The sequence below is a fragment of the Pelodiscus sinensis genome, chromosome 8 (genome assembly GCF_049634645.1).
Source record: "Pelodiscus sinensis isolate JC-2024 chromosome 8, ASM4963464v1, whole genome shotgun sequence".
Taxonomy (NCBI): domain Eukaryota; kingdom Metazoa; phylum Chordata; order Testudines; family Trionychidae; genus Pelodiscus; species Pelodiscus sinensis.
Genome location: NC_134718.1, coordinates 23,515,105 through 23,762,129, shown reverse-complemented (window position 1 = coordinate 23,762,129; position 247,025 = coordinate 23,515,105). Strand labels below are relative to the sequence as shown.

The 247,025-nt window shown below is 45.1% G+C and overlaps 1 protein-coding gene across 4 annotated transcripts; it reads right to left on the bottom strand.

The window, feature by feature from the left end:
• Positions 1–20,524: 20,524 nt before the first annotated feature.
• On the bottom strand, positions 20,525–166,034 carry LOC106733079 (ciliary-associated calcium-binding coiled-coil protein 1). Of its 4 annotated transcripts, XR_012905583.1 has the most exons (9): positions 164,731–164,802; positions 157,072–157,181; positions 140,568–140,737; positions 137,726–137,870; positions 133,164–133,236; positions 43,253–43,375; positions 42,724–42,864; positions 33,500–33,599; positions 20,525–20,671 (listed from the first exon to the last, which is right to left on the bottom strand). XR_012905583.1 is itself a non-coding variant. In XM_075934881.1 (8 exons), the coding sequence occupies exons 1-8, from the start codon at positions 164,785–164,787 to the stop codon at positions 33,588–33,590; spliced, it is 831 nt and encodes a 276-aa protein (XP_075790996.1). In that variant the 5' UTR covers positions 164,788–164,802; the 3' UTR covers positions 33,491–33,587. The 4 variants fall into 4 exon arrangements, 3 of the variants coding, with proteins under 3 accessions (XP_075790996.1, XP_075790995.1, XP_075790994.1); XM_075934881.1 differs by lacking the exon at positions 20,525–20,671 and having other exon boundaries at positions 33,491–33,599; XM_075934880.1 differs by lacking the exons at positions 20,525–20,671; positions 33,500–33,599; positions 164,731–164,802 and adding exons at positions 38,642–39,399; positions 165,881–166,034.
• Between the last annotated feature and the right edge of the window lie 80,991 nt (positions 166,035–247,025).

Genomic DNA, 247,025 nt, shown 5'->3' with positions numbered 1-247,025 from the left:
GCATAACAAGCATGGATCCTGCTGAGCTGCACGCTGCTGTGGTAAGCCCTGCAAACACCTTGGGCTCGTCTACACTGGCCCCTTTTCCGGAAGGGGCATGTTAATTTCACCTATCGTAGTAGGGAAATCCGCGGGGGATTTAAATATCCCCCGTGGCATTTAAATAAAAATGTCCGCCGCTTTTTTCCGGCTTTTAAAAAAGCCGGAAAAGAGCATCTACACTGGCCCCGATCCTCCGGAAAAAGCGCCCTTTTCCGGAGGCTCTTATTCCTACTTCAAAGGAATTGCTTCAAAGTAGGAATAAGAGCCTCCGGAAAAGGGCGCTTTTTCCGGAGGATCGGGGCCAGTCTAGACGCTCTTTTCCGGCTTTTTTAAAAGCCGGAAAAAAGCGGCGGACATTTTTATTTAAATGCCGCGGGGGATATTTAAATCCCCCGCGGATTTCCCTACTACGATAGGTGAAATTAACATGCCCCTTCCGGAAAAGGGGCCAGTGTAGACGTAGCCCTTGTGCATTATGCTGCGGTTTGGCCAGAGCCTGGCCAGGAGCTGCCAGAGAGAGGAAGAATGTGAGGAGGCTGCGCACACAGATGTGCAAGAACCAATGGAATGGAGCGATCTAGCATGTGCTGGTAGTACTTGGGTATGTTGATTCTAGTCCTGGGAGACAAGCACAGCCTTGTGGGACTGCATTATTATGCAACTGTGGGACAATGACCAGTGGCTGCAAAACTTTTGTATGAATAAGGCTACCTTCATGGAACTTTGTAAATTACCACTTGGGCTATGATCCAAGTAGCCAGGGCAATCAATACCCTTCTGCTACAAAGGACAGTGACTCTGGAGAATGTGCAGGACATAGTGGAGAGCTGTGTCATGCTGGGGTTCCATATCTGTGGTGGGATGATAGACAGAAAGCACATCCCTATCTTGGCATCTGACCACCTTGCCAAAAAATACATGAACTGCAAGGGGTACTTCTCAACGGTGTGGCAGATGTTGACGGATCACAAGGGCGTTGTTTGGTTATGATCAATGTCTATTTTTCCAGAAACAATATATTCCTTTGATTCCATGCTGTGCTTTCTGGAGAAGGTCAGCATAACTGTAGCCAATTCTTACACACAAGGTTTTGACTCCATTTGTATATCTAGGCATTTCTCATGCACCGTCACCAAAGACTTTAGGAGCCAAACACATCTCTGAAAGGTTCTCTCTTTTGACTCCTCCTTTATTACATTGCTTAAGCAGAATGGTTTTTGAGCATTTATCTCTGAAATGAATGTCAAATGTCACCCTAATTTATGGCCTTCTTGAAAGATAGCAGTAGTAATGGATGAGCAATAAATGACCTGGTTGTATCTTTCTGGATACAGATCTATGTGAGAGCTTCACATGGCATATATCACTCTAGCACCATTAGTTTAAATGGAGTTACAATGATTTTTACCAGCTGAGGATCTTGCCCAGGTTTCATATGCTGCATATAAAACATCTCATTATTGTAGCTAAATTAACAACACATAATAAAGGGCACTACCAAATAAATAGGAGGAGATTTTCACACTGACCAGATGGTATATGCATGGTTTGATAAATGGGGCAAAGGGAGGGGAGGAAAAACTCACTCAGGGTACGTCTACACTACAGCGCTAATTCGAACTAACTTAGTTCGAATTAGTTAATTTGAACTAAGCTAATTCGAACTAACGCGTCTAGAACTAAAAACTAGTTCGAATTAGCGTTTTGCTAATTCGAACTAGCAAGTCCACATTGAGTGGACTCTGAACAGGGCTTAAGGATGGCCGGAAGCAGTGCCGGCAGGGCATCAGAGGAGGACTTAGAGCGTGGAGATGCTGTCTCAGGCTAGCCGAGGGCTGTGCTTAAAGGGTCCCGACCCCCACCCCGGACAGACAGTTCTAAGGGGTGCCCCGCTTGCAAAGCAGTCCTGGCTTGGAGTGCCCGGAGTACCCACACTGGGCACATCACAGCACTCGGCCATCAGCCCGGCTGCACTTGCCGCAAGCTGCCATCTGAGGAGAGGGGGCAATCGGGGAGCTGCAGGAGAGCTTCCACCCCCAGAAGCCCGCAGAGCCAGCCCAGTCCTCCCCATCGGGGGCTCGTACCCCATTCCTCCCTCACCTCCTTCCACTTACCCTTCCCTAGCCCCCCTTCTTATTGATGTACAAAATAAAGATAACGTTTCTTCCAACATTGACTCTGTCTTTATTGAACAAAACTGGGGGAAACTGGGAAAAGGAGGTGGGAGAGGGGAAGAGAAAGGCTGGGAGAGGGGAGGGCAACTAACATGATCAGGGGTTGGGAACAGGTCCCAGATGAAGAGAGGCTACAGAGACTGGGACTTCTCAGCTTAGAAAAGAGGAGACGGAGGGGGGACAGGATAGAGGTCTCTAAAAGCAGGGGTTGGGTGGAGAGGGTGCATTCAGAAAAGTTCTTCCTGAGTTCCCATAAAGAAGGACTAGAGGACACCAAAGGAAAGGAATGGGTAGCAGGCTTGAAACTAGTAAGAGAAAGTTGTTCTTCTTCCCAAAGCAAATAGTTAACCTGTGGAACTCCTTGCTGCAGGAGGCTGTGAAGGCTACAACTAGAACAGAGTTGAAAGGGAAGTGAGATCAAGTCATGGAGGTTGGGTCCATGGAGTAGTCTTAGCCAGGGGGTAGGAGTGGTGTCCCTGCCCAAAGTTTGTGGAAGGCTGGAGAGGGATGGCACGAGACAAATGGCTTGGTCACTGTCTTCGGTCCATCCCCTCCAGGGTTCCTAGGGTTGGCCGCTGTCGGCAGACAGGCTACTGGGCTAGATGGACCTTTGATCTGACCCAGTACGGCCATTGTAAGCTCAGGGTCAGGGGTCTCAATGGACCCCCTTGATTTTCATGCACACCTGCTCCTGGGTGGCCAGGCTGGCAGCTCTCCTGCCCTAGCCGGCCACTTTCCTGTGCCTAGTGCAGAGATCGTGGATGAGGTCCACGATGTCCGCACTAGCCCAGGAAGGTGCCCGCCTCTTGCGGTCCAGGGCAAGCTCCTGGGAGCCGCCAGCCTGGTCCCGGGAAGAGGGGGTGGGCTGGGGGACATCGGGTGGGTGGCTCTGTGCCGTGCCAGGTGCAGGGTCTGCTGGCTGGGTGCTGGCAGGCTTGCACCTGGCATGGGCACCGTAGCCAGCCCGTGCCCCTTTAAGGGGTCCGGGGCCGGGAGGGGGGCATAGAGTTTCCCTGGTGTTAGCCAGAGTGGCCACCAGGGAAACCTGGGGAGGGCTAGCCTCCCACTAGTTCGAATTAAGGGGCTACACACCCCTTAATTCGAACTAGCTAGTTCGAACTAGGCTTAATCCTCGTAAAATGAGGATTACCTAGTTCGAACTAAGCGCTCCGCTAGTTCGATTCAAATTCGAACTAGCGGAGCGCTAGTGTAGCGGCTATGAATGTTAGTTCGAACTAACGTCCGTTAGTTCGAACTAACATTGTAGTGTAGACATACCCTCAGAGAGAGTCTGCTTATAGTTGTAGTAATAGAGATGTAGCCGTTTTAGTTTCGAATTAACTTTAATAGCATCTACACAGGCAAACCACTATTTCAAATTTGGTAAACTTCATTCTACGAGGAATAACGCCAAATTCGAAATAGCTAAATCAAAATAAGCGCTGTATAGACACTTATTTCAAAATAGGGGACCTCCAGCCCTTCCCACTCTGGGCCAAACCAGGAAAACTGTTCTGCTCCCCTCCCAAGCCCAGAGCCCTTAAATGGGTAGACTCAGTTTGGCCACAGGGCCTGTGCCATCTCTAGGCCTGCCAGCCTAGAGCCCGCAGGCGCTGCCCCTGTCCCAGTTGCTAGCATGAGCCAGCCAGCCAGTGCCAGCCAGCCCTCCACCGCTCCCCAGGAGTAGTCTGGCAGCTCCCAGGAGCCTGCCAGGGGCTGCAAAAGGTGGGCACCTTCCTGGTCCAGTGCGGAGATCATGGTTTGGGGGGAGGCCCCCAACGTCCATGATCTCCGCACTAGACACAGGAACGCAGCCGTCTACAGATGGATGGCTGACAGCCTGGCCACCAAAGGCTACATGTGCAACCAGGAGTAGGTGCACATGAAGATAAAGGAGCTGAGGCAGGCCTATGCCAGGGGCACAGGGGGCAGCTCCCAACCAGGGGCAGACCCAGACTCCTTCCCCTACTTTGAGGCCCTGAACCACATCTTGGGGGGCCAGATGGTCCGTACCCCCCAGGTGGTCATTGACCCTGGGGCAGAGGGCCCTGACCAGAGCACGGAGGAGGAGGACGACAGTCAGGAGTCGAAGGAGCCTGGAGGGAGCGTGGCACTCACCCTGGACCCCCGAGTCAGCACAGCAGCAATATCACTGCTGTCTTCCGCGGCCGGGGAGGCTTCCGCATGTGAGTACAATGGGGGGAGGGATAGCTCAGTGGTTTGAGCATTGGCCTGCTAAACCCAGGGTTGTGAGTTCAATCCTTGCGGAGGCCATTTAAGGATTTGGGGCAAAAGTTTGTCAGGGATGGTACTTGGTCCTGCTGTGAAGGCAGGGGACTGGACTCAATGACCTTTCAAGGTCCCTTCCAATTCTAGGAGATAGGCAATCTCCATTAATTTAAAAAAAAAAAGGTCTCGGCGTGCAGCCTCCGGCACATGGAGAAGTTGTGATAAACCCATGCGTTGTGTGCTTTGCCGGACCAGCCCACATTAAAGTCCAAGAATTGGCCCTGGTGGTCAGATACAGCCTTTCAGGATGACCAAGAAGTATCCCTCCCGGTAAATGTACAGAGAGGCCTGGTGTCCCAGGGCCCAGATGGGGATGTGCATCCTGTCAATAGGCCCCCCTCCCCCTCACAGTTGGGGAAGCCCAGGGCGTCAAAACCCTCAATGACCATGTCCACATCAGTGAGGTGGATGACTCTGTGGAGCAGCGCTCTATTGATGGCCTTGACCATCTGTAGAGGGACACACAAAACTACCGAGAGTCACTGGGGTGCCAGGGTGGCTGACAGTGCTCCTTCCCTGCCTGTGCCCCCTCCCCAGGAGCTCCTCCTGCAATCCTGGCCACCATGGGCAGTGCAGGCTGTAGTGCAGCTTGGACAGAACAAACCCTCCCATGGAGGGGACTTGCACCCCTCCCCCTCTTTTCCCATGGGCAGCCCATCCCCTCCTCAAACCCTTCCCCTTCCCCCCCCACCACCACAGTGGCTGGAGACTGCCAAACCTGCCAAACCTGCATGAGCACTGCTCTGAGGGTGGATCTCCCCATGCCAAACTGGTTCCCCACGGATCGGTAGCTATTGGGTGTGGAGAGCTTCCAGAGGGCGATGGCCACACACTTCTGGAGGGGAATGGCGGAGCTTGTGCATGTCCCATCACCGCAGAGCAGGGGCGAGCCACTCGCAGAACTTGAGGAAGGTGTCCTTCTTCATCCTGAAGTTCTGGGTCCACTGTTGGTCTCCCCATTGCTCCAGGACGATGTGGTCCCACTAGTTGCTGCTGCTGTCCAGATGCCAGATGTGGCAGGGCACACTGGCATCCAGACGCTGCTCCTCCACGGCACCCAGGGGGGTCCGATAGAGGACCTGGAGGTTGGGCTGTCACAGAAGCTGCCAGGCAGTCTCCAGCACTTGCTGCCAAGCTTGCCGCAAGATATCCAAAATGAGCACCAGAGTGCCCAGAGGCAGCTCTGGCTCCATGGTGCCGAGTGCTGTGGTGTCCCGAGTCAGGGCAACCAAAGCAATCGGAGAAAAAAAATGCTTTGCTGTCCCTCAGCGAGGTAGGCAAGCAAGCAGGAAAACCTGAGAACCGAATGTCCAGGGGGGTCCCTTTAAGCCTCAGACAGCAGCCACACAAAACAACTACTGACCTGATGCCCTGTTGGAACCGGTTTCAGCTAGCCTTAAATGCGATTCAGTGTCCAATCAGTGTGGATGCGCTATTTCGAAATAGCAAAATGCTATTTTGAAATGTATTTTATGTGTAGACGCGTTATTTCAAAATAACTTATTTAGAATTAACTATTTCGAAATAAGATATTTTGAAATAACGCTGTAGTGTAGACATACCCTAACTGAATTAAAAAGCCTCAGAGGGGTAGCCTAGTTAGTTTGTATCTGCAAAAACGATGAGCAGTCCTGTGGCATCTTAGGCTATGTCTACACAGCAACATTATTTCGAAATAACTACTGTTATTTCAAAATATCATAGTCTGTGTCTACACAGCTGGCAGTTATTTTGATATGTCAAAATACTGTCAAGCTGGAGGACTTCCCACTCCAATTTCTGTAACTCTCATTATATGAGGAGTAAGGGAATTCAGAGGAAGAGCGCTCTATTTTGAAATAAGTGTTGTGTAGAGAGCACCAAAAACGCAAAAGAAGCTATGTAGAAATAAGCTACACAATTGATGCAGCTCAATTTATGTAGCTAATTTCAAGTTAAGCCCTGCTTTGTAGGCGTGCCCTTATAAACTAAGAAATTTATTAGGTCATGAGATTTTATGTGTAGCACCAGTGTTAATGAATGATGCACATCTACCCTGACTTAATTAGCTTCATTAACACTGGTCTGACAGGTAACTTTTTTTGCTGTTACATATACCTCAAATTCTATAATTTCTACTCCAACTCATCTGATAAAGTGGGTTTTGCCCATGAAAGCTAATAAATAATACATTATTTAGTCTCAAACGGTACGTCTACACTACAGAGAAAGATCAAAGCTGCTGCTAGTCTTCCAGGGTTCAAAGTAGCAGTGTAGTTAAGACAGCCAACTTGCAGTAACAGGGGCACTCCAGTTGATGCTGGTAACCCTGCTTCCATGAGGAGTAAGGGAAGTCGAAGTAAGAGCGTTCGTCCTTGGACTTCCTGCAGTGTAGACAGCGCCAAAAGCCAAGTTAATCTACTTTGAGTTCAGCTATGCAATTAATGTGGCTGAAGTTACGTAGCTTAATTCAACTTTGTCCCAAAGTGTAGACGTTTCCGAAGAGGCCAAAGGACGGCTCGCTAGATTAAAAATGAACAAGGCGAGTTCATGGCGGATAGGTCCGTTAATGGCTATTATCAGGGCTCGCTAAGCGGCTGAGCCAGGCTAAAATCTACTTGCCATGGGAGAGTAGATTACATTATCAAAGATAAGCCAGGATACAACCCCATGCTCAGGGTGTCCCTTCTGACTGCCCAAAGCCAGGAGAGGCAGACGGGACGGATAACTCCACTTGTCCTGCTTTGTGCATTCTGCTGACACTCAGACAGGATGCTGGACAAGATGAACCATTCATTTGATCAGTATGGCAGTTCTTATGCTCACTGTCAGAGTTACCTTAAAATGGTGGGATTCTCACTTATGCACTGGGCAGACCCATCTATGCCAGCTGTTGTGCTGTTCCATTGGCTTGGCTCCTGCCATTATGAAGCAAGCCTTTGTTCGGTTCAAATGACTGCTTCATGATGACATCATCTCACTACATAGAAAAAATGCAAAGCTATGAGTAGCTGGGCACGTGACAAAGTATAAATAGGAAGGACAGAACAAGATTATGAACTGTATTCCTACAGCAGAGCTAAAAATAGCACATTGCTGATTCATTGATGATAGGTGCTGTTTTAGATGGCATTAAAATGCTGCTATTTGTTAAACTAAAAGGTCTTTACTTTTCTCCATGAATCTATTAAATGTCTCAAGCTTCTCAGATATCATCTGCCCTTCAAATACTTGTTTTTTATGCTTCAGTCATCTACCACTGAACACAAAATATAGGGCCTGTGTCACCTTTCCTCTGCACTGCTGTAAACTAAAGCTCCATTCACATCAGTGGATTGGCTCGGTGCGACAGAAAGCAGAGAACAGACTCAGTTGGGCTGTTCCAACTTTCCTCTGGGCCTGAAGGGTTTGCATGTTCAAATGGCCCTCATCAAAATCATGGAGAGAGGCGATCAAAGATGAGAAGTTCAGCTCGGGGGCTCTGACTGGGAGAAGGAGTAAACCTGTTGACCTAGCCCCGGGAAAGAAGGCTTGCACTGAAGCAGCTTTGAATAAAGATCACCCGAGGTTAGAGCCTAAATAGGGGCTCTTAGGAGTCAGAGCTCCTTGGTGCAAGTAGACCTGGTACAGAACTCTTTAGTTCCTCAACTAGTTTGCATCTCCTTTGTGTCAAGTCCTGGACAAGAGTCAACCTAGGAAGAAACTGTGAGAAAAGCCTAGCTGCAGGCCACCACAGGAAGCAGATCATGGATACAGCAGAGTTTCTGAACTACGGGCTTCAACTGCTTCATACAAGATCCCTGAGCTGGAACCCAAAGTAGGGCACTGTCCTGGGTTTTCCTATCTGCCCCCCGGAGCATGGGGCCTTTATGACCTCAGAGCCCTATGCCAGAAGGCCAAAAAGCCTGTTTTGAGATGAAACTATGGTGCAATGCTGCCAGACCAGTAGCATACTGACTTTGGGTTTTCCCACAAGAGGCAGGACTAAGAATGACCTTACTGGAGGGCTGAGTTTCAAGAAGTGGACCACCAGATCACCACTTGATCATACTAAAGGAGGAGAGGTATCTACCATGTTCTGCAGCCAGAGGGTCACAGGCCCCAAACGTTTTGGCAAACTGTAATGGAGTTGCATTCACTCTTCAGAAGTGCCCCAAGCCATGCATGTGCGCCTGTACTTGCTCTTTGCGAGTCTCTCTGGTGACTCTGCCCTCCTGTCAAGTTTCACACAGTCTGTGTGCAAAATAAAATAAACCTCTTCGAGGTACAAGTCTAACAGGGCCTCTCTTGGTGCCCTCTGTAATGTCGCCCAGCTTATTCCCACTTTGGAATAGAGAAGTGCCCCCACAGCTTCCTTCCTGGAGGCAACATCTTAGGGCCTTTCTGGTTCCTGCCCTTTGGCTGGGTTACTATAGTTCAATTTCCCCCTCTGGGATGCCTCAAAATCTAGGCCACTTCCCCCAGGGGCTGGTGTGGGCTTGGAGGGAGACCCAGTCTCACCCTCTATTCTGGGCCCCAGCAGATAGCAGCTGTCTGCTTTGTTTGTTCCACTGCTGCTCTGGTTTTGTGGGCCTCTTCATCAAGGCCCTGTGCCATTTTTGCCCTTACTTCAGGGCTCTGTTTTGTTTGCCATGAATTTTCCACACTAGCTGTCTACAGCACTATTACTCTTCTGGCCAGCCACCCAGTCTTCATTCCTTGAACACCACAAAGTAACTAATTGATGCTCCATTCTGCAGCTGCTTTTATATGGCCTTCCTTGCCCCTGATTGGCTGCTTCCCCTACAGTCACTCTAGCCTGCTTCAAGGACCTCTCTACTGCCCTTTTTCTGGGGTGTAGTAAGGCTCACAAGGCCTCCAGCAGGGCTCCTCAGAGCCTAGTCTACCCCATCAGATATACACAAATGCCTTCTGAAATGCTGAGCTATTTTCTAAAAAGTTATTTTTCTGTTGGATCTACTTTTATAAATCCCTTTAAAATAAGTGACTGACAATTATTTAAATACAGAGAAAGTAGAGCAATACCCTTAAAATATATGAATCAATATATCTCATTTTATAGTCTATCACTAGACACGGCCACAAAGGAAAGCATATGCTCTTGTACATTACAAAAAGACATTTTTAAGCCTTTAAATAGATGAACTGTAGACCCTCCCATCTATACCAAGCCTAGAAACATAATTTAAAAAGTGAAGCAAAAATGAAAAGAGAACAAAAGGAAAAGATAAATTGCTTTTCAAATAGAGTGACACATAAGAAACAATTGTCTGAATTTCTAAGGTGTCAGAGATAATCCAGAATTCACTCTGGTTCTTTTTTTAACTGCTTAAGGATCATAAGATCAGTCCTTTTGGCGACATACTTTCTGCTTAAAGAAAGATTCACAAGGAAAGCGAAGTATGAACATCAAGGATTGGTGCTAGAGATATAAGCTTAAAGGCAATTGGCTGTGAGAACAAGAACTTTATTTGCTTCCTGAGTACACAGTACAGTAAAATTTCATTCTACAGAGAAAGAGTGCTATGCTATATAATGTTAATTAGCCATACCCCACAAATAAACACACAGCTTTGAGAATTCCCCTCCTGGGGTGGGTTTGACAACATTCAGGAAATTATCCCGTTATAGTTTCAGATAAGTTTTGAAGAAGGGATCTTAAATGTTTAAAACTTCAATGTATTTTCTTTTTATACCATGGCAAAAAATAAAACAAAATAAAAAAACCCTAAACCCACCATTCAAAACAAATTCAAACTTGTGGATAGGAAAAATCTCAAATAGAAGTCTCTTCTGCTACTTGGGTTGAACAATTTTTTTATAACTCCAAAGTTACTCACAGTGGCTTGGGGCTACTGAACAGAACCTGAAAATTCCAGTGACCAATTTGCTTCAACTGCTGAGTGGGCTGTGAACTTATCAGTACCTACTATCACCTACAATGTGACTTCACAACCATTGCAAAAGGACACAAAAAATGATCTGATTTTAAATAATCCATGACTTAAAAATATTTTCCTGGCACATCCCTATAGATAGTGGGGAAGAGAGGACCCTATTAATTTAGTTCATTTTACATTTCTCCAGAACTCCCGTTTCCCATATTAGTGATCTGTTGTTTAAGACGCTCCTGAATATTATAGTACCAAGATGAAATTCTGTTCTCCGTCTACACTGCACGGCTATTTTGGGATATCGGAGGCATCCCGAAATAGTGACCCCACGTCTTCACAAGCTGCCTGTTATTTCAAAATATTTTTCAAAATAACAGGTGCACTATTTTGGCATCCTGGTAACTCTCATGCCACGAAGGTTAAGGGATGTCTCAAAATAGCACGTTATTCAAAATTTGGTGCTGTGTAGATGTGCCAAATTTCAAAATAAGCAATTTCGAAATAGATTCGAAATAAGATACACAATTTGTGCTGCGCAAATTGTGTATCTTATTTCAAGTTTAGGGTGCTATGTAGATGTATCCCAAGAATATTATCTTACCTAACAAGTCCTTCATCCTGCAACACATTCAACCTAGACACTACTGTATTGAAAGAAATGCATCCTCACACAAAGCCATGCTGATCTGAGATGTGTACCCTATGTTGCACAAACACTATCTTGTTCATAAAACAAAAATGAAAAATAACTACACAGCTGTGGAATTTTCATATATCATTAAAAATGCAACCATCTGAATGTCCACTGTTGCAATTTCTGACTTACAAGTAACAGTGAGAAAAAAGAAAAGCGACTGACCTGGTATAAAGACAACATAAAGAATAAAATGGTGCAAAAAGACAAGCAACAAAAAAATCTTCCAGGAATTATCTGAATTGGTGTTTAATTCCTCTCTCATTTCCATTTTCTTAAAAACCATCAATGGTTTAATGAACACAAAATCAATGCATTTGAAAACATAACAAAAACATTATTTGATATCTTATTTGACCTTGATTTATTTGTATAGCTCTCTGCCTCTATGTTTCCTTGCCCATTGTAGATCTTGGCTAAGAGCCGCCTCCCAGGGCAACACTGACAACTAACTACTCCTTGTAGTTCCCATTTGCATCAACATTTTTTTCTTGGCCTAGTTTCGTCTTTCAGGAATGCCCTCCTGGATGTCGTGGTGTTTTTGCTCAGCCTCTCAGCAAGTGGGACTTTATGGGTATGGTTACACAGCAGCTGGGAGCGTGCTTCCCTGCAGGAGTAGACATACACGTGCTTGTTCTGCTAGGGCTACTGCCCTGGAAATAGCAGAGTGGGTGCCATGGCGGCTTGGCCCTGTGGCTCAGTGCACACCCAGGGGTTGGTCAGGGCAGTTATCAGGCAGCTAGCTGCCACCCATGTCATGGCAGCCACACTACTATTTCTAGTGTGCTAGCTCAGACAGAGCTATCTGTGCTGAGAAGCAACCACCTCTGCCCCCCGCTGCTGTGTAGATATATCTATATGGAATGAGGGGGTAAATTTGACCTTGTGGTGCACACACAGAGTAAGTTCAGCAGTCAGTGGATGGATTCTGGAACCCTGATGAACTGGGAATATTTATTTGACTAAAGCTACTCTGAATATCCCAGTTTGTTTCCATTATTACTTATTAATTTATAGTTTGATGACATTACACTTTTACCATCTTTCACAAGTAACATGCACCCACTTTATATGGTTGCACAGGGATCTCTGCAACGGATTAATTTAGAACACTTTGAACTATTTTAGGCTCTGTTTCTAAAGAAGATGTTAAGTGTCCTTGAAGCCAAAAGCCAGGCCCGCTGGTGAACTACTGACTCTCTATTACTAGTGATTTTTCCCTTAAACAAATAACACTCAGAATCCAGTTTAGGGCCAAACCATATATTGTAAATTTTGTAAAACAACAATGCATGAAACTTACAACAATTAAGAACCAAACCAACCCTAACCCAGAAGAGAAAGAAGATAGAAAAGCCCCTAAAAACATGGTAAGGAAATATGTTACACACTCCTGGTAAGTGGAGGCGATTGTGGCACACTGGTGTTGCTTGTGACCTACTACTTGTTGGCTAATTTAAAGCCACGGAGGAGGAACTACAAGGAAATCCCTAGAAACATGAATCCAGGCCTTCAGCACAGGATGGTGAGGGAACCCAAAGCTGTTTTAAGTCCACAATGGGCGGCAGTTGTTCCTTAGTGTGGAGATGGATAACTCTTCAGTATAACTATGCACACCAGAGGGCAGTCCAGAAGGTGTTAGTGAAGAGAAGGCTGCTATTATCCCAAGTGCCCAGTCCGTATCCTGAGCCTTCGCTACAGGTAGGTGACAACAATGACAATAACGACGCATCCTTGGTCCAAAGAGACAAGCAGACAGCAACCCAAACTCTCTTTGCAGGAGGCTTTTATTGAGTTAGAGGCGGGAAAATTAATAGCGCGCTGAGTGCATCACATTGGTACTGTGGGCACAAATCTAGCGTATCATGTGCACAGATTTTAGGCTGGGTGCAGAAATTAGAACTGAGTGCAACACCATGTGCGCTGAGTGCAAAGCACTTTAGGCAGGAAAAACCCAGATCTGAATGGTTCTATCCCTACCCTACAGTTCCATGAAGGCAGACTCCATTTTGAATTACTGATTATACCTTTTCAGTATTCAAGCACTCTTTATATATTTTGATTACCATTTCCCTAATTACATGCAACAATATCTTCTTTCAAAAGATAGTCTTCCACATTGGTTTACATAAAAATATCTCGTCTTGTAATCATTTCCATGCAAGTGCTTCATATTTTATAACAATCATCTCCTGCATGCAGTATTTTCAGCTTCATTACGAGTTTTACTAGTTCCTCTTGAGTCAGAGCAATATTTACCTTGGACACAGTTTTGTATCCTTTTGTTTGCAATACCAGAATTCTCCAAGATAAACTTATTGTTCCTGGCTTGACTTCTCCCTGTCACAGCTTAACACTTTCATTAACATGTTACAGAGAGCAAAGCAAATAATTTGGTGAATTTGTATCTGCAGTTGGATACTGCTAATCCAAACTACTAACACAATCACACCTACTGCAGGACAAAAATCTGCTCTCCATACGCTGATGTAAATGTATTTCATTGGGCTCCCTGCCACTACTCTGGATTTACATTTACTAACGGCAGGATCTGGCCTCTGATGAGGAAGTTACTCACTTTGTGCAGTAACAACGGTTCTTTGAGGTGTGTGTCCCCGGGGCTGCTCCACTCTAGGTTTCGGGCTCATCCCTGTGCCACAGGTCAGAGATTCATCAGCCGTGATTCAGTTGGACCACGCATGCATGGCGGTGTTGCATGCCCTTCACTCTGTTTCTGAGTCTGTGTGTGGTCCGGCTCCCACCAGTTCCTCCCAATCGGGTCATTCTGAAAGACATAAAGACAGACACCAAAGCGGGGGAAGAGGGCAGGTCGTGGAGCACCCATGGGGACACACACCTCGAAGAACTGTCGTTACTGGACAAAGTGAGTAACTTCCTCTGCTTCTTCAGGTAGTGTCCCCATGGGTGCTCCACTCTAGGTGAGTACAGAGCAGTCGTCTGGTCTATGGCGGTGGGATTGGAGTTAAGATGTCTGTGCTGTGGAGAGCACTGCGGAGGCCTGTGCTGAATCCCAAATGATAGCATCGATTGCATAATGTTTTGCAAATATTATATCCGAAGACCAGGTCGCCGTGTGGTGGATATCTTGCAGTGGGACGCCTTTGAGGAAGGCCGTCGACGTAGCTATCACCCTAATGGAGTGAGCGTTTATCAAGGAAGGTGTTGGTTTATTGCATATTGAATAACATATTGTGACACAATTGACAATTAGTTTAGAAATACGTTGCGACGTCAAGGGCTGGCCCTTGGTCCGTTCGTCTGTGCATAGTAGCAGATGTTGTGACTGTCAGAAGGGGCATGCTCTCTCAATGTAAAAAGCCAACGCTCTATGCACATCTAAAGTATGTAATTTGACTTCATGGCCAGAAGCATGTGGTTTGGGATAGAAGGCTGGAAGTATTATGGGCTCATTGACATGCAATTCTGAGTTCACTTTTGGTAAGAAGTTAGGGTGGGATTGTAGTATTACTCCCTGATTGGTAAACAGAGTGTAAGGCGGGGTGGCCGAGAGAGCGGCCAGCTCACCCACTCGCCATGCCGATGGAATAGCTAGAAGGAATACAACTTTCATTGTGAGTGTGGTCATGTCACAGGTGGCTCAAACGGTGGGTACATCAGAGTGTCCAAAACCAGCTGCAAGTCCCACAGCACTGGGGGTTTTCTGCACGGAGGGTATAGATTCGCAAGACCTTTTAAACATCGTTTGGTCTTGGGACGAGCAAATACTGAGTAACCTTCTATCAGTTGTCTGAAGGAAGAGATTGCTGAGAGATGAACCCTGATGGACAGCAACACCCGTCCTGAATGCTGGAGGTGCAGTATATAGTCCAGGATACGATGGACAGAGATGGATAGTGCATCGAAGCTGTTGGCAGTGCACCAAACATAGAAGCGACACCACTTATAAAGGTAAGTCGTTCATGTGGAGTCGCATCTACTGTGCATTAACATGTTTCACCTCTTGAGAACAGATGAGTTCTGCTCGGTGGAACCAGCTAGGAGCCATGCTTATAGGTGTAGCCAATCAATTTGGGGATGTATCATGGACCGTCCTCGCTGCGTCAGCAGATCGGGTCATTCTGGCAAATGGTATGGTGGTCGTAGGGACATTTGTAGAAGAAGGGGAAGCCACATCTGCCTGGGCCAAAACGGGGCTATAAGTATGACTGTGACCCTGTCCATATCTATCTTCTCCAGTACTTTCAGAAGAAGTAGAGTTGGTGGAAAGGTGTAGAGTAGATGGCAACTCCAATCCAGCAGGAATGCATTCCCGAGGGACTTCAGTCCCAGTCCTGCTCTGGAGCAGTATTTCGGGCACTTCATATTGAGGTGTGTTGTGAACAAGTTTATAGTGGGGAAGAGAAAGTGAGTTACGTGGCGATTGAGTTCCCACTCATGCTGGGGAAAGAAGTGCCTGCTGAGGGTGTCGGCAATGGTATTGTCCTTGTCAGGTAGGTATGTACCAATGATGTTGATGCCTTGGCGAATGCACCAGCTCCATAGTGGTGTGGCTTCTGCACAAAAGGATTTCGACCTGGCTCCACCTTGACAGTTGATATAGTAAACTGTGGTGGTTTTGTCGGTAAGGACTTGAATCGTATGGTCACAAATTGTAGGTAAGAATGCTTTGCAGGCATTGAATACTGCCCTGAGCTCTAGAAGATTGATATGTTGAAGTGCTTCTGTCGGGGTTCATCATCCTCGTACATGTTCTCCTGCGCAATGAGCTCTCCACCCCAAAAGAGATGTGTCTGTTGTAATTTGTATGGTCGGTTGTGGGTGGTGGAAGGGAATGCCTGTAAGCATGTTGGTGGAGGAAGTCCACCATGCCAGGGAGCGTCATACTATTGGGGGCACCATCACTAGCCTGTGAACATCCTGGTTGCTCGGGCAATATACTGAAGCTACCCAGTGCTGTAGGAATCTGAGATGGAGCCTCGTGTGTTGTACCACATAAGTTGTGGCCGCCATATGCCCCATGAGTTGTAAGCAGGTGAGTATGGAGACTCGGGGGCTGATAGAGATCGTACGAATGAGATCTTGTATCTTGTGAAATCTGGCCATAGGAAGATAGGCCTTAGCTGTTGTAGAGCCTAATCGTGCCCCCAATGAACTCGAGGGACCTTTGGGGCATGAAAGAGGACTTCTGGGTATTGACTATGAGGCCCAGGGCTGCAAATAACTCTCTTGTGATGTGGGTGGCCCTTAGTACCTGGTCGTAAGTGGGTGCCTTGATTAGACAATCCTCCAAATACGGAAATATCATGATGCCTTGACGATGGATATACGTGGCGACTACCGATAGTATCTTGGAGAAGACCTTGGGTGCAGACAATAGGCTGAACGGAAGGACTCTGTATTGGAAGTGTTGTGTGCCTATGACAAATCTGAGCAAGTGTCTGTGCGCAGGATGTATCGTCACATGGAAATAAGCGTCCTGTAAATCGAGGGACGTAAACCAATATCCTGTATTCAGGACTGGAATGATAGAAGCTAATGTCACCATCTTGAACCTGTGTTTCCGTAGATATAGATTGAGTCGTCGAAGGTCCAGGATAGGTCTCCATCCCCCTGATTTTTTCTCGGTGAGAAAATAGTGAGAATAAAAACCTTTGCCCTGAAATTGTTTGGGCACTCTCTCCACTGCCCCAATATTTATGAGACGCAGCACCTCCTGCATTAGGAGAGCCTTGTGAGATGGATCCCTGAAGAGGGACAGGGGTGGGGGAAAGGTAGGGCGAGGAGAAAGAAGCAGTATAGCATAGCATGATGTTATCAGCTCTCGGACCCAACAACGGTGGTGATGGCGAACCACCTCTGTTGAAACGGTCGTAAACGAAGGTGAAAAAGCTTCTGCAATTCTGGTTGAGATTTCAGGGGAATGGTCCGCAGTCCCTTGACCAGACCGTCAAACTGGCTGCCTGTTATTGTGAGGGTTAGGTGCCCTAGTCGTCTGTGGACGCCGTTTCTGCTGGCAAGGTTTCTCCCATTGTTGTGGTTCATATTGCCTTTATCTAGCAGTGGCATATGAAAATGGTCATTGCCTATAATAGAGCACGTAGTGTTTAAGGTGGTATGGTGGTGTGTACATGCCGAGAGTCCTCAGAGTCATCCTCGAGTCCTTGCCTGAGTGGAGGACTTGGTCGGTATTTTCAGCAAACAGACTCTGCCTGTCAAATGGCAAGTCTTCTGCTTTTGCCTGTAGTTCTTTAATCACTGACGCCATCTGGAGCCAGGAGGATCTTCACATTATCACTGATGTTGCTGTGGTGAGAGCTGCTGTGTCAGCGATGTCTAAGGAGATTTGTAGAGCTGCCCTTGAGGCAGTATATCCCTACTGAACCATCGATTTTAATATTTGACGTTTGCCCTCAGGCAGGTGTTCCAGAAGCATCACCAACTTTGTATAATTATCAAAGTTGTGATTGGAGAGGAGGGCAGCATAATTCGCTATCGCAAAGTTAGCGTGGTGGACGAGTAAACCTCCCTTCAGAAGAGGTCTAAACATTCAGCATCGTTATTGGAGGAGGCATTTTTGTACTGAGGGGTTTTGGCTCTTTGTTGGGCAGCGTCGACAACCAATGAGTTTGGTTGCGGGTGTGTGAATTAAAATTCCATTCCTTTAGAGGGAACAAAATACTTTTTGTCTGCCCTCTTACGTGCTGCTTGGGAGGAAGCTGGTGTCTGCCAAATATCATTTGCAATTTCCAGAATTGCGTAATCTAACAGCCACGCCATTCTATTCTTTTGTGATCATTAAAGATTCTTCAGAAGCTTCTGTTGTACTTCACCCAGTTGTACCTCTTTGTGACTCTGCTACCCTTTTGAAGAGGTTGTGAAATTGTCTAATATCATCTATCGGGCAAGAATCCCTGAGAAAGACTACATCGTCCAGGGAGGAGGAAGACTGGTCAGTCGGAGACTCTGCCTGGAATTGGGTGTGTTCTGAAGTATACGTCTGTGGTGCCTCCGGTTGGCGTACTGGAGCAGATACATCTCCTGAGGGAGTTGGTGGTCTTGTGGATGGTTGAGGTGGTATTAGTAATCTGACACTGCTATGTGAATGTCGTCGATGGTACTGCGGAGACGTGGAACGAGAGTAATCGTAGGCATGACAGTATCAGTGATAGCCATAGTGATGATATCGATCGTAGTGGTGTCGAGTTGCGGAGTAGTCAGGTGAGTATCTTCTCTCAGTTACATGGTAATATTTAGATTATGAGGATCGTGTAGGTGATCTAGGTGAATGAGATCTTCCTCTGGAATATGATGGAGAATGTGAACGTCTGTGGTGACATTGTGGCAAGGGTTAGTATTGCAGTGAGCGCCTGTTGTAGTGGCAGTGCGACTATCATGTTGTGACAGTACCGAGAACACCAAAGCTGGGGATGAAGGCTGAGGTGAGAAGACAGCTGGTTGCGGGCTAGGTGAAGGCTTCATTATCCTTCCGGATTTATGCATAGCTTTCCGTGATACCGAGGAGGATCATCTACAACTACGAGATACGTCTTGCCCCGATGCCAGAACCATATATGAAGGGGACACTGGTGTCTGCGGTGCTGGTGCATCGCATGAGCTCGATGCTGCCTGAGTCGGTGCCGTTCAGCCCGGTGCCGAGAAACTCGGCGCCGACGGACTTGGTGCCAAGCTCGAGGTCTCTGAAGGGCTCATGAAGGTGCCGTGGACGGTGCCTGAGTGCTCGGTGCTGATGGACTCAGTGTTGGTCTTATTGCCGGTGTTGGTGTCGGTGCCATAACCGGTGCCAGCGCCTGGTGTGTCATCGGTGCCGACATGGCCGGTGCCGTTGACCTTTGCTTTCTCTGCACAGGTGCCGAGTCGGCTCTTGGGACTGCGGCCGTATGTGTGAAAGTAACAGAGATTTGCATTGCTAAGCTTCCTCCATCCCCTTCTCTCTGGGCAGGGATAGGGTACAGGAGTTGGGGGAGTAGGGACACCCTGACATCAGCATCCCCCCTTTTCCCTTCCAGACCCTTCACAGCAAGCAGGAGGCTCCCAGGGGGGCAGCTCCAAGGCAGAGGGAAGGAGCAGCATGACAGTGGGTGGAAGGGCAACTGCAGGGCCAGTGCACGATAGCTTTCTGGACAAACCAGTCAGGATCACCTGTCAGAGGTTCCAAGATCTACTGGTAGATCCTGATCAACTGATTGGTGACCACAGCCATATGACCCAACTGTAGTTGCAATTTCTGTCACACAAAGTCTTCATCTCAGGAGCCTCATGCAGAGCTCCCAAACTTGACTACTACAAGTTTCTGAAGGCGAGTCAGCTGGAACCTGAAAGGAAAATCACTGTCTGCAGTAGTCTGTATGATTTCTACTCCTCTTCTCCCTACCTCAGTTTCCACATTTCCCTTTCCTCTTTGTATAGCCCAGTCACAGAGCTAGGTAGGGCCTCCTCGATTCCACTCCAGGCTGTCCTTTAAAGAGGTAGTACACACCTTCACAGATTCATTTACTTCTGTGGAACTATGAGAATTTACACTGCTAAGGAGCTGCCCACAAGTACTGGTGGATCTCTCTCTCTCTCCAGGTATAGCCACATTCCCATATAAATTTTCATACCTGATCTAGAGATGAAAGTTGCTACAAGGGCTAAATAATGTTATTACCTTTCTTATGCTTCACTTAATCCATTTACCTTTCCTATGGAAAAAAAAGACTTTATCTGATTCACTCTCTGCTGACAAAGTCTGTTGTCCCCCCCACCTCAACACTTGTTTATAGCTAACTTTAGTAATAGAAAATTTGTTAGCAACCTTTGCACACAGGTTGCATGTTTAATATAAACATGAGCACTAGTGTCTGATTCAACCACTCAAGGAAGAAGTTTTAAAGAATAAAATCTAAAAAGATTCTGAAAACATGAAAAATCGTATCATGGATGCCCTATTAAAATTAAAGTTCTGAATGGCTGACTCTAGTGAAAAGGACAACATCCATCTGACAAGAAAACATGACATTGCTTCTACTATTGCTATCATTTCCTTTCCTAATTTGTTCCAGCTGCAACTTTCATGAATCTAGTAACATAGAGATGTGTGATATTTTAGTATGCTTCTTTTCACAGAAGAACTCAAGAACACGGATAAGGGAATGTAACATTGCACCCACCATGCCTATACACACTGCCCCTTCAATATTTAGAGTTTATTTTTACTGTATGTATCTTAACATTAATTGTTTGAAACACAGATTGGAATTATATGGTGTTAAGTTACATTTTAAAGGCTATACATAGCCTCTACATCGTTTCTTAAGGTCAGAGTCTGATATCCATATGGATATTAGGTAATACCTCAGCCCTGAAGTACTCTCATTAATGTCCATGGAACTATGAGCCACTCACTGTGAGTAAGCTAATACCAAAATTTGGCCTTAATGAGGAAACATTCACTTACTGGATTAACTGCAGGCAGGATAGTCTTCTTTTGCCTTTAGCGGTTTATATGGGGGCTGCATGGCACATAGACCCTCATGTGAGCCCAGTGCTCTGGAGCAAACATCAAGCTCCAGAAATACCCACCAGGCCGGCCTTCTCTGTCCTCCCAAACACTATACCTAGGAAAGAAAATGAGAAAAAGCCATTGAACTTGGGTATGGGGAAGGAGGAAAGGGACTAAGCAGAAGAAAGAAGGTGGAGAAAAAGGAGGAATGAGAGACTGAGGGGGAAAATGAGACTGAGGGGATAGAGTTTGCTAAATCCTAAATGATAGGCATCATGGAATTCTACAGTGTTACAAAAACATGAACTAGAGCAGCTTCTCTCATCTTTTATTTAAGGGTAGATAATAGTAGAGCCCCAACCCACACAAGGGCTAGTCTCATCACCTCACACAAAGCAGTGACATATGAAATAGTCTCTCCTGGGTACCCCAGCAGTTAAACTGAGGAGCTAAAAGTATCAAAAGAGCGTTTAAAATATTAATGGAAATCTGGGAAGTGCTAAGCCATTCTTTTGCTATGTGCACTGCAAGGATGAAGAGAAACTAAAACTGGGGCTTTTCTATTGGGAGGGCAGAGAAAGCTTTGTGCATATTCCCAGAGTGTGACATTTACCCCAGGGCATCGGCACACATGAATGTCTATATTCACCATGTGAGCTCTCCAGGACCGGGCCTGTGGCTTTGTGTGTGTAGACAGCGCTTAGAATATTGTTGGTGCTGCTGGAACATGGTAATACCTTGTACAATCCCAGAGCTTAGTCGGGGGTCTCTCACTTATCTGCTAAGATGATTTCTAGGCCCACAGGATATTAAGAGAGTTGTTGACATCATTACTTCATCCATATACCTCTGTGGGGCCCAGGCACCATGCTGCTCTCTGTGGCCTTGATTCAGCAAAGAACTTAAGCAGAGACTTCTCTTGGCTTCTGGGGGACTAAGAATGTAAGTGTTTAAAGCAAAATGCAAACTTTAAGAGACTTGCTTTTATTTTGACCCTCTCCCTTTTTACATTTGATCCTTTTCATTCACTTTATCCCAAATACAGATGAAAGATTTCAAGCTCTCAAGAATTTGTTTCCAGTAGCCAGGTTGCCCTGTTTTCCCTGAGGTGAGCCAAAGCGCTGTCTCAAAATCTGTCCTCTTTTCTCCATACGCTATAGGTAGACAGGACAGCAGAGCACCCATCCCCAAGGACAGAGCTGACCTGACATTGTAAAGAGAGGCTTTAGCTCCTACTTCACCCTCATCCATAAGCTACTTCTGATTTCTCCCACTCCCAACCCCTCATTTACCTCAGGGTTAGTGACCCCCCAAAAGTAATTGTCTCCAGGGATCATAGAGAGTATATCCTCTGCTCCCCGCTTCCCAGCTGAGCAATGGGGGGAGGAAGGGGGCTGGCAGCAGCAGATCTGTTTGTTCCCACGGCTCCTCCTGTCTACAGCTACTCTTCATGTCTCTTCCTCTCCAATGCGCAGTACTAAGGAGGAAAAACCTTCTTTGGGACCACACAGAGTGGATGATGTATCAGGGATAAAGCTGCTACCAACCGTGGATGAGAATCAGTCAGAGAACAAAGCAGCAGAGAAAAGTGACTGTTCTCTCGCTTCACACATCCCCATGTGCCCAATGTTGCCGGGAATGGTTGGATACCACACTGATGGAGTAACTAGAGGACAAAGAAGCCAACAGTAGCTGGTTTTTCTTCTCTTCTCCCCACTTGGGTAGGGAGTGAAAAGTCCTACAGGAGCTCTTTCCTTTTTCCTGTCTCCCTCTGTGAAGCAAGGAAACCGCAGTAAGCCTCCACCTTCTCCTTTGTGGAGTGGATGGGAGAGCCAATCTTCAACTGTTTCTTCTTTCTTCCTGCTCTAACCATAAGAGATGGAAAGGTGCTGCTTTAGCAACGCATCACCTCCACCCCTGCCCTCCAGATCTGCTTCTGCAACCAACAAACAGCAAGAATATTCTTTGCTGCAAAAGATTTAATTGAGGTCCTGATTTTCAGACAAGCATTGCAGACAATTGTTACACTTCTAGGCTTGGGAGTATTTGATTTTTATAGGTTAATCTTGATTCCACTGCACACACACTAACCAACACAAAATATTTCCATGAACAGTAATCAAAATGTACAGATAAGCCAAGAAAGAAGAGTCTGCTTGAGAGCTGAGAATTTGTATTAAGGACATTAATTTTGTCTCTTTTAACATGTGATGGAGACAATTCTATGTTTTGGTGTTTATAAAACTAACATTTTGAACTGCACTATATACCTCATTAAATCATTTCTGGAATTTTTGCCCCTGTGAAAAGTTAAATTGATAGTTTAAAAATTCTTGAACATAAATATGAATATTTGTCAACAACATTATTTTAAAAATCAAATTCTGCCAATCCTGTTTATCACAATCTCAGCAGCTGCATTTAGACATGTATTCACGAATTACACCCACTGCACTTACATTCACGAATTACACCCACTGCACTTACATGGTCATCTGCATGGGCACTTACTGTGGATGTGAAAACTATGTTCTGGAAATTGGGTCTTTGAAGTTCTCATTAAATAAAGTTCTTCTCTAGCTCTTTTGACCCTCATTGCTGAGAAGAGGGTGTCACCTTACCTCACTAGCTCTCCTTTCCTCCCTACTAACATCCTTTCCTCATTTCCTTCCATCTTTAACTGTTCCGTTTCTCAGCCCCTCTCTTCTCTGTTCTGGTTAAGAGTGGATTGAGTATGTTTGTAAACAGGACATGGCTAGATTACCCAGATTCAAAAAGGGCATAGAAAAGACTACAAAAGCCAGAAAGCACAGTTATTAAATTATTGATAAAAACATAACCAACCAAAAAATCCATGGGTTTGATTTTAACATCACTCATTCCAAGGCAATCCAGAGCAACACCAATAAAGTCACTGGTCTACGGTCCCAATCAAGATTGAATGTTTCAGATCAAGATTATGTGAAATACTGAAAAAAAATGATCACATACAGTTCATCTCTGGCATTGTGTTATGTTGAAGGTTTACGCTGAAGTATTTTTGTGAACATACCAGAACTTCAGATTATGAACTTTGATTGCTCATGGTTTATTCCGTGTTTTTAATAAAGTTCGAAAAGGTTCCTTTCCATCAAATAATGTCATCTTTGATTAATCAATTGAATTTGATCTTTTCTCCATGGGGAACATGAAGCAGTGTATCTCTTTGCCAGTTGTTTATAGGCACCTTCTCAGCTCGCAATAGAACAATTATTTTCTAAGTCAAAGAGCTGTGATTAGAAATGTTAATAAGCCACTTAATAGCATAGCATCTTTCTATTCCCTTACAAACACATAATAAAGAAGTACCACATCATAGCTGAATATAATCTGCATCATTTCAAAATAATGCATTCAAGTGAACCGATCCTTTTGAATGTCCCTTTTTGCATTTACATCTGGAACAGCTGCAGCAGCAGCTCTGCTGGAGTTGACTTTATTCCGTGCTGCAGAATCAACATAAAATCCAGGCTGAAAATTAAGGTGAATAAATTTACCCCTTATATTCAAAGAGATGGGTTTGGTCAGACAGTATTTCTGACCACAACTCATTTCCAAAAGTAGCATTGAACTTGCTTTGTCATTTGTGCCTTGCCTCACTCCAATACATGCTTTTATGATTTGTTAAATTTTCTATAGAGCCAGAAGACCATTTATTAGCCCGATGGTTATTGTACTGTGCTTCAGTTATATAATAGTCATTATTCTGCTGAATAGTGATGCTTTGTAAGAAAGTTATCCCACTAGAAAGAAATTTAGAAGGATCTCAAATAAATGATTTTGAGAAAGATCAAACTTCTCTTTTTTGCTAGTTGAAAGAAGGAAAGGTCCCTTCTTGCTATAAATCATAAATCATTTGAATAGCCTTTTTTCCCCTAAAGTCAAACTTCTTTTTTCTTTTAAGGGCATTGATAGCTTGGGATTCAAGCAGAAGGGCATGAATAAGAAAGTATAGCTTATTCCTAGACGAGAATCTGACATGCATGCTCTTGGATTAGCAGGATATAAATGTAATTCTACCTGGGGGAATGTGTGTGTAAAGGAAGAATGGGGGAGTGGAGTGGGCTCACACTCACACTTAGTTTCAGGGATTGACAAACATGGGGAGAAGCATTGGCATGGGGGCAGATTCCCAGTTGGTACAGAAATTGTCATGTACCATTTGTGGAGCGATGGCAATTTACCACAGTTGATAACTTGCACTATATATATTGTTCAACTGGCTGTCAGTGACTCAATCAGGCAAACTGTTGAGCACCCCATGGAGGATGCTAAGTGATTTTCACTTCTGCTGAGTTAGAGCAAACAGAAGCTCACAGAATTGGACCTCCAGTTAGCAAGAGCATCACTTCCTCTCCCCTCTCCTCCAGCAATACCTGCCGGAGGTTTCCAGGCATCTTTCTCTTCCAGTCTAATTTAATCATTTCTGTTAATACTACTTTTTTAAAACTATATACATTGAAATGAAAATTCAGCAGCTCCGAATTTTCCAACCAGGATCTGTCTCTCAAACCTCATTGTATCGGGAGAGGGCTGCTGTCCTGAGCTCCAGGAAATTTGAAGTATATGTGACATTTTTTCTGCATGACAGTTCATGGGCAACTGGTAAAGTGCTTAAGGCAAACAACATACAGGAAAAATGAGTAGTCAGCTATCTAATTGAGTTGAGGGAGGCAAGAATATGGGCCACTCTACAAATCATAGCATCTGAGAGTAACAACAAGCAGGAGGAGCGGGTGAGAAAGAATTGCTTATCAGGAGCGAGGGGGCTCAGAAAAACATGAAGTAACACTTTAACCTGTAACATAAATGGCCACATTTAAAGTCACATTGGGTTTTCAGTGGAGAGTCTGTGGATTTACGCCTGTTTAACTGAGAGCAGAATTTAGCCAGTAGACCTTTGTTGACTAACATTATATCATTTCATTAAAAAAAAATTACAGTCTGTCAATTTGTAACACTGGTGCCCCATCTACACTACACGAAGAACCATGTTATACAAACATGATGTGACCAGAATCATGGTTTTTTTTTCTTGTTAACACTAAAGTAAACTGTTATAACATGGGCTGGCCACAACCATGTTATCATTTGGTTCTTTTTGTACTGTCAAAAGGTTCTGATTGGATCAGCCGTGCTTAATACTGGAGTTTTATTTTTCTATTCCATAACATTTCCAAATTTTCACAGAAAGAGGGAAGAACTCAAATATATATTATTAAACACAAAAGTATTTAAATGTTACACACACAGGGTCAGATGAGAAGTACCACTATATAAATGATGACTGAATATACAAAGGTCAATAGTTACTACAAATCCACATGATTCAGAGTGGAGTTTGACCTGCACTTATTACAGAAAGAATCACAGATGTTGTTGGACCAGAGAGCCTCAGTAGCTGGAAGTGGAGCCAGCCAGTGGAGTTTGCAGGCCAGCAGACCCGCAGGGGTGACCAGTTCCCTCCCAACTTCCCCTGGTCCAGCAAACTTCTTTGTCCAGGGCTGATCAGGTCCTGTGGTTGCTGGACTAGGGAGGTCCAACCTGGATCTCTTAAAACAGCAATTTTGATATTTATAAATATTTACTGTCTCAGTCTTACAAACAACAAGCCCATCAGCATCTGAGGAAGTGAGCTGCATCTCCCGAAAGCATATGCCCTAATGCCCTAATACATCTGTTTGTCTTTAAGGTGCCACTGCACTCATTGTTTTTGAAATCAGTGGAAATTTTGAGTGGGAAGCAATTAACTAGTCAGGTCTTTACTTAGCAGTGAAAAAAATGGCCAGATTTTCCTGTCATCTACATTACTCAAACTCTAAAATGGATTTGACAAGCAAAGCACAAGGGTTGTGGGTCTAAAAGTGCAGAGAACACCCTTACAATTTTCAACTAATTTTCATACAGGTATTCCTTTCAATATAAAATTAGCCCCTCTTCCTTTCATGAATGATCAATGGAGGACACTAAAGTATGCTACCACTCCAACAATGAGCAAAATATTTACAGTCAAAAAGCCAAAAATCAAGCTGACATCCCACCCCTGGACTCAACCAAATAAATGCACCTAGTACCACGTATAATCTGGAAAAGAGCTGTAAAATCAGTAGAGCTGGGCAATCAGAGATTTTCTCCAGTGTTTGTAATTTAGTCCTTTCACAATAATGGGTTCAGGTGGGCTGCCTTAAAACTGCTTATCAGGGTCTGGGCTTGGAGAGACTTTTGCTCTCTCTGTGACTAGCAAAGTATCAAATTCGAAGGTATTTAATAATTCTTTATGAGTTTCTCTCCAACCTTGCCCCTCTTTTTTTGGAAGCCTGATTAAATGAGTATTATTTCTTCTTAAGTAATTCTACAGGTCATTTATCTTAGATTTATGGGTATCAATCTACTTTAGAAGATATTAGATAGCTTTAATATTTGACACATTCTCTAAATCATTTACTATGCTTTCCATTTGCACTAGATGATCAGTACTCTTTCCAATATTCGATTTTATTGACAATGCACCATACAGACAGATTATATCGTAATAACGTAAAATAGATGAAAAATTAGGAATTAATAAATCCAAAGGTTCATTCCTGATAGTTAACACAAAGCAGAGGAATAACATAAGGTCTTTCATATCAAAATGTTTTTCACTGATGCAAAACATGTACTTTTTCAATCCTAAATGTAGAATATTCTGATTGATTAAATCCTGAAGTTCTTTTATTCAACCAAAACTCACTGAATTCAATGGAGATTTTGCCTGAGCAGAGATTAAAAACATAAAAAAACAAAACAAAAAACCCTCCTCAGAATTAGTTCATGACCATGTCTTCATATAACCCTATCTAAAGCTCTGGGTAAATATCAGCGGTAACCATTGACTTCAGTGGGAAATCAGACCCTGTATCTGTATTATACATGGAGAACTGCAGTCGGTTAGGAAGAGAGGAAGTGCTTAGGGCCAGGCCCTCTGTTGAGGTAAAATGGCAAATATCCATTGAATATGGTAGAACTACAGCCCTTTATACCAACTACGGCTTTTGGCCTCAGAAGATTTATTTTACTACACTTTGGGTTTTTTTTAATGTTTTGCTGCTAATTGAAACAACCTCTTGCCATTGGAGCTGCTAGAAATGTTTCAGAACACAGATTTCTGGCAATACATTTTGTTGAAATCTTAATTAAAATGCCAGGATGAAGTTTGGGCCCCTCCCGATCAAAATCAAGTGGGGATTTTTTTTTTTGTACCTAGTCATAGAATCATAGAAAATTAGGGTTGGAAGAAACTCAGGAGGCCATCTTGTCCTACTCAAAACAGGACCAATCCCAGCTAAATCATCAACAAAACCAGGTAAACAGTCACCATGCCTGTTGCAAATGCCTTAGTACTAAATCACAAAACGTTGATGAAATGATCTTTATGTTTGTGTGAATGTTTTTTGTTTTTCCAAATAGCTGTAGCTGATGTTACAGAACAAAGGAACTGGCATACATTTGTGTAACTGCAAGTAGTAACAGAATTGGAGTAGATACACTGTTTCGCACTTTGCTAATTCAAAGACTCATTGGTTGTGACAAATGCTAAGGCAGGCTCACTCCACTATCAACCCTGGTTTAGCAGCAGAGACTCTTACAAGAAGCCTCATACCTTGGACCTTGACTCCCACTGAAATCAATATTGGGCCTCAGGTGAGGTAGCAAAGCAATGCTGCTAGGTTGCATTACTGCTCTAAACCAACGTGCAATCAGCTAACATTCCGTGGCATAGTACAAACATCCCAAGTTCCATATTTCCGACTAAATGAACACAATGCTCCTTGTAATGCAGTGCAGAGGTTATTTTGATTTTGTTCACTCAATTGCTAAATAGGGAAAATGTTATTCTCAATGGGTCCCCCCAATCATTAGTATAAATTCACCTGCTACTGGGGGAGGGGTCAAGAAGGTTTGGGAAAATTTGGTGGAACAATCCACAATGTGTATGTGCCAGAGAAAGGAACTTTGGACTTTTCTTTGGAAAGCAATCAAAGGGCAAACATCTCCTCTTAGAACTGCCTGGTGATTCTTGATTTAATGCTGTGCTCTGGAGAAGATTGCAACCTTGAACAGTAGGGAGAGCAGAACAGCTGAGCTAAGGTCTGCCTAACAGTTCAGATAGGAGGATTTTCCCTCTTTGAGGGTAGAAATGTGTTATTGTTTATTCAGTAGTGCAGGTATGCATGTCAGTTTAGAGATGATTGATAAATTACAGCCTTTGCCCCAAAGATTATAATTTAAATTAGATACAGTAGAACAAGGATAGGGATGGGGTGGTGGTGGTAATAATTCTGGTAAAAACACAGATTAAATTAATCAGATACACCTAAGAAAGGATTTGTCTTATCTGCATGCTGGTATGTATCTCATGCAAACGGTCAGTCTGTATCTCGATGATTTTTTTCCTTTGTCATATTTGAACAAGTGATCAATGGAACTGCAGAATTTTGGGGCTCTAACCTAGGCAAGATTAACTATTCTGTTACCATTTCAACTGCAAATGCCATAGTCAACAACTAGACACTTTCAATCTAGGAGAAGACTATCACACATGGCTCGAATGATTGTGAACAATGGTTAAGTCCGAAGCAGACTGCGAAGTTACAAAGAGATCTCACAAAACAAGGTGAATGGGCCACAAAATGGCAGAAAAAATTCAATGGTGATAAATGCAAAGAAATGCACATTGGAAAGCATAACCCCAAATATACATACAAAATGATGTGGTCTAAATGAACTATTATCACTTACGAAAGAGATTTTGGAGTTGTTGTGGGTAGTTTCCTGTTAATGTCTGCTCAATGTGCAGCAGCAGTCAGAAAAGTTCACAGAATATTCAAAGCCATTAAAAAAGGGATAGAGGATAAGACAGAAAATGTCATGCCAGTATATTAATCCAGCGTATACCCACATCTTGAATGCAGTGTGCAGTTCTGGTCACCCCATAAAACAAAGATATATCAGAATTGAAAAAGGTATAGAGAAGGGAAACAAAAATGATTAGGGGAAAGGAACAGCTTCCACAGGAGAGGAAATTAAAATGACTGGGACTACTCAGCTTGGAAAAGAGGGGCATGATGGAGGTCTATAAAGTCATGAATGGTGTGGAGAAAAAGTATTATTTCCTCCGCCTCATAACACAAGAGACAAAAATGACCCAATGAAACAACCAAAAGAAAGCATTTCTTCACACAATGCGGTCAAACCTATGGAACTCATTGCCAGGGGATGTTGTGAAGGCTAAAAATATAGCTGGGTTCAAAAAAGAATTAGGTGAGTTCATAGAGAATAGGGTCCATCAATGGCCATTAGGCAAGATGGTCAGGGATTCAACTGCATACTCTGGGGGCTGGTCTATGCTACAGACCTATATTGGTGTAAAGACATTACTCAGGAATATAGAAAATCTACTCCTGATTGACACAAATGAAAGCTTGAGCTAAAAGATTAACCTTCCCCACCAAAGAACTTAAAACTTGTAAGTTGTGTCTTGCTGGGAAAAGAAACACAGAACTCCTCAAGCCCCAAGGCTCCTATGGCAATGGGACTGGCATGGTTCTACTGCGTAAAGAGTGTAAGCATCTTAGGACTAGCAGAATTCTAGGAGACCTTACAAGACAAGGGAATAAAAGGAGCCACGTAGACTAATATAACCAATGAATTATAGTCTGAGTACAGGCAGTCCCCAGGTTACGTACAAGTTAGGGACTGTAGGTTTGTTCTTAAGTTGAATTTGTATGTAAGTCGGAACTGGTACATATTGTAGGGGAAACTCTAGCCAAACATTTCTCCAGAGCTCAGTCTTATTCTCCCACACCTCACTTCCCTCAGTCCTTTATTCTCAAGCTGAAGTGTCTGCTGAGAAAAGCCGCCCCGCGTCTCCCTAGTCTGCTGTGGGGGGCGCTAGCTTTGCGTCTCCCTGGTCTGCTGGGGGGCGCGCCGCTAGCTTTGCATCTCCCTGGTCTGCTGAGGGGAAGCAGCTAGTGCGGGGTTGCCTCACCCCGTTTGTAAGTAGGGATCCAATGTAAGTCGGATCCATGTAACCCAGGGACTGCCTGTATATATTTTAGAGTATGTCTGGCTGCCTGCGAGTCCATTTGTTGAACTCCTCCTAAGCATTAAGAGTTAGGGCCACCAAATTTTAGCACAAGAACGGCCATACTGGGTCAGACCAAAGGTCCATCTCGCTTAGCATCCTGTCTGCTTACAGTTGCCAATGTCAGATGCCCCAGAGGAAGGGAACATAACAGTTAATCATCACGCGATCACGCTCCTATCATCCATTTCCAGACAAATGGAGGTTAGGGACACCATTCCTACCCATCCTGGATAACAGCCATTGATGGGCCTATCCTCCATGAATCTATCTAGCTCTTTTTTGAACCTTGTTAAATTCCTAGTCTTCACAACATCTTCTGGCAAGGAGTTCCACAGGTTGACTGTGCACTGAGTGAAGAAAAACTTCCTATTGTTTGTTTTAAATCTGCTGCCTATTAATTTCATTTGGTGACTCCTAGTTCTTATATTGTGGAAATATGTAAATAACTTTTCCTTATTCACCTTTCCACACCAGTCATGATGTTATTGTCTGTCTTATTCCCTATCCCTTTTTAAATGATTCCTAACATTCTATTTGCTTTTTTCACTGCTGCTGTACACTGAGTGGATGTTTTCAGAGAACTATTCACAGTGACTCCAAGTTCTCTCTATTGAGTAGTTGTAGCTAAATTAATCCAACTGTCCTCTTATCCTTTGACAACTTTTTTTACTTAAGAGCCTTTGGTGAGAGACCTTGTCAAAGGCTTTCTGGAAATCTAAGTACACTGTATCCACTGTATCCTCCTTGTCCACGTTTGTTGACCCCTTCAAAGAACTCTAGAAGATTAGTAAGGCATGATTTCCCTTTACAGAAACCATGTTGGCTTTCCCTCAACAAATTATGTTAATCTATGTGTCTGACAATTTTATTCTTTACTATAATTTTAACTAATTTGCCCGGTACTAAGTTAGTCTTAGTAACTACCAGGTCTGTAATTGCCAGGATCACCTCTAAAGCCCTTTTTAAATATTGGCATGACATTAGCTATCTTCCAGTCATTAGGTATGGAAGCGGATTTAAAGGATAGGTTACAAACCACAGTTAATAGTTCTGCAATTTTACGTTTGAGTTCTTTCAGAACTCTTGGGTGAATGCCATCTGGTTCCAGTGACTTGTTACTGTTAAGTTTATCAATTTGTTCCAAAACCTCCTCCGATGACTCCTCAGTCTGGGAAAATTCCTCAGATTTGTCACCTAAAAAGAACGGCTTAGGTTTGGGAATCTCCCCAATATCCTCAGCTGTGAAGACTGATGCAAAAAATTCATTTAGCTTCTCTGCAATGACTTTATCATCTTTGAGTGCTCCTTTAGTATCCCGATCATCCAAGGGCCCCACTGGTTGTTTAGCCAGCTTCCTACTTCTGATGTACTTTAAAACATTTTGCTATTACTTATTGAGGTTTTGGCTAGCTGTTCTTTAAACTCCTTTTTGGTTTTTCTCTATTTTTACACTTAATTTGACAATGTTTATACTCCTTTCTATTTTCCTTACTAGGATTTTACTTCCATTTTTTAAAATGGTATGCAGCTTCCTTTTCTTCTAACTTACAGCAAGGTCAGGGGTTGGTTGTGCCAGGACAACCGGAAGCCTTGGGAAGAGGACTGTTTTCCATAACATGTGAAGGAAGGGGCTGCTATTCAGAGGGATGCAATATGAGAGTGGCCACTATGGTCAGCAAGCCCACAGTGGAGAACTATCCTGCAGAGTATCCCCAGGGGTAGCCATACCACCAAAGGAGTGGCCAGCAGGGCTGGGGCTCTGCCATCTTGCCTGCCAGCACAATGAGTAAATAGCCCCCTTGCCCAAGCCCTTTCCCACTTCCTCCAGGCCCTTAGCCATAGCACTAGAGGGAGCAGAGTGAAAAAAAGGCCCCTGGCAGCCAGGGAGGGCCTGGGGGGAGAGAAAAGGCCTATATCAGATTGGACCTTTTACGCTAAGCCCCTCCTGGCTCTCCAATGCTCACTTTTGCACCCCCTCCTCCATCTCCAACCTCCTGTACTCCTGCCTCCACATCCCCAAGGCCCTGCCCTGACTCCTGTACCCTCACACCATCAGCTCCCTGCCATGAAGGACCCAGGCAATACTGGGTAAGCCAGCTAGTAACTTTGTCCTGGTCTACACTAGGGAGTTATTTTGAAATAGCAAGCAGAGCGTCCACACTACCAAGTCCGTTTATTTCGAAATAATAAATCCTGCTTTCCACAAGGAATAATGCTTATTTCACAGTGGTTATTTTGGTAGTATGGATGCTCCACTGCTGTTATTTTAAAATATCTCCTTCCCAGAGTCATTCAGAGTAATTACTCCCCGGTGCTTCCTGGGGCTGTAAGTCGAGGTAACGGGTCCACATTAAGGGAGCCTGCCTCGGACTAATTTCAAGGCTTCCCTATAGTGCAGGCATGCTATTTCAAAATAGTTATTTCAGGAGTTATTAATTTCAAAATATTTTCCTATTGTAGACATGCCCTTTTATGGAGAAACTCTAATTGCTCTGGGAGTTCTCCTTTCAACCCCTGTTCCTCTAATCTGCTTTGCTACCTGTGTTGAGGATTTTCCCCTTAATGTGTTTTTAAGTCTTCCCAGACTGTACATTACACAAGAACTGTCTCAAAAGAAAATGTTTATAACTCTTGCACGGAAACCACGTAAGCATGAGTATTAGATTTGTTCCTGATTACATTAAATTCCACAATAAACAAGACATTGCCAAACTCATGCCAGTATTACATGCACAAAATTTTATACAAATAACTTTCAGGAAGGAAAGACTGTACCTTGCAGTCGCCAACAAGGAGTTTACTATTCAGCACTCCATTTACCCCTCCTTGAAAGGATGTTTGTTACAACTGACTTTTTTTCATATCAGCTGTGCACCTATGTAAGATAAATACCATTATCAGCTGAGAAAGCCAACACTGCTGGTGTAAAGCTTCATATCAATACAAAAATATTCTTAATAGAATCATTGTGCAAACTTTCAAACAATAGGCCACTGCTCTAGAGTGTGAAGCGCAAACTGCCCTTAGAGTTGTTTGTCTGCTGGAAATATTTCACATTCTGTTCATATTGTGAATATTATAAATTCAATATTTTGTTTAATGTTCTGCACCTGAATGGGATGATATTCATTTATTGGGAGAATTAAATGTGAATATAGTTTGCCCGGTTACCCTGTTGCTATATTCTGAAGCTTTACAATATATACTATGAATGCCCGAAGAGACACCACCAAGTAACCAGAAGCTAAGTAACTTTGACTTTGCTCATTTACGAGTATTATTTCATACTCCTCTCGTTCCTTAAAAACTGGGTAAATGTGGCATTTAGCCAAAGCTAGGAATAGGGCAGAGCTGCCCTGCCCCAAGGGATGTTTCCGACAGGGATTTTACCCCAAAGAGAATATTTTCTCCCTGAGCTGCCCCATGCACTGTGCAGCTCACACTGTCCTTTCTGGTTTAATTGTGGACACCTTGCTGATGTTGTTGATCACTTAACTGACATGAGAACATTATAGTAGCTCTAATTTATGCCACTAGACAGGGCAGAACAAAAGTAGTGCAAAAGTGAGTCAGACTCATCTTTGCACCTTGCCCGAGAGGGGCTCTGTGTTTTGGAGCTACAGCTAAGGACCAATGAGTATAACAGCCATAGGGGCATCAGGAGACCTGGAGTTCAGAAGTAATGGTTGATGCACATCTCACAGGAATGGAAGGGAGGGATTACACAGGATATTCTTGGGTATAATTCCAAGTAACGCTGATAAATGGGCAGAAATAGAGACTCAGTTTTCTGTACCCTGCTGATTCCAGATGGAGAATGTGTGACTTGACAGTTAAATAAACATAAATAATTTTTGAAAACCGCAGCACAAATGTCTAATTTACGTAGGAGTGTTTGTAGGCAATCCCATTACACCATTAGTATTGCCTGTGACCAAAAATACCTTTGCAATGAAAAAAAACACATTATATTTGGGGTAAAAGCGGGCAGTGTGGGTGCATTTTGACAAACCTGCCATAGCACACAACTTGGGGTTCAACTGTTACTCCTGGGGGCGAAGCCAAACCATTAAAATTATGCACCAAAATTTAAAATTTGTGCAAATTCTGCAGATTTTTTCAAAATAACACTACACAATTTAAATAATTTATTTCAAAATTGCCGTCAGCAAGTATGCCTGTAAGAGTACAGATATATCCCCTCCCCAGGAGTAAAGAAACTCCTATGACAACTCAGTTCCTGTTTCTCTGCTCTCTTACCCCTCCAGAGCTCACCTGGGAGGCCAAATAGCCACAACTCCTCCCTCCCCAGAACCCAGTCATGACCCCTGAGCCAATATGCCCAAATAGCTTCCCCGTCGAACCCAGCCATATGGTTCCTCCTGAGCCAGATACCTGCACCCCCCAGCCTAGATAACTGCACCACCTTGCTCCCAAAGCCCTTTTGCCCAGATAATCGTACCTTCCCCCCAGAGCCCAGACACCTGCCCCCTTCTCTCGTACAGCCAATCCATGCCCCCCCAGAGATCCAGATGGAGCAACAGACCAATCTTCAGACCCAGGCTTGTATTGAGTTTCTTGCACACCACTCTCTCCTTCCCGCAGGACATGCTGGAAACAGCAAGTGACAGGAGCCTTCTTAACTCCCTCCCTCTCCCTACCAGCCGTGCCTTCTACAGGCAAGCTGGGCTTTACCAGATCTAGCATCCCCTAGTGGCAGCAGCCAACTGCACAGCACAGTACCTGTACATGCTGATTCTGTGGACATAAAAGATGTATGGATTTTTTGCAGGTACGCTTACATCCATTTGGAAAAATCTGAATTTCGCATTAGTGAAAAATGGCTAATAAACAAGCCATTGAAAATGTAGCCAACAATTTTAAAAAGGAAAAGAGCTTCAAATTCAAGTGCAGTGGGATAGTATGAGTCAATGAGAGAATCTCATTAAGGGTGTGTCTAGACTACAGGGAATTTTTTCCCTGAAAAAATGGCCTTTTTTCAAAAAAACTTCACCTGCATCTAGACTGTCACCGAGTTCTTTCGAAATTAAATTGAAAGAACACGATGGTTTTTTGACCACGATAAACCTCATTTTACAAGGAGGAACACCTGCCTGGGTGTTCTCTTTCGAAAAAGTGGCTTGCTTTTTCAAAAGAAGTGGTTGCAGTCTAGACGCTCCCTTTCAAAAGAGGCTTTTCTGAAAAATTCTTTCGAAAAACCCTCTTTCGAAAGAGGCTCGTAGTCTAGATGTCACCCAAGATATTAATATATCAAAGAAACCATTGGTCTCTTCTTCCACTCTACCATTTCTAAATTCAATCTCCTTCTCCTTCAGATTGCTCCTTGCTTAGCCTTCCATGCCGAACCCTCTGCAGGTTCTCACACTAAGGTGATGTCATCACAGCAAAACAGATTTTATTTTAAACAGCAGGACTATGCTCTTGTAGTTTTTACCACAAGGTAGGCAGGCAAGGTAAACATTGCACCTCTGCCTGTGGTTGACATCACCTAGTTAACTTGGGGTAAAAGTCCGGGTGCCTTCTTTTTGCCACTAGGATTTACAGCAGTGTAGCTAAGGCACATTAGTTATCCTGCAGTAAAAATACACCCTTTTTTGGCAGTGAGGACAAGTCAACCACCTTTTCCTTTATATTGAGTCTGCCCAACTGCTATCAAAACCCCGTTGCCAACTTTGACCACATATTTACTCTGGTGACACCATCGCTGGACCTAACCATGTCAATTATACGATCAAGGACACATATTCCTGTTCATCCAGAAATATAATTTATGCCATCATGTGCCAACAGTGTTCTTCTGTTATGTATATTGGACAGACTTCTCAGATACTTCGCCAAAGAATTAATGCCTACAAATCAGACATTAGACATCTTCATAAGGAAAAACCTGTCAGTTTACATTTCAACCTACCTGGACATAGTCTTAACAACCTTACTACATGAATCTTACTTCAAAGAGACTTTAACACCAGATTACAGAGAGAAACTTCAGAACTTTCATTCATGCTTAAATTTGATACTTTACCAATGGGCCTTAACAAAGATGCTAATTACCTTACACATTTTAAAGACAGCTTCCCCACTTATCACCTCTGACTAGCCATTCATTGACTTATCACTCCTGATTAGCTATTCCCTCTCCCTCACCCCACCTTCTGTTCTAAATCCGATTTGTCAGTTTAATAATGTGTTCACTTTTTTTTTGTATTCCTTTGGTATATATGGTCATGCCATTTCTCTTTCAGAATATGATCTAAGGAAGTGGGTCTGGCCCATGAAAGCTCATCACCTATTAAGCCATCTTGTTAGTCTTTAAAGTGCTACATAGTTTTTCCTTTTGTTTTAGCAAGATCAGACTAACACAGCTACCTCTCTACTATTCTTCAGAGTAAGGACCTGGTTAAACGGGTTAAATTATGTCCATTGGAAAGTGCTGGGTAATAGTATTAATCTTTAATGTGTATTACTTTTTGCTAAGTATACTGTAAGTTGGAAATAGTCTCACTTGTTTGAACAAGGAATGACAAGATAAGCTACTCTTCAAGGAATATCAATATAGGATTGCAAGGGCTCTCAAAAATAGTAAGTCTGATTTTTAACTGAGAAAAGTCAGGAATCCTTAATTCAATATATTGTAGCTATATATTATTTTAGTACCACTACACAGAGAGCATGACCTGTTGCATTTCACATTAGCATTTTAAAACAAAAAATGAAGTTCCATTTTAAAAATCAGGGCTTACGTTTTGAGAATCATATGGCTAGATCTCTCATCATGGTGTCTCCTTATAGAACCTCTGAGTGAAAACCTGGCCCTCACTTAATTCAGTGGGAATTTTGCCACTGACCATGTTAATTTACTTCAATTGAACTGTTTGTACAAGTTTGGCCTGTGGGATCTGAATCTTGTGTAGGAATTTTAGTAGACTCCTCAGCAGTTCTACATATATACTAAGTCTTCCTGTCAAAGCAGCATAACAATACTTTGCAGATGAAGAAAACTATATGAGTGCAAAGTGCTGTATACATCTCCCAGAGTATGTCTACCCAACATGTAACCACTTGTGGCTGTGTCAGCTGACATGAGCGCACAGGGCTATGGACTAATGCCTGATCTCAAGGACACTCCCTCCTCACTAGGTTCCAGAGGTCAGGCTTCAGCTTGAGCCTGAATGTCTACAACATCATTTTAGAGCCCTGTGAGCCCAAGTCAGCTGATCTGGGCCAGCGGAAGATATTTTAGGGAGTAATTTTGGGTTGACTTTCATACACTATTCCTTATGAGCTATTTGTGTGCACAGACTAGGAACTGCTGGCCTTTATAGCTGGACATGGAGCCTCATGAGTTTGTTGACCAATGCTATATGAACAGAGACCAATAGTGACAAAATCAAAAGCATAAACCAACCAGAATGTGCTTTAGGAAGCTAACCTTTTCTTCATCAAAAATATTCTGTCCATATAAAATTCTAAGGTTACTTTACAAGTTCATGGTGTCCACATTTGAAATATGTTCTCAAGAATACATTCACAGCCCGTTCCCAATCTGATGGTGCTATTGGATGTGATTTATTTTTAAAAATACTTTTCATGAATAATAAGCAGCCACTGCCCCCTTCTGGTTGTATTCCCAGTTCCATACACACCAGGTGATATTTCCCCTGCAAGTGGAAGAGTGACAAAGACGACCCTTTAAATAACTCATTCTCTTTCCCAATTAGGTTGAGACATTAATGTTTATGTTCCACTAGCAAAAACGTATATGGAATGGAAATCATTTCTTAAACATGTTATGCTAAACAAACATGTACATTTACTGCTTTAAAATGTTCTGTTTTCAAATATTCCATTTAATATTTAGTGTAAACTTAGAAGCATGATTCATATTTAACCAAGTGCTTTCAAAGGGTCAGAACTTTAATGTAAAAATGAATGGGTTTTACAATTCTTGAATATATTGCACAGTTAGTTTGCCTCCTATCTTTTATTTGTTAAGTTTCATTTTGGGCTACCCAACATTTATACTATATGCGACAAAATATGAACAATGCTAATGTATATTCAAGTAACAAATGCAGTCAGAATTAAAGTGTTACAATTTTCAGAAAAAACTCCTACTGAAGTCAGAAGAAGCTATGTCTGAAAAAGAAATGTAGGATCCAGTCCTATATTTGTGTAATTTAAAAATGGTGTACATAAAAATGTTAAATGGTATTAAATACATTGTAGATTTGGGGTGGATGGGTGAAATTCCAGAACCATATTTCATAGTTCTTTACAAAAGGAGAAACAAAGCAGTGGAATTATTGAGAATTTTAACATTTTAAACATTTATATCAGAAATTTCTATTTAGAAGTGGACTTTACTTTTATATTTTTGAATTATATATCATTCTAATTCTTTTATCTTTCTAAGTACAGAGTAAATATAAGTGCTATTAGGGGACAGAAAAGTTGTGAAATTTGGCTGAATATTTAGCTCAACAGTTTCCTTTGTAAAAAAATTTAATAATAACTGTCTTCTTTTGTTTTCATAGATTTCTTTAAAGCCCAGCACCATTCTTCTCGTCTAGCTACTCAAGTCTTTTTTTTAATTTTTCTATTCTCATGGTATAAGCCTCTTCTTGCATTTCCAGTTTTTCGTTTATCTCAGTCTGTGAAGACAATCAGAAAAAAAAGTGGTTATGATGGAGCTATTTTGTGATGCACATTTTCCTTATGGGTTTGACATATTATGTGCCTTAAAACAGACATTATCCTGAACATGCCTTCCTGTTTTGCAGATATTATGGTGTTCTAGTCTGTACTTATGTGATAACACTTTACCATATTACTAGGTACAATCCCAATGTTATATGTCTGCATGACTAGGAAGTTATATTGGGCCAGCCATTTTTCATGTAATCTTAAATTGGGAAATATGCTAATTTGTTTCTATTCTCAGATTTCTCCACTAAATACCAATTCAGAAAAATTGGTCTAGGATTTGGTTAATGTAGTACAAGCAGTCCCCGGGTTACGTACAAGATAGGGACTGTAGGTTTGTTCTTAAGTTGAATTTGTATGTAAGTCAGAACTGGTACATATTGTAGGGGAAACTCTAGCCAAACATTTCTCCAGAACTCAGTTTTATTTTCCCACACCTCACTTCCCTCAGTCCTTTATTCTCAAGTTGAGGCGTCTGCTGAGAAAAGCCGCTCCGCGTCTCCCTGGTCTGCTGGGGGGGCGCTAGCTTCGTGTCTTCCTAGTCTGCTGGGAGGAAGCAGCTAGTGCAGGGTTGCCTCACCCCGTTTGTAAGTAGGGATCCGATGTAAGTCGGATCCATGTAACCCGGGGACTGCCTGTATTTTCTTTTACTGCAGATATTACGTCTCTTCTGTAATACATTTTTCTGATCCACTACTGGAACTTAGAAAGCATATTGGAAATAAATAATAAAAAACAAGGTTTATGAAATGTTTCTCATCTGACTTACATACATAATATATATTCATTATTATACACAGACACTCCAGAATTCTGAAGCATTTCAGTGCTTACATTTCCAATGTAATACAGGCAGTCCCTGGGTTACGTACAAGATAGGGACTGTAGGTTTGTTCTGAAGTTGAATCTGTATGTAAATCGGAACTGGCGTCCAGATTCAGCCGCTGCTGAAACTGATCAGTTTCAACAGCGGCTGAATCTGGATGCCAGTTTTGACTTACATACAGATTCAACTTAAGAACCCCAGGCGACCCCAAGTCAGCTGCTGCTGAAACTGATCAGCGGCTGATTCCAGGAAGCCGGGGGCAGAGCAACTCTGCCTCGGGCTTACTGTAGTCAGCCGCTGGTCAGTTTCAGCAGCGGCCGACTTGGGGACGCCTGGGGCAGAGCAGCTGGGGTGCTGCTGGGTTGGTCCAGTAGCGCCGCTCCTTGGTGCTACTGGAGCAACCCAGCAGCACCCCAGCTGTTCTGCCCCAGGCGTCCTGATTCAGCCGCTGCTGAAACTGACCAGCAGCGGCTGAATCAGGACGCCTGGGGCAAAGCAGCTGGGGTGCTGCCGGGTTGGTCCAGTAGCGCCGAGGAGCGGCGCTGCGGGACCAACCCAGCAGCGCCCCAGCTGTTCTACCCCAGGCGTCGTGGGCAGAAAAGCCTGGTCTGCTGGGGGCGAGGGGGCACTAGCTATGCCCCCCCCCAGCAGACCAGGGAGATGAGGCGCAAAGCCGCGGAGGATGCCCGCAGCAGGACAGCCCAGGCGCGCCGCGGCTGTCCCGCTGCGGGCGGCCTCCGAGGCTTTGCTCCATGTCTCCCTGGTCTGACCAGCAGACCAGGTAGACGGGGAGCAAAGCCTTGGAGGACGCCCGCAGCGGGACAGCCCAGGCACGCCGCGGCTGTCCCGCTGCGGGCGTCCTCCGCGGCTTTGCTCCACGTCTCCCTGGTCTTTCCAGCAAACCAAGGAGACAGGGAACAGCTTTTCTCGCCCCGGAGAACGCGGGCGGCGGTACCGCGGCTCATCTGGGCGTCCCGCCGCTCCCGTCCTCCGGGGCAAGAAAAGCCCCGTTCGTAACTGCGGATCCGACATAAGTCGGATCCGCGTAACTTGGGGACTGCCTGTATTTGCAATGAAGGTACATGGGATATGACATATTTTAGCAAAGTCTTTGGCAGCAATAACATGTAGCAGTCTGCAGTGCTGTTTCCTGTAGAAATCTGGGCACATTGGATCAAATTCCATGAATATTATTGGCCTTAGAATGCATATAACCTTTTCAGTATGCTTAGCTATGTATGTCCATGGAAACATATGGTGTGTCATAACAAAAATAGACCAGAAATGGAAAGAAAATAAGATATGGTCCTTCCAACTGTTTTAAGTTTTCTGTGAGAATTTGAAGAGGGCAAAATATACTTTACTGCATCTGCACAAAATGACCACAATTTTAGAATCAAATTCTGTTAGCTTTTTTTTTTTATTAATGTAGATGTAAAAATGCATTTTTCACTTGATTTTGCAATCTTTTTTTCATACAAAACTCTCAATGACTTCACTGGGAGTTTTGCCAAGGTTAGGATCTGTGAGTTCAAGAGAAAAATGTATATTTAAGTTCTTAAAAGAAATACATAAGAAAGCCACAGTTCAGGCCCAAAGTTTTCTCCCTATTTCTAAACAAGCTGAATGAGAATACAGAGTCAAACCTGCAGGCACTATTCTAGGTGTAAATTTTCCAGCTGATATCTCCCATTCATGCATAATCCATAAAACTACAATTTCTCAATATCAAACCATTTGCAGATATTAGTAATGAACTGTTTCTCATACAAGCACGTATATCACTGTGAGCAAATGTGCACCATATAAGATTTTAATGGCAAATTCAGTCTTCAACAGCTAATATAAAGTGATAGTTGCAATAAAGACAATAATGGATATTGAACGAAGTGTTAACTGTTTCTCTTCAGCATGTTTAGTTATTTGATGGAGCAGGCTGTCAAATGAGATGGTCCAATGCTCTATAGTCCAACTCTTCTATAAATGTAATTACTACATATATAGTAACTAAACGATAGAATAGGCTTACATATGTTTTTAATGCATATGTTTGTGATGCATAATAATTGAGAGATTGTGTGTGTGTGTGGGTGTGTGTGTGTGTGTGTAAGTTTCAAATGATGTATGTTTCTGAAAATTCATTTTGAGCATATTCAGTATGGCATGCGGTGTCTCACATCATCAGATTCTACAACACGGGAAAGGAATTTTCCCACTGATATCCAAGACAGCAGGATTTAGCCCAGGCTTTCTAAATAACACAGCAATTGTAAAGATGCATTATGTTACTATTTTTGGCTCTTTTGACATGTGAAATGTCTAATCTGCAATTTATGTATACCTGTGAAACCACATTTCTACAGCAGATGAATATATTTTTTCCAGTTTATAGTAATTAACTTATTAACTACAGTTAGAATTAGTGAAAATATTTCTAAAATAGTACCTGAAGGCTGCCAATAATTTCATTAGTGATTTGACCCAATACTGACTTAACATCTGCAATGGTGAACCCAGCCATAGGATCTACATCCAAAGATTCTGTTTCTGGTTGGAGCCCTTCTGGATGACACTCTTGCTCAATTTCCTAATAAATGAAAAATAAATGCCATAAGAAACGGTCTAGTTGGAGTATTCCACTATCAACATCAAAGTATTACCAGCCCAAAGACACAAGAGCAATGTGGTATGCTGGCATAGGAAATGCTCTAATTTGGGAGAGATCTGAGATTTTTATATTGGCCATTGCAGAGGTACTGTGGGAGAGGCCAATTGAATTAACTGCATACAAGCTCCCTTGCTGACAAATTAATGCAACAACTTCATTCAGTCTTAAAACTGAACGCACATTATACTCTAGTAGAATAAGATGAACAGAGAACTCAAACTGATTACTTTCACTGTGATCTTATAGGAAAGTGTGTGTGTGCGTGTGTGTGTGCGCACTCAAACTAGAACAGATGAGAAACCCTTACCTCAATTTCTACCTCTGATTCTGGAGGTACTGCAATAAACGATGAATAAATATCATAAGATATAGCTTCTTCCAGTGGAGCAGGGAAAAGGGTGTCCATTGGTTTGACAAGTTCAATCACATTCTAGTTGGATTAAAAACAACAACCCTCTTTATAATATAGGATTAATTCTAGCTCACAACTTTACGAACACCGAAAGGAAACAAAGTGCTTGGCTGACAAAACTCATAGCACCTTTTTGTTACCATCCAAGAGCTTGAAATTGGAAAGCCAAGTAACAGCTATTACAAATCACCATTTATTAATTTCTGACATGTACTTGTAGGGAGGCCCTCTTTAAAACTGAACAATTTACCTGGGAGGAGCTGATTATTTCCTTAGGTTCGTAGCAGTACATTTCCATGCTTACATGGATAATGAAGTTTGGAAATGAAGTGTTGGGTGTACATTAATGGTTATTATCAGGGCTCGACAATTTAGGTAATCTACTCGCCACGGGCCACGGGCGGGTAGATTATAGCCCATCATGGTGCCACAGCGCGATCTGTGCATGCGCAGCGTGCTGAATTGTGCAGCTGGCGAGCGGGGCTTGCTATGGCTTGGCGAGTTCTGGTTATTATGAAATAAAAATGGCCATGCCTATATCTTAGGCTATCCACTCTAAACTCAAAATAAGATACACAATTTGTGCTACGCAGCACCACATTTTTAAATAAAGTGCTATTTTGAGACATCCCTTAACCCTCATGGAATGAGGGTTACCAGGATGCCAAAACAGCACGCCCGTTATTTCAAAAATATTTTGAAATAACGGGTAGCTTGTAAAGACGTGGAGTAGCTATTTCAGGATACCAGAGGTAGACATACCCTTAGAGTCAAAAGTGATGATGTGTAGACAAACCCTTAGAGTCAAAAGTGATGATGTGTAGACTTACCCTTAGAGTCAAAAGTCCTAGTTCATCACTGCATTATTTTATTAATTCCAAAGGACTTATACTGGAGTAAAACTGGGGTTACAGTGTGCCAAATCAGGCCCCAATAGTATATGATGTAATTCTATTCAAGCATTTTACTATGATTTAATGCTGTCCGTAAGTAGTCATCTAACTATACCTCCTAAATCAAAGAATAAGAGAAACCAATATAAACAATAACAACTAAATTAGCTTTTTAAAATAAATTCAGATGTAATCAAATGAATTTTTTAAAGGATAAATGAGGTTTTCAGCTTTTCTTGGTGCTCATTTGGTTGTTTTTAAAGATAATCTTTTTAACTTACTGTTTCCCTTTAAATAGAGTCATATAAAGGCAAGGAGACACCACAAGATCATATCATATTATATATCACAGGCCACCAACACCATCCAGTATATGCTTGTTTAAACCCAACACCCAAAATGAAATCTAAGCAAATGAGACCAGCGGGGCTGATAGTCATGGTGGGCCCTAAGGCAAGATTGGTGGGGGGGAGGGCGGAGGGTGGCTCCATGACTTTGGAAGGGGGGATGCCTCAGGTAGAAGGGGTAGGGCTGAGGGCAGTCAGCCTTTAGCACCACCCAGATGACGGCACATCCCCCCAGCTCTCAGAGCCACATGGAATGGCGCTCCAGAGGCAATTCAAAGGGGACTGGCGCTCCAGCCCACACGGCAGCGGCTGTAGCAGAGGCAGCATCTAGAAGCTCCAGACCCCTTTGAAACTTCTGGTCTCAGGCCAACTGCCTCACTTTCTCCCCCCTTCTCCTCTTGGTTAGCGGGCCTGATGGAGACCCAATGGAGACTATATTATTGTGTGGTATAGGCAGAGAAGAGGAAAGACCGAAGTGTACCAGTGCTTGCGACCCCAGCATTAGCAGTGAAATGATAAAGCAAGATTCTAGCAAAGCCTGGCAAATGACCCCTCACCCACACATTGTGGAGAAAGGTGAAAACTCCTGAAGGCCACTGCCAATCTGATCTGGGGGAAAATTTCTTCCTGACCCCACAGATTCTTCCTTCCTTTTCTGTTAGGAGACTTATAACCACCCTTAAATTGTCAGATTATAACTAAGTTACCACAGAACTAGTTTCTTCCATAAACCAAAACAGTCACAAAATTAAACCAAAAGATTTTTTAAAGCACATGACATTGCACAGTGAACTATGAAGTATTTTGTTTAGTAATAAGAGGTAATGAGCAGTAAAAGGGTCGTTAAGGTCCCTTCCTATAGGGTGCTTTCTTTGTAAGTCCAGGGGAAAATTAGAATGAATGAATAGTGGTGAAAGCTCAGAGTCAACAACTGCACTTAAATGAATCCTTTTAAGGCAACACTTTCCTTTAAAAACTGCAATTAAGACTCTGTACTTAGAACAAAGCCTCATGTTTAACACCAGCAGTGGCTCTGTAGTAAAATCTCTTTTAAAACACAGAAGGAAATACAAGTCAGTATTATGCTACTGTTTATAAACAGTTACAATGTCCCTAAAAGAAAGTTCTAACTTTCTGCAGCCTGTGACTAGATTTAAGACAAATCACTTACGCTGCCTGATAAACCTTACACCACCTTTGAAGTGGCTGATAAGGATTCCTCCTTATTAGGATTCTTGGGCTGGCCCAGCAGTGCAGAGGGTTTGTCATGGTTAGTGGGGGGCAAGAGGATATGTGACAGAGACAGAGGAAGTGGAACTAAATTACAGTATATTTTTACTGGTCTCTAGGCTGTGCAGTACTTTCTGGGGGACCACGCTAACCCTGAAAATTTATAGCTGACCATTGGCTGCTCTAACTTGAACAAGTGAAGCAGGTTTAGAGTCAGCTTTGGTAGGGTTATTCTAAATCTATAGATGTATACAGTTACCTTTCATTTAATTCTTTTTTAGTGGAGGTGTGCATAAAAATTGGTAAGTCATAGAAAGGAGCCACACTGCTCAATGTGTATACCATTTTTATTTTTTGTTGAGAACTACCAGACTGCCTTTTTAAAAATGTAGGTATAGCACAGACAATAACATAGAATAAAGAAATATTTCTAAATAGAACAGCAGGATTGGTAAGAAGATCTAATAAATGAGTTCTACAGATGTGGTGGCTGCTATAAAATTAATTTTGCATAAGTTATGAATATAGAATTACCTCTCCCCCAGATGTCATCTGTTACTTAAATTAATGTTGCTTACATTACCATTATAATACTTTTTATGCTCACTATATTATATTATTTAAGATTCTGTTGCATAAAACAAGCACTGGCTCATGGAATAACTTTTCATAGTGTATGTAAAGAGATTTTAACATTCTATGACTGTTATATCTTAATAGTCATAGCACAGAATGTCCACTCTAAAAATATTATGGAGATTAAAACAAGCTATTTACTTATGCAGTAATTCAAGTCATTGGAAAACTGCCATATTTACATATGTAGTCTGAAGTGAACCAATCTATTCACAGAATAAATGTCAAAGTCTGAAAATCTGCAAAAGCTAAGATTAAGGTTTGGATTTACTAATATGCTTGCAGAAAATCAGAATCTACATTTAATGCTTGTTCATTTCTTCTTGAACTAGCCAATTAGCCCGTCATAAGACAGGATTTTCAGGTCTTCTCTCCTGAGCTCTCTCGCTCCGTCTCTCTCTCTCTCTCCTCTCCCTCTCAGCTCTCCTCCACCTCCTGCCTCTCTCTCCGTCTCTTTCTCTTCTCCCCCTCCTGCCTCTCACTATCCCTTTCTCTTCTCTTCTCCTCCTGCCTCTCTCTCTCCTCCGTCTCTCCCCGCCCCTCTTCCCTCCTGCCATGGCGCTTGGCTGAGTGTTGCCTGCTCAGCCGGGCTGCCGCAAGGGGGGGGGGTGACGTACACGGTGACATGCATGGGGAGCACAGACCCCAAATAGCTGCTTGCTGCCCGGGGCCCAGCTGAGCGACGCTTCCGTTGGGGCTAGGGTTCCAGGTGTCTGGTTTTCTACTGGACAGTATTTGCGCCCTCTGTCTGGTAGAAAAATTCAGAAAATACCGGACATGTGCAATGTCTGGTATTTTGTGAATTTCCGGCTGGGCGCCGGAGGGAAGCCCGTCGGGGGCGACTGGCGTTGGGAGCCCTGTGGTTGTGCACAAAAGCCGGGTGGGGCGGGGGCCCGAGACTCCCAGCTACGCCCCTTGCCCGGCTTTTACAGAGACCAGAGGCTCCCAGTGCCAATCGTGGACCGTCTCCCAGCTGGGAGCCTCTGGTTGCGAGCAGAAGCCAGGCGGGGGCAGTGGCTCCCAGTCCCGCCCCTGCCCCCGCCCCCGCCCGGCTTCTGCTGGCAAGTAAAGGGAGCGCCTGCTGGGGGCACGGCCGGAAGGAATCTGGCTGTGGCCAGTGGCTGCACTCCTCCCACCCCCGCCAGTTCTGCTTCCTGCCCCCCTTCCAGCCAGCCCTGCCCCCCTCCCGGCCAGTCTGCCTCCCAGACAAGCATGTCCGTTTTTTTAGCGGGGTCTACCTGGCAACCCTAGCCGGGGCCCAGATGAGCGGCACCAGTGCTGCGTCCCACTCAGCTGGGCCCCGAGTGGCAAGCGGCCGTTTGGGGTCCGTGCTCCCCATTCATGGGGACCAGCTGAGCAGCGCAGGGAGGGGAAGGGTGGCGGGGCGCTGACGCACACATCCGGGGTGTGTGGCCGTGTACGTCAGCGTTACAGACTCACAGACACTGGGCTACTATATATATGATGAGAAAATGTAATACTTTGGCCCAAAGCTGTATTTGAATCAAGGTTTTCATAGCCTGAAGAAACTTTCCATTATTTCCCCCATCTACAGTACTGTACTCTCCCCTCATGCTTCAAACTTTATTTCTTTGTATAAAAGTTACCAAAAAGGGAAAACTGTATATTTTATAAAGGATGGAAAGTATTTCCAAATTTCTGATTAAAACCTAATGATATATGTGGGTATCTTTCCACTTAGTTCAATGTGTTTTGAATCTGGCCATTATATATATAGTAGCCCAGTGTCTGTGAGTCCGTAACGCTGAAATGCTGGCTGTTCCCTCTGAGCGGTGCTGTTGCTCGAAATACTGGCTGCTCCCTCTGGGCAGTTCGTTCTGCATGGGGAGTGCAGGGCCCAAATGGCCGCTTGCTCCCCCTCAGCAGCCCGGCTGAGTGGCGCAGAAATCAGCCAAGTGTCACGGCGGGAGGCAAAGGGGGGTAGGGCGGTGACGTGCAGCATGACAGCGGCTCCAGGCCCCGCCCCCAGCTGTGAATGCTACTGCCCCCCTTCGCCTCCTGCTGTGGCGCTCAGCTGACTTCTGCGCCACTCAGCCAGGCTGCCACGGGGAAGCCCAATCAGCCGCTTGCTCCCCCGCAGCGGCCCGGCTGAGCAATGCAGAAGTCAGCAGAGCACCACGGCAGGAGGCGAAGGGGGGTGGGGCGGTGACGTGCAGCGTGACAGCGGCTCCAGGCCCCGCCCCCGGCCGTGAACGTCACTGCCCCCCTTCGCCTCCCGCTGTGGCGCACGGCTGAATTCTGCACCGCTCAGCCAGGCTGCCGCATGGGAGCAAGTGGCGCAAGCGACTGTTTGGGCTCCGTGGTCCCCCGAGTGAGAGGCAGGAGAGGGAGGAGAAGAGACAGAGAGAGACGGAGAGATAGGCAGGAGGTGGAGGAGAGCTGAGAGGGGGGGGAGGCAATAGGAGGAGGAGGGTGAGGAGAGAGAGAGAGAGAGAGAGAGAGAGAGACCGGAAGCTCAGGAGAGAAAACTGACGTGGAGGAGAGACCTGAAAATCCCGTCTTATGAGAGGCTAATTGGCTAGTATATAAATAAATAATAGCCAAATTAGAAACTATTCCTTATTCATTCATCTGTATAAAGACGAATGCAGATTTTTAAATGGTATGCCGTAGGGCCATATGATACCTACAGAGTCACAGAGGCTTAGCTCTTGAAAAAAGTTACTTAAGGGAGATTTTTTGTGAGTCAAAACCTTAATGCAGGAACTATAGGATTTTACTAGCTACTCTAAACATGCTGTACTCCAGATCTGCATATTTTTTGAGCTTCAGTCACTAGGGCTATGTCTAGACTGCAAGCCTCTTTCGAAAGAGGCTCTTTCGAAACATACTTTCGAAAGACCCTCTTTCGAAAAAGCGCGTCTAGACTGCACGCGGAATTTCGAAAAAGCAAGCCGCTTTTTCGAAAGAAAGCACCCAGTGAGTCTGGATGCTCTCTTTCTAAAAAGCCTGTTTGCTGTCAAGAACGCCTTCTTTCGAAAGAGCACTTTCGAAAGAAGGCGTTCTTCCTCGTGGAATTAGGTTTACCACCGTCGAAAGAAAAGCCGCATTCTTTCGATTTAATTTCGAAAGAACGCGGCTGCAGTCTAGATGCAGGTGAAGTTTTTTCGAAAAAAGGCTACTTTTTTCGAAAAAACCCCAGAGTCTGGACACAGCCTAGGATGAAGGCCTGTGGTTTATATGGTAGAATACTTGGAATGAATCAACTGATGACTAGAGCTCTAAACTCACACTTTTGGCCAACCAACAGTTTAGCTCCATCTTCAAGCACATGTGCATACAATTTGCCTACTGTAGCTGGCATAATAGGCAGTAAGTGGAACAACAAAATTCCAAAAGAGCAACAATTTTATGGAGAGGCTGCTGCTGCTGTCTCCCCAAATAATTGTTTATACTACTTCACTGTAATATGATGTCCATATTTGAGGACATAAGCCAATCCAAAGAGTGAAGGATGTTATCGACCAAACAACCATTCTAAATATAAGATCTATAGACTTTACTTACATGGAAGTTGTGTATGAGCATTCAAGGGCAGAATTTGGACCATATGAAGTCAACTACAATTACATAAAAGAAAGTGCAATAAATCACATTTCTCCTTTTTGTTCCTTTTCTCTATCTGAGAATGTATATTAATCCATCTTAGAAATGGGTTTCTCAACTATAGGAACTGAACAATAAGCAAATGCTTGAACTATGAAACTTAACTTCACCAGAAATTAATCTGGCCCAAAGTAGCTACTGTATTTTAAATAACGTGGCACAATAATTAAATTCACAAAACAGGATATTTCCCCCCACGAAGCTGAAAATCAGCCAGTGACATCTGGCCTCAAGGACATCAATATCGTCTGAAATGTGGTAATTTATATTAATGAACATCAATATTAATTGTTAAATAAAAAAAATACTTGCTGAAGCCATCGTGTTTACATATGGGATATTATTTATCCGTCGTGTTCCTCCTTTCCTATATGTTGCCCATAAATATTATAAGGAAACAAAGAGTCGTAGTTATAAATATTTTCCCTCTATGATTAATCTTCTAAATAGCCTCTGACCGTTTCAGTAGTTACACGAGGCACTTCCCTGTTAGCCAACAGGCAGGATTTTCTTGTTATTCCAGCAACTGCTGCCAGTTGAAATGCTTGGACAATTTTAAAAGGATGCTCATACAGGGAGCATCCACACCCTTCCTTTTTAGAGGCCCCCTCATTGGAAAACACCTCTTAATGTCATATTCAGGGGCTGCCATAATTTCAGGGACCAAAGCAAAGGAATAATGCCTCTACTTTACTGGACTGCAACATGCTTTAAAAGCCAGAGGCAGAGCGACCAGGGGAGCAAGACAGACAGGGGGCTGCAGACAGGGGAGTTTAACAGAGGGAGGCCTACGATAGTTAGGAAGACGTGCAACACCTGTGCCAGCACTGCTTCTGTCTCCTCTACCTGCACCTGTAGCCAGATAGAGTGCCTGAGCATGGATGCCTCTACCCAGATCCTGGTGTGGTTTTGAAGGGACTGTGGCTTGCAATTCCCACTTATTGATATCCAGGCTGGGGGGACCATCCAATGTGAAAGGTGCCTGCTGGTAGAATCTCTCAGGCAGCAGGTGGGAGAGCTACAGGAGGAGGTGGCCAGGTTGAGAAGCATCCGAATCCACGAGCAATTCCTGGACAGTGCTCATGTGGAGGCAGCTGAGGTAACTGTACCAGAACACAGGACTGCTGGCACACCGCTGTTGGAGGAGACAGCACAGGATGGACACTAGCAGCTGGTTACTTCTGGCAGCAGGCAGTGCTCCACCCCAACTCCGAGCTCTCCTGCCGTGGTACTAGGAAACCATTATGCTCTTCTTGATACAGGAGATAAGGAATCACCCCCTAAAACAGAGAAGAAGAAGCCTCGTACCCCCAAGACTGGGAGGTCTGCTGCCACCACTGCGAATAGGAAACGTAGGGTAGTGGTGGTCGGAGACTCTCTTCTGAGGGGGACGGAGGCGCCCATCTGTCGCCCTGACATTTCATCTCGGGAGGTATGCTGTCTGCTGGGGGCCCATATCCGAGATGTTACGGAGGCATTGTCAAGGATTATCCAGCCCTCTGACTACTACCCATGCTACTTATCCATGTGGGCACAAATGATACTGGGAGGTGTGACACTGAGTGGATCAAGAGTGACTACAGGGCTCTGGGAGTACAGGTGAAGGAGTTTGGAGTGCAGGTGGTATTCTCTTCGATCCTTCCTGTCGAAGGTAGAAGCCTGGGCAGAGACAGGTGCATCCTGAAGGTAAATGCCTGGCTGCGAAGATGGTGTCGCCAGGAGGGCTTCCTCAACCACGAGATGCTATTCCAGGAAGGACTGCTAGGCAGAGATGGCATTCACCTTTCGAGGAGGGGGAAGACCCTATTTGGACACAGACTGGCTAACCTAGTGAGGAGGGCTTTAAACTAGGTTCGACGGTGAGCAAAGCCCACAGGTAAGTGAAGAACATGGAGACTTGGGAGATGGGTCAGAAATGGGAGGGAGTGTGGGCTATAATGGCAGAGAGAGAGGAGGGTCAGGGCAAAACTGGGAGGCAAGATCAAATCAGTATCTTAGATGCCTATATACAAATGCGAGACGTATGGGTAATAAGCAGGAAGAACTGGAAGTGCTAATAAATAAATACAACTATGACATTGTTGGCATCACAGAAACTTGGTGGGATAATATACATGATTGGAATGTTGGTATGGAAGGGTACAGCTTGCTCAGGAAGAATAGACAGGGAAAAAAGGGAAGAGGTGTTGCCTTATATATTAAAAATGTACACACTTGGACTGAGGTGGAGATGGATGTAGGAAGCAGAAGTGTTCAGAGTCTCTGGGTTAGGCTAAAAGGGGTAAAAAACAAGGGTGATGTCATGCTAGGAGTCTACTACAGGCCACCTACCCAGGTGGAAGAGGTGGATGAGGCTTTTTTTAAACAACTAACAAAATCATCCAAAGCCCAAGATTTGGTGGTGATGGGGGACTTCAACTATCCAGATATAAGTTGGGAAAATAACACAGCGGGGCACAGACTATTCAATAAGTTCTTGGACTGCATTGGTGACTTTTTATTTCAGAAGGTTGAAAAAGCTACCAGAGGGGAAGCTGTTCTAGATTTAATTTTAACAAATAGGGAGGAACTGTTGAGAATCTGAAAGTGGAAGGCAGCTTGGGTAAAAGTGATCATGAAATCATAGAGTTCACAATTCTAAAGAAGGGTAGCAGGGAGAACAGCAAAATAGAGACAATGGATTTCAGGGAGGCAGATTTTGGTAAGCTCAGAGAGCTGATAGGTAAGGTCCCATGGGAATCAAGACTGAGGGGAGTTGGCAGTTTTTCAAAGGGACATTGTTAAGGGCCCAAAAGCAAGCTATTCCGCTGCATCGGAAAGATAGAAAATATGGCAAAAGACCACCTTGGCTTAACCATGAGATCTTGCATGATCTAAAAATAAAAAAGGAGTCCAACAAAAAATGGAAAGTAGGACAAATTACAAAGGATGAATATAGGCAAACAACACAGGAATGCAGGGGCAAGATTAGAAAGGCAAAGGCACAAAATGAGCTCACACTAGCTACAGGAATAAAGGGAAACAAGAAGACTTTTTATAAATACATTAGAAGCAAGAGGAAGACCAAGGACAGGGTAGGCCCACTGCTCAGTGAGGAAGGAGAAACAGTAAGAGGAAACTTGGAAATGGAAGCGATGTTAATGACTTCTTTGTTTTGGTCTTCACCGAGAAGTCTGACGAAGGAATGGCAAGGACTTGCAGCCAGAGGAAGCAAGAGATAGACCAGAGAATCGCACTGTCACTAGGAAAAGGCAGGTCTACATGATTGGGGACTCCTTACGGAGAAGAATAGATAGGCCTGTAACCAGAGCTGATCCAGAGAATAGAAGGGTGTACTGTCTGCCAGGTGCTAAGATACGGGATGTGGAACTGAGGTGGAAGAGGATTATTAAGGGAGCAGGAAGGAATCCATTGATCATCCTTCATGTAGGAACAAATGATACGGCTAGATTCTCGCTGGAACGAATTAAGGGAGACTATGCTAGGCTGGGGAAGATGCTCATGGAAATTGAGGCTCAGGTGATCTTTAGTGGGATTCTGCCTGTTCCTAGAGAAGGGCAACTAAGATATGACAGGATTATGATGATCAATAGATGGCTTAGGCAGTGGTGCTATAAAGAGGGTTTTGGGATGTATGGTCACTGGGAAGCATTTATGGACAGAGGACTATTCTCTCGAGATGGATTTCACCTACATAGGGGGGGAAATAGACTTCTAGGATGGAGGCTGGCTCAACTGATTAAGAGAGCTTTAAACTAGGAATTTGGGGGAGACGGTTGGGAGATGTCCAGGTAATCTCTATGCCGGATTTTAACACTGAGAGGGAGGAAAACGAAGTAAGAAAGGATATAGCTGGGGGTAGGAGAATGAACATGAGGAAGGGTATGGTGGATACTAGTCTAATACGTCATATTGGAGGTACAATGTCCGTGCCAAATTGGGTAAAGAATGTGAGTGAGGCGAAACAGCAAAAATTAAGATGTTTGTACACCAATGCAAGGAGCCTAGGTAACAAAATGGAGGAACTAGAGCTATTGGTCCAGGAAGTGAAACCAGATATTATAGGAATAACAGAAACATGGTGGAATACTAGGAATGACTGGAGTACAGGTATTGAAGGGTATGTGCTGTTTAGGAAAAACAGAAATAAGGGCAAAGGCGGTGGAGTCACATTGTATATCAAAGATTAGGTAGATTGTAAAGAAATAAAAAGTGATGGAATGGAGAAGACAGAGTCTGTTTGGGCAAAAATCACATTGGGGAAGAAAACTATCAGATTCTCCCCTGGAATAGTGCTTGGGGTGTGTTACAGACCACCAGGATCCAATTTGGATATGGATTGAGACCTCTTTAATGTTTTTAATAAAGTAAATACTCATGGAAATTACATAATCATGAGAGATTTCAACTTTTCAGATATAGACTGGAGAACAAGTGCTAGTAATAATAATAGGGCTTAGATTATCCTAGATGTGATAGCTGATGAATTCCTTCATCAAGTAGTTGCTGAACCAACAAGGGGAGATGCTATTTTAGATTTGGTTTTGGTGAGTAGCGAGGACCTCATAGATGAAATGGTTGTAGGGGACAACCTTGGCTCGAGTGATCAGTTCAAATTAAATGGAAGGATAAACAAAAATAAATCTGAGACTAGGGTCCTTGATTTCAAAAGGGCTAACTTTAATAAATTAAGGAAATTAGTTAGGGAAGTTGATTGGACTAAAGAAATTATGGATCTTGAAGTGGAGGAGGCCTGAGATTATTTTAAATTAAAGTTGCAGAAGCTGTCAGAAGCCTGTATCCTAAGAAAAGGGAAAAAATTTATAGGCAGGTGTGTTAGACCAAGCTGGATGAGCAAGCATCTCAGAGAGGTGATTAAGAAAAAGCAGAAAGCATATAAGGAGTGGAAGATGGGAGGGATCAGTAAAGAAAGCTACCTTATTGAGGTTAGAGCATGTAGGGACAAAGTGAGAGAGGCTAAAAGTCAGGTAGAGTTGGACCTTGCAAAGGGAATTAAAACCAATAGTAAAAGGTTTTAGAGTCATATAAATAAGAAAAAAACAAAAAAAAGAAGAAGTAGGACCACTAATTACTAAGGATGGAGTGGAGGTTAAGGATAATCTAGTAAGGGCCCAATATCTAAACAAATACTTCGCTTCAGTCTTTAATGAGGCTAATGAAGAGCTTAGGGATAATGGTAACATAACAAATGGGACCAAGGATATGGAGGTAGATATTACCGTATCCAAGGTAAAACCCACACTTGAACAGCTTAATGGGAGTAAATTGGGGGGGGCAGATAATCTTCATCCAGGAATATTAAAGGAACTGGCACATGAAATTGTAAGTGTATTAGCAACATTTTTAAATAAATCTCTAAACACAGGGCTGTGTCTACATTGGCATCCCTTTCCGGAAAAGGGATTCTAATGAGACACTTCGGAATTGCAAATCCGAGGGGGATTTAAATATCCCCCACGGCATTTGCATTTACATGGCTGCCGCTTTTTTCCGGCTCGGGGTTTCTGCCAGAGAAAAGCGCCAGTGTAGACGCAATTTTCTGGAAAATAAGCCCTTTTCAAGTAGGAATAAGGGATCTTCCAGAAAAGGGCTTATTTTCTGGAAAATCGCATCTACACTGGCACTTTTCTCTGGCAAAAACCCTGAGCCGGAAAAAAGCGGCAGCCATGTAAATGCAAATGCCGCGGGGGATATTTAAATCCCCCGCGGATTTGCAATTCCGAAGTGTCTCATTAGCATCCCTTATCCGGAAAGAGATGCCAATGTAGACACAGCCAGGGGTTGTACCATTTGACTGGAGAATTGCTAATATAGTTCCTATTTTTAAGAAAGGGAAAAAAAGCGACCTGGGTAACTATAGGCCTGTTAATTTGACATCTGTAGTATGCAGATCTTGGAAAAATTTTGAAGGAGAAAGTAGTTAGAGACATTCAGGCTAATGGCAATTGGGACAAATTACAACATGGTTTTACAAAAGGTAGATCATGCCAAACCAACCTGATCTCCTTTTTTGAGAAAGTAATAGATTTTTTAGATAAAGGAAATGCAGTGGATCCAATCTAACTCGACTTTAGTAAGGCACAGTACCACATGGGGAATTACTGGTTAAATTGGAAAAGATCACATCAGTTGGAAGTAACAGAGGAGGAGAAGGACGTCGGAGTCCTGGTTGATTATAGGATGACTATGAGCCGCCATTCTGACATGGCCGTGAAAAAGGCTAATACGGTCTTGGGATGTATTAGGCGAGGTATTTCCAGTAAGGATAAGGAGGTGTTAGTGCCATTATACAAGGCATTGGTGAGACCCCATTTCATAGAATCATAGAACTAGAAGAGACCTCAGAAGGTCATCAAGTCCAGCCCCCCACTCTAGGCAGGACCAATTCCAACTAAATCAACCCGGCCAGGGCTTTGTCAAGCCGAGACTTAAACACCTCTAGGGATGGAGACTCTACTACTTCCCTAGGTAACCCATTCCAGTGCTTCACCACCATCCTAGTGAAATAGTTTTTCCTAATATCCAACCTGGACCTCTCCCACCACAACTTGAGACCATTGCTCCTTGTTCTGCCATCTGTCACTACTGAGAACAGCCTCTCTCCATCCTCTTTGGAACCTCCCTTCATGAAGTTGAAGGCTGCTATCAAATCCCCCTCACTCTTTGCTTCTGCAGACTAAACAGACCCAAGTCCCTCAGCCTCTCCTCATAAGTCATGTGCTCCAGCCCCCTAATCATTTTGGTTGCCCTCCGCTGGACCCTCTCCAATGCGTCCACATCCTTTTTGTAGTGGGGGGGCCCAGAACTGGACACAATACTCTAGATGCGGCCTCACCAAAGCCGAATAAAGGGGAATGATGACATCTCTGGATCTGCTGGCAATGCTCCTCTTAATGCAACCTAATATGCCATTAGCCTTCTTGGCTACAAGGGCACACTGTTGACTCATATCTAGCTTCTCATCCACTGTAACCCCCAGGTCCTTTTCTGCAGAACTACTACTTAACCGGTTGGTCCCCAGCTTGTAACTATGCTTGGGATTCTGCCGTCCCAAGTGCAGGACTCTACACTTGTCCTTGTTGAACCTCATCAGATTTCTTGTGGCCCAATCCTCCAATTTGTCTAAGTCATTCTGTACCCTATCTCTGCCCTTAAGCATATCTACCTCTCCCCCCAGCTTAGTGTCATCTGCAAACTTGCTGAGGGTGCAATCCATCCCCTCATCCAGATCATTAATAAAGATATTGAACAAAACCGGTCCTAGAACCGAACCTGGGGCAGTCTGCTAGAAACCGACTGCCATCCTGACATCGAGCCATTGATCACTACCCGCTGGGCCCGGCCTTCTAGCCATCTTTCTATCCATCTTACCATCCATTTATCCAATCCACAATCCCTTAACTTGCTGGCAAGAATATTGTGGGAGACCATATGAAAAGCCTTGCTAAAGTCAAGGTATATAACATCCACTGACTTTCCCATGTCCACCGAGCCAGTTACTTCATTATAGAAGCTAATCAGATTGGTCAGGCACGACTTGCCCTTTGCGAATCCATGCTGACTATTCCTAATCACTTTCCTCTCCTCCAAGTGCCTCAATATGGATTCCTTAAGGATCCCTTCCATGATTTTTCCAGGAACCGAGGTAAGACTGACTGGCCTATAGTTCCCTGGATCATCCTTCTTCCCTTTTTTGAAGATGGGCACCCTCTCTGATCACCTTCTTCTTGTTAACATGCCTGTGATGTCAGGGTGATTAAAGTCCCCCACGAGAACCAGGGCCTACGATCTGGAAGCTTCGCTCAGTTGTCCGAAAAAAGCCTCATCTACCTCATCCACCTGATTCGGTGGCTTGTAGCAAACGCCAACCACAACATCAATGCTGTTGTTTGCTCCTTTAAACTTAACCCATAGACTCTCAACAGGTTTTTCTCCCTCTTTATACTGGAGTTCAGAGCAATTATAGTGCTCTCTTACATATAGTGCAACTCCTCCTCCTTTTCTCCCCTGCCTGTTGTTCCTGAACAGTCTATACCCTTCCATGACAGCGCTCCAGTCATGCGAGTCATCCCACCAAGTCTCTGTTATCCCAATTAAATCATATTTCTTGGTCTGGGCCAGGGCCTCCAGTTCTTCCTGTTTGTTGCTCAGGCTTCTCGCATTAGTGTACAAACACTTCAGGTAACCAGTTGATCGTCCTATCTTCTCCATTCAAAACATGGGTCCTCCTTTCTTGCCCCTTCCTCTCTGCATTTCTTTCCGGTATCCGACTTTCCCACTTCCCTCAGGGTTTTAGTCACCGTCCCCCAACGAACCTAGTTTAAAGCCCTCCTCACTAGGTTTGCGAGCCTGCCCGCGAAGATGCTCCTTCCTCTCTTCGTTAGGTGGATCCCATCTCTTCCTAACAATCCTTGCACCCGGAAGAGAGTCCCATGGTCGAAAAAATTGGAATACTGTGTGCAGTTCTGGTCTCCCATGTTTAAGAAGGATGAATTCAAACTGGAAGAGGTACAAAGAAGGGCCACTAGGATGATCCGAGGAATGGAAAACCGGTCTTATGAAAGGAGACTTAAGGAGCTTGGCTTGTTTACCTTAACCAAAAGGAGGCTTAAGGGGGACATGATTGCACTCTTTAAATATATTAGAGGGATTATTTAAGCTTAATACCAATGTGGACACAAGAACAAATGGATATAAGCTGGCGAGTAGGAAGTTTAGACTTGAGATTAGATGAAGGTTTCTAACCATGAGAGGAGTGAGGTTCTGGAACAGCCTTCCAAGGGAAGTAGTGGGGGCAAAAGATCTATCTGGCTTCAAGATTAAACTAGATGGGTTTATGAAGGGGATGGTTTGATGAGATAACTCAATCTTGGTAACTAATTGACCATTCATTATCAGTGGTAAATAGGTCAATGGAGGGATGATAGGAGTTACTATAGAGAACTTTCTGGGTGTCTGGCTGCTGAGTCTTGCCCACATGCTCAGGGTTTAGCTGATCGCCATATTTGGGGTCTGGAAGGAATTTTCCTCCAGGGTAGATTGGCAGAGGCCCTGGAGGTTTTTCACCTTCCTCTGTAGCATGGGGTACAGAACACAGCTCGAGGATTCTCTGCATCTTGGGGTCTTCAAACTATTTGAAGGCTTCAATATCTGAGATATTGGTGAGAGGATTATTCTAGGATGGGGTGGGTGAGATTCTGTGGCCTGCATTGTGCAGGGGGTCAGACTAGATGATCATAATGGTCCCTTCTGACCTTAAAGTCTATGAGTCTATGAGGAATGCATAACATAGTGAATGCTAGTGAGAAGGGGGAGGTTTAGAAGATAAAATAAAAAAACAAGTTAAAAATCACTTAGAAAAGTTAGATGCCTGCAAGTCACCAGGGCCTGATGAAATGCACCCTAGAATACTCAAGGAGCTCATAGAGGAGGTATCTGAGCCTCAAGCTATCATCTTTGGAAAATCATGGGAGACAGGAGAGATTCCAGAAGACTGGAAAATGGCAAATTTAGTGAACATCTATAAAACGAGAGATAAAATCAACCCAGGAAACTACAGACTAGTCAGTTTAACTTCTGTGCCAGGGAAGATAATGGAGCAGGTAATTATGAAAATCATCTGCAAAGACTTGGAAGGTGGTAAGGTGATAGGGAACAGCCAGCATGAATTTGTAAAGAACAAATTATATCAAACCAATCTAATATATTTCTTTGATAGGATAACGAGTCTTGTGGATAAGAGAGAAGCGGTGGAAGTGGTATACCTAGACTTTAGAAAGACATTTAATATGGTCTTGCATGATATTCTTATCAATAAACTAGGCAAATACAACTTAGATGGGGCTACTATAAGGTGGGTGCATAACTGGATGGATAACTGTACTCAGAGAGTAGTTATTAATGGTTCTCAATCCTGCTAGAAAAGTGGGGTTCTGCAGGGGTCTGTTTTGGGACCAGCTCTGTTCAATATCTTCATCAACGATTTAGATATTGGCATTGAAAGTACGCTTATTAAGTTTGCAGATGATACCTAACTGGGAGGGGTTGCGACTGCTTTGAAGGACAGGGTCATAATTCAAAATGATCTGGACAAATTGGAGAAATGGTCTGAGGTAAACAGGATGAAGTTTAAAAAAGACAAATGCAAAGTGCTCCACTTAGGAAGGAACAATCAGTTTCACACATACAGAATAGGAAGCGACTGTCTAGGAAGGAGTACGGCAGAAAGGGATCTAGAGGTTATAGTGGACCACAAGCTAAGTATGAGTCAGCAGTGTGATGCTGTTGCAAAAAAAGCAAACATGATTCTGGGATGCATTAACAGGTGTGTTGTGAGCAAGACACGAGAAGTCATTCTTCTGCTCTACTCTGCGCTCGTTAGGCCTCAGTTGGAGTATTGTGTTCAGTTCTGGGCACCGCATTTCAAGAAAAATGTGGAGAAATTGGAGAGGGTCCAGAGAAGAGCAACAAGAATGATTAAAGGTCTCGAGAACATGACCTATGAGGGAAGGCTGAAAGAACTGGATTTGTTTAGTTTGGAAAAGAGAAGATTGAGGGGCGACATGATAGCTGTTTTCAGGTATCTAAAAGGGTGTCATAAGGAGTAGTTCATCTTGGTCTCTGAGGACAGAACAAGCAGCAATGGGCTTAAACTGCAGCAAAGGAGGTTTAGGTTAGACATGAGGAAAAAGTCCCTAACTGTCAAGGTGGTTAAACACTGGAATAAATTGCCCAGGGAGGTTTTGGAATCTACATCTGTGAAGATACTTAAGAGTAGGTTAGGTAAATGTCTATCAGGGATGGTCTAGACCCGTGGTCACCAACCTGTCGATTGTGATCGAGTGGTTGATTGCGAGGGCTCGACCAGTCCATCGCGAGGACTTCGGGGCCCCCCAAATTCTCCCCACCCCCAAGAAGCCTCACTACCTACCTCTGAAAATGGAGGTAGTACCGGCTTCCTGCGGGATGGAGGGAAGTCCGGCAGCTGCGTGCCACTTCCGGGGTTTCCTGGAGTAAGGCACGTGCTGAGGCTTCAGGGGGTGGGGGAGGGGGGGGAGAGAAGGGAGGAGAGGCGCACACCCGGGCTCCCTTCCTCTGCGGGGGAGGTAGGAGTCCCGGGGGGAAGCGTGTGCTGGGGAGGGGGGAAGAGTCCTGGGGGGAAGTGTGCGCCGGGGCTCCCCTCCTCTGCGGGGGAGGAGGGAGGAGTCCCGGGGGGAAGTGCGCTCTAGGGCTTCCATCCTGGGGAGGGGAGGTGAGCATCGGGGCTCCCCTCCTCTGCAGGGGAGGAGGTAGGAGTCCAGAGGGGAAGTGTGTGCTGGGGAGAAGGGAGGAGTCCCGGGGGAAGCACGTGCCGGGAAGGGCGGAAGAGTCCCGGGGGGAAGCGTGCATTAGGACTTCCCTCCTGGGGGAGGGGAAAGGAGAGAAGGGAAGGGAGGCGCTTACCAGGGCTCCCCTCCTCTGCGGGGGAAGAGGTAGGCGTCCCGGGGGGGAATCGTACACTGGGGAGGGAGGGAGGAGTCCCGGGGGGAAACGCCCAGGGGGAAAGCCTGGAATATCTGCCTGCATCTACACGCGACAGAGAAGGGCAATTCCAAAATAAACCCCTTACTTCGAATTACCAGTTAAACCGATTTCATTATGGATGGGACAATGAAAATATTACCAGTGTGTTTTCATATGAATGCATGACTGGCATTGGAATAGTAGCTGTAAATTGACACCGTGTTCACAGTATCATGTAACGTTATTCACGGATTACACAAGAATAAAGTTAGTGACTAGCCCTGGTGGTTGCTGAGAAAATATTGCAAATATAAATTCTCTAGGCTCAAAAACCAGAGGGCAAATAAAAGAAACCTTAAATTTATTATTTTTAAGTTAATACCATGATTTCTTGTGGTCTGACTCATGATTTTTGAATGCTTGGAGCAGGCAGCACTGTCATAAACCTCTCTAATTCATGAACAATATTGTAGGAGTTGAGAGGTTTTTTAAAAATACCACAGGGCATTGCTTTTGTGTGTTCAATCCTGCAAATTACTTACCGTCACCCCACTCTTTTCTCTGGTGGAAGTTCTGCTAGCAAACAAAGCCCAGAAGCTGGCTCCAATGTAGGTTGCAGGATTTTTTCAATACAGACACATGTTCTTTTAGGATGAAGACTCATAAAGCATGTGTGGTTGGCACAACTTTTACAAACCAGCAGATCAGCTCTAACATTCTTGGTTTGAAATCAGAGTTGTTTGTTATACAGAGAGATATGGAAATCTGAAATAAAAATTCAGGGACATTTGGACACCAAGTGTCCATCTCAGTAATCCTAATACTGCAGAACTTAGACATTTTACCAGCTTTATGATACAATTTTGAAGACATTGAATTTGTATCTAGCATGTGTAGCTACATCTAAGTGATAGATGTATCACCTCTCAGAATAAAAAACATTGAGGAGTCCTGTGGCACCTTAGAGACAAACAGATTTATTAGGACATAAGCTTTCCTGCATAAAATCCATTTAATTAGATGAACAAGAGTGGAAATTATAAAGACAGGGGTATCATCTGATGAAGTGGGTTTTACCCAGGAAATCTTATGCCCTAATAAATCTGTTAGTCTCTATGGCCTGGTCTACACTAGGACCTTTGTAATTATCCTCCCAAGGTCAATTTTCTAAGTGATGCATGCACAGTACCAAACCCGTTATTCTGGAATCAAGGGCTGTGGAATTTGAACTCTGTAGTCCCACTTTTCCCAAGGATTAATGCTATTCCTGAACTTGTAAGTCCAAAATAACATTAATTCAAACTACTTAGCCTCCAGGAGGCCTCCCCCAGCTCCCCCAGAGGGCTTCCTGGGGCTCTGAGTCTGAAGCAGGCTCCGTTAATGTGGATGGGCTATCTCGGACTACATTGATTTGTCCCCATAATGAAGACACAGAACTTTGAATTGGTAAAATCAGGTGCCCAGAAGTCAAACTTAGTAAATTCAAAATAACTGCCTTGTGTAGATATGGCCCAGAACTCCTCATTGTTTTTGAAGATACAGATTAACACAGCTGCCGCTCTGAGGCCTTTTTGGAATAAGTTATTGTTGCCTCTAAAGCTTTCAGGTGATAAGCAAAGTGACCACTTGAAAAGGTATTGAGGACCTGTCAGAAGCAGAGGTCAAAGATACACTGCTGAAGATGGCACCTGGAATAGCAGCAGGTCCAGACAAAAATCATGGTAGAAATAATCAAAGCCTTGAGAGAGGTTGGTCCAAGTGCATGTAACTTGTAGGGAGAATCACTGACTGTCATATCTGCAGAAGAGTGAAGCCCATGAAGACAGGAACAGTTTGGTTGTAGAAAAGGAAAAAGGAAGACAAATGTTATGTTCATTGTTAGACAGTTGGTAAAAAAAGAAGCTGGAAAGGAAACACTGAGGCATGATTGGGCTTTCCTTGAATTGGAGAAAGCATCTAAAAAACTACCAAGTTGACTGCTGGTGCCTCTACAAAGATTCTGAGATACTGGATCTTGTTTAGTTCTATCACAAAAGTATTTCAAGATGAAGGCTGGATTCCACCCACCAGGGACCAGCATTTAGTGCATTACTGTCATGGATTTCATAAGGAAGCAATCTCCAGGAGAAAGGGGCACAAAGTTGATCTATGCAAACTATGATGGATTCCACCCTCCTCCTCCCATGCGTTATGAAATGGATTTATGGACATAATATACATAACTCTAAGATGCTTGGGACAAATGGCCTCATGTAACCTATCAATCAATGTCATAATCTGCTGGGTCTATGTATCTTATTTTGGTGCATGTATCATTTTCTGTGTAAAATTAGATACATGGAATTTGTAACCTACTTTGCTCTGTCTGTTTTCACTTATAATCACTTAAAAGCTACTGTTTGTACTTAATAAAATCACTTTTATTTGCTAGCAACTCCAGTGTAACCAACTGTTACCTGGGGGAGCAATCAGTATGTACATTTCCCTTTCATTGTTAAAAGTGGTTTACCTGAATGATTCATTTGGGGTTCTGATCTCATTTGTGGAGTGGAATCCCAGGAAGCTGGGCCCCAAACTGCATTTTCCTTGGACCTGAAGAGTTTCAGTATCTGTACTGCTTCTTGGGGGGGAGGGGAGGTGGAGAGCAGGGATCTCAGCTCTGTGCCTTGGCTGGAGAAGAGCCTGGTCCAGTAGTACAGAATGGTGAGAAGCCCCAGAGAGCCAGAAGGTGAGTGTCAGTGGTTTTGTCAGCACACTGGGAAGCAGCCTCCAAGGGGTTTTCTGTCACCGCACCCCATCACACAAACAGTATTGAACAAATGGCTAATAGTGAGGAAGATTTCATCAAGGTGATTGATGCCTGGAACAGAGAACTAACACATTTTGCCTGACTCTCACAGAACCAAATGGATGAATATCATCGAGGGCCTGATCTTAACTCAGGTTTCTGAGTTTCAGTACCTTAGGGAATGGTTAATAGCAAATGGAGAAAACCTCAGAACTGCGAGCACGGTGCCTGAGCATGCGGGAAATCTGGTGCAAGATAAGTGGAGTGTTTATGATATATGGAAGCTCAGACTACTTAATGAACAACTATAAAAAACCATGGTAAGATCAGCTCTTCTCTATGTATCAGAGATAGGGATGACCAAAGAGAGTAATTTCAAAAGACATGAAAATGAGAAGTGTAAGGGCAGTGAGAAGAGTGACATGCTGGACCCCAGGCAAAATGATGCCAGCAGGAGTGAAACCAAAATCTGCAGGATTAGAGTGAAGTTACTAGAGAAGAAGCTGAGAATGGATAGGAGTCTATAAAGGATGGACGAAGGAAATTCTGTTCGGGAGGCATTTGCAAACAAGAGTTGGAGAACAAGAGCCAAGAAAATGGTGGACAGACAGTGGCCAGTAGAAAAGAGTGGAGATAGAATGAGCACTGGGGTAGGAAGCCTGGCAAAGACTGATCCAATGAGCTGACTCTAGCTAGCTAGGAAAAAGGGGAATAAAAAGAAGAATGTGTAGCTTCATCTTAATAACTTGTGGCATATTCTACCGTAAAATCTCGAGTATAATGTGCACTTTCCCCCCGTTTTTTTTAGCATCAAAGTCGGATGCGCATTATCTATAGTTTTTTTTAAAAAGTTTTAAACTCACCCTTGGCAGGCACGAGCTGGATGGAGGGCAGGAGGGGCAGTCATGGGCTGGGCGGGGGAGAGGTGGAGGGGGGGCCGGCAGGCGCGAGCTCGGCGCATTGGCAGCTGAGTGGGGAGCGCTCCCCCGGCAGGAACAAGCTCAGCGCACCGACAGCTGGGCGGGGGAAGCTCCCCCCGCAGGTGCGAGCTCGGCGCGCTGGCAGCTGGGCAGGGGAGACCCACCCGCCAGCAGGCGCGAGCTTGGCGCGCAGACAGCTGGGCGGGGGAGGCTCCCTTGGCAGGCGCGAACTCAGCTGGGCAGGGGAACCCCGCGGCAGGCATGAGCTCAGCTGGGCAGGGGCCCCCCGCAGCAGGCGTGAGCTCAGCGCATGCGCGGGTTCAGCTGGGCTGGGGGATCCCGCAGCAGGTGTGAGCTCAGCTGGGCAGGGGGCCCCGCAGCAGGCGTGAGCCCCTTCCTTCCTATGCATACCGTAAAATCTTGAGTATAATGGGAATGCGTGTTATAGATAAGAGTTTAGTTTATTCAAGAATTTTGACCTTTAAAAGGCAGACACGCATTATACATAGGTGCGCATTATACTCGAGATTTTATGGTAACTGAGCTGTAGCTTTACATTCTGCCCTCCCGCCATGCCCTGTTCTCAGAATTGTTAAGCCAGAAAGGGATAACAAACATAAAAATGTTAAGCTATAACTAGTCAATTAACTTAGAGTGCATCTTACAAGTTAGTCAATAATGTAGAAGGAGGGATTTACACTTTTAGTGAAGATTCTTTTCATGTCAATCTTCTTGCAATGAAAGATAGTCAACAGATTTGTATGAGTACTTGCTGAGTTTAGCTGCTTTTAGCATTGTAGGCTACCTACAATGTTTTGAATAAATGTAAAAATGTGGTTGCATTACGTTTATGTCCTATTGGCCTACCATTGGTGCATCCACACTGTACCCTTACCCTGAAATAAGCTACGCAATTTGCATTATGCAATTTGCGTAGCTTACTTTGAGATAATTTCTAAATAGCTTATTCTGAAGTTTTGAAATAAAGCGCTATTCTGAAACGTCCCTTAAACCTCATGGAACAAGCCTTACAAGGACGCTGGAATAGCACACCCGTTATTTTGAAATCAATTTTGAAATAACGGCCTGATTTAAAAACGTGGAATAGCTATTTCAGGATATTTCCAGCATCTCAAAATAGCTCTGCTGTGTAGATGTAGCCCATAGTAGCAGGTGTTAGAACCCTCCAGGAAGCTTCATGCTAATTACTCTTGGTTTCAAGGGGCAGTGTTGCCTTGTCTGACTTCACTTGAATATAAGGGAAATGATAGTGACCCTCTCCCAGATTAATGTGCTATAAGTTTGAGGGAAGTGCCCTGAAAGTCATAGGCTGAAATTCATGTAGTGTTATTTTGGAATTGCCTGTCTGCTAATAAAAAAAAAAACAGTAAAAAGGGGACTTTTTGATTAGTGTGCAGCTATTGCCTGGAGCTGCACAGAAATTCCACCAGCTCACCTAGTGTGTGAAATGTCAAGGGCTTGCCTGCTGTACACATTTCTTGTACAACCTTCTCTTCTTATCTTATCCTCCGATTAGAGCCCTTGGCAGAGAGTGCAGAGAGTGCTCTTCATTCACAACCCCTGCCTCCCTAGGTCCCCAAACAAAAACAATGTATTGTGTGCAGCCTCCCACTGTCAAATGTCCAGGGAAAAAGTTGTCTAAATTCTTCTCAGCCCATGGGTGGATCCAATATCATTAGGCTATCCTGCTTAATTAATTCTCAGCTAATGTATAGGTAAAATAGTTTAAGTTTTAAAAGGTTGGCATTAATAAAAAACCCTAAACATAACATTGATTCTAAACCAGCACGATATACAAATTGTTCATGCAATTTAAAAAGTGTAATATAGTGTTTCTTTTTAGGATGTTGCACTATAAAAATGCTCCAACACAGGATGATATAAAGATAGTAATGTTGTATTCTGTGCTATCAAACATAAAATACAAAGATCATTGGCTCAAGTCTTTGCCTCTGAACGTGTAAGTTTCTGTTAAAACAATTTGTCCTGTGAACTATAAATTCAGTTACTGTTTTTACTGGAATCACATTTTGCTTTGGAAACAAGCATGCAGAAAAACAACCAGCAACTTAAATATTTTTTTTTAAACCTCAGAACAGGCATGGTTGTTTGAACAAATCAGTTGCTATTATGTTTCCTCTGTGAACTGTAATGTATTTTACATCCATTTCCATATTTTTAATTAACACCTAGTTCAAACAAAATATTACTGTAGGTCATTTTAATCACAAATGGAAAACAAGTTTATTTGATCAGAAAATTGACTAGAGACTGTTTTAGTGACTTATTTTCATGTTTTTATCATTACAATTTAATTAACATGAATTTCTGGATTCAGGAATGTATATACTGAAGTAGTTTTCCGCTATAATTTTAAATTTATAGATTTTAAGTTGCATCTTTGCATGTGACACTAATTTGAAGTATTTCCAGTTTCCATTTTCATAGAAAAATATCTGCTCAGCACCCATCAATTTAACAAAATAAAACACTTAGCTTAAAATACAAATCTTAAAATGATTGTCAAGGTATCCGTTTTGCATGACAATTGTGTTGCTGTATAAAGACCAGCTCAAGAATTCCAGGCATACCTTTTTTGATACAAAAGAGACCACTGCTTTCGTATATCACATAAAAAGCTGACCTACTTTACATCCCACTATAAACAAGCCAATACTGACTGGCTCTCTTTCCTTTTACAGCATATGTTCATCAATTTATTGAAGTTAGGTCAGAAAGTAAGTTGAGTGAGGGTTTATTAAACTGTATTGTATGCTCCTGCAATTTATGTTACATAGAACTGTGGTTGTGCATAGGGTTATCTTTTTCTAGTATGATCACTGAACCAACATAAAAACTAATTAAAATTTGGTTAAGTCTGCCCTAGCGGATGACTGGAAATAAACTTCCTCTAGGTTAGCTGCCAAAGCCAGCCGCACCTTGGATGTTGTTTTTGAAGGGGGTATAATCTTACAGAAGCTTTTCCTCCCTTCAACGAGGGGCTGAAAAGTTTCTGAGAAGACATTTCCCAGGTCTGATGGGTTGTAATGGTTTCTGATGGAAGAGCAGATAACCATCATTCTGTTCTATCTAGTCATGCAACCCTAAAATTATGTAAAAAGTAAATATATATATATATATAATGCTTAAAAATGTGAAGAAACCATTTTCAGCAGAACAATTTCCCCCTGAACGGAGTTCAAATATAAGTCACTTAAGTCTGTATCCCATACCAATCTTTAAAAAAAAAAAAGAATTTATTTATAGAAGATCTCCATAATCATGTGGAATATTATCTCAAGCTGAGATTCATGGCAAAGATTTAGCTTTAAAATTATGCTAACTGTAATCTTTAAAATGGCTGTGTTTGTAGATATTTTCAGATTGTTGGCCTCTTTTGATTTGTAAGTTACTATCACTCAGAGATTTATTGACATTCTTGTTTGTAACTGAATAGTCAAATGATTTATCACTGCAGGCCTGTACATGTAATCTCAAGCATTAATAGTTCCGTTTCAGTTCTATGTAAAAAACTATGAAGATTTAAGGCTCAAATAAGCATCACTGAGGCAGATACCTTGACTTTTGAGGTTTGTGACTGGATAAAGCAAATATTGTACACATTTCTCTAAAAAGAGAATTAAATTAAATTAAATTAACTAGAAGATTTACCTGACATTGCGCAGGTCCTTAACTCAAATATGTTTTGTTTTCGTTCATTTAATCAATAGCTCTGTGGTGTGCCTGGGGATGTAGGGCTCCATATGCAGGCTGCCCTGGGGAGAGAGGACATCCCCAGTCCTCTCTCACAACAGAAGGTTGGGGCCAGGTGAGAAGCACCTGTCCACAGCTGCTGCAGTGGACACAGTGGGGATAGGGCAGAATGTCCCTTGGCCAGGGGAAAGCCAGAAACACACAAACAGAAACTCTCTGAAATATACAGTAGATAGCTGTCCTCATCCCCCTGCTGGCCCAATGGGGTTATAGCTGTACCACTCCCCATATCTTGCCCCTTGCTGTCCCCTGTGGTCATTCTGCAGTATAACTGCCCATCCAACCAGATCCCTTTCCATTTTATGAGAAAATCGAATTCCAGGCACATCCCATTGTCCAGGCACAATTAAACCCTGACCTTGCTTTAAGTGATGATAAAAGGAAGCTGGATATCAAATGTGATAGTCCTAGCTCTTATTTAGGAGGAGTTCTTAAACCAATGGACTCAGACAAATGCACAAACTCTCTCAGATATATAGTTAGATATACACACTAACCGTACAAAAGGTGAGAAACATTTTCATATTATCATGTAAGGTTAGAAGGTTAAATCTGAATCTTGATGTTTCTCCTCACCCCCCACAATCAAACGCATGGCAGTATCCTTGGGGATACATAGACTGGTAGAGAAAATGAGGATGTGAAGACAGTTGGAAGTCTACTTTTAGGGCAGTATATCCATCATGGTCAGTTTTGGAGGAAAACATGGTAACAATGTCAAATGAGGCATGGGGATATGCTAATCCATGCAAACCGGCAGTGTAGACATGGCCTCTGAGAAAACCTACTACTGTAGCAGTTCCAGATAAATAAAATGTAAAACAAAAACAGTTAATCAGATGTAAATCGAAAGAAATGTACCCTGTCTCATTACCTATATCATTCTAGACTCTGGCTATGATGGACAGGCAGGGGATTGAATGCTAAAATGAGGTCTCTCAACTGAGAATGTCCTGCCACAGGATGTGTTCAAATGCAGGTCTTAGAGCCACTTCTTATAATGATAAATCCTCCCTTTAACAGAGCTCTGCACCCCTGGCAAAGCCCCGTACCACAGCTGTTGGGTTTTAACGTGACCATCAAAATGGGAACTGTATCAGGACCACCAGTCACATCAAGACCAGAGAAGTTGAGGAGGGAACAGATATGGCACTCGAGGCTGGGAAAAGTGGGAATGGGGGCTGGCAATAAAGGAAAAGGAGGAAAGGCACAATAGTAAATCAGTCTTGTAGAGGGAAGAGGGCTCGTCCAGTGAGATGAGTAGGTCCCTGTGTCGGGGAACGAGGGACAAATGGGAAGCAGCTAATGAGAAGAGATGGGGTAGCTACTGGGGTGTTTGGGCAGAGGGATGAAAGTGAATATATTCCTCTTTACAGCTCTGCCAATATAGTTTAATATTGAGCTGAAACACCCTTCCATTGGAGTCCTACATTTGTCTTAAGCAGTAACTGCCAAAAGTGCCAAACTGTATGAGATGGATAAGTGTCTTGAATGAAACCACTAACATTCACAAAAAAACCTGTTTTGAGAAGCATCATATTCCTCTGAGATACCTAGCCACCCTTTAACATAGTCCTCTATCAGCCTAGATGGAACAGCATGCGTTTTATTATATTTATATAAAATTAACATTTTTATGTAGCATTTTATCTATGCCTCTTTTCCTGCTCTAGCTCTTCTCCATCTAGTGTTGGCAGAAGTATGAAATTATGTGTATATGTGTATCAATGTAGTGCTACAGATGCTGCCACATGGCAATCAGACACCTATGGCTGGTCTGTGCCTCAGGCTCATGCAGCTTGGGCTAAGAAGGCTTTGCTTATACTACAAACATATCAATGTGACAACATCACCCAAAGGGGTGGAAACTCCCACTGTAGACAGTGTTATGCTGATGGGAGGGCTTCTCCAGTCAGCATAACTACTGCCTTCTCAGAGAGATGTAGTTATGCACAATACAAGAAACTCTCCTGTTGGCATTGCTAGCATTTACATTAAGTGCTGCAGAACTGTAAGTGTACACAAACCCTAAAAGGCTGGTTAACTGTGGTATAAACGTATTGGTTTGGGTTGCAGCCTGAGCTCAAGGACCTTCCCATCTCACAGAGTACAAGAGCCCGGGCTCCAGCTGAAGCCTGAATGTCTACACCACAATTCAACAGCCTCTTAGCCTGACCTCCAGGAACACAAATCAGCTAGCATACCCAGGTGTGAGTTTTTAAGGGCAATGTGGACATACACAATAATCATTCTTGCATGAACAGCATATTTGTTTTCCAGCTCACAGAATGTATCCATGCACCTATGCAGTGACTATTTATCACATTAGACTAAGACATTTTTATACTTTGCGAAATAACACAAGCTACAAAACAACTATTGTAACTATAAAGGCCAGTTTTTCAGGTCATGGCTTCTAATTTTACACATAATATCATTTGTACAATTACATGAGCAAATACTGCTTCCAGGATACTCATTATATCATTTATACATGCCAATAAATTATACCGCATGCAGAACTCCATATGGAAAATCTTCATATTGACAGGAGGCCTCATTTAAGAAATATGGCTCCAAAACCATACATGAATTAGTTGGTGATTATGTGAAATATCCAAGGTGCATGTTTTTGTTCACCTACAAAACATTAGTCTCAAGACTCCACCCTAGTAAGAGCTCTTTCTAGAGACGGAGGTTACATGTATCAGAAGAAGTAGGACCGCTAATTACTAAGGATGGAGTGGAGGTTACAGATAATCTAGGAATGGCCCAATATCTAAACAAGTACTTTGCTTCAGTCTTTAATGAGGCTAATGAAGAGCTTAGGGATAATGGTAACATAACAAATGGGACTAAGGATATGGAGGTAGATATTACCGTATCCGAGGTAAAAGCCAAACTTGAACAGCTTAATGGGAGTAAATCGGGGGGCCCAGATAATCTTCATCCAAGAATATTAAAGGAACTGCCACATGAACTTGCAAGTCCATTAGCAAAAATTTTTAATAAATCTCTAAACTCAGGGGTTGTACCATTTGACTGGAGAATTGCTAATATAGTTCCTATTTTTAAGAAAGGGAAAAAAAGCGACCCGGGTAACTATAGGCCTGTTAGTTTGACTTCTGTAGTATGTAAGATCTTGGAAAAAATGTTGAAGGAGAAAGTAGTTAGAGACATTGAGGCTAGTGGCAATTGGGACAAATTACAACATGATTTTACAAAAGGTAGATCGTGCCAAACCAATTGATCTCCTTTTTTGAGAAAGTAACAGATTTTTTAGATAAAGGAAATGCAGTGGATCTAATCTACCTCGACTTTATTAAGGCATTTGATACAGTACCGCTTGGGGAATTATTGGTTAAATTGGAAAAGATAGGGATTAATATGAAAGTTGAGAGGTTGATAAGCTGGGGACACATCAGTTGGAAGTAACGGAGGAGGAGAAGGACATCGGAGTTCTAGTTGATTATAGGATGACTATGAGCCGCCATTGTGACATGGCCGTGAAAAAGGCTAATACGGTCTGGGATGTATTAGGCGAGGTATTTCCAGTAGAGATAAGGAGGTGGTAGTGCCATTATACAAGGCATTGGTGAGACCCCAATTGGAATACTGTGTGCAGTTCTGGTCTCCCATGTTTAAGAAGGATGAATTCAAACTGGAACAGGTACAAAGAAGGGCCACTAGGATGATCCGAGGAATGGAAAACCTGTCTTAAGAAAGGAGACTCAAGGAGCTTGGCTTGTTTACCTTAACCAAAAGAAGGCTGAGGGGGGACATGATTGCACTCTTTAAATATATTAGAGCGATAAATACCAGGGAGGGAGAGGAATTATTTAAGCTTAATACCAATGTGGACACAAGAACAAATGGATATAAGCTGGCTAGTAGGAAGTTTAGACTTGAGATTAGACAAAGATTAGACAAAACCATTAGAGGAGTGAGGTTCTGGAACGGCCTTCCAAGGGAAGTAGTTGGGGCAAAAGATCTATCTGGTTTCAAGATTAAACTAGATGGATTTATGAAGGGGATGGTTTGATTAGATAACATGATCTTGGTAACTAATTGACCATTCATTATTAGTGGGAACTAGGTCAATGGAGGGATGATAGGAGTTACTATAGAGAACTTTCTGGATGTCTGGCTGATGAGTCTTGCCCACATGCTCAGGGTTTAGCTGATCGCCATATTTGAGGTCGGGAAGGAATTTTCCTCCAGGGTAGGTTGGCAGAGGCCCTGGAGGTTTTTTGCCTTCCTCTGTAACAGATCACAGCTGGAGGATTCTCTGCATCTTGGGGTCTTCAAAGAATATGAAGGCTTCAATATCTGAGATATTGGTGAGAGGATTATTCTAGGAGGGGTAGGTGAGATTCTGTGGCCTGTACTGTGCAGGGGGTCAGACTAGATGATCATAATGGTCCCTTCTGACCTTAAAGTCTATGAGTCTAGAAGACAACAACATCATACACAGCCCCTCCCCACCGCCTGATTTTAATCTTCTAACTTGCAGCATTGCCTGGCAGAGAGTAGAATAAGATAAATCACAATCCTTTGGCTGATTACTTTCCAGACAATCTGATTTTTTATAAATTAGAAGTTGCAGATGGGGAAGTGGACAGAAGCATACTTCCAAAGAGCAGGCAGCAGCTGTGAAGGTTGTCATTGATGAACTCCCTAATGTACATGATACCCTGTTATGTCTCCTTCTAGTGGTTGAATGCATTTCCCGGGAAATTTGAAATCAAGGAGATTTTTGCCAGTGACTTCCCATGTGCTCGATTTGACACAACAAATTTCACCATTTGGGAAATTTGTAGATAAAAAGAAAGGCAGCGAGAGATACTTAGGCTTCATCTACTATACATATTTGTGTGAAGTAACCATTTTATAGATTGTTTAAAGAGTTCTAGCTAAAATGTTTCCAACACCTGTTAGTGAGCACACGCGCGAGCGTGTGTGTAATGGGCCACACCACATTTAAAGTGTAGTTCTTTTATGAAATGTGGCATTGCAGAGTGTTACATGTATTATCTCAATGATTTCCAGCTCAAATTTACTCCATTGACAAGTCATAAGTTCCTGCCAATCTCTGAGCCCCCAAAGACAAGGTCAGCTTGAGAGTTGAAAATCAACATATGTTTTAAATGGCTTGTACATCCTCACCAGTTACCCAGATGCAACATAAATGAGTTGACAGAGGCAGTTACTGGTCAATTGTAGTATATACCTCTGCATGCTATGCGGATGATTTATGCATGCATGTGTGACACGGATAGTGCAGTCTCCTGCAGTATCCTTGAAAAATCTTATTGCATTAAGTTTAAACATCTAGGTCACTCAACTATATGCAAAGTTTATGTACTACTGTGATCCAGAAGTATATATAACCTCTGTAGATGGGAAATGTGGTGAAAGGCTTAGATGATCAAAGATCTACACTGAACAATTTGCCATACAAGTATGCACTTGTTGTGTGAAGTAGATTTCCTGGGAAATACAGCCGGACCCTGAGTTGTGAAAGGTCGACTTACGACCATTCACAGTTACGACTGAAGCTATCGTAAATGGCAGACCACGAGTTATAAACGCAATCCGCGCTTACGAACAGCGCGGTCATGTGTAACTCTATGGGGTCTGACTTAAGAACGAACCGAGTTACGACCAACTGCTTGGTCCATAACTGGTTCGTACGTTGGGAAGAGGATGTATTAGGAGGGGGAGGGGGGAAAGATGAGTATAAATTCCAAAGCTCTGGTTATTTAAAACCCCAACCTTTTGAAACGATGCCCTGATAAACTAGCCTTTCTCTGGTTGATCATCTGTTACCTGAGACCAAGATCAAAAGCTATTCCTGGTTGGTTTGATTTTGAATCTGAAACAATTATGAATTTGTAACTATGAAGAAACCTCATTTGTGTGTTTTGAAGGATTGACACCTACCAAAGCCCAAGGCTAGATTTGGCCTCTGGGAAGCTTTTTAGCATATGTGTACATTTCTTTATTGTTTTTAAATGTCTTTTCTCCGATGCTTTCACCTTAATAATAAATGTGCTTGCTTAGAAAGTGTGTTTTGGTAATTTACAATTGCTGGCATCTATAGTGTAGCCTCTGGAGAAAAAGCATTGCAAGTCAGCGATGGAGGCTGAACCAGAATCCAGGTCGCAAGTTCCATATTCATCAAACCACTTTGATTCTCTAGATTTTAGTCTCCTCCAACAGCAGTGCAGTGGCCACTAGCATAACATTTGGACATGTGTTGATGATAGCAATTCAGAGGAAAGTAATTTTTTCCATCCAGGTGCAGAATAATTTTATGTGCATTGAGGCATGTCTGAATGTGCACCACCAGTAGAAACAAAACCTAGTTGTGGGCACTCTGCTAACACTGCTCTACAGCCAAAATGCTTCTGAAATAAATGTAGTTAAACTTTACTAATTCTGGGTCACTGAGAATGAAAATGATGCTTAAAATTGTTGATTGGCTCTAGTTTTCAAGATATGCTATTGGGTCAGTATATACGACCCTTGACTTGCGAATGGTGGAGGATAAGTGAGTTATAAAGGGAAGGGATCTCAATTTAAACCAAAAATGACTAAAATACATCTTTGACTGGATCTATGAATACATCTATGACTGGGTTTGGACAGTACTTGCTTTTTAGGCAAAACAATGAATGATAAAATCTGAAGCTAGTATTGCATAAAACATTATATGAATTGCATCATGTTATTCCTAGAAGTCATGGATGATGCAATCATAACAAAGCTTACATCACTCTGCGAACAAATTGCCCTATATCAGCTCTAGAAATCATACAGTGTCGTGCTCTCTTATTTGTCAGTGTTTGATTTTGCAAAGGGACACATTTCTGTTTAGCCAAAGTGAGCAGAGATGCCTCGTTCTTGTGTGAACAGTGCAGATAACTTCTGCTATGTTTGTGGTGAAGTGACTTTTGCATCACAAAAGCGCAGTATAACCACTATGGTTAAGAAAGCCTATCACCTTTATTTTGGCTGCAAAATTGGAGATCAGGACAAGAGGTGGGCCCCACACATATGCTGCAACACTTGTGCAACAAATCTTCGCCAGTGGTTGAACAGGAAAAGGAAATCTATGCCTTTTGCAGTGCCAATGATTTGGAGAAAGCCAACAGATCATACCAGCAATTGTTACTTCTGCATGGTGCCTCCAGTTGGAAAAGGTGTGTCAAAGAAGAAAAAGTGGACTGTGCATTATTCAAACATTCCATCAGCTATACGCCCAGTACCCCACGGAGAAGACTGCCGGTTCCTGATGCACCAGAATCATTCTCACTTGAGTCAGACGAGGAAGAGAAAGAGGATGAAACTTCTGGTCCTGAACCATCAATGTCACAGGACCCCAATTTTCTCCCATCCTCCTCCTCTGAACCACACCTCATAACACAAGGTGAACTGAATGACCTTGTCAGGGATTTGGAACTACCCCAGAGTAAGGCAGAGCTGTTGGGCTCCAGACTACAGCAGTGGAATCTCCTGGCAGGTGATGTTAGGGTTTCCATGTTCCGTGACCATCAAAAGGATCTTGTCCCATTCTTCTTCATGGAAGGTGATCTTGTAGCCTGCAACAACATCGATGGTGTGATGGCAGCCCTCAACATCGTTCACGATCCAGATGAGTGGAGACTGTTCCTTGATTCATCGAAGACGAGTCTTAAAGCTGTTTTGCTGTATAATGGCAATGTTTTGCCATCAATTCCAGTTGGTCATGCAGTCCATATGAAGGAAACCTATGACAACATGAAACAACTTTTGAGGTGCATAAACTATGACCAACATCAGTGGCAGCTTTGTGGTGATTTGAAGGTTGTTGCTCTCTTGCTTGGTCTGCAGACCGGATACACAAAGTACTGCTGTTTTCTCTGCGAATGGGATAGCCGTGCAAGAGATTCCCACTTCATCAAGATAGATTGGCCACTCTGACAGTCATTGGAGCCTGGGAGGAAAAGTGTTCAGCATCCACCACTTGTTGAATCAAGGAAGATTTTGTTACCACCCTTCCACATCAAGCTGGGTCTGATGAAGAACTTTGTCAAGGCCATGGACAAAACACAAGCAGCTTTCAAGTACCTCTGTGGAAAATTTCCAAGGTTAAGTGAAGCTAAGATAAAGGAAGATGTCTTTGTTGGTCCTCAGATTCGTGAACTTCTTCGAGATGATGCATTGGACCATACATTGCGTGGCAAAGAAAAGACGGCATGGAAAGCCTTCCAGTTAGTGGCAATAAATTTTCTCGGAAACAAGGCAGACAACTACAGGTTGTTGGTGGAAAACCTCCTCAAGGCTACAAAAGCCTTGGTTGCAACATGTCACTAAAGATACATTTTTTGCACTCTTAGCTAGATTTTTTTCCACCGAACTGCGGAGCAGTGAGCGACGAGCATGGCGAGCGATTTCACCAGGACATTGCAACAATGGAAAAACACTATCAGGGCAAATGGAGCCCATCAATGCTTGCAGACTATTGCTGGAGAGTGACAAGAGATGCTCCATTTAATGAATACAAGAGACAAGCCAAGAAGCACCGAGTAGACACTGAATAGGACTAAACTATGTACATAATAGTTTTTTGCCTTTTGTTTCATAATAAATTTTATTTATATAACCCTTTCGCTGATTTTTAAAGTGTTACATAAACAGGACAGGTGAAATATTATCATGTAAAGCAACCATAAACACATGAAAAGACCTAGGTTTACAATTTATTATTAAAACTCTACTATCTGCACAATATACATAGACGTAAAATGTAAAAACTTAAATATCTTGGAAACAATAGCCAATCAGTTGTTTTAATTGTCATATTTGAAATCAGCACATCAAAATACATAATAAATAGCACATTTTATCTCTGAAGCAGACGACTTCTAAAAAATTGTAGATCAGTGTAATCAACTGGGAGGCATTTGAATCTCTCCTGAGTGGCTGCACAAGTGCGCAGCATATAGCGAACACTGGTCACAGCTGAACAGGGTATGGCTGCATTTACTGCTGTGGAAGCAGATAATCTTTCCTTTTGCTACATATTCTTTTTAATAAAGTGTGTGCGCCAAGGCCAGTGTTTTGATTTGTTACCTATAAAATATACTAATGTAACTGATGAATACTTCTATGAGATCAGTTTTTGTAGCATATTCTCCATTTCATGCACTCAAAATAAGTTTATTATGCTATAAGAAATGAATTTAAAGGGACTCCACTAGTATATAGTAACCAATATATCCACAGTATGACTTAAACCAGCACACTACCAAATGTCAAATGTAATCAGATACCTTCCATTGTTGTTTGCAATGCTGTTGTACCTACATTGGTCCCAGGATATTAGAGAAAGTGGATGAGGTAATATCTTTTATTGGACCAGCATCTGTTGGTAAAAGAGATAAGCATTCGAACTCACACAGAACTCTCCTTCAGCTCTCGAGGGTGCAATAGACCTTTTCTCTTTCACCAACAGAAGCTGGTCCAACAATAGATTTACCTCATCTACCCTGTACCTCTAAATTTAATCAGAAGCAGATCTAACTTAGAAAGATCACCTATCAGAAAAAAATGTCATTTGTCACGAAGCTTAGTTCTGTAAAATAAATCTGATCTCTATCACAACTATTGTGCTCATTGATTACTGTTTTGATTTGTGCAAGTAGGAGATAAGAGTTATTTCAACCTAAATTTAATGTCCTCTATTTCAATAAGTAGTAAAAACCCTGGATATTCCCTAAACCAGTGGTCACCAACCAGTAGATGGGGATCTACCAGCAGGGCCAGCTTCAGGAAGTGCGGGGCCCAATTCAAACCATTTTGGCGCCCCCCCCCCTCCCCCCCTCCCCCCAGGATTTTTTGTTGAGCAAAAAAACAAAAAAAACCCCCACAACTATCACATCAGAAGTAGATCTGATCAAAATGTATATCAATATGGTTGAACATTTTAAAAAAATGCCATCCTTTATTATGCAAAAGTTTACCAACAAAATTAAATCAGTTGCCTTAAGTGTAGATCAAATATTTTCAATTGCAAACTATCCAATTTTTTCAATAAAGTTTCAAGTTTGATTTTTAAAAAGTCACCAGAGAGCGTTGCAGTTTTCTGTTACATTTATTTACTTTTTAAATAGCAAACATTGAGTCTATGTTAAGAAAGTGTCAGTTCTGTGGTCAAATTCCAGGCCTTAGTGATTTCAGCACCAATGTTTTCACTAGGTAATATGGTACCTCACCACCATTGCCTCCTTTGCACTGCCCTTCAACACACTGCCTGCATGTTGAGTCCAAGGTCAGTCTACACAAGATTTTATCAATGATTTTTGCTCAAGCGATCACTGAGACAAGACAAGGACTCTCGATAGATTCTAGTCAGCTCTGACTTTAAACACTGGATGTAAAGTGTCATATATAATTGAGGACTCCAAAATAGACTCTACACCACCAGAAATAAAACCTGTTTCCATCTTCTGTGACTTTCAGTTAGATGTGACTCACTATCCTCTGCTTAGTGTTCAAGTATGGTAGACCCTAAGCCAGGTCATATTAAGTTCAGGTCTTTAACCTTTTAATCATACAACATGGATAACAACATTTCATTCTCCCAGCTCCAAGTCTTAAGTGAATTTCAATCCAAAAGAGCCAAAATTGATCACCTTGACACAGCAAGTGTGTCTACTGATCTCTGTGGCAAAGTAGGTTGTCTATATAAATAAAGTCTGCTTGTGAAGCCTTTTCCTACAGTTGATTAACAGACGGCAGTAGATAGCTCATTCAGACCACTAACTGATAATAGTTAGTCACCCTGAACAGTCATTAACCAGAGTCATGGACTCACCCTACTCTCCATTGTCTCTATGTTTCTCTGATGACCTGTGACAAAAAAGGAGGGTGGAAAGGGAAACTGAAGGGAAAGGGAAACCTCTCTAAATTCACCAATCAAATTGCCAACCCAAAAATCACAAGGAACACCTACATAAAGTTATGAGAATGGTCTATACATCACAAGATTTTTTTTAAAATAAAACATGTTGGATTTTTATTGGCTTTTTGTTTATTGAATATTTAGGGTTCATGTTTTAAAGCTTTCCCCCTTAGCTGTAAGGCCCAGAAGTATAGAGAACTTTTTTTAAATGAAAGCTGAGATTCGTACATAATCAATTGACTCCAGGCCTTTAGAAAAACACCAAATGTTTTGAGACTCATGGCAAAACAATGGAGGAATTCTTGTGAGCCCATGCTTTGCCCACAGTATAAATAAAAAAACCACAATGTCTTCTCCACTAAACATCCTAATGAGATACTGCAAATGGTAAACTGAATTCAACAGCTCCTGATATGAACAGGTATCAACCTACTTTTTCATATTTGAGATGGGTTACCAGGAATCATACATGACAATATGAAATCTTTCCCCTCTCAAGTCAGCATATTCACAAAGCACCTATAATTTTGATCCATGCATTTATTGGACAGTGAAAGAGAAAGGAGGGCAATTAGTGTAGATAAATGTTCAAATTAAAAAAAAAAAAAAGCTTGAAGAAATTAGGACTGGGCTCCTATATATCACGTTCAGAACTGACTAAGACACTTATGACCAGATTTTCAAAGGTGTGTACAGATCTTTGAAGATCCGAATTGGCAACTGTTAGGAGCTTAATTACCTTTGAAAATCTGAGCTTAGATTTCCAAGTCCAATTATCAAACATGACTTTAGTCACTCAAGTGCATTTGAAAATTTTAACTGGGGCCTAAAGAGACAAAAATAGACAAAAGACAGGAGATATGGTATTCCTTTTAAAACTGTGACATCTATTTTTAACTAAATTTTATATTATTTTTCTCCCAAGGGAAACTGACCCCTCCGGCCCCCTCACTACGCCACGGCCCCCCCTCCTGCAGATCTATAATCTTATGCATGTGAAGATCTGTGAGAGCCGTCCCCTGAATCTGCAGTTAGTGTCTGTGGCACCTGCTTCTGGGTGGTGTCTCAATGCTGCCACATTCACCTCCAAAGAGGGGGCTTCCCAAAGCAGGCCCTTGCTGCTGACCCCCAAGGCATCCACAGATCCAGTCTCCTTTCAATGGGCCTACTTCCCAGGCTCATTGATCTTGGATCTGGCTTCCATCCCCTCTCCAATCTTTGCAACTGCCCAGAGGTGCTCACCTTCCGCCTTATCCATTCCCACCTCATTCACCACACAGGGACAGTCTCTGCCTCACGTGTCCTAGGGACTATTCTACCAAGATGTAATACAAAGTTTCCATGTAAAAGGACTCAATACAAAGCTAAAAACTTCAATGAGAGAATGATTAATACAGAGACGTGTCTACATCTGCTGCAGGGAGACACCTCTGCCTGCCTCCACACCTCTCCCCCAGAGTCTACAGCCCCATTGCAAAGCGGGGGAGGGGAAGAAAAGAGGCTGAGGCCCATCAACGGGACTGAAGCAGTCATGAGCAAACCATGCCCGGGAGCCATTCTCCTGTCCATTGCTGGTGCAGTGTTGCTTCAGGCACGCTGAAATGCAGTCACCTCTAGGGTGGGCTGGACAGCTGTTTAACACCTGTACAAGGTTTCAGGAAGGGGGCAGTGCGGGCTGCCTTCCTGTAGAGCCCCCATCAGAACTACTGTGCCCTCCTGGCTTAGTAAAAGAATAAACAGGAGGACTGGAAATTAACCCACCCAGTCTCACATTCCCTAGGCAGGGAATGAGCCATCTGCATTAGGCCCCAACTGGAGTATCATGTCCAGTTCTGGGCGCCACATTTCAGGAAATGTGGAGAAACTGGAGAAAGCTCAGAGAAAATCAACATAAATTATGAAAGGTCTAGAGAACATGAGATATGAGGCAAGGCTGAAGAAATTGGCCTTATTAACCTTGGAAAAGAGAAGACCGAGAAGGGACATGAGAGCAGCTTTCAAGTATCTAAGGGTATGTCTACACTACAAGGTTAATTTGAACTAACAGCCTTTAGTTTGAATTAACTTTCATAGGCGCTACACATACAAACCGCTAGTTCGAACTTAATTCGAACTAGCGGAGCGCTTAATTCGAACTAGGTAAACCTCATTCTACGAAGACTAACGCCTAGTTCGAATTAAGTAGTTCGAATTAAGGGCTGTGTAGCCTCTTAATTCAAACTAGTAGGAGGCTAGCCCTTCCCAGCTTGCCCTGGTGGCCACTCTGGGCCAAACCAGGGAAACTCTTCTGTCCCCCTCCTGGCTCCGGAGCCCTTAAAGGGGCACAGTTTGGCTACGGTGCTTGTACCAGGTGCAAGCCTGCCAGCACCTAGCCAGCAGACCCTGCACCTGGAATGGCATGAGCCAGCCACCCGCTGCCACCCAGCCCTCTGCCTCTTTCCGGGACCAGGCTGGCGGCTCTCAGGAGCCTGGTCTAGTGCGGAGATCGTGGACCTCATCGAGGTTTGGGGGAAGGCCTCCAACGTCCTCGACCTCTGCACTAGACACAGGAAAGTGGCTGTCTATGGCAGGATAGCTGCCAGCCTGGCCACCAAAGGCCACAGGCGAACCCAGGAGCAGGTTTGCATGAAAATCAAGGTGGTCCACTGAGACCCCCGACCCTGAGCTTAGAACATAAGAACGGCCGTACTGGGTCAGACCAAAGGTCCATCTAGCCCAGTAGCCTGTCTGCCGACAGCGGTCAACACCAGCTACCCCAGAGGAGATGGACCGAAGACAATGACCAAGCAATTTGTCTCGTGCCATCCATCTCCAGCCTTCCACAAACAGAGTCAAGGGACACCATTCCTACCCCCTGGCTAATAACACTCCATGGACCCAACCTCCATGACTTGATCTCACGTCTCTTTAAACTCTGTTCTAGTTCTAGCCTTCACAGCCTCCTGCAGCAAGGAGTTCCACAGGTTGACTCTTTGCTTTGTGAAGAACAACTTTCTGTTACTAGTTTGTGAAGAAGAACTTTCTTTTATTAGTTTGAAGCCTGCTACCCATTCATTTCATTTGGTGTCCTCTATAAACACCAATTAGTTCCTTATGGGAACTAATGAAGAATTTTTCTTTATGCACCCTCTCCATACCACTCATGATTTTATAGACCTCTATCATATCCCACCTCAGTCTCCTTTTTTCTAAGCTGAAAAGTTGCAGTCTCTTTAGCCTCTCTTCATATGGGACCTGTTCCAAACCCCTAATCATTGTAGTTACCCTTTTCTGAATCCTTTCGAAGGCCAAAACATCTTTTTTGAGGTGAGGAGACCACATCTGTACAGAGTACTGAAGATATGGCATACTATAGTTTTGTACTTCCCTTCCTCCTTCTTCCCCTGGTTTCCCCCTTCCAGCACCCTCCTCCCAGGTTTCTCTCTCCCCTCTCCCACCCTCTCTCTTGCCCTCTCCCATCTCCTTTTCCCAGTCTCTCCAGAGGTTAATCCCCCCCCCAGTTTTGTTAAATAAAGAGTGTTTCTATTTTTGAACACACGTGTTCTTTATTTTTTACATCAGGAAGGGGGGCTAGGGAGGGGTAAGAGGAAGGAAGTGAGGGAGGAATGGGGCACAAGCCCCCGATGGGGAGGACTGGGGTGGCTCTGCGGGCTCTTCAGGTTGGAAGCTCTCCTGCAGGGCCTCCTGGATCCTGACAGCCCCCTGATTGACTCCCCCCAGATGGCAGCCTGCGGCAAGTGCAGCCGGGCTGATGGCTGAGTGCTGTGATGTGCCGAGTGTGGGCACTCAGGGCACTCCAAGACAGGACTGCTTTGCTGTCCTTCATCGAGGTAGACAAGCAAGCGGGGAACCCTGAGAACTGTCTGTGCAGGGTGGGGGTTGGGTCCCTTTAAGCACAGCCCTCAGCTAGCCTGAGGCAGCAGCTCCACACTCTAAGTCCTAACCTGATGCCCTGCCAGTACTGCTTCTGGCCAGCCTTAACTTTGGTTCAGGGTCCACTCAACGTGGACATGCTATTTCGAATTAGCAAAACGCTAATTCAAATTAGTTTTTAGGTCTAGATGCACTAGTTCGAATTAGCTTAGTTCGAATTAACTAATTCAAATTAAATTAGTTCGAATTAGTGCTGTAGTGTAGACATACCCTAAAAGAGTATCATAAGGAGTAAGAAGAAAAACTGCTTGGCCTCTGAGGTTAGGATGAGAAGCAATGGGCTTAAATTGCAGCAAGGGAGGTTTAGGTTGGACATTAGGAAAAATTTCCTGCCTGTCAGGGTGGTTAAACACTGGAATAAATTGCCCAGTGAGACTGTGGAATCTCCATCACTGGAGATATTTAAGACCAGGTTAGACAGACACCTGTCAGGGATGAGCTAAGGCAACTCAACTTTGGAAGCCGCAGGGGCCATACTGATACTTACAGAACATGCTGAGGGCCTCAACTTAAGTGTGGTTGCATAGGCAAGCAAATATATACAAATAGCTTCTCTCACACTGACAGACATGAATACAAAGATTAAGGCAAGACTACACAACACACAGGCCCCATTTAAGTCAGTTCTCCTGATATTAATAAAATGCAATATTTACCCGACAGCACTCTTCATGTGACAGCACTTTTCATGAACAATGACAGGTCAAGAATTTAGCTACTAAAACACAAATCAACAGAAGATCATTACACTGACTACTTTTTTGTTTCAGGTCCCACTCTCTGGCCACGTGTTGATCCCCACATAAACCCAAACTGCACCACAGGGCGCAAACAAACTGGCCATGGGCAGCATACCAAGTTATTAATAAATATTTTATAAACCTTTACCTTTTCTCTCTGCTGTCATGTCTCCTCTCCTTGCGCCATCATCTCCCCTGGTGCCTGCTGCCCCCCAACTCCTCACCCTCCTCTGCTGTCCTGACTCCTGCCCTTCTCATTGCCCTCCTGCGACCTGCACCCCTCCACCAGTCCTTCTCTCCCCCGTGCCCACTCCTCCAGTAGCCCCACTCCGATCATGTTAACTACCCCTCCTCATCCCCTCTTCTAACACCTCTCTCTACACACTTGCCCTGCCTCTCTCCTCTGGTGCTGGTCCCTCCCCTGCAGGTGTCTGCCTTTCTGCTTCACCCCAGAATCCCCTGGCATCTGCAATTTCCCTTAGCCCTGCACCCTCCAGGTGCCTCCCCCTTCCCTTACTGCCCCTGCCCCCTTTGCCCTTTTTTCCCTGATACCCACCCCCTCACCACTCTCTGCCCCTGTTTCCCTCATGCCCCTCTGTTCCCTCACCCATGACTTGCTCTATCCCCACCTTTTTCATGCCCAGCCCTTCTTTTAAGCCTTCTTCCAGCACCTCCCACTTTAGCCCCCAATGTCCTCCTCCTCTCCTCTCCTCTTCCCTCATTGTCTGCAATTGGCCCCCTGCCATTTGTCTCTCCTCCACCCTGTCACTTGGTGCCTTCACCTCCCCTTCCGCCCAAGCCCCTTCTCCTTCCACCCCTCCCCCTCCGCCTCCGCTCCAGCCCCTTTCCCCTCCCCTGCCCCCCACCTCCGCCCAAGCCCCTTTCGCCCCCACCTCCACTCCTTCCCTTCTCCTCCCCTGCCGCTGCCGCACAAGCCGGTTCCCTACCTTGTGCCTTCCACGTTGCGGGGCTGGAGGCCGCACTCAGGGCCCAGAGGCCGAGCCCAGAGCCAGCCAGGCCCCACAACGTGCCTCCCACGAGTTTCAAAAACCCGGGCCGTGACGTCACGTCATGTCCATGCATCCTCGCCACCCACCAGCAACACTGCGCAAGGCAGCAGCAGCCGGCGACAGGAGCAGTGCTGAGCCGCGCATGGCAGGGATGGTCCAGGGTTGAGGGGGGCGCTCTGGGAGTGGGGTGGGAGGACGTGTGGGGGGGCCGGCAGGAGGGTCCGGGGCCCGTTCCAGGCAGAGCTGGGGAGAGACCCAGCTCCACATATTGGCGGAGCAGGGCCCCGGCTCTGTAACTCGCCGGCACTTCCAGGTGCAGGGGCGCGGGGCCCCCTTAGACGCGGGGCCCGATTTGGCTGAATCAGCTTAAGTCAGGCCCTGTCTACCAGTAGATCTTGGCGCCTCTGACAGGTGATCCTGATTGGTTTGGATGGGAAGCAATCAAGTGCTGGCACTTCAGTTTCCCCTCCACCCACTGTCATGCCGTCTGCCTTGGAGCTGCCCCTTGGGAGCCTCCTGCTTGCTGTTCAGGGAGGGAGAAGGGGGAGGGTGGCTGATGTCAATGTGTCCCTCCTCCCCTCACTCCTGTACTGGATCTCCACACTGAGAGAAGGGGATGGAGGGAGTGTGGCAATGCAAATCTCTGTCACTCTCACACAGTGTGTGTGTTTCTGCCATTCTCACAAACACACTGTCCTTCATTCTCATCTCCCAACCCAAACACACACATAGGGGGGTGCTGTTGTTACTACTTGTACTCCTTGCAAGTGGGTTATTTTAGGTTTTTGACTGGTCTGTGCATTTCATAATGTTCATTTCTTTCTTATGCTTAAATTTAATTATTTGAGTAGTGAGTTCTCAAATGCCTAACCTGTCATGGCTGGAGTAATTATCCAGTGGTAATTGCTGTTCCTGGCATGTCCCTGCAGCCCCTGAGAAAGGCGGAGCAGGGAGGTCTCCACATGCTGTCCTTGCCTGCAGACACCATTCCGTGGCCAGTAGAAGCTGTGAGCTCGGCACCTGTAGAGGAGCCAAGGAGCACATGGAGCCAAGGAGCCATTGCTGTATAGGCTAGCTGCTTTCAGGAGTGGTGCAGGGCCAGGGCAGGAGTAAGCCTGCCTTAACCCCACTGCTCCACCGCCTGGAAACCATCTCAGTTAAATGCTGAACAGCCAGAACTTCCATCCTGAACCCCTGTCCCAGTCCTGAACCTTCTGCACTCAACCTCCTGCCTCAGATGTGAGTCCCCCTGTATCCAAACTCCTTCTGAGAGTTTGCACCCTGAACCCCTCCAGACCTCAATCTACAGCCCTGGGCTACACGCAGAGATCTTTCCATACCCCTTGTCCTAAGACCAGGGCCTGCACCACAATCCCTTACCCCAGCCTGGTGAAAGTGAGTGAGGATGAGGAAGGAAGGGGCAGTGGAGTGAGCAGGGTGAGGCCTCAAGGAAGAGGATGGAGCAGGGGCAGGATCTCAAAGAAGGGTTGGGAAGCAAGTGGGGCAATAGTATTTGGGTTTGAGGTAGATCTTACATTGCACTTAAATTGAAAAAGTGATCTTGTGGTTAAAAATGTTGGAGACCACTGCTCTAAACCATTTGTCATGAAAGAAGTTTTATTTCTCTATTAGGTTAGACTTAGCATTTTTGATTTCTCAGTGTGCAGCATTTGGGAACGTAACAATAAGTATGTTTTAGAATGTTAGGAAACAGAAACTGCTGACTACATGCTGAACAAATAATGATTTATAACCCATTGATATGAAATGAGAATAATGAACTATGACTAAGAATATGTAGGCATATCGGTTTTATGAACTTTCTGGTAATTGTAGTCCAAATTGTTTTATTTAGCTCATTTTAACAATTTCAGCTTTTTCCAATATACCTGATGCATTCAAATTTTGAAAAGTAAAAATTTTGTTGGACCCTTAAATTATTTTTAAAACCCTGAAAATACAAATACTATAAGCTACTGTGAGTTGCACTGAAGTTTTGTAAATGACAGCTGGCCAGCCATTGTTCTCTATAACACTAAAATATAATCGATTTTCAACACATATCTGTTATGTCAACAGTAATTTTTGTATTAAAATTTGGAGGTGAAAAATTCATGATGCAAAGTGAAGGACTAAATATAGTGATCTGAGCCAGGCATAATGTGGAATGGTGCTGTGCAAGCTTCCCTTTCACTACTGACAATACAGCTTAAAGCTTGTCTCCAACAAACAGCACTGCACAGAAAAGTGATTTCTGAAGTGCACATAAATATTGTGCTAATGGGCTGTGCAGACCATGCCAGTGATGTGCATTAAAAGCTCCTTAATGTGTTTTAGTATAGGGCTGTTTGAAACAGTTCTTTATTAAAGCAAGAAGCAACTTTTAATATGCACCACAGAGTCTATACAGAGCAATTATTGCACAATACATTGGGCTCCTCAATCAAACCTCCAGAAGAGTCACTGAGTACACAAGACGTTAATTTTGATCCCTACCACTAACTACTACAGCTTCAGCCCTAGGTGTTCTTAAGCAGAGATTGCCATGAAGAAAGCATTTGAGTGGTACTGACATGTTCATTAAATAGAGTTGGGGGTCTATTATAGACCAAACTCCTTTTCTTTTTCTGACAGACAATAGTTAGAACTGAAACTCTACTCTCAAGTGGTAATAGGTTAATATATTAACCCATTATGCCATCTAGTCCCCTCCAAATAGGGGGTTTGAACAATACCTTCTTAACGAAAGCAAGTATGGATAGGGCCATTACACCAAAATTCAAAAAATTACAAAGATTCCTTAGTGTACTTACCTACACATCAGCATTTGACAGCAAGATCTGTCATTACAAATCAATGCAATTCTTTATCCAAGGGATACGAAGCTTCAGAGTAAGTCAATAGCTCCAGACAGCTATTTTTCACAAAGTTTGTTCTTCCCTCAATAACTACCAAAAGCCAAAGGAAAACTCCACTTGAAATATAAATATATGGCCAAATATTTTCAGTTTGTGGGTACAATAAAATGTAATTATTTGTCTTCTAATAAACATCATCTTGCAGAAGTATTTCATCTGGCCACAAAAGTTGCAGGCAGGAGTTACAGGGCCCTAGACAAAACTCCCCTTCATTTCTGTATTTTTCCACACATTCCCTTTCACTGCCCCCCATCACATTGCTATTTCCAAATCCATTTTCTCCTCACCTAACCCCATTTCCCACATTTTTTTAAAAAAACTGTTGTTAGCTCTCTAACCAGTATAATTCTGCTAATTTTCTTTTGCATTCATATTTATCTTACTAGCTGTTCCCACGTGAGGTCACGTGGAAAGAGGCCACATTGTAGTCAGTTAACTGAGCTAGAGCAGTGGTCTCCAACCTTTTAACACCCAAGATCACTTTTTAAATGACAGAACAAGCCAAGATCTACTGCCCAGCCTCTTCCTTGAAGCCCCGCCTTTTCTATTCTCCTCCTCTCCATCACTTGGTATCCCCAACCCTTATACAGCTGCTTTTTTCCCAATTCTTCTATAGGAAGAGTTTTTCCAACATTTGGCCTGTCAAGACTGGACCAAATATCAGAAAAACCCCTTCTTTTGGAAGCCCCCTTATTCCTTATGGAAAGGCATTTGATACGGTCTCGCATGATATTCTTATTGATAAACTAGGCAAATATAACTTAGATAGGGCCACGATAAGGTGGGTGCATAATTGGCTGGATAACCGTAGTCAGAGAGTTGTTGTTAATGGTGCTAAATCCTGCTGGAAAGGGATAACAAGTGGAGTTCCACAAGGGTCTGTTTTGGGACCCGTACTGTTCAATATCTTCATCAATGATGTAGATATTGGGATAGAGAGTACGCTTATTAAGTTTGCAGATGATACCAAATTGGGTGGGGTTGCGACTTCTTTGGAGGATAGGGACATAATTCAAAATGACCTTAGCAAGTTAGAGAAATGGTCAGAGGTAAACAGGATGAGGTTTAATAAAGAGAAATGCAAAGTGCTCCACTTAGGAAGGAACAATCAGTTCCATACATACAAGATGGGAAGCGACTGTCTAGGAAGGAGCATGGCGGAAAGGGATCTAGGGGTCATAGTGGACCACAAGTTGAATATGAGTCAACAGTGTGATGCTGTTGCAAAAAAAGCAAATATGATTCTAGGTTGTATCAACAGGTGTGTTGTAAGCAAAACTCGTGAAGTCATTCTGCCGCTCTACTCTGCACTAGTTAGGCCTCAGCTGGAGTACTGTGTCCAGTTCTGGGCGCCACATTTCAAGAAAGATGTGGAGAAATTGGAAAGGGTACAGAGAAGAGCGACAAGAATGATTAAAGGTTTAGAGAACATGACCTATGAAGCCAGGCTTCATGAACTGGGCTTGTTTAGTTTGGAAAAAAGAAGATTAAGGGGAGACATGATAGCGGTTTTCAAATATCTAAAAGGGTGTCACAAGGAGGAAGGAGAAAATTTGTTCCTCTTGGTTACTGAGGACAGGACAAGGAGTAATGGGCTTAAAGTGCAGCAGGGGAGGTTTAGATTGGACATTAGGAAAAAATTCCTAACTGTCAGGGTGGTCAAATATTGGAATAAATTGCCAAGGGAGGTGGTGAAATCTCCCTCTCTGGAGATATTTAAGAACAGGTTAGATAGACATCTGTCAGGGATGGTGTAGACGGAGCTTGGTCCTGCCTTGAGGGCGGGGGGCTGGACTCGATGACCTCTCGAGGTCCCTTCCAGTCCTATTATTCTATGATTCTATGAAAGGGGTGACCAAAAGAGCATACTTGCTCTTCCGCTAAAAGAAGCAGAAGAACAAATGCATCCCTGGATGCAGAAGAGTTTTTCTGGGATATTTCCAGAATCCTGAAAAACTCCTGCAGTCTAGCCGTACTCTCTCTGGGTTGAGACAGGATGTGTAGGCTCTGGGGTGGGAATGAGGGATTTGGGTGTGGGAAGGGGTGAGAGGTGCAAGCTCTAGCAGGAAATCTGAATGCAGGAGGAGGTGGAAAAGGGGACGCTGGCTCGAGGCCGGGCAGTGTTGGGGTCAGATGTAGGGTTAGGGTACTAAGCAAGTCATAGACTTCTGGATGTGAGGGTTCAGGAATTTGGATTGGGGCTCAGGGTGGGGGTTCCAGTGTATGATAGGATCAGATGTAGGGTCTGGGGGAAAAGGGAGCATAGGAGTGTTATGATGCTGAGGCCAGATGGCGCTTGGCCCTAACTGGCAGTTTATTGGCCAGGCTTCATTTTTAAATAAAAAACACAAAAAGTTTCTGCATTGTCTTTATTTCTGAGAAGGGTGGGGAACCTGTTTTGAGTCAGGGGTCACTGACCCACAGAAAAATCAGTTGGGGCCACACAAGTGAGATGCAAAAAAACCTCCTCTAACCCCCCCGCCCAAGTTTCACTAATGTGGCCCCAACTGTGTTGGTGGGAGCAGGGGACATAGTACTTGGGAAGGGTGCTAGTGGATACTTCGGCAGAGGACAGGGTGCCAGTGGGGACAGAGTTCTGCGGCTGGGAGCACGGGAGAGGGAACAGGGTGCTGGGAGGGCAGGGATCAGCATGCCAGTGGGGACAGAATTCTGTGGCTGGGGTGTGGGGAGAGGGAACAGGATGCCAGTGGGGGCAGAGAGTCCACTGCACCCACCTCCTCCAAGGATTCCCCCCGCCTGCCTCCAAGGGAAGCTGGCGCGTGCCTCCTCTGGGCCCGACTCCCCCCTCCCGTGGAGCAGGGAACCCCTGTTGCATGTCTCCTCCGGTGCCAACTCCCCCCTTGGCACAGGAACCCCCCGCGTGTACCTCCCCTGGGACCGACTCCCCCCTCCCGCAGCGCAGGGAAACCCCGTGCACGCTACCCCCAGGGCCGACCCCTCTCCCATGGTGCAGGGAAGCCCCCATGCACACACCTCTCCCGGGGCCGACCCCCCCCCCCCACATGGCACAGGGAAACCCCTGCGCTCCTCCTCCGGGGCCGACACTCCCTCCCACAGCGTGCCCAGCACACCACAGACCTGAGGGAGAGAAGCAGCCAGCGCACTTCCGGAGCCCCGGAAGTAGCGCGAAGCTGCAGGACTTCTGTCCACCCCACGGGAAGCTGGCACTACCTCCACTGTCTCTGGAGGTAGATAGTGGGGCTTCTTGGGGGTGGGGGAAAATGGGGGGGCCCGAATGCCTCACGGTCGACTGGTTGAGGCCTCACAATCAACCGGTCGATCGCAATTGATCGTTTGGTAACCATGGAGCTAGAGGATCTTTATGCAGGGTAAAATCCAGATTCTATCAACATCAACAAAAGTTTTACCGTTGACATCACTAGGGCCAAGATTTCACCCAAGGAGTCCTGGGTCCCATGCTCAACTCAGTTTTAAGGAAGGCATACAGCCTTTGGAGTAAGAGCTATGATCATTTAAATCATTTATAGTTAGAAGGGCAAAACCAAGACATTGTTAATAAATTGTACAGAAACAAATTATTTTGGATAGCTATATCCAAAGTGACTAAAAATAATAAGTCACAGTGCCTTTCATCCAGAGACCCCAAATCTTTCACAAGCTTTACGTAAAGAAATCATATCACTGTAATGTGATGTGATGGAGAATCCACCATGACCTTTGGTAATTTTCTCCAATGATTAATTAGCCTGTTTAAAAAATTACACTTGATTTCCAGTCCTGAATTTGTCTAGTTTCAATTTAAAAACATAAGACCTGCCATACTGTATCAGACTAATTTGTTGGAAGGAATAACCAAAACAGGGTAATTTTGAGTGATCTGTATCCTGTTTTTCAGTCCGGCTTCTGGGAGTTGGGAGTTTGGGAACACTCAGATCATGGGTCTGTCCCTTATCATCTTGAACAAGTTTACTGAATTGTGTCACATCTCTTGAAGCTAGACTGAAGAGCCCATTACCAAATACTTTTATCCCATATAGGTACTTGAGCATTGGCCTGCTAAACCCAGGCTTGTAAGTTCAATCCTTGAAGGGGCCATTAAGGGAACTGGGGCAAATCTGTCATGGATGGTACTTGGTCCTGCCATGAGGGCAGGGGACTGGACTTGATGACCTCTCAAGGTTCCTTCCAGTTCTATGAGATAGGTATATCGCCATATAAAAATACTTATAAACTGTAATCAAATCATCCCTTAACCTTCTCTTTGTTATGCTAAATAGCTAGAGCTTCTTGCATCTATCACTCTAAGGCAGTGTTTCTCAAAGGAGTCCGCAAAAGCACTTTGAGAAACCTAGCCACACCGGTTTGTATACTTACTGGCGCCACAGCCATGGAGCCTCACAACTCCTATTGGCTCTGTTTTGCCATTCGCAGCCAAGGGGAGCCACGGGAAGTGGCATGGGCTGGGCAGCTGCTTCCCGCAGCTCCCCTTAGCAGCAAACAGTGAAACGGAGCCAATAGGAGTTGTGAGGCTCTGTGGCTGCGGCACCAGTAGGTAAACAAACTGGCACAGCCAGTTAACAGGTTTCCCAAAGTGCTTTCGCGGATCACTTTGAGAAACACTGCTATCAGGCATACTTTCTAATTCTTTAATCATTCTCATGGCTCTTCTCTGAAACCTCTCCAATCTATAAGCATCATTCTTGAATCAAAGACCCTAGAACTGGACACAATTCCAGCAGCAGTTGCATCAATGCTAAATAACTTTTCAACTTCCTGTTTATGCACCCCAGAATTGCATTATAACAAGAGTTCATATTCAGTTAATTATCCACCAGGCACCCATACCCAGACACCACCAGACACCCAAACCATTTTTCAGAACCACTGCTTCCAAGGACAGACTTCCCAATTCTGTATGTTAATTTTATCAAGAGAGATCCCGAGAGCAAATACCTGCATCAACCAGTTAAATCTGCAAATGAATTACTGTAGGAAAGCTCATTTGGAATATAGCAGGATGATACTGTGGCTAATACTATTGTGATTTGTGTCCTTGGGTTAATGATAAGCTGTAAGGACATCAGTTTTATATCTTCTTGAACAGATCCTATCATACAATGCCTTCCACCACCGAACCATGATATTGGTTTTCTATTTTGTCACCAATCGTTTTCTACTCCACCTGAGTTTTTCTTGAAAAATTTCCAGCCAAATATCAACCTAACTCAGTCTTACCTAGCTATGAAATCTGATGGGACCATACCTAAAATATCTGCTTAAGATTCCACAGTAAGAAAAGAGAGATAAAGATGCAAAGCTTCCATCTCGTCTCGGTCCCTTGCAGCACACCCCTTCCTTTCTGCTACTAGACTGGTTATATTTTTTTCCAAATCATTCATTGTGCATATGCTACCAAACAGTTTTAAATTTCAATAACTTTCAGTCATTGCTGAGATGGGCTTAAACCAGTGACTTTAGGAGAAAGTCTCTAGATCAATATCAAATAATACAGTTCACTTTATTGATTCGGTTTTATATGCATCTCCTGTATTATATAAACACTTTTGCAAAACTATTGGTCTTTTTATTTTGTCATGGCAACACACTGCACTGTTAAAAGCTGAATTATAAAAATTGTGTGTTAGTGAAATATAAATCAAGCAAATGTTAAACCATTTCATCTATTTCAAAAGTTCTGACATATTTAGTACAAAGGATTTAAATTGCACTTCTAGCTCTAAGGTTTGCAATGTGGAAACCTGCCTGATTAATGTAATTAAAAAGACCACTTAGCTTAAAATTCATTGAAAAATTAAATACATTTGGCCTTATTGTTTACTTTCAACTGGCAGTGTGATTTATAGCTAAAAATGTCTGCTGTTTTATACATAACAAATTGTTCTAGCACATCCCTTTCCCCCACTGTGCATATGATTAAAGGAACAGAGGTTAAACACAGCCATAAAGAATTTGGTGAATTCTATTTTTGTTAACAGTGGCATCCAGCTCTCCTGTCTCAGTTTTATAACAGCCTGGAAATCTAGTATCTTCACTCTGAAACTAGTTAAAAAGTTCTTCTTTGCACATCTTAAAGTTTCCTGCAGTACTAATTTTGCACTGTCCTTCATCCAGTGCACCAATCAACAGTCCCGCCCAGGATACAAGCAGTGGTGGGGAGAGACAAGAATGAAATCATGTTGGCCAATGTACCTATATACATATATTTCATTCTAGCACAGTTTCATTTTAGAAAATATTGCAATAGCATTATACTCTTGCACCCTCCAGTAAAAATAAGAAGGCGGGAGGAAAGAGAAGCTAAAATATTTTCAAAAGCATGAACGTCTTTAATTACAGTTCCGTTATTTTAATTTACCTGCCATTATTTAAAATTTACTTTAATCTATCAAAAAAGAATGTAAAGGCTACATATGTATACTAACAAATATTATTTCTATGACATATTATTATTTCTACAGCAAATGCTACTGCAACCTTTTTAATGTTGAAAACTAAACATCACAGTTACCCTTAATTTAATGCTGAAGTAATGGGGTTGCTGTTTATTGAGCACCCCCTTGTAGCTAGTGGTCACTCATTGGCATCCTGCCTCTCTCTCGCCCCCTTCAGGTTTCCTTAAGAACTGCAAAGACTTGTCTGGGTTACTACAACACACTGTCAGTGGATCGCTTAATAACAAAAATAGAATTTAATCTTCAGGGTCCCACATGAAAATCCATAACCACCAAAATGTCAGTACATCATTCTGGTGTCTTCTTTTGTGCCAATGTGTTATCCCAACTCACCCTACCAGATCTTCCTAACTGGAGATTAACCCTCTGGCCTACCCCAGTCAGGGTTTCCACAGCAGCCTCCTGCTCACTAGTATCAGGGTTTTCCTGCATGAACCTCTCACAGGCCTCACAGGATCTCTCCAGGCAGTTTCCTGCTGATATTTGTGGGGATATTGTTTTCTCTCCACCAGTTGTACCTCCTGAATAATCAGGACTGGCTGGCCCCAGGCCAACACTTAAGGGGCAAGCCAGTCTGTTTCAGCTGAAAACAAACAAAATTAGTAAAAATGTTTGGAATATGAGGTCTTCTTCAGGACTGACCTATTAATGGTTTTATCCTCTCATTAGGATAGCATGAAATAGCAAAATGTAATGAGAGGATAAAACCAGAATTCTAGTCTTATGTCTGAATTTCCTAGCTTCTGCTGGTGCAACTCAAATTCCTACGGTTGATAATGGTATTTTTATTGCCATATACTTAATAGGCTGTCCTTGTTCTGATCAAAACTATGTTAAATAGGCAAGTAATAAAGGAAAAGGGGCACACAATTAAATTACTAGAAGTAATTGGTCACCCAAGGATTGCCAAAGCTATTTTATGAGATGGGGGACAAAACAAAGAGAAAACCATAAAGACAAAGTCCAGAGGAGGGCAACAAAAATGATTAGGCGGCTGGAGCACAACTTAGAAGGAGAGGCTGAGGGATTTGGGCTTATTTGGTTTGCAGAAGAGTGAGGGTGGGGGGGGGGGGGATTTGATAGCAGCCTTTAACTACCTGAAGGGGTTACAAATAGGATGGAGAGAGGCTGTTCTCAGTGTGACAGATGGCAAAACAAGGAGCAATGGTCTCAAGTTGCAATGAGGGAGGTCTAGGTTGAATATTAAGAAAAACTATTTCTGTAGGAGAGTGGGGAAGCTCTGGAATGGATTACCTAGGGAGGTGGTGGAATCTCCATCCCGAGAGGTTTTTAAGTCACATCTTAACGAAGCCCTGGCTGGGATGATTTAATTGGGGTTGGTCCTGCTTTGGACAGGGGTTGGACTCAATGACCTCCTGAGGTCTCTTCCAACCCTAGGGTTCTATAAAGTTCATAGCCTTTAATCCTGACAATGAAAACAAATAACTACTTTAGCACATTTTTCTGTGAATTTGAATGATGAATTATAGTATGTGTTTAATATCAGAGCCATCCATACATCCTGGATAGACTTCATTAATTTCAGACACAAGCAACAGACATTAGACAAGCTTAGAAATCTGACAGACTAAGAGTCTTGGTGTTTGAATAGTGGTAGGGAAAATGAGAACTTGTCTTTTCATAGATTATTTTTGTCCTTTGTAATAGAAAGAACATTAAATAAACTGATACGTAGGAATCATACATGCACAAATAAAATGTAAAAGTCTGGAGTGATGCAACTCATTTAGAGAAAAGATGTCAGAAGGACTGTACGAGAAAAACCGCTCCGAAGACCTACCATATCAAACTGGATTGCTCCAGGAATTTATTATATTATAGGATCTCTCTGTGGTTGGTCATCATTTTGAATACAAAATAATTGTTCAGCAGACTATGTGAAAGGAGCTGGTTTCCACCCACTTTCTAATAAGCAAAGGTCATTTTAAAAACTCCTGTCGTTCATTTGCTAATAAACTATGAAATTTGGAAACACTGGAATTGCTTGATCATGAAAGGTGCCAATAATTTTTTCTCCTAATTCCTTCTGTGCTCTCCCCACATGTTTTGGGTGGGAGCACAGAAGGGTTAGTGTGAATTATTAATGTTACATCAGATTGCCAGCTCCAATGAGAGACGCACAGTTGGAGGGTGGCAGAAACAGGACTTAGGAGGCATGCTCTTCCCTACAAAATGGAAGGAAAAGTGGCTGGGCAGGGTTTGGATTGTAGCCTCACAGTTTGTCTGTGGGGTGAGTGAATTCTATCTTCCTCTATCTGGTTTAGCTTCCTGCATGAAGCCCAAATCACACAGGATTTTATGGGGAGGGATGAAGTCCAGTCACTCTTGCTGCTATTTGTGGAAAACTGTTGAGTATTCAACAAGTATACAGCTCTGCTACCCTCATTCACGTTGATTAGTACCTTACCCCATGAGTAGTCCCAACAACATCAGTGGGCTATTTGCAGACTAAGTAACTGTACTAACATTGTGAATAAAGGTAGCACATTAGAATCCTTACAGATTATTTAACCACAAGGATGATCTCACAAGGATACAAAAACCCTAGTTTATAGTCTCACAAAGTGCTAATACAGCTTTTTGCTCAGGATAGAAAAAAGTGATGATTTTATCCTCTCATTTGATTTTATCCTTCAATAAAGAGGGGATTATTTTACATGCATAAGTAATTCACGGAGTTTGTTTGTAAATTCAGCAGAAAAGGACAAAAGGTATAATCCTTTTGGGAACTATTCTCATGAGTAGTGTGAACAGGTTTGCCACATAATTCCTCTTCTCAAAAAGACTGGATTGTAATTACATTTTTAGGACTCCCACATGAGGGCACTACAGTGCACCTCTGGTAAGAGTTTCAAAAAAGCAATCCTAGCCTCCAATCATCATCTCCTTTTAACCTGGGCAAGCAAGGATCAGGGACAATAGTAATGCACATTTTATATACATTACTTCTTTTGGAGGTACATAATTAAAGGTAATTTAGCAATTTTTTCAACCAATTCCTAACTTGTAGAGAATACAAAAGCTAGCAAAATGTCTTTGTTAGAACAAAGGAGGATCATTAAAGGACCTGCATGTATAACAGATAAAGTTTAAATTGCAAATGGGCATCATGAATTCTAAGAAAAGCTATACGACAGTATTAAACAGATATTCCAAGCCTGCACAACTTGGAAAGCGGCGAGAGCCATATTACTCCAAAGAAAATAGCTGCGGGCCGCAAGTAGGAATGCTATCCCAAAAAATACCAAACACGCAGGCTAAAAATTTTTGTCAAGCAAAAAAACAAAAACACACACGTGTGTCTCTCCAGAACCCTACCCCTTGGTGCCTTCCCCTTTCTCCTGACCTGCCCTCCTCCCCTCAGCACAAGCCCCTTCCCCTCCCCTACCTGGCTTCTGCCTTCCAGTTTGTGGGGCTGCCAGAGCCTTTTTGAATCTGGCGGTCGCCAGCCGTGACGACACAACGCCATGTCACGCCAGCATTCTGGCATCTGCCGGCATCCCGCCCTCTGGTTCGCGCCCCGCCTCCTCGCGCCGCAGCTGCATGCAGGCAGCCCAGCGGTGAAAATCGCCGCACTTCCCCTTCCCTGGCAGCGCTCCACTCCTCCGCCCGGCCGGCAGATTGGAGAGGGCCGTACTGCCCATAGTTGGCACAGGCCACACAGTGAGCCCCTGTGGGCTGCATGCGGCCCTCGGGCCATATGTTGTGCAGGCCTGAGACATTCAAAGAACTTTAATAAGAATTAAGTGACACTTTCACTACAACTCCTCCCTTTTTTATTAAATAAGAGGCAAAGCCTAATAATACAGAATCTAGGTACATTTTCAAGTTGCACATGTCAACATCTCCCAAACTTGTAAAAAATCCATTAAATGGCTTAAAGTTGATGAGTCTATGAGAGACAATCATTGGTTCCAACTGCCCAGTGTGCAAAACTCTGCTGGAAGCTTTTGCCAATCCAAAACTCAGCATAAATTGCTTTTAAAAGCCTAAAACCACACTTGGATTGTCTCACCTCACTGGAAGTAGAAAATGTGTAATCCATACATCTAGGCTACGTCTACACTGGCATGATTTTCTGAAAATACTTTTAACGGAAAATTTTTCCGTTAAAAGCATTTTCGGCAAAGCACATCTAGATTGGCAGGACGCTTTTCCGCAAAAGCACTTTTTGTGGAAAAGTGTCCGTGGCCAACCTAAATGCGGTTTTCCGCAAAAAAGCCCCGATCGCCATTTTCGTGATCGGGGCTTTTTTGCGGAAAACACTACTGTGCTGTCTACACTGGCCCTTTTGCGCAAAAGTCTTTCGGAAAAAGACTTTTGCCCGAACGGGAGCAGCACAGTATTTCCGGAAAAGCACTGATGATCTTACATGAGATTGTCAGTGCTTTTCCGGAAATTCAAGCGGCCAGTGTAGACTGCTGGCAAGTTTTTCCGCAAAAGCAGATGATTTTGCAGAAAAACTTGCCAGTCTAGACACAGCCCTATTGTTTAAGAATTATGCTATTACCTTCTCCTGTGTACAGGCAGTCCCCGGGTTACGTACAAGATAGGGACTATAGGTTTGTTCTTAAGTTGAATCTGTATGTAAGTCGGAACTGGCATCCAGATTCAGCCGCTGCTGAAACTGATTAGTTTCAACAGTGGCTGAATCTGGACGCCAGTTCTGACTTACATACAGATTCAACTTAAGAACCCCAGGCATCCCCAAGTCAGCCGCTGCTGAAACTGATCAGCAGCTGATTCCAGGAAGCCCCGGGCAGGGGCTTCCTGTAGTCAGCCACTGGTCAGTTTCAGCAGCGGCTGACTTGGGGACTCCTGGGGCAGAGCAGCTGGGGTGCTGCTGGGTTGGTCCAGTAGCGCCGCCGCTGGACCAACTCAGCAGCACCCCAGCTGTTCTGCCCCAGGCATCCTGATTCAGCCACTGCTGAAACTGACCAGCAGTGGCTGAATCAGGACGCCTGGGGCAGAGCAGCTGGGGTGCTGCCGGGTTGGTCCCATAGCGCCCAGAGCGGCGCTACGGGACCAACCGGCAGTGCCCCAGCTGCTGTACCACAGGCGCCCGGAGCAAAGCCGCGGAGCACGGGGGCAGCGGGACAGCCCAGACGCACCGTGGCTGTCCTGCTGCCCTCGGGCTCCATGGCTTTGCTCTGCTCCCCATCCCCCTGGTCTGCAGGGCGGAACACGCGGGCAGCGGGCAGCCCAGACACGTCTGGGCTGTCCGCTGCCCGCGTGCTCCGGGGCTTTGCTCTGCTTTGCTCCCCATCCCCCTGGTCTCTTAACATTACATGGAGGTTTAGTGCAAAATCTACCACAAAAAGGTTAGCAGTACCAGCAGGCAAAACATTTATTACAGGGGAAAAAACTTAAACTTAAACAATGGTCCTGTAGCACCTTAGAAACGAAATGTGTATATATCTATATCTATATCTATATCTATATATATAATATCATGAGCTTTCATGGCCACAACCTTCTTTAGATGACAAATGTGGAGAAAGAGGCACAGACATTGATTTATAAAGCAGAAAAAGATGGAAGGGGAGGAAGAGGAAGGAGAAGAAAGAAAGGAAAAATGCCTGTCAATTAAAGTATCCGTGCTAAATGCCTGGACACTCATTAATGGATTTAAAGGTGGCCATTCTCTTACAAAACAATTTAAGGAATCAACTAGAGAATGAATCTGTAGAACTAGCCTTCATATGCAGATCTGATCCTATCTCATACGGCCTGAACAAAGACATGGACATGGACCATTATACTCAATACTCAAACGACATCACACAGCATATCAGGCATTTACAGCCTACTCTATTAGCCTCATTTAGCACAGACAATTTAATTCACAATTTTTTAGCCTTCATGCCTGGAACTTCAGATATATAGTTTTTAAAATAAATTCTTCAAAAAACAGCCTTATCTAAAGTACACATTTCATTTTAATTACTAGAGTACAAAAAAAATTGCTTCCAAAGTCTTCCTGTCTATCCCTGCTGTAATTGTTCTTTCACCCCTCTGTTGAAGACAACATCCCTTCTCTTCCAGATATCTGGACAAATGTGTTTCCCTTGCTTTACTTCTGACTATCCGATGAACTCGTTTTAAGAGAACCCTCTACAAAAATCTGTTCCTTAGTAAAATATAAAATTCGCTGTTATGCCTACAGTCTTTGGAAACAGTTTTAACAAATATATGGTGAAATTTCATAAACATGTCTATTGTTATGGAGATCACACAAAATAAATTTTTCTAAAAGCAATTAACTTTGTTATCAACGCACTAAATTGCTCTGACATTAATTTAAAATAATGGCGTTGTTTCAATGTGTTCAGTATGTACTAATCTGTAATGATTACTTCATGAAGTCTTAAAAGTATATGTAAAATATAACATCAAAATAAAAGTTGAAAGAAAGTATGAACTCCCTCTCCCCCCCCCCAAAAAATAGAAGGAAATAATATGAAAAGTTCATTATTAGATAAAAAGTTATTTTTTATTACCAAGACCTTGTTCCTACTTCTATTTAGGCATGTAAAAACCCATTAAAATAGTTAACTGGTTAAATGATTAAAATTAAAATCATGCCACAGACCAGGTGCTGCTCCAGCCTGCCACGGGTGAGGCCCTGCTGGTCAGGCAACAATGCTGTGGACAGGGGACTGTTTAGGCAATGCTGTGGCCACGGGGGAGGGCGGCGTCCAGCCTTCTGGGCCTGCCATGGGGGAGGAGGGATGCTACAGTTTGCTATGCCACAGGTAGGGGACGCTTCTCCAGTCAGCTATGCTGAGGGCAGGGTACAGCTGGGTGGGTGTGCCATGGCTTGATGCTGCTCCAGCCTGCCACAGAGTCTAGATGGCTGGGCCTGCTGCTGGTCCAGCTGGGCTGGTTAACCAGTTACCGGGTAAACAGGCCAATACGCATACTGCTTACCAGGTAACTGGTTAAACTCTGACATCCTTACTTTAAATATGCAGACTCTGTTGACTTTTATTAACAATAGCTAAAAGGACAAAGCGTGTTAGAAACAAAAAATACATCCTCACACTGAAAACCATTTATAGGAGGAGTGGGGAACTTTTTTTGGGTCAGGTGCCACATACCAAAAAAGGAAAAAAAAATCCAAACCCCCTCACTGACTTGGTCCTTAACTGAAGGAGAAAGACATTCTCCACATTTGCCTTGCACACCAGAGCCTGGGGGGGGGGGAGGGGAGGGAAAGGGCGAGGAGGAGCAGGCTAGTAGATTTTGTGTGCTCCAGCCCATGGCGGGGCAGCAGGCTCCCCAATGCTGGGGTGGAGCTCTGAGTCTCAAGAGCCAGATCCAGGCAAGCTGGGGGCTGCATCCGGCCCCTGGGTCTGAGGTTCTCCACCCCTGATTTTTAGTTTAAAAAACAATACTGTCTTAGTAAATAAAGTCAAGCTCTCTATTCACAACAAACTCACAATAAGGTTTCAAGATGACTATGTAAACATGACTATCCACGTGTGCAGATGTATTTGCATGAGTAACCACAACTTCTTTCCCATTTCAGAAACATTTTTGTGAACACAATGTTTGTTGCACAAATTCACATGAAAAGTCAGGAAACAGGAGTCACAAAAATTACAAATCACAAACTAACAGTTTCCGTTACAGCAAATATTTGTGAATCTTTGTGTGCAATGATTGCCTGTGTCTAATTGCCAATTAGCAACAACTGTGGTAGTGGTTTTTGCAATGTGTGCACTTGACCTTCCCGAATGAACCATCACCACCAAGTGATATCACACTGGATGCAAAATAGCCAGCAGATGGTATCAACTGTCAACACTAAACAATCTGAGCTGAATTTGAATTGGTAACCTGATGTTAAAAACGATATCCCCTTTTTCATCCATGCTGTCCTTGTGGAAGCATTGTAACTGAATAAATGTGTTACTCTACATTAAGGATACTGAATGATTCAAATAACATGTTTTTGTTCTTCTTGCAGATTGCTTGCTATTTTCTTTTTTCTGTTTTAAGAGCTGTTTGGAAAAATTTGAGAAAACATTTTTGTCTGAATTTGCTGATTTGTCCAAAGTGAAATGTTTCATTAAAAGGGTTAGATTTTCATGACGTGCTACTAGAAACTGGGCAGAATTTGAAGCCTGCCTGGTTTCCTGATAGCTCATCTACTTGACTTTTCAGCAGCCTGCCTGGCAGGATAATGGGGAGCCCAGAACCTGGAAGCCCCAGCTCCTAGCTCCTCCTCAAAGGGTCACACCAATTTTTGGGGAGTTTTTGTTGTTTTACTTTACTAGTATCTGGAAAATACTTAGAGGTGAGTGGAGCACCTCTGCAAAAGGTAATTACCACCCCTACTCAACACTATGTAGTTATAGAACTAGTCAAATAAGCCATTAGGAATGCCAAAGCACACAAGTAACTCATTCAGAAAAACTACAGAAGCAACCAAAATTCATACCAATCACTTAGCCTGATCATTGAAAAGGTCTCTTGATCAATCATGTACTACTAATCTTATACTGAAGTGGGGGGAGGGGGAGAAAAAGGCCCTTAGTGTCTGGGTAGGGAGAAAACAGGCTCCTGGTGGATGGGAGGGATCATGGGGGAGAGAACAGGCCCCTGGAGGTTGGAGGCACCTAGGGGGAAGAGAACAGGCCCCCAGCGGGCTGGGGCAGAGGGCTGGGGGAAGAGAACAAGCACCCCGGCAGGCGGGGTATTGCAGGGGAGTGAACAGGTCCCTGGCCCCCAGCCTCCTGTACTTTCCTCCCACCATACACACATCCCTAAAGCCCTGAAGGACCCGGGTGATGCCGGGTAAACCTGCTAGTATATACTAATTCTTGAACAGTAATAGAAATGGTTTACCACCTACATTTTTGGTCACTTATCTCTCTTGTGGATTTAGTTACATATTTGGTACAGACCATTGTCATGGTTTCAAAATTTAAGTTTAAAAAATAAAACCATTTGTTCTTAGGGCTTGAATTTGCAAAGTGCTGAGCACTCTAGTTCCAATCCAGATCAGCTTGTAAACATGTGCTTAACTTTAAACTTATGAAATAATTGCGTTGAACTGTAACCCCTCCCATATTTAAAACCAAGCATACCACTGAGGCCTTGGCTGGATTAGGATTAGAGTGCTCGGCAACTTGTAAATAAATTAGCAAACTTTTAGCAAATTAGTGTCTCTCCTGCTTCAATCTTCTCTTTTGTAGATTGTTACACACAGCACTGCCTGACATGAAAAATATTGTTATATGGTGGATGATGGTTATATGATGAAACCTTGTTATGGGTTGAGTTAAAACCATTAAAACTGATGTGTGAATGTACCCTTCACTTAAGTCAGTTTTAAGAACCACTTAGGGGACCACACTCAAAACAAAGATTCCCGGAAATTAGCATCATGTGAGGAGAGTTGAAATTGGTTTTATAATCAGATATGGGTGTGTGTGTGTGTGTGTGTGTGTGTGTGTGTGCAGGAATACAGAATGCTAAATATCAATAGGAGATACAAAGAGAAACAAAGACAGCCCGATGGAGCAACTGAATGCATAGTCCAACACTGGAAGACACTTAGGGAGAAGTTTATAGGTCAGGGAGCAGGATGAGAAAAGAGTTCTTGGTGTTGTAAGCAAAAGAAGCTGATTTCTGATATTTGATTCCATCTGTTTTCAGAGACACACGACCTTGTATGCTCCTTGTAAATAAATAAGATTGTAGAAGGAGATTCTTGACTATCACCAGTATCTCCTTCTAACTGAAACATCCTCGGGGCCCCAAAAGTCAACTAGATGATTGCTAACTCCATAAATAAATACATTTAAACAGTTCTCTTCAATCATCCTCTGAAGTTGTAATTTCCAAAGATGCTCAGTGTTAATTCTGCAATTATACTGAAGTCACTGGACTGCTATTTACTTCAAAGGGAGCAGTGTTAGACTAATGATTAGTGCTTTTGCAAATTCTACTCCCAAAACTCAGTGAATCTTAAGACAGTTGCAGCAGTCTAGCAACTTTACACCACAGAAACATAAGCATCTAGTGCTATTACTATCTAACAGTACGTTGAATATATTAGATGAAGTTCCTGAAAAACAAGAAGTAGAATTTACCACATCTGAGGTGGAAGGCAAACTCAAACAACTTAATTGGACTCAACTGAGGGCTCAGATCATCTCCATCCAAGAATATTAAAGGTACTGTCACATTGTAGCTCTGTGGCCATCCCTTCTCATCAGGCTCAGAGAGATAAATCACTCTTCCTCACAACATCAAACAGCAAAGCAATCAAGTAGCAAGCTAGGGCTCTTGCCCTCTCGTCTGCGCTGACCAGCACAGGTCTTTGGTAGCATTGCCAGATAGTTTAACCAAAAAATACGAACACCACCCCCTCCAAAAAAAAAACCACTGGGGAAAAAATTCTGTTAACAGAAGAAAAAATGGGGAGACCAAAACTGTTGAGAAAGAGAGAGAAAAAAAGGACCCCAAGAGTTATTAAGCAAATAAATAAATAAACAAACAAACAAACCAAAACATCATTAAAACAGCATGGCCCCTTTAAGTGCGTGCAGAGTCAGAATAGGGATAGGAAGATGGGAGACATTGAGCACTAAGACCCAGGGAAGGCATTGCTTCCCCTTATTTCAGGCCTTTAGGCTTTTTGCCGGTGGCCATCTTGTTTTCTTGGTCAAGCCAGAACGTAGCTTCCCTTTGGAACCAGGTAAGCAGGGGGCCCAGGAAAGGGTCTGGAGGAGCTGCTGGGGGCTGTCGTAGGGTTGCCAGGTGTCCAGTATTTTTGCTTCCTGGCAGGGAAAACCCCCCCAGAAAATACCAGACATTTTAGATGTCCGTTATTTTCTGATTTTTTTTACCGGACAGGAGGCAAAAATACCGGACTGTCCGGGTCAATACCGGACACCTGGCAATCCTAATCTTTAGGTCAAGCCCTTTGGCTGTGGCAGACAGCAATTAACATAACTTGGGGCTCTGAGCCTCTGGGTGGCACAGAATAGAAAGCAGTGTTTAGCTTCAGAAATCACAGACTAGAGACCCACAGCCTCCTGGCTGGGGCATACCACAAACAGAGCACAATCCTGCCAGCCTAGAGTGAGTAGACCGCTTCCTTAGGGTCAACGAGGACAGTAGGGAGACATAGACCCACCCTATTTCACAAGATCCCAGTCCAGGCCCTAACAGCACCTGGGAGAGTATCCCACCACTGAGTCAGAAAAGTGAAGTTATTTCTCAGCAACACAACCGAACTAATGTCTGGTTCCTCTTGTCTACTTCTTACCACCTTTCCTTGGCAGGTCTCCATAGCCCATGTGCCCTAAGATTCCTCAGGAGAAACTGTGGATGAAAGTCCCAGCAACTCCTCCCTACAATCAGTCTCCTCCCGGGGCATGGCGCTGCCCTGCTTGGTCCCTAGTCTGGAGTTCTGCAGTGACATCTGCTTCCTTCGTTGTATCCAAATGAGCTGGAGGGCTTGACTCTTATGCTTCCTTTCCAGCCCATCTGCTTCTGGAGGTGGGGCTTATTGGTTCTGCCCAACGGGGCATGACGTAGGTTCCACCCATGAGGCTCCAAGCCACTCTGCCTCACATGAGCTCCAGGCTCCTCATGCTGCACATGAAATAGCAAGCCCAACAGCAGGGATTTTTAACAAACCTAGATTCCTATTTTCAGAAAGGGGGAAGTAATCCAGGAAACTGCAGGCATGTTAGTTTGCCCTCAATTGTATACAAGGAGCAAAAATTTTGAAAGAACAAGTAGTTAAGGACACAGAAGTGAATGGTAAGTGGGATAAAACACAATATGTCTTTACAACAGGCAGATTATGCCAGACCAATATGAGCTCCTTTGAGAAGAACACTGATTTTTTGGCAAAGGAAATGCAGTAGATCTAATCTGCTTGGATTTCAGTAAGACACTGGATATAGTTCCACACTGGAAATTAGGAGAAGATGGGGATTAATATGCCTATTAAAGGGGGATAAAGAACTGGTTACAGGAGAGACCACAACAACTCATACTGAAAAGTGAACTGTCATGCTGGAGGGAGGTTACTAGTGGAGTTCTCCAGGAATCACTCTTAGGACCAATCTTTAAAATTTTTATTACTAATCTTGGCACAAAAACAGTGACTGTGCTAATAAAATTTACAGATCACACAAAGTTGGGAGGTATTGCCAATACAAAGGAGGACTAGAATATCATACAAAATTATCTGGATTACCTAGTAATCTGAACTAATAAAAATTGAATGAAATTTAATTATTCAAAGTGCCAAGTTATGCACTTCGGGACTAACAAGATTTTTTGCTATAAACTGTGAGGGTACGTCTGTGAGGGTATGTCTCATCCCAGGAGGCATACCTGGGAGGTCGACAAATGCCTTTGATGTTGACCGCAGAGCGTCCAGACTACCGCGCTGAGCCGACAAACAGCTGAAGGGCTCAGCGCGGCAGCCATTTAAATTTAAATGAAGCGGCGATTATTTAAATCGCCACTTCATTTTCCTATGCCAGGTAAAAGCAGCGAGGAGTCCTTTGGCACCTTATAGACTAACTGAAGTGTTGGAGCATAAGCTTTCGTGGGCAAAGACCCACTTCGTCAGATGCATGCAGTGGAAATTTCCAGAGGCGGGTATAAATATGCAGGCCAGATCCAATCAGAGAGGATGAGGCCCACTTCTAGTGCTGATCTGGAGGTGTGAATTCCAAGAGAGGAGAAGCTGCTTTTGTAGTCAGTGAGCCATTCACAGTCTTTGTTTAATCCAGAGTTGATTGTGTCAAACTTGAAGATGAACTGTAGCTCAGCAGTTTCTCTTTGAAGTCTGGTCCTGAAGTTTTTTTGCTGCAGGATGGCTACCTTTAGATCTGCAATTGTGTGTCCAGGGATATTGAAGTGTTCCCCTACAGGCTTTTGTATGTTGCCATTCCTAATATCTGATTTGTGTCCATTGATTTTTTTACGTAGGGACTGTCCAGTTTGGCTGATGTATATAGCAGTGGGGCATTGTTGGCACATGATGGCATATATTACGTTAGTAGATGTGCAGGAGAATGAACCAGTGACAGTATGGCTGATCTGGTTAGGTCCTGTGATGGTGTTACTGGTGTATATATGTGGGCAGAGTTGGCACCGAGGTTTGTTGCAAGGATTGGTTCCTGAGTTCGAGTTATTATGGTGCGGTGTGTAGTAGCTGGTGAGAATATGCTTCAGGTTGGCGGGTTGTCTGTGGGCAAGGACTGGCCTGCCTCCCAAGGCCTGTGAAAACGAGGGATCATTGTCCAGGATGGGTTGTAGATCACTAATGATGTGTTGGAGAGGTTTTAGCTGAGGACTGTAGGTGATGGCCAATGGTGTTCTGTTGGTTTCTTTCTTGGGCTTGTCCCGTAGCAGGAGGCTTCTGGGTACACATCTGGCTCTGTCAATCTGTCTCCTCACTTCCTCGTGTGGGTATCGTAGTTTACAGAATGCTTGTTGAAGATCTTGTAGGTGTAGGTCTCTGTCTGAGGGGTTGGAGCATATGCAGTTGTACCTCAGTGCTTGGCTGTAAACAATGGATGCATGTAGTGGAAATTTCCAGAGGCAGATATAAATATGCAGGCCAGAATCAGGCTGGAGATGACGAGGTGGATCCAATCAGGGAGGATGAGGCCCACTTCTAGTAGCTGATCTGGAGGTGTGAATTCCAAGAGAGGAGAAGCTGCTTTTGTAGTTAGCGAGCCATTCACAGTCTTTGTTTAATCCTGAGTATAGGTACCGAAAGCCTACTGACCACTATGCTTACCTGCATGCCTCCAGCTTCCATCCTGGACACACCACATGATCCATTATTATTAACTGCTTAGGGAAAATAAAAATACTGGCAAGAGAACACCTTGGCTTAACCAGGAGATCTTACATGATCTAAAAATCAAAAAGGAGTCTGTAACGTTTGGTTCATCACCCTGTGGCTTTACTTGCATCCAGCGCCCCCACAATCCTGTGTTTTACCCCACACCCTAAACTTTACAGTCCGAGTCTCCTTCCACAGTTTCACTCAGTGAGTAAGTGTGCTCCCCGCAGGGACCCAATTGACAAAGCCATCTACAACGGTGGGGAGAGGAGGGTCCGGGCCCGCCCTCACTCACGTACCCCAGCTCAGGGACCTAAGGACTCAGACCTGTCCTGGTCTGGTCCGGCTGGCGGGGCTTCCTGCCAACAAAATGCGCCAGCCCGCGGGCTCTGCATATGCCCTGCCCGGGGCTGCTTCCTCTACCCCCTTACCTACGTTCCGGGCCTCTCAGGCCGCACCCTTTCCCCTACGCGCACCAATTCGCCCGTCTCCTTGTTTAAACCTCCCGCGCTGGGGTCGGGTGGCTTCCCTTCTCCCTACCTCTCCCCCTTCCTTTTAGCTACCATCCGCCCTCTTACAGCGTGGGGCGGAGTCTATGTCACCCTGGACGTCCTCCCTCTCTGCTGATTGTCAGCCGTGGGGCACGCCGTGCCTGCACTCACTCGCTTGTCGCGTCTCCTCTAGAGCCGGCATGGTGCTTCACCTCCCTCCCAGCTGTTTGGTGGCGTCTGAGCACACCACGCATGCGCTCAACCCCACTTGCCACCCTCCATACAGGGCTGGCGTGGGAGCTTTTAAAGTGCGGGTCTGTGGCGCCCTGTCACACACCTCCCTCCTTAGGTCTTCCCTTCCCCTAGGGTCTCTTTCCTCTTCAGCATGTTCCACTCTTGAAAAAAATTGGCGTTCCCATGATTCCTACCAGAGCAATGGGCCACCACAAAGGAATACGGCTGTAAGGTCAAGTACCAGCGCATAATGCAACTGTTCGCATCCTTCATGGTTTGTATCCACCACAACGGAGTGTGATCGGTAACCACCTGGAACGGGTTCCCTAGAAGATAATACCGGAGTATATCAATAGCCCATTTTATGGCTATGGCTTCCTTTTCTATTATGGAATATTTGAGTTTCCTGGGAAATAATTCGCGACTAATCTATACTATCGGATGTTTCTTCTCCTCCTTTTCCTGTGACAGCACAGCCCCCAACCCGACTTCTGAGGCGTCTGTTTGGAGGATAAACGGTCTTGTGAAGTCTGGTTGCGCCAGGACAGGGGCATGGGTTTAACAATCCTTAATGCTAGAAAGGACCGGTCACAGTCTGCACTCAAGACTACCTTCTTTTCCACATTAAGCTCTTAGTTAGGTCCGTAAATGGTGCCGCCACCGTTGTGAAATTGGGCACAAATAGTCTGTAGTAGCTGGTGAGCCCTAAGAACTGGCGTACCTGTTTCTTGGTCGTAGGTGGGGAGTAATTTCTTAGAGCCCCCACCTTATCGGCTAAGGGCCTCAGCTGTCCCCTGCCTATGGTATACCTCAGATAGGTGACCTCATGTTCCCCAAACTGGCATTTACTGCGGTTAGCCGTGAGACCAGCCTCCTGTAATATTGCACAGCTTCTTGGTTACTGAGGTTACAGTATGCTAACTGAGCCTGCCCTGTTAGGTAGGGGGCCAGTAGCATGGCCCAATGGTCTTTGGGCCACCAGGACACGGAACCACCCGTTCAAAGGTTGTTAAAAAGGCTTCAGGGTCATCTGTAGGGCCCATCTTGGTTAATCTAATCAGTAGCTGAGAGATACAGCCCGTGTCATCCTCAGTACTCGCAAATGTCCTGGGGCTCCCCTGGCAAGGCGGTCCATACTGTTGCAGCAATCGGTCCTGTTGTGCTTGGTGTTGTTCCGCTAATTCTCTCACGAGCTGCCTCTGATGCTCCTGATGTTGCGCGGCTAATTGTTGTATTAGTTGTGTCTGCTGTTGTTGATGTTGCCTTTGGGCTTCCGCCATCCAGTCTAGCATCTTGGCTGGTTCCATGCTAGTGGCACCAACTAATGGCAATCAGGTTAAAAAAAAATGACAAAGGACACTAACAAACCCCCCACCTCTTCCCTTTTTTTCCTTCTTCTTCACCTTAGGGCTCTATCTATGCCATCCTCCTTCTGCCCGGGGGGCTAAGACTGACACACCCACATTCTCCACCATCTGTTACATTTGGTTCATCACCCTATGGCTTTACTTGGCCCCTCTACACATGGTTAAATGTTGGAAAAAACTCCTCTTTCGGAACATCACTTCTTCCTTGTAGAATGAGATTTACAAGGATGCAGAAAAAATGCATCTGCTTTTCTGAATTTTTTTCAGAAAAGCAAGATACATTCCTTGGATGCAGCAGAACTTTTCCGGGATACTGGAAAGCTCTGCAGTGTAAATATAGTCTAAGTTTACTAAAAACTGCCTTCCTGAAATCCATTGTCTCTACTGGCAGTTTTACAAAGGGACATTATTAACTGCTTAGGGAAGATAAAAATACTGGCAAGAGAACACCTTGGCTTAACCAGGATGTGACGGGGCGCGCTGCCTCCGCCCCACCGACGCCGGCCCGCCCCGCACCAAACCCGCAGTCGCCCTGTCTCTCCTGGGAACCACCCGGGGAGCGGGGACGAACTGCGGTGCCTGCTCCGCCGCGGCCCAGCTGACGAGCAGCGCGGCGGGGGTGTGGCTGGCAGAAGAGCGGGGACGCGCAGAGGGGGAGGAGCCAATGGACCCGGCGCCTGACGTCATCAGGGCCAGATGCCGGCGCGGTCCTTTTGAAAAGCCCTGTGGAGCCAGAGCAGGGGAGAGGGCAGAGGAAAGCAGAGAGGAGCGGAGAGCGAGAGTGAAAGGGAGAGGTAGAGGAAGCAGGAACAAGCGGAGGAGGGTGGGGAGAGTTTGGTACAGCACGGAAAGGGTGGGTGAAGATAGCGCGGACCCGTGGGGGCCATGGGGGTAGTAGATAGGGGGTAGGAAATAGCCCAGGGCAGGTGAACCCGGCGAGCTGGTGTGCTTCGAGCAAGCGCCCCACCAGCGAGACAGGTCTCCGCTTACCTGCCCTGGGTTGGGGTCCGGGAGAGAGGGTGGGCCCGGACCCCCCTACCCCGCCTCAGGGTGCTATCACCAAGGGGCTGACTGGAGAACCCAAGACAACAGGGAGAAAGACTGGACTCGCCTGTTACACGTGGTGGAGAATGTGGGTACCTTTTGAACCCTACCTAGCGGTACAGACACCCCCCCCCAAAAAAAAGGAGAAAAAAAAGGGGAAAAATACAACAACACAACGGCACGGGTGAAAGGGTGACGGTGATTCAAGGCGGGCGGCCCAGTGGAGCTTCGATCGGACACAACCCCGGAGCGATGGACGCTGCCGATGTATTCAAGTGGCTGTCGGACAACCAACACCAGCAGCAACAACAGCAGACTGCCCTCCTTCAGCAATTGGCCGCCCAGCACCGAGAACAGCAGGCCCAACTGCTACGCGATGTAACCGAACAGTTCCGGGTGCAACAGGACCACTGGGTAAGACAATGGGAGAATACGAGGCGGGGACTGGCCCCGACGGCCGGGGGGGGAAGGGGCGGAAGGCGGGGCCCTGGCCCAACTCCCCGTGAGGCTGACCAAAATGGGCCCCGCCGATGACCCAGAGGCCTTTTTCGTAACTTTCGAGAGGGTAGCCCAACCGCCCGGTGGCCAGAACAGCATTGGGCCACGCTGCTAGCTCCATACCTCACGGGCCCAGCTCAGCTGGCTTACCGGAGTATAGACCCGCGGGACGCCCTACATTATTTTAAAGTAAAGGAAGCGATCCTGGATCAGCTAGGGGTCACGCCAGAGGCGTATAGACAGCGGTTCCGGCAGGAAAAATACACCCCGGGGGCTCGCCCGCGAGCCGTGGCCCAGCGGCTGAGAGAGGCAGGTTGGTGCTGGCTAGAGCCAGAACAGCAATCGGGACCCCAGGTGGCAGAGGAGGTGGTCCTGGAACAATTCATTCACATCTTACCAGGGGAAGGGCAGCGGTGGGTGAGGCGGCATCGCCCCACATCGCTACCCGACGCGGTAACCTTAATGGAAGACTACATGACAGCCGAAGTAAGCGGGGAAGGGACCGGGTCCCGGAGGGAACACCCTGGGGGAGTGGCAAGGGAGGCCCGACCCCCACCCCGACAGGGGGAGGCCCGGAACCCGGCCGCCCCTCCCAGTCCCAACCGAACCGGGGCCAGATGCTTAGCACCGGTATGGAGCAGGCCCACGAGGGAAGACCCTACGCCCCGTCCAGCGACCCTGGAAGAACGGAAGACTAACCCTCCCCCATCGCGGAACCCTGGTGGAGCGTGCTATCAATGCGGCCAAGAGGGACATTTTAAACGCGACTGTCCATTTATGGACTGCTCCTTTACGCAGGTAATGACGGGGCAGAGCGGGTCAAGGCCACAGCCAGCGGGGAGGACACTGCGAGAGGTGGAGGGCCAGGTAGACACCGCCCTTGTGGACTCAGGATGCGGCCAGACCTTGGTACGGGCCGACCTAATCGCCCCAGGGGGACCCCGGGGACCCCCCGTATTCGTCCAATGCGTACATGGGCGAGTAGAACCATACCCCACGGCGTGGGTACACCTAAGAGACAGAGACTCGGAAGGGTGGGCCTACGTAGCCCTTGTCCCGGGGTTGGTATACCCCGTGCTCCTCGGAAGGGACTGGAGCGGGTTCGGACAGGCCCTCCGTGAGTGGCAGGGGGACAAGGCAGCCTTGGCCACGGAAGATGCAGAACACCCGATGGGGGAAGTAGAAGACAGACCAGGGGAGGACCCAGCCGAGACAGAAGGGGAATGGTCCCCCGACTTTATACATGAACAGAGGGAGGACCCCCTCTTACAACGGGCTTGGGAAAACGCGGTCGGGGGACAGAGGTAGAAAGGGCTTATCCCCACTTCGAGATTCAGGATGATCGCCTCTATAGAATCACTGAAGGATGGGAGAACGGGGAGGTAGTCACGCAGCTGGTCGTGCCGAGGGTATATCATAGACGGCTGATGGAACTAGCTCACAGTAACCCCTGGGCCGGGCACCTGGGATACGAGAAAACGGTGCAACGCCTGTTACAGTGGTTTTACTGGCCTGGCATCTATCGGGCGACCAAGAACTTTTGTGAATCATGCCCGGAATGCCAGAGGATGGGACCGGGGTGGGTGGCCAAGGCACCGCTGGTCCCGATGCCAGTAATAGATGTCCCATTTCAAAGGATAGCTATGGACCTAGTAGATCCATTAGAACGGACAAAGAACCGGTACTAATATATACTCGTGGTAGTAGACTATGCGACTCGCTACCCCGAGGCGGTACCACTCCGGAACGCAACCTCCCCCACGCTCGTGAACGAATTGATTAAAATCTTTTCATGAGTAGGCATACCCAAGGAAATCCTCACAGACCAAGGGACAAACTTCACCTCGATTAGAAAGGCAAAGGCACAAAATGAGATCAAACTAGCTACAGGCATAAAGGGAAACAAGAAGACCTTTTATAAATACATTAAAAGGAAGAGGAAGACCAAGGACAGGGTAGGCCCACTGCTTAGTGAGGAGGGAGAAGCAGTAACAGGGAACTTGGAAATGGCGGAGATGCTCAATGACTTCTTTGTTTCAGTCTTCACCGAGAAGTCTGGAGGTGTGCCTAACGTAGTGAATACAAGCAGAGAGAGGGTAAGTTTAGAAGATAGGATACACAAAGAACAAGTTAAAAATCACTTAGGAAAGTTAGATGTCAGCAAGTCACCAGGTCCTGATGAAATGCATCCCAGGATACTCAAGGAGCTGATAGAGGAGGTATCTGAGCCTTTAGCTATGATCTTTGAAAAATCATGGCAGACAGGAGATTCCAGAAGACTGGAAAAGGACAAATATTGTGCCCATCTATAAAAAGGGGAATAAGAACAAACCAGGAAACTACAGACCGGTCAGTTTAACGTCTGTCCCAGGGAAGATAATGGAGCAGGTAATTAAGGAAATCATATGCAAACACTTGGAAGGTAATAAAGTGATAGGGAATAGCCAGCATGGGGTTTGTGAAGAACAAGTCATGCCAAACTAATCTGATAGCTTTATTTGATAAGATAACGAGCCTTGTGGATAAGGGAGAAGCGGTGGATGTCATATACCTAGACTTTAGTAAGGCATTTGATACGGTCTCGCATGATATTCTTATTGATAAACTAGGCAAATATAACTTAGATAGGGCCACGATAAGGTGGGTGCATAATTGGCTGGATAACCGTAGTCAGAGAGTTGTTGTTAATGGTTCTAAATCCTGCTGGAAAGGGATAACAAGTGGAGTTCCTCAAGGGTCTGTTTTGGGACCCGTACTGTTCAATATCTTCATCAATGATGTAGATATTGGGATAGAGAGTACGCTTATTAAGTTTGCAGATGATACCAAACTGGGTGGGGTTGCAACTTCTTTGGAGGATAGGGACATAATTCAAAATGACCTTAGCAAGTTAGAGAAATGGTCAGAGGTAAACAGGATGAGGTTTAATAAAGAGAAATGCAAAGTCCTCCACTTAGGAAGGAACAATTAGTTCCATACATACAAGATGGGAAGCGACTGTCTAGGAAGGAGCATGGCGGAAAGGGATCTAGGGGTCATAGTGGACCACAAGTTGAATATGAGTCAACAGTGTGATGCTGTTGCAAAAAAAGCAAATATGATTCTAGGTTGTATCAACAGGTGTGTTGTAAGCAAAACTCGTGAAGTCATTCTGCCGCTCTACTCTGCACTAGTTAGGCCTCAGCTGGAGTACTGTGTCCAGTTCTGGGCGCCACATTTCAAGAAAGATGTGGAGAAATTGGAAAGGGTACAGAGAAGAGCAACAAGAATGATTAAAGGTTTAGAGAACATGACCTATGAAGCCAGGCTTCATGAACTGGGCTTGTTTAGTTTGGAAAAAAGAAGATTAAGGGGGGACATGATAGCAGTTTTCAAATATCTAAAAGGGTGTCACAAGGAGGAAGGAGAAAATTTGTTCCTCTTGATTTCTGAGGACAGGACAAGGAGTAATGGGCTTAAAGTGCAGCAGGGGAGGTTTAGATTGGACATTAGGAAAAAATTCCTAACTGTCAGGGTGGTCAAATATTGGAATAAATTGCCAAGGGAGGTGGTGGAATCTCCCTCTCTGGAGATATTTAAGAACAGGTTGGATAGACATCTGTCAGGGATGGTGTAGACGGAGCTTGGTCCTGCCTTGAGGGCGGGGGGCTGGACTCGATGACCTCTTGAGGTCCCTTCCAGTCCTATTATTCTATGATTCTATGACTTATGAAGGAACTGTGCCGCCTGCTGCGGGTAAGGACTTTGAGGACATCGGTTTACCACCCCCAGACCGACGGTCTCGTGGAAAGGTTTAATCGAACGCTCAAGGGGATGCTTAGGAAATTCGTGGAGGAGGAGCCCAAAGAGTGGGTCCGAGCCCTGCCGGCGCTACTGTTCGCAGTAAGAGAAGTGCCCCAAACCTCTACGGGAGTCTCACCATTTGAACTCCTGTACGGTAGGCAACCCCGAGGGATTTTAGACATAGTGAGGGAGGCCTGGGAGGAGCAGGAGACCCGGGTACAAGGGACAGTGCAGTACATTCTGAGGCTCAGGGAAAGGCTACGACAGGTAGGGGAATTCGCCAAGCGCAATCTAGAGGAGGCACAGGAGAGGCAGGCCCGTCACTATAATCAAAACACCCGGTTATGCACCTTTCAGCCAGGGGATAGGGTTCTCCTACTGTTGCCGGAACAGTCCTCTAAACTGTTAGCCAGTTGGCAGTGCCCCTTCGAGGTGATCAAGAGGGTTGGAGAGGTGAATTATGAGATTAGGATGCCCGGGAAAAGGAAGACAACCAACATTTACCATGTTAATTTACTAAAGGCGTGGCGATCCCGGGAGGCCCTGGTAGGGTGGGCCACGGAACCTAGGGAGGAAGGGGTGGTCACCGGGCCCCACTTAGGCCTGGATCTCACACCAGGGCAGAATAGGGAACTGCAGGAAACCCTACAGAGGTTTTCACGAGTCCTGACGGAGACACCGGGTCGGACCAACCTGATCCAACACCCGATCGTGACCGAACCCGGCCGCCCTGTAAGAGAGCCAGTCAGGCCGCTACCCCGGAAGCTATGGGGGATGGTGCACGACGAGTTGGACAAAATGCTGCAATGGGGAGTGATAGAAGAATCCCACAGCGCATGGAGGAGCCCCATCGTGCTGGTCCCCAAGAGCGATGGCACCGTCCGGTTCTGCATCGATTTCAGGAAGGTCAACGCGGTGTCCGTGTTTGATGCTTACCCGATGCCAAGGATAGACGAATTACTGGAAAGGCTGGGAGCCGCCCAATACTTGTCTACCATTGACCTGTCGAAGGGATACTGGCAAATCCCACTGATGAAAGAGGCCCACGAGAAGACAGCATTCTCCACGCCGTTTGGCCTGTACCAGTTTAAACGGATGCCCTTCGGTCTACATGGGGCCACCGCCACATTCCAGAGACTGATGGACCAAGTACTCCGACCCCACGGGACGTACGCGGCAGCATATATAGATGACATAATTATCTTTAGCATAACGTGGGCCGAGCACCTGCAGCAGATAGAAGCGGTGTTATCCTCGTTACGAGAGGCCGGACTCACCGCTAACCCCGCGAAGTGTCATTTTGGCCAACGGGAAGTCTCATACTTAGGGTACACGGTGGGGGGAGGACGAATACAGCCCCAAATTGGGAAAATTGAGGCCTTACGGGACTATCCAGCCCCAACCACGAAGCGCCAGGTCCGGCAGTTTCTGGGGCTTGCCAGTTATTACAGGCGTTTTGTGCCAGACTTTGCAACCTTGGCGGCCCTGCTGACGGACTTAACCAGAAACGCAGCCCCCAAAAAGGTACGATGGGACCCCGAGTGTGCCCAGGCCTTTGAAACCCTAAAGCAGTGGCTGACTCAGGCCCCCGTGCTGGCACAGCCCGATTTTTCTCGCCCCTTTGTTTTACAAACAGATGCCTCCGAGCGCGGGCTCGGTGCCATGTTGTCCCAGGGGAAAGGAGAGGAGGAGCATCCAATTGTGTATGTGAGCCGCAAGCTGCTCCCACGGGAACAGAGGTATTCAACAATAGAAAAAGAGGCCTTAGCAGTTAAGTGGGCCGTTGATATGTTACGCTATTATCTCCTAGGCAACACTTTCACGGTGGTGACCGACCACGCCCCTCTCCGGTGGCTCCTGGCCGTGAAGGACGCCAACCCCCGCATCCAGAGGTGGTACCTGGCACTGCAGCCCTATCCTTTTAAAGTGAGCCACCGAGCAGGGAGAGACCACGGGCACGCGGACTTTTTTTTCCAGGATCCCCAATGGAACACAGGAGGCGCAAGGGGGGGAGCAGCGGGACTTGAAGGGGGAGGTGTGTGACGGGGCGCGCCGCCTCCCACCCACCGACGCCGGCCCGCCCCGCACCAAACCCGTGGTCGCCCTGACTCTCCTGGGAACCACACGGGGAGCGGGGACGAACTGCGGTGCCTGCTTCGCCGCCGCGGCCCAGCTGACGAGCGGCGCGGCGAGGGTGTGGCTGGCAGAAGAGCGGGGATGCGCAGAGGGGGAGGAGCCAATGGTCCCGGCGCCTGACGTCATCAGGGCCAGACGCCGGCGCAGTCCTTTTGAAAAGCCCCGTGGAGCCAGAGCAGGGGAGAGGGCAGAGGAAAGCGGAGAGGAGCGGAGAGTGAGAGTGAAAGGGAGAGGTAGAGGAAGCAGGAACGAGCGGAGGAGGGTGGGGAGAGTTTGGTACAGCACAGAAAGGGTGGGTGAAGGTAGCGCGAACCCATGGGGGCCACGGGGGTAGTAGTTAGGGGGTAGGAAGAAGCCCAGGGCAGGTGAACCCGGCGAGCTGGTGTGCTTCGAGCAAGCGCCCCACCAGCGAGACAGGTCTCCGCTTACCTGTCCTTAGGGCCCTGGGTTGGAGTCCGGGAGAGAGGGTGGGCCCGGACCCCCCTACCCCGCCTCGGGGTGCTATCACCAAGGGGCTGACCAGAGAACCCGAGACAACAGGGAGAAAGACTGGACTCGCCTGTTACACAGGAGATCTTACATGATCTAAACATCAAAAAGGAGCCTGTAACGTTTGGTTCATCACCCTGTGGCTTTACTTGCACCCAGCGCCCCCACACCCTAAACTTTACAGTCCGAGTCTCCTTCCACAGTTTCACTCAGTGGGTCAGTGTGTTCCCCGCAGGCCCTCACTCATGTACCCCAGCCCACGGCCCTAAGGACTCAGTCCTGTCCCGCACCAGCCAGCGGGCTCTACCTATTCCCTGCCCTGGGCTGCTTCCTCTCCCCGATTACCTACGTTCCAGGCCTCTCGGGCCGCACCTTTCCCCCATGTGCACCAATTCGCCCGTCTCCTTGTTTAAAGCTCCCGCGCTCAGGTCGGGTGGCTTCCCCTCTCCCTACCACCCCCCCCCTTCCTTTTAGCTACCGTCCACCCTCTGACAGTGTGAGGCAGAGCCTACGTCACCCTGGATGTCCTCCCCTTCCGCTGATTGTCAGCCGCGGGGCACGCCATGCCTGCGCTCACTTGGTCGCCGCATCCCCTCCAGGGCCGGCATGGTGCTTCACCTCCCTCCCAGCTGTTTGGTGGCGTCTGACAACACCGCGCATGCGCTCACCCCCGCTTGCTGCCCTCCATACAGGGCCGGCGTGGGGGCTTCTAAAGTGCGGGGCTGTGTCGCTCCGTCACAGAGTTGTACAAAAAGTGGAAACTAGGGCAAATTACAAAGGATGAATACAAGCAAACATCACAAGTTTGTTGTGGCAAAAACTGAAAGGCAAAAGCACAAAACGAGCTCAATCTAGCTAGAGACATGAAGGGTAACAAGAAAGCATTCTACAAATATATTAGAAGCAAGAAGAAGACCAAAGACAGAGAGCATGGGCTATAATGGTATAGATAAAGGAGGGACAAGATAGAACTGGGGGGGGCAAAATCAAATCAGTATCTAAGGGTATGTCTACACTGCAAAGTTAGTTCGAAGTAACGGATGTTAGTTCGAACTAACTTTAATAGGCGCTACAGTAGCGCTCCGCTAGTAAGAATTTAATTCGAACTAGCAGAGCGCTTAGTTCGAACTAGGTAAACCTCATTTTACGAGGATTAAGCCTAGTTCGAACTAGCTAGTTTGAATTAAGGGCTGTGTAGACCCTTAATTCGAACTAGTGGGAGGCTAGCCCTCCCCAGGTTTCCCTGGTGGCCACTCTGGCCAACACCAGGGAAACTCGTCTGCCCCCCTCCCGGCCCCGGACCCCTTAAAGGGGCACGGGCTGGCTACGGTGCCCGTGCCAGGTGCAAGCCTGCCAGCACCCAGCCAGCAGACCCTGCACCTGGCACGGATCGAGCCAGCCACCTGATGCCCCCCAGTCCTCCGCCTCTTCCCGGGACCAGGCTGGCGGCTCCCGGGAGCTTGCCCGGGACCGCAAGAGACGGGCACCCGCCTGGGCTAGTGCGGACATCGTGGACCTTGTCCACGATCTCCGCACTAGGCACAGGAAAGTGGCTGGCTTGGGCAGGAGAGCTGCCAGCCTGGCCACCCAGGAGCAGGTGTGCATGAAAATCAAGGGGGTCCACTGAGACCCCCGACCCTGAGCCCTGAGCTTACAATGGCCATCCTGGGTCAGACCAAAGGTCCATCTAGCCCAGTAGCCTGTCTGCCGACAGCGGCCAACCCTACGGACCCTGGAGGGGGTGGACCGAAGACAGTGACCAAGCCATTTGTCTCGTGCCATCCCTCTCCAGCCTTCCACAAACCTTGGGCAGGGACACCACTCCTACCCCCTGGCTAATACCACTCCATGGACCCAACCTCCATGACTTGATCTCACTTCCCTTTCAACTCTGTTCTAGTTGTAGCCTTCACAGCCTCCTGCAGCAAGGAGTTCCACAGGTGGACTCTTTGCTTTGTGAAGAACAACTTTCTGTTACTAGTTTGAAGCCTGCTACCCATTCCTTTCCTTTGGTGTCCTCTAGTCCTTCTTTATGGGAACTAATGAAGAACTTTTCTGTATGTACCCTCTCCACCCAACTCCTGCTTTTAGAGACCTCTATCCTGTCCCCCCTCCGTCTCCTCTTTTCTAAGCTGAGAAGTCCAAGTCTCTTTAGCCTCTCTTCATATGGGACCTGTTCCCAACCCCTGATCATTTTAGTTGCCCTCCCCTCTCCCAACCTCTCTCTTCCCCTCTCCCACCTCCTTTTCCCAGTCTCCCCCAGTTTTGTTCAATAAAGACAGATTCCATTTTTGAACACAATTGTCCTTTATTTTGTACATCAAGAAAAGGGGCTAGGGAAGGGTAAGTGGAAGGAGGTGAAGGAGGAATGGGGCACGAGCCCCCGATGGGGAGGACTGGGCTGGCTCTGTGGGCTTCTGGGGGTGGAAGGTCTCCTGCAGCCCCCCCAATTGCCCCCTCTCCCCAGATGGCAGCCTGCAGCAAGTGCAGCCGGGCTGATGGCCGAGTGGTGTGATGTGCCCAGTGTGGGCACTCCGGGCACTCCAAGCCAGGACTGGTTTTCAAGCGGGGCACCCCTGAGAACTGTCTGTCCAGGGTGGGGGTCGGGACCCTTTAAGCACCGCCCTCGGCTAGCCTGAGACAGCATCTCCACGCTCTAAGTCCTCCTCTGATGCCCTGCAGGCACTGCTTCCGGCCATCCTTAAGCCCTGTTCAGGGTCCACTTAATGTGGACATGCTAGTTTGAATTAGCAAAACGCTAATTCGAACTAGTTTTTAGTTCTAGATGCGTTAGTTCGAATTAGCTTAGTTCGAATTAACTAGTTCGAACTAACTCTGTAGTGTAGACATACCCACAGATGCCTGTATACAAATGCAGAAAGTATACATTTTTAATATATAAGGCAACACCTCCTTCCTTTTCCCCCTGCCTATCCCTGCTGAGCAAGCTGTACCCTTCTATATTAATATTTCAATCATGTGTATTATCCTACTAGGTCTCTGTGATACCAACTACAGGCAGTCCCCGGGTTACGTACAAGATAGGGACTGTAGGTTTGTTCTTAAGTTGAATCTGTATGTAAGTCGGAACTGGCGTCCAGATTCAGCCGCTGCTGAAACTGCCCCAGGCGTCCTGATTCAGCCACTGGCGCAGTGGCGCAGAGCAGCTGGGGTGCTGCCGGGTTGGTCCAGTGGCGTTTAGAGCGGCGCTACGGGACCAACCAGCAGCGCCCCAGCTGCTGTACCACAGGCGTCCGGAGCAAAGCCACGGAGCACGGGGGCAGCGGGACAGCCCAGACGCACACAGGACCCAACCACATCAGACACTACATGAGAGACTCATTTAACAGCACATCCACTAATGTGATCTATGCCATCAAATGCCAGCAATGCCCCTCTTCCATGTATATTAGCCTAACTAGACAGTCTCTACGGGAAAGAATCAATGGACACAAATCAGATACCCAAAAATGCAACACACAGAAACTCGCTGGAGAACACTTTAACCTGAGCAGGCACTCAATTAATAGATCTCAAAGTCACCATGTTATTTCATGCCAATTCCACAAGCCAAATATACAGGAAAGGGTTGAAACTTAACTTAATTTACAAGTTTGATTCCTATCGTAGAGGTATGAATAAAGATATTGGCTGGCTAGCACACTACCTTCCACATCCTAAGGACTTAACCAATTAAACAATGGGTACTTAGAGAATGTGCAAATTGTTCTTAACTTGAACACTCTAATTCATGTTTTTTCCCCTCCCTTCCCTCTCCCTCGCTCCTTAATGAATGGACTTTTACTGCTCCATTCATCTGAAGAAGTGGGTTGTACTCACAAAATCTCATGACACCATTGACATGTTTTGTTAGTATTTAAGGTGCTGCTAGACTATTAATTGTTTTTGAAGTTTTTCCAGTTACAGACTAACTCGGCTACCCCTCTGAAGCAATAAAACTACTAATGTGCTTTCTTGAATTTGGCTTTGATATTTTGGCTGAAATGATACCTACAAAACAAAGCCAAGTACATTTAAAGATAGCAAGCTTTGAAAAGTGTGCATTTAACTAGTTAGTCAGTGTGCCTCTAAGTGTGAGCTTAAGGGCAGGTCAACACTGTCTGGAAGGACAGACTTTGGGTGTGTGCATAACAGTGTGCTTCTACTGTAATGTAACTCCTCTGGATGCAAAAACATAAAGGTAGTTGTGTACTGATGATGTAGTCCTGTTTGAAGTGGACTATGTTAACACAAATTAGGGGAACCGTTTCATTCACGCCCACAGCACTCATGAAGTGAAGTTACAGTGCAGCACTTCGGTGTGCGCTGCTATCAAATCCCAGTACTCTAAACTGTGGGGCAGTGTAGACATGTCCTATATTCTTAAGGAAGTTTTTTAGTACACATGGGTAGGGTGTAATATGTTCAGTTAAAAAAATGACAGAATTCATTAATCAAAACCATCTTTTCACACTAAAAGGAACTATTTCTATGATGATTATGTCAATATCAAGTTTTACATTTCAGTTCTTAGAGTAGTCTAATAAAGTTTTAGTAGAAGTTTTTACAAAATTAAAAGCACATTCCCCTTTCCCTTCCTCCCTCCCCAACAACCTCAAACACGGAAAATATACTGTTCAAACTTTTAAAAAAATATTTGGCTAGAAAGCAACCTTACACAAATTCAGCCTCAAAAACTTAAATGTTTCTTCAAGCTAGACGCACACACAGAAATAGGACATTATAATGGATTTTGTTCTGGAACTTTAACTGTACTGGGTGATATCTAGCGACTAACACACAGCACATGATGCCTAATTCCCTTGTCATGGACGCCACACAACAACGGTCCAAGATAGCACAAACTAAAAATATCGTAAATGACAAGGAGGCCAAACGCCTAGATATTTTAGGCAGAAAGGTGAATTCCTCTGCCACTTCAGCTTTGAGAATGTGCAATTATGCGGCTCCCCTGGCAAATCATGATTTCGATAATTACTCAAAATTAATTCCCCTTTTAGAACATCTGCCGGACTCAAAACGTCAAATTCTGAAGGCGGTAATACAGGAGGGCTATACAACAACCCGAACAGCATTGCAGATCACTCTGGACACTGCCGATGCAGCAGCTCAAGCCACAGCAACTGCTGTAGTCATTCATCGTGCATCCTGGTTGCATCAAGCTGCTGCCCCGTAATATTTGCTGAATAAGGTAGAGGTCTTGCGCTTTGATTGTCAGTCGCTCTTCGTTCAATCCACGGATCAGGTGTTCCACTCAGGCAAAGACTCCCGTACGACGTTGAGAACGCTGGGGATCTATACACCTCCATATCAGTGTAAGAGATTTATGCCCTATAACAAGCAAAGACCTTTCTCTTATGCGTCATTTCGTGCCAGACCATACGAGCAGCAAAGGCCAAGACAGCACCAACAGAAATGGAGACAACAACCTAACAAGGCGCCCGGCCACCAGCAGGGACGGCAGCAAGTTTGACGTGTCGGTCAAGGGACTGCGCATTACCCCTTGACAGAGGCTCCACACAATCCGCAAGCTTTACTCCATCATCGGTTGAGACCTTATCAACACCGTTGGTCTTTGATTTCCACCGACCGTTGGGTCAATGACACAGTCGCTGCAGGATATGCCATTCCTTTCATATCAATCCCCACCCTTCCACACCCTCCCGTCCCTTTTCAGGGACCCCTCTCACGAGACTCTTCTACAGCAAGAGGTTTCTTGTCTACTGACAACAGGAGCAGTGGAGAGGGTACCTGCTCAGTTCTGGGGGAGAGGGTTTTACTCTCGGTACTTCCTCACCCAGAAGAAGCCAAGGGGTTGGAGACCTATCCTGGACCTGCGTCGACTCATCCGTCACTTGCAAAAACAGAAATTCAAGATGGTTACGTTGGCCTCTATCACCCCTGCTCTTGACAAAGGGGATTGGTTCGTGTCCTTCGACCTGAAGGACGCTTATTTCCATATAACGATCCATCCGGCCCACAGATGCTTTCTTCGTTTTGTAGTGGGCACAGAACATTACCAGTATCACGTGTTACCCTTCAGCCTCTCAGAAGCTCCGCGGGTGTTCTCCAAGACCCTAGCAGTGATGGCTGCTTTCCTTCAACATCTCAATATCATGATTTTCCCGTATCTCGACGACTGACTGTTAAAGGCCCCTACCTTCGACGAAGCTGCCCGAGCAGTTGCCACTACCACAACGGTATTCAACGCTTTGGGTCTCATAATCAACTTCAACAAGTCATCCTTGATGCCAAGTCACGACCTGGAATTTATCGGCGCGAGGCTTGATGCACGGAGCGCAAGGGTATACTTACCCACAGCAATATTCAAGTTGATTTGGGATTTGCTTTAAACTGTATCAATTGCTCCCAGATCCTGCATACTTACTTGCCTGCAGCTGCTCGGGCATATGGCCGCCGCCACATATGTGGTGTCACATGCAAGACTCCACCTGCGCAGTCTCCAGCACTGGCTTTTCACTGTTTACACACCAGGCGTACACAGCACGAACAAAACAGTGTCTATTCCCAAGCACGTCAGGACTTCGCTAACATGGTGGGACAGCTCCAAAAATCTTCTAGCAGGGGTCCTCTTCCACGGGCAAAAGTCCTCAATACAGATCACAACGGATGCTTCCTTGATTGTCTGGGGTGCCCATCTGCAAGAATATCGAGTTCAAGGGCTCCCGACGCCCCAGGAATCCCTACAGCACATAAATTTCCTCGAGTTGCGAGCTGTATTTAACGCCTGCAGGCACTTCCTCCACATGATCCGAGGTCTTACGGTTCGCATTCTCACCAACAATATATGCACGGTGTACTATATCAACAGGCAAGGCGGTGCACGCTCACACCCCCTTTATGCAGAGGCTATACGACTGTGGAACTGGGCAATTTGGCACGGTATAACCCTTACCGCATCATACCTTCCGGGCAAGGACAATGTCATTGCCGATGCCCTCAGCAGGCACTTCCTTCCCCAACACAAGTGGGAGTTACACAACAAAGTTGTTCGTGATCTTTTCCATCTCTGGGGGTTCCCAAGTATAAACTTCTTTGCCTCTCGCCATAACAAAAAGTGCCATTGTTACTGTTCGCGGGCAGGTGTCGGCATGAACTCCTTGGGAGATGCTTTCCTACTCAACTAGAGTCGTCACCAATTACTCTACGCTTTTCCTCCTCTTCCCCTTATTCCAAGGGCACTGGAAAAGATAGCAATGGAGAGTGCGACAGTGATTTTCATAGCACCCTTTTGGCCCCAACAGACTTGGCTGACGCAATTGTCGAGAATGTCAGTCGCTCAGCCACAACAACTACCACTGCTGTCCAATTTGCTGTCTCAACAGCATGGTACGATGGTGCATCCGAGCATCGATCGCATGCACCTCATGGCGTGGCTCCTAACTGGCTTCAACCACCAGAAATGACCTGCTCTCAGGCAGTGAGACATGAGCTGATAAACAGCAGACGCCGGACCACTCGCAAAACCTACCTCTAACAAGTGGTATCGGTTCTAATCGTGGTGTGTGGAAAGGAATTTTGATCTTCTCTCTTTGCCGGTTCAGCAAGTCCTGGACTACATCCTTCACCTAAAGACAGGGGTGTTGGCAATTGCTTCACTGAAAGTTCACCTGGCAGCAATCTCAGCCTTCCGTCTTCCGATCGACGGTCATTCGCTGTTCACTCATCCGCTCACTAAAAGATTTCTAAAGGAGCTTGGGAACCTGTACCCGACTTACACAATTCAACCAGAGCCGTGGGACTTGGCCTTAGTACTGGACACATTAACTCATCCCCCCTTTGAGCCGTTAGCAACTTGCAAATGCTCATGATGAAGGTGTCATTCCTGCTGGCAATCACTTCAGCACGTCGAGTTAGTGAATTGGCAGCTCTATCTGCCGACCCACCGTGCACATTATTTTCTGAGCAGGGGGTACTACTTTCGTGTCCATCCTCCATTCCTCCTGAAGGTGAACTCTCCTTTCCATATAAAGAAGCCCATAAGTCTGCCAACATTCTATCCAAAACCTCACTCTTCACCAGAAGATTCACGTCTACATACGCTCGATGTCAGACGAGTGCTGGAGTTCTACCTGGAGAGAACACGTGCTTTCAGGAAATCTCTGCGTCTTTTTATAGCTATGGCCAAGCGTTCGAAAGGCCAACAGCTCTCCACACAACGTATTTCCAATTTAATCACTTCTTGCATCACATGTTGTTATGCCCTACGGCATAAACCTTTACTGGGACGGCTACGTGCTCACTCCACCAGAGGCATGGCCGCATCCACTGCTTACCTTAGAGGTGTGCTCTTGCAGGACATATGCTGTGCAGCAACTTGGTCATCTGCTCTTACATTTGCCAGACACTATGCCCTCGTGAAAATATTGAAGAACGATTTAGCGGTGGCGCTAGCTGTTTTGGCCACAGCGCAGAGGCCATAAGACCGAAGCACACCGATACCATTGGACCACTGCTGTATACTTACCTCGAGTGGAGCACCCTCGGGGACACTATTCGATGAAGAAGAGAGAGTTACTCACCCTGTGCAGTAATGTCTGTTCTTCGAGATGTGTTTCCCCATGGGTGCTCCACCACCCACCCTCCTCCCTGCTTCGGAGTTTCTGTTTTATCTTCCAGACGCTTCCGGTTGGGAGGAAACTGACAAGCCAGCCCGTGCTCAGCTGGAACAGCGCGAACCGCGCGAGACAGCAGGAGTGTATGTGCGGGCCGGCAGGGCTACTGCTAAGAAAGAGTCTCCGTTTGCGGCGCAGGAATGAGCCTAGCACCTCGAGTGGAGTACCCACGGGGACACACATCTCGAAGAATAGACGTTACTGCACAGGGCGAGTAACTCTCTCTTCTGATTTGTTGTAACGATGTCTGCTTTAAGGAAGCATGTGTTGTGGATAAAACGCTAGACTTTTAGTCAGGAGATATGGGTACTGTTCCCAGCTCTGACATGCTGTGACCTGAAGCACGTCACTTATCTCAGCTTCTGCATCTGTACAATGTAGATAGTAATAACTAATCCATAGCCCTGTCATGGTTTTCACCATTGAGCACACCATCACAATTCGCAACTGCTCTAGGGCTAGAACCTAAATCCTATAGCTCCAGAACAGGACCTTCCCACTGAGTTAAAAGGGGATTTCCATCAACTGTTAGAAGCAGAGGACTTATAAAACAAAACTGAAACCACTTAATTCTATCCAGTTCAGGACTGTGGTGCATATGTTTTAGTGATTCTCCCATTTGGGGAGAACATGGATGTTCTTGGACCAGGAGCCTGGTCACAGGAGAGCTGGGGCCAAAGATGGCAGCAGAGCTGAGTGGAAACCCATTGAGGCAAGCAGTAGAGGGGCAGGCCTGGACTGGAACAGGGAGGCCAGATGAGGCTGAAGCAGAGCTAGCATTGGGAAGGGATGGCAGGCTAAGGGAACAGTGGCAGGGGAACTCTCCTTATCAAGCAAATTCCCTCATTCGGGACCAGTCAGATCCCAAGGGTGCTGTAAAAGGGAAGTCCTACCTGTACTGAGATCTAAGGTAGATATCACTGACAGCACTGCTATAGACAGAGCTCACCACAGCTATGGGGCACCCCTACAAGGAGGGGTTATACACCTTCTATCAGGTATGAGCTTAGAGGGAGCTCTTGTAAGTTAGTGGTACTACAGTTCAACAGATTTGAGGCATGACTATGTGGGTATGTCTACACAGCAGGGCTATTTTGGGATACTAGAAGTATCCCAAAATAGCTACCCCTTGTCTTCTGAATGCAACCATTATGTAGAGATAGGTCTCAAAATAGTGGATGTGCTATTTTAGCATCTCTGTAGCCCTCATTCCATGACAGTTAAGGAATGATCAACTGAATAGGATTTAGTTCAAGATCAAATAACAGCAAGAAGCTGAACTCTTGTTTTCTTCCTCCTACACAATGATGCACACGTTATACCATGGTATGAGTAAATGAAAAACAAGTCTGACTTTCTTCCTCGTTGGCATTAACCTCTTTTCACTCACATCAAGATCCACAAAACTGCATACGTAGGGGAAGGAAATAACATGTTGATTTCAATTTTAAAACTAGTGTTAAAGACACTTTTGGCCATGCTGGCTTTCAGTGCAGAATTTTTGTTTGTTTGTTTTATTTTTTAACTCAGCAGTAAAAGTTTTTTCTGCTTTCAATTTGATTTATAGCACTAAATTTCAAAATATGCTATTTGAAATTCAATCAAAATAAAATACACAATTTGAATAGCACAAATTGCATATTTTATTTCGAGTTTAGGGTGCTGTGTGTAGACAGGGCGGTAGGTGAAACTGTAAGTTCCCTAAGCCAGTGGCTCCATCCACATTCCACCCCTGTTCTGCTCTAGAGCTCAACCCACCTCTGCCCAAGCCCCACCTCTCTTCACCATCTCCCTCTTCTCTTCCCTTCCCCTCTCTGCTCACATGCTTCCAGTCAAACCCCAGAACTCAAATGAAGCAAATGGCATTTGAAAAAAAAACACTCATCTACCTCCTTTTTTTTTTTTTTTTTTTTTTTTTTTTTTTTAATGAAGCATATTTTCAACTGCATGCCAGATTGTGAAAACTGGATATGCAGAAGGCACCCAATTAAAAGCACTACATTTGGGAATAAAAATGATGATGCAGCTCTTCTCTGTTTTACATTTACTTAATAGTATTTCTGAGACTTCATAAAGTAATCCAGATTACTGTATATTTAACACAGTGAAAAAAGCCATTATTTTAAACTAATCAGTCAGAGCAAATTAGTGTGTTCGTAATAAAGTTCACTGCTTTTGTGTGATCTCTATAACAACAGACATGTTTATGAAATTTCACCATAAATTTGCTAAAAAACGTTTCTACAAATTTTAGGCATGACAGATTTTATAGATTACTAAGGAACGGATTTTGGTAGGGGATTCTCTTAAAACTACTTCATCAAATAGTCAGAAGTAAAGCAAGGGAAACTAATTTGTCCAGATATCTGGAAGAAAAGGGGCACTGTCCATTTAGGGGCGCTCTTCAAAAGACGGGTGAAAGGAGAACAATTACAACAGGGATGGACAGAAAAGACAGGAAGACTTTGGAAGCAATTTTTGTACTATAGTAATTAAAATTAAATGTGTATTTTAGATAAGAGTGGTCTTTTGAAGAATTTATTCAACAATCTATATGTCTGAATTTCACATTTAAGGCTAAAGATGAATACTCACACGGTATATCTAAGGATTTATGAAAGGATTTTTTAGAGATGTGATTTCACAATCTTCAGCAATTAATTCAATATTTAAAGCAAATTTCAAACAAAGGTCTTGTAACTGTATTACACCTGCAGAACTGTTTTTGTCAGTAAATTCAGAAACTGACAGTATATACCTCCAAGTTGGCATATGCCTGGTAAATGGTTTCACTGCCAATTAATGGCTCTTTCACTGGTTCAATGTTATGCTTATAGGTTTGGCAAGCTGATCAGCTTTTCATTTTAAGTTACCAGATCTCCTCCTAAGGAAGGCTCAGCAGGCCGCAACAACCTACTATAGGAGCATGCAGGGACAGCAATAGCCAACATGTTGGGCACTAAGACCCAGGGGAGGCAATGCCTTCCCTTGATTCTTATACCCACCACTCATGCCTAAAGACAATTTTAATAGCAGACAGATTAGTTGGTTGTTCAAGGGACTGCATGTCGAAAGCAGAGAACTACACTGGGCCTGATTCCTATCACAGAGCATGTATGCACAAATATTTAGATACATGCTTTTAGAGAAAATAACTTGACTGAATAGTGGGAACACGTTATATTTTAGTTTATTAGAGAGAATGTAAGAAAGCAAAGAAAACAATATATAACTGAATATTTATTAAGCACTAAAATATCATCAGAGCTGCACAATACAGAGATCACATAAATGCAGCCACAGGGCCTGAGAGTCTAAAAGAGGCAGGTGCATAATATACCAGACGGCCAGAAGAAGGTCCAAGTTCAAAACTGGTGTGAATTTTTGTTATGGTGGAATTTTTGTAGATTAGAATTGTTGCTATGAAAGATCATAAGAACATAAGAACGGCCATACTAGGTCAGACCAAAGGTCCATCCTGCCCAGTATCCTGTCTGCCAACAGTGGCCAATGCCAGGTGCCCCAGAGGGAGTGAACAAACAGATGGCTGCAATTATGTGATCAAGCGATCTCTCTCCTGCCATCCTTCTCCACCCTCTGACAAACAGAGGCTAGAGAAACCATTCCTTACCCATCCTGGCTAATAGCCATTAATGGACTTAACCTCCACGAATTTATCTAGTTCTCTTTTAAACCCTGTTATAGTCCTAGCATTCACAACCTCCTCAGGCAAGGAGTTCCACGGGTTGACTGTGCGCTGTGTGAAGAAGAATTTCTTTTTATTTATTTTAAACCTGCTGCTCATTAATTTCATTTGGTGGCCTCTAGTTCTTATATTATGGGAACAAGTAAATAACTTTTCCTTATTCACTTTCTCCACACGACTCAAGATTTTATAGACGTCTATCATAACCCCCCTTAGTCTCCTTTTTTCCAAGCTGAAAAGTCCTAATCTCTTTAATCTCTCCTCATATGGGACCCGTTACAAGCCCCTAATCATTTTAGTTGCTCTTCTCTGAACCTTTTCTAATGCCAGTATATCTTTTTTGAGATGAGGAGACAACATCTGTATGCAGTATTCAAGATGTGGACGTACCATGGATTTATATAAGGGCAATAAGATATTCTCCGTCTTATTCTCTATCCCTAAATTATTCCTAACATCCTGTTTGCTTTTTTGACTGCTGCTGCACACTGCGTGGACGTCTTCAGAGAACTATCCACGATGACTCCAAATCTCTTTCCTGATTAGCTGTAGCTAAATTAATCCCCATTATATGGTATGTATAGTTGCGGTTATTTTTTCCAACATGCATTACTTTATATTTATCCACATTAAATTTCATCACTGATATGTTTCAAACCATAAGTTTGTTTTTAGGGGAAATCTGAATGTCACAGGATAACTGTGTCTGATGGTAGATAAATGCCAAGACAAACAGAGATATTCATTCATGACAGTATTCTTTTCCAGTGTTTTTATCCCTACTGCACCAAATGATTAATAAAGAAGATGGTGTGTCATTTTGAGAGGTAGACATTGGGTATAGCTGACATTTATTCACTGTTCCATCACTGAATAGCTGCATACTGACTCAGATAATTGATTTTAGCCATTCAGAAATGAGCTTTACGTAAAAACAATTTTAAAAGATTTTCAATTAATTTATAATACACTCTTAACTGAAGCTTCACTTTTTAAAAATAATGTTGCCAATATGCAAGCGTGAACCAATCATTTACATGATTAGCTAATACTAGAAAAAAAAAATGAAGACTAAGGGTGAAACCCTGAATCTACTTCAATTAGTGGGAGTTTTTGCTAGTTTCATCAAGGAACCAGGATTCACCTCAGTCAGTGAATGATAACATGCCCTGCTATACTGTTACAGATAAAATGCAGTAGTCTCTAAAATGAAACAAAATTTTAATTTCTTTTATTTAGCCGGTGATAAGAAATCAACCATAATACAGTTAACATTTTAATTAGACATATAACACTTTTAAGGCCACGTCTACACACAGTGTAAACGTGGCCTTAAAAATATTACATTTCTAATTAAAATGTTCCAATACAAACAATATTAGTCTTGTTTATAGTTACCATTAAAAAGAATGGGTCTACGTATCCTAGAATTGTGGTACTCACAGAGTTATTGTATGTAATCTTTTCTGATTTTGATTACTGATCTCAAAGTAGAGCCATGCATTATTCAATTAAACTCTTGAAAATCATTATTACAAATACTGTACAGAATGATATTTTTAATTCAACAGATTTAACATTACAGCTAAGAAAATCACATTTTTTCTAAATCCTAACTCATTGCGAAGACATATATCACTGTACCTAACTTTTAATATTCTGTTCTGTACTGTTAACACTTGAGCAATTTTGACTAAGTTGCTTTGAGCTTTATAAAGCAGATGTCATAGGACATGCATTAAATAATTCTGCTCAATCAGTTCTATTCATATAAATTACTTACATCAATGCCTATTACAAGTTCTTCCCTGGGACTGTGGAAAAGATATTCATATAGTTTGTAGTGTTGAAATAAGCTGAAAAACAAAAGAAAACACAGCCACAAATCATTGGAAAGGAAGAATTTTAAACACATTATTCTTTAGGTCAGATGACAGATACTTCAATACTAATAAGAAGAGACACATGTTCAGCTTTAATTCTAGATACAATATGTAAGCCATTCTGTTGTCCGGCAAGAAAACCTTTTATATATAGCGAGAGATTAATCATTATGTCAATTATCAATCATATTTAGCTGTATATTTTCAGTCATGCAAATGGGCATTCTTATGCGGCTCTTTGTTGACCACTTGTTCTGAATGTTGATGTAGTTTGGCTCTTTGGTTTGAAAAGGCTGCTGACCTCCGCACCAGAAAGAAGGGGGGTTGGCAAGTGTAGCAAGCAGGTGGCAAAAATCCCTAATGTTAATAAAAGAAAAAAATTAAATACTTTTTAACAATACAGAAGAATTTAGAGTAACTAGTTTAGAAGGAAAAATGTTTAATCTCACTTAAATTCTCTACAGAGCAGCAAATTCTTGTTCCTCTCCATATGCATGCAATTGTAGGCATTGGAAATGACAGATGAACAGTAAGCATTTAACCTGCAATATTTCACCACTGCCAGAACTGAGCAAGGCAGCCATAAAGCTGCCTCCCCAGGACCCACTCATGAGCCCAGGCACATGGGAATGTCAGTATGGATCTATAGAATTGGTGGTTGTAAAATTCCAAGCAACACTGCAGACAGAGAAGCCCAGGGAGGCTATAATTAGATGGGACCTCAGGGCAGTTCACATTATACTGGTGCTTTTTCAGACCCAGAAAAAGTAAAAAAAACAACGAATACTCCTGCAGCACCTTAGAGACTAACAAAACATGTAGGTGGTATCATGACCTTTCATGGACACAACCCACTCTTTCAGAAAGTGCTCACGAAAGCTCATGATACCCTCTCCATTTTTTGTTAGTTTCTAAGGTGCTGCAGGGACTATTTGTTGTTTTTTTACTTGTTCCAGTTATAGACTAACACAACTACCCCTCTGAAGCTTTTCAGACCTGTGAGCAGCTCAGAATCAAAGATGGCTTTGCCTGTGTCTTTTTAATAATAATAATAATAATAATAGTTTTCCAACAGACTTGCACAAATTCATTTGCAAACTTCCATATGTATATGTACGTGTTTTGCTGTTCAATGAATGCAGGTAAATGAATTCTCAAATTCTGTGGGCAACTTTATGGTAGCTCCTTTGAAAGTTTGGCCACTTCCATATTATCCTTTGAGCAGGCCCTCCAAAATGTAACTGTAGAATAGAACTTAAAATTTTAACCACCCAGTTTAATTTGTTTACAAAACAGATTTAAAAACAAAAACAAACAAGGTCATTTGCATCAAACTACAAATTTTCTTCACCGGACACAGATTACACAGACAACTAATTTGATCTACAGTATCTGCCATTTCATTTACAGTACATTTTGTCTGTGGTACTTCAGCTCTGATTCCTGCCATGTCCTACTAGTGAGATATAAGTCTGTGCTTATATAGACCTCATAATTTATCTAGAACGAATTATAATAATTTTGACCTTCAGATGACTCTTACTCTTCCCACCTCTTCTGCCATTTTCGGTAACATTACAGTGCAGATCATTTGTAAATGATGAAAGTTTATTTAGCGCTGTAGACAATAATAAGTCAAATATTTTGTTTATCTTACTAACAATTAGTTTTAGATCTTTTTATTTAATGTATTTATTGGAAAGGTCTGTAGAAGAGCCATCAAATCCTCTTTATACCCACAAACTACTTTAGGGTATACTGTAAAAGATTATGTCTTATGTAAATGACATTTTATGATACACATTATGACGACGATTTTGGAAGTTCTGAATTCACTCTTTAATAAAACTACTTTTAACCTAGCACCAATAATCCTATGTTGAGGACAAAAATTCTGTGTCTTCTAAGAGATACAATTTAATGTACTTGTTCTTTGTTTCTATTGTTACCAATAGTAATTTTTTGGGCACAATGCTTATAACAACTGCAGGTATAATTAATTTTACTCATGTAAATACTTAAAGGATAAGATTTTGTTATGATGCCATTTACGCAAGTGAAGAAGATTAATAAGGATATATTTTCCTAGAAAATAGCTACAGACCTATAATTTAAAAATTAAACAAGTAAAAGAAAGATGGGAAAACACATTAAAACGTAACAAAATTTAGTTATTTTTTTGTCTGTATAATTTTAAAATTACTTCAAAGTTACATGTACCAAATTTTTTCTTTAAAATATGTAAATGTCTGAAATAAAGGCTTTTATATATTTTTTCAGCAATTTGGGAAGAATTGTTTATATTCATGAACATACTTGATTAACATCAAGATTAGATGTTAGCCAGATTAACATTCCACTGATAAAGTTATAGGACTTGATCCTACACCCATGGAAGTTAAGATTTGAATAGAAAACTAGGTCTATAGTCTCTTAGGTCAAAACACTACAAACTACAGGGACCTGCATAGTCTAAAAGCATAGTTACCCAAGAGTCTTTGTGTTCTTTCATGGAAAAAACCCTTGTTCCATAAAAAACATATGAAAGCTTTAGAAAGAAAAAAAGTAAAAACATTCATAAATACTTTTACTTTAGGGTTAGATCATGACATTTTGATCTAGCCCAAAGCAAGGGGTAGTTCATTTTTGCACTGTGCTTGGAGAACACGAGGAGGGATATTGTCACAATTCCCTATCAAGTCTCCCTACCACTCAAACTAGGGAGTGTGCTGCACAAGTGTATATCTAGGTCAGTGTATACCTCAGTGTGCTGGAGGCATTACTTTCCACTACTTCTTATCCCTTCTTGTCCACCAGCAAAAGCTACAAGCTCTATGGGGCATGCCACTCACCAAGCACTGGAAGCAAATGCTAGGATTACGCTCTTGCATTCATATGCTGGACGGGCCCTTTTCATTTGTTACATTTCAGGCCTTTCATTTGTTACATTTTATCTATCTATCTAGTTATTTACCTATCTACCTAAGAGAACATCTGTCTGGGGGTCTGTTTGCTCAAGAATTTCTTCTAAACTGTAAGTGCTAAATCCCTGTGGAGAGCCTGAAGGCTGAGGGTGGGGCTACTGCAGAGGGCAGCCCCCAGTTCCTAGCACCTCCCCAGACAGCATACAGGCCGTAGGGGGTTACTGCATGGATGCAGCTGTGGGAGACAGCCCCCAGAGCTTGGTCCCTCCCCAGACAGCCTGCAGGCCACAGCGGTGCCACTGGAGGGCAGGCCAGCCCCCAGAGCCTCCCCCCCTTACCTTCATACCGTTTTCCCTAAGCCACCCACCCCCTGCCTCTCTTTGACTGAACCCTCATTCCAGCCTTGATTTTCCTTCGTTTTTAAAAATATAACCATTGAAATAAAGCATGTACATTTTTCATTTATTTTCCCCCAAAAAAACCCACAAGCCTTAAGTTTAAGACCCAAGCAATGCCAAGTACATCTGCTAGTGTGTATATTTGCGCATGTGTGTATGACTGTTTACACCCACATCTCTTTTTGTGCTTAAAATGGTAGTAATTTGCAAACTAGTAATGAATCCCTTTTATACTGTTGTATAGGTAGCCTGAAAAAAACAACATGGAAATGATTTTCAGAACACCATTGTACATAAAATGCTACTGGATTCTCTAATCCACCCATTAGATCTCCCAATTTGTCTTTGAATGTAATCTATATTAAAAATTCAAATAGTTTTCATGTTTGAAGTGTTATATTCATGCCTGTCTGATGATACTGAGGCACAAGATGGGTGAGGGAACATCTTTTATTGAACAAACTTCTGCTAGTGAAAGAAACAAGTTTTTAAGACAACTTCTTAAGGGCCACACAGATGAGGAAGGGCTTTGCAGCTCAAAGCTTGTCTTTCACCAGCAGAAGCTGGTCCAATAAAAGATGTTACAATACCCATCTTGCATCTCAAATGTTCATGACTTGTGTTTATTCATTATGGCCTTCAGCCAGAACAGAACTTAAGTAAGTACATAACTTTAACCATGTAAGTAATTCCACTGAAATGAATTGGACTACTCACTGGTTTGAAGTTACATATATGGATCTAATTCTGTGCTGGACTAAGGCCTAAAACTATTTCATTTATAATTTAATCATTAAGGTAACACTCTACCCTTTCCTCCCCTCTCCATACCTCACCAAAAGGAAAAAAACTTCCTGTTGCCCACTTGAAGAATACAGAATCTTCAGCATCAAGCTCATGAAACAAGACAGAGTCTTAGTCTGAACTCTGAAGTCATTGGCTTGTATTGTCTGAAGCCAAACTCTTGTTATTTAAGTAATTTTGGGGAGGGAGAAGAAGGACAGAAGGGTTAGTTTAGTATGTGCAGAATTTTTTGGCAAAGTTTGATTATGTTAAATTAAACAACTCTTTTTATTGGCAGATCATTTAAAACACTAAACTTCTAGAATAAAACATAAGTGATATTGAAAAGAAGAATACCTGCTCTTCAAGTAACTGATTATAGCCTTGGCTTGATCAACACTGAAGAAATCCAGACCACCACTTTTTTCTGAATGTGACTCCCCTATTCCAGCCATTGCTCTCCCAAGCTCTTTTATGTTGTCCTCTAGTGTCATATGTTTGGCTATAATTAAAAGTTTGAAAAGATGCATTTGAAACCAGGTAGAACATATTTTTTTAAAATTGGTCAAATTGTATTGCTGCATATTGAATGAGCACTCTCCTAACTAAGGCACGACTAAAAGAACACCAGTCCTAAGTAGCATTACATATGCTGTGTCAGACCCTGTTCTCAGCATTACCTTTAAGCACTTTCTTAAGTCCAATCATATACAGCAAACTATTTTTGCACAAGATGAGCATTAAAGACAAAGTGCTCAACTGACAGTCAGCACACACTTACAGCTTAAACCCAGATGATAATCTCTCTCCTCCAGTGTCAGAGTTCACCTCCATACTCACCTCCATTCCCCAGCAAGCTCTTTGCCCACCAGTCATTGTTCTCTCCTCCCACCTCTCCACACTGGTTCTCGGACTCAATCTCCTGATACAGCGAGTCCTTGTCTTCTCCCTAGCTTCCAACCCCAACTTCTTACTAACCTGTTTTAGGCTTATCCTCCATGCCAGCTTCCATTGCCTTTTTCCCTACCCCTCCAACCAGTTTCCAGTTCTAGTCTCCTATTCCTAATCTCCTCTCCCCATTGCAATTGAATCAGGCAGATTTGGGGGCTCACTGCAGATCAGAGGAGACATAAACCCTTGTTCTCAGAAACAGTGTCTGAACACAGCACAGTTTGCAACAGAATGGCAAGAGCAGGGCAAGTCCTCTTCAGCCCCAGGAAGCAACATGCCTACTAAAAACAAAATCTTTAGTGAGTTAGTTGTTAAAATTTTAACACACACAGAGATTTGGATTTATTTTCCAAAAGCTTATCTCACACACAGATTTGGATTGATTTTCCAAAAGCCTGCCTGCCACACTCACACTCACAAAGAGAGAGAGAGAGATTTGGATTTATTTTCCAAAAGCTTATCACTAGGCCAAATATGGGCACATTTTCACAGTGACAGAGAAAGACACATCCCTGATTCACAGGCCATTCTCTCCCTAAATTTCAAGTCCCTGTTTCAAAGCATGAGGGTGCTACAGCTCTTAAAAGAGAGGAAAAGGTCACCAGGATATTTTAACATGGGCAAACAACAATTCTTCTACAACATCACTGAAAAATCTGAAATGTATTTTAGCTGAAATTTCAAAAAGATAAAATAAAATCAGCCTATTGAAAACAATTGGCATAGAAAATTTCAGCCCAAATGGTTAAACTTTGGCTAAGTTTTCAGCAACTAAAAACAGGGTTTTATAATGAGGAGTGTCAGGCACCCCTAATAACAAGCAACACTACCAGTTCTGTGAATAGTACATAGTACAGGCTGGACCTCCCAACATCTGTGGTGGGGCTGGCAACAACAGGTGTGAGGCAGGCAAGCAAGTAATGCCCTGGCAGGCCAGCAAGTGAGCCTGGTTGCCAGGCAGCCCAATTTGCTGGGGCCGCAGCAGACTGGAAGTGGGGAGGGTGGTGGGCTGGTGGGAGGGGACCTTCTTTGGTTCAGCAAATTCCCTTATTTAGGACTGGTCAGGACCTGCGGGTGCTGGACCAGGGAGGTCCAACCCGTATTATAGATACACATGCAAAAACAGATATACTGTATATTGCAGAGAATTTGTCTGTTTCATCTTACCATTGCTAAATGGTAAGAGCTAGGACTACCAAATTCCTCTTATCATAACTTAAAGAACAGAAAGGTTTGATTGTGCCAAGAAAACAGGATGTGTCTGGAATAGGATTGCTTCTCATAAAACCAAACAGAAGAGAGATAGAATGACCAAATCAAGTACAGTCCTCAAATGTTGAAAGAGACTGAACTAAGATGAACCAGAATAATAGCATGAACTTGGAATAGAATTGCTTCTCAATAAACCTTACAGAAAAGAGATAAAGCAGAGAAATTTGGAGTAGTGCTCTGTTTTGGTGCAGCTAAATCAATGCTTAGGGTTTGAAAACTAGAAGTAAATGTTACCGGAAACAAATCGACGATAGCCCTTTTTTGTTAAAACATAGTGAATGATAAGAGTTTATATGGATGAAGAAAAAATATACTGGATGGCATTTCCATTTAATATTTTTAGTAAATTTTTTTCAATGTAAACATTTTAATAATGCCTTTTTAAGAAATCCAAAATAAAAAGTAAAAATTGAAATAACTGCATTTTTGAAAAATACGATCATTTCAATACAGGGTGTACATTTTCCTTTTATTTACAAAAATAAATTGTGTTAAGGACCCAAGCAATGCCAGGTTTCTTATGGGCTTTCCTAGTTTCTTATGGGCTTTCATTTTTCTCCATAGTTTCAGTAGTACAGTTAATTCATACTAAGATATTTGTATAGTGGAGGCAGCAAGACCCCTGGAATTCCTAAATATTCTTTTCCTAACCACAAACCACGTGTATATTCTGGCACAATTCCTAGTTAATTCTATTCAAGAACTTTTTGCAAGGTAATAATATGGTAAAAAGTGAGGGGGGGAATTGCAGTTAATTTTTAAAAAATAGTCTATTCTGTTCAGAAGATATCAAAGTTTATCTGCAGCTAAAAGTTATCTTCAAAATACAGCACACACAGAATGCTTATACTTGGAGGGGATGAATAATTTAATAAATATTTCTAATTAAAAATATTAGCCACTTACATTAAAAACAATTAATTGAGAGAACATGCTAAGTTTCTGTTCAAGTAAATATGTTAAGAATTATACTTACTGCTGATGTTCTCCAATACAAAGTTCAAGACAGCCATGAATCCTGAGAGCTGTAGATGAGTGAAGTCCCTTTCTTTAGCCCACCAAAATCCCGATCCATAATAATCTAGTAAAACAGCTTCCTTCAAAGATGTTTTAACTTGTCTGAAATTCAGAAACTCCTCCAGTTTCCTGTGGTAGAAAGATGAAGTATAAATTCAAATGAGAGGTCCCACAAGTATCACAGACTTGATGGGATAATTCACGACTGGAATATTGGTATATGGTACAGCTTGCTCAGGAAAGATAGACAGGGAAAAAAGGGAAGAGGTGTTGCCTTATATATTACAAGTGTATATACTTGGACTGAGGTTGAGGTCTCTGAGTTAGGTTAAAAAGGGCAACAACAAGAAAAAGGGTGATGTCATGCTGGGAGGCTACTACAGACCACCTAAGAAAGGAGAAAAGGAGGATGAAGCTTTTCTTAACTAACAGAATCCTCCAAAGCACAGGACTTGGTGGTGATGGGAAATATCAACTATTATAGAATACTAGAACTGGAAGGGACCTCGAGAGGTCATCGAGTCCAGTCCTCTGCCCTCACGGCAGGATCCAATACTATCTAGACCATGGGTTCCCAAACTGGGATATGTGAAGAAATTCCAGGGCGGGGGCGTGAGGCAACCCAACCCCTCCCCCCCCCCCCAAGTTTTGCTGGCATTTTTGTTTTTTGGCCCCGGTCAGTTCCTTTTTTTTTTGCAACAAGTTTTGCTGCTGGGGGAAGGGGGGGGGTTTAAGAGTTCCTCAAAAATTAAACAGGGGGTGTGATGCCAAAAAGTTTGGGAACCACTGGTCTAGACCATCCCTAATAGATGTCTATCTAACATGATCTTAAATATCTCCAGAGATGGAGACGCCACAACCTCCCTAGGCAATTTATTCAAGTATTCACCCACCCTGACAGATAGGAAGTTTTTCCTAACATCCAACCTAAACCTCCATTGCTGTAGTTTAAATCCATTGCTTCTTGTCCTATCCTTAGAGGCCAAGAACAATTTTTCTCCCTCCTCCTTGTAACACCTTGCAATGGCATGAACCAACCCCGCATTAGCCAGGGAGGGGGAGGCCAGGTTTATTGGATGGAGCAAGCCCCGACCCCACACCACTACTGGGCATGCTCCCAGTGTAGCCCTGGTATAAAGGCAGCCGGAGCTGCTCCGTTAGGGCGGACATCCAGAGGGGAAGGAGTTCCTGCAGGAGCACAGGGGCACCCACCCTTGCTGTCGGAGTTCCTGCCACTGCACCAGTGGAGCTGCAGCCTCAACTGCCGCGCTGGCATCAGCAGCCACGCCGACTGCAGTCTGTTGCCTCACCAGCCCTTGCCGTACCCGCCGCCACTATCGCCGACAGTACCAACCACACAGTTGGGGTCTGCACCAGCCAGGGGAGCAGGGTAGGAAACAGCTCAGGGCGGGAAACCAAAGGAGCCCCAGCGGACTCAGTACGTTTTGGGGGGAACTCCCCGCCGAATCAGTGGTGGAAATCACCAGCCACTGATAGGGCCTTGGGCTGGGACCCGGTGGAGAGGGAGGGCCCAGGCCCGCCTATCCTTGAACCCCAGACAAGGAGCATTACAAACTAGGCTGCTGGACCTGACTTTGAGAGACTAGGGCGCTGGGCCTGACTTGGAAAAACATCCTTTGGGAGAGATGCGAGGCAAGACACCCCGCCACAACTGGTGGAGAGCATGGGTAGTATTTAAATGGTTCCCCCCCACCCTGGTAAAAGGGGGAAGGTTTGGGGTTACAAACCAGAAGAAAGAAAAAAAAGTGAGGAAAACAAATCTCTCTTTGGTTCCCTTTTTTTTGGGCCGATCCCCCTAGAAGGGGGAGGGCTGGTAACCAGAGGGTCGACACCATGGACCCTGGCAAGCTCTTTGACTGGATGATGGACCACCAATAAAAGCAGGCGGCCCAACAGCAGCAGCCACAAAACCAATTGCAACAGTTGGCGAACCAGCAGCAGCTGCAAGCCTCAAGGAGGCAGGAACAACAGCAGCAGCTTCTGAGAGAGCTAGCCAGCCAGCAGCAAGCCCAACAGGAATGCTGGGCACAACAGATGGCTACCCTGTGGAAGGCTACTCCCCCTTCTTTCTCCGATGAAGTGGAGGGAGGTGGGACGCTGAGCCTGGGTGGACTATCTCTGGGTATGTCTACACTACCCCGCTAGTTCGAACCAGCGGGGTAATGTAGGCATACCGCACTTGCAAATGAAGCCCGGGATTTGAATTTCCCGGGCTTCATTTGCATAAGCGGGGAGCCGCCATTTTTAAAACCCCGCTGGTTCGAACCCCATGCAGCGCGGCTACACGGGGCTCGAACTAGGCAGTTCGAACTAGGATTCCTATTCCGAACTACCGGTACACCTCGTGGAACGGGGCAATGTAGGCATACCGCACTTGCAAATGAAGCCCGGGATTTGAATTTCCCAGGCTTCATTTGCATAAGCGTGGAACAAGGTGTACCGGTAGTTTGGAATAGGAATCCTAGTTCGAACTACCTAGTTCGTGCCCCGTGTAGCCGCGCTGCACGGGGTTCGAACCAGCGGGGTTTTAAAAATGGCGGCTCCCCGCTTATGCAAATGAAGCCCGGGAAATTCAAATCCCGGGCTTCACTTGCAAGTGCGGTATGCCTACATTACCCTCCTAGTTCGAACTAGGAGGGTAGTGTAGACATACCCTCTGAGACTTACCAAGATGGGTTCCGATGATGAGCCTGAGGCATACTTAGTGACATTTGAACGGGTTGCAACGGCTGCCAGATGGCCCCCAGAACATTGGGCTAGTATGCTGGCCCCCCTACCTAATGGGACTGGCTCAGTTAGCCTATTGAAACATGGTTCCCGGGGAGGCAACGAAATATCCCCGGATGAAGATGGCCATACTAGACCAAGCGGGGATCAGCGCCGAGACCTACCACCAATGGTTGCGACGAGAACGGAACCCTTCGGGAGCACAGCCCTAGGCGGTGGCCCAGAGAATTCGGACACAGTGTTGGTGGTGGTTAGAGCCAGAGAAGAGGTCGGCAACCCAGGTTGCTGAGTTGGTGGTCCTGGAGCAGTTCCTCCTCCTGAAGAGGAAAGGAGCGGATCCAACATCACCGCCCCGAGACTCTGGCCCAAGTTGTTTCCCTCATGGAGGATTATATGGCAGCAGAGGAAGCTCCGAAGGCCGAGCTGAGGCTGAGTAACACAGAGACCCCGGGAAAGGAGGAAGAGTAAGCAAGGTGGGGGGACCACCTATTCCAAAGGGAGCATCCTGACTCGGCAAAGGCAGCCCAACCAGAGGGCCAGGCTGGGGAATCACAGGACAAAGAGAGACTGACCCACCCTGGGAAAGGCGGACACCCACCCAGGAGGCAGCCTCAGCAGATTCGAGCTAGATTATTTGTTATGAGCACGGCCAGAAGGGCCATTTCAAGCATGATTGCCCATTCATGGACTGCAGCTACGGACAGGTACTGGTGATGGGGGCGAGAGCTCACAAGAGAGACCGAGCAAAAATAGTAATTCCCATTAGGGTGAATAGCCTATAGACAATAGCCCTAGTGGACTCCGGTTGTGTGCAGACCCTAATTCAGGAGGGGCTAATCCCCAGGCCAGACTGGTGGGGAGCACCTATATAGCTACAGTGTATCCATGCAGACGTGAGGGCGTACCCCACGACATGGGTGAAGCTAGCAATAGGTCCCCATGAGGATCACTGTACAGTGGTGTTGGCCCCAAAATTGGCATATCCAGTGGTGTTGGGCCAGGACTGGCCCTATTTCACAGGCCTCTTATGAGGCGAAATCCAGGAATGTGCTGGGGGAAAAGACCTGACCTATTCCCAGGCAGCCTTGGCAGGTCAAAAGCCAGAGGAAGACCCAGAGAAAGGAAGCTCAAGGGACCCGGGGGGAGCAGGCCCCTTATGGTCACTCCAAGTATAGATCACCAGCAGGCAGGCATAGACCTAGGAGGGGACTTTCGCAAGGAACAGAGGAACGATCCAACCCTCAGCCGGGCTTGGGACCAGGCGGAAACCCCTTGTCAGGGGAGATGCGGTCGTCAGGTAGAACCCAGGGGCCCTGGTTTGGGATCTGAAATGACCTCCTGTATCGGCTGGCCCCAGACCCACAAACTCATGTCGACAGCTGTCAGCTGTTGGTGCCCCGACAGTTCTGGCGGACGTTGCTCCAGTTGGCCCACGCCATACCGTGGGCAGGACAAGACCGGGAAAAGACACTACATAGGGTGGCCCAGTGATTCTTTTGACCGGGGATACATCGCAAGGGGTGGGATTATTTTGCCTTATGCCCAGAATGCCAAAACGGGCCCGGGCAGGGTCCCACTGGCACTGTTAGTACCACTACCGGTGGTAGGGACACCATTTGAATGTATAGGTTTGGATCTAGTGGGCCTGCTGGAAAGAAGTGCAAGAGGAAATAAATATATTCTAGTAATCATGGACTACCATCTATAACCCAGAGGGAGTCCCTTTGTGGGTTACGACTGTCCGGGCCATCGCAGATGAACTGCTGAAGGTGTTCACAAGGGTCAGGCTCCTGAAGGAGATCCTAACCGGTCAGGGGACAAACATAACATCAAAGCTCATGGCAGAATCATGTCGGCTGTTGAATAACTGCACCCTCAAAACCGCCGTGTACCACCCCCATACTGATGGGCTAGTGGAGCGTTTTAATATAACCCTGAAGACCATGCTATGCAAATTCGTGGATGAAGACCCCCATCTGTGGGATAAGTAGCTGCCAGCTCTTCTTTTTGAAGTGAGAGAGATACCCCAGTCCTCCACATGATTTTCCCCCTTCGAGCTGATGTACGGCCACCAGACAAAAGGAATCCTGGACCTGGTGAGGGAGACTTGGGAAGAGCAAGAGACGCCCGCCCAGGGGTCCATCCACTATGTGGTCCACCTGAGGGAGAGGCTGGAAGAACTTGGATGACTAGCCCAAAAGAACCTGCAGAAGGCCCAGGAGGACCAGGCACAGCAATACAACAAGGGAACAAAGGTAAGGATCTTCCAACCGGGGGATTGAGTATTGCTCCTTACCCCTCCACTGAGTCCAAGCTATTAGCAAAATGACAGGGTCCATTTGAAGTGATCCAGAGAGTGGGCCCCATGGATTATGAGATGTGACTCCCCGGGAGGCGCAAAGAGACCCACATATACCATATAAATCATAGAATCATAGGACTGGAAGGGACCTCGAGAGGTCATCGAGTCCAGCCCCCTGCCCTCAAGGCAGGATCAAGCTCCGTCTACACCATCCCTGACAGATGTCTATCTAACCTGTTCTTAAATATCTCCAGAGAGGGAGATTCCACCACCTCCCTTGGCAATTTATTCCAATATTTGACCACCCTGACAGTTAGGAATTTTTTCCTAATGTCCAATCTAAACCTCCCCTGCTGCACTTTAAGCCCATTACTCCTTGTCCTGTCCTCAGAAACCAAGAGGAACAAATTTTCTCCTTCCTCCTTGTGACACCCTTTTAGATATTTGAAAGCCGCTATCATGTCCCCCCTTAATCTTCTTTTTTCCAAACTAAACAAGCCCAGTTCATGAAGCCTGGCTTCATAGGTCATGTTCTCTAAACCTTTAATCATTCTTGTCGCTCTTCTCTGTACCCTTTCCAATTTCTCCACATCTTTCTTGAAATGTGGCGCCCAGAACTGGACACAGTACTCCAGCTGAGGCCTAACTAGTGCAGAGTAGAGCGGCAGAATGACTTCACGAGTTTTGCTTACAACACACCTGTTAATACAACCTAGAATCATATTTGCTTTTTTTGCAACAGCATCACACTGTTGACTCATATTCAACTTGTGGTCCACTATGACCCCTAGATCCCTTTCTGCCATGCTCCTTCCTAGACAGTCGCTTCCCATCTTGTATGTATAAACCTCTTAAAGGCCCGGAAAGAGCAGGAGCCCATGCCGATCGCCCCTTGTATCCCAGAGTCGGAATTTGGGCCACAAGCCAGCTTCTCAGGGGAGCACCAGCCAGTAGACCTCTGGCCAGACCTAGACGAGGGGCAACGTCAACAGGTACAAAGCCTGATCACCTGATTCCCGCATGTATTGTCAAATAAGCCAGGAAGAACCCCGTTGGCGAATCATCACATTGTCAACTTCTCCGGCCAGAAAGTGAGAGATAACCCCTGCCCCCTACCCCCATGTGGGACACCGTGTGCCAAGAGCTAAAGGAAATGCTGGCTCTTGGGGTCATCCAAGGAGTGAGTGGAGAAGCCCCATCGTATTGGTGCCCAAGCCAGATAGGTCGGTGAGGTTCTGTGTCGATTTTCATAAAGTGAATGCCATATCACGGTTCGATGCTTACCCCATACCGAGAGTGGACGAGTTGAATGGCTAGGAAAGGCCGAGTACATCTCCACGCTAGACTTTATAAAGGGATACTGGCAAATCTCTCTGACCCCCGCAGCAAAGGAGAAAATGGCGTTCCCAACCCCCTTTGGGCTGTACCAATTCACAATGATGCCGTTCAGACTGCACAGGGCTGCCGCCACGTTTCAGCACCTTATCAATCAAGTCCTAGACCTACATGATGGGTACACGGCTGCATACATCGACGACATCATCGTATACAGTGAGAGCTGGGAGAGGCACCTTCAACATCTAGAAAAGGTGCTAAGGGCCCTGGAGGGGGCTAAATTGGCAGTAAACCCCACCAAATGTCACCTAGGCAAAAGATAGGTGACGTATCTAGGATACATGGTAGGAAAAGGGAGGGTGCGGCCATTGGTCAACAAGTTGCAGGTCCTCCAAGACTATCCCACCCCTACCACAAAGCAGCAGATGAGGCAGTTTTTAGGGCTGGCAGGGTATTACCGCAGATTTGTTCCTAACTTTTCCACCCTAGCTGCCTCACTGACAGACCTGACTAAGAGCCAAGGGTCCAGAAAGGGGGAGTGGTCGAAGGAGTGTGAAGGAACCTTTCGGATCCTGCGAGACCTGCTACTCCAAGAGCCAGTATTGGCCCAACCTGACTTTACAAAGCCGTTCAGCCTCCAAGGTAGGAGTGGAAGCCATGTTATCCCATGAGATGAACAGAGAGGAACACATGATTCTTTAACCTCAGCCATAAGCTATATTCCCGGGAAACCAAATACTTGACAATACAATGGGTGGCACTGGCAGCAAAATGGGCCATTGAGGCCCTTAGGTATTACCTGCTGGGCAATTCCTTTACTGTAGTCACTGATCATGCCCCGCTTAAGTGGCTGCAAACTATGAAGGACACCAATGCCCAAATAATGCGTTGGTACTTGTCCCTACAGACTTATTCCTTTCAGGTGGCACATTGGCCAGAGAAGGTGCACATGAATATGAACTTCTTCTCCCGCTGAGGCCCAGATGGAAGGGAGGAGGAGCTTCCCAGGGAGCCCCTCTTAAGGGGGAGGGTGTGTGATAGGGCGAATCAATCCCACACTAGCCAGGTGAGGGGACACCAGGCTTATTAGGTGGAGCAAGCTCTGTCCCCACACCACTACTGGGCATGCTACCAGTGTAGCCCTGGTATAAAGGCAGCCAGAGCTGCCTAGTTGGGGTGCACCCCCAGAGGGGAAGGAGCTCCTGCAGGCTATTAGGAAAAACTATTTAACTAGATGGGTGGTGAAGCACTGGAATGGGTTACCTAGGGAGGTGGTAGAATCTCCATCTTTAGAGGTTTTTAAGTCTCAGTTTGACATAGCCTTTACTGTGTTGATTTAGTGGGGACTGGTCCTGCCAATAGGAATAGAAAACCTAGTCCGAACTACCTAGTTCATGCCGCGTGTAGCCGCGCGGCACGGAGTCTGAACTAGAGGACATTTAAAAATGGCGGCGCCTGGCAAGATGCAAATGAAGCCCGGGAAATTCAAATCCCGGGCTTCATTTGCAACTCCGGTTGACTACATTACCACCCTAGTTCGAACTAGGGTGGTAGTGCAGACATACCCTAACATAGTGAATGCTAGTGGAAATGGGGTAAGTTCTGAAGTTAAAATAAGAAAAGAACAAGTTACAGATTAGTTAAAGAAGTAAGATGTCTTCAAGTCACCTGCGCCTAATGGAATGTACCCTAGTCTATTCAAGGAGTTGATAGAAGAGGTATCTGAGCCATTAGGTATCATCTTTGAGAAGTAATGGAAGTCGGGAGAAATTCCAGAAGACTGGAAAAGGGCAAATATAGTGTCCATCTATAAAAACGGAAATAGGAACAACCCAGGAAAGTATAGATCAGTCAGCTTAACTTCTGTTCCAGTAAACATAATGGAGCAAATAATTAAGGAATTCATCTGCAAACATCTGGAAGATAATGATGTGATAGGTAAAAGCCAGCATGGATTTGGAAAGAACAAATCATGGCAAACCAATCTGCTAGTTTTCTGTGATAGGGTAACAAGTCTTGTTGATAAATAGGACGTGGAAGACATGGTATACCTAGAATTTAGTAAAGCATCTGATATGGTATTTCATGATGTTATCAATAAACTAGGGAAATACAATCTAGATTGGGCTATAACAAGGTAGGCGTACAACTGGCTCAATAACCATTCACAGAGTGTAGTTATTAATGGTTCACAGTCATGCTGGAAGGGCATGACAAATGACATTCCTCAGGGATGTTTTGGTACCGGTTCTGTTCAATATCTTCAATGATTTAGGTACTGGCATAGAGCACACACTTACTAAGTTTGCAGATGGTACCAAGCGGAGAGGGGTTGCAAGTACTTTGGAGAATAGGTTCATAATTCAAAATGATCTGGAACAACTGGAGAAATGGTCTGAGGTAAATAGGAAGAAGTTTAATAAGGATAAATGAAAAGTACTTCACTTAGGAAGGAAGCATCAGATTCACCTTATGGGCCGCTGAAGTTGTTGGTTACTCCTGATTTCACAAGGAGTAACACTATTCCCAGCCTGTCATAGTCACATTTATGGTAGTGTAGACCCAGTGTAGAGAAAGTTGAAGTTCTTGGCCTTCAGGAGGCATCCCATACTGCCCCGCTCTGACCACTTCAGCCAGAACTTGAGCTTCTATTGGTCTCAAGTTCAACAGGAAAACCCCCAGAAAAATTTGAATTTCATTTCCCGTGTGGCCAGCACTGCGAGCACATCTCAGAGCAAGCAGCACACTGTAGTAAACATGGCCATGACTTCTAGCAGTTCAAATTCTACAATGATTTCCAAAACTTCTACTCCCATGGACTCTAGTTCCCAGGGGCATAGAAGAGCACCAGTATAGAGTGTCCGGGACTATCTTGGTCCTCAACAAGGTGTGGGGAGAGAAATCCATTCTCTCCGAGTTCCAAACCAGCAAGCAGAACGTGGACATTTACACTAAGATCACAAGCTGCCTGGTAGCCAAAGGATATTCCAGGGATGAGCAGCAGTGCCGAGTCAAAAATCAAGGAGCTGAGGCAGTTCTACCACAAGGCAAAGGAGGTAAATGAACAGTCTGATGCAGCACTGCACAGTTGCTGCTTCTATGAGCAATTGGATGCGATTTTGTAGGTGGGGGGACTGGACCAGCTTCCCAAGCCTGACCGTGAAGTCCAGCCAAGACACTCCAGGTGTCAGCGTGGAAGATGGCACGTGGCGGAGGGGGATGAGGAAGCGGAGAAGAATTGCCAGCTGGTGTTCAGCGAGCTGGTTTCATCATGCTGGAGCCTGTCCCCTTCTCCCAGAGTGTCTCCCAGTCGAGCACCGAACCCAGGAAGGGCACTTCTGGTGAGTTCACAAAGCAAGCGGGTTAAGATAATTGGGTGTAATGTGTGGTGCACTCTGTGCCTACACAGCGCAGAGAGCACAGAACAGCTCATTAATATGTCTGCAGATGGAGCAGGAATCTTCTCTGTAGATCTCTATGAAGCTCTCAGGTAGGAACTCTTTGATTCTTCTCCCAAGGTTCTTGGGGAGGTCAGCGTTATTTCATCCTCCATGGTAGGATACCTTCCCACACCAACCCACCCATAAGTGGTCTGGAATTATTGAACCACAAGGCATTGCAGCGTAAAGCCCAGGTTTATAGCCACATTCAGTGAAGCATCTGCTCCCGATCATTCTGTGTGATTTGGAGAAGAATGATATCCCCTATAGCAACCTGGACACTATTAACACTCTCCCTGGGAAGCTGCAAGTGCCAGATATAAATTCCTCATCCCACCCCATGGGTTGGGGAAGTAGCATTTTTCCTGGAAGCCACATGTGCCCTTATCTACCAACCCCACCTGCAGCTTCTCGTGGGCTGGGAAAGTAGCACTGTCCGAGAAAGCCACATGTACTGGATACAGAGGGAAGCTACCCTGCCACGCCCCCCAACTTGCCTGCAGACTCCTGCCCTGGCCAGCTCCTTATCATGCCTGCTTGCCTCTGAACCACGTGAGTGCAGATGTTCCCGAGAGCTCTAGGCACCTGCTGTAAAGCGGCCACTTTAAAAGCAAAAATTTGGTCTTGCACAGACCACATCTCCATTGTCTGTACAGAGACCTTCGCAATATGCTAACAGTTTAGAGTTAGCCTTAACACAATGTATTTACTGCAGTTTGTGCCTGTCGGGGGGCACGCCCCTGACGTGGGGTGCATCCCCCCTCTAAGGTCCCGTGTCCCGGTCCCTCTAACAGGGCATATACAGTATTAGCCATCCCATTACAAAGTCCAACCCCCTCTATCAGGGCATATACAGTACTAGCAGTCCCCGTACAAAGTCCAGGCCCCTTTATCAGGACATATACGGTAGTTGAGGCCTAGCTCTGGGAAAAGCCTCTCCCAGCCGGGGTTGGCTGCCCAGGGAGCGGTAGGGGGACCCGGGCCCTCCCTCTCCACCGGGTCCCAGCCGAGGGCCCTGTAGGCAGGGACTCTTGCTCCTGCCTGCTCGGTGGGGAATCCAGCGATACACACCAAGCTGTGATAGCAATCCCTTTCCCTGGGCTGCTTCCTACCAGCCTGGCACCCCTACAGTCTGTCTGACTCAGTGGTGGTCCTTACCGGGGCCAGAGCTGGCAGTGTAGGTGGTCCGGTCCCTCCGGCGGGGTTGGCTGCCGGCTTCACTCCCGGAGTCCGATGCTGGCCCTCGCTCTGGCTTCAGCTGCTGCAGGAACACTGGGGTTGCGGCCTGGGCCCTTCTACCCTCCAGTTGCCTCCTCTCCTGCCGGGCTCCCTCTGCCTTTATATGCTGGCTCTGCTGGGAGCATGCCCAGCAGAGGTGGAGGGACGGGGCTCTTTCAGCCAGCTGGGCTTGGGCTACTCCCAGCCCTGCAGCGCGGGGCCTGCTCGGCCCGTCACAGTGCCCTTGTAACATTTCGTTGCATCTGGAACAGCAGCCAGCTCCCTGTGCATTCCCCGGCTCCAGCATTTGCCCACCTGGTACAGAGTAGCAGGCGAAAACGGACAAGGGAGGAAACATTCAGGGAGCAGATAGAGTGCATGAACACACCTGTGGAGGAGATGCGGGTAGAGCACCAGGACTGGATCATGGAACATCAAGAGAGGAAAGCATATAGAAGCTGCAGGCAAGGCAGCAAGGGTATGTTTACACTACAGCACTAATTCGAACTAACTTAATTCGAATTAGTTAATTCGAACTAAGCTAATTCGAACTAGTGCATCTAGACCTAAAACCTAGTTCGAATTAGCATTTTTCTAATTCGAACTAGCATGTCCACATTGAATGGACCCTGAACCGAGGTTAAGGATGGCTGGAAGCAATGCCGGCAGGGCATGAGATTAGGACTTAAAGCGTGGAGCTGCTGTCTCAGGCTAGCCGAGGGCTGTGCTTAAAGGGACCCGACCCCCACCCCGGACAGACAGTTCTCAGGGGTTCCCCGCTCGCTTGTCTAACTTGATGAGGGACAGCAAAGCAGTCCTGGCTTGGAGTGCCCTGAATGTGCACACTCGGCATATCACAGGACTCGGCCATCAGCCCGGCTGCACTTGCCGCAGGCTGCCATCCGGGGGGGGCAATTCGGGGGCTGCAAGAGGGCTTCCACCCCGAGGAGCCCGCAGAGCCACCCCAGTCCTCCCCATCGGGGGCTCATACTCCATTCCTCCCTCACCTCCTTCCATTTACCCCTGCCTAGCCCCCCTTCCTGATGTACAAAATAAAGGACACGTGTGTTCAAAAACAGAAACTCTCTTTATTGAACAAAACTCGGGGAGACTGGGAAAAGGAGGTGGGAGAGGGGAGGGCAACTAAAATGATCAGGGGTTTGGAACAGGTCCCATATGAAGAGAGGCTAAAGAGACTGGGACTTTTCAGCTTAGAAAAGAGGAGACAGAGGGGGGATATGATAGAAGTCTATAAAAGCATGAATGGTGTGGAGAGGGTGCATAAAGAAAAGTTCTTCATTAGTTCCCATAATAGAAGGACTAGAGGACACCAAATGAAATGAATGGGTAGCAGGCTTCAAACTAATAACAGAAAGTTCTTCTTTACAAAGCAAATAATCAACCTGTGGAACTCCTTGCTGCAGGAGGCTGTGAAGGCTAGAACTAGAACAGAGTTTAAAGAGAAGTAAGATAAAGTCATGGAGGTTGGGTCCATGGAGTGCTATAGCCAGGGGGTAGAAATGGTGTCCCTGACCTCTGTTTGTGGAAGGCTGGTGATGGATGGCACGAGACAAATGGCTTGGTCATTGTTTCAGTCCACACCCTCCAGGGTCCCTACTGTTGGCCGCTGTCGGCAGACAGGCTACTGGGCTAGATGGACCTTTGGTCTGACCCAGTACAGCCGTTCTAAGCTCAGGGCTCAGGGTCGGGTATCTCACTGGACCACCCTGATTTTCATGCAAACCTGCTCCTGGGTGGCCAGGCTGGCAGCTATCCTGCCCTAGACGGCCACTTTCCTGTGCCTAGTGCGGAGGTCGTGGATGAGGTCCACGATCTCCGCACTAGACCAGGCCGCCAGCCTGGTCCCGGGAAGAGGCGGAGGGCTGGGTGGCAGCGGGTGGCTGGTTCGTGCCGTGCCAGGTGCAGGGTCTGCTGGCTGGGTGCTGGCAGACTTGCACCTGGCACAGGCACCGTAGCCAGACTGTGCCACTTTAAGGGCTCCGGGGCCAGGAGGGGGGCAGATGAGTTTCCCTGGTGGTGCCCAGAGTGGCCACCAGGGAAAGCTGGGGAGGGCTAGCCTCCCACTAATTCGAATTAAGTGGCTACACAGCCCTTAATTTGAACTACTTAATTTGAACTAGGCGTTAGTCCTCGTAGAATGAGGTTTACCTAGTTCGAATTAAGTGCTCCGCTAGTTCGAATTAAGTTCGAACTAGCGGTTTGCCTGTGTAGCACCTATCAAAGTTAATTCGAACTAACGTCTGTTAGTTCGAATTAACTTTGTAGTGTAGACATACTCCAACAGAGCATCTTTGCCTCACTCATGACAGTGACGGAGCACCTGGCTTCATGCCTGGAGAGGGCATCCTCACAGAACATTTCCCAGAGCCTGTCTGCCCCAATCAGAATACCTGTCCCTCATCCCCCAGCTCCATTGCTTCCATCCCCTGGGGTCCGTCTAGGCCCCTGGACACAGAGGTTGTGAGGGAGGGGGGGGATTCAAGGGCAGCCTTTTCCCTCCCGGACCTTAAAAGGCTGAGCCCCCCTCCCTCCTTTGGGTTCCCACTTCTTTCATTTTCCTGATGTTTTCCCCTCAATAAAAACACCTGTTCTCTGAACAACAGTCTCTTTAGGGAACCCCAATGCTGCAAAGCCACACACTTGGTATCCACATTTCCCAGAGTCACAAAATGTTATTGATCGCCTTGGCTTCTTGTATATCAACAGCCCCCACTTCAGATTTCCCTACTCTGAACTGATTTCCTACTGAACGGTAGCTGTCTAGGATTGCAAGCTTCCAGAGGGTTATTGCCACGTGCTTCTCCACAGTTAGAGCAGATCTCATTCAAGTATTCTGGCACTTCAAGGCAGAGGAAAGCCATTTGCAAAGTTCCAAGAAAGTGGCCTTGCGCATTCAGAAGTTTTGCAGCCACTTCTGATCGTCCCATCTCTGCATCATAATGCGGTCCCATCAGTCTGTGCTTGTCTCACGGTGCCAGAACTGGGATACCATCTTTTCTACAGGATTGACTGGCAGCTGTGCTTGCATTAGTGCCAGGGCTTGCATGAGCAGTGACTCCATGCTAAGCTGAGATTCATCCTCCTCCTCACCCTGCTCTCAAAGTATTGTGGCAATTAGGCACACCAAAGCAACCATCAGTATCACAATGGGTTGCTGCAAAACAGAAACCACGCTCATGCTGCTATGGCATCTGCGCGGGAAACCAGGGCAAACCTTTTAGGCGTAAAAAGACTAATTCCCATTGATCTCAAGCAAAAGAGTGGGGGGGGGGGGCGGGGAAGAGACTAAACAAGTGCATTATGGGATGCTGACAACATGAACCCATAAACACACACTGCAGAGTTTTGGTCCTAATGGGCATTGGGAGCATAGCCCAGAATGCAAAGCTACCCATGGTGCTTTGCTCTCTGAGCCAATGGTAGGCTCTCTAATGGGGACATGCAACTTTGGACTATATTGGGTTCTTAGCCATAGTAAGGACATGGGCCTTTGACTTTGCAAAATTGGGTGGCCAGAAACTGACCATATTAAATTTGACCTTATCTCGTAGTGTAGACATGGTCTTAGTCATGGACTGAAATGGAGATGGAGTGCGGCCAACTATGAACTTTTCAAAGTTTGAAACCTCTGTCTTCCAAGCTTCTGCCAACTTCATGGTTTCTCAATCACTGTATCAAAGGGAATTAGGCTTTTCTGATTCATTTTTTAAATGTTTTGAATTTATGTGACTGACAATTACACACAAGAATGATTGGAAAAACAATAAATTCTTCATATATCTTCTATTATTACTACTGCTATTTTTTCATGGAAGGAGCTCAAGTACTATAGTGATGGGAAGCAGTATAAAATCTGTAGATCAATAGACTGAACTAAGAAATTACTTCAACACATCAAAAGCACGATCCATCTAGCACTGTATTGTTTCTCCAGCAGTGGCAAGGAAACTTTACAGTACATAAATATTATGTCCTATGGTGAGCTACAGATGTTTCAATACTGGTACTAAATTGTTTGTGATACCTAAAATGCCCTTGAAGCATCCTCTTTTCAGTCAAATGCAGCACATATAATTTAAGATCTATCTGTGAAAATATATATATCAGCTGAGATAAGAGAAAAACAAAGGTCTCTCTCTATTTTCCTTTCTAATCTTAGATGAGAGATTCTGCAAGAAATTGTGTTACAGGGTGATAATGAAATTTCATCTCAATTGATGTGTATGTTTTAGTTTCTAATGCCTTAAGTTGGAGAGCTACAGTGCAGTATAAAAGAGTAAATAAAAACATCATTTTAATATTAGATGGAAAAAAAATCTTTCCAGTTTCTCTATGAAATTCCACTACATCAATATTTTTCCTAACCAAAAAAATATATCTATTTCAAGGAAATGATCCATATCTTTTTTATTTTACCTAAAAACATTTGTATTTATCCACTAACAGCAGCATTTTCCAAAGCATCTAAGTAACTTTAGAGCATAAGTTCCATTAAATTTAGCTTGGTAAGAAGTTACTACAAGGTGACTTTTCAATGGGATATGTGCTCCTAAATCACGTAGGAACTTTTGAAAATTTCACACTTGAAACTGAATGACAATACTTCAAACTGTGAATGCCTAAACTTTCATCTTAAATCCTTAAGAACTTAGATATTTTATATGAAGTTTTTTGCCACTTTCCTAAGGGTCAGTTTTTATTATATCCAAACTTATCTATTTTTTCAACTTTAGACACTATTACCTACAAGGGGAGCAGTTAAGACAACACACTGATCCCTTTGAAACAAATCACACCTGCTATAAAATATAAATATATCAAGTATTCAAAAATGTATCAACCAAAAATATCCCTTTGAAGAAAATGAGCAAAAGAGAAAAATGAAAACATGGAGAGATTATAGGAGAAGAGTACATTCTGAGACCAACACCTTTTATTCTTTACACCATTATTGCCACTGTTCACAAGTGTCCCAAAAATTGGGTTAGATCAACATTCATTTAGCACAGAAGTCTTCAAAAAATGTCATACGTAAATCAATACTGTACTACAATGCTGGTGGAATTAATCTAACCAACTATATAAAAATAATTGTCTTGCACAGAGTATTAGTACTGTTCATTTCTTTTGAAAATGATATTTTTAATTTCAATTAAATCATGAATTAATATCACAATGCACAATCTATTTAGATAGTGGTCAGTTCACTATTTTCTATCAGCTACAGAATTGGATTTAGCAGGTTTTTATGAAATTAAGACCACGCCAAATGATCAATATCACAGTTATTAAGTTTGATATCTTCAGCAAAAACCCTCAGCTGATAAACCACACAAGTTTTCTTCCACCAAATCATAAGCACCAGCATTAGGTACATTTTTTATATATTAGTTACTTACTTTTGAACTCCTTCTATATTTTGTTCCAACAAAACACTAATCTGGGAAAAAGAAAGAAACCTCCACGCCAAATTTTCTTCAGCTACAGTATCTTGATCTTGGCCTTCTTCCTATGAAAAACAGTAGATTGTGTTTTTTTTTAAAATAATCTAATTTATAAAACACTTTTGATCTTAAAGAACTTTAAAGAATGTATGTACAAAGATAATTCATCTAATATCAAAACAGAAATGCAGCAGTAATTTTCTGCAGCAACAAAGCCAGGAACAGAGGTTAGGAATGGAGGTGAAGTCAGGAGGACATATGAACTAACAGGAACTTTTACATACATATTCGTGTGCAGTCGCGCACACACAATGCTCTACCATTCTATTTGCTTTGTACCCAGAGAAACAAGCAGTTGACTTCTCCCTAATCACCTCAGGTGAGTGTTAACCACTATACCCATTTTTGACAATTTTATTCTGTGCAATTAAAAATAAATACATGATTTTCTAATACAGATTGAACCTCTCCAGTCCGGCACCCGGGACCTGACCAATGCAAACCAGAAAATGTGTCAGACCATGGGAGGTCAATACTGTCCAGTAGTATTACCAAATTTTCACTTATTGGGCTCTTAGAAGACATTTAGGGGTAAATTAGAGCTAAACAACAGCACGAAACACTTAGAGACAGAACTTTATGAGGTTGCAGGAAACTTGGCCACACCTATGATAAGAGAACTGTCAGCTACTTAACATCATGCCAGACAATGGATGTTGCCAAACCAGAGAGTACCGGATCAGAGAGGTTCAATCTGTAGCCCAACAATACAAAACTAAAATATGTGTACCGTAATCTAAATTATGTAATTACTTTTCCCAACGAACGGTCTACTTATAACACTGAGAGTAATTGTTCCCCTGTGGTGCATATAAGAAATATTAATTTAGAATAATACCACAAACTGGGATATGTAATGGACAATAAAGTGAACATGAATTAACAATGCAATAGGCTTCTAAAATTCAAGGTAAATACTTGATTGGACTATACAATTGACTTCAGTAAGAAAATTTAGAAAGTCAAGCAGTAGGGAAAATAAAAATTTGTTATTAGAATAGCTATGTAATGAAACAAGGTGTCAAGAAAAGTTATGAAATCATGGTCAGTGACTGACACTTAATTACTGACAATTCTATACTACTAAAATGTCCTATTGCTGACAATGAGGTCCACTAATTGGTGCAAATAAATTTGTGATGAACATAGTTCAGATGCAAGCTTAGACAAGCTCAAACTGCGTTCAGCACCATTATAGTAACTGTGATTCAACCTTGCTGTGAAGATTCAAAGAACTATAAAATAGAAGCTATATCTTTAGAAAGTTTAATATTTATCAGTTAATGATTTATGGATATTTCTATATTGACACTAAAGTGCAAGTAGCTCTAGGACATCCTGAATTGTGTACATTTTAATTCTCCTAGAATTCAACTGTGTACCACTGAAGGCTATCATTGATTTGAATGTAGTGGGATTAAGCTCCTAAAATAAGGTTTGTGCTCAGTTACACACAAAAAGAAACGGAAGATGGCCTCCAAAGGTGGTTCAGCTTCAGTATCACTGACATTCATACTTCAAGACGGCGTGAGTACAATTTTTGACTGGTAACTTGCTAATTGTGTTTGTAGCCAGAAAGAGATGCATAGTGCCCATAAAAAAGTAAACAAGTAAAAACATGTAAAAGGATTGCAGCAGAGTTGTTGTGTGATTTCCACAACCTTGGAGATGGTGTAACTGAGCAGCTGATTATGGCTGTAGAAAACAGGGCTGCAAGAAGAAATCAGTACCAAAGATCTATTGGACACACTAATACTTGTTGGTTATGTACTAGTCTATTTTCATATGTACTGTAGTCTATACTCAACCATCTTAGCTTTTCATTTTATACTGTCTCCAACTGTGATGATACTCACTTAAAAGACATAGTGTTTCAACACAGCTCAACAGCATTAAAGCGGTGAAGAAAATAAACAGTTCCTTCTGGCAAAAGTAAGGTGCAATAGCTTTTATTTTTAAAAGTAAAAAAAGCATTTATTTTGAAAAAACTACTTTGCCCTAAAAATAATGTTATTATTTAGAGTATAATAGATTATGAGTTTGAGGCTGCATGATTGTTAGGAAAATAAACAAGTAGCTCAATATGCTAACATTTCACAATTACTGAAAATAAACTTGTGCTTAATTAAAAACAATACTATAGTGTCAGAGACCAGCAAAACCCTTCAGTTCATTTGCAACAATGACTGCAAGTCTGAAAGAATGGCTGTGCAGTGCTATCTGCATTTGTGAAATGCTGTTTAATATTAGACCACCTCCCTCTCTCAGAGAAACAAACCTGTATTTAAGGTACTATAATATGTCAGTTCACACAATTTTTATACAGTAAACGTTTAAATGTGATTTTACATCTTTAATATTTAAAACATTTAATATACTATAAATTATATCTGTGGCCTAAACCTAAATAGGAACCTAAAATAAATTAACTAAACATGGCAATTAGGTTTCAAATTTGAAAATGGCACCTCAAATTTTACAAGTGCCTACGTAAAGTGCACAATCTACATTTGTAAAAGATTTCACACAATCACTTGTGTTTTAGCTATAATTCCAACAGCAATACAAGTTTGCAGCTTGACACTAATCAAGATACGCGACAAACAGCACCAGCTACTGCCCATTACAAATGAAGGGCAATGGTGAATAATTAATGAGAGACTACAACTGACTGAGAGGGTTTAATTATTGAGAGGGAGAATAGAGTAAATTATTTAGAATACGAAATTTTAAAAAGAAACATTTGCATAATTTAAAATGTTATAATATAATTTGTAATGTAATGTTTTGTCTTCCTTGACAGAAATTATTTAGCTTTGTTGAATATATATTACATGCTTCTGCCTATTGAAATACCATATTCTGAAATACTTAGTGTCTTTTGTTATGACAGCATAAGGTAGAAACACCAACCAGACTGCACAGAAGATGGAGGAATTCTATCTCTGTAAAACCCAAAGCAAAGCTTCCATACCACTCAAAGTCTTTAGGACAGTCATAAGGTTAAACAACAAATATTGAAAACCTCCAGTTCCTAAGCTAATAGCATGTTAAAAAGTACACTATCATACCAGAGATGGACTCTCTTTCCAAACTAGTGGATCCTTGAGGCACATCTTTGACAATTACTGCTGCTTGGGGATGTGAAAGTGTAAATGTGTACACGGTTACCTTATGAGCCTGCTGAAATGATTAGCATGTAACAAAACTGAAGTATGTCCGTAAGAGGAGGCAGAGAAAAGTGAATGTAAATCTCTGTATCTCAAAGATATTTATTTATTCACATCTGTATGAAACTACAATAAAAAGTACTCATTTTATGCTTTGAACACCTATGAAAATTTTTTAAAAATACACTACAAATGAAAAGACTCGTCAATTATCTCAGTGTAACTCAAGTGTGTAGAAACCTGAGATCTTCTTCAAAAGGGCTGGCAGGTATGACTGTGGACAATATGGGGTCCAAACATCTGTCATATAAAATATTGCAGCCCACTTATTATTACCTTACAAGGCATTTAATTATTAAATTAACTATCAAGTGTTTTATATCCAAAACCTGTCTACATAAAACAATTATGCAAAAATTCCAAAATAATAATTTATTTAAGAAAGCCTCAGATGTCCACTTCATCACTGGAAAATTAAAATCAACCACTATTTTTAACCACTGCATTTCTGTTGCTCTCACATCAATAAGGAAGAAAACACATACTGTATAGCTATGTTGATTTAAATTGCATTCAAAGGGGGGGGAAAAAACCATGTAACAGCCAAAGCACAAAGCTTATACACTAAGAAATGGAACTTCTCATATGTTTGGTGTGTACCAAAAGGAATAAAACATAAAAATAAAACAGAAAATATCAGAAGTACTTGTACCCTTTTAATAACAAAATTCTGTTATTTTTCTGAGAGGCAACAATTCAAATTTCAAGAAGATTCTGGCTCAGCATATATTTATACTGAAATTAAACGTTTACTATTACTAGATAATCTGCGGCTCTAAAAAAATGAATATCTCAATAAAAAAAATATCAAATGAAAAAATAAGCCAACTACTTATACTATATGGCTACGTCTACACTGGCCCCTTTTCCGGAAGGGGCATGTAAATTTCACTAGTCGTCGTAGGGAAATCCGCGGGGGATTTAAATATCCCCCGCGGCATTTAAATAAAAATGTCCGCCGCTTTTTTCCGGCTTTTAAAAAAGCCGGAAAAGAGCGTCTAGACTGGCCCCGATCCTCCGGAAAAAGTGCCCTTTTCCGGAGGCTCTTATTCTTACTTCAAAGAATAAGAGCCTCCGGAAAAGGGCACTTTTTCCGGAGGATCGGGGCCAGTCTAGACGCTCTTTTCCGGCTTTTTTAAAAGCCGGAAAAAAGCGGCGGACATTTTTATTTAAATGCCGCGGGGGATATTTAAATCCCCCGCGGATTTCCCTACGACGACTAGTGAAATTTACATGCCCCTTCCGGAAAAGGGGCCAGTGTAGACGTAGCCTTCGTGTTGTGATGTTTATGATTCAGATGTGTTTTCTCCTAAGAGTAATATATAAATGCATGTTTCTTAAAAGGCAAAACAATTAAGACAATTAACTCAATGTAAAACGAAACTGTTTCTTGAGATCCTGCAGATAAAAGAGAAAAACAATCGCAGTGTATCCTATTTTATGTAGTGTACGTGAATAACGAAGGGTATGTATACACTACCATCCTAGTTCGAACTAGGGTGGTAATGTAGGCAACCGGAGTTGCAAATGAAGCCTGGGATTTGAATTTCCCGGGCTTCATTTGCATCTCGCCGGGCACCACCATTTTTAAATGTCCGCTAGTGCGGACTCCGTGCCGCGCGGCTACACACGGCACGGAGTCCGCACTAGCGGACATTTAAAAATGGTGGCGCCCGGCGAGATGCAAATGAAGCCCGGGAAATTCAAATCCCGGGCTTCATTTGCAACTCTGGTTACCTACATTACCACCCTAGTTCGAACTAGGGTGGTAGTGTAGACATAACCAAATACAGTCAGCCAGAATCTGAGACTTATGTAATTTAATGCAGGATGCAGGACTTCACCAAGTTTGGAATCAGATGAAATCTCGAGATAATAGTACACTATAACAAACTAAAATACATAAACTAAGGAATTTGAGTAAAAGATTATAGAAACCTAACAAAAATAGACCATGGGAATAAACTTATTCCAAACTCTTTATAAAAACTGTTTACAGTTGTACAAAAAGAAAATACTTCCGTGGCACATTTCAAATGCAATATATTTTCTACAACTTGCCTTCTTCTGTATGGTATACTTTTTTAAAACCATAATTTTGATTGAACTACTTAACAACCAAGCTGTTTAAAGATGCTAATATAAAGTATTTTGGAAAGTATGTAAACTGCTTACACAACACTAAAATATTTAGTAATATATTTTACAGAAGAGATTTTCCTTCAACAAGGGCGTTTTAATTCCTATCATCAAAGAGATAAAGAATCTACGAGTTTTTGTTGTGCCTAGAGATGTTGATATAATAACCCATACATCACCAATACTCAAAGTGCAGATTAGTGAAGCAGCCACTTAGGGAACATCTTCACCTGCCAAGCTGGAGTTCTACGTTCTGGCATTCGATATAGCAAGTCTAGTATAGACCTATATGTTGGATGCTGAGAATAGCTTCAGCTGGCACCTGTACTGTTCGCAGTAACAAGGAGTAGGGGAAGCCTACGGGACCATTTGCTCCCATTGGCCTCCCATTGTGAGGATGCCACCAAACTTGTCTTCCAGTAAGCCGACTCCAGCTATATATTCTACATAGCTGGAGTTGTGTTCCTTAAGTGGAGCTTCCAGGTCTAGTGTAGACCTGGCCTCAGTGAAATAGGTCAAGCTAACATGCTTAACGTATTGTCAGCACTTATCTTTCTATAGGCCAGAACTTCTGTCTCCTCCACTTAGAAAATGGGAGGAATTTAACCTCATTTGTGCATTCAAATATCTAAAACCAGCACCTCTGACTGAAATTAAGATCAGGTTATATTTTCTAATGCTCTAAACTAAAGGAAGGCATTGAATCTGCACATTTAGTCATAGTTGTGGTGAATTAAGCACTCAGAGTGGTCAGTATTAGCAAAATGACACTATGTCATAAAATACATGGACTTGGAGCTCAAACTAACATTGACTTAAAGAAGAGTATCTTGCACTTTTCAGCTCCCTCTGAAATGCAGCCCATAGAGTATGTCTACACTAGCCCCCTAGTTCAAACTAGGGAGGCTAATGTAGGCATTCGAAGTTACAAATGAAGCCCGGGATTTAAATATCCTGGGCTTTATTTGCATCTTCCCATCCAGGCGCCATTTTTAAATCCCCTTAGTCCGAACTAACTACCAGTGGCTACACGCGGCAGTCAAACGTTAACTCGAACTAAGATCTTAGTTCAAGTTAACTGTTTGAATGGACTTAGTTCGAGTTAATGTTTGAATACCGTGCGTAGCCACGGGCAGTTAGTTTGGACTAAAGGGATTCAAAAATGGCGCCCAGACGGGAAGATGCAAATAAAGCCCGAGATATTTAAATCCCGGGCTTCATTTGCAATTTCAAATGCCTATATTAGCCTCCCTAGTTCGAACTAGGGGACTAGTGTAGACATACCCATAGAGAGTTCTGTGGCCCCCTGTCAAATCACACATCTATCAGCCAAATCAGAGATCCTAGCACAGAAATAAGAGAACATTCAGGATCACTGTGAGGATTTGTGAATGAAACTCCCTAGAAGGTTTTGGGTACATAAAGCAATGAAGGAATTACATGGAGGCAAAAACATATTATCACCTGTGATACATTTAACCTTGTTCCCATGCTCTTCTTGTCACTTAAAGTAAACATGTATGCATTTCCTTCAGACCAACAATGACATTTTAAAAATTAAGACACATTACTCAGAATGAATAAACCAAGAAAAATCTGTATACAGAAATACTTTGAGAATATCAAACATATATCAAAAATTGTCTAAAAACAAATAAAAGGTGCTGAGTAACAATAGAAGACTTAGCACACAGTTTACCAATTCACAAGCACTTAATGCGAGTATAGTTAAGAACATTATACATTTTACAGTCCACATAATATGAATTATTCTTAAGTATGAACTAAAGTTACTTCATCACAGCACAACACCCTTAATCTTGCCTAGTCATTTCTTTGCTTTTAATGAGGCAATATCAAAGATGTCAGTTAACTTCCACTGGTATTTGATATGGGAATTTTTGTGCGTGTTCTCTTCTTAACTCTACTGAAACTATTAGCACATTTATGTTTCCATCATTAAGGAGGGACTCACAGCAGGAGGTATGGGGGTGCAGGAGTCAGGACTGAGAGATGAGAAAGGGATCAGGGCAAGGAGTGGGGAGCTCAGGATTCAGGGCAGAGAGTTGGGAGGTATTTGGGGGAGTAAGGCAAGGAGTGGGGGATGCAGGAGGTTGGCCAATCTTTGGGGTTGACCATGGCAGCGGGGGCCATCCTGCCCAGCTGCTGAATCCTGGGCACTCACCAGGGACCGTGCTGCCTGGGTCCCAGCTTCTTCCCTGTGTTGGGTAGAAAGCAACATTCAGAGCCAGAGCTGGCCTTAGGCGGATTCGGCCAATTCCCCTGAATCGGGCCCTGCACCTAAAGGAGCCCCACGCCCTGAAGCCGGAAGTGTGCCGGGCATGCAGGAGGCATCGGCCCCAGAGGAGGAATGCGGTGGCTGTCTGCGCCACAGGAGGTGTGAGCTGAACGCAGCGTTTTCCTGCGCCGCATGGGGGGGGTGTTATCTACCTCCCGGGTTTGGCAGGGGAGGTAGCTGGGGGGGTTTGTGTGCTGTTTCTTTATTTGGTTTTTTTGCTCAACCAAAATTGCTGTAGGGCCCCATCGAAATTGTTCGAATTGGGCCCCGCACTTCCTAAAGCCGGTGTATAGGAAAAAAGTGAAACCTCTCCGTTTTTGTGACGGTCACAGTTTCTGTCAAACAAACATGACATTTGGTACAACTGCTCAGGAATTGCTACCTTTGCTGGCTGGTTGCAAATTCAGAGAAACTGTGTTTTTTGGTAGAAAAATCTCTCAATTTGCTACCTCCTGTCTCGGTCGCTGCACCAGCCCTGTCCAGAGCCCCACCCTCGGTTGGCCACTCTGTGGTCATTGGGGAGCAGAACTCTGCCTGCTAGCTGACCCCTCCCTTCGTATTTATGAGAAAGAATCAACCCCATTCTAGGCACATCCCACTGCCGGCACAAGCCACGCTGGACCGGGCTCCGGTGTGAGCAGGAAGCCGTGCGCCACACTGGCAGCCTGAGCGCACTCACAGCGGGACCGATGCACAAGCTCTCGCCGGCGCAGCTCGTAACAAAGCCGCACGCGGGACGGTACTTTCGTTGTAACACGAGCCCCTGGGCGCTGCCTGGAGCGCCAGCAGCAGTTCGGGGTTCACACACACAGGACGCGCCCCCGCAACAGGCTGACAAAAGGCGCGAGGCTGCCGGGAGCTCCGCACACTCGAGAGGCGGCCCTCCCCGCCCGCGCCCTCCCCTTCGCCCTGGATGCGGGGCTGAGTCCCAGCTCGGCCGCCGCCCAGTTGTGGCCCCAGGCCTCCCGCGCAGGAGCCGCGCGCCTCTGCCTCGCCCGGCCCATGGGCGCTGGAGTGGGCGGGCGCGAGTCGGTACCTGCCGGTTCTCCTTCCCCTTCGCCTTGGCCGCCATGGCGGGCGCGTCCCGCGTTGCCCTGGGAGGCGGCGGGGCGGGGTTAGCGCAGGGGCAGCAGCCGGGCTGGGGGCGCTGCCGGAACGAGAGCGGCCCCTGACCAGGTCCCGGGCGTCACACTTGGGCGCCAACCTGCAGTGTGCCCCGCCCGGCCCCTGTGTGGCCCCCCCCACCCCATAGCCCCCGCTCCTGTGTGACCCCCCCACCCCATAGCCCCCGGCCCTGTGTGACCCCCCCACCCCATAGCCCCCGGCCCTGTGTGACCCCCCCACCCCATAGCACCCGGCCCCTGTGTGACCCCCCCACCCCATAGACCCCAGCTCCTGTGTGACCCCCCCACCCCATAGCCCCCGGCCCTGTGTGACCCCCCCCACCCCATAGCCCCCAGCCGCTGTGTGACCCCCCCACCCCATAGCCCCCGGCCCCTGTGTGACCCCACCCCATAGCCCCCGGCCGCTGTGTGACCCCCCCCACCCCATAGCCCCCAGCCGCTGTGTGACCCCCCCACCCCATAGCCCCCGGCCCCTGTGTGACCCCACCCCATAGCCCCCGGCCGCTGTGTGACCCCCCCCACCCCATAGCCCCCAGCCGCTGTGTGACCCCCCACCCCATAGCCCCCGGCCCCTGTGTGACCCCACCCCATAGCCCCGGCCGCTGTGTGACCCCCCCACCCCATAGCCCCCAGCCTCTGTGTGATCCCCCCACCCCATAGCCCCCAGCCTCTGTGTGATCCCCCCACCCCATAGCCCCCAGCCTCTGTGTGACCCCACCACATAGCCCCCGGCCGCTGTGTGACCCCCCCCACCCCATAGCCCCCGGCCGCTGTGTGACCCCCCACCCCATAGCCCCCGGCCCCTGTGTGACCCCACCCCATAGCCCCGGCCGCTGTGTGACCCCCCCACCCCATAGCCCCCAGCCTCTGTGTGATCCCCCCACCCCATAGCCCCCAGCCTCTGTGTGACCCCACCACATAGCCCCCGGCCGCTGTGTGACCCCCCCCACCCCATAGCCCCCGGCCGCTGTGTGACCCCCCACCCCATAGCCCCCGGCCCCTGTGTGACCCCCCCACCCCATAGCCCCCGGCCGCTGTGTGACCCCCCACCCCATAGCCCCCAGCCCCTGTGTGACCCCACCCCATAGCCCCCGGCCACTGTGTGACCCCCACCCCATAGCCCCCAGCCCCTGTGTGGCCGCCACCCCATAGCCCCCGGCCCTGTGTGACCACCACCCCATAGCCCCCAGCCCCTGTGTGGCCGCCACCCCATAGCCCCCGGCCCTGTGTGACCCCACCCCATAGCCCCCAGCCCCTGTGTGACCTCCCAACCCCCATCCCATGTGTGACTCCCCCCAAACCCATAGCACCCAGCCCTTGTGTGATCTTCCAGCACCCATCCTGTATTTCATCCCCATCCCATAGAATCCAACCCCATTTTGTGCAAGATCCTTATGCCTGTCCCAGAGAGGCATAAGGATTTTGCGCAAAATGGGGTTTTTGCGCCAAAAAAAGTCCACACTTCTTTTTGCGCAAAAACCTCTTGCACAAAAAGAAACAGCGGAAAATATGCTAATGAGGTTGCAGCTTATGCTAATGAGGTGGGCTTGCCGAGCGGCAGTGAGCCCTGCTTGCCAGCCGCGTGGTTCTGCACTCTGCGCATGTGCAGATTGCTCCACGCTGGCTCTTCCAGGGTGTAATCTACTCGCAACAGGTGAGTAGATTACACTATTTGTCGAGCCCTGCTAATGAGTCCCTCATTAGCATATTTTCTGCCAGAAGAATTCACAGTGAAGACATAGCCTTACTGTCTACTTTGCTAAATATACCTATGCTAGTGGGGAAAAGGTCCTATACACCACTGAAAGAAGGTTGCAACACAGACATATTTCCTATTACTTCATTCCCCTCTATAAAATGAGGATATTACTGCTTCCCCAAATCAGAGAGAGTATAAGGATACATTCATTAATATTTTGTGTGATCCTGAAGTGCAATGGTTGTGGTCTGAATTCAGCAAACCATTCTAGCGTTAGCACCCTTCCTATCTATTACTATCCTTTGATCTGTTTCTTTTCAACTATCCAATCTTCGGGTGTTTATTGATTGCCAGTTCTGCCTACTTGTTTTTCCTTTTGATATTTCCATACCCTCTGGCTCCTTGTTTCTCATCCCCCCCCCTTTTTTTTCCTTCTTCCCTCTCCCTTCTACACTATTTATTTTGGGTCTGCACATCCTTAACACAAAACTCTGGTCATCTGAAGAAGTGGGCTGTGCCCACGAAAGCTCATGATACCATCTATATGTTTTGTTAGTCTATAACGTGCTACCAGACCATTAGTTGTTTTTTAAGTTTATCCTGTACAGACTAACTCAGCTACCCCCTGCAGCATTTATGTACAATTACCTCGTTGACCCAGCATAACTATTCTGTAGCACAGTGGTCACCAACCAGTAAATCGGGATCTATTGGTAGACAGGAGCGGCCCTAGACAAGCTGCCAGCAAGTGGCGCTCTAGGCGAAACGCACGATCAGCGCGCAATCAGAGCCCCCGCCTCCAAAGCCCTCAATGGCTGTTTATCTTGGCGCCCTAGGCGACAGCCTAGTTTGCCTGTATTGACAGGCTGCCACTGCTGGTAGATTTTGGAGCCTCTAACAGGTGATCCTGACTGGTTTGGCCAAGAGGCTATCAAGTGCAGGTACTTCGGCTGTTCCTCCACTGTTGCTCATCTCCTGCCCTTTGCGTTGGAGCTGTCCTGCTTTTCCCCAGAGCCTCCTGCTGGCTGTGCAGAGCAGGGAAGGGAGAGGAGGGGGTGCTAATGTCAGGGTGCCCCCTCCTACTTTGTATTCTATCTCCACAGAATGGTGGGGGCAGCACAGAAGGACTTGGGATAGAGTTTGCTGGCTGCTTTTGGGAGTGGTGCAGGGCCAGGGCAGGGGTGAGCCTGCCTTAGCACCACTGCACCACCACACAGGAGCCATCTGAGGTAAGCAGTCTCCAGCTTGAGCCAGCTCCAAACCCCTGCCCCAGCCATGAACCCCCTCCTACTCTCCAAGCCGCTGCCCCAGCCCTGAGCCCCCTGGATCCAAACTCCCTCCCAGAGCCTGTACCCTGAACCACTCTCTGTACCGCAACTCCCTGCCCCAAGCTCAGCTCAGAGCCCCCTTACACTCCAAATCCCTTAGCCCAAGACCAGAACCTGCGTCCCAACCCTCTGCCCCAGCCTGATGAAAGGGAAGACAGCTGGGGGAGGGAGAAAGGATGGAGTGAGCAGGGATGGAGCCTCGGAGAAGGAGCACGAAGGAGGAAGGGCAAGGATATTTGGCTTTGAGGTAGATTCTGGCTTGCACTTAAATTCAAAACGTGAGCTTGTGCTTAAAAAGGTTGGAGACCACTGCTGTAGCACAATAAAAAATAAATATCAAATAGCTCTGGAAGAAATTGGCACAGTCTCAGCGCAACCTACTTACAAATTTATACAAGCAAAATAAATTTTAACATGTATAACCTTAGGTACATGAGCAGTGTCATTGACTTCAATGGACCAGTGCTTTGCTTGATTCAATGCCCACAAAACAGACATTAGACAGGATCACAAAGAAAAAACAGTTGCTTGCCATTTCAACCAGAAAGGACACTGTCTCAATGACCTGCTAACCTGCATCCTACTTCAGAAGACATTCAAATCTGCACTTGAAAGCGAATCCTCTGAACTGGCATTCATGCTAAAATTCGACACTCTCCGCAGGGGACTTAACAAAGACTCCAACTATCTTACCCATTACAAAGATAGCTTCCCCAATTATCATCTCTAATACTATTAACTCACAGACATCTACCCTTCCCCACCTCTAATATCATTAACTCACTGGCATTCACCTTCCTTCCCCCCTCCCCCCCGCATCCCCCTTTTGTTCTGAAATGTGATTTGTCCTTTTCATATGTGTTCACTTTTTTTTAAATTGTATCCTTTGGTATATATGGCTGTGACTATTTTCTTCCACTATTTGATCTGAGGAAGTGGGTCTGGCCCACAAAAGCTCATCATCTAATAAACCATCCTGTTAGTCTTTAAAGTGCTACATAGTCCTGTATTTTGTTTCAGCTACACCAGACTAACACGGCTACATTTCTATCACTATTTTGCTTGATTGGGGTCGTTTAGGTACAGCAGATACAAACACCAAAGTTACAAAATGACCAGTTAACTACACACCTCATTTGGAATTGAAAATCAGGAAGCAGCAAAGGAAAAGAAAAAGCAGCAAAGACACCAGTACATTGCTGTGTTAAGCGTAAACTACTGAAAAAATAAGATTTTTTTTTTAATTGACAAGCTAAGGAAACTCTTTTTGGCTTTTTTTATTTAAATTAAGATGGTTAAAAGCAGCTTTTTTCTTCTGCATAGTATAGTTTTAAAGCTTTATTAAGTCAGTGAAAGAACAAACAAAATATTTTGGTCAGAGATGCAAATATTTTAAAGTTAAAAGCCTCCATTCCAGAGATGTTCGTAACTGTGAGCTTCTACTGTACTTTTTCAAGAAATGGATTGGAAAGCACCACACCCAAAGCCATCTTCCATGTCAAGTAATTATTTTCCCTACCGAAGAGCGCCATGTAATTTCAACTGGATATTAATATCCTCTCTTAAATTGTTTTATGTAGTTCTAAAAGCTGGTTAAGATAATACGGAGAAGGTGGCAAAAATTCATAGCTTTACAAAAACATGAACGAGGTAAAATATAAAGCCTCTTCTAGAAGTGGTGTACCTATTCAAGGGCAAAAGGGCAGAAATGGAATCAGTGAATTTGTATATTTTCCGCACAGACTTTACATGCTCTTAAGATATAATAATAGTTTTTTATCTTTGCTTTGTATAGCACTGCATTGCTATCTTCTTTGGTCTGCAGACAAAATAAAACAATAATGTAAAAATAAAAAGCCTCATTTTGACTATTTAAATATACCTTTAATATAGTTTTTCAAAGCAGAAATATTTAACCTTCTGCATGAAATATATTACTGTAGCCTATTCAAGGTTGTCAAAAATAATGACAGTCCTTCCCTAAAGAGTTTAGAATTGAAAAGATAAACTTAGAGAAGATGAGAAAAGGACCTACGGATTAGATTAGAGTGGATGAGAAGCTGGATATGAGTCAACAGTGTGCCCTTGTACCAAGAAGGCTAATGGCATATTAGGGTGCAGTAGGAGGAGCATTGCCAGCAGATCTAGGGAAGTGATTATTCCCCTTTATTTGGCTCTCATGAGGCCACACCTGGAGTATTGTGTCCACTACTGGCCCCCCACTATAGAACAGATGTGGACACATTGGAGAGGGTCCAGCAGAGGGCGACCAAAATTATTAGGGGGTTGGAATGCATGACCTATGAGGAGAGGCTGAGGGAGTTGGGTCTATTTAGTCTATAGAAGAGAAGAGTGAGAGGGGATTTGATAGCAGCCTTCAACTTCCTGAAGGGAGGTTCTAAAGAGGATGGAGAAAGGCTGTTCACAGTAGTGACGGATGGCAGAACAAGGAGCAATGGTAACACCTTACAATGGGGGAGGTCTAGGTTGGATATTAGGAAAAACTGTTTCCCTAGAAGGGTGGTGAAACACTGAAATGGGTTACCTAGGGAGGTGGTGGAATCTCCATCCCTAGAAGGTTTTATGTCTCAGCTTGACAAAGCCCTGGCTGGGTTGATTTAGTTGGGATTGGTCCTGCCAGAGACCTCCTGAGGTCTCTTCCAGCTCTATGATTCTATGAACGTGCTAGCAGCAGGACCGGGAGCTGCAGTGGGCCAGATGAAAGTGCTATGCAGGCCAGAATTGGCCTGCTGAGAGCATCTTGCCCAGCCCTGATCTAGTATGTGGATCTTTAAAGACAACTGTCTGCCAAGTTATCCACACGTCTTTATTTTGCAAGTCAGGTCTCCAGGTTTAGACTTTTAATACTTAACTTAGCAATGAAAGAGCCCTAAGAGCTCTTAGTTCATGTCCATGGTACGCTACAGTGCTACATGCATATTTACATTACTGTGAAAATATATTACATGGTCAGGGACTAATATGAACTGTTGATGTTAATTAATTTAGTGTTCGTTGGAAAAAGCACAGATCGGAGGAGAGGGATGACATGTTCTTGTCAGTCTTCTTCATCTAATTTCTAGGAATTCTATTAATCTGAATTCAGTCCTTGGCACTGACTCTTGAATTCTTTTGGCTGAGATCAAGAATAGTATTAAGTTATTATTTGCTTCTATCTTCTTGGGGGACAACACCTTGCAAAGACAAGATGATGGAATCACTAAATACAACTCATGTTTTCCTTCTTTCACGTCTATACTCGTCAGTTTGTGATTCACTAAAATCAACACACGCCATAGACAGAGCCCTGGACTAGGGCTTCAGTCTACCCCTACCTCTGCCACTAGCTTGCTGAGTGTCATTGGGAAACTCATGCCACCGCTCTGTGCCTCAGTTTCCCAATCTGTAAAATGGGGAAAATGATACAGGCCTTCTGTTTCTTGCTTGCTTGCTTGCTTGCTTGCTTGCTTTCTTCAAATCCTGAAGTTCCTGCTCACAAAAAATACCTATTTATATTAATGTAGGTAGTGAGTAAGTAGTGAGTGAAAATTAAGGGGAATACTTTGGGTAGTGCTTTTTGAATACACAGCATAGACAATCGAGCCAAGGTGTACAGATCTGGAGCAGAGGAGAGATTCTGGCCAATTTGCATAGTACATTGGGATGGTAATATGCTTGAAATTGTGTGTGATTTGAATTGGTGCTCTCTAGAAAAAAGGCCGACCTGGCTTTGTTCAATTTGTAAAAACAATGACAACCTGGAGTTTGTGTGGTTTTTTCTTTAAAATAACCATGAACTGGTTCTCTGAAGTTTATAGAAGAGATTGGAAATAAAAATCTGGACCATTTTACTGAGGAGAAATAATTGTCTCTGGATAATTGGGTACTGTAATGTCCACTAAAAGGAAGGAGTCAGGGGAGGATGATTAATTGCTGTATCAATAATCTTATTCCAAGATCTGCTATTAAAAGCCACAATGCCCCTGGAGATGGTAATGTCCCAGCAATGGAACTGCAGGAGGGCTATGGGTGGAGTGGAAAAGCGCAGGGGAGCTAGTAAAGGTACTTTCCTGTCGGGGTCGGGGGTGAGGGGGAAGGGGAGGTGCAGGACACCTTTTTTTACACAGACTCCTATTTTTATGGGGACCCGTGGCTAGAGCATTGCTCTCTTCCCATTTTCCAAGGCTAGCTGGGGGCGGGGAAAAGGTGGCCACAATGCCTCTACCCCTCCAGTCACTGTCCATGCACCCAAAGTCAGGGCCCACCCACCTGTCCCATTCTGGCTATGCCACTGATCCCTCTGATTTATGATGCTTAACCAAAAGTGAATGGAAAAGCTTTTTTAAGTAAAAATCTACTTAAGAACTATCAAAAGTAGATTGTGTGTGGACATACTTGCAATGACAAATACATTTAGGCTGTGTCTACATTGGCACCCTTTTCCGGAAAAGGGATGCTAATGAGACACTTCGGAATTGCAAATGCCGTGGGGGATTTAAATATCCCCGCGGCATTTGCATGAATATGGCTGCCACTTTTTTCCGGCTCGGGGTTTTGCCAGAGAAAAGCACCAGTCTTGACGGGGTCTTGTGGAAAATAAAAGTAGGAATAAGGGATCTTCTGGAAAAGGGTTTATTTTCCACAAGATCCCGTCTAGACTGGCGCTTTTCTCCGGCAAAACCCCGAGCCGGAAAAAAGCAGCAGGCATGTTCATGCAAATGCCGCGGGGGATATTTAAATCCCCTGCGGCATTTGCAATTGCGATGTGTCTAATTTGCATCCCTTTTACAGAAAAGGGATGCAGTCTAGACACAGCCTTACATTTTATAATAAAACTTGTGAAAAACAGCCCCTCAACTTTTTACTGCCAGATGAAGAAATTGTGGAGTGTTCAAGATGGATATGTAAAGTTTGTTTCCATCTTTGTGGAACCTGCAAATCCTGCATTTACAAAAATTAATTTGATAATTATTATTCCCCTTTACTCAGGACTGGTGAGGCCATATCTGGAGTATTGCATCCAATTCTGGGCCTCCCACTGCTTTATAAGAAAGTGTGTAGACACATTGCAGAGAGTCCAGCAGAGGGCAACAAAATGATTAAGGGTCTGGAGCACATAACTTATGAAGATAAACTGAGGGGCTTGCGACTGAGGGATTTGGGTTTGTTTAGTCTGCAGAAGAGAAGAGTGAGGGGGGATTTGACAGCAGCCTTCAACTTCCTGAAGGGAGGTTCCAAAGAGGAAGGAGAGAGGCTGTTCACAGTGGTGACAGATTGCAGAATGTGGAGCAATGGTCTCAAGTTATAGCGGGGGAGTTCTAGGTGGGATATTAGAAAATACTATTTCCCTAGGAGGGTGGTGATGCTCTGGAATTAGTTCCCTAGGGAGATGGTGGAGTCTCTATTGCTAGAGGATTTTAAGTCTCAGCTTGACAAAGCTGTGGATGGGTTGATTTTGTTGGGGTTGGTCCTGCTTTGGGTAGGGGGTTGGATTCAATGACCTCCTGAGATCTGTTCCAAACCTATGATTCCATGAATTATATTTGCATATGGCTCTCTCTATATATACTATTGTATCGAGACATATATGTTGTGAAGAAAAGTAGAATTTGGTTGGACTGTAGCTCCCTCAAAGAGGTTAATGTCAACCTCCACCTTGGTTAAACACCATGAAAATCTAAAGAAAAAATATATTTTTAGAATAAGTCTATGAATGTTCCTTATAACGTCACAACAGAACGTTTACACAGTTAAAAAGGAGTGCTTATATTCTCTACATAAATATACGTGGTGGTCTCAGGTCCTCTGCTCAGTTAGTTTTATTTTTTACTAGAAGTGATATACATAAACTCTCTGGAGCACTGCAAATTCATTTTTACATGCAAGCACATAATCTTTTTGGAGTGAATATGAACGTTAACTCCTCCTTGCAGGTCTGTATAAACATCTGCTTGCACAGACTATATTTCAAACTCAGAATCCCAGAAAGAAAGTGCTCCCAAGACTGATTACTGAGTTAGAAACCCTTTTACTTAAATGCACTCTGCCTAGATCAGTCCTTAACCTCAAATGAATGATGGAAGAAAAGGGGAAGGGTGAGACAGTCTTGTCATAATTCTGATCACATTGCCCTGGGATCACCGAATGACCTTTTATGTTTACATATTTAAACAAACCGTCATCCTCATTGTACCAAGAACTTCAGTGGATTTCCTGTGTAAGTAAGGATTACTCATGTGAATATGAATTGTAAAATGAATCCATTATTTCAGCAATTACTGTAACAAGCATTCAGATTTCTCAACATTTGCAAATTTTAAGACAGCATATTAAAAATAAGTAACTGAAATATGGAGAGAGAACTATGGTGCAGTCTCAGCTAGTGCAAATCAGTGTATTCAATTTACACCAGATGAGGGTCTAGTCACAGGTATTTGTCTGAGCTGGGATTTGGTGACAATTTACAAATTGTAACAAATGGGAGAGAAAATATAGCCTAAGCTTTTTTGCATTCCAATGTACAGTAGTGTACAGAAAGTTTTGAATCTATGTATGTTCCTCCTTTCCCTAGTCCAAATCTTATTTACCTCAAAACTAATAAACTAAAAAATGAACTAAAGTACTTTTTCTGTCAAGTCTGTACTGCATATTCCATCAGGCCTGCATCACATTACCTGTAGAGTCCACTACTATTACAAGTGTTTTATGGCAGAACAACTTACAGTACAATAATGGGAGAAAGGAGAATAGCTAACTTATTTTGCAAAGTTTACTGATGTGTTCAGAGTTCTTGTGTAACCAAATTATTTCTTTGTCATTCCCTCCACGCTGGTTAGACTCCCTGGGATTCTTTCAGCCGTTTCAGGGCTTGCCACTGGGTCTGAGCAATTTGCCACTTTTTGAAGGTTGTCATTATAACCTCTATAATGTGCAAAAATGCTCAGTCAAAAAACATGGGTCTTAGTTGGGTTACAAGAGACTGGAAACTGCCCATTACTCACTAAGCTTGTGATTTATAGTTCAAGAATCAACATATGCATAACTGCTTCTTGCTGCTCAGAAACTCTGACCTTCCTTGACATACGTAACCACACCATGTCCAAACAAAAATAAAAAATCTGTTTGAATGGGGTTCAGTGACATGGTTCCCTGGGGTTTGGTAGAATTATTCACAGTATTTTACAGAATTGGTTAGGCTCTGTATAGAGTGCACACTGTGAATTCCTACAGTTTTTGCAACACCCGGTGTCTGACAGTAATACAGCTTCAATTGCTTCCTCTTTTACTCTGTATGTTTATCCAGCCACATAAGGACATTATTTAGAATTTCCAACATGGACAAAAGTGTAAAGAAAATATGTGGCGTTAAATGTGACTTTTGCACACCATATCACATTCTCCATATTCCTTATGATAATTTAGTAGATAATACGTTGATTTTGGACCCATTCTTGGGGTGTATCTACACAGCAGGGCTTAACTCGAAATAAGCTACACAAACTGAGCTACATCAATTGCGTAGCTTATTTCAAAATAGCTTATTTTGAGTTTTGGTGCTGTCTAGAGCACTCTTCCTCCGACTTCCCTTACTCCTCATACAATGAGGGTTACAGGAGTTGGAGTAAGAAATCCTTGTATTCCTGTTGCAGCAAAAATAGCATGTTTCCACTATCGGGAAGCATCAAAATTAGTTAGAATTAGTCCAAAATAGCATGTCCACACTGATTGGAGCCTGTCTCAGACTTAGAGCCCCAAGAAGCACTCTGGGGAGAGCACCAGGAGGGCGGATACTTTCTGTGACTGCTTAGTCAGGCAAGCTGTGATGTGTGCTATCAGGATCTCCTCTCGACAGCCATGCCTCACAAGCCACTCTTCCACTGTCTTGCCCCTCGCAGGACACAAAAGGGACGCAGTGGGCGTGTGACTTCTCATGCTCTGGTTGCCCGTGCAGATGCCACAGAACTGACACCATGGAGCCTGAGCTGCTGCAATTCAGTATCATGATCAGAGGCCTCATGCTGTGTATCATGGTTCAACTGCCTGCATGTTGCTCCAGCAGGATGAAGATGAGGAGGACAAACCTCAGCATGGACCGCAGGTACTGCTCACCCATGTCCTGGTGCTCCTGCTGCTGCACATGCCCCTCAATCCCCTGGACACCATGAACTTTGCTTCTGCTGGTGGGAGATCAGCTCAGAGTGGTGGGACCAAGTCGCTCTTCAGGTATGGCCTGACCAGCAGAGGCTGCAGAACTTCTGCATGTGGAAGGCCACTTTCTGCATGGTCTGCGAGTAGCTCACCCCTGCCCTCAGGTGACAGGACACCAACATGTGACCTGCCATTCCTGGGCAGAAGCACAAGGCCATTGCCCTATGGAAGTTTGCCACACTTGGAGAGCTCAGTTGGAAGCCTGTTTGGCATGGGGAAATCCACAGTCGGGGCCATGCTCATACAAGTAGCCAAAGCAGGTGCTGCTACAGAGAGTTGTTGCTCTGGAGAACATGGACAGCATCACGGATGGCTTTGCTGCCATGGGCTTCCCCAACTCTGGGGTGGGGGACATAGAAGGCACTCACATCACCATCCTGGCTCCTGACTACCAGGCCTTGGACTATATCAACAGGAAGGAGTACTTCTCCATGGTGCTTCTCACCCTAGTGGATCACAAGTTGCTTCACTTACATCAACAAAAGCTGGTCAGGGAAGGTGCAGGATGCCCAGAACTCCTGCCTGGTCTAGAAGATGCACACTGGCATTTTTCCTTAACCACTCCATCAGAGTTAGGGAGGTGGACATGTCCATAGTGATCCTGGGCACGCAGCCTTGCCCTCACTCCCCGGTTCATGAAGCCCTACACAGGCAGCCTGGACCTCAGCAAGGAGCATTTCAACACTAGGCTGTGCTGCATGGTTGTTGAATGTACATTCAGCCATTTAAAAGAGATGTTCAGTAGTCTCCTCACCCACGGGAACCTCAGTGAGTCCAACATCCCTTTCATAGTGGGGCCTGCTGCTTGCTCCTCAGCCTTTGCAAGAGCAAGGGGGAGACCTTCCTGCCAGGGTGGGCATCTGAGGCTGACTGTTTGGCCAGGGAATTTGGGCAGCCAGACATCAATGTCATATGGAGAACACAGCGAGGGGCTGTGCTCATCAGAGAGGCCTTGAGGGAGAATTTTGTGCAAGGCCAGTTGTGAGACTCTCCCATGTGCCTCTCCACTAGGGGCCCCTGCATTCGCTCTGTGTGTCTTTCCTCCCCCATCCCCCCATTTCTAGCTTTCTCCCCTGCTTTCTCCCTATTCCCGGCAGAGGAAATAATAAAGCCATTTTTGTTGACAAAACAGGACTGTTTATTGGGGGGACATAGAACAAGGGAGGAACTGGGGAAAGAACCTGGAATGGGGGATAGGGGTGGGGAGTGGTACCTGCCTCAGGATGGTCAGGAGGCTTCAGCTGCCTGAGAGGTCCCACCTCCTCATGTTCTGGGGCCTTGGCGGTCACTAGGGAGGCTACAGAGGGAAACCATGGAGGGGGGAGGGGTTGGAAGTTGGCTGGTGGCCCACTCCATGCATGACACCATGCGCTCCATCACCAAGATGAGGGAGGAGAACATGGCATCATACTGATGTGCCAACTGGTCCTAAGCAGCCTTCCTCTGCTTGCACTCGGCATGGCACTCCTGTTGATCAGTGGCTCACTCTTGGTGTTCATCCTCAGGCCCCAGGATGAGTGACTTCAGTCAGGCCATCTGCTCCCTCATGAGGTCCTCCTGGGTGCGTTTGCATTTGTGGATCCTGCAGAGTCAGGTATATGGTGTGGAAGGTGGGGGATGTGTCAAGCTTGCAGCTGTCCCAGCTGTGAAGAAAAAGTTAAAAGGGCCATCCTCAGAGGAGACACTGTGTATGAAGCCGAGCCCAAATTCTGTGCCAGGGGCAGGGGAGCCCCATTGCGCATTTCTAGCAGCAGCAGCACGTGTAACTGCACACATGGACTTTAAACTTGCAAGTTCTGATCCAGGCTGCCTACCAGTTCCTTCTTGCCTGTGTGAGCTGCCTGTGCATGCACTGCAGAAGAGCAGCTCCCGGGCACCCCACAGAATGGGGGTGGGGGCATGCAGGGGCCTGCAGCGTTACAGGCAAGGGTGGCACAAGGTGTATGAGGAGGGGCAGAGAGTAAGGGGAGGGACTAAGGGCCAGGAGGCAGACATGTGTAACGTGTGGGACAAGTGGAGGCTCAAAGTGGATAACGGGTGAAGGGAAGTACTGGAGACATGGGAAGCACAAGGGCATAGGAAGCCTTAGAGGCATGGGGAGGCACATAGGGTGAAAGGCATGGAGTGGTACAAGGAGGCAAAGGGAATTACAAGAGGTCAGGATACTTCAGGGGGTGCATTGGGCCCACAGAATGCATCACAAAGACTTTTTTAAGGCCTTTGCTTGTTGTCAGCCTTGTTTTGAAATTGGATTTGCTTGCCTTTCCACATATTTTGAAAGTTGGGGTTGCTTATTTATAGCATGAAAGTTTGTAACCCTGTTCCAAGCAAGTTCTAACTTCCATTTCATTGTTAATAAAATGTAAAATATTTTACTAATAATTTTGATAATATAAATTGACTTTCAGTGCATCAATCACTGGGTGTATCGTTCCAACTGTAGTATTGCCATAACCTTACACTGGCCTTACAAGGTATAGTTAGTTAAGGTTTGTAATGTGTTTTGAAATCTACAAATGAAAGGTGCTATCTGATGAAAATGCAATGGGATATTAGTATTATATCATTATTAATAAAACTATGCTTATTTTAGCACTATTAAAATATAAAAGGGAATGGAATTGTTTGAGAAACTGAAAGAGAGCTGTCATTTTCAAAGGTTCTGGGGATCTAAACAATGAAAAAAGAAAATGTTTCAAAAAAGAAAATAACTGCAAATGAGTCTAGAAGCCATCAGCTTGTTCTGTACTGGGATGATGTCACTACCAATTAACGTGAGTACTTTGTTTTATCACAGCAATCTATCTGGCCTATGTCCTGATCTAGTGTACTGCCACAGGGCCAAGTCAACTGTGGAGTAACTCCTTTGGAATCAATGGAGTTACACCAGGAATTAATTTGACTAGTGATGCAATGTTTGTATGTGACTGAAATACCTAGAGAAACTTTGTCAGAAAATAGCAATATGTACAGATTCATTCCTGCCATAAATCTCTTCAACTTCATGTTAATGTTATTTATTCACTTGCAATAGAGAGAACACCATATAATATATGCGTATTGTGTAATGTGGTATAGCAGTTTTGTAATGTAAATTGTCCACTAGTAATGCAAAGAAGCTTATTTTCATCATCTAGATCATTACTGCTGGTTTTTCTTCTAGATTTCAACATGCAATAAATCCTAGTGAAGTCAACATCTTGCTCTCCTTCTCTCATACTTCTGTTCAAATCATTCTGCCTTAGTATGTGTACCTACATGTTTTGTTAGTCTTTAAGGTGCTACTAGACTATTTGTTGTTTTTTAAGATTTTTTATATGTATAAAGTGGCCCTGGAATCTCACAGAGCTGTTTTGTTTTAGGAAGGCTTAAAGTTCCCCCAAGTTCTGCACCTGAAATCCTGGTTCCATAGAAATCAATGGGAATATTACCACTGACCTCAACAGGAATAGGATTTCACCCTTGTAACTTTGCCTCAGGTAGCTCACTACTTCAGGGCAGACTGTCAAAACAACAACAACAACAATAAAAAAACCAGCAGACATCCCAAACTGGTGGTATGTTCTATAATTAGATTTCACCCATTAGCAAAGGTGAACTCCTGATATAATACAGGAGTCTTATAATGTAATCACAAACAGTCAACTTAGACACTCCAGTTTATCTAGTCATCTAGGAAAGCTGTACTTACTGATAAACAGTCACTTATAACAAAAATCACAAATACTCCAGGCTACACCCGCTCCCAAATTACCAGTGACTCACCCAGGTTGTTATGCATCCCAAATCTCAGACTAAAGACAACGCTGATAATCAATACTAACTAAAGGTTTACTAACTAAGAAAAAAGGAGAGTTATTAAGAAATTAATGCATATAAAATATACGTATAGGTGAGACACAGAATCATTCCAAATGGTAGCAGAAATGTAGTAACCTGTCAGTTTCCCAAAAGTCTCTCAGGACTACTCCTAACAACTCTGGAGATCTCCATCTTCTCATTAAGTTATTCCACCCTGTGAGAATCCAAACACTACAAAGAGAAATAATTCTTCCTTGTATCCATACTTATAGCTTCTTTTCACAGGAAAACAAACTGATGGTGTCACTACCCACGTGAACTCTTTCTTTGAGGGAGGAGAAGAATACCTTTAGAGCAGGAATGGCAAATAATTTGGGGGAAGCACTTCATACATTTTGGTACATAGTTGTGGGCCAGCTCTGGCCCCCCCAGAAGGGGAAGGGCCTCAGGTGGAAGGGGCAGGGTGGGGGCGAGAGAGAGAGAGAGACTATGGGAGAGACAAACTTTAGAACACAGAGGCTGTGTCTAGACTGGCAAGTTTTTTCCGCAAAATCATCTGCTTTTGCGGAAAAACTTGCCAGCTGTCAACACTGGTCGCTTGAATTTCCGCAAAAGCACTGACGATCTCATGTAAGATTGTCAGTGCCTTTGCAGAAATACTATGTTGCTCCCGTTTGGGCAAAAGTCTTTTTCCGAAAAACTTTTGTGCAAAAGGGCCAGTGTAGACAGCAGAGATTTGTTTTCTACAAAAAAGCCCCAATTGCGAAAATGGCGATCAGGGCTTTTTTGCGGAGAAGCGCGTCTAGATTGGCCACGGACGCTTTTCCGCAAAAAGTGCTTTTGCGGAAAAGCATCCTGCCAATCTAGACGCACTTTCCGAAAATGCTTTTAACGGAAAACTTTTCCGTTAAAAGCATTTCCGGAAAATCATGCCAGTGTAGACGTAACCAGATTGAGTATGTGTAGCACTGATAAAGTGTGTAACACAGATTGAGAGTGTGTGTATGTAATTGATTCATAGATATATATCAGAGGGGTAGCCGTGTTAGTCTGAATCTGCAAAAGCGGTGAGGAGTCCTGTGGCACCTTAAAGACTAACTGAAGTGTAGGAGCATAAACTTTCGTGGGCAAAGACCCACTTCATTAGATGCATCTGATGAAGTGGGTCTTTGCCCACGAAAGCTTATGTTCCTACACTTCAGTTAGTCTATAAGGTGCCGCAGGACTCCTCGCCGCCTTTATAGTTATATATGTTATTGTTAAATACTATATTATACATATTTATACAGAAAATCACTGGACTTGTTCCTAATTTCTACTGTTGTATGATTAACTTGTAGAGGTGTATGACTGGGCAGAATAGGGTTAATTACAATTGGTTTAATAACCAAAAAAATATTTTTTCCACTTTTTTCAGCATTTTACTAAACATGTGGCATAATTACAGTTACATTGGCTTGTTGAAACAATGACTTTTTATTTTCAGTTTGATATTGCTTATTTTGTAGATCTAATTGATCTGATATAAGCAAAATTTTAATTGAAATAGAAAACAGATTTTTTTTTAATATCCATGAAAACAGCAGCAATTCATATTTAGTCTTCAGTGCATTTAACTTCTCTTGGAAATTACTGTTCACAGTTCAATTTGGTACCTCACAAACCCTCTCTTTTTTGTGACATTGGTGACACATGCTGCAGAAATGGATCAGAGAAATTGTAGTTTTTCCACCAAAGGCATTTCTTTGAGTTCTACATTCAATTTTAAAAATATGCTGACATAGCTGTTCAGTTTCAGTGTGATTGCAATAATTATATGCAACTATCTTATTAAAAACAATTCAATAGTAGTCATAAATAAGCTGCTGTGCAGTTGTAATTTGTTTCCAGGCCATTAAGCAGTATAATACAGATACTTTTGATATGATAGGTAATAAAAAAACTCTATCAAATATATATGGAGGGAACCTCTTTTATTTTCTGAGTCATGTTTATATTTAATATCTGTAGTGAATTGTTTATCCGAAATTTAAATGGAAAATTATGTGCAGTCATAGAAAATATTATAATATATCCAGGACAAATGTCTTTATCTCATTTTCTCTTCATGATTTTAATTCACTGCATTACATTTCAGTCTTTCATAAACTAAATATATTGTACACTCAGCTTTAGGACCAGATATATAATATGTTGAATTAAATGATTTTGCACTGAAACACATAAAATCTATCCAGAACCTTGAGGAAACAGTGGGAAACTTACAACCTTCACTACCCATTAATATGATTCAAATATCAACTATGAAATAATCCAGCAGCTTCTGCACTGATCACAGCAAGGTTTTAAAAATAATAATTGTATGTTAGAAACATTGTACAGAGGGGTTTATTCTCTAAGGGATACTTGGAGGCCTCTAGCCACTTAAATCTCAGAGAAAGGTTTGCTATGAAATACAAAACTCCAAACTTACCTGCCACCTAAAAACCAGATTAATCAAAAGTCTTGGTAATCATAAAATCATAGAACCATAGAGCTGGAGGAGACCTCAGAAGGCCATCAAGTCCAGCCCCCTGCCCCAGGCAGGACCAATCCCAATTAAATCAACTCAGTCAGGGCTTTGTCAAGCCGAGTCTTAAACACCTCTAAGGATGGAGACTCCACTACTTCCCTAGGTAACCCATTCCAGTGCTTCACCACCCTCCTAGTGAAACAGTTTATCCTAATATCCAACCTGACCTCTCTCACTGCAACTTGAGACCATTGTTCCTTGTTCTGCCATCCATTACTACTGTGAACAGTCTTTCTCCAGCCTCTTTGGAACCTCCCTTCAGGAAGTTGAAGGCTGCTATCAAATCCCCCCTCACTCTTCTCTTCTGCAGACTAAATAGACCCAACTCCCTCAGCCTCTCTTCATAGGTCATATGCTCCAGCCCCCTAATCATTTTGGTAGCACTCTGCTGGACCCTCTTCAATGTACCCACATCCTTCCTGTAATTGGGGGCCCAGAACTGGACACAATACTCCAGATGTGGCCTCACCAAAGCCAAATAAAGAGGAATAATTACATATCTGGATCTACTGGCAATGATCCTCTTATTGCAACCTAATATGCCATTAGCTTTCTTGGCTACAAGGGCACACTGTTGACTCATATCCAGCTTCTCATCCACTGTAACCCCCAGGTCCTTTTCTGGAGAACTGCTACTTAGCAAATTGGTCCCCAGCCTGTAACAATGCTTGGGATTCTTCCATCCCAAGTGCAGGACTCTACACTTGTCCTTGTTGAGCCTCATGAGATTTCTTGTGGCCCAATCCTCTAATTTGTCTAAGTCACTCGGAACTCTATCCCTGCCCTCCAACATATCTACCTCTCCCCCTAGCTTAGTGTCATCTGCAAATTTGCTGAGGGTGCAATCCATCCCCTCATCCAGGTCATTACTAAAGATGTTGAACAAAACAGGTCCCAGAACTAAACCTTGGGGCACTCTGCTAGGAACCGACCGCCATCCTGACATCGAGCCATTGATCACTACCTGCTGGGCCTGACCTTCCAGCCAGCTTTCTATCTATCTATCTTACCGTCCAATGTTCTTCTAAGTGTTCCTGAGACATGTTGTAACTTTGCATCAAAAGTGTGTTGCTTGACACAAAAAAAGATCACAGAAACCAGAAGAAAAACAGGATGTGAAGGAATCAAGAGGGATTCATAGTATCAAAGCAGAAATGGCAAGGAGGATAAGAATGGATTACTGGCTCTGAGACACAGTGAAGAGGAATTTGTTTGCGGTTTTGATGAGTGTAGTTTCAGAGTGTAAAAACTGGACTAAAGTGGATCCAAGAGGGAGCTTAAGGTGAGGAAGATGACATAATGATTGTGGACAACCCAATCAGTGATGATATGTCTACACTTGCAGCCTATTTTGGAATAGGGCTGAAAATGTAGGCATTCGGAATTGCAAATCAAGCCTGAGATTTAAATATCCCGTGCTTGATTTGCATCTTCCTGGCCGGGTGCCTTTTTTTTTTTTTTTTTTTTGAAATTTACAAGCTCGGAATAACAGCCTGCGTCTACACACGTGACAGTGAAATGGGCGTTCGAAATAAAACCCTATTTCAAACTACCTGTTATTCCTCCTGCAATTTAGGTTTAACAGGTAGTTTGAAATAAGGCTTTATTTCAAACGCCCATTTCACTGCCACATGTAGACGCGGGTAGTTATTCTGGGCTTGTAAATTTCAAAAAATGGCACCCAGCCAGGAAGATGCAAATCAAGTGTGGGGTATTTAAATCTCAGGCTTGATTTGCAAATCCAAATGCCTACATTTGCAGCCCTATGCCAAAATAGGCTGCAAGTGTAGTCATACCCTGAGTTAAGAGGTTGTAGATAGACTGATAGATAGACAGACTAGTAGAGTTAAGAATAGAGGCCTGAATCTCATTGGCATGGGCTTGCTAGTAAGTTACATGGACCTTAAAGTGGGTCCATGTAACTTTCACTTTGGTATAAGTGAAAACTAGGCCATAGGCTTTTAAGGATGGGAGAAGTAAGGATATGTTTGTATGAAGCAGGAAAGAAACCACAGGACGTGGACAGGTTCACAGTGAGAGTTCGTCTGCACTACACCCTTAGCTTGGAACAAGATATGCACTTTGAGCTATGCAAATTATGTATTTTATTTTGATCTAATTTCGAAAAAGCTTATTTTGAAAGTTGGTACTGTCTACACAGCACCAAATTTCAAAATAAACTGCTATTCTGGAACATCTTTTAATCCTTGTGGAATGAGGTTTACAGGGACATCAGAATAGTGAGCCTGTTATTTCGAAATAACAGGCATGCTCAAAAGACATGTGTGATGGACAGGGCCGGGTCAGGGCACTGCTGAGGGTGTCCACTCCGGGCAAATTGCTCAAACTCAGGGCTCCTTACAGCCCCTGAATGGAGACCCTTCCCAAATAGGTCATAAGCCAGTCATGCAGAGTGCTTCAGCTGTCAATTCAACCAGCCGGAAGCCTCATGAGCAAACCCCCTCAAGCACTCCAGCTCTCCCTTTGCCACAATCAGCCCTGGGCCTAACACACAAGTGAAGATTATAAAACCCAATCTCACGTACCCCGAATGGGTCTTTCTGGTCCCAAAGAATCAGGCAGAAATCCTCAGTCAATTTACACTTTGGATCTCACCCACAAGAGCACACTGGGCCAATCCTTTAGAATCTAGAATCAAAAGGTTTATTAATAAAAGAAAGAAAAGCATGAGAGTAAGGTTATTAAGGAGAATACATCACATGCATCGAATCACCAAGTTCTCAATGCAGGCTCTTAGCAGAGGTGTTACAAACTACTATCTTAAAAGTCTCTGGTGTACATCCTATGTCAGGATGGGCCAATGATTCTTCCCGGCTCGCTGCTCCTCACAAGGCTGCATCTGGGATCAGTAGCAGAATTGAAGGCCAGATGGAGTCTGCCTCTTGGCATTTTATATCCATCCCTGGTATCTTCCAAGCTGGAGCAGGTCACGTGGCGCAGTGACCTATCCCTGTGTCCCATGTCATCAGTCATGATATTGGCTGGTTTGCAGGTACCAGACACATTCCTCAGGTGTGTATTGGCCTCTCGGAGAGCCTTGTCCCTTGAGCCTTGCTAATTAGCATAGTCACGGACTGAACATTCCTGGCCCATTGCTCTGTCTCAGACAGAGAATCTTCCAGCATCAACACAGAGTACATATTTATAACTCCACATACAGATATCACACAAATACATGAATAACATATTTTAAATCAGTAGAACATAAGCTTTCATTCAACATCTCACATGGCCCCCTTTGCAACCCAACCACCCCTTGAGTGCAGCAGTGACCTGTCTGATTCCCTTAAAATCCAGTAACGTGACAACGTGCAATAGCTATTTCAGGATACCAGCAGTATCTTGAAATAGCACCGCAGCATAGACATGCCCTAAGGAAAAGTAGAAGTGGTGTGGTTGGGAGAAGGGAGGTTAGCAGTATGAAGGACAGATGGAAGGATTGCAAGTAGGAAGTCAGTGAGAGATCTCATAGTCTTTAGTCCGAATATGAGGCAAGGAAGAAAGAAACTGGGACAAAGGAACATTGATCTTGTTCAATTTTCTCCTTAAAGCTATCTGCTATTGGAAACAGTTGTGGCAATTGTGTGGTAGCTCTTGTCAAATGTTCACTTTCTAATGGCCGCCACTACACATTTTCTGACACCTTAATTTAAAAATACTTTGGAAGAAAAATAGGATAGAAGTAAATAGAAGTACAATACTTTTCAATGCTTGACTCCTTTCAATTGTAATTCCAGTAGAAACCTGGAGGAAAGTGAACCCAGAGTTGTAGGATGGTTGAAAGAACACTGGTGGCCAACTATGGGTTCCTAATCTGTTTTGTAACCACTGAGTCTTATCATTTGGAGTTTCAAGCTGCATGAAAAAAACCTAAATGCATTCCATGTTTCTGTTTGTTTCTAAATTTATAGTAGTTAAAATGCAAGTATAACTGTGAATGCACTGCTTTTCTCTTTCTGAAATCAGAAATGCAATTTTAAACAAATAGATAATTTCCTAGAGTTTAAAGTGAATGTTTATGCCCATATAAACTTCTTAGTAGCAATACTCCCGCTGAGAGAACAGCAGCTGAAGGAGAGTAGATTAAATGCTTTTGGCCAGATTTTCTTGTGTTCCTTCTTGCTTTTATTAGAATGACAACCACTAACTTTAATGGGCGATGGATCAGGTTTTGACTTAAATATTTAGACCTCTAATGTGTGTATATCACCTATGTATGTACCCACACTAATTTTAATATCAGCATTCCTTCATCAAAATTTACAGACACAGAAGACACTGATTATATGAAATCCACATTCTGTTTTTAAAAGAGCACAGTCTTATATTTTCAAAATGTAATTTGGAATGGGCAAAAAGCTAATGTACAGATTCTAATATGATGTATACTGTAGGGAGTTAAAATCCGGATGAGATTGAGATTATTGTATATTGAGATTACTGTATATTCAACCTGATTGTATTCAATTCTTCCTCCAGTAGACCTTCAAATGCATCTTAAGAGGGTTTATTTGGCAAGTGTGGTGGTGGTTTTTCAGCAGCCAGCCAACTCATGTTCCATACACTCCCCACCCTTACAGAATTTTCAGAGGGTCTTGAATAACCTAGAAAGCTAGCTGTTCAACTTCCTAACTGCATACTAATGGATGGCCTTCATAGTCAGAGACAAATGTTTAAAAGGACCTTATCTAGGCAAATATATTTGCTTCTGCAAATTGAAACCAATAGGAGTCACTGATACTGAATTAGGCTCCAATTTGTAAACCCTGAAAGCCTACACAGTAAAGCATGTTGGGGGTATTTATCTGAAACAAATTCACCAACTATTTGAGGCTTCATCCCTGATTATTAATAACCCATCTTTGTTTCACCTTTTGGAAGAGAAATGTTGCACTAAAATGACAACTTAATTTCCTGTGCAGAGGCTGTTTCTCTGAGTGACTCATCTGTGTATTGTATTCCAGAGTACAAATATGAATCATAAACCACTGACAGGAATACAAATTAATCTATTAAGGTATATTTCCTTCCTCACTTTTGTTGTTTACAAAAAACAAAAACCCTCCAAAACTTTTTTCTCCTGAGAAGCTTTCCAGAACAAAATGCCTCTAGGATGAAAGCAAAGTGAGCTAGCTGGCAGTGGTAGGGTACGTCTACACTTGCACCCTAGTTTGAACTAGGGATGCAAATGTAGGCGACCGAAATTGCCAATGAAGTGGGGGTTTAAATATCCTGTGCTTTATTAGCATGATCTCGCCGGCGTGTTACTCGTCTGAACAGCTGTTTTGAAAGTGAATGTGCGTGCTGGACGCGTTAGTTCGAACCAAACCCCTTGGTTCGAACTAACATTACAAGTTCGAACTAACATTACAAGATGTACCCTTAGGGAATACTGCCAGAGATCTTAATTATTATAGAAGGATGCAGGACCCAGATTTTCTTGCGATCGAACCTACCTAGAGACAGAGACTGAAGGCAAACTGTTGAGCAGAATTTATTTTGTGCTACATTTCATAAAAAAAGGAAAATCCTAATGTTTTGGGCTGTGATCATCACAATTATTCACTCTCTCTGCTATTTGGTATCAAAGTAATGGGCACTCTGTAGGAAACTAGATAAATTAAACATTGTTCCCTATATTGATATCTGATGTGTAATAAATAAATGCATCTTATATGAGTCATTGCTGATAGATTTTAAAGAGATGATTAGGTATTCATTAAAGTCTGTATGAGTATAACCATTGACTTTACTGAGTGCAGGATCAGGCCTTTGTAATGAAAGGTGCAAGAATAATAGTACTGAATGTAGAAACTAGAGCTTCTTCATTTCATTTATTGGGATAGTACCATAGATTTACCTCGTTGCACTGCATTTGCCCACTGTATGTTAACTAACTGAAACAATGTGGTCATTTAACTTTATCTTTGTCTTAATCCATTTTTAGTCTTGAGTCTCCTTTATGTGTGTGTCACAAGAGTGCTGACTGCCTCTGTCTGGCATCATGATGTTGTACCAGATACTCCAAGTCTGCTGTTTTTGCAGAGCTGTCAGGTCTCATGGCAAAGAGTCCTCAGGCTAACCTTGACCACTGGGTAGTACTACTTCTGGCTCCAAGACTAAGGGTGGACCGGAGAAAACAATCTGCAGCCCTTACCCTCCTGGCAAGGCCTGACAACAGCAGCCTGGGATTCCAGCCTGGGATTCTAGCCCTCTGGACAGAGCAGGGCAAACAGCAGTGGGCCCGATCCTGACTTTTAAAAACTTTCCACAGACGCCCCCCTGCAGTGCCCTCGCCAACCCCCAGGGGTCCGCAGACTACAGGTTGGGAACCATTGTGCTAATGTAACCAACGTACCTAACAGGTGGGGGGGGGGGGAGTGAGTTGTGTCTGGGTCACTGTTGCTGGTAGATTTAGCTCTCCACACCCAGAGGCTTCTGGAGGTGGGTGTGGTGTTTGGGGTCTGCTCCAACAAGTTCTCTCTCTTGCTTGGGGCAGACTCCATGAGCCAGCAGACAGGGCAGCTGCTGTGCTAAGGGCCTACTGCCCTGGGGAGCTGGGAGAGGCTGAGCCAGGAGGAGAGAGCAGGCTGCTGGCCCTGCCTCTTGAAGCAGGTTAGTGTTATTATTAACCCTCTAGTGAGCAATGTTAACTGTAGCCAGGGGAAACTGGGAAGGGAACATAAATTCTTCCGATTTAGTTGTCTGTTTGGAATGTTGCTTTGATTTCATCCAAATTGTTCTAGTCACTCTGGCTGTGTCTAGACTGGCAAGTTTTTCCGCAAAATCATCTGCTTTTGCGGAAAAACTTGCCAGCTGTCTACACTGGCTGCTTGAATTTCCGCAAGAACACAGACGATCTCATGTAAGATTGTCAGTTGTCTTGCGGAAATACTGTGCTGCTCCCGTTCGGGCAAAAGCCCTCTTGCACAAATCATTTGCACAAGAGGGCCAGTGTAGTCAGCACAGTACTGTTTTGTGCAAAAAAGCCCCGATGGCTAAAATGGCGATTGGGGCTTTTTTGTGCAAAAGCGCGTCTAGATTGGCATGGACGCTTTTCTGCAAAAAGTGCTTTTGCGGAAAAGCGTCTGTGCCAATCTAGATGCTCTTTTCCGAAAATGCTTTTAATGGAAAACTTTTCCGTCAAAAGCATTTCCGGAAAATCATGCCAGTGTAGACGTAGCCTCTCAGTCAGTGCGATTCTTCAGCTGACTGGCTAATTAGTTAGCTGGCTGCCTAGCAGAGATCCACAGCAGAGGAAATCTGTCTGGACTCCAGCAGAGGATCCCTACAAGCAAGTGGAGAGATGGTTCAGACTCAGCATATTATGTGGATTTGATGAGCAGAGGTACTGAGTCTTTGGTGTATTAACCCTAAGCTTTTGGGATCTCTCGGGGTTTTTTTTTCCTTACTGTGTTTTGTGTGGTCTGAACTGTTCACATTTTACTTTTATTTTTCTCCTTATATGGGTGTTGTAACTATGAAGACCATGTCTGTGTGTTATAGCATAGTTTTGTTATAAAACTTAGATTTGTTTCTTCATAAGATTTTATAGCATTTAGTAAAATTAATTTTAGTTCTTTTTGGGACATGAATATGGGGAAACTGGCACTCTGCAATCCTTGCTGAAATTCCTTAGAGACTGGACTCTGGCTCTTTAGCTACTTTCTCTGGGAGTTGGGTTTCTTCTTTAAGACACTGGAGAACGGAAGTGAAGTCTAACCCACCCAAGGTTATAATAGCATTGCCATCATGGTTGGCATAGGCCAGGGGCAGGCAAAATCTGGCTCCCTGCCTGCCCTGATAGGCTGCTGAGAGTAGCTTTCTGAACACTGAGTCTTGGGGGAAGACAGGGAGAGGCTTCCCATGCTACCTCCTCCAGCCTAGCAAAATCTTGCAGCTCCTATTGGCCAGGTTCCAGCCAATGGGAGCTGTCTGTCTGCAGGTCTGGCAGTGCACAATGTACCCCTCCCACTCTGAGCTTAGCCTTCATAGCCACATGGCTCCTTCAGCCAGTGCAGGGGCATGGAAGGCAGGGACTCTGGCTGAGGAACCTACTAGTCTAATCACCAGAGGACCCCCATGTCATGATTATGAGGGTTAGCCAGCAGCCTGGGGATTAAGGGGTTAACTACACCTAGCCAGGTGGAGTGACCAATAAGAATGTTGGTGGGACTTTTCAAACTGGGACAAAGGAATTTGGGTTTTTTTCCTTTCTCCCTTTTGTCTCTCTGAGAGAGTTCTCTGCAGCTACAGAGAGGGACAAGCATGTCTCTCTCTCTCTCCAAGACACCATTCTTCATTTTCTGTAAGTAGGGTAAAGTTTAGGTAGTTTCGTTAGGTTTTATTGTTTTATGGATTGGGTATGGGATCTGAGATCTGGCACTGTTTAAACGATGTTTTGGCTTTTCTTTGTAACTAAGTTCTAGGCCCATGGAGTTTCTCCATGAGTATATTTTGTTACCTCCCTATCTAGTCATTATGTTTGCAACAGGAATATTGTTGTAATAATAAAAGTTCTTTCTTTTCTTTTTATTAACCTGGCAGTGGTTAATTGTGTGCCTTGATTTTTGTTTTAGGGGTAAGATTTCCCAAATGATCTTTCCCCTGATTTCTTTATCAACATTTGGGTGGTGGCAGCGGAAGTTTTATTCCCAAGATCTAGGTTTTTAAGATCTTGGGGGGAAGTTTTATACCAAAGCCTGGTAGATAAGGCTTTGGGGTACACTTGCTGGCCCCCACTTCTGCATTTATCATGCCAGAGTGGGGAAGGAGCCATGACACCCCAAGTAAGTGTCTCCGGGCCAGAACCTGCCTCTGGCACACCAGATTCTCCCTCCCTACAACCCTATGTCCCCCTCATGCATCCCTCCCCCCTGCCAGATTCTTCACCCCAATCCCTTGCACCAGGTCACAAACCCTTCCCAAACCTTGCATCTCCAACCCCTGGTCACAACTCAGATCCCTGCACCCCACCCCCTATGTGCTGAAAGAGGCAGCAGGATGGGGCGGAGGAGGAAGCAGTACCACAGAGAGGGTACTGGAGTGCATTGGCTCCAGCTCCCCCTTGGAATGCAAGTAGTCAACTCGACTAACCAATAAACCTAGGCTTATCAATTAGTAGACTACTCACTTACATCCCTCGTTTATACACAATTTCAACCTTTTTTTTTTTTTTTACAGAAAGCCCAGAAGATGAAACTGAAAGAGCCAGCTTAATATTCACCCCTGGATAGATATTAGGTTAATTTGTATTTAACACATTGAGTTTAAGTGATTGTCTCTCTACCATTGATTATTTACTAGTGGAATGAGTTTTTAAAAGTAATTTCAACTATAAGAGAACTTTTAAACAGCAAGGCATTTATTTACTCTTTGCTGTTTCTTTATTGCATACTTATATATCCAAGGCATGAAAAACTATGTTGTTCAAGGCATGAAAATCCATGTAAGCTTCACAAACCTCAATCTGTTATTAACATCTGACAAGATTATTTTTCCAGATGATGAAAATTCTGCTTTTAAAGGAGTACTACACGGGTTGAGGAAAAACAGGCAAAAGGGGACAAAAATTGTTGTGTGTGTGTGTCTTCACCAATATAATAGTACAGCATTGTTTTGTTTTCATGAGTACTTATTATAGTGACTACATTGGCTTGGCATGCAGATCAAAAGGCTGACATTTTATTCATGTTTCTGAGCTCTACAAACAATGACATGTACAAGCCACTCTGTGTAGCTTTCAGCAAGTAATTGAAGGTAGTGCAAACAAATCTAAAAATGAATAGTGTACAGTTCAAGTTGTTAGCAATAGCTAGCTAACAAATGCTATTGCTATTTCATTGAGTTTTACACCTCTACCTCACATTTTCAGCAAGCACTTTTGACATCCTGGCAGTAGACAGGAACAGTTATTAACTGTATAAAGATATAAATTCAGAGATTGTACAAGACTAATATGAAGAACTTTAATTTCTTGTAATTAGTGTATTTAGATATGGAAAGTTAATATCACTAGATTGAGATCTTTTTCATTCTGTCAAATATATTGATAGTTAAGTGAAGGTGCATCTGCAAATAAATAAAAATGACCTTATTCATTTACAGGCAACACATTTCTTCTGTATCTGGCTGAGTTGGAAATTAGCTATAGTATTTCTCTTTTAGTAATTTGTGGTGTTAGTGTATTATTACAAACAACATCGTAGGAGCAATTCTGTGTTTAAATACAATATTCTTTTGACTAGTAAAGAAGCAAATGAATAGGAAATCACTAACATGGCAAATTAGGCTCGATCAACATATAATGCCTTCATTTTCCAGATATCTGAATTCAAGGCATTTCCTGTAAAGATCAAACTGTCACTATGCCCATGTTGAAATCAGAGATCATATATGGAATTAAAAAGAGTATATCCAAAAACCTTTCTTTCCTCTGCTTTTTTTTTTAATACCTGATAGCAGAACAGTTAGAACAGTCCTTTAGTCAGATGTATTTTTATAGTCATAATTGGAAGACAGAGTCTCAGGTGTAAGATTTATGATGGTGATCCAATTTTGTTCTAATGTTCCTGAACGACTCTTGCTCAAAAGGGGATTTTGGGGAAAAAAGGAGCCATCTCCACAGTGGTTTTTAGCGCAAAAATCTCTTGCGCAAAAGGGATCCAAGGAGGAAATGCAAATGAGTGTGACATATGCAAATGAGCCCTCCATTTACATTTCCTCTTGCAGAAGAGGATCATAGTCTAGACGTAGCCTTTGAGTCATAGAGAGGAGGTGTGGTGTATCATGGAAAACTTAGACTCCCTATTCAGGTGATAACCTTGGTTACGTCTATACTACAGCACTAATTCAAACTAACTTAATTCGAATTAGTTAATTCGAACTAAGCTAATTCGAACTAGTGCATCTAGACCTAAAAACTAGTTTGAATTAGTGTTTTGCTAATTCGAACTAGCATGTCCACATTGAGTGGATCCTGAACTGAGGTTAAGGCTGGCCGGAAGCAGTGCCGGCAGGGCATCAGGTTAGGACTTAGAGCGTGGAGATGCTGTCTCAGGCTAGCCGAGGGCTGTGCTTAAAGGGTCCCGCCCTCCACCCCAGACAGACAGTTCTCAGGGGTTCCCCGCTCGCTTGACTAACTCGATGAGGGACAGCAAAGCAGTCCTGTCTTGGAGTGCCCTGAATGCCCACACTTGACACATCATAGCACTTGGCCATCAGCCCGGCTGCACTTGCCACAGGCTGCCATCCGAGGGGGGGGGGTCAATCAGGGGGCTGCAGGAGAGGAGCAATTAAAATGATCAGGGACCTGGACCTGGCTGAGCACAACATCCCTCCCATGGTGGCAGCATGTTGTGTGCTCCACAATTTATGTGAGAGAAAGGGGGAGGCTTTCCTGCCAGCCTGGATGGCTGAGGCTGACTGCATGGCTGGACACTACGGTCAGCCCCGTACCGCCGCCGTCCGGGAAGCCCAGCGGGGGGCTGTCCGGATCCGGGAAGCCCTGCGGGAGAGCTTCCTGGTGGAGGAGGAGGACTGACCTCTTCCTTGCATGCCCCACTGGGGCCTTCTTCCACCCTACCCCCCTTCCCCTTTCCCCTCCCTACCTACTGTCAAATAAAGACACCTGTTTTTCAAACAAAAACGTCTTTTTATTTTACATAACAGGGGTGGGGGGAGGGAGGAAAAAGGTAGGAGAGGGGAGGGGGAAACCTGGGACGAGGGAGCAGGAAGGGGAGGGAAGGGAGGAAGGGAAAGAAAAGCTCAGGGGTGAGGGTCCGGTTGCCTCTCCCGTCTCACCACACTGCGGGTCCGGGGGCGTTGGTGGGAAATGGTTGTGCAGGGTGGGGCAGGAGGGACGGGGGGTGTGGAGGAAGCAGGAGCGGGAGCAGGAGGGGGAGCAGGGGGCGCAGGGGAAGGAGCAGGGGGAGGAGGAGGGGGAGCAGTAGCAGGAGCAGGAGGAATTGGGAAGCGGTCCAGCAGGCTCTGGAGGTGGCCTCGCAGGGCACAGCCCTGCTCCTCCAGTGCCTCCAAACTCCTCCGGCGCAGCCTCAGGTCCTCCTGGACTCAGTGGTCCTGGATACGGATCTGTTGCTCCAGGAACCGGAGGTGCCGCCTCTGGTACTCCTCTTGGTTCCTGGCTCTCCTGCTGGCCTGGGGTGGTGCGCCCTGCAGGCCCAGGTGCTGCGGCTGTGGTGAAACCAGAACAGCGGTCAATTACCCCAGGGGCCCAGGTGTGTGAAACCCAGCTCCCCTCTGCAAGGCCAGGGCCCCTGCAGGATCCCCAGCTGCTGCTCCATGGTGGGCAAGGCCCAGGCGCACAGTCCTGGGGCTCCCTCTCGCTCCAGCCCCCCGTACACATAAGGGGAGCACGATGGTACTCACAGGTGGACGCCTCCCCGGCCTCGGATGACACAGGCGAGCGGCTCTGTGGGGTGGGGGTGCCTCGGGAGTCCCATGTCCTGGGTAGGCTGCCGGGAGGCTCCTGGCTCTCGGAGCCCTCCTCCTTCTCCTCCGTCTCTGGGAGCGGTCCCTCTGCCCCGGGGTCTATCACGTCTCGGGGGGCAGGGACGGCATGAGCCCCCAGGAGGCGGTCCAGAGCCTGGAAGTGGGGGCACGCCTCTGGGTCGGCCGCTGGCAGGCAGGCCCGGGAGTAGGACTGCCGCAGGTCCTTGATTTTGCAGCGCACCTGTTCCCGGCTGCGCTGGTGGCCCCTGGCGGCCAGGCTGGCAGCCATGTGGCTGTAGACTGCCCCATTCCTGTGGCTAGTGCGGAGATCGTGGACATTGGAGGCGTCCCCCCAAACCTCGATGAGGTCCACGATCTCCGCACTATACCACGCGGGCACCCGCCTCTTGTGGCCCCGGGCAGGGTCCTGGGAGCCGCCAGGCTGGTCCCGGGAAGAGGGGGAGGGCTGGGTGTCATCAGGTGGCTGGCTCATGGGTGTCAGCTGCTGGGTGTGCTGGCACGGGTGCTGGCAGCCTTGCAACTGGCATAAACTGTGTAGCCAGCCCGTGGCCCTTTAAGGGCTCCGGGGCCGGGAGGGGGGCAGTAGAGTTTGCCTGGTGTTGGCCAGAGTGGCCACCAGGGCAAGCTGGGAAGGGCTAGCCTCCCACTAGTTCGAATTAAGGGTCTACACACCCCTTAATTCGAACTAGTAAGTTCAAACTAGGCTTAGTCCTCGTGGAATGAGGATTACCTAGTTCGAACTAAGCGCTCCGCTAGTTCAATTTAAATTCGAACTAACGGAGCGCTAGTGTAGCGCCTATGAAAGTTAGTTCGAACTAACGGACGTTAGTTCGAACTAGCTTTGTAGTGTAGACATACCCTGAGCAAGTGGCTTTTCTGCCCCAAAACCCTTCACCTTTCCCAGACCTTGGCTGAGGTGCTGCAGAGGGGAGAATTTAAAAGCCCCTCACAGCTAGGGGGAGGTGAGAAAAAAGGCCCATGCCAGATGGGACCTCCTGCCCTGAGCTTCTCCTCACCCCCCAACCATCACTGTCACACCCCCCCCCCCCACACTCCTGCACCTCTACCCCACAAGGTCCTGTGCTGAGTCCTGCACCCCCCCACACCAACAGCCCCTGCCCGGAAAGACCCCAGGTAATGCTGGGTAAGTCGGCTAGTAAGGCATAAATGATCAAAGCACTAGGGGACAAAGTCTAGAAATATTATTGAAACAGCTGAATATTGTATTCACATGCCCCTACAAAATAAAACTAGGATGAATATTATTCAGTTTTCTAATTTCCTAGATATCAGTTCTTTGTGGGTCTGTTTCTGTACAGCACTTAACACATGAGGGCATGATCAGGGTTGGAGGCTTCTTAGTACTGCTATAATAGAGCAAATAGTGTAACAGGATTCCATTTGAGAAATCTGAATTGTTTCAATCTTTTAGGTCCTGTTTTGTTGTTCATTCCCTGTCTATAGATCTGATTTTTGATAGTCCCTCTTAAATGTATATATATCTCCAAATTATTCTTGGTGTTACCTTTTGACATTTTTGTGCAAAATTATTATATTTAATGTTAAATTTATTTTAAACATCAGATGTTGATAATTGAGCTGTTCATAAATGGTATTTTTGGACCAAATTTACTCTTGCTGTAAATAGCTCAGACAGGTTCTTCGTGATATTGAGAACCCCCATCATCTGCAGGTTTAAATTTACCTAAGTCTAAAAGTTCCCTCCTACTATTGGATATATTTTGTGTCACTACATGACTTGGAAAACAATAAGGTTCTCTGCTTGCATTAACATGTACAGAAGTTGATTTTTCTGAAAGATACTGTACATCAGAGAGCAGAAGGCAGGGAGTAACTAAGTCCAAGAATGATTCCAAACCTAGTGGTTGCTATGTAAAACTATTTACTATATGCTACATATTACACAAAATATAACATAGAAGAATACCATTGTAAGAAGGAAGTCGAAGGGGAAGGGGACTCAGAAATAAATCAAAGCCAGAAAAGCTTAAACTCATGTGAAAGGGGTATTATTAATGAGACATTTTATTTCTACAGTTGTCAGTTTAAAGGAATTAATGCAAGCATACAAACACATACATCGGGCAAAGGAAACCAGCAATCTGATGTGAAAAATGAGCAAAGCAATAATAAATTATACCCCTTTTTATGTTAACCGAAGAATGGAAGAGATGCACTCGTTTAGTTTAATCTTGCATTTAGAAAGAGGAAAATTAAATGGAATTGTCTTGACTATTCCTCCCTATCCCTTTGGGAATGGCTGGGCACTAAAGTCTCCTCCTTTTCTTCTTGATATACAGCTGCAAACTGGCAGGAGAGCAAAGTAACTCCTCTGTCCACTTGAATAAATAATCTTGTTCCCAGACTCTGAGTCTAAGGAAGTTTCCAAAGGGGAATTGTATTACAAACACTGAGTGATGGACAAATACAAGGATTTTAGAAAAGGAAGCTTGATCTTATACGTTTCACCTCTTCATACTCTACAAGGGAATTGTGACTTTAAAATAGTTTCATTTTTTAAACTTCTTAGAAATATACAGTGAAACACCTTTTCACTTTGAACATAAGAACAGCCATACTTGATCATAACAAAGATCCATCTAACCCATTGTCCTGTCTGCTGACAGTGGCGAGTGCCAGATGCCTTAGAGGGAATGAACAGATGATGTAATCACCAAGTGATCCATTCCTAGCTTCTGACAAACAGAGACTAGTAACACCATTCCTACCCATCCTGGGTAATAGACATTGATGGACCTATCCTCCATGTATGTATTTAGTGGGTTTTTTTTTGCACTCTGTTAAAATCCTGATCTTCACAACATCCTCTGGCAGAGGGTTCCACAGGTTGACTGTGCGTAGTATGAAGAAAAACTTCCTTTTGTTTGTTTTAAACCCGCTACCTATTAATTATATTTGGTGATTCCTAGTTCTCATGGGAATAAGTAACCTTTCCTTATTTACTTTTTCACACTAGTCATGATTTTATAGACCTCGATCATATCCCTCCCCCCCCCCACATCCTTAGTCTCTTCTTTTCTAAGATGGAAAGTCCCAGTCTTGTTAATCAATCCTTGTATGGGAACTGTTCCAAACATCCAATCATTTTTGTTGCCCTTTTCTGAACATTTTCCAAATGCCAATATATCTTTTTTGAGATGAGGCAACCACACCTGTACGCAGTATTCAAGATGTTGGCATATCATGGATTTACATAGAGGCAGTAAGACATTCTGTCTTATTATTAATTCCCTTTTTAATTATTCGCAACATTCTGTTTGACTGCTGCAGCATATTGAGTGGATTTTTTTTAAACTGAATTTGTCTTTCATCATTTCAGTAGCAACTCTATCAATTTCCTCTCCCATCCCATTGTCTTAATTAACCTGCCAAATCACAGACTTCTAGATCCATCTGATTGCTAGTATTCAAGGATATGCTGGCTAACTGGCCATTTCTGGGATATGAGATATGGTACCCTAAGTACTACCACCATCCTTACCTTCATGGTCCATAGGAAGGGGATTCTAACACTGTCTTCTGTTGCAAATAGGATTACAGTGCAGAGGAGGGGAAAACCTCCAAACAAACATCTCTAGCGGTAATGAGAATCACTGTTTATTTTCACTGAAAAAAAAACACCCTTGTGTTAAAAATGTAACCAGCATCATTTTCTTTTGAATCAATGTCAGTACATTATGAAGCTACAAATGTATATGTGAAGATAAAACTACTGTTTGTGGGTTTTTTGTTTTCTGGGCTCTGACCTCAGCTACTCTGAGCTCATAGTTACCATGGTAGAGGAACAGGGGAGACAAACCACTTCCCCGGGTCACAGTGCTGCTGGATTTTGAGTCCATGACGAGAATTCAATTAACCTTGCACCATTATGAACTGTCAGATAGTTGGGAACTCTACCAGGAGCCATACCACCAGCTGATGATTGCTGTAACCAGCCAGCTTTGGCCACATCCAAAAGGCCTCCATTTTATGGAGAAGGCAAAGAGAAGTTGAGCTGTGCTGGCTTTAGTCACACCTGGTATTTATTTTATGACCGGGGAATCCCCAGCTGTCCTATCCAAATAGCTTTCAGTCCGTTTGGTCACATCTGGAATAGTACAAAGTAAGGATGTTAAATGGTGATTATCTGGCTAATTGCATAGTCGATACAACTTGTATCAACTACATGATTAGTTGATAAGGGGGCCATCCGCAGCACTGGCTATGGACTGCTGCATCTCTTTAAATGTAGTAAGAGCTGCTGGGCTCTTACTACACTTAAAATGCAGAGGCACAAGTGCCAGGACTGCTCAGTCCCAGCTTGCACTGGGTCCAGCAGCCCCTTTTTGCAGTGGCCAGAGCTGGCTGTGGCTAAAGGCTGTTGCTGGAGCAGCCCCTGCTAATGGCCATCAAGGGCTGCCATGAATGGAGGTTGCTTGGTGGGAGCAGCACCTGTCTTCATGGTGGGGGCGGGGCAGCACTGATGGAGGCACTGGGGGCAAGGGGACAGGCAGCACTGCAGAGATGGTGCTGGGTGGAACTGGCTTTTAAGCTGGCTCCCCCCAACACTGGCTCCTGTTCTCCCTGCCTCCACTTGCTGCCTTTCATACAGAGACATCAAGGGGTGGGGGGAAAACAAGTAGTTGAGAACTACAGTAACTGAATAGTCGATTACTCGCTTATATCCCTAGTGCAAAGGGACATAATCTGGTTAAGAATTTGACCTTTAATGCTTAAATTTGAGGGTATAAATTTAAACATTAAATAAAATAACATTAGAAATTCAATGATACCTGACCATGCTATCCTATGGATTATAGATGGTATGGAGTTAGACATCACTGATCAGCATTTAGTACATGATTCTGATCTCACTGACACGATAGGTTGGGCCTCCCTGGTCTGATGCCCTCGGAGCCTAAGCAGTCCTGAACAAGGGAGTTTGCCTTATATGGGGAGGTCAGATGATGGGCTTTCCTAAGGCTGAGTTCCAGACCACAGAGGTTCAACCTGTAGTTTTATACAAGTAAAACTGAACTGAGTTAATGCAGATATACATGAAGAAGAGATCAAAATTAAACCCACTCTGGGACTCATGGCCACAGCACATCCTGCTGGGCTCCTTGGGAATTAGCTCTTCAGCCTCAGGATGCCTTCTGCTGGCTGGTGTTTTGACTTTAGTTGCCTGCCTTCTGCACTGGTTCAATCCCCATGTCTGTTCCGGCCTGTGGTGCCTTTCCTCAGCGTACTACCGTATGGCCGTGCCCCCACGCTCTGGGGTCCTCTCTTCCCAGGGAACCCCGATCCAGATGTTACTTACGATAGGGGATGAACCCCAGGGCCCAGACCCTTATATTACGGAAGGACTAGAACATGTCCTGATGACACAGGAGAGGACACAGGAACATCAGGAACCAGATTCCAGGACCCGCTGGAATAGGAAAGTGGACTTCCTCGATTTTCTGTCATCTTTCTTCCATTCTTGATACGCTGCCCTGTGTGTGTGGTATGTGGACACGCTCTATATGGTTTTGTGCGTGGATGTATGTTAAAGAGTCCCTGCTAAGTGTTATTTCTCCTGGCTCTTGCTCTCAGAAAGGTTGGCACTCTCTGGGAGGTCTCTGTGCCCCACTGGGATGACCATCTTGCACAGCATCCAGAGACACAGAGCACTGTCAGAGTGACAGACACTCCCCTATATGTTTTCCAGTTGCTGGGCAGATTTACTGTCACATGGAACTCCATGTTCCTGCCTTTTCCTCTGGAGAAGAAGGGGCACCAAGATGTCCTTTTGCCAATCCAAGATGGGGATCCTACCACAGTGGCAACCATTTAAATCAAACATGTGTTTAACCTATTTCTTTCCAACCGCTTGTTTGCGATGTCTGACATTTAAAAAAAAATGCCAGGTTTCCAAGTTTCTGATGCTAACCAGTGTAACATAACATCCAATTTTCTCTTTTGCAATCAGGACTTAACAATCAAAGCCAGATGTTTTCATTTACAACCTTGATCCCCGCTCAATAAGATTTCAGTGTTTTATGATCAAAAGCCGTTGTCACTTTCCTTTTAGTTGAGCAGGCTCCTAATGGTTCCATAATCTATTTCACCTTGGCATCCTGTAGTGTCACAAATACAGCATGCCTGATATCAACCCTGAATGTTTGCCTTTGTGTTCGTCTTCTGCTTCTTCTATACAGTATCCTTTTCTAAAACCAGGCAACAGGACATTCTTCTGTATTGTGATACTTGGAGATAATTAAGCACAGGGTGGGAGTGGGGAAGGAGAGTGGAAACAGATGAAAATTTATCGATTTCAAGAGCTGAACTTTAAAGAATTGCTTGATCCTTTTCTTTCAGATTCTCCTGTTGAGGAAAGATACAGTTGATGCATTCTGTGCTGTCTGTGGGGATTGTCTTTGTTTCATATTATGTTATAAAATGCAGGCAAGTCTTCATGAAATCTTGAGAACAAGAAAGTTTCCAAATTCTATGGATACACAGTACAGCTCCACAGAATTGTGTTAGTAAGATTAAAAATAATCTTATTCATGGGGGAAAGTAGGAATAGGAAGAATTCTATTCCAGATATCATTTTCCTAAGTATGTTTGAGGGCATAATTTGGATCAAAGTGAATCCCAAACAAGTCATTGTTAAAGACCAAGCAGTATAATATGAATGAGTCTTCAAAATATGATAGTTTCTCTATTTTTAATACATTCCATATTTGATTTTGCATGTTTTGAAACAAGGAATGCTGAGGCCAACTAACATCAATTGAACAACAATTTTTTTCTTGAGGGTGGCATCTGGGTCATTACTATGTGGTTTAATATAATAAATACCAGATATATCATAATGTGGATTTTAAAGCCAATGCAGCATTCAGATTGATTTCTCAAAGTCCATTTGACTCTTTTGTGTAACTGCCAGGCAGCCATGATACTGGCTTTGAGGACAGAATCTTACCTATAGTGTATGAACTTCAAGGTTCAAATGCCAGTAAAGACTTGATGGTGGATGTGAAAACTATAACACCTTTACATTGGAGGGGGAGAAAGACTGGCCTACTTTAAAAGGCACTGGCTGTGACTCCGGAGAGCTGGTTTCCATTTCCTGTTTGGCCACAGTCTTCCTCTATAGCCTTGGACAGATCACATAAGCTGCCCTCTACCTTCACTTCCCCATTTATCTGGAAGGTTTAATAATTCCCTACCCCACAGTAGGGATGTTAAATTTCGATTAATCAGCTAATCGAGTAATCGATGAAATTTCCATCGGCTACTCATTTAGTAGATGGGGGGTGGGGGGGAAGGTTGCTCTCTATGACGGTTGCACCTTTGCCTTTTAATAGGCAGAGGTTCAGCGGGGAACTTGGGACGAGTGGGTACTGCTTCAGTCCCCACTCCTGTTGTTTCCCTGCAGCACCTCTGCCTTTCTGCCACCCTGCAGAGACGGTGCAGGGGGGAACCAGCTTTTAACCAGCCCCTTTGCTGCTTCTGATACAGGGCTAACTGACTACCCGATAAGCTTAGTCGACTAGTTGCTTCCATTCCTACCTCACAGTAGTATTGTGAGGGTAACACTGATCAGTAATATTTGTGAGGTGCTCAGGTGCTAGAGTGATAAACACACCTTAGGTAGATAGCTTTGTAGTTTAAAAAAAATAATTTCTCATACATAGTCCAGACAGCTATTTCAGGATAAGGACCTACTATATGATGATATCCCCAAGTCTACTATTATTACTGTTGTTGTGAGTTATATTTAAAAAGTCAGCCAATACCGTACTAAAGCTGATGTGTACATTACTCCATTTTCTGCATAAACAGTTTCCATGTTCTTGTATCCATTGTCTCACAGGTCTAAAGCCTGCAGTCTTTTATCATGTATGGCTTCCTTTGCAGTAATTGGGGAAACTGGGAGAGAGAATTGCAGGACATGGCTCTTCATAATACCTGGAAAGAATAAGCAGAACACAGAGTAGCTCTTCATCTACAATATGGACCTGATCCTACTCCCTGCTGGTATAATTTATATCACACAACATATTATATTAAAATTGATATTAATTTCTAATGTAGTGAGACAATCTTGCACTGGAAGAGTGGTGGTGGATAAAGTAAACTGCAGTCAGAGGGGTTTTTTTTCCAACTAACTTCTATGATACTGTGTTACTAGGCTTGAATGATAAATGAAGATTAACAGTGTAATCCAGTTATTAATTTACAGACATACGGATCACCAGAAACTGTCACAATGTCTACATGATGTCCATGCTCTTGAGTGGTAGATTTTGTATTTTTGTCTCCAATGACAATAAAGATGCAGCCAGAAAGGTCCTATTGGCTAGGAGGGTAAAGAGCACAAGTTATTCTAGCTAAACTTGGCAGTAATTTATGCTTAATAAATTGGCTCTAGCTCTGCTAAATCTAACAGTTGTAGTCTCAACCGCTTTGTACAGCGTCACAGGCTAAACGAAAAAAGGCACATCTTAGCATTTTTAAACAGAAGCTAGGTCTGCTAACGTAGCTGACATGATGGTTACATTTCCCATCCTGCCAGAGAGAAAAGAGAAGGACTGTGACTGAGTGGAATCACCAAGCTCTAGGCTGGTAATTCACCCCAGAGAAAAGAGGTGAGTTTGAGCTGAATCGACGCCTAACTGTCAGGGTGGTCAAATATTGGAATAAATTGCCAAGGGAGGTGGTGGAATCTCCCTCTCTGGAGATATTTAAGAACAGGTTAGATAGACATCTGTCAGGGATGGTGAAGACGGAGCTTGGTCCTGCCTTGAGGGCGGGGGCTGGACTCAATGACCTCTCGAGGTCCCTTCCAGTCCTATGATTCTATGATTCTATGACTCAAGAAACTTTTCACTCTAAAGCTGCTCATCAACATGGGCTTCTTATAAATCCTAGATCTCCGCTCTATGACACTGTCATAGGCATTGTTACAAATCTAGAATGAGGAAAATAAGGTTCATTAGGGTTCCTCATAAAAACCGCAAAGGGCCTGCATCCCCGCCATCATCCCCACTGGCTGCTCTTACTACATTTAAAATACAGAGCTGCCACGGTCCAGAGCTTGCGTGAGCTGGGACTTCACAGGCCCAGCTCCAGCTGGCTCCCGCTGTGGCTCTGTGGAGGGCTTCCTTATTGATTGTGTAGTCCAGTAGTACACAACCTGTGGGTCGCAACCCCCAAGGAGGTCGCGGATGTCTTCCTGGAAGGTTGTCGTAGCAGTGGGCATAAACCCCTGGCTGCCTGGATCTAAGCGCTGTGTCATGCTGCTCAAATTACCTTGGGGGTTGCGACACGAGTACAATAAAATATGGAGGTCGTGGATTAAAAAAGATTGTGCAGCACTGGGGTAGTCAATATAAATTTTATCAACCACACGACTGGCCAGATAACCACAGACAATCCTTAAACCCCGCTAGAGACCTGAGTGACATTGTTGAGGCTCCAGAGCCAGTGGAGCCTCAGAGGCAGACTGGTGCTGCAGAACCTGACAGCCCTGAAGCCACGTGGATCACAACAGCACCAGAACTGGTAGGAAGTGACCCAAGGAGGGTGCGTGAGTGGTATCTCCCTCGTGAGTGAGCTCTGTGTGTTCCGGTGAGATTCCCCACTGAGTGAGTGGTGGATCACTGCTCCACTGGCAGGGCCTTGGGTTGGGGCCCAGTGGAGTCGCATGGACCTGCCCCCCCCACCAGGGCTTCTGCCCCAAACCCTTGAAACTCTAGCCCAGTGATCTCCCACCTTTTTAAGCACAAGATCACTTTTTGAATTTCAGCGCAATCCAGGATCTACCTCAAACCCAAACACCCTTGCCCCACCTCCTTCCCCCCCACCTCCTGCCCCTCTCACTCCATCCTCCCTCCCTCCCCATCCTCATCCTCATCCACTTTTATCAGGAAGAGGGGCTTGGAGTGCTAGGGAGGGGGATGGAGGCTCTGAACTTGGGCTAAAGGATTTGGAGTGTGGAAGGGACTCTGAGCTGAGACTGGACAAGCAATTGAGGTGTGGGGAGGAGGGGTCAAGGTGCAGGCTCTGGGAGGGACTTTGGGTGCAGGGGTGACTCAGGTGTTTGGGGTGCAGGAGTGGGGCCAGGGTTTGGAGTGTGGGCTCTAGTTGGGGTCCGCTTACCACAGATGGCTTCTGGGTGGTGGTGTAGGGGTCTAAGAGAGGCTCACCCCTACTCTGGCCCTGCACCACTCCCAAAAGCAGCCAGCAAACTCTCTTCATCCCTGTCCCCCCTCTGCTCTGTGGAGATGAGGTATGGGGGGTGGGGGAGAAGATCACCCAGATATCAGCACCCCCACCTGTTCTTCCCATGTCTTGCACAGCAAGCAAGAGGCTCCCGGGGGAGGGGGTGGGGGTGAGAAGCAGCTCCAAGGCAAAGGGCAGGAGCAGCACAGCAGTGCTGAGAGGGGCAGATGAAGTGCTGGCACTTGATAGCCTCCCAGCCAAACCTCTCAGGGTCACCTGTCAAAGACTCCAAGATCTACCAGTAGATCTCGATCTACTGGTTGGTGACCAGTGTTCTAGCCATTAGATTGTGTTGCCCTGAAGCCCGGAGTTGTGTCACTAACTCTGCTCATTAGGCTGCACTGCCCTGTGCCTAACAGCTACTAGGCAGACCCAGGCCAATAGGCCACACCGGATCATCGTACATCACCTATGGACCAACAGCTGAGCAGGTGGCATCCACATGCCTCTGTGCCCACACCCCACAGGACAGGGTGTGCATATGCTGTGACAAGATATAAAACATATTCCTCTGGATCAGGGAGACCATCTTCTTGAATAGTGTTAATATATTTGAGTGGCCTTGGTACCCTGTCTCCTAGGCATCTCTGACCAACATGTGCCTGCCAGTTCTCAATTTTGAATGGTCAGAACCCACCTCTCATGAATGTCTGCTTAATGGTCAGATGTGCACCTGTTTTTCCCTCAGTTCTAACAGTGGGGTGGCACTCACTCCAACACTGTGCCCTCATTGGTTTTTAAATGAGAATTCTAAGTCCAAATCCCTGTACAAACATAACCAGCAGGCCTAGAAACCTCCAAAAGCATACTCCAGTCATTCTGCACCTGCTCATCCTGTTATTGAACTGCCCCTTGATGCTGTCTTGGTTTCATGAGCCATGGCTTTAAGGAGTGGGCAGCGTCTCCAGCAATCACAGTGGGCATTTCCCCTTCTCCCACTTGCAGTGGTCTTCTGATCTGGGAGGAAAGTCCCCACTTGCAGCTTCCTGAACAGGTCAGTGTTCTGAAAGATGCAAGAATCCTGCACCTTTACAGACCAGTCTGCATTAATGTCCATGAAATGCCCACAGAACCAGGGAAAAACACCCCTTGCAGTGAGTGTGCTCGGAGGCTAGGTGATCGGGTGCCAGAACGTGCCACCGCTGTTTGGAAAAGCCATCCACAATTCAGTGCACATTGCCCAGACTCTCGGCCTTTCGGAGCATGGTGCAATTGATGGTCCTGCATGCCTCCATCTGCACGAATCCAGTGGTCAACTGGCCCACTCTGAAATGACTGGCGACTGAGCGAAAGCAGTCTGGCTTGCCATGTGCTTCTCCACTGGCAGGGAAGCTCTCATTCACGTGTCCTTGCATCATAGGGTGGGGACGAGCTCAGCCCACAGTCTCAGGAAAGTGGCTTTCCTCATTCAAAAGTTCTGCAGCCACCGCTCCTCATCCTAGGCTTGATGCTGTGATCCCACCACTCAGTGCTTGTTTCCCGAGCCCCAAAATGACATTCCACTGTGGTCAGTGCCTTTGTGAATGCCACAAGAAATCTCGCATCACATGATCACTGCTCAGACTCCTTATTATCACCTGTGCTTCAGAAATTACTTGACTGCCACGCGTGGCATGTTAGGGTATGTCTAGACTACATGCCTCTGTCGCCAGAGGCATGTAAATTAGACCACCCGTCATAGTCAAGGAAGTGGGGATTTAAATATCGCCAGCTTCATTAAAATAAAAATGGCTGCCGTGCTCTGCCGACTCAACTGATCATCAGCAGTCAATGCAGAACAGTCGACAGGGAACACGTTTGTTGACCGCTCCTGTAAACCTCATTTCATGAGGCATAAGGGAGTGGTCGACAAAGGCATTCCCTGTCGACCGATCCGCGTCTTGACTGCCGTGCTGTGTTTACGATCAGCTGAGCCGGCACAGCGCGGCAGCCATTTTTATTTGAATGAAGCCGGGGATATTTAAATCCCGGCTTCCTTGACTATGTCGGGTGATCTAATTTACATGCCTCTAGCAACAGAGGCATGTAGTCTAGACATACCCTTAGTGAGACCCTGCAGCATTTGTCAACAGCTGGGGATCCATTTCCTGCAAACCTCTGAGGCAGAAGAGGAAGAGGTGGTCGGAGGGATAGCTGCCCAGAATGCACTGCTCCGATATGCACTTCAAGTGCTGTGAGTGTGGTCATGCCAATGCATTGGCGACTGACAGTGTGGCCACCCACTAGCATTTTCACTAGTGAGCTCTGTGAGTGGCACCATTACTGCCAGTGCTTTACATGGGCCAGGGTAGACATGGCCTGGAAGAGGTTTCGAGGAGCCCCAATGTTTCTTACAACCTCAATCACCGGAGTCCGTCTCTGCACTCAGCCTCTGTGGATTCGCAGCCCTGCCTTCTCTGCCCGTGAGACAGAGATCTCTCCTCCAATACCACTGATCTCACATGGCAAATCAGAGACCCCCAAAAGGGCCCGTTACTGCAGCCAGGGAACTAACAAAGGTTGGGAAACCAGTTTTTGGTTGGATTGCTCTGAGCTCCCTGGTCATTTCCTAGACTGCACTGGCACAGTGTCCACAGTTTCTCCTGCAGTCAATGGCAATATTTATTTTTCCAAAACAAGCAATCACAGTAGCAGCTCTCTCATAGCAGAGTGCAGCTACTTGTACTTTTGAGAGAGTACCCTCGTTTGCAAGTACCTCTCACATACACAATCAAGACAGAAACACACACAGTGGAACCTGTGAATTCCAAGGGAAATTTGAAACAAAATTTGAAATGCCAGATCTGTAAATACCAAGCAGCTCCACCCACACCCACATTTTTATTTCAGCTTCACTTTTTCATATTTCATACTTCTGTAAAATATTGAAAGTGGAATCTTTCCTTGTACAGTACTGCAATTTAACTAGCATCACAGCCAGTTGCATTACTCACGGATTGTTTGGTATATAATATCAGCTTTTTTTCACCCTTCTGGTACAGGATATTAGAGATCAGACTTCTCAGGCAAACAACAAAAGCAGAAACCACTGCAACATAAGCAGAGGTGACATTTGTTAGGCAAAGCTGCCATCTTAAGCTTCAGGGACTGGATTTGTTCTCCATCAGTGAAATGTCCATCTTTATTAATATACTGGAAGCATTTCATGCTAAGCTGATTCTTTCCATTGGCTTTACTACAAACAGCTTTTATTTAGTGTCATTTTTATGATGCAAAAGTTCATAGAAAGAGCTTGATTTCCTTTTAATTGTAATAACTTTGCAAGTTTGTTTTGAGTGCCGGCCTCTTTAAAATGTATTTTTTTCCCAGATCTCCTGCTCTGGAGTTTCCTGTGGTACCTTTGTACTGTTGTTTTTAAATGGACTAATAGAAATGGTTCATGAGAAATAATAAAACTTATATGTCTATATTGGATTCATCTATATGACAGCATTTGCAGCTTATTTGTCATAAGTTGTTTGAAACCATTTCAAGACCTAGACATTTTAGTTCAGGATAGGGATTTTAGCGAACAGTTGTGTAAACAATTAACCAATAAACATTGGCTTATCGGTTAATCCAAACGACAACAATCATTACCCCCCTTGCTGCCTCTCTGTTGGAGGCAGCAAGGGGGGGAGGTGGGAGCCAATTTTTAAGCCAGCTTCCCATGAGCACTGGATCCCACCGAGCCACCTGCTCCCCCTCCCCTTGCTGCTTTCCACAGCAGCAAGGTGGGGAGGAAGGGGAGCGGATACTCAGCTCCCTCCCAGGCACTGGCTTCATGGAGTGCCTCTTCTCCCCACACTGCTGCCTTTGTATCAGGCAGCGAGATGCCGGCACAGCCTCTGTCCGCAGGGAGCTCCGGTCCCCCATAGACAGAGGCTGCTGCCACCCAACACTGCTGCCTCTGATACAGAGGCAGCAGGGTGGCAGGGGGCTCCCAGGGAGTGGGGCTACAGGAGCACTTTGGCTATTGGCCCTACCCCTGGGGACCATTGAATAATCATGTAACTGCAAAGATGTCATGCAGTTACACAATTATTAAACTAAATGATATTTAACATCTCTAGTTCAGAACAGAGATTCATTATCTTGATTTTGCTGCTGCTGTGTGTTTTAAATGTGCTATTGTTGATTCTTGATACTTTAACACCAGTATTACCTTTAAACTGGTGCCATCCCAATAAACATTCAGATTGCAAGATTGGGATCTTAGTTTCTGTCCTATCTCCTGGTAAAGATTCTGCATTTCACATTTCTTCCTCTTAATTATACAGTACACACATTCTCTCCCCTCTTCCCATCCTCCCAATTATTTCCTTTCTACTTTCTGGTCCATATGGGGTAGTCTTCCTGATGTGAAAAGGCGAGTTTATTTTTCAGTTTTGTATTTTGTTAGCAGTCCAAATAATATTCACTTCCACATTGCTCACTGGCTAAACTGAAAAGATTTTTGCTCCTCTCAGAATGGGCATGTTGTCATTTATGAAAAAGAATGATTGATGGGCTAAAACATACTCACAGTCTGTTTGCAGTTTGTGGAAAGAGGAAGCTACACTCACTCCATTTGTGTCCCTTTTTAATCCAAGATTACAGATTCATATTTACTAACCCTGAAACTAGAAATCTAACAGTCTTTGAAAATACTTAATACAAAACAGTTAAGGTTGCTAAGAGCAAATAACTCCCAATCCACCTTCTGCCCCAACCACAGGAAATACAAAATAAAGTCGCACAACTATATATATATCACTCTTTCATAGATACAAACACACACACATATATACACACTTTTCACAAGCACACAATCCCTATCCTAAGGATATCAACATCCAACTCACTACAGTGGCACACAGCCTTATCACTGTCCCTATAGGACAATTCTGCATTTCCTCTTTGGTATGACTTTGGTATTTCTCACCAATAGAAGTCGGTTGAATAAAATGCATTACTTCAACTACAATTAAAGAGACAAGGTGGGTAAGTCATTCATTGCTGTGCCCCAGATGCTGTTGTAATTCCTTTTAAGAAGGACCTAGTATTCTTAGGAGCATAGTAGGCTCAGCAACTGTGGTTAACGATCATGATATTGAACATAGGGAACATTTAGAAATTGTTGGCAAAGATAGATCTTTTTTTGAAATCTGTCTTGGAGAAGGAACTTCAGGGACATTAATTTTCAACAAAGTCATTCTCTAGAAAGGGATCTCTATCATAGTAGTAGTATTTTGGCAGTGGGAGACAAAGGAGGCACCTATGATTGTTAAAACACCCTTTCTTAGTTTTCTCCCTGTGTTATTTATGGAGATATACCTATCTCGTAGAACTGGAAGGGACCTTGAGAGGTCATCGAGTCCAGTCCCCTGCAGGACCAAGTATCATCCCTGACAGATTTAATCCTTTCTCTTTTGGCTGTGTAAAATCTTAACTATTCCATTGGGATTTTCATGTGCTATATTTCAGAGTTGTTCCATGTGCAATGATGACTTCATCTCAGATTAGCCAAGATAAACATTTCTAGCAATTTCATTTAAAAACACCATTTGATAGTTTCCAGATTTTTCAGGGGCTGTCCTATCCCCGTGTGAATCTGGTAATAAGCATTATAGAAAATACCACCTTCTTCAAGTGATTGCTCATGTCTGTGCACCGGTGCTGGAAGTTTTCCCTAAGCAGTACCTGAATGAGCCGAGGGCCCCAGCGTCCCCTGGAGAGGCACAGGCATGCCATGCTATATAGTACACTCCAACCCCTCCCTTCTCAGTTCCTTCTTACTGCAGGTGTCCGTACTTGGAACAGCACGCTTCAGCCTAGGCTGTGGCAAGCACTCTCTTTGCATTGATGTTCCCATTCACGAACTGCAAAGTACCTGTTAATCTTCTACCCTTTGAAAGAATCTACCTGCGGGACTGGGCATGCCTTTCTCCCCCTCCCTTGCTTTCCAGCAGATTGTGGAGCAAGCAACATGCAGAGACTATCTCCGGGATGTTGTGCTCCCCCATGTTGAGGTGGCTCAGGAGGCACCTGAACTGGACTTTGAGGTTCCCAAAGGTGCATTCCACCTGCATGTGGGCCCAGTTCAGATGCTCGTTAAATTGTTCCCTCATGGGGTCCAGGTGGCCAGTGTAGGGCTTCATGAGCCATGGCATCAGGGGCTCGGCCACATCACCCATGATGCAAGTCGGCATCTGCAGGTCCTCAAGCACAAAGTCCCTCTGTGGGAAAAATGTTCCAGCCTGCGGCCTGCAGCAGAGGCAAGAGTTCCTAAATATGCGGGCATCATGTGCCCAGCCCAACCACCCGACACAAGTGTCTGTAAGTTGTCCCTGGTGGTTGACCAGGGCCTGCAGCACCATCGAGAAGTAGCCCATCCTGTTAATAAACTGAGCCACTCCATGGAGTCTGTGCGGATCGGGATGTGTGTCCCATCAATCGCTCCTCCACACTTTGGGAACCCCAGGGCAGCAAATCAGGCCACAGTGGAGTCCAGGTCTCCAAGGCAGATGATCCTGTGCAACAGCTCGGAGCTGATGACCCTCACCACCTACAGAAGGACACCTAGAAACATGCAACACAGAGAATGAGAGAGGGTTCCTGAGCCCTTGGGAGATGCCCATCCCCCTTCCCTCCCTCCCAAAGACCACAGGGAATCACTCCGTATGCATCCTCCCCACCCCCCAGTAGAAGGGCTGGGTGAGGGCAGGATGCCACCCCCTTCTCAGGGCTGGGCCTGGCCCTCACTCCCATCCCACTCCACCTGCCCTTTCCCTTTTCCAGACCCCCCATCTCCCGCAGAGACTGTCCCCTGAGACTGCCTTACCTCCATCAAGATGGCCTCGACGGTGGACCTCCGCATGCCGAACTGGTATCCCACCAAGCAGTAGTTGTCGGAGGTGGCGAGCTTCCAGAAGACTATAGCGACCCTCTTCTCCAGGGGGATGGTCCCAGCAGCAGGTGAGTGTCCCAGCGTTGGAGGGCAGGGGTGAGCCAGGAAGGTGGCCTTGCACATGCAGAAATTGCTGAGCCACTGCTGGTCATCACACCACTTCAAGACAAGGCAGTCTCACCAGTCAGAAATGGTGTCCAGCCTCCAAAATCGCCTCTCCAACAGGAAGTTTGGGGGCAAGGCTGAGCTCTGAGTTAAGCTGGACCAGGATCGTGCAGATGGTCTGATGAAAGTACGGCAGAAGCTGCAGCATGGCAGTGTAGGGCCATCACCTGCCATGGGGCAGCTCTGGCTCCATGGCCAAAAAAGAAAAGAACTGCTATGGTGTCCAATAAAGTTTGGCAACCAGAGAACGCACTGCTAAAGCTTTGCTGTCCCTCGGAGAGGTAGGCAAGCAATCAGCAGCAGCAGAGAAATGGCTGTCCATGGGGGTCCCTTTAAGGACGCATCTCAGCTAGCCTCAGGCAGCAGCACCCGGAAGTAATTGCTGCCCTAGTGCTCTGCCAGAAGTGGTTCCTGGTGGCCTTTTTGCGACAGAGTGGAAGAGATTTGCTGGTGCTCTGCACTTTCGAAAATTAAGCCAGTTAATTGTTTAAAGTCTCAGGAGTCTAAACTTTCGGATGCCATTTTTGAATCCTGACCAGAATGAATAGCTCATGCACTTGAAATCTTTTGTTTGATTTTGACAACAATTGCTACTGAATAAGTGTGATGAAAAATCCATCTGAGACTGAGCACATTAGTGTAATTTATGTATTCATAAAATTGATAAGACACTTTTTTTTCTAAAAATCTTTAAAGGTAATAATGGAGCCAGTCATCAATTTGCCACTTACAATTAATATCTCTCCCTGTATTCAATTTTGTTCTTACTAGTCAAGAGAATAATGATTAATTGATAAAAGTTTAGCAAATGCCCTACTAATAGGTGCTCCTAATTGCAAAGACTCAGGGATAATTCTGTCTGAACTATTTTATGCTAATTTGTACAGCCTTAGTCATAACAGTCTGTGATTTTACTTTTAAACTACTTTTTTCCCATAGTCACCATAATCTAAGAATTTTAACTAGTTATGTGTATAAAAGACACCAGTGATTATGAATTTGTTAGCCTGATTAACATAAAAAATTAAAGAGATGAAGCTTAAAAACACACACACTTGTCAATTAAAATCACTGTTTTTATAAAGATCCTGTTAATTGGCTCACAAGGGTACACTTCTATTCTTAAAAAGTTAACTAAAACACTTTTCATATACTGCAAAATCCATTTGATTAGTGTCTATTCCTTTTTCTCAAACAACAATTTCATTAGTATTAAATGTTTCCATGGATATTTCTAAATTAGAATTTGATCTAAAGCTCAGTGAAGTCAATAAAATGTCTTCTTCTTACTTTAATTGGCCACTGGCTCTGGCTATTATTGTATACTAGCCAATTAGCCCGTCATAAGATGGGATTTTCAGGTCTCCTCTCCTGAGCTCTCTCACTCTGTCTCTCTCTCTCTCTCTCTTCCTACTGCCTCCCCCCCCTCAGCTCTCTTCCGCCTCCTGCCATCTCTTTCTCTTCTCCCCCTCCTGCCTCTCACTCTCCCTTTCTCTTCTCCTCCTCCTCCGGCCTCTCTCTCCCCTCCGTCTCTCCCCTTCCCCTTCCCCTTCCCCTTCCCTTTTCCTCCCGCCGTGGCACTTGGCTGAGTGCTGCCTGCTCAGACGGGTTGCCGTGAGGAAGGGGGGGCGGGGCGGTGACATACACGGGTGGGGCTGGGGCCGTGTACATCACTGCCCTCTCTTCCCCTCCCACTCCGGGGGAGCCCAAACAGCCCCTTGCGCTGCTGGCTTCCCCAGTGGCCCGGCTGAGGGGCACAGCACTCAGCTGAGTGCCACCGCGGGAGGGGAAGGGGGGCGGTGACGTAGACAGCCCCGCCCCCTGGCTGTGTATGTCACTGCCCCGCCCCCTTCCCCTCCCTCCATGGCGGCTTGGCTGAGTGTTGTGCGCTCAGCCGGGCTGCCGGAGGGGAGGAGGGGCGGGGCAGTGACATACACGGCCAGGGGGCGGGTCTGTCTACGTCACCGCCCCCCCTCCCCTCTCCCGCAGTGGCCCGGCTGAGGGGCGCACCACTCAGCGCCATGGCGGGAGGAGGAAGGGGGGGCGGTGATATACACGGCCCCTCCCCCTGGCTGTGTACATCACCGCCCCGCCTCCCTTCCTGTCCCACCAGGCCCACCTGAGCGGCGCTCAGCTGGGCCCCAGCGGGGGAGCAAGCGGCGGCAAGCGGCCCTTTGGGGTCTGGCTTCAGTCAGTGGCTGCACCTCCCCCACCAGGTCTGCTTCCCATCCCCCTCCTTCCATCCAGCCCCATGGCCCCTGATTCCCCCCCCCCCAGTTCTGCATCCCACCCCCTCTTCCTGCCAGCCAGCCCCACAGCCCCCCAGACACCCCCCCGCCAGTGCTGCTTCCCTCCCCCCTTCCTCCAGTTCCCCCATCCTCCCCTACAGCCCCCAATCCTCCCCAACTCTGCTTCCCACCCCCCTTCCAGCCAGCCCTGTCCCCTTCCTCTCCCTGCATGGTGCCCCACCCCCATTCGCCTCCCTCTCCCCCACTCGCTGGTGCGCTGCACCACTCCCAGCTGAGCAGCACTCCTGTTGGGCCCCGGCAGAGGAGCAAGCAGCTGCAAGCGGCCCTTTGGGGCCCGCGCTCCTCCCTAATATGCCATTAGCCTTCTTGGCTACAAGGGCACATTGTTGACTCATATCTAGCTTCTCATTCACTGTAACCCCCAGGTCCTTTTCTGCAGAACTACTACTTAACTGGTTGGTCCCCAGTCTGTAACAATGCTTGGGATTCTTCCGTCCCAAGTGCAGGACTCTACACTTGTCTTTGTTGAACCTCCTCAGATTTCTTGTGGCCCAGTCCTCCAATTTGTCTAAGTCACTCTGAACTCTATCTCTGCCCTCCAGCATGTCTACCTCTCCTCCTAGCTTAGTGTCATCCGCAAACTTGCTGAGGGTGCATCCCATCCCCTCATCCAGGTCATTAATAAAGATATTGAACAAAACTGGTCCTAGAACTGAACCTTGGGGCACTCCGCTAGAAACCGACCACCATCCTGACACTGAGCCATTGATTACTACCCGCTGGGCCCCTCATTCTAGCCAGCTTCCTATCCATTTTATCATCCATTTATCCAATCCACATTCCCTTAACTTGCTGGCAAGAATATTGTGGGAGACCTTATCAAAAGCCTTGCTAAAGTCAAAGGATAGCACATCCACTGACTTTCCCATGTCCACAGAGCCAGTTACGTCATCATAGAAGCTAGTCAGATTGGTCAGGCATGACTTGCCCTTTGTGAATCCATGCTGACTATTCCTAATCACTTTCCTCTCATCCAAGTGCCTCAATATGGATTCCTTAAGGATTCCTTCCATGATTTTTCCAGGAACCGAAAGACTGACCGGCCTATAGTTCCCTGGATTGTCCTTTTTCCCTTTTTCAAAGACAGGCACTACATTTGCCTTTTTCCAATCATCCGGGATCTCTCCCGATCGTTTGGACCATGATTTCAACTAGTCGACTATCCGATAAGCAAAAGCTTATCAGATAGTTGACTAGTCCCTTGACTAGTCAATTCCGCTCTCCTCCCACTGCCTTTACCTAGAAGCCAGTTCCCCAAGTCCCATCTCTGCATGGGGTAGGAGGATAGCAGGGACTGGTTGAAAGCTGGGAATCAGCTGCCCAGTCCCAGATGCTGCGTCTGTGCTTTTAAAATGTATTAAGAGCCAGATGGTGGGGACTTGGCGCGAGCCAGGAATCTGATGGCCTGGCTCACTTTGGGTTCCTCCCCCCCCCGATGTGCTTCAGCCTTTGAAATGTATTAAGAGCCTGCCTGACTAGTCGATTAGTTGATTAAACTAAATTTAACATCCCTAGCTCACAGTTGTGTGTCTTGTGTACACTAGAAGCCTTTGCCGACCGATCCTGTAAACCTCGTTTCATGAGGCATAAGGGATCCGTCGGCAAAGGCTTCCCCAGCTGACAGATCCTCATTTAGACTGCTGCACTATGCCGGATCAGCTGATCGTCCGCATAGCACGGCGGTCATGTTTATTTTAATGAAGCGGGGATTACCTGTGCCAGGTAAATTAGTTTACATGGTTCTGTCGATAGAGCCATGTAGTCTAGACATACCCTATCTGTATCCTTATGGTAGAAAGTTCCACTGTTCCTTGGGTGCAAAGCGGCTGCCCATGCTCTTCATTCCAGTGTTTTATGTAGTATTTTACTTGTCCTGGGCCCAAGCCATTGAGTGTTTGGCAGAGTGGGACCAAGACCTTGCACTTGATTCAGTGTTCTGTGAAGTCAGATTAGAGTAGGAGACAGTCTGATGTGCTCACAGTAACCCATGTTGCCACAGAGAGTTGCTGTAACATTCTGTTGTCGTTGCAGTTTCCTAAGTGCTGAAGGCTGAATGTCTCCATATATTATGTTGCTCTAGTTGAGAGGCACCGGAGACTGGGTCCCTGTCTGCTAGGATAGATGGAGTTTCTTAGTCAGACAGACAGACAGAAGTGATGAAAGCATTACTCACAGTTGCTTCTATGTGAAAGTTTACCATCTGAGAGGTACCCAGGAGTCCTCCTAAATTGTGGCCTGAACTGGTCAATTGTGGGGGAGAAGGGGATGGCCTCGGCCAAAAGAGACTGCATCATGACTGCAAACCGAAAAGCTTTTCTCTACCCACCAACGTCTTGCTCTGGTGCAAGCTTCCACCAGCCATTCTTCATCCACCAGGTGATCTTGTTCTGACACGTTGTCATGTTGGTGGCAGTGGTAGACATATGAGCTGAAGCAGAGGTATGTTTTATCTGTATTTTCAATTCTGTGTCATCTGACCAGTTCACCTGCTGCCTCCCTGCTTTGAAAAGACCTAAGAGAATTGATCTTTGTGGGACTCCACAAAGGAGGGATTTAGCGGTGCAGGTCCACTTTCCCATCATTACTCATGGGGTAAGAAAAGGACTCAATTTTGGCATGTTATCCTGGGGCCCCTACAGCCTCTCTGGTATGACTGTCTGATCTCATGGGGAATAGTATCAAATGCAGCAAAATTACTGGAGGAGGAGATTGGATGTCTGCCCTCTATCCATTGACAGCAGGAGAGCATTCATCCATGCTACTAAAATAGTTTCAGTTCCATGTCCCAGCACTATCTGGATTCTGCCCAGTTGTAAAATATTAGTTTGAATTAGATGGCCTCAGGTTAGCATCTCTCTGAGTTTGTTAAGCCAGCAATGGGAGGTTCAATATTAGGATCAGGCTGAGATAAAAGCTGTAAACACTTTGTCCTAACGCTTTGGACCTGCTACATTTACTGTCTGTGTTAGATGGATAAAAAGGATTTCCTGGTCTACAGCTGTTCATAGTGGCATTTAACAGGTCAGTACGTCAATTTGTGCTTGGCATAAACATGAATTTTCTTCCTTGATGGCTTCAGAGCTGGTGAACAATGTCATACTAAATATGGGGTGCCTGTGTATCAATTTTACTGAATGTGCTGGGTTTTGTTTTACAAGCCTGACAACGTTTGAAATCTCTTTTCTTTTAGTTGCCCTTCTCTGAACCTTTTCTAATGTCGGTAGATCTTTTTTGAGATGAGGAGACCACATCTGTACGCAGTATTCAAGATGTGGGCGTACCATGGGTTTATGTAAGGGATCACAGCCAGTGGTAGCTGTGTTGGCCTAGCCCGTGCCTCTTCCCACAGCTCCCATTGGCTAGTCTGTGGCTGGTGGGAGCTGCGAGTGGCGGTGCCTGGGGAAGCATAGGTAAATAATGTATTTGGTGGCCTGCCAGGCCTGGGGCTAACCTGGTGAGCTGTGTCTAGCTGGTGGGCCTCTTACTGCCCATCCCTGGTCAAAACTGAACCCTCCCTTCCCCGTGGCTGTGGGTTGGCCCAGTTGCCCAATGCAAAAATAAAAGTGCTGAGAAAATTTTGAAATTGGCCAGTTGTTTCATTTCCAAATTTCTCAATAATAACAATTTTAAAATGTCCTGGTTTTCCAGTTCAAAAGAGCTAATTACAGTAAAACAGGTCAAAGGAAAAAGGTCAACATTGAAATGGAAGGTTTCAGTGCCAATGACAAAAAATAATTAACACAGCAAGCGGCCAGTCACAAAGAGATTCTGCTTTTCATTCCAATTTGAGTTGGGGAAAATGTCGAGACCTTACTGATATTCACAAGGCGAGACCCCCACTCCTTTTGCCCAAGCTCTGCTCATTTACTCTTATGCCCATTTGTGGAGGAGGAAAATGTTTAGTCCCCCCCCCTCGCCCCCCACAAACTCTAGCCCACACTCCCTCTGGAATAGGATGGAAGAGGCTCCCAGGATATTGACCTCATTTCACCCCAATCCTGAATTCAGACTGCAGTGTAAATGTAATAGAACTACTGGAATGCTGGCCTAAAGCATCGCCAGAGAATCGCAGCCTGACAGCAGCGTGCATATGCTGCAGAGCTGGCTCAAGGCAGCTTTAGAGCCACAGGGCACATCTGCACAGCAGGGCTAGGGTCGAATTGAGCTACGCAACTTCATCTACATCAATTGTGTAGCTGAGATCGAAGTAGCTTAACTCGGCTTTAGGCACTGTCTACACAGCAGGAAGTCGAAGGAAGAGCACTCTCCCTTCGACTTCCCTTACTCCTCGTACAATGAAGTCCTTGGTGTATCAGTAACATAGCCTTTATTAAGAAATGTTCGTTTCTGATATTATTGTTGGCAAAAATAGACATACGAAGTATTTCATATTTTGTTCTTTTCCATAGGCACATGGACCTTTTTGTAGCTGGACCCAATGCATGGAAACACAATAGTGACAAATACTAAATACCTTTAAACTCCCATGGAAACTTTTTTTTTCTAACCTCTCCAGCACATCCATATTTATAGCAATAGTGGTTGTATTTTTCAAGTATAATTATTTTGAATTCTGATATTATCCACATTACATAAAATGTCTCTTAATCTGCTTTACAGGGACATCCGTACTCCTAATAAACATTTTAATTAGAGGATGCAGTGCAAGCAGATGTAGAAAAAGTTTGCCCAATATAGCTGCTGAGAAATTGTTGAGGGGAAATGTCATGTGTGATAGTGAGGAAAATATTTAAGAAATACTGGTTAATGTAAGGAGACATGCTTCTTTGTGGCAAGCTGGAGTAATGAGCAAGGGGAGGTTTTCAGGATGGTAGAAACCAGAGGCACATTAGATAAGTAAGAAACAGAAAAATAATAGGTTGGCTTCAGATTGAATGAATTAATTTTTCCTATTATTTGTGTGTATGCAATTCCGTGTATCATCTTTTGCATGCTTCCAAGGACTATCCCACAGTGCTTTGTGAATCAATAGTTACTGACCTATTTGTGTGTCCTCCTCTCCTCTAATGTCTAGTTGAGGTATGTAAGGGTACGTCTACACTGCATGTTTGTTTTGAAATAAGCTATTCTGGAATAGTTATTCTGAAATATCTTATTTTGAGATAACACATCTATACTTCAGGGAAGCCTCAAAATTAGTCTAAGGCAGGCTTCCCTAATGCAGATGCGCAATCTTGATTTAGAGCCCTAGGAAGCACTGGGGGGGGATAACTTAGAATGGTCCTGGTGAGGGGCTATTTCAAAATAGCAGAAGTAGAGCATCTACACACCCCTTATTTCAAAATAGCTATTTTGGAATAGATGTTATTCCACGTAAAATGAGTTTTACAGATTTTGGAATAAAGTTCATTATTTTGAAATTGTTTTGAAATAAAAGAATGGCTGTGTAGACACTCGCATTGTTATTTCAGAATAATGCTAATTATCTCAAAATAACGGTGCAGTGCAGACACACTCTAAGTGACTAGTGACTCGACTAGTCGCTTCTCCCCCTTGCTTTCTCTATCAGAGAGAGGCAGCAAGGGGGGAGCAGGAGTAGGTGCTGGGGAGCCAGCGTAAAAACTGGTTCTCCCTAGTACCATCTCCATGGGGGGGAGGGAGGCGGACAGAGGAGCAGCGGGGAACTAGCAGCACTTTTGCCTTTGAAATGTAGCAGGAGTGGGGCTCTTGTACATTTCAAAAGCAAAGTGCATAGGGAGCAAGTGGCCAGCAGTGGTCAAGCAGTCAGGGCCGGCTTTAGGAAGTGCAGGGCCCAATTTGAACCGTTTTGGCGCCTCCTCCCCTTCCCCAGGACTTTTTGTTGAACAAAAAAAAAACCCCACCCACACAAACCACAACCACACACAAATATCGCATCAGAAATAGATCTGATCAAAATGAATACCAATGTGGTTGAACATTTAAAAAAAATGCCATCCTTTATTATGCAAAATTTTACACACAATTAAATCAGTTGCCTTAAGTGTAGGTCAAATATTGCAAACTATCCAAATTTTTTCAATAAAGTTTAATTTTTAAAAAGTCACCAGAGAGCGTTGCAGTTTTCTGTTACATTGATTTACTTTTTAAATCGCAAAAATGGAGTCTTTTTTAAGAAAGTGTCAGTTCTGTGGTCAAGTTCCATCCTTAGTGATTTCAGCACCAATAATTTCACTAGGTAATATGGTACCTCACCACCATTGCCTCCTTTGCACTGCCCTTCAACACACTGCCTGCATGTTGAGTCCAAGGTCAGTCTACACAAGATTTTATCATTGATTTTTGCTCAAGCGATCACTGAGACAAGACAAGGACTCTCAATTGATTCTAGTCAGCTCTGCCTTTAAACACTGGATGTAAAGGGTTAGATATAATTGAGGATTCCCAAATAGACTCTATACCACCAGAAATAAAACCTGTTTCCATCTTCTGTGACTTTCAGTTAGGCTGTGTCCAGACTCAGGGTTTTTTTTCAAAAAAAGTAGCCTTTTTTTGAAAAAAACTTCACCTGCGTCTAGAAATTAAATCGAAAGAACGCGGCTTTTCTTTTGACGGCGGTAAACCTAATTTCACGAGGAAGAACGCCTTTTTTCGAAAGTGCTCTTTTGAAAAAAGGAGTTCTTGAATGCAAACAGGGGTTTTTAGAAAGAGGGCATCCAGACTGCCTGGGTGCTCTCTTTCGAAAAAGCAGCTTGCTTTTTCGAAAGTTCCGCTTGCAGTCTAGACGCTCTTTTTCGAAAGAGGCTTACAGTCTAGACATAGCCTTAGATGTGACAGCTGATCTCTGTGGCAAAGTAGGTTGTCTATATAAATAAGGTCTGCTCGTGAAGCCTTTTCCTACAGTTGATTAACAGACGGCAGTAGATAGCTCATTTAGACCACTGGCTGCTAATAATCAGTCACCCTGACCAGTCATTAACCAGAGTCATAGACTCACCCTACTCTCCATTGTCTCTATGATTCTCTGATGACCTGTGACAAAAAAGGAGGGTGGAAAGGGAAACTGAAGGGAGAGACCTCACTAAATTCACCAATCAAAGAGCAGTATTGCCAACCCAAAAATCACAAGGAACGCCTACATAAAGTTATGAGACTGGTCTACAAATCATAAGATTTTTAAAAAATAAAACATGTTGGATTTTTATTGGCCTTTTGTTTGAGTATTTAGGGTTCATGTTTTAAAGCTTTCTCCCTTAGCTGTAAGGTCCAGAAGTATAGAGAACTTTTTTTAAATGAAAGTTGAGATTCCTACATAATCAATTGACTCCAGGTCTTTAGAAAAACACCAAATGTTTTGAGACTTATGGCAAAATAATGGAGGAATTCTTGTGAGCCCATGCTTTGCCCACAGTATAAATAAATTAAACACACACACACAAAATATATCTTCTCCACTAAACATCCTAATGAGATACTGCAAATGAGAACTGAATTCAAATGAGGAAATGAGCTCCTGATATGAACAGGTATCAACCTAGTTTTTCATATTTGAGATAGGTTACCAGGAATCATACATGACAATATGAAATCTTTCCACTCTCAAGTCAGCATAGTCACAAAACACCTATAATTTTGATCCATGCATTTATTGGACAGTGACAGAGAAAGGAGGGGAATTAGTGTAGATAAATGTTCAAATTAAAAAAAAAAAAGCCTGAAGGAATTAGGACTGGGCTCCTACATCTCACGTTCAGAACTGACTAAGACACTTATGACCAGATTTTCAAAGGTGTGTACAGATCTTTGAAGATCCGAGTTGGCAACTGTCTCTTTAGGAGCTTAATTACCTTTGAAAATCTGAGCTTAGATTTCCAAGTCCAATTTTCAAAAATGACTTTAGTCACTCAAGTGCTTTTGAAAATTTTAACTGGGGGCCTAAAGAGACAAAAATAGACAAAAGGCAGGAGATATATGTAAGGGGACTGTTACCCCTTACTAAAACTCTGTGGGAGTTTTTGGTTTGCCAGCTCGCAGTATCTGAAGGGGAAGAGTTCATGAGACTGACTGACCCCAGAGACAATGGAAAGCAGTCAACACTCCAGCTCAGCCTGATTGACAGGTTGGACAGGCCAGTGAGGAAGGGGAGAGGCCAGGCCCCGTCCTCCCTGTGAGCTGGGATTGTTCTGACTCTCTCTGAACAAACAAGCTGTGTGCAGAAGAGGTCCTGCAAAGACAGAGAGCTGAAATAGGAGGACAAGCTGTGTGAAGAAGTCCTGCAAAAACAGGGAGCTGAGAGACTAGCAAAGCAAGCTGTATGCTGAGGGGCAGTTTTTGCAGCAGCTGAGCCTGACACACATAGCTCAAGAGCAGAGACCCTGTGTTGAGCAGCTGACTGGCAGTGCTCAGAGAGCCAAAAGGAACAGAGAAGCAACGCGAGAAGCTAGAGACTGGCCACGCAGCACAGCCTGCAGCTGGATGTGGTGAGCAGCTGGGAACTGCAAAGTGTGGGGAGAGGCTCTGGACTGGGAGAGGGGTCTGGCCACTTAGAGCTTGAGGCACTACCAGAGCAAGTGTGTCCATCCTGCAGCCCCCTGCAGCACATCCAGGGCCTCTAAGGAAGAGACTGTGGACTGTCCTTACACTCTGCAGGCTGCTGTTTTGATGTCCCTGTGCTACAGAACAGGGCTGTGTGTTCTCATTTAACCATTCTCATTTTTTCTTATTCTTTTCTCTTAAATCAGTTGTTGTTTAATAAATTGTATTTGCTTTGAACCTTATGAAGTGATCACTGGGCCAAGAAGGCCTGCAGTGTAAAGAGAGCACCTGGGAGTGGGGACACCCTCGCCCCTGCCCTAAGTGACTACAAGGTCAGGGATTAAGCCCCAGGAAACCTGGGCCCAGCCTTGTTGGGGTTTCGAGGACTCTGCTATTCAGGAGAGTGGAGGGGGAGCCCTCAGGATCAGGGAGCCGTGGGGTAAAGGAAGTGGGAGCGGGGACTCAGATCCTTTCACTGGTTCATTTCACCGGGGTGTATAGAAGCCAGGAAATAGCGGGATCATTCCCCCGCTTACATATGGTATTCCTTTTAAAACTGTGACATCTATTTTTAACTAAATTTTATATTATTTTTCTCCCAGGGGCAACTGGCCCCTCCAGCCCCCTCACTACGCCACACCCCCCACACCTTCCTGTGGATCATCCTATGCATGTGCAAGATCTATGAGAGGTGTCTCATGACTCTGCAGTTAGTGTCTGCCGGCTTCTGGATGGTGTCTCAATGCTGCCGCATTCACCTCCAAAGAGGGGGCTTCCCAAAGCAGGCCCTTGCTGCAGACCCCAAAGGCATCCACAGGTCCAGTCTCCTTTCAGTGGGCCCAATCTTGGCTCTGTCTTCCATCCCCTCTCCAACCTTTGCAACTGCCCAGAGGTGCTCACCTTCCGCCTTATCCATTCCCACCTCATTCACCCCACAGGGACAGTCTCTGCCTCACTTGTCCTAGGGACTATTCTACCAAGATGTAATACAAAGTTTCCATGTAAAAGGACTCAATACAAAGCTAAAAACTTCAATGAGAGAATGATTAATACAGAGATGTGTCTACATCTGCCGCAAGGAGACACCTCTGCCTGCCTCCACCCCTCTCCCCCAGAGTCTACAGCCCCATTGCAAAGCGGGGGAGGGGAAGAAAAGAGGCTGAGGCCCATCAACGGGACTGAAGCAGTCATGAGCAAGCCATGCCCGGGAGCCATTCTCCTGTCCATTGCTGGTGCTGTGTTGCTTCAGGCACGCTGAAATGCAGTCACCTCTAGGGTGGGCTGGACAGCTGTTTAACACCTGCACAAGGTTTCAGGAAGGGGGCAGTGTGGGCTGCCTTCCTGTAGAGCCCCCATCAGAACTACCATGCCCTCCTGGCTTAGGAAAAGAATAAACAGGAGGACTGGAAATTAACCCGCTCTGTCTCAGGTTCTCTAGGCAGGGAATGAGCCATCTGCATTAGGCCCCAGGTGGAGTATCATGTCTAGTTCTGGGCGCCACATTTCAGGAAACGTGGAGAAACTGGAGAAAGTCCGGAGAAGATCAACACAAATGATGAAAGGTCTAGAGAACATGAGGTATGAGGCAAGGCTGAAGGAATTTGCCTTTTTTACCCTGGAAAAGAGAAGACCGAAAAGGGACATGAGAGCAGCTTTCAAGTATCTAAAAGAGTATCATAAGGAGGAGGAAGAAAAATTGTTCTGTTTGACTGCTTAGGTTAGGATGAGAAGCAATGCCTGTCATGGTAGTTAAACACTGGAATAAATTGCCTAGTGAGACTGTGGAATCTCCATCACTGGAGATATTTAAGACCAGGTTAGACAGACACCTGTCAGGGATGAGCTAAGGCAACTCAACTTTGAAAGCCCCAGGGGCCAAACTGATACTTACAGAACATGCTGAGGGCCTCAACTTAAGTGTGGTTGCATATGCAAGCAAATATATACAAATAGCTTCTCTCACACTGACAGACATGAATACAAAAATTAATCCAAGACTACACAACACACAGGCCCCATTTAAGTCAGTTCTACTGATAATAATAAAATGCAATATTTACCCAATTTCTACCCACGTGACAGCACTTTTCATGAGCAATGACAGTCCAAGAATTTAACTACTGAAACACATATCAACAGAAGATTATTACACTGACTACTTTTTTGTTTCGGGTCCCACTCCCCAGCCATGTGTTGATCCCCACATAAACCCAAACTGCACCGCGGGGCAAAAACAAACTGGCTGTAGGCAGCATACCAAGGGTATGTCTATACTACAAAATTAGTTCGAACTAACGGATGTTAGTTCGAACTAACTTTCATAGGCGCTACACTAGCACTCCGTTAGTTCGAATTTAATTCGAACTAACGGAGCGCTTAATTCGAACTAGGTAATCCTCCTTCCACGAGGATTAAGCCTAGTTCGAACTAGCTAGTTCGAATTAAGGGCTGTGTAGCCCCTTAATTCGAACTAGTGGGAGGCTAGCCCTCCCCAGGTTTCCCTGGTGGCCACTCTGGCCAACACCAGGGAAACTCTATTGCCCCCCTCCCGGCCTCGGACCCCTTAAGGCTGGCGGCTCCCGGGAGCTTGCCCGGGACCACAAGAGGCGGGCACCCGCTTGGGCTAGTGCGGACATCGTGGACCTCATCCACGATCTCTGCACTAGGCATGGGAAAGTGGCCAGCTTGGGCAGGATAGCTGCCAGCCTGGCCACCCAGGAGCAGGTCTGCAAGAGAATCAAGGGGGTCCACTGAGACCCCCGACCCTGAGCCCTGAGCTTACAATGGCCGTGCTGGGTCAGACCAAAGGTCCATCTAGCCCAGTAGCCTGTCTGCCGACAGAGGCCAACCCTAGGGACCCTGGAGGGGATGGACCAAAGACAGTGACCAAGCCATTTGTCTCGTGCCATCCCTCTCCAGCCTTCCACAAAACTTGGGCAGGGACACCACTCCTACCCCCTGGCTAATACCACTCCATGGACCCAACCTCCATGACTTGATCTCACTTCCCTTTAAACTCTGTTCTAGTTGTAGCCTTCACAGCCTCCTGCAGCAAGGAGTTCCACAGGTTGACTCTTTGCTTTGTGAAGAAGAACTTTCTGTTACTAGTTTGAAGCCTGCTACCCATTCCTTTCCTTTGGTGTCCTCTAGTCCTTCTTTATGGGAACTAATGAAGAACTTTTCTGTATGCACCGTCTCCACCCAACTCCTGCTTTTAGAGACCTCTATCGTGTCCCCCCTCCGTCTCCTCTTTTCTAAGCTGAATAGTCCCAGTCTCTTTAGCTTCTCTTCATATGGGACCTGTTCCCAACCCCTGATCATTTTAGTTGCCCTCCCCTCTCACAGCCTCTCTCTTCCCCTCTCCCACCTCCTTTTCCCAGTCTCCCCCAGTTTTGTTCAATAAAGACAGATTCCATTTTGGAAAACACATTATCTTTATTTTGTACATCAAGAAGAGGGGCTAGAGAAGGGTAAGTGGAAGGAGGTGAGGGAGGAATGGGGCACGAGCCCCCGATGGGGAGGACTGGGATGGCTCTGCGGGCTTCTGGGGGTGGAAGCTCTCCTGCAGCCCCCCGATTGCCTCCTCTCCGCAGATGGCAGCCTGCGGCAAGTGCAGCCGGGCTGATGGCCGAGTGCTGTGATGTGCCCAGTGTGGGCACTCCGGGCACTCCAAGCCAGGACTGTTTTGCAAGCGGGGCACCCCTGAGAACTGTCTGTACGGGGTGGGGGTCGGGTCCCTTTAAGCACAGCCCTCGGCTAGCCTGAGGCAGCAACTCCACTCTCTTAAGTCCTCATCTGATGCCCTGCCGGCACTGCTTCCGGCCTTCCTTAACCCCACTTCAGGGTCCACTTAATGTGGACGCGCTAGTGCGAATTAGCAAAACGCTAATTCAAACTAGTTTTTAGTTCTAGATGCGTTAGTTCGAATTAGCTTAGTTCGAATTAACTAATTCGAACTAAGTTAGTTCGAATTAGCGCTGTAGTGTAGACATACCCCAAGTTATTAATAAATATTTTATAAACCTTTAACTTTTTCCTCTGCTGCCATGTCTCCTGTCTTTGCACCATCATCTTCCCTGGCGCCTGCTGCCTCCCAACTCCTCACCCTCCTCTGCTGTCCTGACTCCTGCTCTTCTCACTGCCCTCAGCCCTCCTGTGACCTGCCCCCCTCCACCAGCCCTTCTCTTCCCCCTGTGCCCACTCCTCCAGTAGCCCCGCTCTGAGCATGTGAGCTGCCCCTCTTCTAACACCTCTCTCTACACACTTGCCCTGCCTCTCTCCTCTGGTGCTGGTCCCTCCCCTGCAGGTGTCTGCCCTTTTGCTTCACCCCAGAATCCCCTGGCATCTGCAATTTCCCTTAGCCCTGCACCCTCCAGGTGCCCCCCTTCCCTTACTGCCCCTGCCGCCTTTTTCCCTGATACCAACCCCCTCTCCATTCTCTGCCCCATTCCCCTCCTGCCCCTCTGTACCCTCACACATGCCTTGCTCCATCCCCACCTTTCTCATGCCCACCCCTCTTTTCAAGCCTTTGCCCACCACCTCCCCCTTTAGCGCCCAATGCCCTTCCCCCTCCTCTCCCAGCATCACCCTGTCCCCCCTCGCACTGACACCTCCCCTCCTTTCCCTCATTGTCTGCACTTGGCCCTCTGGCATTTGTCTCTCCTGCACCCCTGTCTCTTGGTGCCTTCCCCTCCCCCCGCCCAAGCCCCTTCTCCTTCCACCCCTCCCCCTCTCCCTCCTCCCCTCCACCCAAACTCCTTCCCTTCCCCCCCTACTGCCACTGCTGCACAAGAGTTCCCTACCTTCTGCCTTCACCATTGTGGGGCCAGAGTCTGCGCTTGGGCCCCGGAGTCCGAACCTTGGGGCCAGCGAGGCCTCGCAATGCGCTTTCCAGGAGTTTCAAAATCCTGGGCCGTGACTTCACGTCGCAGCCTGGGCCTCCTCCCCACCCACGTGCAGCACCGCAAATGGACAGCAGCAGGCGGGGAAGAGAGCCACACGTGGCAGGGACATTTTGGGGCCTAGTGGGACACTCTGGGGGCGGGGTGGGGGGATACATGGGGGGGCGCAGCGGGGCCCACTCCGGGCAGAGCCGGGGGAGAGACCCAGCTCTGCATAGTGGTGGAACAGGGCCCCAGCTCTGTAACTAGTCGGCACTTCCGGGTGCAGGGGCGCAGGGCCCCCTTAGGTGCGGGGTCCAATTCGGCCGAATCGGTCAAATCGGCCTAAGGCCGGCCCTGCAAGCAGTCCCCCACTGGTCCCATGCTCCCTGCAGTGCCTACGCCTTTGAAATGTAGCAAAAGTCAGCACAGCACTTGCTACATTTCAAAGACGGAGGCACCCGTATCAACTAATCAAATAGACAAATTCCATCAACTATTTGATTAGCTGATTTAATCTAAATGTGACATCCCTAGTCCAGTTCCTAGAATGACATCTCTGACACTTTAAAGATGATACTGAGACAAATTTTGCCACTTTGTTCCTGGATCCCACTTTATCATTCTTGTGTGACAACTGTGAATAGCTATCATAGAATCATAGAACACTAGAACTGAAAGGGACCTCGAGAGGTCATCGAGTCCAGTCCCCTGCCCTCACGGCAGGACCCAGCACTATCTAGATCATCCCTAGAAGCCCCACAACATACCCTGTGGGGCCTCTTGGAGCTATGCAGAGACCCTGCGCCTTATTGCCATCTGGTAAGAAGTGTCAGTTCAAGAAATCTGTGGCCAGCTATTCGAATAAAGACCTTATGGACATTGTAAAGCAACTTTCTTCAAGGGGTCACCACGCAGTACTGCATAAAGAACAAGCAGCCTGTAGTAGCGTTGCTTGCCCTTAAGAGCTGGAAGTCCTGAAGTCAGCCATCCTTGATTACTAATGAGCCACACTAAAAGAAAGCAGGTGATTTCCATGATAAGAGCAAGAGAAAGCTGCAGAGAAGCCAAGAAGGGCAGGTAGTTGTGGCAGAGACTTCAAAGAGTAAGGAAAGACTCCTGTCAGGGTGTCAATTTCAGGGTAATTTCACTTATAACTGCCTTCTGTTGTCCCCTGAGGACACCCAGGTAAAGATTTCCAGCTCCCAGCTGACACTTGTCTTTGGCAGAGACCTGCATCCCTCCCACTACTGACTAGGGGTTAAGAATGCCCTCATTCCCTGGAGTATATTGTAAGCTAGGCTGCTTACACAGGCAGTGGTACTTTGCTTTCCTCCAAAGGCTCTGACTAGTGTATTGCCCGCAGTTATAAGTTACTGACAGGTCCTTCTCAATCACTGGAGATATTTAAGGAATCTCCATCACTGCTCATTCCTTAAGAGCAGATTAGACAGACATCTATCAGGGATGATCTAGACCTTGCTTGGTCCTGCTGTGAGGGCAGGAGACTGGACTTGTTGCCCTCTCAAGGACCCTTCCAGTTCTAGTATTCTATGATTCTCAGAATAAATGTGTGTGCTTAAGGTAGAAGTATTACACAGACAACATACTAAAATAAAAGAACCACCAGCTCTCATACTAAAAGTTTACCAAAGGTCACTCATTAGTCTGTGCCCTAGCAAATCAAATCCTTTCAACCCTCCTGCAAAGACTGGGGAATCCCATTCGAGGACCTTCCATTTGATGGATGACGTGTGTCTAAGTCAGTTTAAACTAGGGATGTCAGTGACTAGTCAACTGTCTGATAAGTTCCTCGACTAGTTGCTTCCCCCTTTTTGCAGCTTCTATCAAAAAGCCGATTTCCCCAGCACTGTCTCCGCAGGGGGGTAGGGGAATAGCAGGGACTGGGTGCGAGCCAGGAATCAGCTGATTCCCAACTCACGCCCAGTCCCAGATGCTGTGACTCTGCTTTTTAAATGTATTGAGAGCCTGCTGGCTCCAGTCAGGTCCGGTCTGGAAGTGGTGACTGAAACAGGCCCAGATCTGAGAAGGAGAGCTAGGGACTCCCTGGCTAAGAGTGAGACACACTGAACAGGAGGTGGAGCCTGGAGGACCTGATTGCATAAGGACTAAATGAATTGGACACCAGAAGTGAGGTGTTTTTAATTAAAATGATCGATTGCAGGGTTACTGAGTACTAAACGTGCATGGTGGGGAAAGGGAAGTAGTAGCTATAGGGCACTGCAAGAGTGGTCTCTGGCCATGAAGGGTTCTCAAATAGCAGCTCTATGGCTATACTGCAGGGGTGCAGAACTTTTTTTGGGTCACTGACCCACAGAAAAATCAGTTGGGGGCTGTGCACAAGTGAGAAGCAAAAAAACCCCCAAAACTTGGCCCCTCCTCACATTCCCCTTGCACAGGAGGGGGCACAGGCTAGTAGATTTTGTGTATGCCAGTCAGCCCCACAGAGGGACAGTGTGTGGGCTGGAGCACCAGCATGGGCTCCCCAGTGCTGAGGAGGAGCCCTGAGCCTTGGGGCTGGATTTAGGCAAGCTGGAGGCCACATGTTCCCCTGCAATACAGCCTGAAATCCAGGTCAAGACTGAAGCAACAGATCCCCTTAAGGAAGCTTTTCTCAAGTAAGTACCTAGCTTTAAAATGTATTCCTGCATATTTATTGTAGATGGGTGGGAGCAAGGAACCTTTTGAAGTATCCAGCTCCTGCTTCTGCCCAGGCAGTTAGCTTCTTAGGTATGCTAAAGCCATGATTACCAACTGTTTTCAGGGCCTTGATATTGAGCACGTTTTCCCCCACCCACTTTTCTATCTCAAAATGGCAGCCACCAGCATGACTATCACACCTGCCCTCCCACAGTAGATTCAAATAACAAAGCACTTATTAGTGCAAAATTGAGCCCTTTGAGCTAATGGCTACAGGCTAAAGAAATCTGGTTACTGTTCATTTATTTTATGCAAACTATGGACACATGCATGGCTATCAAAGGTACAAATAGTCTTGCTCCTGCTGCGGTACAAATACCCTATATCACACAGGCTACGTCTAGACTGGCCCCTTCTTCAGAAGAGGCATGCTAATTTCTAACTTTGGAATAGGGAAATCCGCGGGGGATTTAAATATCCCCCGCGGGATTTAAATAAACATGGTGTGACGTAGTGGGGGTACCTGGCTGGTTTCTATGCTGCTGGCTGCCGGGGGCACCAGGACCCAGCAAAACAGGATGAGTCACTATGCAAACCAGTATGGCCAGACACCCCCCATGGAGAGGAACAAAGGAAGGTGGAATGCTGCCCTGGCTGGGGGGCAGGGCTGGAAGAGAGTTAGTTAGTTGCTGTCTGAGAGCATGGAGGAGACAGCCTAGGGAAAGGGGCTGGAGTTTAGGGGCCCAGTCTCCCCCATCTCAAGGGGGCCTGAGGCATCCTAGCCCAGCTCTGTGACCAGATTACATCTGTGCTGTGCTGTATCCTGGAGAGGCAATAAACTTCCTCTATTCCACCGGCTGGTGCAGTCTGTTTGTGCCACTTCGGGGTGCAGGAGATGGGGGACCCCCAACCCGCCGTCACACATGGCCGCCGCTTCTTTCCCGGCTTGGGGAAAAGCCGGAAAAGAGCGTCCAGACTGGCGCGATCCTCCGGAATAAAGCCCTTTTCCGGAGGATCTCTTATTCCTATTCTGCCATAGACGGCCGTGTTCCTCCATCTAATGCGGAGATCATAGACGTTGGGGGCATCCCCCCCAAACCTGAATAAGGTCCATGAGCTCCGCCCCGGAGGAAGGTGCCCGCCTTCTCCAGGCCCTGGCAGGGTCCTGGGAGCTGGCAGGCTGCTCCTGGGAAGCGGTGGAGGGCTGGCTGCTAGTGGCTTGCAGGCTCATGTTTTCGGGCCACAGGGTCAGGGGCAGTGACTGGTGGCTCTGGGCTGGCAGGTTTGGAGTTGGCACAGGCACTGTGGCCAGAGTCTACCCCTTTAAGGACTCCAGGGAAGGCAGGAGGGAGAGAAATGTTCTTCGTTGAGGCTGGAGTGGCCACCAAGGCACCCTGGGAAGGCTGGAGGCCCCCTACTTTTAAATAAGTGTCGACACAGCACTTATTTCACAATAGCTATTTCGAATTTAGTGTTATTCCTCACAGAATGAGGTTTACCAAATTTGAAATAAGTGCTCCACTATTTAGAATTTATTTCGAATTTATTTCGAAATAGCAGTTTGGCTATGTAAACTCTAGGAAAGTTATTTTGAAATAAGGGCTGTTATTTCGAAATAACTTTGCTGTGTAGACATACCCATAGTGTTGAGACTGGCATTTCTATTATAAATACAAGTCAGCAAGTAATTATACAAATTCGGAATAACATTTTTTGCTCAGGTGTTGGAGGTTTTCTTTTCCAAATAAGAATTTATTGTCTAATTCAAATGTTTATCAGACTGAGCAAATTCCATAAGCATTAGTAGCCAATTCATTGGGATAATTAGTGCCTTTCTTACAAGCTTTTCCTTAATGTGACTCTTTCTTCAGAATTACATATCCTTGACATCCAATTTCAAGAAGTTTAAAGACCATTGAAACATACAGTGGCATTTTCAAGTCACACTCTGAAGAATATTTGTAGGTGATGCCACTGCACGCCTAGTTACAGAACTCTGTGACCCACAACTACTTCCTATTCGGAGACAATTTGTATCTTCAAGTCAGCAGCATAGTCATGGACACCTGCATGGCCCCACAATATGCCAACGTCTTTATGGCTGACCTTGAACAATGTTTCCTCAACTTCCACCCATCAACCTCAGTCTGGATCAGTCCATGCGAGAGATTCACTTCCTTGGCACTACAGTACAATTACATGATGGACACATTTCCACCACCTTATACTGGAAACCTACTGACCCCTACGCTTAACCTTCATGCCTCTAGCTTCCATCCAAGATACATTTCCCAATCAAATGTCTACAGCCAGGCCCTAAGATAAAACTGAATTTGCTCCAATCCCACAGACAGAGACAAACACCTACAGGATTTATATTAAGCATTCTTAAAACTGAAATACCCAGCTGGAGAAGTGAAAAAACAGATTGAAAGAGCCAAATGAGTACCCCAGACATCAGCTACTTCAAGATAGGCCCTACAAAGAAAACAACAGGACACCACTTGTCATCACCTAAAGCCCCCAGCTTAAACCCTTCCAATGCATTATCAACAATCTACAACCTATCCTGGAAAATAGGATAATGGGGGGGGGGAACCTACCCCTCACTCTCACAAGCTTTTGGGGACAGACCAATCCTCACCTACAGACAACCCCCTAACCTCAAACAATTTCTGTCCAATAACCACACAGCACGCCTCCATCATATCCATCCAGGAACTCACCCCTGCAATCAACCCCAATACCAACTCTGCCCACACATCTATACAGGCAATATCATCACAGGACCTAATCAAATAAACCAGCACATCAGAGGCTCATACAACTGCACATCCACTAATGTGATCTATGCCATCAAATGCCAGCAATACCCCTCTACCATGCATATTGGCCAAACTGGACAGTCTCTACGAGAAAGAATTAATGGACACAAATCAGATATCTGAGAAGGCAATACCTTTAACTTTAACTTGCCTGACCACTCATTAATGGATCTCAAAGTCACCGTATTATTTCAAACCAATTTCAAAAGCTGGCTCAACAGGGAAGCTACAGAACTTAATTTGATTCCTACAACAGAAGTCTAACCAAAGACATTGACTGGATGGACTGCTGCATTCCACATCCTAATGACATAAAAACCAAACAATGGGTACTTAGAGTGGGTATAAAGTATTCTTATCATAGAATCATAGAATAATAGGACTGAAAGGGACCTCGAGAGGTCATCGAGTCCAGCCCCCCGCCCTCAAGGCAGGACCAAGCTCCGTCTACACCATCCCTAACAGATGTCTATCTAACCTGTTCTTAAATATCTCCAGAGAGGGAGATTCCACCACCTCCCTTGGCAATTTATTCCAATATTTGACCACCCTGACAGTTAGGAATTTTTTCCTAATGTCCAATCTAAACCTCCCCTGCTGCACTTTAAGCCCATTACTCCTTGTCCTGTCCTCAGAAACCAAGAGGAACAAATTTTCTCCTTCCTCCTTGTGACACCCTTTTAGATATTTGAAAATCGCTATCATGTCCCCCCTTAATCTTCTTTTTTCCAAACTAAACAAGCCCAGTTCATTAAGCCTGGCTTCATAGGTCATGTTCTCTAAACCTTTATCAACTTCATTTAGGATAGGAACTCTAGTTGACAATTTATTTCCCAGTTTTTCCTTCTTTTTCCTCCTCTTTCCCCCATCCCCTCTGTGTTATTTATTTGAAAACTGAACCCCTTAAACTCCATTCTTATGAAGAAGTGGGTTATGCCCACAAAAGCTCATGATACCATCAACATTTTTTGTTAGTCTCTACGGTGCTGTAAGACTATTTGTTATTTTTTAAGGTTTTCCAGTTGCAGACTAACATGGCTACCCCCTGAAACTATTAAGAATGCATTAGTAAAGCAGCTAGCATATGCTTACATAGACTTGCACTGCCCGACCAATTGATGTTATAGTTACCAGTCTACAGCCCAGATCTCTCTGGTGGCCAGCCAGGATAATCATGAATAGGGAGAAGCAGGGCTTTATCAGTCCAGATCAATGCTCCAGTCTTGGCAGGATGGGACCCAGAAACTGTGGCAGAGCAGCCCCCTTTTTATAGCAATATTCCTTCATTGGGATTAGTAAATTTCACATCATCATGCTGTAATCAATTGCCATTTGATGAGTGCTTGTTTTCTTAAAGTGTTCTTTTCTTATCACAGCTGTCTTCTCTGTAATGATAGGTGCCTGCCTTATCTTTTCGAGTCATCAATCTGCACTTCATCCACATCTCAGTAGAAGTAGACAGCAGTTTCCTGGAGCCTTTATATCTGTCCTCAGCTCCTCCCTAGAACATCTGGTTCGGTGATGGCCTTCACACTTATCTTCTAACACACATTCCTCATTTTGTACTCACAAACAAAAATTACACAGTTGCTTCTGTAAAAATAGATCTAGTAGAAAAACATTTTTACCCTCTTAAATTAATAAAAAAATCCACAAACCTAACAGTAAAAGAATGGCAATAGTGACAAACAAACCCTTGTGGTCTATTCCTGCTTTAACATTAATAAAAATCACAAACAGCCTGCTTAGTGCATCTTTACCAACAGCATTAGGCTGCTCCCTTTTGCAAGTCAGAAAGGATGGCTGCAAGGTACACTGAGGCACATTACATGGCACACAGCTACATTTTGGCTGCATGGCTACATGGCAGCTGCAAAATGTTTCTGAGGCAGGGGCAGCGTGCAGAACCTCTCCTCTCCTCACCCTGGTCTTGCAGCATTCAGAGAGCTGCTCTGAGCCAGAACAGTGGTGGGGTAGGTGGGGAGCCTGATGGAGACTCCTGTAGGCTGGATCCAGTGGCTTGGAAGGCTGGATCTGGCCTATGGGCTGTATTTTGTCCACCCCGGCAGAGATCCAATCTAGGAAGCTGCTATAACCTTTCCTTCCTATAATCCCTGGTGTACAGATGCACACTGGCCATAACTCAGAGAAAGAGCATCACTGAGCTTAGAAAGCCCAGACAGAAACACAGTTTGTTGGGAGCAAAGGTTTAGAATAACCTAGAGGATACTCTAGAACTGTCTTTTGGTTATGGATGGCATAGTAATCCCAACTGCCCTAATCTGCTGTGTACTGGGCACAGCCATGGGCAGACACCAGTGTGTACATGTAACATTAATGGCAAATATTAATCAATATTGAAAGAGAATTATACTCCTTAAGGCTCTTGTGACTAAGGCTTCTTTCAAAAGCTCCGGCAATGGGTCTTAGTGTAAATGAGAATCTTAATACTTAGTTTACAAACTTTTCTTGACTAATTATCAGTATGAAACCTGGGTTGAACCCAATGTCTGATATATTAGGAGAGCTAACCTTTGAATCAGAATAGTTGCTGCACTGTCACAGGGTAAGCCCCTCTGTAATGGAGCACACCGTCCCCGTGGGATTAGACTCACAATTCCACTTCCTATATCGGAGCAAATATGGCCCTTGTCACAAAGATCAGTTCCCTCTCTCAGGGTAAATACAGCCCCTATGAGCTTACTCACTAAGAGCATGTCTACACTGCCACCCTAGTTCCAACTAGGGTGGCTAATGTAGGCATTCGAACTTGCAAATGAAGCCCAGGATTTAAATATCCCAGGCTTTATTTGCATGTTCCCGGGCGCCGCCATTTTTAAATGCCCCGTAGTTCGAACTACCTGCCCGAGGCTACACGCAGCACGGACTAGGTAGTTTGAATTAAAGCTCCTAATTCAAACTACTGTTACTCCTCCTGCAATGAGAGACTGCACTGCCAACTCAGCGGGGACTCTGCCTGAAACACGCTGAGCTCCCTGGAAGGATAACCCTCCGCCCTGGGCCGCTTCCTAACACCTCAGGGATGCGGTTCAGTCCTCAGTGTGGCTCGGCGTACCCAACCCTTGGGGCCGCCCCTTCCCCTCTGGTCGGGGTGGTCTCTGGGGCTGCCGCTGTGGCAGCTGCTGCTGGGGTTGCTGCTCTGAAGGCAGTTGCAAAGACCAGGATTGCTCAGGAGCTCTGACCCGAGCTCCCTCCCTGCTTGCCATTTCCCCTGACTGAGCTGTACCAAGGCCGTTTATTTAGTTACAGGCTCCTAACTGTCAGTGTGGTCAAACACTGGAATAAATTGCCCAGGGAGGTTGTGGAATCCCCATCTCTGAAGATATTGAAGAGTAGGATGGATAAATGTCTATCAGGGATGGTCTAGACAGTATTTGGTCCTGTCATGAGGGCAGGGGACTAGAATTGATGACCTTTTGAGATCCCTTCTAGTCCTAGTAGTCTATGATTCTGTGATTAAATAATATGTTTTTGTAGCCATAGTTTAACTTCTCTGTCAGTGGTTGTAGGAATGCCGAAAGAAGGAGACAGAGAGTTCAGGAGTGGGATTATAGTCCCAGGCTGCTCCCAGACATAGAAAGAAACTCTGTCTGCTCCAGGATTATCGTTATTCAACTCTGTAGAGTTCAATCTCAAACTAAAATAGGGTATGTCTACACTATCCTCCTAGTTCGAACTAGGAGGGTAATGTAGGCATACCGCACTTGCAAATGAAGCCCGGGATTTGAATTTCCCGGGCTTCATTTGCATAAGCGGGGAGCCGCCATTATTAAAACCCCGCTGGTTCGAACCCCGGGGCCTGACATGCTGGAGTCGAGAGGCACAGAAGAGGGTAAAAATTGTACCTGGATGTGGTCCTCTGTCTTAAGTGTACACATAGAAAGAGTAAGCTGTTACTTGGTACCATTATTTCTATTTTTCTATCTTTATCTTCTTTGTAACCATTTTTAAGATCTATATTTTGCTAGTAGTTAAGAAATAGAGCAATAGCCATTGTAACCATATGATTTATAAGCTTCCTCAATAAACCTGTAACTGTTTAAGTTTTACCATGACTCCTTCAGTTGCTGTAACAGAGCCAGGCACAATTTAAAAAGAACTTCAGCCGGTCATTAGGGACAGATATAGGGAGAGCTTGGGCATTTGGATTCGTGTCACACCCAGGTGGCAGAATCCACTGGGGCACCTTTCAGTCTTTCCCCAAGGCTGCCCGCTGCGAAGGAATTATGAATTCTAGCAGCTGAAATCTAAGGTGTAATAAGCTCTTCCTATAAACTCGGGGAGTCTGAGAGCCTGTTGGCTGCCCTCTGCGACGGGACCCCGGTCCTAGCAGTAAAGTCACAGACGTTAAACTATTTTTTGGGGTGCCCTCCAGCCTCCTAGGCTGCCCACTGCAACGAGACTTTGTGTCTCAGCAGTTGAAGACTTGGGTGTAACACACATGCACACACTGCCCTGACCGTCGGCTGACAGTACCCAGAACCCAAATAGGAAAAAGCTGCTATTGATAGTTTCATCATTCAAAGAGATTGGACTTGTGGGTGGACCTGATCCTAGATTTTGCTCCTTAGTCTTTCACCATGAAACATAGAGGCCAACCATTACTGACTCCGCTTCCATTTGCTGGAGTGTCCTCATGAAACCTGTCAGGGCTCTGTACTAGAACAACATCATTCTAGAAACAATCAAGGTCTGAGAGTGAAAGAGATCACTACTCTTAGGGTACGTCTAGACTACATGCTTCTTTTGAAAGAAGCTTTTTTGAAAGAATCTTTCAAAAAAGCTTCTTTTGTAAGAGAGCATCCAAACTACATAAAGTGGACCAAAAAAGCAATCTACTTTTTCGAAAGAGAGCATCCAGACTGCCTGGATGCTCTGTCGAAAAAAAGGCACCTGGAACCACTTCTGGCAGGGCATGGGGGCAGCATTTACTTCCGGGTGTTGCTGCATGAGCCTTGCAGAGATGTGTGCTTAAAGGGACCCTCTCCATCCCCAGACAGCCATTTCTCTGCTTCTGCTGCTGGCTTGCCTACCTCTCAGAGGGACAGCAAAGCTTCTGCAGTGCATGCTCTGGTTGCCCAGCTTTCTTGGACACCACAGGAGTTTGGTTTTGTGTTGGTTTTTCTGGTTTTTAATCTTTTTTTGCCATGGAGCCAGAGATGCCCCTGGCCAGACAATGACTCCACACTGTCATGCTGCAAATTCTGCTGTATCTTCATGACACTGTCATGATGCTCCTGCTCCATCTGGACACAGAACCCAGCCTTGAGCCCCTTGCCCAGGGTGCAGGACCAATGTCCTTCCCACTGAACTTCTTCTTGGATAGGCAATTTTGGAAGCTGGACATCATTTCTGACTGGTGGGACCGGTTCATCCTGGAATGGTGGGATGACCAGCATTGGCTCCGAAACGTCTGTATGTGGAAGGCCAGATTCCAGGAGCTGTGTGCCTGGCTCCCCCCTGCCCTCCAATGCCAGGACACCCACTTGTGGCCTGCCATCCCCCTGGAGAAGTGGGTCGCTATTGCCCTGTGGAAGCTGGCCACCCCTGACAGCTACCACTTGGTGGGACACCAGTTTGGCATGGGGAGGTCTATTATCAGGGCCGTCTTGATGGAGGTAAGTCACTCTTGGGGGACAATCCCTGCAGGGTGGGGGAGCTGGAAAAGGGGAACTGTGAGGGAAAGGGCAGAGGGAGTGGGGGCTGGCCACCTGAGGGGTGGGGGCTCATGGCGTCTTGGGGAGAGGAAGGAGAGGGAGCACCTGTTTTGTGTGTTTCTATTTGTCTCTTTCTGCAGGTGGTGATGGCCATCAATTCGGAGCTGCTGCATAGGACTGTCTGCCTCGGGGACCTGGACACCATGGTGGCCAGATTTGTTGGGCTAAGATTCCTGAACTGTGGAGGAGTGCTCGATGGGATTCACATCCCAGTCCACATGCTGCCCCCATTGAGCAGCCCAGGACATTAACAGAAAGGGCTACTTCTCAATGGTGCTGCAGGCTCTGGGTGACCACCGGAGACAGTTTACGGACATTTATGTTGCGTGGGTGGGCCGAGCACATGATGCCCGCATCTTCAGGAACTCCTACCTGTACAGCAGGCTGCAGGCTGGAATAGTCTTCCTACAGCGGAACTTTGCATTTGGGGACGTGCAGATGCCAATGTGCATAGTGGCCTATGTGGCCTACCCTCTGATGCCATGGCTCATGAAGCCCTACATTGGCCACCTGGATGTGAACAGGGAACAATTTAATGCACACCTGAACTGGGCTCGCTTACAGACTGAATGCACCTTCAGGCATCTGAAGGGGAGGTTTAGGTGCTTGCTCACTTGCCTCGACATGGGGGAACGCAACATCTCCGAGGTGGTGGCCACGTGTTGCGTACTCCACAACATGGTGGAGAGGAAAAGGGAGGCCTTCCAAGGTGGGATACATGGGCTGTTGGCAAGGGGAGGCAGTTCGAGCAGCCCCAGACAGCTGCCATCCGCCAGGCCCTCCAGGCTGGAATGCGCATCTGGGAAGCCCTGAGGGAGAGATTCTCAGAAGGAGCCCAATGACTCTTCTCAGGGCCTCCCCAATAGGGGCTTGGGCCTGGCACCCCAATATCTTCCTCTCCCCCCCCCCCCACAACACATCCTTGCCCCAATTTCTGGACAGTAAACAAAGACACCAGGTTTTCTTTGAAATATAGACTGTGTATGAAATAACAAGCAAACTGAATTGAATAACAAGCAATAACAAAGGGACAGTATTGTTTTCAAACAGTGTTGTCTTAAATTTACAAATGTTTATTTTACTGGGGTGGAGGGGGGGCTCTAAATCTGGAGTGGGGAGGGGGGCTGTAAACCTGTAGGGGGAGAGAGGAGGAAGGCTTAGGGCTGAGGGTGTTGCCTTGACCACAAGGTCTTGCTGCCTCGGGTCTGGGAACCTTGACAGAATAGGGATTGGGTGGGGCCTGGGACAGTAGGGGGCTGGACAGGAGGGGGGCCTGCAGTTGGGATGGCAGGGAATGAGGGAGGACAGAGGGTGAGGGGGAGCAGGAGGGAAGGGGGCAATGGAGGGGAAGAGGGAGCTGGGGGGCAGGAGGAACAGCAACAGTGACAGGACCTGGGAAGGCCACAACCTCCCTCATTGTGGCACAGATTGTTGTGTGCTGCTGGACAAGCTCCTCCAGCAAGAGGTCATGCCACACAGATTCTGTCCGCATCCTCTTGGCTATGGTGTCTTTAAGTTCTTGGAGGATCCTAATGTGCCGACACGAGGTTGTGGTGATGCACCAGTGCCTGTGGATTCCATGGACCTGGCTGGGTGGTGGGGCAGGTGTCGCTCGACCGTCAGGGCCGGCTGGTCCGGCTGTGGAGGACAAGAGAGAGAAGTGGTCAGTCATGCATGCACACACTGTCTCTGCTTGTGAGCAGTGAGTACCTGTCCTTGGAACTGGGGACACCATTGTTCTGACAGCAAGCCCAGCCTCACGGGGCCCTGAGATGTCCAGGGCAACACCCTGCCTCCCCCCCACCATGGCCAAGCATCCCTGGGAAGTGTCCAGACACAGTGGATTCCCAGGTATCTGAGAGGGGCCTGGAGTAGGCCTTCCCCCCGTACACCTGCATGTGGCAACACTGGGGGTGTGTCTAGACTACAGGGTTTTGTCGACAAAAGTGGACAAAAACTCAAAGTAGGAATAAGAGATCTCCGGAAAAGGACTTTTTTCCGCAGGATCGGGGCCAGTGTAGGTGCTCTTTTCCGGCTTTTCTAAAAGCCGGAAAAAAGCGGCGGACATTTTTATTTAAATGCCGCGGGGGATATTTAAATCCCCCGCGGATTTCCCTATTACGACCTGTGAAATTAGCATGCCCCTTTCGGAAAAGGGGCCAATGTAGACGTAGCCATGGAGACAGGGGCACCACCCAGGATCCTGTCCAGCTTCTCATAATGAGCACAATAGTGAAGGGCTTCCCTGGAGAGGGAGCTGTGCTCATGGGTTCTTGCATACCCCATGAGGTCAGAGGGCTGGACTTGGTGACCTCTCACGGTCCCTTGTAGTTCTAGTGTTCTATGACTTTATGAAAACAAGCTATTCCAGGGTAGTTATTCCAAAATAGCTTATTTCCTAATTGCACGTTTAAACTGCAGGGAAGCCTCAAAAGTAGTTTGAGGCAGGCTTCCCTAATGTGGATGAGCTATCTTGATTTAGAGCCCCAGGAGGCACTGGGGAGGAAGAATTTAGAATGGGCGTGGTGAGGGGCTATTTCCAAATAGCAGCAGCAGAGTGTCTACACATGCCTTATTTTGAAATAGCTATTTCAGAATAGGCATTATTCCTCATAGAGTGAGATTTACAGATTTCAGAATAAGTTGTCTGTTATTTTGAAATGATGGAATAACTGTGTAGACACTCGTATTGTTGTCTCCAAATAATGGTGCAGTGTAGAAGCACCCTACATTATCTTAAATGTTTCTTTTCATGCAATGTAAAGGAGGGCTGCCTGCATAGACTCTGAAGCTTATGGAGCTATTAGTGACACCTGAGGATGTCTCTGTGTGCCTGCAGCTGGCACCAGACCCATGGACACTATGATAGAGTGAAAATGCTCTGATAAGCAGTTTTGTCCTCTGAAGCTGCAAACAATGTATTACAAAATGTAGTAGAGGCAAGGCCAGGATAACCCCACTCCTTTCACCTCAGTCTGAATTCTGAGAAGCTCTTACCATTGAAAGATAATGACTTCCTAAAGTCTCCCACCATTTTGAGAACAGCTCTAGAAACTTCAGGGGATAGTTATAGACAGGAGGAAGAAAAAGGCATGGTGTTGACAGCAAAAGAGGAAGTGAAACACAGGACGATCAACTGGTTACCTGAAGTGTTTGTACACTAATGCGAGAAGCCTGGGCAACAAACAGGAAGAACTGGAGGCCCTGGCCCAGACTAAGAAATATGATTTAATTGGGATAACAGAGACTTCGTGGGATGACTCGCATGACTGGAGCGCTGTCATGGAAGGGTATAGACTGTTCAGGAACAACAGGCAGGGGAGAAAAGGAGGAGGAGTTGCACTATATGTAAGAGAGCACTACGATTGCTCTGAACTCCAGTATAAAGAGGGAGAAAAACCTGTTGAGAGTCTATGGGTTAAGTTTAAGGAGCAAACAACAGCATTGATGTTGTGGTTGGTGTTTGCTACAGGCCACTGAATCAGGTGGATGAGGTAGATGAGGCTTTTTTCGGACAACTGAGCGAAGCTTCCAGATCGCAGGCCCTGGTTCTCGTGGGGGACTTTAATCGCCCTGACATCTGCTGGGAAACCTATATGGCAGTACACAGGCAATCCAGGAAGTTTTTGGAGAATGTTGGGGATAACTTCTTGACACAAGTGCTGAAGGATCCGACCAGGGGCCGTGCGCAGCTTGACCTTCTGCTCACAAACAGGGAGGAACTAATAGGGGAAGTGGAGGTGGGTGACAACCTGGGAAGCAGTGATCATGAGATGGTAGATTTCAGGATCCTGACCAAAGGAAGAAAAGAGAGTAGTAAAATACATACCTTGGACTTCAAAAAAGCAGATTTTGACTCCCTCCGAGATCTGATGGGCAGAATCCCCTGGGATGTTAACATGAAGGGGAAAGGAGTCCAGGACAGCTGGCAGTATTTTAAAGAAGCCTTATTGAAGGCACAGAAAGAAACCATCCCGACGTGTAGCAAGAGAGGCAAACATGGTAGGAGACCGGACTGGCTTACAGGGAAAATCCTTGGTGAACTTAAGCACAAAAAGGAAGCTTACAAAGAGTGGAAACTTGGACAAATGACCAGGGAGGAGTTTAAATGTATAGCTCGAGAATGCCGGGGGGTTATCAGGAAGGCGAAAGCGCAAATGGAATTGTGACTGGCTAAGGATGTGAAGGATAACAAGAAAGGTTTCTACAGGCATGTTAACAAGAAGAAGGTGATCAGAGAGGGTGTGCGGCCCCTAATGGATGAAGGAGGTAATCTAGTGACAGATGATGTGGGGAAAGCTGAAGTACTCAATGCTTTCTTTGCCTCTGTATTCACGGACAAGGTTGGCTCCTGGACTTCTGCGCCCAGTGACGCAAGATGGGATGAAGATGGACAGCCTGTGCTGGGTAAAGAACAGGTTAGGAACTATTTAGAAAAGCTAAATGTACATAAATCCATGGGTCCGGACTTAGTGCATCCGAGGGTACTGAGGGAGTTGGCAAATGTCATTGTGGAGCCTTTGGCTATTATCTTTGAAAAGTCGTGGAGATCGGGAGAAATCCCGGATGACTGGAAAAAGGCAAATGTAGTGCCCATCTTCAAAAAAGGGAAGAAGGATGATCCAGGGAACTATAGGCCAGTCAGTCTTACCTCGGTTCCTGGAAAAATCATGGAAGGGATCCTTAAGGAATCCATATTGAGGCACTTGGATGAGAGGAAAGTGATTAGGAATAGTCAGCATGGATTCACAAAGGGCAAGTCATGCCTGACCAATCTGACTAGCTTCTACGATGAGATAACTGGCTCGGTAGACATGGGGAAGTCAGTGGATGTTATATACCTTGACTTTAGCAAGGCTTTTGATATGGTCTCCCACAATATTCTTGCCAGCAAGTTAAGGGAATGTGGATTGGATAAATGGACGGTAAGATGGATAGAAAGATGGCTATAAGGCTGGGCCCAGCGGGTAGTGATCAATGGCTCAATGTCAGGATGGCGGTCAGTTTCTAGCGGAGTGCCCCTAAGGTTCTGTTCTAGGATCGGTTTTGTTCAATATCTTTATTAATGATCTGGATGAGGGGATGGATTGCACCCTCAGCAAGTTTGCGGATGACACTAAGCTGGGGGGAGAGGTAGATACGCTTAAGGGCAGAGATAGGGTACAGAATGACTTAGACAAATTGGAGGATTGGGCCACAAGAAATCTGATGAGGTTCAACAAGGACAAGTGTAGAGTCCTGCAGTTGGGACGGAAGAATCCCAGCATAGTTACAAGCTGGGGACCAACTGGTTAAGTAGTAGTTCTGCAGAAAAGGACCTGGGGGTTACAGTGGATGAGAAGCTGGATATGAGTCAACAGTGTGCCGTTGTAGCCAAGAAGGCTAATGGCATATTAGGTTGCATTAAGAGGAACATTGCCAGCAGATCCAGAGATGTCATCATTCCCCTTTATTCGGCTTTGGTGAGGCCACATCTGGAGTATTGTGTCCAGTTCTGGGCCCCCCACTACAAAAAGGATGTGGACGCATTGGAGAGAGTCCAGCGGAGGGCAACCAAAATGATTAGGGGGCTGGAGCATATGACTTATGAGGAGAAGCTGAGGGACTTGGGTCTGTTTAGTCTGCAGAAGCAAAGAGTGAGGGGGGATTTGATAGCAGCCTTCAACTTCCTGAAGGGAGGTTCCAAAGAGGATGGAGAGAGGCTGTTCTCAGTAGTGACAGATGGCGGAACAAGGAGCAATGGTCTCAAGTTGTGGTGGTAGAGGTCCAGGTTGGCTATTAGGAAAAACTATTTCACTACGAGGGTAGTGAAGCACTGGAATGGGTTACCTAGGGAAGTAGTGGAGTCTCCATCCCTAGAGGTGTTTAAGTCTCGGCTTGACAAAGCCCTGGCTGGGTTGATTTAGTTGGAATTGGTCCTGCCTAGAGCAGGGGGCTGGACTTGATGACCTTCTGAGGTCTCTTCCAGTTCTATGATTCTATGATTCTATGATAGATGCAAAAGACATAGATATGGGAGAGAAGTTGGGGAGAAGAGATACAGGAAAGGTGAAGACAAAAATAGAGGGTGAGTGGAAGGAAGATGAATAGGTAAGGATGATGAATTGGAGAGAAAAAAACGAGAGAGGAAGGTCTATAAGAAAATGAATTTCTAATGCTGGTGAAGGAAACCACCACTTACTCAAAAATTAAAGGAAGGAAAACAATATATAAGAAGTGCCTCATTGCGGTAACTGTTTATTGCAGCTGAGACTGAAGAAATCTTCTCAAGTGAATTATGGGTAACAGGCATGGAAAGCTCTCACCCCCCACACTAGTCTGTCAAACTGCATTGGTTGTATCAGAAAGCTCCTGTTGAGCCCATTTGGTTGATAAACATTCGTATCAAATAGCAAATATAAATGACTTATGAGGATAATAGTTGAATGTATAATGACACTGTTATATCTAGGATTCCTTTAAGATCTGGGTTATTAAATATTAAATATCAAAGCTGTAAATTATTGTAGCAGCTTTATATAACTAAATTAAATTCAAACAAACCCTAATTTCCTTACTCATTGAGTATAATCCTCTAGGAACATATGCTATTAACTCAGTTACAAATGGCATAGAAATCGTAAGACTTCAGCTAAGTTATTTTATATCAAATTCTAATCCAGGGCAGAGTCTTCAGTAAATCTGCAGGGATTTTAATGCTTCTGGAATCACATTGGCTCTGTAGTTGAGAGCTAATTTTT

What these genes read in the sequence shown, in the direction of transcription:
- LOC106733079 (XM_075934879.1), bottom strand. Translation starts at nt 164,787, where the DNA reads ATGTTGCTTTCTACCCAACACAGGGAAGAAGCTGGGACCCAGGCAGCA. An exon ending in TGTATTGGAGAACATCAGCA is followed by an intron (nt 137,871 to 140,567) that starts GTAAGTATAATT and finishes TTTTAATTATAG; the next exon opens with CCAAACATATGACACTAGAG. An exon ending in AACTTGTAATAGGCATTGAT is followed by an intron (nt 43,376 to 133,163) that starts GTAAGTAATTTA and finishes TAATCCAACTAG; the next exon opens with AATGTGATTGAACTTGTCAA.